At 43.5% G+C, this 283,726-nt stretch overlaps 5 protein-coding genes and 1 long non-coding RNA gene across 16 annotated transcripts in view; 2 read left to right on the top strand and 4 right to left on the bottom strand.

Moving 5' to 3' along the window:
- Positions 1-412, bottom strand: part of LOC106607783 (uncharacterized) — a 1,804-nt gene extending 1,392 nt beyond the window's left edge. For both annotated transcript variants that reach the window (XR_001329289.2, XR_001329290.2), the window contains exon 1: positions 1-412. This exon is cut by the window's left edge and continues 677 nt beyond it. This is a non-coding gene — a long non-coding RNA (uncharacterized lncRNA).
- The window catches only part of LOC106607623 (uncharacterized), a 17,945-nt gene extending 8,771 nt beyond the window's left edge, over positions 1-9,174 (top strand). The window contains 5 exon segments of the mRNA XM_045719521.1: positions 3,227-3,344; positions 3,347-3,395; positions 8,169-8,280; positions 8,282-8,339; positions 9,164-9,174. Of these exon segments, the coding sequence (XP_045575477.1) occupies positions 3,227-3,344; positions 3,347-3,395; positions 8,169-8,280; positions 8,282-8,339; positions 9,164-9,174 (348 nt within the window).
- Positions 9,175-10,641: 1,467 nt separating this feature from the next.
- cep85l (centrosomal protein 85, like) lies at positions 10,642-82,704 on the bottom strand. Of its 6 annotated transcripts, none has more exons than XM_045720803.1 (14): positions 82,602-82,704; positions 69,547-69,705; positions 67,091-67,147; positions 43,488-44,206; positions 27,721-27,806; positions 26,112-26,229; positions 25,692-25,931; positions 24,606-24,758; positions 23,619-23,773; positions 23,365-23,482; positions 23,207-23,257; positions 21,491-21,598; positions 19,246-19,429; positions 10,642-13,434 (listed from the first exon to the last, which is right to left on the bottom strand). In XM_045720803.1, the coding sequence occupies exons 1-14, from the start codon at positions 82,615-82,617 to the stop codon at positions 13,271-13,273; spliced, it is 2,328 nt and encodes a 775-aa protein (XP_045576759.1). In that variant the 5' UTR covers positions 82,618-82,704; the 3' UTR covers positions 10,642-13,270. The 6 variants fall into 6 exon arrangements, with proteins under 6 accessions (XP_045576759.1, XP_045576758.1, XP_045576761.1 ...); XM_045720802.1 differs by lacking the exon at positions 82,602-82,704 and adding an exon at positions 73,792-74,333; XM_045720805.1 differs by lacking the exon at positions 67,091-67,147 and having other exon boundaries at positions 82,602-82,703.
- Positions 35,519-40,486, top strand: pln1 (phospholamban 1). The gene is made up of 2 exons (XM_014205137.2): positions 35,519-35,685; positions 38,879-40,486. The coding sequence occupies exon 2, from the start codon at positions 39,051-39,053 to the stop codon at positions 39,210-39,212; it is 162 nt and encodes a 53-aa protein (XP_014060612.1). The 5' UTR covers positions 35,519-35,685; positions 38,879-39,050; the 3' UTR covers positions 39,213-40,486.
- Positions 82,705-90,838: 8,134 nt separating the features above from the next.
- mcm9 (minichromosome maintenance 9 homologous recombination repair factor) lies at positions 90,839-107,030 on the bottom strand. Its single transcript, XM_045719520.1, is given in 20 exon segments — positions 90,839-90,952; positions 91,216-91,252; positions 91,400-91,481; positions 91,671-91,860; positions 94,356-94,460; positions 94,462-94,517; positions 94,773-94,928; positions 95,022-95,074; positions 95,076-95,106; positions 95,109-95,132; positions 97,206-97,331; positions 97,487-97,690; positions 97,693-97,747; positions 98,094-98,143; positions 98,146-98,208; positions 98,211-98,276; positions 99,051-99,179; positions 106,025-106,136; positions 106,139-106,342; positions 107,019-107,030. Coding segments are annotated over 20 exon segments (1,869 nt in total).
- A 3,210-nt stretch (positions 107,031-110,240) lies between these two features.
- Positions 110,241-265,125, bottom strand: LOC106607780 (protein FAM184A). 5 transcript variants are annotated; one of them, XM_014205128.2, is made up of 19 exons: positions 264,931-265,125; positions 264,282-264,486; positions 180,942-181,796; positions 179,117-179,252; positions 174,665-174,846; positions 173,123-173,308; positions 159,666-159,788; positions 159,075-159,236; positions 158,126-158,247; positions 154,452-154,602; positions 148,999-149,211; positions 141,394-141,547; positions 140,403-140,530; positions 125,056-125,240; positions 118,924-119,070; positions 115,815-115,938; positions 115,287-115,391; positions 114,268-114,479; positions 110,241-110,747 (listed from the first exon to the last, which is right to left on the bottom strand). In XM_014205128.2, the coding sequence occupies exons 2-19, from the start codon at positions 264,459-264,461 to the stop codon at positions 110,666-110,668; spliced, it is 3,447 nt and encodes a 1,148-aa protein (XP_014060603.1). In that variant the 5' UTR covers positions 264,462-264,486; positions 264,931-265,125; the 3' UTR covers positions 110,241-110,665. The 5 variants fall into 5 exon arrangements, with proteins under 5 accessions (XP_014060603.1, XP_014060602.1, XP_014060604.1 ...); XM_014205127.2 differs by having other exon boundaries at positions 264,723-265,079; XM_014205129.2 differs by having other exon boundaries at positions 115,821-115,938; positions 264,723-265,079.
- Between the last annotated feature and the right edge of the window lie 18,601 nt (positions 265,126-283,726).

The following is a 283,726-nucleotide window of genomic DNA, read 5'->3' as shown; positions in this document are numbered from 1 at the left end:
TCAAATAGCTAGTAATGCTAATGTTAGCTAGCTAAAATATGGTGGTCCCCTCTATCTTAGTTAGCTGGATAAAATTATAGCTACTGTATCTAAAGTCAATCTGGCCACATTACAATCACGACAAAAGGTTTTTCTACAAATGATTTACCTTTTGAAATGTTATCGTGTTTCTAAGCCAAATCCGAGTTGTATTGAGGTAGGCTAAAGCTAGGTAGGGTGGCTAACGCTAGCAAGGTGGATAATGTTAGCTAGGCTAGTGGTTAAGGTTAGGGTTAGCTAACATGCAAAGTAGCTAAAAAGTATTAAGTTGCAAAAATGGTCTGTAATGAGATTTCAAACAGGCAACATTTGGGTTGCTAGACGTTCGCGATATACGCCCACTCATCCACCCCGACCAACCACCTTACTTTCGTTTTGGCCTTAAGTAACCTGTCTTAAAAACCTGTTGGGGCTACAGGTTAGCAATGAACCCCGAGTCGGGATTGCTAACAAGGCTGGAAATTCAAAACATCAAAAATCGAATAATTTCAATTTCTCAAACAATCAACTATTTTACACAATTTAAATGATAAACATCTCCTTAATCTAACCACATTGTTCGATTTTCAAAGAGGCTTTACGGCAAAAGCATAAAGTTAGATTATGTTAGGACAGTACATAGCCACAAAAGTACAAACATCCATTTTCAATTCAAGGTCAGGCGTCACCAAAAGCAGAAACCAGCTAGAATTATGCACTAACTTTTGTCAATCTCCATCAGATGACACTCCTAGGACATTATGTTATACAATACATGCATTTTTTGTTCCATCAAGTTCATATTTATATCCAAAAACAGCATTTTACAGTAGCGTGAAATTCAGATTTTTTTCTTCTCTGAAATGCTTCCGGTGAACATAACAAAATTACTATTCGAAAACATTGGTAAATTATAATATTGTCATTCAAAGAATAATATATTATCATCTCGTAATTGCTACCGAATAGCCAGATCTCAAAATAACTTTACTGGGAAATCACATTTTGCAATAAACGGGGTGCTATGCTAAGAACAACAGGCTATGCTATACAGTTAGCATCATCTAAAATCGATAATAACATTGTAAATATCCCCTTACCTTTGATTATCTCCATCAGAAGGCAGGCATCCCAGGTCCGGAAGGCATCCCAGGTCCGGAACAAATGTGGTTTCTTTTGACAAAGTTCATAATTTATGTCCAAATAACACCAAGTACTTAGCGTTCATTATGCTCCCACAAAACGTGGTGGGGGGAGTGTAAAATCACGCCGAAAAGCTAAAAAAAACTAGTAAATAATCTATTTATGTTCGTTCAAACATGTCAAATGTTGTTTAGCATTAATCTTTTGGTCCATTTTTAACGTTAAACATCAGTAATATTTTCACACAACCTATCCTATGTCTAGATAAAAAATGATGACAAACTCACGTTTCTCAGATTTATGCGCAGGCGCAAAAAAATGAAGTGATGACATGTCAACTTCCTTGGATTCTAATTTGCTCTCTGTTTATCATAGACGCTTCAAACAACTTTATAAAGATCGTTGACATCTAGTGGAAGCCGTAGGTGTTGCGAAATGAATCCTTTCTCACTATGGTATCTATAAAACAATGACACTAAATAGTACAGTCACAAAATTCACATTTTTTTTTGGATCTATTTTTCACAGGTTTTTGCCTGCAATATGAGTTTTGTTATACTTACAGACACCATTCAAACTGTTTTAGAAAATTCAGAGTGTTTTCTATCCGAATGTGTTAATAATATGCATATCCTAGCTTCTGAGTTGGTGTAGGAGGCAGTTAAAAATGGGCACATATTTTTTTCAAAATGTCTCAATACTGCCCCCGAGCCCCAACAGGTTTTAAGTAACCAAACCAAATTTAGCATATCATACTAATTTTAGTGTTTTTCTTTACCGCTTTTTCATGATATCCAATTTTTATTTACAGTCTTGTCCCATTGCTGCAATTCCCCTACAGACTCAGGAGAGGCGAAGGTCGAGAGCCATGCGTCCTCCGAAACACAACCCTGCCAAGCCACATGGGTCTCCCGGTCACCGCTCATGGGTCTCCCTTAGACTGCTGCGCCACTCGGGAGGCCCTAATATTTACTATGTTATGACTAGTCTATGAGACCAGGCTGGTGCATCCTGCTGGAGGCATGCATTGCATGGTAGGGCTTTTCAGTCTCAAATGGCTGTGATCCTTTGAACACGTTGGTTGGGGGTAATGAAACAACGGAGCCCCATTTAATGAAGGGAAGCGAAGTGGGCGGATGGGTGATTAGCACGTGGAGCTTGGCAAAGGCGGACTAATTGTAATCCAAACCCAACCTTAATTTACTCGATGTGATGCAGAGGTTTCAAACACAGTTTTAGACTAGACTGACTTTGACCAAAATGATCCTATTTATACTTTGTAGTCAGTTTTGACACTAGAATAAATGTCTCTGACTCGATGCCACAGGTCGATTTCAAAGGGATTAGTTGGTTTTTAAGGGCAGTCACTCTTTAAATGACTAAATTTCAGAAAACATTAGTGGAGCGTAATGTGTAAGTGCACCTACCGAAATGAAAGCACTCGTTGTGTTTTTGTCAACACTATTGAAAAAAGATGAGAGATGCCTGACTCTTTTCAGCATTATGGAGGACAATGATAATTTCCTTTGCCAAAACTGCTTCTATACAAATGACATTTTTGGCATCTATTCAGTGGTGTTTTTAGTATTCCATCAGTGTGCATCTCTTTCCGTTAAGCATCTCCAGATCATCAGCTCTGTGCTGGTGATTTCACAGGTCACAGCTTGAGCAGGCTGCAGGAAGCGCCTAGACCCATGTAATGTCCTGCTAAATGGATTATAGACATATCAATATATGTCCCACTCAATTACACTTCATCTGTGAATACAGGCTAGCTGCAGGCTTGTACTCTATAGCAACAGCGAGCAATACAGTCAAGGACAGTGTAATCAATACAATTTATACAAGCATATTGGCATTTGGCACATTAGTGGTTTGTATAAGCAATTATGGATGGGATTGTTTTTTCCCAGCTAGTTTACTTGATGTATAGAATTGGAAAAGCACTTAACTTTGGCATTAGGAATTCGCTTGGATGACAATGGCATATAGGCTGCTGTAGTGTTTGATATTCCTAAATTCTACTGTTTGATTGTCTGATGGATTAGTGATTGACTGAGTGCAGGTGTACGAGGACACCCTGGAGGGCGTGTACCTGCTGCTGAGGGAGATGCAGGAGACCCTGGTGGAGCACAAGAGGTTCTGGCAGGTGGCCAAGGTCCAGATGGCCCAAGTGTGCACCCTAAAGAGACTGCCATCAACTGGAAGATAATCGAGACACTGCCCTACTACAAGAATGTGATTATTACACTGAAGAAAAATATAAGTGCAACATGTAACAATTTCAAAGATTTTACTGAGTTTCAGTTCATATAAGGAAATCCGTCAATTTAAATGAATTCATTTGGCCCTAATCTATGGATTTCATATGAATGGGAATACAGATATGCATCTGTTGGTCACAGATACCTTGAAAAATCAAAGGTAGGGGCATGAATCAGGAAACCAGTCAGTATCTGGTGTGGCAACTGTTTGCCTCATGCAGCGCGACACATCTCCTTCGCATAGAATTGATCAGGCTTGTGGCCTGTGGAATGTTGTCCCACTCCTCTTCAATGGCTGTGCGAAGTTGCTGGATATTGGCGGGCCTCAGGATCTCGTCATGGTATCTCTGTGCATTCAAATTGCCATTGATAAAATGCAATTGTTTTCGTTGTTCGTAGCTTATGCTTGCCCATACCATAACCCCACCAACACTATGGGGCACTGTTCACAACGGTGACATCAGCAAACCACTCGCCCACACAACACCATACACGCTCTCTGCCATCTGCCCGGTAGAGTTGAAACCGGGATTCATCCATGAAGAGCACACTTCTCCAGCATGACAGTGGCCTTTAAAAGTGAGCATTTGCCCACTGAAGTCAGTTACGACGCCAAATTGCAGTCAGGTCAAGACCATGGTGAGGATGACGAGCACACAGATGAGCTTCCCTGAGACGGTTTCTGACTGTTTGTACAGAAATTCACAGTTTCATCAGCTGTCCGGGTGGCTGGTCTCAGACTATGCCGCAGGTGAAGAAGCTGGCTGTGGAGGTCCTGGGCTGGCGTTGTTGGACTTACTGCCAAATTCTCTAAAATGATGGAGATATATACTGCTCAAAAAAATAAAGGGAACACTTAAACAACACATCCTAGATCTGAATGAAAGAAATAATCTTATTAAATACTTTTTTCTTTACATAGTTGAATGTGCTGAAAACAAAATCACACAAAAATAATCAATGGAAATCCAATTTATCAACCCATGGAGATCTGGATTTGGAGTCACACTCAAAATTAAAGTGGAAAAACACACTACAGGCTGATCCAACTTTGATGTAATGTCCTTAAAACAAGTCAAAATGAGGCTCAGCAGTGTGTGTGGCCTCCACGTGCCTGTATGACCTCCCTACAACGCCTGGGCATGCTCCTGATGAGGTGGCGGATGGTCTCCTGAGGGATCTCCTCCCAGACCTGGACAAAAGCATCCGCCAACTCCTGGACAGTCTGTGGTGCAACGTGGCATTGGTGGATGGAGCGAGACATGATGTCCCAGATGTGCTCAATTGGATTCAGGTCTGGGGAACGGGCGGGCCAGTCCATAGCATCAATGCCTTCCTCTTGCAGGAACTGCTGACACACTCCAGCCACATGAGGTCTAGCATTGTCTTGCATTAGGAGGAACCCAGGGCCAACCGCACCAGCATATGGTCTCACAAGGGGTCTGAGGATCTCATCTCGGTACCTAATGGCAGTCAGGCTACCTCTGGCGAGCACATGGAGGGCTGTGCGGCCCCCCAAAGAAATGCCACCCCACACCATGACTGACCCACCGCCAAACCGGTCATGCTGGAGGATGTTGCAGGCAGCAGAACGTTCTCCACAGCGTCTCCAGACTCTGTCACGTCTGTCACATGTGCTTAGTGTGAACCTGCTTTCATCTGTGAAGAGCACAGGGCGCCAGTGGCGAATTTGCCAATCTTGGTGTTCTCTGGCAAATGCCAAACGTCTTGCACGGTGTTGGGCTGTAAGCACAACCCCCACCTGTGGACGTCGGGCCCTCATACCACCCTCATGGAGTCTGTTTCTGACCGTTTGAGCAGACACATGCACATTTGTGGCCTGCAGGAGGTCATGTTGCAGGGCTCTGGCAGTGCTTCTCCTGCTCCTCCTTGCACAAAGGCGGAGGTAGCGGTCCTGCTGCTGGGTTGTTGCCCTCCTACGGCCTCCTCTACATCTCCTGATGTACTGGCCTGTCTCCTGGTAGCGCCTCCATGCTCTGGACACTACGCTGACAGACACAGCAAACCTTCTTGCCACAGCTCTCATTGATGTGCCATCCTGGATGAGCTGCACTACCTGAGCCACTTGTGTGGGTTGTAGACTCCGTCTCATGCTACCACTAGAGTGAAAGCACCGCCAGCATTCAAAAGTGACCAAAACATCAGCCAGGAAGCATAGGAACTGAGAAGTGGTCTGTGGTCCCCACCTGCAGAACCACTCCTTTATTGGGGGTGTCTTGCTAATTGCCTATAATTTCCACCTGTTGTCTATTCCATTTGCACAACAGCATGTGAAATTTATTGTCAATCAGTGTTGCTTCCTAAGTGGACAGTTTGATTTCACAGAAGTGTGACTTTACTTGGAGTTACATTGTGTTGTTTAAGTGTTCCCTTTATTTTTTTGAGCAGTGTATTATCATTAAATTCTCTGACAACAGCTCTGGTGGACAGCATGCCAATTGCACGCTCCCTCAAAACTTGAGATATCTGTAGCATTGTGTTGTGAACAAAATTGCCCATTTTAGTGGCCTTTTATTGTCCCCAGCACAAGGTGCACCTGTGTAATGATCATGCTGTTTAATCAGCTTCTTGATATGCCACACCTGTCAGGTGGATGGATTATCTTGGCAAAAGAGAAATGCTCACTAACAGGGATGTAAACAAATTCTTGCACAAATAAGCTTCTTGTGCGTATGGAACATTTCTGGGATATTTTATTTCAGCTCATGAAACATGGCACCAACAATTTACATGTTGCGTTTATATTTTTGATCTGTATAGTTAATCAGATCCAGATAACTAATCAAGGTTAGGCTTGAGCAGTATCCAGATTGTCATACCGTCCTTGTGCCATCCCAGGACTACACTGAGCCTCTGTAGTCCGAAGGTTAGCAAACATGTAAAATCCCATAATGGATGCTAGCAAAATGCTAATGAGTGCATGCAAGCATATTATAATATAAACTAGTGGGACGGTGTGGTGAAAGCACGTTGAGGTCAAAGCAAATAAGTGGTTGAAGTTTAAAGGCCCAGTGCAGTCAAAAACTTTTCCCTGTGTTTTTATGTATATTTCCACGCTGAGGTTGGATTAATACTGTGAAAATGATAATGCCCTTTTAGTGTAGGAGCTGTTTGAAAAGATTACCTGAAATTTCTGCCTGTTTTGGCGGGATGGAGATTTGGCCTGTCTGGTGACATCACCAGGCGGTAATTGGTGAATGTACCAATAAGAAAGAGTTCCAAATCTCTCTACCAATAACAGATGATTTTCAGTTTTCCCCTCTTCACTCAGACCACTCCCAGACAGTCCCAGTGAAATTCTTGCTTGAGAAATTGTTCTTTGCTAAGGAGCTATTTATCCTTCTTTTTGACCGTTTGAATTGAAAAGAAGCACCGTAAGGGACTTAATTGTTATCCAGAAATGATATAAATTGAGATAAACCTGCTGCATTGGACCTAAAAAAAAAGTCTAAATTAAATATTAAAATATAAAACGTATTTCAAAATACCCCGGGATACGGTATATATGGCATACCGCCTAACTCTTATGCTTTTCAGATCCTATTGAGAGGGAATATGGAGCAATACTGTTAGTTGGTTAAAAACTCGTTAGCTATGCTTTGAAGCCTGGGGAGACAGCGCTGTGTATCAGGGCACAGCTGGTAGCTTCAAACACATTGCCTGCAGCGCAGGACCCAGCACTATCCACTGTCAGTCAATGATATGTTTGAACTTCAAGACTGCTCATCCCCCTCAACCTATACAGAGGAGTTCAACAGAAGCACATAACTCAAACTCAGAGCCTGAATCTTTTACCCCAGAGTTGAATTACAGTTTTCCAGGATCATTGTGTTTTTTAAAGTGGTAATCTACAATTCAAACCACAACTAAATGGACACCCCGCCACAGATTTAGCAAACAGTTTAGAGCTGTGCCTGGAGACCATTCTCAAATTAATCTACAGAGCTATGAATGCAAGAACCATCCATGAGATTATAGTTTTAACCATGTTTTGAAGCTATACAGTGTTTGTTAACGAGCATATTTTCGGGTTCTGATGGCGTTAGACAGTTGAACTAAATTCTGGAGGCAATTATTTCATTTAAAAATCCAAACAGGGATGTTGCAATCACAGATTGCTCCTTTTTTAAGTGGCAGGACTAAATGTAATAACTACTTGTGAATAAAAAAATCCTTCACCATGGTATTATCAATGTAATATTTTAAATGCCCTTAGTATTCAGAGCCTCCATCCTGTCTGGGCGAGTCATTACATATTCGCTTAATCCAAATTTAAGGCACTGTGGAGAGAATAACTTGAGCTCTCTGAAAGTTACTTTGGGCACAGTTTTTTTTTCTTTCCTCTAAGAGATGACAAATTGCCTTCATGGAGTTATCCATTTACTCCGTTTTCTTGCACATTCTGTTTTTCTCCAGTCCCTATGTGGTTTGATAATGTGAAATTCACCCTTGCTTCTAAAATAATGATGCTCACCGTGGAGATTGGATGAAAGAAAAAATGAAAATATTGCTACTCCAAGGTGTCTCAATTCAGGGCAACCCACCTATTCATGAATGGATTTTCTGTTCTTGTTTCACCCTTTCATTAAGTCTTTCATTTGTATCAGGAATATGACCATTTTGGAATTGCTAATGCATTTTCTGTCATTACTTGATATTCATTCATATTACCCACATGGTCATTAGAAATGTCTGAAGTGCATCTCTGTGGTCATCCCTCAGGCTGTACATAGTGTCAGGCAATGCGGTGTACCGAGGGCACGTGCAGGGCTTCCTCCAAAGGAAGAGGCTGGTCCATCACTGGATCTTCCTGGAGCAGAACTCCTAGGTTCACACGGGTGCTGCCTGACAACCTCTACCCTCTGCTGGAGTTTGACACCAAGATCTCCCAAGGTAAAGTAGAACCTCGGTTCTCCAGTATGTACCCAGAAACCTCTATTATCATTATATACTCACCCTATCAGCTACAGAAACCTCTGTTCTCCAATATGTACCCATGCTATCAGCCACAGAAACCTCTGTTCTCAGTATATACCTACTCTATCAGCTACAGAAACCTCCGTTCTCAAGTATATGCCCACCCTATCAGCTACAGAAACTTCTGTTCTCAGTATATACCCACCCTATCAGCTACAGAAACCTCTGTTCTCAGTATATACCTACTCTATCAGCTACAGAAACCTCCGTTCTCAAGTATATGCCCACCCTATCAGCTACAGAAACTTCTGTTCTCAGTATATACCCACCCTATCAGCTACAGAAACCTCTGGTCTCAGTATATACCCACCCTATCAGCTACAGAAACCTCTGGTCTCAGTATATACCCACCCTATCAGCTACAGAAACCTGTTCTCAGTATATACCCACCCTATCAGCTACATAAACCTCTCTCCTAAGTATATAGCTACTCTATCAGCTACAGAAACCTCTGTTCTCAGTATATACCCACCCTATCAGCTACAGAAACATGTTCTCAGTATATACCCCCCCTATCAGCTACAGAAACCTGTTCTCAGTATATACCCCCCCTATCAGCTACAGAAACCTGTTCTCAGTATATACCCACCCTATCAGCTACAGAAACCTCTGTTCTCAGTATATACCCACCCTATCAGCTACAGAAACCTCTGTTCTCAGTATATGCCCACCCTATCAGCTACAGGTTGTCTTAAGATTTCCTTCTATTGATTTCTTCAATGTTGTCCTTTCTCATTTAGGTTCTTACTAGTTTTACTTGTGGTGCTAATGCAGGGTTTTCAGCCTTTAAGAATAGCATGATGATTTTGATCATAGTCAGTTTTAACAGGGGGAAATCCCCTCCTCCAGGCAGCCAGGGTGGGAGGTATTTGAATATAAGTGGTTTGACATCATTTACCCTGAGCTGTACTACAGCCATCCATCACTGGCCCCAGCCATGACAGTTTGTCAAAATGCTGTACATTTTTTGTATTAGGATTTAGTACCTGAGCCTGCCCACGGCTGACTGACCCAAGTGATAGACGGACACAACCAAAGGGGCCATTTGTCTTGTTTACAAGCCTCAAATTATGGCGTCGCAGGTCTGTGTTCTTTCTGGTGCAGATGTAATGCTTCCAATACACACACACATACACAGCAGCTAACCTTTGCTTTTACACTGTTCTCACTGTATTCAGTGTTCCTTGGAGGGTTTCCCGTTGTGGATGGCTGTAGAAATGCTTAAAAAAAATGTCTCATTCACAAGTGTGCATCTGCCAATATTATGGTCCTGCTGTATCCATTTTTGATTGGAAGATGTGGTGTTTGCATGCATTCACTAAGGTTAACATGTTTTTGGGGGTTTGTTTACATTTTGCCTCTAGCTGGCCTGTGGTTTCTGTAAGGTATTGAGGGGATTTTATTAAGCTGGCCCGGATGGGCGTCGTTTGCACTGGGTGGAAAGTGATAGCATTCATTTTGGAAGGGGCTGCCTCCCTGGGCGTGAGCAGGGTGCCCCGTTCTGGCTGACAAGAAAAGTCACATATATTAAGCACGTGGAGCAATGAGTAGGATTCTGCATGTTCACATGTGATAGTGTTCTTATCAAAAGCAATCTGCCATCCCAATGAAAACTAGTTGGAGGTGGGGAATAGAGGGAGAGGTTTAATTTATTTATTTTTGGAGGGGGTGGGTCTCGGATGGTTGAAGGGCAGCTCTCGGGGAACTGTGGTGGGATCTTGGAGGGTTGGTGGCCTGGCGGTTGGGAGCTTGGACCGGTGGCCGATAGGTCGCTGGTTCGGGTCCCCGTTTTTGACTTGGTGGGAGATCTGGCTATGTGCTCTTGGGCAGGGCGTTGACCCTGGTTGCTTTTGTGGGTCTCTCTGGACGGGAGTGTTAGATGACTGAATAATGTAAATGTTGAGCGGCTTCACTGCAGGTAGATTGTATGTATGTTTTAATATTCAATAATAAAATAATTAGGGTTTAGCCAACAGATGGATTAAACTACTTTGACGTTTTTGAACTGATCGGTCATTCCCCTCAAGTTGTGGTAGTAAATAGATTTCAAATGCTAACAATTCTTGGCCAATTAACGACAAAGGCTAGAAACGTGTGACAGTGCTGGGTCGCTGTATAACCAATAAAACACAACTCATTGACTAGAACTGTGATCTGTTTCAGGTTCGCAATCATCTGATTATTAGAACTGCGGCCTAGAGGGAACACATACAAACAGTTATAGAAAAATATTGTATTTGCAATCTGTACAAATAACATATCAAATGGAAAAATACTTGTTAATACATTTAGGAACATCGTATATAAATAGACCTTTGGCATTCATAAAATCTAGCTGCAAAACTAAAAGCTTAAAACATTTAGAAACCACAGAAATAATCCTTACGTACAATAAAGCCAACCAGTGGCTCAAAGTCCACAGAGAGACAGCCACGAACAACCCCACCTTTCCCTTTAGATGAGTCGACAACACCAGTCTCACCATAGACTTACACCGTCACAATGGATGCCATACCTACAGTGCCTCACCGTTCTGTGCATCCAAGTACATTCTTCTTCAGGTTTCACAAGAGCCTGCTATGGTCTTTATTTACCTGAGTGGATATGTATGCATTGTTTGTGGCTATTGCTTAGCAACGTCTTTGTCAACATACAGACAGTACAATGTAAGATGGTAATCATACATTGTAAGAGAGTCAGATAGTCCTATTTACATTTACATGCAGAATAGTTACACATCTCCAGACACTTCATGTCAACGGGGAGGAACATACAGGTGCTCTTATCTGCTGCATAGATTTGTAAAGGCACAGAAGAACAATATCTTACATCTGCTGCTGATAACAATGTGAGGCGCTGGCTGGTGCATGGGACGTTGCATAGTATTTTACAGTTTCCATGTATCACTTAGGGCTAGATTTAAATCTGCATTGTGGAAGATCCGCAGTATCGTACGACTGAAATGTAAAAAGCCATTTCCGATCGAGCCGGCATATGCAGGGTTTACCGTGAACGCCGTTTCCGCGAGTGCAGAAACATTGCTTTTAAATCACAATCACGTTATACTGCGGTTCGGCGTTAGTGAGACTGCATATGTCGGCTCGACTGGAACATAGTCAAAACGTTTGTTCCATATCTTATAGCCTTCCAAAACGTTTCTTACATAGCTCATACTGTACAAGTTTCCTTTGTAAGATTGGTAATACAACAGTAGAATAGGATATCCTACCCATGCAAATTGTTCTTCGCCACACAACACAATGACTTAAGTCCACATTAAAACATGTCACTTCGAAACATGCACTAAATTAGCTATGAAAATGGATATTGTCATTTTTAACAACGTATTACCAGGCTGAATTACAGTATCTGTAGATCGTTTTTTTAAAATAACATGTATAACAGTAAATTCACTTTCCATTTAGTTAAAGATCAAGCATGAGGACTATTCCATTGACAAATAGTGGGAACGACGGCAAACAATCAATGAAGTAAAACAGGAGAATGTGAACCAACGATCACACCATGAATCCAATAGACTAAAGAGTTCCCCTCTACTGTGTGGAAGAGGTTGGAGGAGTAGAGTGGTCAGTAACCTTGACGTATTACGTGCTCCTATATTAACTGACTGGATGGATACAACTACTAGCTGAGTCAAGTCCCAGTGGGTAATGTTCTGAAGGCCTAGACTGTAGAAGTGCCATGGCAATTTTGCCCTCGGTTGTTTTGCATTTGTTCTACTGTCTCAATCAAATAGGTGTCTATGGAACTCAGGGGAGACGATACTGAGCCCTGACCTTACCATGGAGATTCCTAACCCTCGAAAAACAATTCCTGAATTTCATTTGGTTAGAAAGACACCTGAATATTACCTGATGGGTTAATATATTGCTTAAGATGTTCAACAACAATACAACAACAGCCAATAATATAGCTGAGGGTATAATTGCCATGCTATCATTTCCTTATCAACATCAGCTATCCTAATAACCAGTCTGGGAGTGTTATTCACATCACTGAACTCACACAGAAGAAACACCCATATTAAAAAGGAACTGGAAACACCACAATGGAGCGGATATGTCGTGAAAGGAAGAAGTGCCACTATGCAGTGTCGACCTGCGACTATGGGCAGCAGCTGAGAGAGAGAGAGAGAGAGAGAGAGACGTTTGGGGACAATGTCTTTGGATAACACGCGTTGTGGAGATGATGTGTGAGAGGAGAGCCATTGGTTGCCGTTGGAGACGACTTAGGAAGGGGACAGCTGATTGCTGGAGAAGCTGTCACACAGAGGCACTTGACAGAGCAGCAGTGAGAGTCATTTTCCTACTGGCTGGTGATTGTGTCGGAGGGGCCAAATACACACCAACACACACACATACACTCACACACTCATACTACCTTCTGTGCATCTGTGAGGGTAGGGGTCTCCAGGTTTAAATACACAAGTCTATGCGCATGAAGCAATGTACATGATCATGTAGGAATTCTTTCTAGTACACAGGAAGCACGATCAACATTTGAAAAATCAAAACATCCTATTTAAAAAGACTGTTCCTTGTAAACTTGATTCACAGCTTGGTCCTACGTTCAGAAAGCTGGCGATAGACACCGCCATCACGTAGAACTGGATAAAAACCTCACGGCCGCTTGACACTGTACCAGGTTTATTATTCCCTTTTTTAAACACTGTACTTCCTGGGTTTCCTCCAATCAGGATTTGTCCTGTCCTCACTGGCTGTGAAACAGTAGCCCTGGGGAGAGGGAGAAGGAAGTGGGCATGCTGACGCTGTGCAGTGACAAGAGAAGAGGGGCGGTCAGAACCCCTCGTGGCGGGTGTGTCATTGTCATTGCGTCACACAGTTGTCGCCCATGTCCTGTGCGTAGCGGTCGGAGATGGCGGTGCGCAGGTCGTCAATGTCCTTCCTCAGCTGGCCAACCTCCAGCAGCTTGGCCCGCAAGTTGTCCTCCACCAGGGAGTTGTCATTCTCCTCCCCTGACATGCTCATCGCTATGGGGGTTAAGAGAGAGAAATACACCGTGAGGAACCAGAGACCACATCAATGAGGCAATACTGAAATCTATCTGATGGGCTTTAGTTCACATCTACCGTTGCAGGATTTCAACGAGCAGCAGGTGTGTGACTTAGTGAGTGTGAGATATGCTACATTAGGAGATAGTAAGTGTATGAGTATCTTTTGGCAAGTGTGTGTGTATTTTTTATTATAAACTGGGTGGTTCAAGCCCTGAATGCTGATTGCTCTAATTCTGTCGGTAACCAGTTTATAATAGCAATAAGGCATCTCGGGGGTTTGTGGTATATTTCCAATATACAGCGGCCAAGGGCTTAGAACAGCCATATACCACACACCCTCGGGCCGTATTGCTTAATTATACTGCGGCTGTGTGAAAGGCTCTGTTCAGTGTGTGAGTATAGAGAGTGTATATTGTGTATGTGCTAGGGATGGACATTTTAAATATTGTCACTATTAGAATAATATCGCAATTTTCTTTTCTCGGATATCCGGATAGTCGGAATACATGTGTTTCCTGAAACTTTTTTCTTGTTTGATGCGCGACAGCATAGACGATGCTGCTCTGCTTGTGCAGCAGGGCGGGGAAAGGTCAGGGGCCTGTGCCTGTTGGGAGGGCGAGAGAAAGAAAGTAGCCATACTCGCACTAGTTAGACAACCTATGGCAGCAACAAGTGTGTCTATCATACAATCGATGCAAATAAGCTATATTTTTATGGGGCGCACGTCATAAATACTACATTCAAAAGTTTGCTGTTTTATTAAATTAAGAATTTCATGGTACAGCGCATTTGGAAAGTATTCAGACCCCTTGACTCTTTCCACATTTTGTTACGTTACAGCCTTATTCTAAAATGGATGAAATTGTTTTTTCCCCCTCATCAATCTACACACAATAGCCCATAACAAAAAACGGAAACATCACATTTACATAAGTATTTATTTATTTTATTATCCATTTTAGAATAAGGCTGTTGAAATGTTGAAAAAGTCAAGGGGTCTGAATACTTTCCGAAGGCATTGCGTATATATATTTTTTAAAGGAATACTCTCTCAAGTAATTGAATACTAACGTCCGTTAGGATATTCGATTAACCGTGCCCATCCCTCTCTGTGTGTGAGTGTGTGTTGGCATAGTCCTATTTGAACCTTGAAAGGCTTTATCTGAATTAAATACTATTATCCATGTGACATGGCTACATACAAGTACTGTATATACAGTATAGTACAATCGGAAAGTATTCAGACCCTTTGACTTTTTCCACATTTTGTTACGTTACAGCCTTATTCTAAAATGGATGAAATAAAAAAATGTCCTCATTAATACCCCATAATGACAAAGTGAAAACAGGTTTTTAGAAATGTTTGCAAATGTATTAAAAATTAAAAAACAGCAATACCTTATTTACATAAGTGAACAGACACTTTGCTATGAGATCTGAAATTGAGCTCAGGTGCATCCTGTTTCTATTGATCATCCTTGAGATGTTTCTACAACTTGATTGGAGTCCACCTGTGGTAGATTCAATTGATTGGACATGATTTGGAAAGGCACACACCTGTCTATATAAGGTCCCACAGTTGACAGTGCATGTCAGAGCAAAAAACAAGCCATGAGGTCGAAGGAATTGTCTGTAGAGAAGGGTACCAAAAAATGTATGCAGCATTGAAGGTCCCCAAGAACACAGTGGCCTCCATCATTCTTAAATGAAAGTAGTTTGGAATCACCAAGACTCTTCCTAGAGCTGGCCGCCCGGCCAAACTGAGCAATCCGGGGAGAAGGGCCTTGGTCACTCTGACAGAGCTCCAGAGTCCCTCTGTGGAGATGGGAGAACCTTCCAGAAAGACAACCATCTCTACAGCACTCCAACAATCAGGCCTTTATGGTAGAGTGGCCAGACAGAAGCCACTCCTCAGTAAAAAGCACATGACAGCTCGCTTGGATTTGCCAAAAGGCACCTAAAGGACACTCAGACCATCAGAAACAAGATTCTCAGGTCTGATGAAACCAAGATTGAACTCTTTGACCTGAATGCCAAGCGTCACGTCTGGAGGAAACCAGGCACTGCTCATCACCTGGCCAATAACATCCCTACGGTGAGCATGGTGGTGGCAGCATCATGCTGTGGGGATGTTTTTCAGCGGCAGGGATTGGGAGTCTAGTCAGGATCGAGGGAAAGATGAATGGAGCAAAGTACAGAGAGATCCTTGATAAAAACCTGCTCCAGAGCGCTCAGGACCTCAGACTGGGGCGAAGGTTCACCTTCCAACAGGACAACGATAATTAGCACACAGCCAAGACAACGCAGGAGGTATTTCGGGACAAGTCTCTGAAGGTCCTTGAGTGGCCCAGCCAGAGCCCGGACTTGAACCCGATCGAACATATCTGGAGAGACCTGAAAATAGCTGTGCAACAATGCTCCCCATCCAACCTGACAGAGCATGAGAGGACCTGCAGAGAAGAATGGGAGAAACTCCCCAAATACAGGGGTGCCAAGCTTGTAGCGTCATACCCAAGAAAACTTGAGGCTGTAATCGCTGCCAAAGGTTCATCAACAAAGTACTGAGTAAAGGGTCTGAATACTTATGTAAATGTAATATTTAAGTTTTTTTTAAATGAGTAAAAACTTCTAAAAACCAGTTTTTGCTTTGTCATTATGGGGTATTGTGTGTAGATTGATGAGATTTTTTTGATTTTTTTAATAAGCCTGTAACCTAACAAAACGTGGAAAAAGTAAAGGGGTACTGAATACTTTCCGAATGTATTGTATAAAATGTGTAATTGATTGGAGAAGTCAAATTGCTTTGACTCTTTGAAGGAAAGATGTCTAGTAACGAAGGAATGAAGCAGTGTCTTCTTTCTCCTCTGTTGCCTGAAGCCTGAAACCTGTGTAGTCATCACTTTAAAACATCATTTTTTAACCCCCAACACGCTGCCTTCACTTCAAAGGCTGACAGTTTCTATATCTTGAGAAAACATCATTAGCTATCGGCCTCATAAATATGGGAGCCGGCTAGCCCACCAGGAGGTTCAGCCTCTCTGATCTGAGCTCTGACTGGAGGCGTAAGGATTTCCGTCTAGCTAAGCTAGCTCTCGCTACAGTACAGCCACTGCTGCACTCCGTCTGCTCCTTTCACAGCTCCAAACCAACGCAATTACAAAAGATAACGATTCCACAGAAAAGGGAAAATCATTTTCTCTGGCTCTGCGTCAATAGTTTAGACTCTTTTCAAATGCTTCCCCATGATTACAGTTAGGCCAGTTGTTTGAGTAATTGCCACAGTGCAGCAGGACCAATGACGTTTAAACCCTGGATTGCTGATGCTATGTATTAGCCATTGAGAGGCTTTGAAGCCACCAGTCGGCCAAATTGGCACGCCTCAGTAGGAGCAGTCCTCCATAGGAATGAATGGAATTCTACAGGATTTCAATGAAATGTTTCAAGGACAAAAATCTATGTATTTAGGATTTTTGTTGTTGTATCAGGGACAGTAACATCAGTAACAACTAAAAATGATACTTTAAGTAAATAGTTAAACCTTTTTTAATTTGTTAGTTTTATGTTTAGCTCACATAATATACAGTGGCTTGCGAAAGTATTCGCCCCCCCTTGGCATTTTTCCTATTTCGTTGCCTTTGGGGGTTTGTATCCTTTGATTTACACAACATGCCTACCACTTTGAAGATGCTAAAACATTTTTATTGTAAAACAAACAAATAAGACAAAAAAACAGAACTTGAGTGTGTATAACTATTCACCCCCCCCCCAAAGTCAATACTTTGTAGAGCCACCTTTTGCAGCAATTACAGCTGCAAGTTTCTTGGGGTATGTCTCTATAAGCTTGGCACATCTAGCCACTGGGATTTTTGCCCATTCTTCAAGGCAAAACTGCTCTAGCTCCTTCAAGTTGGATGGGTTCCGCTGGTGTACAGCAATCTTTAAGTCATACCACAGATTCTCAATTGGACTGAGGTCTGGGCTTTGACTAGGCCATTCCAAGACATGTAAATGTTTCCCCTTAAACCACTCAAGTGTTGCTTTAGCAGTATGCTTAGGGTCATTGTCCTGCTGGGAGGTGAACCTCTGTCCCAGTCTCAATTCTCTGGAAGACTGAAACAGGTTTCCCTCAAGAATTTCCCTGTATTTAGCACCATTCAGCATTCCCTCAATTCTGACCAGTTTCCCAGTCCCTGCCGATGAAAAACATCCCCACAGCATGATGCTGCCACCACCATGTTTCACTGTGGGGATGTTGTTCTTGGGTTGATGAGAGGTGTTGGGTTTGCGCCAGACATAGCATTTTCCTTGATGGCCAAAAAGCTACATTTTAGTCTCATCTGACCAGAGTAGCTTCTTCCATATGTTTGGGGAGTCTCCCAGATCCCTTTTGGCAAACACCAAATGTGTTTGCTATTGTTTTTCTTTAAGCAATGGCTTTTTTTCTGGCCAGGCTTAAAGTGGTCCTATGGGCAGATACTCCAATCTCCGCTGTGGAGCTTTACAGCTCCTTTAGGGTTGTCTTTGGTCTCTTTGTTGCCTTTCTGATTAATACTCTCCTTGCCTGGTCCGTGAGTTCTGGTGGGCAGCCCTCTCTTGGCAGGTTTGTTGTGGTGCCATATTCTTTCCATTTTTAATAATGGATTTAATGGTGCTCTGTGGGATGTTCAAAGTTTCTGATATTTGTTTATAACCCAACCCTGATCTGTACTTCTCCACAACTTTGTCTCTGACCTGTTTGGAGAGCTCCTTGGTGGTGCCCCGTGCAGACTCTGGGGCCTTTCAGAACAGGTGTATATCTACTGAGATCATGTGACAGATCATGTGACATTTAGATTGCACACAGGTGGACTTTTCTAATTATGTGACTTCTGAAGGTAATTGGTTGCACCAGATCTTATTTAGGGGCTTCATAGCAAAGGGGGTGAATACACATGCACACACCACATTTCCGTTTTACTTTTTTAAAACAAGTTTATTTATTTTTTTCACTTCACCAATTTCGACTATTTTGTGTATGTCCATTACATGAAATCCAAATAAAAATCCATTCAAATTACAGGTTTTAATGCAACAAAATAGGAAAAATGCAAAGGGGGATGAATACTTTTGCAAGGCACTGTATTTTAAAAGTATGCATTAAGGTGTCTGTAATAAATAAGTGTGACACAAATTAATGTAGACATTAAAGAGGAACTGCACCTGCTGATTCATTGTAAGCTCATTTACTTTTGTGGCTGCCAGCCAAATAGTATTGCACTTTTCATCTGATGAAAATTAAGCTATTTTATGCCAAATGTGTTGCACTAATGCATTTTATGTGAAGGAAAACTATAGTTGCAGGCCACGGATCCTATTGTAGTAAAAAAAAAACACTTGACTTTCAATAGACAATGTGACCCCTGTCAATACACAGCTGGACTCACCTGTTTCTGCTTTCTCCCGTTGTACTGTTTTCAAACAAACACATGACTGGCTCAACTGTTCTCGGGAACTACGGTAAGCTTCATAATGTGACCGGTGAAATGAATAATGCGATCTGCTTTATCTCCTAACGGATTGCACAAGTTGACTGCAGTAATTTACTTAAAAAGTAGCTACAAATATGTAAATGTATTGAAAAAAATAGTTTGAGTGGTATTGAAGGTATTGAAACAACATCCCATGGCTATTTCCAAATACCCCAGTATACCGTACGGTATACCGCCCAAGCCTATTTTGGATAAGGCAGCCGTTTGTGAGTGGAGGTGTGTGTATGCAGAGAGGTTTGATCTAGACAGATGTACTTACATTTGATGCCCAGTAGTAGTGCCAGGTTAGGCTCCTGGCCCTGGGCCCTCTGGGTGAGGATACTACAGAGGGCCTTGAGGTCCAGCAAACACAGGGACATCTCTTTAAGTAAGGGTCCCGCCTCGGGCCCTTGGCCCCCGCTGCCCTGACGCACCACCACGCCCTCATCCACCTGCCTTCGGTTCTGTAGGAACACACACACACACACACACACTTAGCTTAGATATCCACACTGGGTTTATTATTAAACGCTGACACTAATGCAGCAGAGCTCTGGAGTGTTCATTATATTAATGTAAAACCCATTAAATCCGCCCCAATATTAAATAGGCTTTTGCGCCAGTTCAAAGTAGATAAAGTGTTGCTGAATTGAAACACACATTGGCAAAATTCTTTGCTGTGCTTAAAAGCGTCATTGTTATTCTCTGTCACTGCCACAATGCATTAACAGCAACACATAGTAAATAGCTAGAGAAGGGAGTCTAGTCGCTCACAATAGGAACACAATCATTTCACGGACCTGCAATAACATCTGCTAAATATGTGTTTGTGACCAATACAATTTGATTTGATTATCATAACATGACAGCCACGCTGTTTTTTCTAAACAGAAATGGATTTGTCCAATAGGGCTCCAGAGAGTGTATTTCTGGATGAAACTGTAAACTTGAGAGAGAAATGCTGAAGAAGTGAGAACTGCCACTGGTAGGCAGTGACTAAAGCTGAGTGTGCCTGTGTGTGTGTGTGTGTGTGTGTGTGTGTGTGTGTGTGTGTGTGTGTGTGTGTGTGTGTGTGTGTGTGTATTTGTGTGTCCCACTCCTTTGTAACCTGTGACGATCATCAACACTTGCACAGCCTCTCATTGGTTCTGCTTTGAAACAGAATAGTTCAAATATACACTTTAAAATGAGTCTCTTCGAATGTCTCACAGAATACCATGTAGTTTGGAACAATAATCACCATCCCTCAACAGGATAACGAGGCATCATAGCAACACATAACACCCACAGAGGGGGCAGAAAGGTAATAGTAGTTGTTGCAGGTGCAAAGTCATTTTAGGACCGATTATCCAAGATCCTGCTCTTCCAAGATGGAGGCCGTTTCACCATCAAAAAAAAACCTCTCTCTTTCATCTCAGTTTCACACCCAAAGGCGCTTACCACTTGTTGATGCCTGGAGTCAAATCTCCCTCCTCCCCTGTCATTCTTTCTACACGCTGCTGGGGACATAGAGTGTGCGGCTTAAGACCCAGTCTCCACAGAGCAGTGGAGTTAAAACCACCCATGGTGGACACACCGCACAGATTCATCTCATCTTGTCATATCTCACCGTCCCCGCGCCGACAGCCCCTTGAGTAGTCAGAGCCAGGCAACACTCCATCCCCTCACGCTCCATCCTCCTCTCCCTCCCTCCCTCGCTCTCTCGCCAAACCGGCGACCTCTCTTTGTGGGAGCCGCGCCGGAGAATCTTCCAGCTGATAATTACCTCTTGTGTCCGTCAGTGAGATAATGTATGGTGCTGGGGCGCCAGCCACATGTGTGCTCTCTACCTCTCCTCTCTCCTCTGTACAGGAGACACACACACGTGTTCCCGCCCTCTTCTGCCCGCCCGGCTGTCACATGCATGAATTCAGACCTTTCAGCGCCGGGCTCGTCCTCACCTTGAGACGGGCGGCGGAGGTGAAGAATGACACCATGAATTCTAATAGGGTGTGTGGTAGTGGTGGGAGCTGGAGGGGCCATATTGGGTTATTCATGACTTGGCTGCTATGAAAAGATCTGAGGACAAAAAGGGTCACTAGAGGAACATAATGGGGGTGAATGGACCTCTCCATCACCAGCTAAACCTGGGACAGAGCTACTGTCTGACAGGATGTGGGGGTGTGTGTGTGAGTGTGTGTGTGTGTGTGAGTGTGTGTGAGAGAGTGAGAGATACTCCAATCTACCCTTGGTTCTAACATGCGTCCTTTGTCCTCATTCTGATTGTGCCCACATTTTTAGACAGGAGTAGACGATTAAAAGGCCCACTGTGAACTGATTTTGATCAGATCTTATAAGTGTAAACTTACAGTAAACGATCAGGACAAGACCAGGACGCATGTCAGCGGCAGGTATAAACGGGGCTAAAGAAATGTCCGCTCATTGTTTGCTGCTCCCGAGAACAATTCTACTTTGCGACGTGGACACATTTGTAGTTAGCGTTTTAGGAGAGGCTGCGCGGGGCTCATCAGCGAGGGGCTGGTTACCTGGTGGAGGGTGTAGGAGAACGCATCCAGGTCCTCGTCCTTCTCCTGCAGCTGTTGCTGGAGCTGTTGGGAGAGACATCGCTCCTTCTGCAGCCTCTGCTCTACAGCCTGCAGCAGAACAAGAAGACAGCCGTCACATGAAACAGTCAAAACTGTTCGCTGCTCTGGCACCCCAATGGTGGAACAAGCTCCCTCACGACGCCAGGACAGCGGAGTCAATCACCACCTTCCGGAGACACCTGAAACCCCACCTCTTTAAGGAATACCTGGGATAGGATAAAGTAATCCTTCTAACCCCCCTCCCCCCAAAAAGAAAAAAGATATAGATGTACTATTGTGAAGTGGTTGTTCCACTGGATATCATAAGGTGAAAGCACCAATTTGTAAGTCGCTCTGGATAAGAGCGTCTGCTAAATGACGTAAATGTAAATGTAAACGCCCACTATGCTGTACGATGCACTGATGACTGTTTATCATCCTCTTCTTAAACATGATCATCATCACCACTCACAGACACACAACATGACAACTACTAGACTACAATAGCACCTGATTGAAGCATACTGACCCAAATACGGTCTAATAATAAGGCTTACCGTCAGCTCAAATACGGTCTAATAATAAGGCTTACCGTCAGCTCAAATACGGTCTAATAATAAGGCTTACCGTCAGCTCAAATACGGTCTAATAATAAGGCTTACCGTCAGCTCAAATACGGTCTAATAATAAGGCTTACCGTCAGCTCAAATACGGTCTAATAATAAGGCTTACCGTCAGCTCAAATACGGTCTAATAATAAGGCTTACCGTCAGCTCAAATACGGTCTAATAATAAGGCTTACCGTCAGCTCAAATACGGTCTAATAATAAGGCTTACCGTCAGCTCAAATACGGTCTAATAATAAGGCTTACCGTCAGCTCAAATACGGTCTAATAATAAGGCTTACCGTCAGCTCAAATACGGTCTAATAATAAGGCTTACCGTCAGCTCAAATACGGTCTAATAATAAGGCTTACCGTCAGCTCAAATACGGTCTAATAATAAGGCTTACCGTCAGCTCAAATACGGTCTAATAATAAGGCTTACCGTCAGCTCAAATACGGTCTAATAATAAGGCTTACCGTCAGCTCAAATACGGTCTAATAATAAGGCTTACCGTCAGCTCAAATACGGTCTAATAATAAGGCTTACCGTCAGCTCAAATACGGTCTAATAATAAGGCTTACCGTCAGCTCAAATACGGTCTAATAATAAGGCTTACCGTCAGCTCAAATACGGTCTAATAATAAGGCTTACCGTCAGCTCAAATACGGTCTAATAATAAGGCTTACCGTCAGCTCAAATACGGTCTAATAATAAGGCTTACCGTCAGCTCAAATACGGTCTAATAATAAGGCTTACCGTCAGCTCAAATACGGTCTAATAATAAGGCTTACCGTCAGCTCAAATACGGTCTAATAATAAGGCTTACCGTCAGCTCAAATACGGTCTAATAATAAGGCTTACCGTCAGCTCAAATACGGTCTAATAATAAGGCTTACCGTCAGCTCAAATACGGTCTAATAATAAGGCTTACCGTCAGCTCAAATACGGTCTAATAATAAGGCTTACCGTCAGCTCAAATACGGTCTAATAATAAGGCTTACCGTCAGCTCAAATACGGTCTAATAATAAGGCTTACCGTCAGCTCAAATACGGTCTAATAATAAGGCTTACCGTCAGCTCAAGGGTGAGTTTTTCTATCTGGTTCTTCTGATTGTCTATCAGCTGAAAAAGAGCGGAGCGGAATCGTAAGTATCTGGTAGCTGTCAAGACTCACTCTGAATGACCCTGTGTGTGTGTGTGTGTGTGTGTGTACGCATTCGGCGTCTGACCTTGCTGGTGGTGGCTTGCTGTTCCTGTAGTCTTGCGTTCTCTACTTCCAGCAGCTTTAGGTCCAGCATGGGGAGCCGGACCCCATCCTCAAGACACTGCTCCACCTTCTCCTGCAGGCTTGGAGAACCAGAGAGAGAGACAACGTTAGGGCACTGTCTGTCATCAGCACAATCACAGCTAAGCAGCTCTGTTTTACAACGCACTGTGACAATTAAAAACATATTGCAATTGTATTTCTATTCCTCGGTCATACCTCTGCACAGCAGCCACCAGCTCCTTCTCCCTCTTGCACTGGGTCTCAATCAGGTCCTCTTTCTCCTGCAGCACGGCGCGGCCTTCCTCCAGGCTTTTCTCCAGGCGAGCCACTGTGTCCTGCAGGCCCTGGGCCTTCCCCTGACCCTCCTCCAGCTGATAAACACACACAGCACATGAACAGAACATTAGGACTGTACACACACAAACAGGCAAACACAACTAGATAAGACTCACTGTACCGTACGCACCAGTTTAGTGCACACAAACCCACACTATGAAATTTACATCGACTTAATTCTCCGGTTCTTATTGACCTCTGGTGTTAAAATGGTGTATTACACGATTACCATTACCAAATTGAATCTCATTATTGTCTTGAAGAAAATGACACAAAGCAGGTTGCCGATGATCTAATTATCATTACCGTTCAGATAGACAGAGCAGACACAATAGGAGACATATTATCTTAAGGTTGATCCGAGGTTATTAACAGACACTTGCTGTTAATTGACAGTGTGAACTCCCCTGCCTCCTCCTCTTTCCCCTCTAGCACCAGCATTAATGCAGCCTGAAATGGCTGATCTAATCAGGTCTAATGGGATTAAAGAGCTGTAATGAAGAGACGCCTCCGCTCCATTACCAGGTGTTACTGTAGCTTATCACTGAGACGCTAGCTAGCAGAGACGCTAGCTGGGGCTCACTATCTGGCCATGCTAGAGGGGGCAGTGACCACAAATCCAATTTCAACCAATGACCTTAACCTTTCACCCTCACCTGAACCTGGCCTTTAAGCTAAATCTTAACCCTAAAACTAAATCAATACCATACAGGCTCGCTCATGTACTTTCTCATTATTTTGGGGGGTATTTTCTAACATGGCCATCAAATGACTAAGAAACTTAGCAGAGATGCTAGCGGAGACCCAGGGGTCAGCCAGGCAAACGGGACCCCCTGAGGTGATCCTGTGGCTGGACAGGGTCTCTACCTGGTGGGCTTGGGCCTGGACCTCGTCCAGGGAAGGCAGGTCAGCCAGGTACTTCTCCAGGGTCTCTATCCTCTGCTGCTTCTCCTGGTTCTGCTCACTCTCCCGCTGACACTTCTTCTTCAGGCTGTTGATGTAGCGGTCACGCGTCTTCATCTGGAGAGCAGGATAGAGGGTTGATTACATTCATTTAGGGTTAGGGTTGTGGTTAGGTTAAGTGTTCCAGGGGTGTACGCATCAAGCTCGAGTTAGGGTTGTGGATGAGGCTGGGGTTAGGGTTGATCTGGGGTGTAGACATGAGGCTGGGGTTAGGGTTGATCCGGGGTGTAGACATGAAGCTAGGGTTAGGGTTAGGCTGGGGTTAGGGTTGATCCGGGGTGTAGACATGAGGCTGGGGTTAGGGTTGATCCGGGGTGTAGACATGATGCTAGGGTTAGGGTTAGGCTGGGGTTAGGGTTGATCCAGGGTGTAGACATGATGCTAGGGTTAGGGTTGATCCGGGGTGTAGACATGATGCTAGGGTTAGGGTTAGGCTGGGGTTAGGGTTGATCCGGGGTGTAGACATGATGCTAGGGTTAGGGTTGATCCGGGGTGTAGACATGATGCTAGGGTTAGGGTTAGGCTGGGGTTAGGGTTGATCCGGGGTGTAGACATGATGCTAGGGTTAGGGTTAGGCTGGGGTTAGGGTTGATCCGGGGTGTAGACATGAAGCTAGGGTAATGGTTAGGGTTAGGCTGGGGTTAGGGTTGATCCGGGGTGTAGACATGATGCTAGGGTTAGGGTTGATCCGGGGTGTAGACATGATGCTAGGGTTAGGGTTAGGCTGGGGTTAGGGTTGATCCGGGGTGTAGACATGAAGCTAGGGTTAGGGTTAGGCTGGGGTTAGGGTTGATCCGGGGTGTAGACATGAAGCTAGGGTTAGGGTTAGGCTGGGGTTAGGGTTGATCCGGGGTGTAGACATGAAGCTAGGGTAATGGTTAGGGTTAGGCTGGGGTTAGGGTTGATCCGGGGTGTAGACATTAAGCTAGGGTTAGGGTTGTGGCTGAGGCTGGGGTTATTGTTGATCTGTGTAATATGCACATTTCCCACCTTCTCCTCCAGCTTCTTGATGTCCTCTGTGTATTTCTGGGTGTTCCGTTTGAGGAACTCGTTGAGGTGGATGACCTCCAGCTCTGCAGCGGCCAGCTTACGGCCCAGCTCCCCACTGTCACAGCACAGAGGGCTCATCCGGTCTGGGACCTGCAGCTGGGGCTGGGGGTGGGGGTGGGGGTGGAGCTGCAGATGGAGCTGGGGGTGTGACTGAGCCACTGGACTGTCAAATGGAGACTCCTGGAAAAGAGAGGAGGATAGATATGAGTTGTCAGTCTTTTAAAGAGTTCCAGATATGTCAACAAATGGCAAAGCTTCAGACAAAGCTTCAAAATGTTAACACATGGCCAGTTGTGTATAACAGTATACTGTACTAAGTCAGACAGTTGAGTTGTTACTGTATAAGTCAGGCTTTATTACCTTAGCTTTGAGTAGATAGGGCTCGTCACAGTGCCCCTTCTGGCTCTGGAGGACCTGTTGCGCTTTCAGCTCGTTCTCCCTGATCCGAGCATGGAGCTGTAGGATCTGTTGCTTCTGTCTGGAAAACACACATCCGACATAGAATGTCAGCAAAACACCACAATGTATAGCAGAAGCAGCTATACTGATATCCAGGTAAAACTTACACGGGAAAAAAACGAGGTACACATTCAAATATGCAATGGTCACACACAGTGCCATCTCTCTCCATTATGAATATTAGACAGGCTGGCAGTAATACAGAAAAATACAGCCAACAGGCCAATCAATGTGGAGCATACAGGACCATATATAATAATACTATATAATAATACTATATAATAAGGCAGTTTGACTCAGTGTAAATCACTTAAATCTAATATTTCTCTCTTGTGAAGGGTGGGCCAGCTGGCTACATGCTATCCTGACGAGGCAAGCACAATGTCCTCCCCTAAACCCCGCCCTGACAATAAAAAGTCATATTTATAATCAGCTCCTAATACCTGTGTCTTTTTGCTTTGACGTTTTCTACCTTTCAGCAAAATAAAAAAAGGGGAGCGTTGATAAAAGCTACCGGATCGAGATAGGAATACTAAATGCTTGGTGTGTAGGTTTGCTTTCGACTGCCACCTGGTGGTGAAATGTGCCCGTTTTCTCATTCATTTGAGTCACAATTGATGGAGACATTCAATAACGAGGCACACAATTGAGAAATGCCATCACGTTAACACCTTGGCCAGCCTGCTGCTAACTCCACTCATGAACAGTTACACAACGTTAGGGAACTGTTCATCCCCTATCTAACGCGCGCAGCATGTTGGCGTATACACAATAACACCAGTTGGCCAGGATATTGAGTGTTCTAGATTGATCTCTCCAGTTCAAAGCGGGTCCGGCCTTTAATGTCATACCAGTCCACTTGTCGATGTGGCATGGTAGTGTCTGCGTGCTGTGTGTCTCTGTTTCTCTGCCTGTATTTCCTGCAGTAACCTCAGGGTGGGCGTGTGGGTGGGTGACCCTGTGCTGTCCACTCCCCTCCCCTGGCACTGCCCAGCTTGTCCTGTCAGCGCCAGCCTGCCACTCTGAAACGGGACACCTCGGACGCGCGTGGCCGACATGCCGCCACACGGACATCTGCTCAAGGTCATTGAAAAAGTGTGTGTGTGTGTGTGTGTGCATGTCTCGGCTGGGTTGACACTGACAGTGAGTGGCCCATAGAAATGAATAAAGGATGTCAGAGACTGAGAGACTGCAGTGCTCTAACTTTCCACCGGGCAATGGCAACCAGAAGGGACACTCACGGAAAGTTTTTTCCTTCCAGTGTGACGAGCAGAGTCAGACAACGTGCTGGAATATAATGAGGTACATACCGACTCAGTCCGACTGTGTACATGCTCAGAAGCCTTGGTCCGATATAATAATTCTAAGAATCAGATGTGTTTCCCCTGGAATTGTTTTGATGTTTTTTTTCAATCTCCAGCCTCAATGAATTCCCCTGCTTGGCCCAACGACTCACTACTGCACCTCTGCTGGTTTTAAACGTCCCTGTCCGCTGCCGTGCAATTCTGACCTGTCAATCTCCAGTTCTCTCTGTCGCAGAAGGCCCTCTTTGATCTTCACCAGCGTGTTCACGGGAAGGGAGGCTCCGCCCAGCATCTGCACAGGAAACACACACATCGGTCAGCACACTTAACATCTACTAAACAAGCAGATCCACATTGTTTGTCATCCTCGTCATTATCTTCATTATAATCAAACGCAAGATTTAACTAAGGGACACCAAGAGAGTCGACGAGCCTAATGCCATTTCACATTTCTAACCTAAATGTAGTCCCTATACAAAGACATGAGCCACAGCTTATCTGCAAGCGCCGGGCCTTCACACATTCCAGCAGTATATCCTTTATCGCCCTCCTCCATACAGGAGTGTGGGTAGGGTGTCGTGGACGGGCCGTTTGGGCGGGAGTCTCTTCAACATTGTATCAGTGAGTGACTGATCTCCTATAGCATAACAAGGTCTCTGTGCCAGATGGCTGGGCTGCTGCAGGGCCCCTGGTAAGAAGCTGTCACAGGGATCACGATATGGGTCAGGTATGTCCTCACTATCTACTAGGGCAGAGAGAGCCAGATCACGTTCAGCAGGCACGAAGTAGAAAATAATTTGAATCGGAAAGACGAAAAATGGGTGTTCCTATTGAACAAATTCAGTTACTGAACACATCCCTTACTATTATAATCTGGTCTGTCTCCATAAGATTGAAGGTTAGGAGGTTGCGGCATCTGAGTCTTTATTTCTATACTCTCAAACCATATCTGAAACCCTGAAGAATCCCATAGGTATTCTAATATGGTGGACTGGACAGTGTGTCCACAACAGACTTCAGGCTTAGTCACGGGTGGTATGGCGGTGCTATGGCGCTATGTGCACAAACAATGCACACCAATAATATGGATCCTGGACACAAGAGCCATTACCACAAACTGCGTTCTACCTATCTGATGCGTGTAACACCTCGGTTATTGTCTGTTCGTTTGTTTTTTCTCCAGTGACAGTCGGTCTTTGAGTCGCCCTGCCTGCCACCAGGTTAAAAATACCTCTCCTATTAATGCCCTAGATATCAGCTGCACAGCTCTTCTCTCTGTCTCTCTAGCCCTGGTAAAAGGACCCCCTCCTGTGAGGCTTTGCCAACCCCCCCCCCACATACCCTGATAGGAACCAGGGTCGGAAGACATCACAGGAGGTTGGTGGCACCTTAATTGGGGAGGACGAGCTCGTGGTAACGGCTGGAGGGGAAATCAGTGGAATGGTATAAAATACATCAAACACATGGTTTGATGCCATTCCATTCGCTCCGTTCCAGCCATTATGATGAGCCTCCCCTGGGCAGCCTCCCCTGGCAGACATCCATCCGTCCCTGACTCCAGATCCACTTCACATAGCTTAGCCTATTTTTAACAAACCATTGTGTGACCGTGGCCACAGCAGCGGGCAGAAACAAGCAGAGACGTGTCCAGTGTATCCTGGTAAGATAAGCTAGTACACATGGGCTCTCAGAACTCAGCAGATAGGAGATATTATAAAAGGTAGGGACACTGCTGTAATGACAACAAACAAGCTGGGGGGGGGAAAACATGGGGAGTTTCCACAACACTGAGCAGCTGTGTGAGGAGGCCAAGCCAGGACAGGCCAGGGTAAGACAGGATAGGCCAGTGGGGCCCACAGGGACTGGCCTGAATTCTGGGTCCCACTGCTGGCTTCGGCCCTCTCATCCCAATATCACCACACATGATGGTTTATGGGTTTTTCTGCAGAGGAAACGGAGGGAAGCTCCGACTCTCTTTTGTTTTAGGCTGGTCTAAATCCAACCTAAATAGCGAGCATGACAAACTGAGGAGGTGTCCCTGTGTAGAGGACACTCAGTGTGTCTCTGAGGAGAGCAGAGCGCCACATTTCCACTACAGCCTTCAGGCGGCAGGAACACCACCCAGGGAGCGGAAGTCAGTATGAAAAAAAGAATGAAAATGACGGTCAAGTTTGTCCATTAGTTTGTGCTAAAAATGAAATGGCATTGTATGCTGGAGGCCTTTCTCTGGGAATCAGTGGTGAAAGAGAGGCTGTCCACTTGCTTGCCAAGTTTATAGAAAAAGAAAGACAGAGAGAGAGAGTATGTTAAGAGAGAGTGGGTGGGTAGGGTGCAGTTAGTTCGTCGCCATGCAGTCGGAGGCTCTTGGGCTGAGGGGGGGATTTACTTTAACATTAGGGATGAATGGCTGATCTGGGGCATAGCTGTCCCCACCAGGTGATAGCAAAGCCCAACACAACACCCACCGCCCCCTGAGGTCATGGCCATGGGCGCAGCAGGGGTGATGTTATCACTGCATGCCTGCGAACCCGGCACCACACACTCTTTCTTCATTGGTTTAACACCGTACACCAGCCATAGAGGAAGCCTACTCCCAGCACCAGGCCCTAGACCCAGAATCCGGCTCCCTCACATTGTCACTAGAACTAGAGCAGAAGCATACTGTACATCAGCGGTTGTCCGGCAACAGGTTGTTCAGTGTTCCACCTAACGACCATATTGTCGCCTTCTTCCTCCACAGTCATTTCAACCAATTACAGTTGAAATGCAGTAACAGCAACAGCTGCTCCCAGACAGACCCAGACACTACACTGCGCTGCTGCCTGCTGAATGCTTGAAATGCCAAACGACAAGACAGTTTCATTTAGATGCCTGGGGAGCTGGGTTTATTCATCTGTAGCACACAGGAAGATGGAAACACGCACACACCCACACACAGGCATGCGCACACCAAACTAACGAACCAGAAACCGAATCATCTTTTAGAATGTGTCCCACATACGCCAGTGTGTTTCAAGTTCAAAGCATTCTTACTGGGAGGGGGTCTTTAATCCGGTCAAAAGACTATCTTCCTGGCAGAGCTTATTACTTAAAGTAGCTGTCCAGTGTTTCCAGATTATTATGAAATATGACCTATAATTGCTTACAATATGAGTGAAATAGTTTTCCTTTAAAAATATTTCAATTAAGTATGTTAAAAAGCAGCTTTTTTGGTTGGAATGGTGTGGGCGTATACCAGTCGTTAAAAATATTAACGCGAGTAGACCGCTGATTGGCCAGCATATCGTCCTCTAGGCCGCTGATTGGACAGCTCATCCTCCTCAGGAGTATGACATCATACTCTATTAGGAAATAGCAAGCATTTTTGAAACGGTCTGTTTGAGATGCAAGTTTGAGGCAGTGTTTTTCTTCCATTTTATGCTTTGACAAATAGGAGTATAGGATGAGTCAACAACATTATTTGGGTATGAGTTAACAAAATATGAACTTCTGAAAGTGAGATTTTCACTGGACAGTTAATTTAAAGGATCAGATTAGATTACAGCAGCAAACTGTAAATCTATCGGTCAAAGGTGCTATTGACTAGTTAGCATAGTGAGGCTTGAGTTACATGTAACAGCTATGACCCAGGTTAGCCCTAAAGTGGACTTGCTAGCTTGTTAGCACCTACTGCTACTACATCTCACTAGCTAGATTTACAAAATCTCTCACTAGCTTCCTCACACTTCTACTAGGCCTACATATTATGTACTGTAGTCCTGGATTTAGCCCTACAATATTTAATTGCATCTATTTAAATTGAGTAGAATTTGTTTCATTTTCACATTTTCCAACAGAAACGGCCTAGCCTGTCTCTCTCCACTCTCTCCATCACCAGTCGAGGTCAGCATTTGGCTTTGGGGCTGGTTTCAGCTGCATCTATGTTACCAATTAAAATGAACCTGGCACATTGGGAACAACACAACTTGGGAGCCAAGCAGGCTAATAACTGTAGCTCTCGCTGTCCATCTCTCTGTCTCACTGCTGGAGAGGTCGTCTAGGAGGGCCCTGGAGACCTGACAGGCAGGCAAGCAGGCAGGCTGACTCATTATACTGTAGTATGGTGGGGCAATATGGAGGAGAGAGACAAGCCATATTCTCTCTCCCTCTCTCTCTAGCTCCTCTCACCTTTCTCTCTCCCCCTATCTCCCTCTTTCTGAGTCTCTCTCTTTACCTCTTTCTGAGTCTCTCTCTCTCTCTCTATATCCCCTGGCTACTGCCGTGGCGAGGCGAGCGCCACTCTATCACATAGCACAGCTAATCTGCTGCCAATTCCTAGAACGTTATCGCCCCTGCCGCCCTCCTCCCAGGGCCCTCCAGTGCCGACACCCCAGCTTTCAGCACTCTCTCCCAGCCTTGCACACAGACACACACCTCCCCCTCCACCTCTCCTACCCTGGTGGGGATACATTGGGACTGCCGTGATCTGAGCATTGGAAATGCATTAGACTTTACCTTCACATTTGTATTTTTAAATGTTTTATTTAACATTTATTTAACTAGGCAAGTCAGTTAAGAACAAATTCGTATTTTTAATGACGGCCTACCAGAAGAAGCCTCCTGCAGGGGACGGGGGACAAAACACACTTCACAACAAGAGAGACACCACAACACTACATGAAGAGAAACCTAAGATGACAACATAGCATGGCAGCAACACATGAAAACACAGCATGGTAGCAACACAACATGTCAACAACATGGTAGCAACACAACATGGCAGCAGCACAAAACATGGCACAAACATTATTGGGCACAGACAACAGCACACAGGGCAAGAAGGTAGAGACAACAATACATCACGCGAAGCAGCCACAACTGTCCGTAAGAGTGTCCATGACTGAGTCTTTGAATGAAGAGATGGAGATAAAACGGTCCAGTTCGAGTGTTTTTTTTTGCAGCTCGTTCCAGTCGCTAGCTGCAGCGAACTGAAAAGACGAGCGACCCAGGGTTTTGTGTGCTTTGGGGACCTTTAACAGAATGTGACTGGCAGAACGGGTGTTGTATGTGGAGGATGAGGGCTGCAGTAGATATATCAGATAGAGGTAGTGAGGCCTAAGAGGGTTTTATTAATAAGCAGTGGGTCTTGCGACGGGTATACATTCGGGGTGTAGATCTAAGAAATGAAGGTGTGTCTACAGATACACCATATTCTGACTTTGACTTAATTCCATCATAATTCCACCACATTTATTCAGCGAGCGCAAGGGACCCACCTCTACCAAGCCTGTTACGCACCTTCTTAAAGGGAAGTCTGAATACCAACTACAGAGAAGTGCTTAGGAAAGGTGTCATTTCCTAAGTCGGAATCGGGCCCTTAAAGCATAGAGCATGGCCTTGGCCTTCACACACATACAGCCAGCTGCAGCTCACCGTGGCCCGTCCTGGCCCGTAGTACCTGCCTCTCTCTGTGTAAGCGTACACATGGCTGCTATATGCACTGAACACAGGTTTCCAACTAACCCCAAAGCCCACAGAAGGCCACAGTTAACGAGAGACCCATGATGTGCTTAGACTTTAATGAACGAGCTAAACAACATCAACAGCTTCCATTATAGATGTGGCTGGTTGGATCTCTCTCTCTCCTGCCTGTCTCAGAATATCAATGTCTCTCTCTCTCCTGTCTGTCTCAGAATATCAATGTCTCTCTCTCTCTCCTGTCTGTCTCAGAATATCAATGTCTCTCTCTCTCTCCTGTCTGTCTCAGAATATCAATGTCTCTCTCTCTCTCTCTCTCTCTCTCTCCTGTCTGTCTCAGAATATCAATGTCTCTCTCTCTCTCTCTCTCTCTCTCTCCTGTCTGTCTCAGAATATCAATGTCTCTCTCTCTCTCTCCTGTCTGTCTCAGAATATCAATGTCTCTCTCTCTCTCTCTCTCTCTCTCCTGTCTGTCTCAGAATATCAATGTCTCTCTCTCTCTCTCTCTCTCTCTCTCTCTCCTGTCTGTCTCAGAATATCAATGTCTCTCTCTCTCTCCTGTCTCTCTCTCCTGTCTGTCTCAGAATATCAATGTCTCTCTCTCTCTCTCTCTCCTGTCTGTCTCAGAATATCAATGTCTCTCTCTCTCTCTCCTGTCTGTCTCAGAATATCAATGTCTCTCTCTCTCTCTCTCTCTCTCTCTCTCCTGTCTGTCTCAGAATATCAATGTCTCTCTCTCTCTCCTGTCTCTCTCTCCTGTCTGTCTCAGAATATCAATGTCTCTCTCTCTCTCTCTCCTGTCTGTCTCAGAATATCAATGTCTCTCTCTCTCTCTCTCCTGTCTGTCTCAGAATATCAATGTCTCTCTCTCTCTCTCTCTCTCTCCTGTCTGTCTCAGAATATCAATGTCTCTCTCTCTCTCTCTCTCTCTCTCTCTCTCTCTCTCTCTCCTGTCTGTCTCAGAATATCAATGTCTCTCTCTGTCTGTCTGTCTGTCTGTCTGTCTCTCTCTCTCTCCTGTCTGTCTCAGAATATCAATGTCTCTCTCTCTCTCTCTCCTGTCTGTCTCAGAATATCAATGTCTCTCTCTCTCTCCTGTCTGTCTCAGAATATCAATGTCTCTCTCTCTCCTGTCTGTCTCAGAATATCAATGTCTCTCTCTCTCTCTCTCCTGTCTGTCTCAGAATATCAATGTCTCTCTCTCTCTCTCTCTCTCTCTCCTGTCTGTCTCAGAATATCAATGTCTCTCTCTCTCTGTCTGTCTGTCTGTCTGTCTGTCTGTCTGTCTGTCTGTCTGTCTGTCTCCTGTCTGTCTGTCTCCTGTCTGTCTGTCTCCTGTCTGTCTGTCTCCTGTCTGTCTGTCTCCTGTCTGTCTGTCTGTCTCAGAATGTCTCGCTCTCTCTCCTGTCTGTCTCAGAATGTCAATGATTGTGGTCATGATTAACACACCGCTGCAGAGGATGATTATGAGCATTGAAGAAGTTCTCTCTCATGTAACGGAAACGGAGCAGATGAGAGGCTTTGGGAGAATGCCGTGCAGAGACACAGTAGGTATGAATGGAGTGTCTGTGTATGAATGCATGTGTGTGTTTGTGTTCCTGTGTGTGTGGAGAGCACAATCGGTAAACAGCTCAAATGCCTAATGCTTCATTAAACCTCTAATGAAGGGCACCGCTGGCATCCAACACCTGTGTGGGCATACCTGTGCCACCGCAGGAGGGGTTGCCAGGTGTTCCAAGAACAGTACCACCCAAGCCAGACAAAACAGGGACAACACATGTCGTCCCAACTTCGTTCGCCCCCCCCTCAGACGCCCTTCCTCCTTCTTCAAAGCAACGGCCATTTAAAAAAAAAAAAAGCACTATTCTGAGCTTGTTTTGATCGAGTCAAGACCCAGCTAAACGCTCCTTTTAAGGAAGAGTGGAGGGCCGATAAAGGCAGGATTTGTTTCTGTTTTGGGGCTGAAAACCGTGCAGGAAAGATTTTCAGATTCAGAGCCCCTGGAGAGATTGATGACCACTGTGTTTCCTGTGATACAGTCAGGAGCACAGAGAGGACTGACTGCATGAAACGGCAACAGACAGTCCTTCAAACAAACAGAGTCTATGCGGGTTAGGAAGCACCCACACAACGGAAGCCAGAAAAGCTGAAAGAGAACAAAACTCTCAATAAGAAACAAGTAAGCGACGTGGCTGAGGGTTGATTCATTCTCGGAAACTCTCCTGAGAGAAAAGAAACACAGCTGTGGCCGCGCATCACTTTCATGGCTGACAATCAGCGTCAAACTCCTCAGGGTTCAGATGGTTTAGGTCCTCCAGCAGAGGGAAAGAGAGGCCCTGTTCAGAACCAGTGGTACTAGCCTATCTATAGTACGCCAGGTGAGAGAGGGGAGGCCCGCTTGCCCGCTCTGCCCATCCGTGCCCTCCTCTTCCAAAATGGAAGGATAAACAGACCACATAGCAGCGATGCCACTCCCCCAGGCAGCTACATCCCTCTCTCCCCCTCTCTCTCCCTTCCCTCTCTCCCCCTCTCTCTTCTCTACTCTCCGCCCATCTGCTTTTCCTCCCATAAACAAGGTGACATACTGTAGAGTGCTGCCAGAGAACCTCCTCGACTGCTGCTGCTGGACCCACAGCCTTTCTCCCAGCCTCCTCACCAGACGGTCTGTGACCTCCAGATCAACATCTATCCATCCATCCACCCCACTGGAGCAGGTAAGTGCACAGGCCTGACGAGAATGACAACTTAAGTGCTGTAAAGAAAGCAATATTGTAATATTGTTCCAGCTATACGATGATATCGACATTACCTTGAAACTCAATGACAACGCATTTCTGCGGGGCTCCAGAGAATTCCCTACGTATCATTTATTGACAAGGTCGAACACTAATAGTTCAAACGGATAAGACTCACAGAATACTTAAGCAACTGTATTTGTCTCTCAAGCAATGATTGATCTTGCGATACGCAATAGTGTTGTTATGAAGGCTATATCCTGAGACAATGGTATCCTGATGTTTAGGATGGAGCAGTACCCAATTTAACTGTCCTCTAGTCTAAACAAACAGAGCAGCGCGCCACACACACACACACACACACACACAGGCTAGCCGTGACCTATCCACAACACACACATTTGCATCTGGCAAAGGCCTGGAATTTGCATTGATTGAAATGAGCAGACAGGACACAAAGGGAGTCTGTAGACAGGGAAAGGTTACAGCCAACCAACACTGGAGGAGAGAACTGGAAATCACATGGGTTTATCATGAAAATGGCCCTCTCCATCTTGCCTCAGTGCAGTGAATCAACCCGGTAATCATTTCTCATATTCATTGTAATCCTATATTTCAATACCAGGTGGAAGAGGCTGTTATGAAGATACATTTTGTGGTTGTCAACTAACCATTGTTCACACTGCTATGTGTACTGTAATTGGGCCTGTATAACATTTCACTTATGCCCTCTCCTGGGCCACACAACCAAAGCAAAGCCCACAGTTCCCTGTGCATTGCTGTGTGATGCCATCACGGAAAGTTCAGCGCTGGGGGCCAAGCCCATTGAAAGCTTTCCTCCCTCTCCCTCTCCCTCCAGATGACTCATTATCACAGGAACTACGCCAAGAGAGCAGAAAGAAAAAAAATAATAAAACAAACATTATTGGCCTGTGAACGCTTCTGCCAGGTTTCAGAAGGATTTCCTTCTTAGGTTCGATTCGATTTCATGTTCAGCTTTGTTTTTCACCCACTGGCTCCGTCGCTCCATGTGGACTCTTTCGCGAAGAGGAATGGCGGGTTTGGGTTTACAATCCAAACAACGTCCCCATTGGGTTTCAATAACAGCCTGTATTAGCTTGTCCTTTCATCCTGCTGTGTCCTTGGCCTCCCCTTCAGAATGCCCTTGTAAGGGCGGGTGGGTGAACCCAGGGGGCAGTGAATGAGTAGATGGTGACATGTTTAGTAGTGCCAGGGGAGAGGCTATTATTAATGAACTTATCATATCCCCTTGTCCTGACATGAGAACAACACCTGACCACTCCAGAGCTGAAGGCTTGGGTGCATTTGGTGTTGACATGCCGCTTGATTGCCACTCATCGCTGAAGGCATGGTGCGTTAAACAAACCATGTGTCATGTGACCAGGGTGAGGGAGGTATGTTTGTGCCAGGCTGGGCTCCGACGTCATTCACTAGTAACCCCTCTTACCCAGAACCCTCCAGTTCCTTTTAGGCTGGGGGCTCCTGTGATCTTCTTGGAACACCAGGGTATAGCCCAGCGTTCCTCTCAACCACAACGGAACGTAAACAACACGACTCAAAACATGCCGAAAGATAATGATCTCTTAGCAGAGATGTATTAGATGCTATAGTGGACAGAAGAAAGGCCCTTAATCCTCACAGACTCATTATCGGGACTCTAGCGAGATTCCTCCTACATCCTGACCCATTAAGTCCACACGCTCTCCTGCGCCCAACCCATGCTTTCCACGCGCAGCTCCCCTCCCTCCACACCGGTGGTGTTCACCAGGTCAGAGGGATGGCTAAAGAGGGGTTTAGGTTTGGCTAGTGTTGAAATGGACTCCACCTCTTTGAGATAGCCAAAGGTCAGCCCTAAGAATACCCGCTGGCACATAGCTGGAGCCGGGCAGATAACTGCTGTCAGCAGGTCTTCAGCGGGCCTGGCCGCCTCCTCGCCTTGCATCTCCCTCCCCTCTACTCTGGAGCAGGCCATGGGTAGTCTGACTCAGAGAGGCAGGGAACCAGCAGGGACTAGGGGCAAAGCTTGGAGAGTGACCCACAGATCCTCACCTTTCCTGGGCATGCCTGTCACTGAGGAGCCCCTGAGGGGAGAGAGGATTCTGGAAGAAGAGATAAGGCCTGTGTGGACGGACTAGAGCGAAGTAGGGCTGCTCTGACGATCACAATCCAGTGTGTACATTCTCGACACAAAATGGAGGACAGCGACGGTGAGGACAGCCCTCACCGTCGCTGAGATTAGAGGTGGTTTGAATGGCTTCATCCCCAGTTAGAAGTGTTCTGCGTTCCGATAAGGCGTGTGATCTCCAGCAGGTTTTTCCTTCCATATTCTGCCAGAGGGAATGCGGTGGAGCCCAAATACGACCCACCATGTACAGCTCCTACTCACTTCCATGTTGGAGTTGTCAAAGGCCCAGCAGGGAAGTGGGATATTCATTTATATGATGTCTAAAGCTGTCACAGTACATAGAAAACACACATTCCACATAAAATCATCGAGCTAAAGCATCGCATCATTTCAAGAACCCTGGCAATATTCAAGTATTAAAATATACAAAAAAACAAGTAACATACACCATGAATACCAAACTGCCACCATCCAGGTCACAAACATCTCGTCAAACCTAGCTTCCGACTCACAACTTATGAACCCCATTGAGAGGAAAGTACAAAGCATTGCGCTGCGTCCTTCACAGAATAAGCCCAGATAAGATCGGCCAAATCCAGTCAGCCATTTATAGAGAGGAATGAATTATGGGAGACGACAGGAGGTTGGAGTCCATTTTATTATCATTCCATTATCCTCCCCTCTCTGTTGTTTTGACCTTGAGAGGAGGACAGAGCAGTACAAACACGTGACACTAGAGAGCAGACTCAGCGGGGAGAGGAGATCTGTGATTGACTATAAGGCCTGAGGTTATGGGGCCCCAAAGTGAGTGACGTTTGATTATGTAGATACAAAAATGATGTTTTATTGTAACATACACTGGATAGCTGCAGTGAAATGTGCTGTTTTACAGGGTCAGCCATACTGTTGGGCATGAAGGGGATGGGTGGGGTATCTTGCCCTCCAGTTGAACCAATTGTTAATGAAACTGAACATGACTGAAAATGTTATTCTGACACCACTTTCTCTGCTGCTCCCTCCCCCCAGCGCGGCTCCTCCAGACCCCTGGGCACCGGGACCACTCCTCTCACCTCCCTCCGTCACCACTCTCTATCCTCTGCACCACCCCTCTGTCCGCCTGTCCTAGAGTACGCTCTCGCCCCTCACTGCCTAGCGCCCAACCCCACAGAGCCCACCCCAAGCCCCAGCCAGCCCCAGCATGGATAAGGTGCAGCACACGATGCGCTCGGCCATCCGCAGAGCCTCCATGGCGGTGGACGTGCCTCCCCAGGCCAGGCAGAACATGCAGGAGCTCTTTGTCAACTTCAGCCTCATCCTCATCTGCCTGCTGCTCATCTACATCATCGTGTTGTTGATGTGAGGGCCGAGGGGCCGGGAGGGGCCAGGCGCCACACTACAGCCCAACAGGGCCATGCACTCTTCAAGAGGGCCAGACAATGAAAGGGGAGAGGAGGGGGAGGGGATTGGGTGGCAAACATGGAGATGATCTTAATATTTTGTTAAATGGTTTTGAATTTGCAGGAATTAGCGTAGGATAAGATCAGCTATACTGTTTTGTAGAGTCTAATAATTCTGCATGATTTATTTTAATGACATATACAATCAGACACTATAATACTATAAAGTTGCAGTGTGAGAGTTGCAATAGAAGATTGTTGTTCCCAGATTCAGTATACACTCCCCTACATATCTATTTGCACAGTGAAGCTAAAGTTTCAGAGGCATAAATATCATACCCCACCAAACGATATGCTAATGAGAGGTTAGCCTGTTTTGGGGGCATGATCATTGTGCAATCATCATTATTCACGGTTCATTCAGGATTATCCGTAACCATGGTAGTGTCCACGTGAATGCAGAAGTGTTCAGAAACATATTCTATTGTGATTTACGATACAAGGGACTCCAAAATGACACGGTAAATGATTTACCGATCACTGATCACACCATCATCCGAAAACACTACTAAAACAAACTGCAAATGCATCCGACACGTTTGTAGAGTCACAAGCTTGATGTGATCATTAGGTGCTAGGAATATGGGACCAAATACTTTGTACTAAATTGAATACACTATTGTAAGAGTAGACGAGTTAACCCCGTGTACTTGCTATGTTCCCAATCTGGCCCTTATACAGTACCGTCAGTGCCCTAATCATCCCCAGTTTACAATTGGCTCCTTCATCCACCCCCCCTCCTCTCCCCTGTAACTATTCCCCAGGTCGTTGCTGTAAATGAGCATGTGTTCTCAGTCGGCTTACCTGGTAAAATAAGGGTTAAAATACTTATGACACCTTCAAATGCGGGGGACTAGATACCTAAAGTGCGTTCCTTTCTAAACGGTAAACAGATATGTATGAAAACACCCTCAAACGAAAAGGTGACATTCTGTACTGTCGCCTGATAAAACGTTTGACCTCAAATCCAAAATGCTGGAGTGTAGAGCCAAATGAAACCTTTTAGCCTCACTGTCCAAACAAATGCGTAGGGGAGTGTACGTCAAAGTTGTGTGCACACACGTCACCCTCCTGTAGATCTGTCATCCCTCACAGTGACTCTTAACCTACCTTCTGCCACCTGGTTATACTGACACACTACAGTGCACTGCTGAAATAAACGTACTGACAATGTTAACCCAAGGGAATCTGACTTGTATGTGTGTGTGTGATCATATGTGTGTCTGCGTAAGCGAACCAGTCTCTCACTGGGCCCCTGTTTTCCCTCTCAGACCTCTGTAGCTGAACCAACAACCACCACAGCACAGCTACAGTGAGGGCTAAGCAGGGAGATGTAATCTGCATCCATCCAATCATCCATCCATCACTAGCCTTCCTGAGGAACCTTCCAGAAGACCCCCCCCCCCCCCCCCCCTGAACTGAAGAGCTTTGCCCAGAAATTGATCACTCTGCCTGGGGTATCTGCAGCCTGAACCCAGCCTCTCCATGTCGAGTGTCATCATGGATCTGGTCAACAACCGCGGCCTCAACCTGATGCTCAACTTCCTGCTCATCGTCATCGTGCTGCTCCTCATGCTTGTCCTGGTCAAGCTCATGTAACCTCTGACCTCATGGCCTACAGTAGTTAGGTTGAGCAATTCCAGTCCCCAAGGGCCACAGGGTCTGATGGGAGTCCCTCTACCTCTGATTTGATCATATAAATACACCATGGCTTTGACTAATTACTATTCAACAGTTGTTCATCCACAGCATCAAATCACTGAATAAAGGCTGCGAACCTGCTGGGTTAGAATCCAAGATCTTGAGCTTTTGGAGAGAAGAAAAGTCTGGGATTCCATGAGATGGTAACATGAGGCGGCAAGATTCAAAATATGACAGGAGGATGAAGCTCCATCCACCGATGGTAGAGAATGTAAAAAATGTTGGCATGGGAGAATCAATAGCATGCCCTCCTTCCGTTTAGCTGACCTCCCTCTAGTGGTAGAATCACCTAACTGCACCACATTTCATTCTGGCCAATGATTTATTTTTAAGTATGCCATTTAGCAGACACTTTTATCCAAAGTGACTAACAGTCATGCGTGCATACATTTTACGTATGGGTTTATATGACCAAAGAGAACAAGCTCTTTAAAGCTTTTACACTCACAGTCAGACTATTCAAAGCTATTAAGACCAAAGCACAGAACACGAATGATGCCACTGACAAATGAAATGGAACTGAAAATGATTAAAGCTGCAATATGTATCTTTTTTGGGTGACCCTACACAATTCACATAGAAATGTGCGCTATAGATCTGTCATTCTGATTGAAAGCTAATCTAATCTGTTGTATGTGTGCTATTTCTATGCTTCCCATTTTTTTGTCTTTTACTTTCTTTTTCAGCTACAAACGGCTGAAAATACAATATTTTTGGTTATGGAAAATATATTTCACAGCGGTTTTAGATGGTACAATGATTCTCTACACTATACTTTCTTGTTTTGCCACATAAACTGAAATTAGACAAACTAGTATGCGATCTTTAAAGGCTGAGTGTATTCAAAAACGTGATTTCCTATGTTTTATATTTAATACATTTCCACACTATGAGGTTGGAATAATACTGTAATATTGTGAAAATGATGATAATGCCCTAGAGCTGTTTGAAAGGATTGCCAAAAATGTGCCTGTTTTGGTTGGATGGAGTTTTGGCCTTCTATGGTGACATCACCATGCGGTAAATTAGATAATAGACCAATGAGAAAGAAGAGTTCCAAACCTCTCTGAAAATAACAGCTCATTTTCAGTTTTCCCCTCCCCACTCAGACCACTCCCAGACAGTCCTAGCAAAATTCTTGCTTGAGAAATTGCTCTTTGCTAAGAAGCTATTTTTTGTTTATTTTTTACAATTTTAAATGAAAACAATCACAAGTTAGGTACTTAATTGTTACCCAGAAATGATTTGATGTTGAGATAAAAACAGCTGCATATGACCTTTAAAGGTATCAGTCCTTTGTGGCGCGATATAATTTCTTTATGCCGCACTCACAGAGTAACTGTTGAGTTCGGCCTTCCCTTTGGAGACGATTTGCTTTTTGAACACAGTATGAGTTTTAGCATATTCACAACACATTCTTTACTCAATAGAAATGGGTATGTAGTGTAAACTGTTCGGCGAGAGATAGGATATCGCAGTAACAATATTATAACATAATTGTGTGCTGTAAATGTTTTAAGGTCCAGTACTAAGAGTCGACTGGTTTATTTTGGCAGAGTAAGACATAAATACAGAGTAAACGCACCAAACGCATCCAGCTCTCTGAAGATGAACCTACTGTAGAATGGTCGTCTATCTGCAGACACTGGCTCCACTGTTCACTTTCTTACGCCACACCGCATTTTGTAAAGAATGTTCTAAATTAAAGACAAAATACACAAACCTTAAAGAGTTTGTCTGTGTTCATTGAAAATGTGAACTACTTTATAATAGCCTTCATGGAGGTGCTGGAATGGATATGTATCTTGTATCGGTGCAATCTGGGATCCACCTCTATCGCTCCAGTATTCCTGCACATTGTAAATATGGAACTGGAAGTATTGGAACTGACCCTGTATATAGCTTACTTACTTCCTCGTGTTCTTCAACAACAAACAATTGCGTGTGTTTTTGTTCTACCTTATGTTATTTTTAGTACTACATTGATATTGATTATCGCATTGTTTGGTTTAGAGTTTGCAAGAAAGGAATTTTACTGTACTTGTGGACGTGACATGAAAACTTGAAATGTGATCCTTGGGACGTACCTAACCCATTGAAGTTCACATTTAAAATGGTTAAGGTAAGGATTAGGTTAGAGTTATGGTTAGGGTTAAGGTTAGGATTTAGGGTAGAGACGTCCCGGGGATTTCAGATAGCACTGACCATCTTGTATTGTTTCTTTAGGAAAAACGACAACGCTTCAGAAGCCCACCAGAGGGCGATATGCCCTCATATTTAGTCCTACATGAAGCGGTTCACAATTTGGAGGGAAATCTTCACCAGTTTTCAGTATAGACTCCAGGCAATATTGTGCTGAAAATCTGAAAGGTTAACACCCATGACAACTAACTAACACTCATCAATTTACTTGACAGAGTCCCCTGACTAGCTGTCTAACAGAAACTGTAGCCTACTTCCCAATCCACTCCTCTCACCTGGTTGAGCTCGGCCTCTTGCCGTAGCCTCTCCCTCTGCTGCTGCTCCTGTTGCCAGGCCGACAGGGCCCCACACAGCTCTGGCCCGGGGCCGGGGGGCCGGTACTCCATCTGCTCACTCAGCCACATCTGGGTCCTCACTGCTGGCTGGATGGGGGACCCTCCTACTGTCTGGTGGCCCAGTGGTAGGCCCCTCTGGCTGGGTACCGTCAGCCCGACGCCAGGGTGCTTGGTCTCCGGTAAGGCACTGTAGGTCAGGTCTAAGGTGTTGGGTTTGAGTGGGGATGAGCAGGCAGAGTGAGAGTCTGTCTTAGTACTCAGGGGGTACTTGTACCTGGCCTCGGCCCCTGGGGACTGCAGGTGGGATAGGTAGGGGTCCGTGGGGCCCAGAGGGTCATGTCTGTAACCGTAGAGCACCCCTCTGTCCAGGGAGCCATGGGGGTCAGAGCGGTACGCGGCCCGGCCCCCGGGGATGGTCTTCTCCTGGGGGCTGAGGCGGGTGAGGGAGGACCAGCGGCGGACGGGCCGGGGGTCCTTCATGTCCAGGGGGCTGTCGAGGGGCGAGGGCAGCTGGCAGGAAGACCAGGGGCTGCTCCCAGGGGAGGGCGCTGTGCTGAGCTTGGAGCCGGAGGAGGGCGAGGGCATGACGTGGGCCGTGGGGAGAGCACCTTGGGAGCGCAGCGGCTGGAAGGACAAGGTGGTGCTGGAGCTGGAGTGGTCTGGAGGAGAGGAGAGAGGAACAGTGTGTGGGTGGACTCCTTCAACTATCTTATTCCAAACTACATACACTTCTATAATACATGACCACAACTTTTTGGGAAGTTTCTTCCCTGATGACTGTAGAATTTAGTAACAAAGGGGTGATTCTGAACACAGTACTGCACAGTGTGCTCCAAGAACCATTTCATACGATTGAGCATGATTATTTTAGAGAAAGTGTTCCTGGTTCATAGAAAGCTGCGGTCTGCCTGTCTGGAGGGCTCAGATGTTCGGGAGGGGTGTTACTGTGTTACTATATGGTTGGAGGCACCGCCCAGTGTCAGCCCTGGGCTCATCTGCCATGTTCCTCATGGATAACCCATGATCTGTGTGTGTGTGTGTGTGTGTGTGTGTGTGTGTGTGTGTGTGTGTGTGTGTGTGTGTGTGTGTGTGTGTGTGTCTGTGTGTGTCTGTGTGTGTGTGTGTGTTATACGACATACTAGGAACACTGCTTCCTCAGGGGCTTTACGCAACGTGAGCAATGAAGGACACAGCTCATGGAACAGACATGTGGCCAGTCACACACAAAGAAGCACGGGGGGGGGGGGGACGACAAAGGACTGTGTCTATGGCCGGACCCTTCTAAACCAACATGACTAACTACCAAAACAAGACACAGATAATTAGCTCCCCCAGTGCAGGTCTGAAAGTGAATGACAGTATCATATGTTAAAGTCACACTGTCATTAATCATTGGATGAACCAAACCGTATGATAGTTCTACTGTACCTCAGCATGAAGGCCACTAGTTAGCCATTAGTATATAGACCGGATTGAACTCGGACTCATCACCAATTCTAAGTTCTGCCCATTACTTAAGCACATCATAGCAATGACGCAACAACCCGTGGCCCATATCCAACTTTCCTCATTTACAGCAACAGACTAATATTAAGGCATTAAAGCCTTCACCGGGGCTTCCGTACATCTCATTAAAACTAGAGGACTCTGCAATGCAGCAGAGCAGGGATTTACTCCTTCCAGACTTATTGGAAGTAGACTGGCTGGTGAGTTGGAGGAACAGGCAGAGGGAGGGAGGGGAGAGTAAGCCACAGTGACAGGGAGAAAGGAGGCTGAAGTTGGGGCAGAGTGGGAGGAGGACAATAGCCTGGGATGGTCTCAGCTCTGTCTGGGCCAACTCTTTTGTCATCCGTTGTAATGCGGTAAACTGTTAGCATGGTAACTAACACCACAGAGGAGTTGGCTAAACTAAACCATGCCGCGACATTGGCAAGAGAGAGGAAGACAGAGGAGCAGCCTGAGAGTGACAGGGCAGTCCTCCAACATCCCAGAGCCCTCTAGTACAGGAAGCACAGAACTGCTCCTGGCCCTAACTAACCCTGAATCGAAACAATAGATGACCAGATAATCTGAGGCCAAAGAACCTCGGCCAAAATAAGAGCATTGCAGGCCAAGGGCTCTGACTCCCCTGTGCCCTGACAGTGACAGAGAGTGACACTTTGAAGGAGGAGTCAGCCAGTCAGAGAAGAGACAGAGCAGTCATTCTGTCAGCCCTCCTCACGTCACATTAGTCATTAGGGCAATTCATACATTAGAGCAACCCCCATGCACTGCTCCCACAACCAACGACCGGAATGTTCTCTAATATGAGCGGCGAGGACGCAGGGAGGACGCATAATGATTTTATCCTTGGTTGAGTTATAAAGGTCAATCAACTTAAAAGATTGTCGGCAATATTTTGAAAGCAATGTTAGTTCAGAATGGAGGTCAATTTCACATGGTTTGCAAGTTGTACTGAAGTAGCCTACTTAAACTGACTTTGTACTGAGACAAAGACCCTGTTGTCATGCCACCACACCACCCGGATTCCGTTGCTCCTTGTTGTTCAGTTTGCGCTCACCTCGAGCCCCCGGGAACAAAGACAGTGGCACGTGGCTAGTTGATGTTCTGACAAAGTGCTCCTTTGTTTAACACTTTTGAGTGTCAGGGCAAATGTTAGAGCAGCTGGAAGGGGCTGGGGGTTGAAGAGTGGTGGTGGTGGTGGGGCTAGGGCAAGTTAGGCTCAGACAGCCCATTCCACACAGGACGGGCTGCCACTCTAAACCTAGTCTCACACATTAGACACTTCCTTCCCTAACTGGCTATGTGCAATAACCTGGTCTGGGAAGAGGTTACTCTAAACCAGGGCCCGGCTGCATAAAACATCAAGGGTTTCCCTTAAGGGTTAACCTTAAGGAATAGAGCCCCTGAAATATTTCCTTAGGTAAGGGCCTACTTAAGGGGTTCAACAGTAGTTTGAAGGTATGTATGGCAGAAAGAGTATCTGGTTACCACGGAGACGGCATGATTCACTGACTAATGTCTCGTCAAAGAGATTGCTTTAATTTTGTCAGATAGCAAACAAGACAGGATAACCAAATTGCTTCAGAAGATAATAAATCATGTTTCTTGTAGTTACTTTTTTCTCAGCTTGTTTATATTAAGTACATCAAGCTATCTTAAATAGTACTTAGAGCTAACTAGCCAGCTTTGTAGCAATGGATTGTGCATCTTCCATTGTTTAGCTAAGTAGCTAGCTGGTTGAAGTGTTCCTTTTGTAACCAGGGCAGATGAAAGCAACAATCACCTCCAAAAATGCTGTTTACATTGATATCCATACTGAATGAAGCAGTTAAGGAACCTCATGGGCACCCTTAACTTTTCCACTTAATTTAACGGGAAATTCACCTTAAAATATTTTGTGCAACTGACTTAAAGTTAAAGAAACTTTAAGGAAAAGATAAGGTGTTTTATGCAACCAGACCCACTAACCAGCCTTCTGCTGTCTCTATACACTCTGAGCCTGACACAGGTAGTCTGGAAGGCTTTGAGTAGACATAACCAGTCTGGAAGGTGTTAAGTAGGCATAAACCAGTCTGGAAGGTGTTAAGTAGGCATAAACCAGTCTGGAAGGTGTTAAGTAGGCATAAACCAGTCTGGAAGGTGTTAAGTAGACATAAACCAGTCTGGAAGGTGTTAAGTAGGCATAAACCAGTCTGGAAGGTGTTAAGTAGGCATAAACCAGTCTGGAAGGTGTTAAGTAGACATAAACCAGTCTGGAAGGTGTTAAGTAGGCATAAACCAGTCTGGAAGGCTTTGAGTAGACATAAACCAGTCTGGAAGGTGTTACGGAGACATAAACCAGTCTGGAAGGTGTTACGGAGACATAAACCAGTCTGGAAGGCTTTGAGTAGACATAAACCAGTCTGGAAGGTGTTACGGAGACATAAACCAGTCTGGAAGGTGTTAAGTAGCCATAAACCAGTCTGGAAGGTGTTAAGTAGACATAAACCAGTCTGGAAGGGGTTAAGTAGACATAAACCAGTCTGGAAGGCTTTGAGTAGACATAAACCAGTCTGGAAGGCGTTAAGTAGGCATAAATCAGTCTGGAAGGGGTTAAGTAGCCATAAACCAGTCTGGAAGGGGTTAAAGAGACATAAACCAGTCTGGAAGGGGTTAAAGAGACATAAACCAGTCTGGACGGGGTTAAGGAGACATAAACCAGTCTGGAAGGGGTTAAGTAAACATACACCAGTCTGGAAGGTGTTAAGTAGGCATAAACCAGTCTGGAAGGGGTTAAGTAGACATAAACCAGTCTGGAAGGTGTTAAGTAGCCATAAACCAGTCTGGAAGGTGTTAAGTAGCCATAAACCAGTCTGAAAGGTGTTAAGTAGACATAAACCCATCTGGAAGGGGTTAAGTAGACATAATCCAGTCTGGAAGGTGTTAAGTAGGCATAAACCTGTCTGGAAGGGGTTAAGTAGCCATAAACCAGTCTGGAAGGGGCTTAAATAAAGTAGACATAAGCCAGCCTGGAAGGGGTTAAGTAAAGTAGACATAAACCAGTCTGGAAGGGGTTAAGGAGACATAAACCAGTCTGGAAGGGGTTAAGTAGACATAAACCAGTCTGGAAGGGGTTAAAGAGACATAAACCAGTCTGGATGGGGTTAAAGAGACATAAACCAGACTGGATGGGGTTAAGGAGACATAAACCAGACTGGAAGGGGTTAAGTAGACATAAACCAATCTGGAAGGGGTTAAGTAGACATAAAACAGTCTGTACGGGGTTAAGTAGACATAAACCAGTCTGGAAGGGATTAAGGAGACATAAACGAGACTGGGTGGGGTTAAGAAGACATAAACCAGTCTGGATAGCTTTAAGTGAAGAAGACATATCCTGGCTGGCTACTGTTGGAGACTGTGGCTCAGACCTGCTAGCTTCTCTTTTCCTGCAGGCCAGCTGGAGCTCAGGAAGCATGCTACACTTGGAAAGGCATTCAGATGCACACTGTGACTGACTGACCCTGGGCTTCCAATGGCTACTGAAGTGAACTCAGCCTTAACCACTCTGGATGCCAGCAGTACAGCACACTAAGCACTGAGGTAGGGAACAGCATGGAGGGTTAGTGGAGGAGGGAAAGTCAACGTGGGGAAATACAGAGGGCAGTGTACTAAGACTGACAACCATCTCTGACAGCCTGATGATGCTAGCATGATGATGATGGTAACTGATATAACAGTTGGCTACCAGGGAGCAACCATAATGAGGCCACACCACAGAATGGTGACAAGTGGTGACAGGACTGGTGGCAGGGAGGATATGTTCAGGACAACTCTAAGCAATGCCAATAAGCTTGTTATTGGAGCAAAAAGCAATAAAAAGTGTTCTGAAAGGCAATACAGATCTCTGAGATCCAGCAGGCTTAAATTAAAACTCTATTAACAGGGCTCAACAGTGCAACAATTTTACTCATATATGCGCCTAAATATTTTGCTGTGCGACGTTACATTTTAACAGGTACGCCTAGAGAAATGAAGGATTCTAGCTTTATTACCTCAAATATTTTTCTTTGTGCTCCTAAATTTCTTTGGGTTTGTTTTCAACTTAGGCGCAAACATGCTCCTTGTAAAAAAAATATGCGTAGAGAACTGATTAAATATCTAGGCCTTATTAAATCAAATAAATTCTGATCTAATCAAATTGTATTCGTCACATCCTTCGTAAACAGCAGGTGTAGACTAACAGTGAAATGCTTAATTATGGGCCCTTCCCAACAATGCAGAGAGAGAAAACAGAGAAATAATAAAAAGGTAAAACATAATAATAAAATGAATAATAAATACACAATGAGTAATGATAACTTGCTATAAACACGGGGTACCAGTACCGAGTCGATGTGCAAGGGTACGAGGTAATTGAGGTAGATATGTATAGCGCATTCGGAAAGTATTCAGACCCCTTGACTTTTTTCCACATTGTTACGTTACAGCCTTATTCTAAAATGGATTACATTTTATTCTCCCCTCATCAATCTACACACAATACCCCATAATGACAAAGCAAAAACAGGTTTTTAGCATTTTCTTCAAATGTATATTAAAAAAAATATGAAATATGACATTTATATAAGTATTCAGACCCTTTACTCAGTACTTTGTTGAAGCACCTTTGGCAGTGATTACAGCCTTGAGTCTTCTTGGGTATGACGCTACAAGCTTGGCACAACTGTATTTGGGGGGATCCTCTGTCAGGTTGGATGGGGAGCGTCGCTGCACAGCTATTCGCTGCACAGAGATGTTCAATCGGGTTCAAGTCCGGATTCTGGCTAGGCCACTCAAGGACATTCAGAGACTTGTTCCGAAGCCACTTCTGCGTTGTCTTGGCTGTGTAGTTAGGGTCAATGTCCTGTTGGAAGGTGAACCTTCACCCCAGTCTGAGGTCCTGAGCACTCTGGAGCAGGTTTTCATCAAGGATCTCTCTCTACTTTGCTCCGTTCATCTTTCCCTTGATCCTGAGTAGTCTCCCAGTCCCTGCCGCTGAAAACCATCCCCACAGCATCATGCTGCCACCACCATGCTTCACCATAGGGATGGTGCCAGGTTTCCTCCAGATGTGACGCTTGGCATTCAGGTCAAAGAGTTCAATCTTGGTTTCATCAGACCAGAGAATATTGTTTCTCATGGTCTGAGAGTCTTTAGGTACCTTTTGGTAAACTCCAAGCAGGCAATCATGAGCCTTTTACTGAGGAGTGGCTTCGTCTGACCACTGTACCATAAAGGCCTAATTGGTGGATTGCTGCAGAGATGGTTGTCCTTCTGGAAGGTTCTCCCATCTCAACAGAGGAACTCTGGAGCTCTGTCAGAGTGACCATCGGGTTCTTAGTCACCTCCCAGATCAAGGTCCTTCTCCCCTGATTGCTCAGTTTGGCCGGGCGGCCAGCTCTAGGAAGAGTCTTGGTGGTTCCTAACTTCTTCCATGTAAGAATTATGGTGGCCACTGCGTTCTTGGGGACCTTCAATGCTGCAGACATTTTTGGGTACCCTTCCTTAGATCTGTGCCTCGACACAATCCTGTCTCTGTGCTCTACGGACAATTCCTTCGACCTCATGACTTGGTTTTAGCTCTGACAAGCACTGTCAACTGTCGGACCTTATATAGACAGGTGTGTGCCTTTCCAAATCATGTCCAATCAATTGAATTTACCACAGGTCGACGCCAATCAAGTTGTAGAAACATCTCAAGGATGATCAATGGAAACACGATGCACCTGAGCTCAATTTCGAGTCTCATAGCAAAGGGTCTTAGTACTTATGTATATAAGGCATTTCTGGTTTTTTTTAAATAAATTTGCAAAAAATACTAAAAACCAATATTTGCTTTGTCCTTGGGGTATTGTTTGTAGATTGATTAGTATTTTTATTGAATCCATTTTAGAATAAGGCTGTAACGTAACAAAATGTAAAAAAAAGGGGTCTGAATACTTTCCGAATGAACTGTACACATAACTAGGAATAAAGGGACTAGGCAACAGGATAGATAATAAAGAGTAGCAGCAGCTTAAGTAATGAGTCAAAAAGGTTCATGCCAAAAGGGTCAATGCAGATAGTCCTGGTAGCTTTTTGGGTAGAAGCTGTTCAGGGTCCTGTTGGTTCCAGACTTGGTGCAGAGAGAACAGTCTATGACTTGGGTGGCTGGAGTTTTTGACCATTTTTCGGGGATTCCTCTGACACCGCCTGGTATAGAGGTGTACTGGGCCTTACGCGCTACCCTCTGTAGCGCCTTGCGATCGGATGCCAAGCAGTTGCCATAGCAAGTGATGATGCAGCCAGTCAAGATGCTCTCAATTGAGGATCTGAGGGCCCATGCCTCCTGAGGGGAAGAGGCATTGTCATTCCCTCTTCACAATTGTGTTGGTGTGTGTGGACCATGATAGATCCTTAGTGATGTGGACAATGAGAATCTTGAAGCTCTCAACCTGCTCCACTACAGCCCCGTCAATGTGAATCGGTGCATGCTTGGCACTCTGTTTCCTGTAGTCCAAGATCAGCTCCTTTATCTTGCTGACGTTGAGGGAGAGGTTGTTGTCCTGGTACGTGTTGAGGGTCAGCGTGGTGGATGTGCTGTTGCCTACCCTCACCATCTGGGGGCGGCCCGTCAGCAAGTCCAGGATCCAGTTGTAGAGGGAGGTGTTCAGTCCCAGGGTCCTTAGATTAGGTGATGAGCTTGAAGGGCACTATGGTGTTGAACGCTGAGCTGTAGTCAATGAGCAGCACTCTCACATAGGTGTCCAGGTGGGTGAGGGGCAGTGTGGAGTGGAATAGAGACTGCGTCATCTGTGGATCTGCCGGGGCGGTATGCGAGTTGGAGTGGGTCCAGGGTGTCTGGGATGATGGTGTTGTGATGTGAGCTATTAAGAGTGATTTCAGATGTTATTGTATGAAATCAAAGAGGGGCATGAGCCTAAAACAGACACACACATTTTAACAGCTGTTATTCATTACACAATGTAAAAAAAATGATTTTTGGAGGTCAAGGTCTGTGTTTCCCACCCTTATATAGTCAGGGAGGTAATTCCAGACAGGGGGTTTAACGCACCCAGAATAGACTCATCTGGTTCTGATTTGCATTGCGGCAGTAGAGAAAAACAGGGCTACAGACAGAGAGAGAGAAGGAGAGAAAGGGAGAAAGAGAGAGAGAGTTTGAGAGAGCGCACAAGTGAGAGAGAGAGAGACAGCGAGAGATGGGGAACTAGGCCTGCGGAAGCCTGGGGCTGGTAGTACACAGCCCTCCCCTACCACAGCTCACAGAGCTGGGGAGAGCCTCCTTACAATGTTCCTGCATCTAGCAATGAAAATCACAGCCCTTTTGTGTTCCAGGCCAAATTATGTCCAGTAACAGTCAGCTGTAGAATGTAGAGCTACATAGAGATACACTACACTACATGACCAAAAGTATGTGGGGCGGCAGGTAGCCTAGTGGTTAGAGTGTTGGACTAGTAACCGAAAGGTTTCAAGATCGAATCCCCGAGCTGACAAGGTAAAAATCGGCCATTCTGCCCCTGAACAAGGCAATCAACCCACTGTTCCTAGGCTGTCATTGAAAATAAGAATTTGCTCTTAACTGACTAGCCTAGTTAAATAAAGGTAAAATAAATAAATGTGGACAACTGCTTGTTGAACATCTGATTCCAAAATCATGACCATTAATATGCAGTTGGTCCCCCCTTTGTTGCTATAACAGCTTATGGGAAGAAGAGATGTTGTAACATTGCTGAGAGGACTTGCTTCCATTCAGCCACAAAAGCACTGATGTTGGACGATTAGGCCTGGCTTGCAGTCGGCATTCCAATTTATCCAAAAGGTGTTTCATGGGGTTGAGGTCAGGGTAGCATGCTAGTCAAGTTCTTTCACACCGATCTCGACAAACCATTTCTGTATGGACCTCGCTTTGAGCATGGGGCATTGTCATGCTGAAACAGGAAAGGGCCTCCCCAAACTGTTGCCACAATGTTGGAGGCACAGAATCGTCTAGGATGTTAAGATTTCCCTTCACTGGAATTAAGGGGCCTAGCCCGAACCATGAAAAACAGCCCCAGATCATTATTCCTCCTCCACCAAACTTTACAGTTGGCACTATGCATTGGGGCAGGTAGCGTTCTCCTGGCATCCGCCAAACCCAGATTTGTCCGTCAGACTGCCAGATGGTGAAACGTGATTCCACTGCTCCAGAGTCTAATGGCGGCGAGCTTTATACCACTCCAGCCGACGCTTCGTATTGCACATGGTGATCTTAGGCTTGTGTGCGGCTGCTCGGCCATGGAAACTCATTTCATGAAGCTCCTGACGAATAGTTGTTGTGCTGACGTTGCTTCCAGAGGCAGTTTGAAACTCAGTACCGAGTGTTGCAACTGAGGACAGACGATTTTTACTTGCTACGAGCTTCCGCACTCGGTGGTCCCATTCTGTGAGCTTGTGCGGCCTACCACTTCTCAGCTGAGCCGTTCTTGCTCCTAGACGTTTCCACATCACAATAACAGCACTTACAGTTGACCGGGGCAGCTCTAGCAGGGCAGAAATTTGACAAATTGACTTGTTGGAAAGGTGGCGTCCTATGACGGTGCCACGTTGAAAGTCACTGAGCTCTTCAGTAAGGCCATTCTACTGCCAATGTTTGTCTATGGAGATTGCATGGCTGTTTGCTCGATTTTGTATGCCTATCAGCAACGGGTGTAGCTGAAATAGCCGAATCCACTCATTTGAAACGGGTGTCTGCATACTTTTGTATATATAGTGTAGATAGAGATAGATAGCTACAGTGAATGAGAAGGACCATCTCCTCCGCTCAGCCCCTCCACCTTGGCCCAACCACTCATAAATCCCACTCTCTCATCCCCCCATCCTCCCTGTCACTGAGGAGAATTCCCCCTTCTCCTTACCATACATTCACCTCGCTGCTAAAGCATAGCTCACCTCCTCTCCTCCCTCCCTCCCTCCCTCCCCCCTCCATCTGTCCTACAGCAGGGGATTATTCTCGATGTTAAGCGAAGTAGCAGCTTGTGGCGTTCCCATCACAGAGACTACAAATAGGCCGATTCATTGAAACAAGCCTGCTACGGCGAGTGTCACCTCACCAGCACGCAATGCAGTTAGCTTAGCATAGCTCGCCTCTGCCTCTGATTTTGTACAGTCTGTAGCCTCCCTCAGTTAGCCACAGTTAGCCCCATCTGGCTCTCTGTCCCCTGACTCAGCTAGCCTGTCCTCTCTGTGCAGGCAGGCAGAACGGTGCAGTGTGAAATGCCGCATACACTTCATACCCCGTACACTTCATACCCCGTTGGCTCTCGAGGCCCAGCCACACACACACACACACACACACACACACACGGACACACATCCCACTGCCTCACAAACACCAGCTAAACACACACCCCCCCTGCCTCTCTTGGCCCAGCAGGGTCACAGCGAGCCACCCACCAGGGTCAGTGGCCTTTCTCAGCAACCCCTTCTCACTGCTGTCCGATGGACTGTGACACTCACCGGGGGCGGCAACTCTCCCACACTGTGACCTATACAATACAACATCCACACAACACAGCACTGACTCAGCGGGGCAGGGGACTGCAGGGGGCTGCACAGCGGGGTATGGGTAGATGGCTCCACAAGTCATCCCTGCCAAATATAATGTACACCTTCCACAGTTCGACAGATAGGAAAATATCTATTGTGTGTTTATTTTTCGAGAGGTCCTGGAGAATAAATCAACTGTATTTAAATAAACGGTATTCCCCCAAAACCCCAGTTACATGACAAGATAAACTGTCCAGGACCAGCAGGATGAAGCTGTCCTGCAATACCCAAGAGGATAAAAGTGGATCAGGGTGATCTCTGTTAGCCTGAACATCAACAGAACAGGGCTGGATTTGGACTGGATCACGTGGCCACAGCGTTCCTCTAGGCCAAACGGTATCTGGTCCAGGTAACACCGAGGGGAGGCGATGAGCTCCGTCTTATAACACAGGGTCTTGAACAGCATCCAAGCAGCCAAAACGCCCAACGGCCCACACCGCGAAGTTATCCTACACGAGCGCAGAAAACAGCGGTGAGAAGAGAGAAGGGACGACAGCAGCAGCGTGACAGACTGCGTGGTCTGAGATCAACAACATGTCGCCTGAGAGAACGGTTGGGAGGTGGTGGTGGTGAGTGATTGTGAAAGAGAAGGTTTGCGTCGTCATCGTCATCATCATCATCATCATCACTGTCAATAGAACCAGCCTCGTGATGTGTTCCACCAGCCATGCCCTGTTGAGCAATCCCACACACGTGTCTATTAGCCAATCAACAGCTCTGTGGTCTGGCCTCACTTAGTATGTGTGGTTTTGAAGAGAGAATTTTGTGTGTCTGAGAGAGAGTGTGTGTTCACTCTGTGGCCTTGTGAGCATGTGTTTAAGAATATGTGGATGAGTATATACGACAACGTGTCCGTGAAAGATGGTATGTGTTGCAGGTGTGAGACAGGTGTGTAGCTAAGTGTGCATGTGTGAGACACGCGCCTGACATGTTTTCTTCCCCCTTTATAGACAGCCTTTCTCCCCGAGGGCTGCGTAGGATGTAGCCTGCTAGCGTTTCCGCCACATTAGCACGTATTTAGCCACAGCTATCGGGTTTCACGGCACCGGGCTGTTACCGCGGCGCCGGCGCCAAGGAGACGGGTCACCGGGGAAGAACACGCGACTCAGGAGCTCTGGACGTTCCATTCTCGTAAACCAAGGCCCGGGCCAGGGGCCAAAAATGAGGCTCCTATAAAAACATAGCCGTTTTTACAGATGGGGTCCGACAGGGGCCAGAGTAGAGGGAATTGGAGGGGGGTGAGGGGACTGCTTTATTGTCCTGCTGCTTGGCTAACTGCAGAGAGAGAGAGAGCGATATAAATGGGATGTTTTGATTCAGGTTTAATTCGGGATGGGTAAACATCCTATGGTCCAGCCACTCAGAGACGTGACGTAAGGAAGTGGAAGGACCCCTGCCTGGGTAAAAGGTAGCCTCTGTCCTGCCTGTCAAAAACACAGGAAGATTCAGATGACTGAACAGTCTCATGGTAGGCTCAGGAATATGATGTCATCAGTCACACACACATCATGTATTATCATATGACTCCGGTAGGGGGTGTGTCCGATTTGTTCATAGCCACAGCAGCCCCATGGGCATACATCCCAACTGTTCCAATACCTTTCAGTTGTACTGATCCTAACACGTTTTCATGTCCGTCAATATCATCATTCAGACTTTTGAAGTTTGTTTACAGACCAGCTCACATGATGCCATTCAATCTGCAATGACCACCACGCGGCTTCAAAACTCACCATCGTAAATGAAGCACATCAACCTAATCTATTTATGTAGTGAGGTGGAATCCAAAACGGGAAAGCAGTAACGTTGGCTTCCTGTCAGCCTGCGCTCCTCGTGTCACGACATGCCTGTCCTGCTAGCTGTCATCTGAGCGGCAGTGGAACTCTCGCTCCACTGGTGTTGCGTCACCACAGATAGCACTTAGCTAGCCCTGCCAACATGCTCCTGTCCTGGACTCAATAAGCATGCTTCAGGGAAGAGACGTGTTGATGTAACGAGAGAGCTAGGACGCGGGGTACAGACCGAGACGAGGGCACCGGCTGAAATATGAGTCGCCACATAGGACAGGAGAGGAGAGTAGAGAGGGCGGGCTGGGTGTGCTATCTGAGCTGAGTTTAGCGGTCATCAAAAGAGACGCGGGCTACGGTTAGCAGTCATTACGGCTGTTGATTTGGATCGTAAACATCCTACCGGTTATGCATTCCGCCTGTCAACAATAAACAAGCTCCAGGCTAATTCGAAGCGACAAGTGGGGAGCCGCAGCGTCCAATCCGGTTGCGTAACACCTTTAGTGGCTGAGCAGCAGCTTTGATGCAGTGTGTTTTTTTGTGTATGCCCAGTTTGGCTGCAGTCTTATATAACAGTTCTCCAAATCCAAAATTCATGTAAGAGTCCTCAAGCCCAAAACCTCCGTGATAGAGCTAAACAACTGTGTGCAGTATAATTCCACCCAGTATGTAGTATTCCTGCGTATGCACAGTATGTGCCCAGATGAGTATCATAAAAACAGTGTCTACATGGCTGGACCACAGGCAGTGCTGCTCAATAATCCCACCGAGGCCAGTGTGTGTGTGTGTGTGTGTGTGTGTGCACGAGGACACAGATGGTCCTATGGCCCAGTGTGTGTGTTCATATATCCCTCTTTAATCTCCCAGTCATCAGGGTTAATGGAGCCCTGTTGAAGGAGGGACACAGTCAGAGAGACCGGCCAGCTGGATGTATGAATATAGACCACCTCCCTCTCTCTCTATCTCGCCATCCCTCGCTCTATCTTTCTCACACTCCCTCTCTATTGCTCTCTCGTTTCTCTCTCTCTCAGCAGCCTAACCGACCTGAAGCAGAAACCAAGGCGTCACCAGTCAGCATGGTGTTAGTGAGAACGCTTGGCTTGCCTCACCAATTATACGGTGTCCGTAGCCGACGAGATAAAACAAGCCTGTACAGGACAGGAAAGCTGGTTGGGTCTGGGGAGAAGTGCTGAGCCATCAGGCCTGTCAGAGCTGAGAGACAGACTTCATAAAGACAGAGGAGGCATATGACTGGGCTCAGCTCTCCAGTAACACTGGCTGACGGCAACAGAGTGTGGCTTCAGATGAGTCTGCAGATAGTCAGCGGCCAGTCTACACTGAGACCGGGGGAATTACTGTCATATAACTGTACGGTTCTCAATCAACACCTAAAACACTGGGTTTGTTCCCTGTCGTTCCTCCACGCACAGAGACGATCCATGGATCACACCATCTACCACTGAGTTCCCTCCTCCTTCCTGTAGCTATTCACTTCCTTCCATCAGCAGCTCCCAGGAAGACAACCCCAGCAGCACGTTGCATGTCACCAATGTGCATTCCACTGGTGTATCAGTCCACATGGCTCTGTAGCCTAACTACGGCCTAGCTCCTGTATCCTTCCCTTAGCTCATTGAAGTAACATTTGAATTAGAGCCCTGCCTTTAACACTAAGGGGTAAGTGTTTCTGGTGTATACCGTAGAGCCTGGGTGGGGACTGTAATACCCTGTTAGCCATACTGTAATAAACTCCTGCCATGCTCCTCATGCCTCTGTAATGAAGCAGAGCCGCTTTCCTCTCATCTCATCCCTCCTTGTTTCTTTCATTAAGTCCAGGGTGTCTCAGTTCATCTGTATGTGATAGGGATGGACCTCAGCTTTAGAGAGAGAGTGTAAGATATGAGATAATGGGCTGTAATGCTTCCTGCCCCAGGGGCCTGCAGGCTATATGAACATACTCAGGAAGAGAGGGATCGATTGGCCATTTGTGTTTTAAGTGGCACGTGACAAGATGGGGGGGGGGAAGGGGAGCAGAGAAGGAGAGAAGGGCTAAGTGGAGGGTTTTTACGACAGGAAAGACAGCGAGAGGTGAGTGTGCTGCTGTTTACTGTGTCTGTGGGTGTTCCTCAGGGTAGGAACAGAGAATGGGAAGACAAGAGAGGCGAAGAGGGAGGTAGCCGGGAGGAGGGAGAGAGGTGTGTGTGTGTGTGTCAGCTCCACCTCCTGCCCTGTGGGCTCTCAGACTGACAGGTACGGGGGGGGGGGGGTCGTGACTTCACGTCCCCCAGAAAGGCACTGAAGCTGGGGCCGATTGACGAACGAAAGGCCCCTCCATCATACACTGGGTGTTAAAGTGCACCTACCACAACAGCCCTATCAAAGCCATAATAGCTAACATCTGATGTCAATTATTGTTATAGCCTACAGCAAAGGGAAGACGCCATAGTGACACCAGAAATTACACATCGCTAGGCTAAACCCGACAATCTCAGAGCAAGGCTGTTAGAAGAATGTTCATGAACAACCTTGAGAAAGCTCAAAATAACAACCTTTTGGGTTTTAGGAGAGAGGAGATTAGTGGAGTGACCTCATTCAGCACCTCCATTCATTTTCAGAAGGACATTTTTTTCCCCCCCTGAGGTCTTTAGTTACACCAGTTCGAGCTGATTTCAAACTGAGAAACCGTTCATTCACAGACTGAGACCGGCAAAAGCTTTTAATCCCATTATCAGTCATTAAAATAATATTCAGGATTTCTGAAATGCTTTGAAGAGCCACATGGAGAACATTAATCTTAGAAAGTGAAACAAGTTGAGGGCTTGCATCTCATGGACTGAAAATGAATCTTGTTCCTTTTGCCACCATGCAAAAGAAAGCTAAGTAATATAATTTGGCCCATTCCACTAACCACCAATCCAAACCAAATACCGTGACCATTTTTTTACCACTTCACCTCCAGGTGGGTGCTGGGATATGTAGTCTAATAACACGTTGTGCCTCTCTCTACGAGCCGTCACTGAAAAAGACCCTAGTTATGATGATGCCTATACAAAACCCCCCAAGAACTTGGTCTTCCTGCGGTCAGACGTTGAGGACACAGAACACTGCGAGTGTCCTGCTGCGAGAGATTCTTCCTCCCATGCATCCATCCTCCTCGGAGTGGTGTAATTTAACAGGGTGAAAAGCAGGCTGTGTATCTGGAGAACAGACCTAGGACTTGCCTTTCCAGGCAAGATCCTCGCTAGGGGGCCATATAATTAAGCTGGCATGGAGACTGGCATGGACACTTCCTGTGTGTGTCATCTCAGTTACATCCAGCTCCATTCAGTTATCCTTCTCCTCCAGGTACATCTATGTAACATGGATTTAAAGAGGAATATGAAATGTGCGTAATCCCGCGAGAGGTTCTAACCTAGTTGTATCTCTAATCATCGTCAGTGGATTTGCACACACTACAGTCTCCCAGGGCAGGATTTGCCTCCAAAACTCTTCAAAAAGCTTTAAATCTCAGATCAGTTCAGGATGGACGATTATCCTATTAGAAATGCATGGACGGTTTCTTTATCGACGAGGGTGGCGAATCTACTCTTTTCTTGAATGTTGGGAAAGTATCCCTAGAAACGACGAAGCCTACCTCAGCAACATTACAACGGTGTCACTGTGGAATTCACTCGTTGTTTTCGGTTAGAGAGAGCAATCAAAGAAAATTGACCGAAAAATTGACTTGAGATGCATCATGGGAATAAAGAGGTGAAGAGCTGTTTTTAAAGTGCACATTCAGTGGAGAAATGGAAATCTGACAGAGACGAGCCAAGGGCTGCCAGAGAGAGAGAGAGAGAGAAAAGAGAAAGTTTGGTTTCCTTGGGAACCCTGAAGGAGGTGGGAGAAACTGGTGAAATATCTATCAAGCCTACATCTAGAAGACAGCTATTGTGCGTTGTATTTAGAGTCATCCCCTTCACACTACTAGAGCAGAAAACAAACCAGACTCATAATGCAGACAAACACACACACACACACAAATGCACGCACCTACACACATACCTTCCCTCACTTGTCGACCTCATTCCATTTCCCCTCTACCCATGCTAGCCTGTATCAGCGCGTCAACTATGGACAGTGTGCGTACCAGGCACCGACTGACAGTCAGACAAACTGGGTTCTGTCTTTTCATCGCCCCTAGATTAACTCTGGGGGGGGGTCCCACTAATTACAAAGGGCAGCGATGAAGGCTGCAGGAGGCCCCATATGTACACATGGCTCAACTCCAAGTCTATGACTAGCCTAATCCATACATGAACTGGACCTCTTCCTGTCTTCACACCGCCACGCCAACCCCTCGCCTGACAAATCCTGTCCTGTCAAGCCCCCCTAAACTAAAGAACAGATTCAGAACAGTTGGGGGGGCCACCGGTTTATTTCATAAATCCAACTAATATCCCATGAGATTATACACAAAGAAGCCCTTTACAACATCCACTAAATGAGGTGTTAATCAAGTTGGGGTTACGCTCCTTGAAAGGGTCCAGGATCGCTGTAAGAGGATTTGGTTTTTATTAAAAGATTATGGGAAACAGAAATGCGGTAACAGCACTGTGTAAATAACAGAATCTAACAGAATGCTAACATGCATTGTGGACTAGCTAAATGGCGTATCCAGGTTAGCATGCAAGCTAGTACAGTAGCTTATTATCCTTCACAATTTTCATTGTTCGAGCTGAGTTTTAGTTGCTTAAGGTTCATTATGCATCCTCTTCCTACATCCACATATTTAGGTTGTAGAATATGTGTTGATGCCAGCAGTGCAGACATTGGAGCCAACAGACGCCGACAGCATACGACTACAAATTCAAATGTCAAACTGTGTCTTTCTTTGAGCCTGAAAGACAAAGAAAGACACAAACTATACTAAACTGTACAGAACTACCTTAACACCAGGTTTGTTCATTCCCTCCACAGCGGTACCGTAACAGCAGGAAAAGCAACAGGGAGACCATTCTCTTTGTGAATGCAGATGTCCAAGTCAACACCCGATCACATGTGGTACATTAAAAAAAAAACGGCACCACTGCCAAAAGCATCTCTGTGAAGACGAGGGAAGATGGAGCTGCGTTCAGCCCAACTGTGACTCACATTATAGCAGAGAACGATAAGACACACACACTCTCACACACACTCTCACACTCTCTCACACACACACACACACACACACACACACACACACACACACTGATCCCTGGTCCCAGTGGAGAAACTAACTAGCTCTGATTCATCCGTATCTAAGTCAGACGCTCAGTGAGCGAGAGGGAGCTTCAGAGAGGAAGAGGCTGGGGAGATCCAGGAGAACAAAGGAACACTGCTTATTATTTATGACACTATTAAAGCTAACTGCGCTAGCTACAGCAGGTTAGCGCACAGTCACAGGATCAGCTAATATGCTGGCTAACTAATTGCAGCATTACCGCAAAAATGGATGACGCAAGTGGAAGGGGGAAAAAGTAAGAAACTTGACTCTCGGCCCTGCATTAAAGACCAAAATTGGTTAAAGAAAATTGTGATAAATAAGACAGTATAGCAGTTTCATTTAAGGACCAAAACATTGACAGATGTGCCATATAGATTGAAAATAGTTGGGAAGAGATTTTCGATGTACTGATTCCATGGCACTGATACGGAAAACGACACTGGATTCAAAATTATTATACAAAATTCTTGCAACCAATAGAATGTTATATATATGGGGGATACAACCATCCCAGCTCTGCAGATTTTGCTGCGAAGAGACAGAATCATTAGATCATGTGTTTTGGTACTGTCCATATGTAGCTGGTTTTTGGTCGCAGGTCCAGGAATGGCTGAAGAATTGCAACATTTACCTGGAGCTAACGCTGCAGATAGCACTGCTGGGTGATTTGAAAAGTCATAGTCAATCCATCAATAATATAATAATACTTTTAGCAGCAACAACAAAAATCTTTCATAAAAAAATCTGTAGAAACTATGAGAATAGAAAGGTTCAGAACTTTTGTGAAACATCACAGCACAGTTGAAAAATATATGGCAAATATAAATAAAAAATGGAGATACGTTAAGATTACGTTAAGAGATAGATGGGGGGGTTGAATGGAGCTGAAGGGTGAGACTAAAACCAACAAGATAACTCATGTAAAATATACTGTGTCCGTAAAACCTATACAGGTTCAGAACTTTTGTGAAACAGCAAAGTTAAAAATATATGGCAAATAGAAATCAAACTGGATCAAACTGGATGGTCTTCAGAGATAGATGGGAGGGGTTGAGGCTAGCTGAAGGATAGGACTAAAAACAAACAAAAGATAACTATTGCAAAATATATTGTGTCCGTAAAATGTTTATAGTATGTATAAGCTGGAAGTAGAAGCCTAAGTGTTGTTGTCCATTAGTTTACTTCAATTAGGGGAGGGGTGGTAGGGTTAGGGGAAAATAAAATATAAAATATGCCGCCTACAGTGGCTAGCAGATAGCGTTAGCATACTGTCCTGTACCTCACAGCAGGATGTGATGGAAAATGTTATGTTTGTGCTTTTCTAATAACCAATTTTTATGACTGATTGAACAAATCCTCACTATCAGTGTCTGCAATTTGGTAGTACGCCGAGACCCTTGTTTTGAGAATGAAAGATATCTTAGTTTCAAGGTTTCAGCTTAGCGAGAAGAAGCCTCATGAGGTATTGGTCTGTCACATGCATGACCCAGTATTGGTTGGTCACATGAATGAAGCAAACGTTAATGACTAATTCATTATGAATAAGTTAAATCATGCAAATATAACTTGTATATAAGAGAACTAACGGGACTACCCCGGTGGAGCTCCTGATCGACATGTGTACTTGGTGCATTGAGTTGTTTCGAAGCTCTCCAGCACGCTGATAATAAATAATGATTCATTTAAGATTGACTTCGAGTGTCCCTGTGTAGAATTTCCATGACAGGGATTAGCATATGAAAACTAGCATAATGGACAAACAAATACCTATCTGCTTATGCATGAGTGGACAGGGATTAAAGGCTCATGCAAATATGTAGGATCCATGTAGGCCTAATTCTACTATTAGGCCTAACCTTTACCAAATAGGCTACATGTGAGTGGATCCCATCACAGTAACCATTCAGTGAACACAAAACAACAATCTTGATAACTTTGCTGACATTTTGGACTGGACTCGCCAAGTGGGTATATTTCCATTTTCAAGACTTAGCCTAGGCTAAAGACCCATCTGACATATTACCCAGCGGGAAATGTCATATTCAGGTACACAATAGCTAACTTTGCTAACTTCAGTGAAGGATGGTCCTTGCCAAGTCTTTGTGTGGCCTGTCCTAACCCATCATTAGTGAGATGAGAGCGGAGCAGCTGGTCTAGCGGTCGTGTTAGGGACTAGAGGGGTGACGGGGCAGGGCACTGGGGGCCTTGCCCAAACAATACCCCCCACTCCCTTCAATCACAGCCTAAAATAATTACCCCCCTCACAGTCTAACGCTAATGAGATGAGCCCCAACTGGCCGAGCGTGCTTGGGATGGTGCAAAGCTACACCGAATCTCATTTCAGAATAGCCTCTCTACTTAGGTCTCTTCTGGGAGGTGGAAATTAGGTTCGGATCGACAGGAGATTTAGACACTTATTCCAAAATGGCCTCCTAGAAACAAGGATTCTAGACAGCAAATCTACATGTATAGTTAAGCTGCCTAAATTCATTAGACACCATAAAAAGCACAGAGGGGAGCAGTTGCTGGCCCTTTTTAACTGGGAACAATGGTTCCCGAATTCCCTCCAAAATGTGAGCCTATCCCGGGCTTACCTTTCAAACAACTGGAATTGGTCATACAAGGGCTTGCAAGAGTGGGGGACTATGAAGAACGGAACATAGACATGTTGAGCTAGAGACCTGACACCCACTATTGATACACAGGGTTGAGTGATGAGTGTAAATCCTTTGTGATGGAGTGAGTGCCGAGTTTCCCTTCATCGATACGCATGGGTGTTCTTTAGTATTAATAGAGCGCTCAGGGGAATGCCAAGCATCCTTCCTGCATGTCTTGGGCCACCTCCGTGTTTATTCCCGGCCCATATGTCACTGTGCTCAGCTCAGGTTGCCTCTCCCAACTGCCCATCATCTCCCTGCTAACCTAACACCCCGCTGACGGCCTGGGCTCGACCTGCATTACGTAAAGCACCCCATGGATCTGGATGTCTCCACGGGGCCAAAATAAGAACCTGAGAGCCTCTATGCTTATGGTGTACACACAGAGCCTGTAGTAACCTCGAGAGAAGGATGGTTGCTGGAACTCAAGCATGGAATTTTACTGCACTGTCCATGTCACTCCTCAAACAAGTACTGATCTGATATTAGGAGGGCCTTCACTTGGTCTTGATTAAGATGTTGTCTAGCAGTGTACCACCCTGTATCCCACTGCTGGCTTACCTCTGAAGCTAAGCAGGGTTGGTCCTGGTCATTTACCGGATGCTGCTGGAAGTGGTGTTGGAGGGCCAGTAGGAGTCACTCTTTCCTCTGGTCTAAAGAAAAATATCCCAATGCCCCAGGGCAGTGATTGGGGACATTGCCCTGTGTAGGGTGCTGTCTTAACCCCAGTGTCCTGGCTAAATTACTTTTCTAACCATCATGCCCAGCTCTTTCATCCCTGTAACTATTCCCCAGGTTGTTGCTGTAATGAGAATTTGTTCTCTGTCAACTAAACTGGTTAAATAAACAAATACAAATGTTCAGCTTACATGGAGTAGTTAACCCTGGCAGAACATTACATCAGCTATTGGAAAGAGTCTTCAACAGGAAATTTACATGAACCACCAACATGTTCACCTTTGCAACACAACCTCTCAATAAAAAGCTTTATAGCCAACCATCTGATGGGCCTGTTTTATCCAGAACCACTGTGGTGAAGCCAAAGGCACCCCTGAAGTAATTATGAAGCTTGCTGCTGGCGCGGCCATGTATAATTAGAGAGGAGGGTCATGGGGCGGCCTGGTTCCAAACTGGAGGAATTTCCTTTGCCTTGTTCTAGGTCGGCAGCGGCCGAGAGCTAATTTAGAAATGGGGGGATTCTTTAGAAGGGCTCCTTGGCTCTCCAGAGGTCTGGGAAACTGTGTCGTCTGTTACAGGTTGGTTGACTCAGAAAGCCGGATGTATCAAATTCTTTGCTCAATGCTATTTTCTCTCAAGGTTATATTTGACTGAAGAGGGACGGTAAGGGACCGTAATGCTTCAACCTATTTTTCCAGGTTGGATCATTTTGTGGAAAACCAGGTCCCCCAGAGAGTTGGAGAAAGGGTTATCCGACACACATTCCCCCCCTCAACAAACATCTACCCTGCCCCCACCCCAATGGACATGTATCATGCTGAATAGCCACCACTACTACTTCACTGCAACTACATGTGTGACCCTGTGCATGTGACTAAATAAAAATCTAAATCTACTGTGAAAGGGGGATACCTAGTCAGTTGTACAACTGAATGCATTCAACTGAAACTGTGTCTTCTGCATTTAACCCAACCCCTCTGAATCAGAGGTGCAGCAGGCTGCCATAATCGACATCCACGTCTTCGGCGCCCGGGGGAACAGTGGGTTAACTGCCTTGCTGAGAACAACACATTTTTACCTTGTCAGCTCAGGGATTTGATTCAGCAACCTTTCGGTTATCAGCCCAACGCTCTAACCACTAGGCTACCTGCCGCCCCTGAACACATTCCATCGCTGCACTTAGACTGGGAGGCCGGAGCCAAATCAATTCATCATGGATGTAAATATCCAAACCTGTAGTTCTAACACTAGAAGTCTACAACACCCCGAGAATATACTCTGAACTTTTCAGTGCTCAGGTAAGCACATGTATGTGCAACCCTGAAACAGAACTAGCCTACAGCTGACTTCACCAAATCAGATGGCTCTGTGCAGGCTGCCATAGACAGTCTAGAGCTCTGGCTGGGATGGATGACCTATATTTACATCAATATTATGTCTGGAATTCTGAGCCTGGACTGAGCCTCTGGTATGGCTACAACACCCATTGGTCTTTGGCATTGGTGTCTGCACTGCCATTGGTCTTTGGCATTGGTGTCTGCACAGCCATTGGTCTTTGGCATTGGTGTCTGCACAGCCATTGGTCTTTGGCATCGGTGTCTGCACAGCCATTGGTCTTTGGCATCGGTGTCTGCACACACAGAAACCAGGGAAAAGGCAGTGACCTGGATGCACCCATGTCCCCAGGCTAAGCCAAGCCCATCCACTGTATCCTACCTCCTAATGAACCGGAATGAACTGGAATAATTATGAAACTCACGTGAGGAGAATAGCTATCAAAGGCACACAATTGAAACACACACAAGAAAGCAAGCGCGTTACATAAGCGTCCTCTGCAATGAAGATGTTGTTTAAGGATATGTAAGGGGGATTGAAATAGAGCCGTTTGGCCCGGTAAACATCAGACAGAGAGACGGAAAGAGAGAGTGGGCTGAGGAGTACAGCAGATAGCAATCTCTCGATAGGGGGTACTGAAAGGGTATACTGTCAGTACGTTTGGATAACATTTGTGTAAAACCAGATTGTCCCCATATACGAGGAGCAAAATGGAGGGTAAAAAGAAGATAAACCAACTGTAGAATTGATGCAGTGGCTCCAGGAATAGAATCCTCCCTTCATGTGGATTACAGTCTGCACAGGAAAAAAAAACAAGGGTTTGGAGTAAAAACACCAGCGCTGCATAAATACCACCCTTGAAACCCCAGCTATACATGGAGATTAGAACAAGAGGAATTCATTGTATCACTGCTATAAGGAGAGAGGAAGACTTCCTGTAAACTCAAATGTCAACGCAATGATGTGAGGTGGAAACGTGTACAATAAAACGCAGGAGATCCTGCACACCAGGGGTTTAAATAGCGAAAAGGGGTCTCTCAAAATGTCGAGTCCAATGTCCAAACAAAACAAATAGGAATAACTGAGAATTCAATCATCCCTTAATCACTAAACCTTTGTTCCATTTAATTACAGGGTCCAGTGGATTAGCCATCTGAGTTTGTCTGATGTTAGCCTAGCTACAGTATCGGAAGATATAGCCATGCTACAGGATGATCACAGTAGTGTCCTCCTAACGCGACAGTTATAGAAGAGCTCCTGATCCATCCACTCAGACATTACAGCCATTGTCATGGCAGAGCTGCCCTACTTCAGAGTCCAGCTCTCCCTCTCGGCCTGTATCCATTCACATCTCCAGTGGTTATGGCATTCAGTTAGGGGGGGGTGACTAAAATATACAAAGGAAACAATTCACTATTTGTGGTTTAAAACAGGCAGAGCCTGTACAGGTCATCCTGGGTTAGTGAAAGGCAAGTCGATGTTATCTTGTGTTCTCCTAACACACCAGCCAGCCTGGAAGAATGAAATAGTAGCAGCAGAGATGGAAAAAGTGAGGAGAACTGAGTCTGACCTTGTTTCTGGACCGACGCAGTGCCTGATACGCTGCACTGAAGGTAAGTAGCTCAATTAAAAGCAGAGATGCTGCGATCAATGGGAGTCTGCCAGGCCCTGTGCTCATCAACCGGTATTAGTTAGTTCCCCACAGCACACACACACAGACAGGCAGGCTGGTGCCTCAGAACAGCTCTAGATCCAGCCAGGCTCCAGGGGGTGACAGACAACGTGCCCTAGCCCGGCCCAGTGCCTCTGGCTGGGAGGGTGGACGAGGGAGGGCAGGGTGCCGACTGCTGAGTGCTGAAATGTAGGCCAGAACAATGAAACTCCAGCCTGTTGTTTCCGCAGGTGAGGACAAACAGAACGTTGGCGCAGTTCTATATTCCATCATCGCCAAGGGTACCAATTAGGAACTGTTGACTGCTTGTGTCATAATTAACTAGAAGGGTTCCCAAGGTAACAACACTTCATTCGGATGTGTGCTGTCTGTGTACATTCAAGTTGCTAGGGGGGCTACTGGTACACAGAGTTCTCTAAATTGAAGGCTCTGCTATTGGGAGAGTCACTCTCCTATTCATCTCTCACAAGGCAGTAACACGCTCCAAAATACATCTGAAAACATTCTGCAAGTCCTAACGAAATGCTAAATGATTCTGGTCCGTTTGTTTAAATGATCCTAACAAAGCAAGGCCTTGAGCAGATCTCCGCAGCACTGCCCACAAAATGTCTCGATGACCTGAATGTAGAGTCTTTGTTTGGGTAGCCCTGAGGCAGACTGTGGCTGGCCAGCTGTAAGTGGTTATCGTGGTTGTGGGAGATGGGTGGCCAGTCCAGAGAGCCCCAGTCCCAGACACAGCTCCCCAGGGAAGGTAGAGGGGCTGGGCTGGGTCCTGACATCTGGACCTGTGGAGGCTACGCCTGCAGTACAGCCAGAGGGCTGCCGACAACATTCTCTAATCTGGCAAAGCCACAACACCACACAAGGCAGGCATACCGCCCATCAGGAGATAAAGTGAGCAGCTTTAAAGTTTGGCTACTAGAAACTAGTAGGCCTAGTCCTAGAGTGGACTTGTTGATAAGCAAAAGTTTGCCACAGACTTCTTGTATGTTCATGTTGGGCTGGTAGGAGTAGTACGCAGTAGGGCAGGGAGTAGGGCCTACTCAATCCAAATGTAAGAGTTGTAGTCTTGACGATTGGAAAGAAAACATATTTTCCAATGTAGCTAGAAACCAGGAGAGAAACAGGGATATGCAAGAAGTGAGTCCCGAACCACAAAAATAGAGTGGATTTGGAGTCTCCACTAAATCTCAATTTAATTCCTTCCAGTGATCCAGCCAGTTAAGCCACACCACCGCCAAAAGGACATTACTTTAGTTTCCATTTGTGTCATCGTTACTTTCCTTTAGAAAGTGAAACACCCTTATCCGGAACAACAGTGTGGAAAGAGTTGGACTGGAGTCCGTAGCTTCAGAACTAGTCATTTTTATAACAGCAGACTCTTAGCTAGAAGATGCAGTGAAGCTTAAAATGGGTCATACAAGAGAGATTCTCCCTCTTCTGTTGCTAATAATGCTCTTATTGTGAAGTATTGTTACTGTTATGGAGGAGTGGACCTCCTACGTATGATGAGAGTCCATACCTTCCACACTGTCGGAGCAGGATGTGCCGATGCCTGTGTCACCGCTGTCAGAGGCACCGCTGTGGCGTCTCCCACGGTTACTGGTACCGGGGGCAGAGGAGGTACCCTGCCATGACGACTCACACCCCGGGACCCATCCAGGAGGGCTGGTGTTGGAACCTAAAAAAACATACCCCCGGTCAGGGAAGAAACGTTTGTTAGAAACACTCACTGTTTACTACACTGTACTAGTCTGCTTCAGTCCCAACAAAGGTCAAACCAACTTCATCTTTAACTGTGTTTTCATAATAGATTCAATGAATTAGCCTACCACCCATGGTAGCCCAACAGCTGGGCCTAACTCTAACATGAAGCCAATAAATGCTGTCTTTGTGGGTTACCTTATCTCTAACCGATAAGAGGATTGGGATTGTTTGATCATTATTAAAGTCAGCAAACAGAATCTGCACAGCTAGAGACCCTAATAGCAGCTGCTAGCTTAGCTCAACTGGCATATGTTTTGGTTGGAGACGGACTGACTACATTTCTGTTGCTCTACACCCCCTTCCCCCCTAGTAAACACACAACTAGTTGGCAAAAAACAGACTCAACAATCCCTGAAGTCTGGTTGTATGCTATAACTAAACTAGATCTACCTTTCTCTCAATTACAGTCAATGTGATTGTGTTATACAGTCAGATATTTTATATATATTGGATATCATAACGTGAATGCACCAATTTGTAAGTCGCTCTGGATAAGAGCGTCTGCTAAATGACGTAAATGTAAATGTAAAATACCTTTATTTAACTAGACAAGTCAGTTAAGAACAAATTCTTATTTACAATGACTGCCTACCCTGGCCAAACCCTAACAACGGTGGGCCAATTGTGCGCCGCCCTATGGGACTCCCAATCGTGGCCAGTTGTGATACAGCCGGGAATTGAACCAGGGTCTGTAGTCACGCCTCTAGCACTGAGATGCATTGCCTTAGACCCCTGCGCCACTCGGGATAACATAGAGATAGTAGCACTGAGGGGGTAGTGTTGACAGTTGACTGATACAGTGGTAGTGCACATATTGACTAGGAAACACTCAGTTCCTGAGGGGAGATAAACCCAGTAGTACAACATGACACAGTGTCACTGAAATCTACCAAGCAGGGATGTGGCCTATACGCTCAGGTCAAAAAAGACTACACAGCTTAGATTTAAACTAGCCCAAAGGACGGCAGATGTCTCTTCATCTTACCGTACGAAGGCATTGTATGCAGCCGGCTCAAGCACGGTAGTGGAAAATTGGTGTTTATAAAGAAAGTATGCATATTTTCCCATTTTTTCCCACCTTCTCACCATTAAATCGAGTTAAGGAGGAAATTGACGCCTTTGCAGCCTGAATGGAGAATGTTTTATGTACGACCCTGTCCACAGATACGCAGCCGGCTATACGAGGGTATACGAGGGTATAGCCGGCTGCATACAGTACCTTTGGACGGTAAGATGAAACGACTCAATATCGCCATCTCCTGGCCTTCGGACTAGATTTAAACCAAATGATGTTCCAATCCCAATACTGGATTTTCCCCCCAACATTTCAGGGGAAGCTTCAGATGAAAAACAGATAGGACTGTTCAGTATCAAACAAAAACAAGGGATCGTAGATAAGTAAACCTATTTTTGAGACAATAACTAAGAAAAAAGGCAGAGGACTTTATACTCCTTGCGCTGACTGAGCTAACACATGTGACACGGAAGCCAGACCAGAAGTGCCCATGGTACTGATTTTCTGTCTGCTCAGACCTCTAATCCAATTGTTTCCCTTGATTTACTGAGTCACAAAACAACTTTTGCCTCCTGTGATATTCAGTTGTTAGACAGTATGCTAGGCCCTAGTTCACTGCTAAACTACACCAATCCATAACTGAGCAAACCAGTCAGTCGCCCATTATAAAAACACAGTCCCCTCTAGCGGAAACAAACCCTCTCTCCCAGGCACATGGAAATGAAAGCAGAGGATACACTGAAATATTTCCTGAGTAATTTCAGATGACAGGAGGGATTTTCGGGTTTCAGATTCCTAGGGATGCATTCAGGCACTTGTCCTTATCACATTGAGTAACAGTTATGTGTGTATGGGTAATGACTGAGGTCAGGTTAGACATAGTAAGGTTCAGGTGAGTCCCAAACACACCGTAGTGCATCCCAATAGTCCATGTCTGTCTCTACACACTGCAGGGGCTGTATGTCCTCTTTGTCTGCAAACTATTCTGAGTGTGTAATCCGTTTAGACAGAAGTCATTAAGACTGTCCTATTTTGTGCCATAAGGCAGGAGGCTGGGGGTGCAGCTCCACCTGGAGAGGTGACTGTCCTCCTGCCCTGCTGTGACCATCACAAAGGCACTCCTGTTACAATGCAGTGTAGGTGGCAGAATACTTTTGCTTATAGATAAGACGTTATATCAAATTGCTCTCATACCTATGTAGTAACACTATTTTACTTTAGTAAGAACATTGTTACTTATTGTAGCCTATAGTTGGCCAATTGCGTAGTTTTTTGGGGGGGTTATTACACAAGAATAAGAATATTACATAGTTGTGTAAGAGGCATGGATAATTATCCAATCTACAGTGACCACATACCAGAATCCTATTTCTCTTTACACCCTTTCCTTGAATCTCTCTCTCTCTCTCTCTACCAGGAATCAGCACATCAATTATGATAGGCATCAGCAGCAGAGAGGTTGAACTAGACCTGCAACACGATCACTCTCCCGTTTCTGACGTGTCTTAAATCTCGAAGGGCTCTGTCCAGACAGCCCCTTACATCATCATGCCCAAGGCCTCCACTCCACTCCACTCCTGCTCCCAGCCTGCTTGCCTGCTTATGTGGCACATCACAAATACCTGTGATTTCTAGCATAATTCTGAAAGCTGGAATCTCCCTGTGGATGTAACACTTGGTGAGGGTGAACCTACAGTGAAAGTGAACATGGCTCAGATTGAGGTGATTGAGCTGTTGGATTCCAGTGGTCCACTCTCTCTAATCACTGCCCAGATATATTAGCCATTCCACAATTGCCTACATTCTCAATATACCTGTCCTGAAACTGAGCCTGGTGAAACCACTCATATAAACTAGGAATCCTTAAATAAAGAGGACCATAAAATAACGATATAATTTGTATGCCTTTTATAGCCAACATATTGTAACACTATGGAGAACAAGTTGATAGTGCAAATTCCTCATCTGTTTTACGGAGGAGTGTGCCTAGGCCATTTAGAATGTAGTCCCTGGGTTATGCAAAAATAGATAGATTATTTAGATCACAAAAGCACGGGGGACCCGCCAAGCCCCATTATGACACTGCAGTGGCTATGCTCATCTGATTCAGCAGTTTGCTGTGCGCTGAAGAACATCATGCTTAGGGAACATATTGTAACGACCCTGGGTTTATAAGCGTGGAAATCGACTCTGCCGCTCGAGCATGCTTTTGCGGCACAGTCGATAGCGCGCCGGACTTGGGGCTTGAAGGTCGAGGGTTCGAGACCTGCTCCCTGCTTGCTGTTTCATTACAATATCAAGTTTGTTGTTCATTGTAGGCTAAATCAAAACGTGATGATCTATTTGTAGGGCTGGTACTATATCTGTTGGCCCCTTTAGATGATCTAGCTAGTAGGCTAGCTAGATTGATAGTTAACTATCAATCTGGCCATAGCCACAGTAATTGACAGGGCTAGTTGTCACTGACTCACTGGACAGGAAGACAAAGGACGCGCGGGGGTAAGTCCGTCATAATATAATTGTAGCGACACAATGCAGCTAACTACATCACAATGTTACAATGTAGCTTGGGTAGACATCTCTCGAATGTTGATTACAGAAACATAAATCGTAAGCTATAAGGGCGAGCAGTTAGCTAAATGCCCCCGATGATGAAAAAAAAAAATCCGCTCTCTGCAACCTGCATTATTTTGTCATGAGCAATTGATAGTCATCTATTCAAGCATTTCTGTTACAATGTCTCATCATCAACGATGTTTCATCATTATCAAGAAGCACCAGATGCTCCGGGAGAGCAAACGTTAGCAGTTAGCACGCTAGCAGAAACCCTTCTGTATTAGCTTAGCATCAGCTAGCTAGAATCGAGTGAGAGTTCACCGTTATACGAGCCTGTTCAAGCCTCTCGTCTGTTCAGACAGTATTGCCATAGAAATATCAACACAGTGATGTTATTCTTGAATAAAATAGAAATAATAAAGATCTTACCCGTTTTAAAGGTATCAAACCCATCCTCGAATTCGTTTCTGCCCCACATTGTGACTGGTTTTATGCGCCTGATCGCAGTGGAACTCCGAGAATAGATCCCACAAGAAAAAAAGCAAAACGTGATCTCACAAAAGATGGAAGATTCCTCAAGAGGTTGTCATGATTACATTGCGGGAAAGGACAGTCATTAAAACTGAAACGAAACGGCTTCCTATTATAACACGTCTTCTGTCCAAAACGAGCTCCATAAATCTGAAATCTTGGGTAAGGTTGACTGAAGAACTACTGTCGACTCGCTGGCAAGAGCAATGCATGTAAGGATGTGATCTCACTGAGTGCGTGCTACAGCTCCTCTCCCCGAAAGGCTCAGTCTCCTCCCCCTCTACTCAGTGCCAAGGCCACTGCAGCTCCACAAGGGTTGAGTGTTCCTTGGCGACTCTAAGCATAGCCAACCCGGGCATCACACAGTATTCTAAAATACTGATAATCGTTTCCCTGTGTGTGGCTTTTGGGATTTTGGTTTTGAGCTGCAGTATGCAGTCTAAGGCAAAGCCCCACTGTCTGCAGTCTTGACGGAGAGTCGATTGTACAGGTGCGCAGCGCATCATGAGTAAATTGTGACGTTTCTGGCGCGCTGTCACTTTAATTATATATATATTTTTTTATCCAGGTGAGGCCGTGCTGAACGGCAATTAAACAAATTAATATTTCTAAGGGAAAATATACGTATTAGTGTCACGTAATGAATTAATACATAATAACACCAACTTTCTACCCCAAGACTGCACTTCCATTAATAATAGGTAAACAAAGCAAGGTTGCCCGAAATGAAAATGATCAGCTAAGGTCATGTCAGCTGGTCGTAAGGTCATATCAGCTGGCAACTTCTCACAGACGTTGTGGAAGACACCTGGTCAAAGCTGCTAGACAACAACACAGCAGTCAGTCAAGACAGGAAGAGGAGCAATTGAGTTGCCTAGTGGGGAAACCAGTGGGACCAGTTAGTGACGTTCTTAATTTTTTTTTACATTTATTTAACTAGGCAAGTAAGTTAAGAACAAATTCTTATTTACAATGACGGCCGACACCGGCCAAACCCGGACGAGGCTGGGCCAATTGTGCGCTGCCCAATCACAGCCTGTTCTGATACAGCACTGAGATGCAGTGCCTTAGACCGCTGCGGGAGCCTCATATAAGTCTCATATAAGCCTGCCTACTACACATTCCTAAATGGTCACATTCCTATTAATGACAATTTTCTACTCTCATCCTGAAATGATGAAGGGCACTTTGGGACGTTCCGATAAGCACTTGAACTGAAAACTGAACACACTGCGTTTGTTTTTTGCAGGCACTAAATGTCCCTTTAGAACTAGTCCTCTCACTTCTGCTTTGCGCTATTTATTCCCCATCACTTAGTTATGTGCTTCACTGTCCAGCTTTGTTCCTCTATTGTGGAAAAAAAAACTACCGCTTCTTAGACTTACTTTCAATGAGAATTACAGATCTAAAAGTCACATTTCTATGTGAATTTGGTTGGTAGCCCAAAAAGTTACATATTGCAGCTTTAACCTAAACCCATACCAAACATGTTATCATGAGAATGTTTTTTTTCTACACAATATTTCCTTGGGAAAAACAGACTACCATAATAATGTGTCAATAAGAAACATTTCAGCAAACACAATTCCAAAACTCATCCTCCTAAGTTCATATAGATACTTCCCTTTAAGTTTGAACAGAGGAGCTTCCTTAGCAACCTACCATGGTGCCAACAAATTGACAAATTGTGACGAATCATTGTTCATTACACAGATCACAATATGACAGAGATCATTCCCTGGCCATCAACAGGTTTTAACCAAGTGAAGAATATTTGGAAGGAACCCAAGGATGACAAAAAAATCTGAAATATCACAGACAAAACATATGTAACATTTCAATGTGAGCTGCAGTTTTGCATCACTACCAGACTGTAAAATTGGTCAGCTATGACACCAGAGGACCGATCCAAATCAGTTCCAACGCTACAATGACATGAACTGTCTGCAGTCATTCAGCATGAGACCGTTTCAGGCCGAGGGGAACAGCCCCGATGCATAATTATTTGTGTACAGTATTGTCCCGGTTCAATTACCCATACTGTCTCAATTAAATAAATGACATTCTTTCTGTGTCTGCATACAAATGCAATTATCTCAATAGATGAGCTAAACAGAGCTGCCAAAAGACATGAGACACATGGGAAAGTGTGTGTTCTTAATCACTAAATGTGTTTTTTGTGTCATGTAATTGAAGACTTATCAACACAAAATGAGAGCACATGATGGTGGCACACTCCTTCTGCCCGCTTTTGATCAAGTTAATGCATAAAATATATGGCAAGTATGATGTCAGTGTAACAATGTTCATGAAGTAAGGCAAAGAGAGTGTTTTGTTAATGAATTTCATCCCCCATGGTTTAGAGTGTTGGCAAATTCGGCTCTGACCTAATAGCAAAAACATTAAGGGTCAAGCATCAAATCATACATCAATATCAACAATGGAAATTCGGTCTAAATTCATTATAATGATATAAGGAAATGGGAAGTATGAAAACAGACCACAGTATTTACAGGTACAAGAACTTCCAGATGGCAAACTGTTATAAACAAGAAAGAAACACAAAACTGAATCTCCCAACAGGTCTGAACATGACATGCATCACTACAGCGTATTACATAATCATCCATTTCCATCATCAACATGAGTTATTGAGAACACTCTCCCGTTCACAGTCAACTAATTGACAAGATAGTACTTTGGCAGCACTCAAAAAGCGGGTCACAATGTACAGTGCCTTCAGAAAGTATTCATACCTCTTGACCACAGGAGGTTGGTGGCATCTTAATTGGGGAGGACGGGCTCATGGTAATGGCAGGAGCAGAATGAGTGGACTGATTCAAATATATCAAACACATGCTTTCCATGGTTTCCATGTGTTTGATACCATTGCATTCACTCTATTCCAGCCATTATTATGATCCGTCCTAACCCCTTATTCAACATTTTGTTGCGTTACAGCCTGAATTCAAAATTGATTAAATAAACTCAGCAAATAAACTCACTGTCAACTGTGTTTATTTTCAGCAAACTTAACATGTGTAAATATTCGTATGAACATAACAAGATTTAACAACTGAGACATAAACTGAACAAGTTCCACAGACATGTGACTATCAGAAATTGAATAATGTGTCCCTGAACAAAGGGGGGTCAAAATCAAAAGTAACAGTCCGTATCTGGTGTGGCCACCAGCTGCATTAAGTATTGCAGTGCATCTCCTCCTCATAGACTGCACCAGATTTGCCAGTTCTTACTGGGAGATGTTACTCCTCTCTTCCACCAAGGCGCCTGCTAGTTCCCGGACATTTCTGGGGGGAATGGCCCTAGCCCTCACCCTCCGATCCAACAGGTCCCAGATGTGCTCAATGGGATTGAGATCCGGGCTCTTCGCTGGCCATGGCAGAACACTGACATTCCTGTCTTGCAGGAAATCATGCACAGAATGAGCAGTATGGCTGGTGGCATTGTCATGCTGGAGGGTCATGTCAGGATGAGTCTGCAGGAAGGGTACCACATGAGGGAGGAGGATGTCTTCCCTGTAATGCTCAGCGTTGAGATTGCCTGCAATGACAACAAGCTCAGCCCGATGATGCTGTGACATACCGCCCCAGACCATGACGGACCCCCACCTCCAAATCGATCCCGCTCCAGAGTACAGGCCTCGGTGTAACGCTCATTCCTTCGACGATAAACGCGAATCCAACCAGCACCCCTGGTGAGACAAAACTGCGACTCGCAGGGATTGTGCGTTCCTGGTGTAATTTCGGCAGTTGTTGTTGCCATCCCGCAGGTGTGGTGTTCAGATGTACCAATCCTGTGCAGGTGTTGTTACACGTGCTCTGCCACTGCGAGGACGATCAGCTGTCCATCCTGTCTCCCTGTAGCGCTGTCTTAGGCGTCTCACAGTACGGACATTGCAATTTATTGCCCTGGCCACATCTGCAGTCCTCATGCCTCCTTGCAGAATGCCTAAGGCACGTTCACGTAGATGAGCAGGGACCCTGGGCGTCTTTCTTTTGGTGTTTTTCAGAGTCAGTAGAAAGGCCTCTTTAGTGTCCTAAGTTTTCATAACTGTGACCTTAATTGCCTACCGTCTGTAAGCAGTTAGTGTCTTAACGACCGTCCCACAGGTGACTGTTCATTAATTGTTTATGGTTCATTGAACAAGCATGGGAAAGATCTGTGAAGTTATTTGGATTTTTACGAATGATCTTTGAAAGACAGGGTCCTAAAAAATGGCTTTTTTTTGTTTGCTGAATTTATATATTCTTCTCATCCATCTACAAACAATACCCCATAATGACATGTGAAAACATGTTTTTAAGAAATGTTTGCAAATTTATTGAAAATTAAATACAGAACTATACAGTGCAAGTTAAAATTTCGGACACCTACTCATTCAAGGGTTTTTCTTTATTTTTACTATTTTCTACATTGTAGAATAATAGTGAAGACCTCAAAACTATGAAATAACACATATGGAATCATGTAGTATACAAAAAAAGTGTTAAACATATCAAAATATATTTTATATTTGAGATTCTTTAAAGTACCCACCCTTGGCCTTGATGACAGTTTTGCACACTCTTGGCATTCTCTCAACCAGCTTCATGAGGTATGAGAAATGCATTTCAATTAACAGGTGTGCCTTGTTAAAAGTTAATTTGTGGAATTTCTTTCCTTCTTAATGCGTTTGAGCCAATCAGTTGTGTTGTGACAAGGCAGGGGTGGAATACAGAAGAAAGCCCTATTTGTTAAAAGACCAAGTCCATATTATGGCAAGAACAGCTCAAATAAGCAAAGAGAAACAACAGTCCATCATTACTTTAAGACATGAATGTCAGTCAACCTGGAAAATATCAAGAATGTTTATTCAAGTGGAGTCGCAAAAACCAAGTGCTATGATGAAACTGGCTCTTAGGAGGACCACCACAGGAAAGGAAGATCCAGAGTCACCTCTGCTTCAGAGGATACGTTTATTAGAGTTACCAGCCTCAGAAATTGCAGCCCAAATAAATGCTTCACAGAGTTCAAGTAACAGACATCTCAACATCAACTGTTCAGAGGAGACTGTGTGAATCAGGCCTTCATGGTCAAATAGCTGCAAAGAAATTACTACTAAAGGACACCAATAATAAGAAGAGACTTGCTAGGGCCAAGACTGGTGGAAATCTGTTCTTTGGTCTGATGAGTCCAAATTTGAGATTTTAAGTTCCATCCGCCGTGTCTTTGTAAGTGAACGGATGATCTCCACATGTGTGGTTCCCACCGTGAAGCATGGAGGAGGAGCTACTTTGCTGGTGACACTGTCTGTAATTTATTAAGAATTCAAGGCACCCTTAACCAATATGGCTACCACAGCATTCTGCAGTGAAATCCCATCTGGTTTGCGCTTAGTGGGACTATCATTTGCTTTTCAACAGGACAATGACCCAACAAACCTCCAGGCTGTGTAAGGGCTATTTGACCAAGAAGGAGAGTGATGGAGTGCTGCATCAGATGACCTGGCCTCCACAATCACCCGACCTCAACCCAATTGAGATGGTTTGGGATGAGTTGGACCGCAGAGTGAAGGAAAAGCAGCCAACAAGTGCTTAGCATATGTGGGAACTCCTTCAAGACTGTTGGAAAAGCATTCCAGGTGAAGCTGGTTGAGAGAATGCCAAGAGTGTGCAAAGCTGTCATCAAGGCAAAGGGTGGCTACTTTGAAGAATCTAAAATATAAAATATATTTTGATTTGTTTAACACTTTTTTGATCACTACAAAGCTCCATATTTGTTATTTCATCATTTTGATGTCTTCACTATTATTCTACAATGTAGAAAATACTAAAAATAAAGAAAAATCCTTGAATGAATAGGTGTCTCCAAACCTTTGACCATTACTGTAAGTATTCACACCCCTGAGTCAATACTTTGTAGAATCACCTTTGGCAGCGATTAAAGTTGTGAGTCTTTCTGGGTAAGTCTCTAAGAGATTTCCACCCCTGGATTTTGCAACATTTGCCCATTATTCTTTTCAAAATTCTGAAAGCTTTGTGAAATTGGTTGTTGATAATTGCTAGACAACCATTGTCAGGTCTTGCCATATATTTTCAAAACTGTAACTGAGGAACATGCACTGTCTTCTTGGTAAGCAACTCCTGTGTATATTTTGTTTTGTGTCTAAGGTTATTATCCTGCTGAAAGGTGAATTCATCTCCCAGTGTCTGGTGGAAAGCAGGCTGAACCAGGTTCTCCTCTAGGATTTTGACTGTGCTTAGCTCCATTCCGTTTCTTTTTTATCCTGAAAAACTCCCCAGTCCTTAACGATTACAAGCATACCCATAACATGATGCAGCCACCACTATGCTTGAAAATACGGAGAGTGGTACTCAATAATGTGTTGTATTGGATTTGCCCCAAACACAACACTTTGTATTCATGACAGAAAGTGAATTACTTTGCAACATTTTTTGCGGTATTACTTTAGTGCCTTGTTAAAAACAGGATGCATGTTTTGGAATACTTTTATTATATAGGCTTCCTTCTTTTCACTCATTTAACAATCACGTTAAACACTATTATTGCAACTTAAAACTATCCATGCAACTTATTATGTGACTTGTTAAACACATTGTTTTAGGCTTATTTAGGCTTGCCATAAGAAAAGGTTTGAATACTTATTGACTCAAGACATTTTAGCTTTACATTTGTAATTATTTTCTCAAAGAAATTGACATTTTGTGGTATTGTGTGTATGCCAGTGACAAAAATATGTATTTAATCCACTTTAAATTCAGTCCGTAACACAATAAAATGTGGAAAAAGTCAAGGGGTGTGAATAATTTCTGAAAGCACTGTACCTACACTCTAATTCTCTGTTCCCATAGGATAACACTTTGGAGAACCCTTGTTGGTTCTAGGTAGAACCCTTTTGGTTCCAGGTAGAACCCTTTTGGGTTCCATGTATAACTATTTTCACAGAGGGTTCTACATGGAACCAAAAAGGGTTCTCCAATGGGAACAGCCAAACAATGCTTTTGGAACCCTTTTTTTAATTAAGAGTGTAGGATTCGATTTGTCAATCACTACTTCTAATAAGTATTCTACTGTCAGATAGTACAGTGATGAGAACCACGGCCTCTGATGAGTTTGGTAACTGTTTGGGTCAGACCTGAACAAGAACACCTGTGTATTAGAGGAGCTAAGTTGTGCATGCATTTCTAGACACAGAGTAGACATGTTGTTCTGGATGGAACCCTGGCACTGCAGGACACCACAAACCGTCCCCACGACAACAGTAGCTCTTTCAGCCAAACAGCACGGCCCACTCCCTCCCATTCTGAGTCTGAACAGTAGACTACACTTCAACACAGAACAAAGAACACTTCACATTTACCAAACAATCCTTGGGCTGTTAACAGTGCACATTTATGTGTGATTGAACTTGCGACTTTGGTTATTTTCAGATGCACCTTTTATGAGCAGCAAAAAGACCTCGAGGAAACATTCAATAAGCTAAGGTGACCAGATTTTGGAAATTAAAATGTTTGCAATAGTCCTTTTAAATACTTGTATTAATTATAACACAGAAATTGATTACCCGTCGGGGACATTTTTGGGGACAGCTCTAGCCGGGGTCAGGCCACCAAAACCATGGACTGTCCCCAGAAATGGGGGATGGGGGGAGTCTGGTCACCCTACAATAAGAAGTGGCTTGTAACTAGACCTATTACAAAACCACATCTGGATTGTGTCTAAGTCAGGGAGAATTCCAATACAACAATCTAATAATGGAATGCATTACTACAATATTGTTTAAAGAAAGCCTAATCCTCCAAAGCAAAGAATACACGTTTTGGTATCAAAGCAGAAGTCTGGCACTCAGCCCTTATTAGAGAGTAATGAACAGTCGCTACCCAACACACAAACACAACATTTCCTCTCAGAGGACTCTGAATATCTCAGTGTTCCACTGACGACAGCAGTGACCTGCTCTTTTGCTGTTGTTTTTCCCTCCACCGCCTCAGATGAGGTGGATTTACATGTACAATTTCCAGATCATTGTTGAAATATATATCAAGAGGGACTTTGGGCAAACGGAGCGGTGTCAGAATCAGTGTTTTTGTGCATGTTATCAGCTCACTGCAGACTGCTCCCCGCCCCCACTTCCTGTCTCTCAGCCAGGAAACCAATGACTGGGCCTGGACACACTACTACAGCCAACCTGCACACTGAGCCCACTGTCCTAGCACACAGCACTGACACATGTCAACAGAAAACCCTGGCCAGACCATGTGTTACACTAACATACCAGTACACTAGCATGACCACTACATGTTTATGGAACATTAGCTGGTTTCATACCACAACTTTTACACATTTCTGCCCGAAATAGTTTCTCTGAATAGTACAACGGATGGTGGTATGGTGTTAACAGAACTTGAGAATAAATCAACAACATCAACATGGGCTGTAGAATGGAATGCCAGACACAAAAATGCAAAGTCAAATTCTGTTAAAAGTAGCCTTAATCTTGGTTATATCCTAATAGAAGACAAGTGTCCTCTTTACATATTCCCATCTGTTTTAAATAGCATAACCATATTTCTATGTATTTCTTTCGAGGAGCTTGCTTTGTGAGTAAGTGTACACCAGCATTAACAAATATGAGAAAAGAGTACGGGTAATACATCTATTAAAGTTTTAGAAAATCTACTTACACAAATTCTTCTTCATGAGCACTTCGGCACGCAATGCAGAAGCAGAGTGAGGAAGTGGTAAAGGGTTCAGAATACGTTGACATGAAACTCAACTCAGGAACTTGATTAGCCAACCACCTTCACAAAACACAGCAACAAAAAAAAGTGACATTTTGAATACAAGCTGTGCAATGAGAAAGGTTTATGACCCGTACGCCACTTTGTGATTTTGGCCTAGTTTTCAGGAACAATTCATAAGATCAAAGAAGTAAAAAAATATTTAACCTTTCTACACATGCTATACAGACAAAACCATTTCATACAATCTTTTGACGGTGAAGCATCAATGCGGAGGGAAACATAATCAAGGTACCAGCTTTATTGCAGAACAGTTGAAGCCCGTTTCCTTCCAGACAGCTAGTAAATCTGCCTCTATGTTCACCATTAGACTGGCTGACTGGGATGTTTAAGTGCACTTCTAAAACCATGGATTTAGGTTACTTGTTAATTAGCCTCTTTAATTGGGTGTTTTGTCTGACCTTCTGTCTCTATCCATATAGATCAATAATGTTAGTCTAAGTCTACATTTTAGACTGTCTGGACAGCCAGACAAGACCCATGGTCTCTATTCCAAGGCCTCTACAATATCCCCCGGTCAATTCATTAACGTGGTCATTCCAGAAGCTTTCAGCTGCACTTTTATGTTAAAACAAAAGTCAACTAAACTTCTACAATGGATCTCTCCAGCTCTTACGTCCCTCTCCCCTCTTTCTCCAAGACTAGATGAGAACATATAGATGCTGTTTTGGGAAGTTGGAGCTGTCGTTCAGTGTGAAATTCAAAGGAAGCTGAACGTTGGTACTTTGAAGAGTCTTTCTACACAGTAAAGGTTCCTTCGTCGGCAGTTATTTGTTCAGTGTTAGTTTCCGGCTTGTCAGCGCAACAGCGTGGGTGTATTGCCCAACTTTTTACATGACACAGCGCTGTAACATCGGTCTCCTACACAGTTGAATCCATCTCAGCCAAATAGTACTTGCAGTCTTATCAATATTATCCTTACGTGTAAGACTGAATCCAAACCATGACCGTACTGAGTTTCAAAAATATTGAATGCACAATGTTGTCAAACTCAGGGACAGCTAGCTTGGAGGTGTTGTCAGTCACGTTAGCCTGCATGAGTTCATACCTCAGGCCTCCAGCTCATCTGTCAGGAATGATCATTTTCAGCCTTCTCCCCTCAGCTCCCCTCTCTGTTCCTGCGGCACCCATGCAAAAACAAGCCTGTGAAATATCTCCACTGTGTTTATGTAACTGTGCACAGCCTGCCAGAGGCACGCGGGCCAGCCTTTCACTGCTGCTCATTCCTATGCAACCCACAGATCTAGTACCACAAGTTTTAGAGGCACGTTGGAGTACATTCGGAATCTGAAATGGTTTTTAGCAGCTAGTGATTATCTGTCATCTGTTCCAGATCTGCCAAGCCAGTTAGAACAAGAAGGGGCTGTTCTAAGATGCATTCTGATAGGAATGAAAGAAAGGAGATATCAGTCATGAATGTGACACAGTACTTTATGTCCTAAAATATTAGATAAAGACAATTTTCCCAAGCAGTTGATAAGTTCTAAAACAAAAAGTAGACCAGGCTTACCCTAAACGATGATCCTCCAAATTGAAAGACAAACCCTGAGGAATAACAGAAATCTCAACCGCAAAGAGTAAACTGAGGACTAAAGCAAACAGTCTGTTGAATTGAACAAAGACCACTACGTAGGAGAGTACCAAGACGTGCATTTGGCACATAGCAACTCCGTCAGCTGTTCAGACTGCCGAAACCTGCTGAGAGGAGCTACCACTGTGGCTAATAAGTCCTAATTTAGCACTTACATTTCAATAAGGAATACAATCCTTCAGGACTTTCACCTCTTCTAATTTGAATAGGAATAGCTCATTTTAGTAGAAAAGAAAGTGTTATAGGTCAAAGTGCAAATTCTCAAAGTACAGCACTTCTAAAAGCTGTGAATACTATGAGCACATGCACTTCACATGACATATGATACCTGTGCCAATATTATTCTGACAAAACATTCAATCCTTTGAACTGAGATTAGAAGAACCTCAGAAACATCGTAGAGGACAAATGAGAAACACAATGCTCCTGAAAATCAGAATAAAACTGCTGGATAACAAGAGAAGGCTGACATCATGCAGTGATTGGGTGAGGTATGTGGTAGTAGACAGACGGGCGGATGGCTAATCAATGTCTCTTCATTATTGATGAGGCTGCTTCTTCATCTGCAGGAAGTTAGGATCCATTAACTCCTCGTCTTACCTCCTGTTCTCACCCACCTCTGACCTTCCTCCATTAACATCACCATCACACCACCTCACTGGGGACTGTCTGGCTGACATTGAGCAGTCTGACCTACACCAACTAGAACAAAAGACATGCTGGGTCGATATGATTGTAATGTGTGCAGTGCATCTCCATACGTTACCTTTATGCAAGTGGCTGGTTCGTAGAGCCTCTTCGGTTTGTCGTTCCTAGGGAGATCTGGTTGATTTGTTTCCATCTTCTTAAATGTTACTTATGAGAAGTGATGGATTGATACTATTAGTGTCCTTGCCTGAACCCAGCCAACACATCTTATAACAAAACAGGACGAGACCCAAATGCAGACACAGGAGGCAGATGGTTTGAGTCTCTGATATTTATTAATAGACAAGGGGCAGGCAAGAGGCAGGTCGAGGACAGGCAGAAATTCGTAAACCAGGTCAGAGTCAGATGGGTACAGAACGGCAGGCAGGCTCGAGGTCAGGGCAGGGCAGGCAGAATAATATGGCAGGCGGGCTCAGGGCAGGCCAGAAAAGGTCGGACTAGAAAACAGGTACTAGACAAACAGGCGTGTGGAAAACCATGCTGGTAGGCTTGACAAGACTAACTGGCAACAGACAAACAGAAACCACTGGTATAAATACACAGGGGATAATGGGAACAAATGGGAGACACCTGGTGGGGGGTGGAGACAAGCACAAGACAGGTGAAACAGATCAGGCTGTGACAGTACTCCCCCCTCTAGGTGCACCACCTGGTGTCCTACGCGGGCGCATACCTGGTTGACCGGGATGCCGGCGGTGAAAGTCAGCGATGAAGGCCGTGTCCAGGATGTCCTTAGCGGGGACCCAGCACCTCTCCTCCGGGCCATAACCCTCCCAGTCAACCAGGTACTGGAAAGCCCTGCCCCGAGGTCGAACACTCAGGAGGCACCTCACCATGTATGCCGGATGGCCATCGATGAGACGGGGAGGGAGGGGCCTGGAAACAGATCAGGGTGTGATACATCTTCCAGACTTCCTCTGATCCCATTAGCTTTTGCTGAGGAGCTTTCATGACGCTTCCCTTTGGAATGCTATCCATGTAGTCATGACAACAGCCATGCTCCCTTTGGTGCTCTGCTTTCTGGAAGTGGTTTAGAAGACGAAACCATTACATACCACATCTTAATCATAATACACAGCTTTAGGCAAATGTACGGCCCAGTCAGTTATCACCCATATTGATTGGTGCCTGCTTTTTATGACTGAATGAACATAACTTCTGCCTACAGCAATATCGCAAGTTTTCATGGAGCGTGTGATATTGCCCATTCCATGATGAAAATGTGCCATTTGCAGCCTCATATGAACAAATTAGTCATATTTAAGTTTTACTACCTCATATAACAGCATTATTTCAGGGGCAGCAGGTAGCCTAGTAGTTAGAGCGTTGGGCCAGTAACCGTAAAGGTTGCTGGATCGAATCCCAGAGCCTATGAGGTAGAAATCTGTCATTCTGCACCTGAACAAGGCAGTTAACCCACTGTTCCCCGGTAGGCTGTCATTGTAAATAAGAATTTGTTCTTAACTGACTTGCCTAGTTAAATAAAAAAAATATTGTGACACAAGATAGGTTTCATTTAGAGAATAAATAGTTTCACAAGATTGTATCTATGGCATAATTCCTGTTCAATAGCCAGCAGCACGACAACAAGTCAATAATGAATCTCATTATCAAACACTGATCTGCATATTTATACAAATTCGTGAGAATACAACACACGCATGCATGTACACACACGGTGACAAGTCACAAATAATATTCAGTACATTACTGTTTCAAACATTGTGTCATTTTTGCTTTTTTCACTGACTCCTTGTCCCAGTCCACATCCAAATCATCGTCATCGAAGTTCATCGAAGTTGGAGGAGCTGAACACAGAGAAGCCAGAGAAAAGGCCTTCAGAGCCCAGCTCAAAACACTTCCTCTTTTTAGGGTTGCCAGCAGAATCTCCAGCAGGGGTCTGGCCTTTACCGTTGACTGTCTGTAATTCTTTGCCTCCACTAACCCTTGCCTCAGTCCTATCCTCTGTAGAGGCTTTAGCTTGCGTACCTGTCCTCTGCTGTATGTTGGTGATAGCTTGTGTCCTTGTGTCCTGGTGCCCTGCTTTAAGCTCTATGGAGGAGGTTACCTGAGCCCCTGATGTCGGAGTTGTTTTTGGGGTTGTAACTTCCTGGTCTTTTGTGGTTGTGAAGGAAAAGCTGGAGAGTTTGGCCAGGGTAGAGGCCGCCACAGTGGGCTTTGATTGGTCTGGCTGTAATGGGGGTGGTGGTGGCTCTGTGGGGGTTGTCGATGTTGTTCTGTTCTCACCTGGAGCCATACTGCTTGGTCTGCTCAGCAGCTGCTGGCGTTTCTGCTGTCCCATGATCCCCCCGACCACCACCACTTCCCTCTGCCCTGGGACCACTGACCTCTGGGCTCAGGTCACACGACACCTCAGTGAAAAAGTATTTTTCGGCAGACTGAACCCTCAGTCTCAGCTTCTTGGCTGCACTGCTGCCCTCTGCTGGCCTGTCTTTGTAACACTGTTTCTCACTCTCCCTTTTCTGTTCTGTCTTTCTCTGTCGCAGAAGAAGCTGTGTTATGATTGACTCTGTTCTGTGGGTTTGCTTTGCTATGTGGACCTCTATTCTCTGTGTGAAAGTCTGAGCTGTCAGGATAAGGACAGAGGTTTAGTGTGGGACATCTTCTCTCTTGCCTTAAATGTGAACCCTGTGAACTAAGAGTGCAGTTCTTCTCCCCATGCCCCCACAGTATCAGAGGGGGTCCTGGTCTCCCGACGGAAGGTTACAAGGGACATTGTTCTTCTTTGAGTTGCATTTCTTCCCTGCTCGAGGTGTGCTGTGGGAGGGCAGGGAGTCTGTGGAGAAGGCCTGCTCAAGATGGTCTATGAGGTCTCTGCTGGTGCTGCCTCCTCCCACAGATTCCTCTCCCTGCAGGGGAACATTAGTCATCTCTCTGAGCCTTTTGTCTCGCAGCTTCTTAGACAACTTCTGTACCACAGAGCTGGATGTGTCTTTAACTACTTTAACAAGCTCTCCCTACAGCTCTCCCTACAGCTCCCCCTATAGCTCCCCCTACAGCTCTTCCTACAGCTCCCCCTACAGCTCTCCCTACAGCTCTCCCTACAGCTCCCCCTACATCTCCCACTATAGCTCCCCCTACAGCTCTCCCTACAGCTCTCCCTACAGCTCCCCCTATAGCTCCCCCTACAGCTCTTCCTACAGCTCCCCCTACAGCTCTCCCTACAGCTCCCCCTACATCTCCCACTACAGCTCCCCCTACAGCTCTCCCTACAGCTCTCCCTACAGCTCCCCCTACAGCTCTCCTTACAACTCCCCCTACAACTCCCCCTACAGCTCTCCTTACAACTCCCCCTACAGCTCCCCCTATAGCTCCCCCTACAGCTCTTCCTACAGCTCTCCTTACAACTCCCCCTACAACTCCCCCTACAGCTCTCCTTACAACTCCCCCTACAGCTCTCCCTACAGCTCCCCCTACAGCTCCCCCTACAGCTCTCCTTACAACTCCCCCTACAACTCCCCCTACAGCTCTCCTTACAACTCCCCCTACAGCTCCCCCTACAGCTCTCCCTACAGCTCCCCCTACAGCTCCCCCTACAGCTCCCCCTACAGCTCTCCCTACAGCTCCCCCTACAGCTCTCCCTACAGCTCTCTCTACCGCTCTCTCTACCGCCTCCTCCACAGCAGTTTTCCTGGGCATCTTATCGCACACAGGCGATCTCCCACTCTTGCGTGCAGCACCACTGTTGCCTGGCAACAACCAGGGGGGTGGTCAGGGGGGTTGTCAGATTTCGGGCCTGCTTTGAGGATGAGTTGTGGTTATCTTGTGTGGATGTTGTAATGGGTGAGGTGATGAAGGGTGAGGTGGTGTCTCCTCCCTCCACTGGGCCGGCCAGTGAGTGGAACCAGTCCAGTCCACTCTCTGAGTCTGTGGTTATGTCAGAGCGCCCTGGACCCCTTATTGGAGCGTTAGAGCTCTTCTCTAAGTAATGACAACCAATGCTCAGATCACTGTGTTGTGCAGAGGAGTACATTTTTCTGTTCTACTTTATGGGAGCATGGCCCATTATCCTGCAGCCTAAAGAAAGCACAATGACTCACTGTATATGAGAGGGAAATCTTACTCCTTCACGGAGAATTGTATTCAGTATTTTCACTGGGCTAGGGTTTAGAGATAATATGTTGGTGGGGAGATGTTATAAGTGGGATTTATGCGGAACAAAAATATAAACGCAACATGTAAAGTGTTAGTCCCATGTTTCATGAGCTGAAATTAAACATCCCAGAAATGTTCCATATGCACCAAAAACTTATTTCTCTCAAATTTTGTGCACAAATTTGTTTACATCCCTGTTAGTGCGAATTTTTCATTTGCCAAGATAATCCATCCACCTGACAGGTGTGGCATATCAAGAATCTGATTAAACAGCACGATCATTACATTGGTCCACCTTGTGCTGGGGACAATAAAAGGCCACTCTAAAATGTGCAGTTTTGTCATACAACACAATGCCACAGATGTCTCCTGTTTTGAGAGAGTGGAATTGGCATGCTGACTGCAGGAATGTCCACCACAGCTGTTGACAGATAACTGAATGTTAATTTCTCTACCATAAGCTGCCTCTAACGTAGTTTTATAGAATTTGGCAGTACTTCCAACCGGCCTCACAACCGCAGACCAGGTGTAACCATGCCAGTCCAGGACCTCAACATCCGGCTTCTTCACCTGCAGATCGTCTGAGACCAGCGCCCCGGACAGCTGATGAAACTGTGGATTTGCACAACCGAAGAATTTCTGCACAAACTGTCAGAAACCGTCTCAGGGAAGCTCATCTGCGTGTTCGTCATCCTCACCAGGAACTTGACCTGACTGCAGTTCGGCGTGTTGTAAGCGACTTCAGTGGGCAAATGCTCACCTTCGATGGTCACTGGCACGCTGGAGAAGTGTGATCTTCACAGATGAATCCCAGTTTCAACTGTACCGGGCAGATAGCAGGCAGCGTGTATGGCGTTGTGTGGGTGAGCAGTTTGCTGATGTCAACGTTGTGAACAGAGTGCCCCATGGTGGCGGTGGGGTTATGGTATGGGCAGGTATAAGCTACGGACAATGAACAGAATTGCATTTTATCGATGGCAATTTGCACAGAGATACCGTGACGAGATCCTGAGGCCCATTGTCGTGCCATTCATCTGCCGCCATCAGCTCATGTTTCAGCATGATAATACACGATACCATGTTGCAAGGATCTGTACACAATTCGCGGAAGCTGAAAATGTCCCAATTCTTCCATGGCCTGCATACTAACCAGATATGTCACCCCTTGAGCATGTTTGGGATGCTCTGGATCAATGTGTGCGACAGCGTGTTCCAGTTCCAATATCCAGCAACTTCGCACAGCCATTGAAGATGAGTGGGACAACATTCCACAGGCCACAATCAACAGCCGGTTCAACTCTATGTGAAGAAGATGTGTCACGCTGCATGAGGCAAATGGTGGTCAGGTCACACCAGATACTGACTGGTTTTCTGATCCACATTCCTACCTTTTTTTTAAGGTATCTGTGACCAACAGATGCATATCTGTATTCCCGGTTATGTGAAATCCATAGATTAGGGCCTAATGAATTTATTTCAATTGACTGATTTCCATATATGAACTGTAACTCATTAAAACCTTTGAAATTGTTGCATGTTGCATTTATATAATTTGTTCAGTGTAGTTTGAAAAGAGTATGTTTGTGTGCTTAGTCTGGGCATTTCATACTCTTGACAGGTTTCCCATTTTCCAGTTCTGCATAGGTTCATACACCACAAAACTTTGTCCTTTGAGTCTCCACAACTATAACTCACGCTCATCATCTCACCTTGAGAGCCTGTCCATCTCCTTGTTGAGGATGTGTAGGAGCTGGAGTCCCTCCAGAACGAACTGACACTGTGTCCGGTACTGCTGACTGGGGTTGTCAGGAAATGACATGTGAACTGACACTGTCCGGTACTGCTGACTGGGGTTGTCAGGAAATGACATGTGAACTGACACTGTGTCCGGTACTGCTGACTGGGGTTGTCAGGAAATGACATGTGAACTGACACTGTGTCCGGTACTGCTGACTGGGGTTGTCAGGAAATGTCATGTGAACTGACACTGTGTCTGGTACTGCTGACTGGGGTTGTCAGGAAATGACATGTGATCTGACACTGTGTCCGGTACTGCTGACTGGGGTTGTCAGGAAATGACATGTGCAGAGCATTTCTATCTCCCAGGAGAGCGCCCCCTAAGGCACAGACACACAACCAATCTCCCAGACACTTGCATTTCCATTTCCATTTCATGTGATGCGTGCCATGAAGTGTTGGGCTAATGACATTACCACATACACTCAATGAAATTGTAAAATGTAAGATCATATAACGGTTTTCTAGCTGCATAGAGCACTCCGTGACAGAGACCTCAACAACAGCATCCTCCACAGTGACAGTGTCTGGAAACATCAACCTGGCACGTGCTGCAAGGACCAAGAGAAACATAATAAGCTGTTTGATCACATATGAACGACTATAGTATAAAACATTCATATAATAAATATGATAATAAATATGAATTATTACAGTTTCAGTAAATACTAAACACCTTAGTAAATGAACTAAACCTAATTGAGTGCAGAAAGAAAATAATGATATTATATTTGTCCCGCACTCTGCGAGGCGGCTGAGGCTCTCCAGCTTGCGGTCTGTGGTGTGGGCTGCGTTCCTGCTGTCGCTTTGCTTCTGCAACTGGTAGTAGCCTCTGGACAGAATGGAGTTGGCCTCCTCAGACACCCGCGGCTGCAGCCCCTTGGTAAGGCAGAAATAGGCCTTCATCTTTTCCATGCACCACAGAGACTCCTATGATTGGCTGGGAGCTCCTGGAGGGCAGATGAAGGGGTTATTATTATCAGGGTCGTATTCATTATCAAATCAAATTTGTATTTGTGACATGTGCCGAATACAACAGGTGTAGACCTTACCGTGAAATGCTTACTTACAAGTGTCGTGTCTTTGGCATCATTAAAACTGAAGACATAGTTATCAAATAACTCTCTGTAATTATTATTACGCGATTAACCTGATTAATCATGTAACTGTAATTAACTAGGAAGTCGGGGCACCAAGGAAAATATTCAGATTACAAAGTTATAATTTTCCTAATATAACTTTCAGATATTTTAATATCTGATCAATTAGTCTTCGAATTAATGAATTATTATTTACCTCACGCCAGTCTCATTCCAAACGTCGTAAATTGTTGGTTATCTGCACGAACCCAGTCTTCACTATGAGTCATCCATACATCAATTGTCTTAAAATCATTTATTTACTAACTAAGTAATTCACAGAAATGCATAACAAACAGCAGATATCGTTACAAAGAAATGATAGGGGAATGTGCCCTAGTGGGCTAAACCGGCATGGCGGCTTCTTAGACAAAAAAAAGAGTTGATAATTATAACAATTGAAATACTAATCCTTTGCACATGAACGCTCACTCATTCGGGAACAATTGCAATAAATATATATATTTACGCTCAGTGTGTCATCGGAATCTCTGTTGAAAAGTTTGTTTCTGTTGGAGAGTTTGTCCGCCCTCTCTCGCACTTTGTCGTGGTTAGAATGGGTAGTTCAGAGTGACATTCATTAATGTCGTTATAGGAGAGATGTTTCGGCGGTTGTCGATCTTCGCGTTCAATGATACCGAATTCCTAGCTGCAGACTAGTAATTATTTTAAAAGACTTGTTCTTATTCTGTCGGTATCGATAGTCTAAGAGTTTAACCACGTGGTATGGTTAAAAGTTCAGCAAGAGGAAAGCTTGGTCTCCTCTCAAACCTTGGCCCTCTCGTTATCGAGGTAAGCTGGTCTCCAACCTTTAGCCATCTCGTAATTGATGTAAGCTTGGTCTAGTGATAGAAAACCTAGGTGGGGGTTTTATTCGGAAGAGCAGAAAAGGGCCTGTCCCATGACGCCAGACCATAACTTTGCTCATGGGCGGTCCTCTGATTTAGTTAAGAGTCCAAAGGGAATTGGAGTTTCCTTCATTAAACAGTCCAAAATCACATTACACAATTTCACAAACAGTTCCATCCTTATTCATTCATTTTATACAACCATTTAGATGTAAGTCTCATTGCTGAGGCTATTGTATAAATATGATTATGGTAATGTGGCCGTATTGTCTCTCATGAGTTTCACAAAATTGTACCAAACGGACCAGTTCAGAGCTGGATTCTTCACCGATTGTAAGGCCTGTCGTGAGAGTGAGTAGACCAAGGTGCAGCGGAGTTAGTGTTCATCATTGAATATTTAATCACAGAAAGAACACTATACAAACAAAACAAGAAAACTGACAGCCAAACAGTCCTGTCAGGTGCAAACACTAACAGAAACAATTACCCACAAAACCCAAAGGAAAAACATGCTCCTTATGTGTGACTCCCAATCAGCAACAACGAGCTTCAGCTGTGCCTGATTGGGAGCCACACACGGCCCAAAACAAAGAAATACAAAAACATAGAAAAAGGAACATAGAACGCCCACCCAATGTAACACCCTGGCCTAACCAAAATAAAGAACAAAAACCCCTCTCTATGGCCAGGGCGTTACACCGATCTTTTATACCTTCTCCAGAACCTGAATATTGTTCGGTTGTCAAGTTCTGTGAGGTAGAAGAAATTCCTTGGTGTTGTCTATGAAAACTCACTGTCTCTATACTATGGCCATTAGGAGAAAATCTCCTCATAGGAATTTACTACTGCTCTTACAGGGCCTGGTGTCAGAAGTATAGAGGTCGGGAGATGGTGCTCGCAGTGTCCAAAGAGGGTAACGTCATGACACAAGTCACCAGACAGAAGGACTGAAAACAGGAAGGGACTACCTGAAGTTGTTTATTAAGAATTGCTTTCAGTTGCAAAACATTTTGCTACATTTTTCCCTAATGAGTAGGACCCAGCCTTCAGTAACCACAGCTCTGAGTGGTCGTCTTGATAATGACACAGAGCACCGATTAAACTGGGGCGATGATGTAGAGGGTATACATCATTGGCTTTTATTCAACATAGCTCTTCCTCATGCAAATAGTGTGGGAATAATATTATGCAAATCATCATGTGCTGGCTTCTGGGGAAGAGAGACCAGATGAGGTCTCATGTCTAATTTGCAGCGTAGCTTAACTTAACGATATCATATCCCAGTGATTCCTCGGTAATTGGTGGCACTAAGAGCAGTGCTGTTACACTCCACTTCTAGAGAGATGGTTTTATTTTTATCCTTGTTCTGTACTTCAACTGATCCTATGTCATTAATTGGCCGGAGAGTCCTACCACCTGGTTTTCCAGGTCTGAATCAATCTCTAACATCCAGTACGACCAGGACCAGGTCAAAACGGCTGAGCAGGGGGCTGGCAAGGGCCACGTTGACCGACACAGGCACATTGGGGTCATACTGGCCCTTAAGGGTTGGTGGCTGCCAAGATGGTTGTCCTGGTGTTCAGTTTGCACACCATGCTGGGCGGGACAGAGGGAAATACAGAGGGAAATGAAGGAAATAGAAAGACGCATTATGTGTGTCATTATGTCATTATCTTTTTAATGCCTACTGACATTATCATGTTCGATATGTCTAACTCTCAACCCACAACAGAAGTAAAGACCAATTTTGAGTGCAAGGATTTCTATACGGTACAGCAAGAGGCTTTATAGAACCGCCCTCTGGAATTATATTATGACTATATACATATAAAAACTGTATTTTCTTTACCCTGCACCTTGGCCACACTGATGGTCTGCTTCTCCATGGTTCCGTGGATACTGGTGCGGTCGTGCTCTTTGATGCTGTTGAACTTATCAATACAACAAAGACCCCCGTCAGACAGCACCAGAGCTCCTGCCTCTAGATGCCACTCCCAAGACTCCTTCACGGCTGCCACCGTGACACACACTACATTTTTTACTACTATAAGTGGTTATTTCATGGATTCTTCTAAGCAAAGTGCACTGTATCAGATGCACCAGCAGAGGGCAGACAGACCTGTGGTATTGGAGCAGATCCCAGCAGTGAGGACAGAGAGGAGTGATTTTAGCAGCGTACTTCAGAAACTTCCCACCTGCAGAAGATGAGACTCGCCTAAACAAGGACCTAATTACAGATCTAGAATCAGATTTTAACATGGACACGGTTATTTGCAGAATATAAGATACAGTTGAAGTCTGAAGTTTACATACACTTAGGTTGGAGTCATTAAAACTTGTTTTTCAACCACTCCACAAACTATAGTTTTGGCAAGCTGGTTAGGACTTTCTGCATGACACATCTACTTTGTGCATGACACAAGTAATTGTTCCAACAATTGTTTACAGACAGATCATTTCACTTATAATTCACTGTATCACAATTACAGTGGGTCAGAAGTTTACATACACTAAGTTGACTGTGCCTTTAAACAGCTTGGAAAATTCCAGAAAATTATGTCATTGCTTTAGAAGCTTCTGATAGGCAAAATCACATCATTTGAGTCAATTGGAGGTGTACCTGTCTGTGGATGTATTTCAAGGCCTACCTCAAAACTCAGTGCCTCTTTGCTTGACATCATGGGAAAATCAAAAGAAATCAGCCAAGAAAAAAAAAAAATCGGAGACCTCCAATAGTCTGGTTCATCCTTAGGAGCAATTTCCAAACGCCTGAAGGTACCACGTTCATCTGTACAAACAATAGAACGCAGTATAAATACCATGGGACCACACAGCCGTCATACCGCTCAGGACGGAGACACGTTCTGTCTCCTAGAGATGAATGTACTTTGGTGCGAAAAGTGCAAATCAATCCCAGAACAACAGCAAAGGAACTTGTGAAGATGCTGGAGGAAACAAGTACAAAAGTGTCTATATCCACAGTAAAACGAGTCCTATATCGACATAACCTGAAAGGCCGCTCTGCAAGGAAGAAGCCACTGCTCCAAAACCGCCATAAAAAAGCCAGACTACGGTTTGCAACTGCACATGGGGACAAAGATCGTACTTTTTGGAGAAATGTCCTCTGGTCTGATGAAACAAAAATAGAACTGTTTGGCCATAATGACCATCGTTATGTTAAGAGGAAAAAGGGGGAGGCTTGCAAACCGAAGAACACCATTCCAACCGTGAAGCACGGGGGTGGCAGCATCATGTCATGAGGGTGCATTGCTGCAGGAGGGACTGGTGCACTTCACAAAATAGATGGCATCATAAGGGAGGAAAATTGTGTGGATATATTGAAGCAACATCTCAAGACATCAGTCAGGAAGTTAAAGCTTGGTTGCAAATGGGTCTTCCAAATGGACCATGACCCCAAGCATACTTTCAAAGTTGTGGCAAAATAGCTTAAGGACAACAAAGTCAAGGTATTGGAGTGGCCATCACAAAGCTGTAACGTGGGTCGTATAAAGGGGACCAAGGCGCAGCATGTAGAGTGCTCATAATTTACTTTAATGAAAACTCAAACAAAAACAACAAAATGACAGCCAACAGTTCCGTCAGGTATACTAACAAAACGTAAAACAACTACCCACACCAACACAGGAAAAACAGGCTGCCTAAGTATGGCTTCCAATCAGAGACAACGATAGACTGCTGCCTCTGATTGGAAACCATACCTGGCCAAAACATAGAAAACAAAAACATAGAATGCCCACCCACCTATCACACCCTGACCTAACTAAACAGAGTAAACACAGCTCTCCTAGGTCAGAGCGTGACAAAGGCCCTGACCTCTATCCCATAGAATATTTGTGGGCAGAACTGAAAAAGCTTGTGCGAGCAAGGAAGCCTACAAACCTGACTCAGTTACACCAGCTCTGTCTGGAGGAATGGGCCAAAATTCACCCAACTTATTGTGGGAAGCTTGTGGAAGGCTACCTGAAGCGTTTGACCCAAGTTAAACTATTTATAGGCAATGCTACCAAATACTAATTGAGTGTATGTAAACTTCTGACCCACTGGGAATATGATGAAAGAAATAAAAGCTGAAATAAATCATTCTCTCTACCATTATTCTGACATTTCACATTCTTAAAATAAAGTGGTGATCCTAACTGACCTAAGACAGGGAATATTTACTAGGATTAAATGTCAGGAATTGTGAAAATCTGAGTTTAATGTGTATGTAAACTTCCGACTTCAACTGTGAGAGAAATGGGCCCATGTTTAAAACAAGGATACATACCTCTTACCTTTGTTCCAGAGGGATCTATTCTTTGCACCCCACCGGCTAACACCATAGCAACAGATAACTTAACTACGTACATTCCAAACACCTGTGGGCACAGACTCATGAGAATCTGCTTCCTGCCTTCGGAATGGAAAAAGAACACCAATCAAATTCCATAAACACTTCATGTCCATCTCATCTCATAGTATTTATCATGTAATAATGACTATTAAATAAGTTTAAAAGTAGTATTTAAATCTATATGGCAACAGTTAGTTAGGTTAGTTTCTATGTACCAGCTATAGGGTCATGTTTGCAATTGTCCCAGAGCTAGTCAAACTCCTTCTGCATGTCCTCTAGGACCAGAGCTGCCATGGTCTGCTCATTGTTCACTTCAATAAAGTTGGCTTTCAACACAAGATCCAGTTCACAACGTGCGCCCTCATACAGGGGCTTCCATCGCTGACAAACTACTCCATGCACTGTGACATCGTCTTGCTAACATTTTTAATCACAATAATGACATTTTTGAAAATCAGCCCAACATTCATTGTGATGTCACTAATCCCTTTAAAAACATTCCTATTCGTTAAAAACATTCCTATTCATCTACTATGACTTCATCTTGGGTGAAAGCCAATCATACAGTATTGTGATGTTATCATAAACAAATTACACCACAATGTAACATCCATATATCATACAGTATTATGACATCATTGGTCACACATCACACTGTGGAATTCCAATTCCAAGGGAAAGAGGGGCCGCAGTCTGATCAAATATAGGCTTACAATTTGTGTTTGCAGATGTTATTTAACAGGCTATTCCACCTTCAACCCACAGTAGGGTTATACAATGTGTAAAACAGAGCTATAGCCCCTTGTTCCCCAGTCAGTCAATCACCTGCTCCTGGATCTTAATTTGCGGTTAGTCCCTGCAAGCTGCCGGGTGGAGCTCCCTAACTGGCAGGTGAACTTGGAGTTGCAGAGGTCCTGGTTGGGGCAGTAGGTGGGAGCTCCATCCGGCAGTAGGTGGGAAAGTCAGCCAGCAGGGAGGGCGCATGATGGCACTTAAAGCACATGACGGTACACATTTACATTTAAGTCATTTAGCAGACGCTCTTATCCAGAGCGACTTACAAATTGGTGCATTCACCTTATGACATCCAGTGGAACAACCACTTTACAATAGTGCATCTAAATCTTTTAAGGGGGGGGGGTTAGAAGGATTACTTTATCCTATCCTAGGTATTCCTTAAAGAGGTGGGGTTTCAGGTGTCTCCGGAAGGTGGTGATTGACTCCGCTGTCCTGGCGTCGTGAGGGAGCTTGTTCCACCATTGGGGTGCCAGAGCAGCGAACAGTTTTGACTGGGCTGAGCGGGAACTGTGCTTCCTCAGAGGTAGGGGGGCCAGCAGGCCAGAGGTGGATGAACGCAGTGCCCTTGTTTGGGTGTAGGGCCTGATCAGAGCCTGAAGGTATGGAGGTGCCGTTCCCTTCACAGCTCCGTAGGCAATCACCATGGTCTTGTAACGGATGCGAGCTTCAACTGGAAGCCAGTGGAGAGAGCGGAGGAGCGGGGTGACGTGAGAGAACTTGGGAAGGTTGAACACCAGACGGGCTGCGGCGTTCTGGATGAGTTGTAGGGGTTTAATGGCACAGGCAGGGAGCCCAGCCAACAGCGAGTTGCAGTAATCCAGACGGGGGATGACAAGTGCCTGGATTAGGACCTGCGCCGCTTCCTGTGTGAGGCAGGGTCGTACTCTGTGAATGTTGTAGAGCATGAACCTACAGGATCGGGTCACCGCCTTGATGTTAGTGGAGAACGACAGGGTGTTGTCCAGGATCACGCCAAGGTTTAGTCCCTCTTGTACTCCAGGATTTTGGTCACACTGGTGCGGATGACCGTGTCTGTTACGAACAGGAAGTGACCCGCGTTCCGAGACTTGGGGATGTTCTCCCTGGTGAGTTCTGGACACACAGGAAGACCTGAGGCATGAGGACACATTCAGCAGAGAAGCTTAAGGTTATGGACATCAAATAGACCAAGGAGCACTGGACTAGACTTTAAATCAGAATTGATAATACAACTGTACCAACATCCTCGGAACTTAAAAGTTCAGCATTACTTGTCATGCTCAACATACACCACCAGATGGGCATCTCTACCCACCCTTGTATTGAGGAGAGATAGCTTACGTCTTGCATGAGTCAAATAAAACCCACTACATAGAAGGTTGAAAAAATGCTTGGCCTACACATCTGGCACAAGTTGTTGCCTTGCTGTACATCTGATAAGTAGCCTACAGTATTGATTTTCAATGGATAAAAGTACCTAATGGAGAGAGCTATAAGGGTGCGCCCGCATACTAGGTTTGGTTTGCTCCTAGCAGAACTTAGTTTCGGCGAAGTAAATGTCTGTGCCTCGCATACTTCCTTCAAAGAATTCTGCTTAAAAATGTAAAATATTACAGTTTGTCCCTATTGAGACGCCGTAGCAACAACCTAGCCAGTAAGTATACACTTCTAAAAATAGTCTGAATTAATAAAATAAGGCCAGCATCCCGGAGTCGCCTCTTCACTGTTGACGTTGAGACTGGTGTTTTGCGGGTACAATTTATTGAAGCTGCCAGTTGAGGACTTGTGAGGCGTCTGTTTCTCAAACTAGACACTCTAATGTACTTGTCCTCTTGCTCAGTTGTGCACCAGGGCCTCCCACTCCTCTTTCTATTCTGGTTAGAGACAGTTAGCGCTGTTCTGTGAAGGGAGTAGTACACAGCGTTGTACGAGATCTTCAGGTCTTGGCAATTTCTTGCATGGAATAGCCTTCATTTCTCAGAACAAGAATAGACTGATGAATTTCAGAAGAAAGGCCATTTTGAGCCTGTAATCAAACCCACACATGCGTATGCTCCAAATACTCAACTAGTCTAAAGAAGGCCAGTTTTATTGCTTCTTTAATCAGAACAACAGTTTTCTGCTGTGCTAACATAATTGCAAAAGGGTTTTCTAATGATCAATTAGCCTTTTAAAATGATAAACTTGGATTAGCTAACACAACATGCCATTGGAACACCGGAGGGATTGTTGCTGATAATGGGCCTCTGTACGCCTATGTAGATATTCCATTAAATATCAGCCATTTCCAGCTACAATAGTCATTTACAACATTACCTACACTGTATTTCGGATCAATTTGATGTTATTTTAATGGACAAAAAATTTGCTTTTCTTTCAAAAACAAGGACATTTCTAAGTGACCCCAAACTTTTGAACGGTAGTGTACATATGACCTCAATTACCTTGATTAACCTGTACCCCCGCACGTTGACTCGGTACCGGTGCCCCCTGTATATAGCCTCCTTACTGTTATTTTATTGTGTTATTATTATTATTTTTTTTACTTTTTATGTATTTTTTGTGAAAATATTTTCTTATTTACTTAAAAACAAAAACTGCATTGTTGGGCTTGTAAGCAATGTTCTCACTAAGCTGTGCACTTGCGGGGGCACACAGCTCCAGTGGTGTAAAGTACTTAAGTAAAAATACTTTAAAGTACTACTTAAGTCGTTTTTTGGATATCTGTACTTTACTTTATTATTTATATTTTTGGCAACTTTTACTTCACTACATTCCTAATGAAAATGATGTACTTTTTACTCCATACATTTTCCCTGACACCCAAAAGTACTCGTTACATTTTGACAGGAAAATGGTCCAATTCACACACTAATCAAGAGAACATCCCTTGTCATCCCTACTGCCTCTGATCTGGTGGACTCATTAAACACAAATGCTTTGTTTGTAAATTATGTCAGTGTTGGAGTGGTTCCCTGGCTATCCGTCAATTTAAAAAAACAAGAAAATGGTTCTGTCTGGTTTGCTTTATATAAGGAATATGAATTTCTTATACTTTTGATACTTAAGTACATTTTAGCAATTCCATTTACTTTTGATACTTAAGTATATTCAAAACCAAATACTTTTAGACTTTTACTAAAGTAGGATTTTACTGGGTGATTTCTCTTTTACTTGAGTCATGTTCTATTAAGGTATCTTTACTATTACTCAAGTATGACAATTTAGTACTTTTTCCACCGCTCCCCGGGACTGCCACGCAGAACAAATATCAGCCCACACAGAGAAGCACGAGATTAAACTTTCTACAGTTCCCATGTTAGTTAACACTATCAACATTTCCCTTTACTGTGGGAATTGTGATCGAATCAACACAATATTAGCCACTTTCTATGCAACATACTGAAACCAAAACGAGCTATGCAAGATTTAATATGCAAAACTAACTATGCAAGAGATTTTGTTGTAGGCAGGACGCATCGGAGTAGGATTCTATTGCATTGACAGGCACGACTCAGGCCCGTACTCTACACAGACCGGTACGCCATAAACAATCAGAGCTGCAGTAGCCTAAATGCAAATAGACCATTGCCATGTATGGATCTATGCCATTCACTTTGAACTGGACTGTTTTTACAGCATGAGCGGTTGTGATTAGATGCGTTTGTTTTGAGATCAAAGCGAGAGCTACATGTAGCAACGTGTGCACATTTGTTCATATCCTTTGCTAGTTTGTGAGTTATTAGCCAGTTATAGATCATTTGTAGTCAGCAATGAGGGCGGGACTGCTTCCTACAAGAGCACAAAATGTGTGCATTTCTTGACATCTTTGAAAAGTGAGTCAGGTAAAATATATATTTTTTGTCTTAAAGAGGCAGTGTTGTATTTTGAGATAGTCTTGAATAAGCTAAGTAGCCAATAGGCAGAGGATAGTATAACTTGTCTGATTCTGTGTAATAATGGTATGTGAATAATGATGCATTTTATTTTGTAAAGTTGTTTTTTTTGCATTAAACAACAAGATTTTCAGTCACAAGTGGATAAACAGGTTCATGTCAAGCCCTGCATATTTTTTTCAAAAGGCTCATGGAATGTAGACCTACATTGAACACCACACATTGGCTGCTACTGTAGGCTGAATGATAGAACAGCTATTTCCATGTTAAAATGTTATGGGATGCATTTTCTCAATTGTTTTTGATGATATGCCACTCTGGTAGGCCTACATTATGATCAATTAGCCACAGTAGCCTACTTGGCCACTGTTATAACTAACTTAAATCGGGTACAGCCTCAGTGTTCACAGTAAACGCGCACTGGAAGTTGCACAGAACTTTCACAATGTTCAAGTTTGCTGGATCCAACGCAATATTCCAGCCCACCAAATGCTATCATGGACTCATAGAACATATCATCTCTCTCCATATGGCATGTCAAATGGCATTCATATTTTACATCCACATCTTCAGTGCTTTTATGTGAAGCACTTTCCATTTTCTCAATGAGATTAGACAACTCAGATTTAAGATGCAGACCACATACAGCGGTCCTCTCCACAGAGAGACATACTTTGTATTTCGAGCGAGCAACATGTTGAAAACATCGAGTCATCAAAAGAGCCCAGCATACCCTGAGGAGAAAGATATTGGTCTGACCTTAAACATTGCCGTGTAGCGGTAACATTCCCCACCAGAACACACACGGCTACATCACCAAGAGCCCTTTGAAGCGCATCCTCTGGCTAATTATAACACTGCTGTCTGTACTAGTGAGACCCCAGACTGCAGTGCACAATGGCTAAAGTAATTAGGTGTGGAGGTTGACCTAGGACGGCTGACACAGGAAAATGTATAAACCGATACTTTTTTTGGTTCTAAGCGTTCAGAACTTTATTTTGCTGGTTGGAATAGTGGAACGGAACAAAAAATAGTGAATCATCATGAATGAAGTCGACAATCTGCTGTCAAATCCTTTTCAATCCTTGTCATATGAAGATAAATTATAAATAAAACGTATCGATGTTTATCGGCCATTGGACATAAACATTACACAACAAGGTGGAAATCGCAAATTCAACAATGAGGGGTTTGAAAGGAAACAGTGGCTAACTGCAAGCGTTGCAAAGCAATCACTAGCCTGCTACTCAGTGGAGTGGGTGTGTGGTCCAAGTCTGGGTTTAAGGGTCTCTTTTCCAAGCTTAAAAGGATAAACATTCAACATGTCAATCCAACATGTCAATCCAGCATGACTTCTTCCGTGTTCGAAACAACTGGAAACTCGGAACTGGGAAATCTCAGACTTCAGTGAGTTCAAGACAACTGGAAACTCTGAAAGAAACAAGTAATATGTTTTGAACGGTCATGCAACTCAGAAATCCAAGTCGGGAACTTGGGCCTCTCATCACTGACGTCATAATTCAACCTTGTTTTTTTCCCCCCCAGAGTTCCTAGTTGTCTTGAAAGCGCCATAAATCCAGAGAATGCCAGACTGTGATGACAAAGTTTGAAGACAAGATTTGCCACGAATGACCTCTGCACTACCTTCCTGTTCACGTGAACACAGCACAACAAGGTGAGTCCAAAAATGTCTTGTATGCTGCTGCATAAATGATGCAATGTGCCAGGGAGTGCTGTGCATTCGGAAAGTATTCAGACCTCTTGACTTTTTCCACATTTAGGTTACAGGTTACAATAAGGTTACAGCCTTATTCTAAAATGAATGACATACATTTTTTCCCTCATCAATCTACACACAATACCCCATAACGAAAAAGCAAAAACAGGTTTTTTACATTTTTGCAAATTTATAAAGAAAAAAACTGAAATAGCACATTTACATAGGTATTCAGACCCTTTACTCAGTACTTTGTTGAAGCACCTTTGGTAGCGATTAAAGCTTTGAGTCTTCTTGGATATGACACTACAAGCTTGACACACCTGTATTTGGGGAGTGTCTCCCATCCTCTAAAGCTCTGTCAAGTTGGAAGGGGAGCGTCGCTAGACAGCTACTTCAGGTCCGTCCAGAAATGTTCGATCGGGTTCAAGTCCGGGCTCTGGCTGGGCCACTCAAGGACATTCAGAGACTGTCCTGAAGCCACTCCTGCGTTGTCTTGGTTGTGTGTTTAGGGTCGTTGTCCTGTTGGAAGGTGAATCTTCGCCCCAGTCTGAGGTCCTGAGTGCTCTGGAGCAGGTTTTCATCAAGGATCTCTCTGTTCTTTCTGCTCTGTTCATCTTTCCCTCGATCCTGACTAGTCTCCCAGTCCCTGACGCTGAAAAACATCCCCACAGCATACTACCACCACCATGGATGATGCCAGGTTTCCTCCAGATGGGACGCTTGGCATTCAGGCCAAAGAATCTTGTTTCTCATGGTCTGAGAGTCTTTAGGTGTCTTTTGGCAAACTCCAAGTGGGCTGTCATGTGCCTTTTACTGAGGAGTGGCTTCCGTCTGGCCACTCTACCATAAACGCCTCATTGGTGGAGTACTACATCTACCATAAAGGCCTGATTGGTGGATGCTTGTCCTTCTGGAAGGTTCTCCCATCTCCATAAAGGAACTCTGGAGCTCTGTCAAAGTGACCATCGGGTTCTTGGTTCTTACCGATTGCTCAGTTTGGCCGGGCGGCCAGCTCTAGGAAGAGTCTTGGTTGTTCCAAACTTCTTCCATTTAAGAATGATGGAGGCCACTGCGTTCTTGGGGACCTTCAATGTTGCAGATCTGTGCTTCGACACAATCCTGTTTTTCTGAGCTCTACGGACAATTCCTTCGACCTCATGGGTGGGTTTTTCCTCTGACATGCACAGTCAACTTTGGGACCTTATATAGACAGGTGTGTGCCTTTCCAAATCATGTCTAATCAATTGAATTTACAACAGGTGGACTCCAATCAAGTTGTAGAAACATCTCAAGGATGATCAATGGAAACAGGATGCACCTGAGCTCAATTTAGAGTCTCATAGCAAAGAGTCTGAAAACATATGTAAATAAGGTATCTGTTTTTTTATTTTTATACATTTGCAAAACAATATAAAAACCTGTTTTCGCTTTGTCATTATGGGATATAGTGTGTAGATTGATGAATATTTTATTTGTATTTAATCCATTTTAGAATAAGGCTGTAACGTAACAAAATGTAAAAAAAAGGGGTCTGCGTACTTTCCGAATGAACTGTACATATAACTAGGAATAAAGGGACTAGGCAACAGGATAGATAATAAAGAGTTGCAGCAGCTTAAGTAATGAGTCAAAAAAGTTAATGCAAAAAGGGTGCAACGTAAGAAAATGTGGAAAAAGTCAAAGGGTCTGAATACTTTCCGAATGCACTATGTAGCTAAGAAAGCAATACTAAGTGTATGTTGTGTAGTAAGCTGTTAGTAGCTCATGTGCTTCACCCTAATAATTTGCTCCCTTTTCCCCTAATAACTTAGCCTACTGTTCTGACTTGGTGGTGCACATTTAGCCTATAGCCTGTTTTAGAGAAGTGCCATCATCGGATATTGTAAGTGATTTCATTGTCTGCTTATTCACCCCCTTTATTTATCCTACGGTTCTGACTTGGTGTACAGGGATAATACTGTAAGAACGGCCCATGTTCAGAATTCTGTCGCTGTACATTTCAAAAGTGCTCAACACATAGTTAAATTGACTACGTCCGTTCTCGCTCGCTCATTAATGTCTTAATCGAAATTACGGATTGCCTCTTATCCACTCGTTGTCCCCTTATGCCATAGTTTGTACATCTCAATTGTCAGTACAAACCACATTTGTTTTTAAGCAAGTCAGCCATATCTGCTATGTTTTTTTAAAGGTAGTAAATGAGGCTGAATGAACTGTTTCGCTGCCAAACATGGCTCCACTGGTTTGGATTTTGCACTGACCAATATGGCTGCCATTTTCACCCCATTCTGGAACTTTGAGGGTCTATAATACAGTCCCTCTAGTAATATAATAGGATCTCTATGGTAAGGGCCTCTTACCTGTGATTCGGGCATGCAGGTGGTGTTTGATCTCGTGCCAGCCTTGCTGTGTTGAGTTTACTGACACCGTCTTGGCGGCTCTGTGAAGGGCATTGTCGAAGATGTTGATGACCCCTCGCTGGGGTAGGCGTTATAGTAGTCTCCCACCTCCATGTTGGCTTCGAATAGCTTCATGGTGTTGCTGACCACCGAGTAGTGGGCATTTTCATCAAGCGCCAGAAGGATCTGCAGGATGTCAGTCGTGTGGTGCTCTGTTACATACGCCTCAACCACCTGCCCTATCAGAGCGACCAGCTCAGGTTGATCAACATCATGGATCTGCAGGGGTGAAATATGCTTTAAATTTAACAAGCTGTGTAATGTATGCAATGATCGATGCAGCCAGATGACGTCTCATATAGACCCAAAGGGCTCATCTGTAGTGTCTGGCTAGTAAACTGATGGTGAAATTGGTAGTAGAGGCAAATGTGGACAGCAATCTAGTTTAATTTTTGATATCAGATTGGTGATAGTAAGTCCGGCTAACATGAATGCGTCAGTTCTGTACGCTATGAGACGCACTCGCGTCCGACAAATGCGCGTGGACCAGAGTTTGTGTGTTCTATTCTGGAGAAACAACTGGTGTATACATAGACGTGTGTGTCAACACTAACAACTTTGGTGAGTTACAAAAGTATATTGAAGTCAGTCACTAAGTCGGAAAATAATTCCTCTAGAGGGATGAATGTAATGGCCGAAGATCCCAAAACACCGAAGAGAGACGGTTCGCTAAGTGCGTCGTTAGACCATGTGTCGATACTGATAGGATCGAAAGAAAAGCAGCGCTGCTCTCGTCTCAGCTTCCTCCATTTAAATCTTACATGAACATAAAAATGATTCCACTATACTGACGACGGATCAGCTTCTAGCGATATTACCACCACTGGAAATATTCAGGCTTTTTATTTTGCTTACTAAATAATAATGCCCTAAATCAGATTAGTCACATCATTGCCCAGTAACACATCATGAAATATACTGAGACAAATAATTACAGACAGCAGCCTAATGAAATCTCCAATTTGGACTCTAGACCAAAGGCCAAATTTCCACCGGTCTAATGTCCATTGCTCATGTTTCTTGCCCCAAGCAAGTCTCTTCTTCTTATTTCTTTCCTTTAGTAGTGGTTTCTTTGCAGCAATTCGACCATGAAGGCCTGATTCACACAGTCTCCTCTGAACAGTTGATGTTGAGATGTGTCTGTTACTTGAACTGAGTGAAGCATTTATTTGGGCTGCAATTTCTGAGGATGGTAACTCTAATGAACTTATCCTCTGCAGTAGAGGTAACTCTGGGACTTCCATTCCTGTGGCGGTCCTCATGAGAGCCAGTTTCATCATAGCGCTTGATGGTTTTTGCGACTGCACTTGAAGAAACTGTCAAAGTTCTTGAAATGTTCCATATTGACTGACCTTCATGTCTTAAAGTAATGATGGACAGTCCTTTCTCTTTGCTTATTTGCACTGTTCTTGCCATAATACAGACGGTCTTTTACCAAATAGGGCTATCTACCTTGTCACAACACAACTGATTGGCTCAAATGCATTAAGGAGGAAAGAAATTCCACAAATTAACTTTTAAGAAGGAACACCTGTTAATTGAAATGTATTTTATTTAACTAGGCAAGTCAGTTAAGAAAAAATTCTTATTTACAATGACTGTCACGCCCTGACCTGAGAGAGACGGTTTATTTCTCTATTTTGTTAGGTCAGGGTGTGGGGTGGGCATTCTATGGTTTATATTTCTATGTTGTCATTTTCTTTGATTGGCCGAGTATGGTTCCTAATCAGAGGCAGCTGTCTATCGTTGTCTCTGATTGGGAATCATACTTAGGCAGCCCTTTTTTCCCACTTTCAGTTGTGGGATCTTGTTTTTGTACAGCTCAGTTAGCCTGCAGAATGTGACGTTCGTTTTCCGTTGTTTTGTTTTAGTGTTCTGAGTTAAATACAGAAATATCATGAGCACTTACCACGCTGCACTTTGGTCTACTCCTTTCGACGACGACCGTCACAATGACAGCCTAGGAACAGTGGGTTAACTGCCTCGTTGAGAACGACAGATTTTTACCTTGTCAGCTCGGGGATTCAGTCCCAACGCTCTAACCACTAGGCTACCTGCCACCCCAATTTATATATATACTACCGGTCAAAAGTTTTAGAATACTGTCACGGATTCTCCCGGTACTGCTGCCCTTCCGTACACTACCGGTCAGTTTTACCGTCCAAAGTTTTACAATATACACTGCTCAAAAAAATAAAGGGAACACTTAAACAACACATCCTAGATCTGAATGAAAGAAATAATGTTATTAAATACTTTTTTCTTTACATAGTTGAATGTGCTGACAACAAAATCACACAAAAATAATCAATGGAAATCCAATTTATCAACCCATGGAGGTCTGGATTTGGAGTCACACTCAAAATTAAAGTGGAAAACCACACTACAGGCTGATCCAACTTTGATGTAATGTCCTTAAAACAAGTCAAAATGAGGCTCAGTAGTGTGTGTGGCCTCCACGTGCCTGTATGACCTCCCTACAACGCCTGGGCATGCTCCTGATGAGGTGGCGGATGGTCTCCTGAGGGATCTCCTCCCAGACCTGGACTAAAGCATCCGCCAACTCCTGGACAGTCTGTGGTGCAACATGGCGTTGGTGGATGGAGCGAGACATGATGTCCCAGATGTGCTCAATTGGATTCAGGTCTGGTGAACGGGCGGGCCAGTCCATAGCATCAATGCCTTCCTCTTGCAGGAACTGCTGACACACTCCAGCCACATGAGGTCTAGCATTGTCTTGCATTAGGAGGAACCCAGGGCCAACCGCACCAGCATATGGTCTCACAAGGGGTCTGAGGATCTCATCTCGGTACCTAATGGCAGTCAGGCTACCTCTGGCGAGCACATGGAGGGCTGTGCGGCCCGCAAAGAAATGCCACCCCACACCATGACTGACCCACCGCCAAACCGGTCATGCTGGAGGATGTTGCAGGCAGCAGAACGTTCTCCACGGCGTCTCCAGACTCTGTCACGTCTGTCACATGTGCTCAGTGTGAACCTGCTTTCATCTGTGAAGAGCACAGGGCGCCAGTGGCGAATTTGCCAATCTTGGTGTTCTCTGGCAAATGCCAAACGTCCTGCACGGTGTTGGGCTGTAAGCACAACCCCCACCTGTGGACGTCGGGCCCTCATACCACCCTGGGTTGTAGACTCCGTCTCATGCTACCACTAGAGTGAAAGCACCGCCAGCATTCAAAAGTGACCAAAACATCAGCCAGGAAGCATAGGAACTGAGAAGTGGTCTGTGGTTACCACTTGCAGAACCACTCCTTTATTGGGGGTGTCTTGCTAATTGCCTATCATTTCCACCTGTTGTCTATTCCATTTGCACAACAGCATGTGAAATTTATTGTCAATCAGTGTTGCTTCCTAAGTGGACAGTTTGATTTCACAGAAGTGTGATTGACTTGGAGTTACATTGTGTTGTTTAAGTGTTCCCTTTATTTTTTTGAGCAGTATATATTTAAGCTAACCCGAACTGTTTTCCTAACCTTAACCTAATTCTCCAAACAAGCTGCATTAATTATCCTAACCTGCTGCGTACGGTCTTTTAACCTGCTATGAAAAGTCAAATCTAACATTAACTTGACAAAAGCTGGATCCCTTCTAGCCATGACCTTTAAGAACTTTGGAACTCCCCCCTGGATTCACACATTCAGTACTCCCACAGGGGTGTTCAAAACTATAACACGAAAGAAGCATCATGGAACGGTCTTAAAATGCTGCATTTAAATCCACAATAATTCAAAAGAAAACATGTGCTTTTTTTATGTGGGTCAAAATAATCTGAAATTGCTTTTATGGAAGGAACCCCTTATATTTTCTGATTTGTTAGCGTCTATGTCTATCCAAAATAAATGTGCAGCCGCAAGGCTATCACATGCCACAACAGGACCAGAGAAATTCACCTTAACCAGACCTGAACACAGACACAGTAATACCTGTACATACTTTGACCTAAAACAGTGTAAAACACAATTTCAAAACATAATGGAGTTCATTCAAACACCCTATAATTAAATATTTTCTGCAGAAGTTGGGATTCTATGGCACAGTACTTTATGGTACAAATCCTCCATAAATTGAAAGGCCCCCCCCAAAAAAGACAGCACACATATCATGATTAAATGTCACAAGAATTATTTATTAGTTAAGCATACATAGTATAATATAAATATAAAATATGCAATTTATTTTTAAAATTGGTGAGACATCATTATATCTGTGTTGAGACAACCATACAAACAGTTTCGTTCTACCAAAATGTCTTATGCGGCTGTAACAAACTATCATTATGGTGCCATTCTAAAATAAGGTACAGAGAGAGGACAATTTACTGTAGCAGCATATGCATCACTCTTTAGAAACTGCAGAAAAGAAAACGTCAAACATACTCATCGGCACTGTACAAACAAGGAACCCGTTCACGGTGAAGTAATCAACAGAATGAAATATCATTAAATAATGTCGATTTTTTTTTTTTTGTTTGTTGTTGTTGTATTTTTCGTTTCCTAGGGTTGACATGCTCTCGAGTTGCAAAAGTCAGAAGGTGAAGTACTGGGCGAGCCACTCCTGGCGCTGGGGGTCGGGGGATCCTACGGGTGACTCTTCCGTCTCAGGAGGGCTACACAGGGGGGGACACACCACAACAGCAGCACAGTTACACAATACGGGACATTATTGACTAAGGAATCCTTATTACACCTTGGAGTTGAGAGTCATTTTATCTGATTTAAGTCTCTGGGTTTCATGCCTATGTGATGTGTTTGTGAATGTTCCTTAGTGTCGTCCGTATAGTCATTCATCCAGTTCAGAGGATAATGGGATGTTGTTGCGGCAGTATAGATTTGATGATCTGCTCTTAAGTGTGAATGTTTCCTAGAAAACAATAACATTTCCGTTGCGCTAATCAGCCTTTAACCGTGTTAAGTGTGCTCCTTTCTGAGAGCCTGCGGCTCTACTAACACTAACTTTACTGTTTTACATGATCATCCAGCCATGAGGTTGTGTGAGATTAAATTACAAACCATGCGGTTGTTAATCTGACTCAGGTCCTTGGGGGAGGACGCTGTCTTGGTTATACAAATATGTGAATGCATCTATTAAAAATTCTATATACTACTTTCATACTACTTCTCTGTAGTTTCTGAAAAGCCAACGCAATTGTAACCCCAAGGGAAAAAAATCGGAGAGGGAAAATGTATTGAAAGACCATAACCTTGCCTATTGTTGTTTGTTCTAAGTCTACCTAAGATATAGCATATTCAACCTAATGCATTTCACTGGGTTGCTGGCTTGACCATAGCCTTGGCATTGACAAATTCACAATAAACGCCAACAAACATCACTGTACTCGAACATTGCAGCTTTATTCCACATAAAATAACCTTTGCTCTTTGCCTATAGAGCTAGATATATCTCTGTCTGCCTGCCTGCCTGCCTGTCTGCCTGTCTGTCTGTCTGTCTGTCTGCCTGCCTGCCTGTCTGCCTGTCTGCCTGTCTGTCTGTCTGCCTGCCTGTCTGTCTGCCTGCCTGTCTGTCTGCCTGTCTGTCTAGGGCCCTCCCTCAGCCTCAGTTGTTCAGGGGTCGTAGCCCGTTGATGGGCACCAGATGCCTCCTATCTATGAAGGGCTTGACATCCGACTGTCTGGAGAGACAAAAAGGAGGAGAGGATGAGTGGGAGGAGAAGTCTCATCCAAATGTCAGTACAGAACAAACCGTAATAACGTGAAGCGCTCTCCTCTCCACAACTAGAATGTACAACGAGTTCAAGATGAAAATATCTCAGTGATTAATGACTCAACTTTATATTGCAGTTGATATTTGACAAACACAAAGGCAAGGAAATTGCAGTCTGGGAATCTGATAAAGAACTGTGTAACTTCAGATATTTTAAGTTTTAATTTCCGACTATGGTTATTTCCACAGTTGTTATGTGAAATAACATCCTCTGAACTTAAAGGTTTTATTATTATTTTCATGACTAGATACAAATGAATAAACACAGTCTGCCCTCATTCTGCACTGCACCAGCTGTATTGCCCTAACTGAGCTGAACATGTCTGAAGTTTTTAAATTAAAGACAGGTGGCTTCTTCATCCTGTGTGGAGCTTGAACTGTTTGTCTCTGAGAACTATGCTAAAATATCTCCTCTGTGATCATTTTCTCCTCAGTCTCAGTAGCCTCCATTGCAGAAAACCCAATTGAATGCTCAATTGAATGTTCATCACCAATTTCAGATCCAGAGAACACCTGGGCTGAGACGGACAGGGCTGACTTCAACAACATCAAAAGCTAGAAGCAGAGAAATGGCATAAGCACGCATGCTAGTGTTTTTCATCTGGAAAACTCAAGTATGTATGTACATGTATTGTGCTACACATTTGCTGGTGAGCTGAATTAAGAAGTTCTATTGATCCAGGTATCTTTTCCGAGAACTGAAGCATGTGTATTCTGGCATAGACCTCGTGAATCGAAATAGGGCAGCACTTCAGGAGCACTGCACGCAACGAGATAGAAGCAGCCTTTGAATCATCTGAAAGCAAATATGTAATTCATGGCACCGTTGTGTCATCATTTGCCCCCTGCAGTTTGGTTAATACGTGTGGTATGTGCTTCAGCAGGTATGTGGCATGTGGGGGTGCATCTGTTGCTAAGTGTAAACAGGGTCACCTTGCCAGGGGCTGAGACAGACAGGCCGTGTGTGCGATGCGGTGATGGGAGAGTCCCATGACAATGGAAGGCAGCCCCGCACAAATCCGCCACGCCGACTCATCGGCAACTTCATTACATAGCAGCATGCAGCAAAGGCAACAGAAACGGCCAAAGCTCAGAGGCACAGTGCACACGGGTACAGATAGATGACAAGTGCAGCAATAGTCAGAAACCTAAGCGCCGGACGAGTGCAGGCATCATAAGCTAGTACAACGCGTGCACAAGAGAGTACCACATTAACACGTGCGCTTCATTCACATGAACAGAATTCTAGCTGGAAGCACAACAACGAGCAAAGCAATGCCAAGGCACGAGAGAGAGAGGCATTCATTGATGAGCGGGAGAGTGTTGCTGTTATTGGAGGCTTCCAGCCGTTAGACCTTCACACATCCCCGCACACAGAACTGTACATGGCAAGAAAATATCACCAGCAATATTTTCCTCATGTAAAATAGAAAACAGTTTCACGTCAAGGTGGACAACAAAGTGCAGCAAGCCTGGAGGCCGATGAGGATGAGGGGGTTTAACAGAACAATAACAACGTCACCAATGAGTTGTAAGGCCTATAACTTCCAGAACAAACTGAACAATTAACACAATGCAGAGACACAGAGAGACACAACTCCTAGCGTGCACACTTCAGTTAGCATGTTAAGAGTGAAGGTGGGTGGTGGTGCACATGCTCCTTTTGCATTCCAATGCCATTTTCAAAGCTTCTGTATTTACTATACTTTATAATAGTATAGTAAAGTGTTGATACATCTCCAGCAGTGTGTGTAAGTTCAGCTGGAATGTCTTTTGCTGTGTGTTTGAAAAGAAACCCTCTTGTGAAGTCACTGACTTCGCGGTATAAAGTAAAGATGAATTGACATAGAAGCGTTTGGGCGGGGGGGGGGGGGATTGTGGGAGCTCTGCCTCTCTCCGAAAGCTAATTCTCGGGGGATGCAATCAAAGCCTCGCAAAAACTGCAGGCAAAGACAAAAACCATCATGTCCTTCAAATAGAATAGCAATCAAGAGGGAATCCTGGGATGAACCCTCAGCCTGTTGGCAACAGGCAGCACGCAACTTAATCTATTATTCAAGGTAATTAAAGTTCCAGACTGGAGTGCGTAAATGTTTTTTTGTCATTCCTAATTTAACGCTCTTTTGTTTATCAGAGCGAGGTCTGACAGAGAGGGGGGGGAAGAACATCAACATTCGCCAGTGAGGGTCACATTGAGAAGTTTCTTTTAAAGACCGAAGCCCAACATAAAGGGATATGGCAGCTGACTGTGGAGAGGTTTGTATGAAAGCTGCCTATCTGCAGCTGTATGGGCCGAAGGTCAGGGCAAGCCTCTGTCTGTCTGTCTGTGTGTCAGTGTGCTTGACCCCTGGGCCTGCCCATGGTGCGGACGGAGGCGTCAGCGGCGAGGGAGGGGCGGCGCTCACCTCATGAATTTCTTGGGCTCTGTCGGAGGGGTCGGTGGGGGCAGAGGTTTGCTAGTGTTGAGCTCAAGGTGGTGAATGGGGGAGTTGGGGATAGGCTCTAGGCGGTTGGGCTGGGGCTGCCCGCTCCCCGTCCCTGTTCCTGTCGCCTCCAGAGCCCTGAGGTTTGGAGAGCTGCTGAATCGGTTTGCTGATTTGTCATTCTTTCTCTGTTGCTACACAGTAGGACAAAAACACAAACAAATGGGAAAAATAGGGAAAGCTAGTCCAATGGAAAAAAAGACTGCTGTATATATATATATATATTTATATATTTCTCATTCTCTTAGAGGATTTATGTGGATGGATGCTTTCTGATGGTCAATGCTCGCACCACTCAGCTAGTGAAGCAACAGTCGCTCTCAGCTGTATGTAAACTAAGATGGGCAAAAAAGGGATGCATCAAAGGAAGAGGCTACAGAAAGTTCACACTAACAAAGAATGGCTTGGAAAGCAAAGGAGAACTGGATGTCTGAACAGGGAGATAACACACATACACACTGACTAACACACACACACACACACACACACACACACACACACACACAAAATGTACAAACACACATAATATCGGAAGTTATAGAACTTGAAATGGAATCAACAGTTACATATTGACCATGCAGAGTGATCCATTCAACTGGGAGACGGGGGATTGCTGTGTTTACATTGGAATGGGACACAACTTCTCTCCACTAAGGGATGGAATGGTTCCAATGGAAATCAAGGATAAATATACGTGGAAAATCTCCACTTCAATCATTCTCTACAATGACGCACAGGCAACTGGTTTAGGCTTGTAATGATCAGGATGGTTCCCCTAATGGTTTCAAATTGCCACCGGTAGCTTTCGGGCTTCACAAAGTGTCAAAGATTAGCTCAGATTAGCTATATGGCTCTAATCAACTGATGGTCAGTGTTAGCCCAGAGGTTTGTTAGCCTTGTGTCTGTCTGTATGGCATGTAAGTGTGCAGCGGTCAGCTCACCTTGATGAGGGGATTTATTACTCCCACGTTGGGACTGGTGTTGAACACTTTGTTGAAGTTGGTCTCTCTGTTCACCAACTCCAGCTGGTAGAACTTTTTGTCGTCCTGCACGTCCACAGAGAGATGCCAGTTAGGTCGCGGTGCTCTGGGTTCGTGATGGAGCATCTCACTGATTGTTTACGACACACCTCAGATACTCGGTCTACAATGGGCTCAGCAGTACAGGATGATAGAACTGGCTAAAGTCAGAGGGTTTCTATCCACTCTAGTGCCACAGACACTTTGTCACCGATACAGTATGCTGAATAACCTGTCTGAATGCATTGCTGGGACTCAAGGGCTGTAACATAGCTCTCGGAGTCTACTGCTGCTGTATGAGAACTCTAATTAAGTCATGCAAGGCTACAGCACTCCATAATCTGGTCTACTATTGTTTGGAGGTAGACAGGCATGCAGGCTCCATGTCTAGGATTGTTGGGTAAAACCACAAAAGGGCATCCTGTAGGCCATCTTGTACTGTGTACATACACTTACCACCAGCTTCTTGACGAGGGACTCCCTCTCAGTCACCATGTCCTTTAGCTCAGCGATCACCTGCAGATCCTCAGGCCGGCTCTCCCTGTTCCGGAACTTATCCTCCGTGCCCTCCAGCCTGGGGAGAGGAGGGGGCCATTAGGGCTCAGACGTCTCACAGTTTCCTCACAGCACAGTGTGAAACGGGTATCAGTATGGAAACAAAGTTTACTTGAGAGAAAGTTAAGTTATTGATCTGTTTGTTTGTGTAACGTGATAATAAACGTGCCATGGATCAGCGTGGGGACATGAGCATGAATACATGCAGTCACTGAGGGAGCATGTTTTGAAAGCTTCCCTTACCTACAGCTCAATAGCAAAGCATTCGCTTTTAACTCTCCTACGTTTAATCTCACAATCAGAAAGCCTATTAGTGCTTGTGTATTACTATGATCAAAAAGTGGCAGTACATGTTTTTCCCGAATTTCCACTTTAACGTGTCAACAAATAACGAGCGCTCTTTAGAAGAGTTCTTATCAGTGTTCAAAGCCATCTGCCTCTCCGCAGTGTTGTGCTGCCTCTAACTTGAGATTGATGACTTTAATATGCCGAGATATTCCTCGTAGTGTAAACAAGCATCCATCATGTCCAGTTTGGCTTGTCGTCCTCAGCACTTACAGAAGTGGAATACCAAACTCGCCATCAAAACGCCGACGCAAGACAGGGACAGGCAAACGCTTGAATTAGAGGGAGAGCATATTGGATATCATGATAATTGCTTCTGCTGCGCTGCTATGCATCAGCGACCTGTTCATTTCTTGCTCTACTACACATTACTTCAGTGTCACATTTCACTATAGACTCATCTGCATCCAGTGGTGTAAAGTACTTAAGTAATAATACTTTAAAGTACTACCTAAGTAGTTTTTTGGGGTATCTGTACTTTACTTTATTATTTAGATTTTTGACAACTTTTACTACACTACATTCCTAAAGAAAAGTACTTTTTACTCCATACATTTTCCCTTACACCCAAAAGTACTCGTTACATTGTGAATGCTTAGCAGGACAGGAAAATGGTCCAATTCACTCACTTATCAAGAGAACATCCCTGGTCATCCCTACTGCCTCTGATCTAGTGGACTCACTAAACACAAACGCTTCACTTGTAATTTATGTCTGAGTGTTGAAGTGTACCCCTGGCTCTCCGTAAATAAAAAATGGTGCCGTCTGGTTTGCTTAATATAAGGAATTTGAAATTATTTACACTTTTCCTTTCAATACTTATTTTAGCAATTACATTTACTTTTGATACGTATATTTAAAACCAAATACTTTTAGAATTTTACTGACGTAGTATTTCACTGGGTGACTTTCACTTTTACTTGAGTACCTTTCTATTAAGCTATCTATACTTTTACTCAAGTATGACAATTGGGCACTTTTTCCACCACTGTCTGTATCCCTACACATATTCCAAGCACACCCATGTGAAATAAACATGTTGCTGCAGTGCAGCCTGGGAAGCTGGTGCTGGCTTGCTTTCTATAAATATATCACACTCCATTCAACTCTCCAGCGACATCACCCAAAACAGATGTGACAACAACCAATCAGACAACAAACTCATGTTGGTTCCCAGGGGCTTAACCAATAGGAGATGTAATGAGATAAAATATTCATAAAGTTTTAATGGCGTAATAATTTAGCGGTGGCCAGGGACTGGCTTTGGGGGAGCGAAGCTGCCATGGTGATTAATTGGGGAGGGGAAAGGGGCTGTCGTTAAAATAGATTTGTCCTGTGCTTAATTAGCAGGCAGTAAATCGGCCACCTCAAGGGAAGGCCCTGGAAATGTCAACTAGTCAGCAAATTGATAATGACAGGGGCTCGAACCAGCAGGTAACTGTTGGTTTTAGAAAGGTTAGTAACAGAAAAATCTATGTAGGGCCAATGTGACCTATTTTTACAATATCGTAATGGATTCTGTTTGTCAGTCAAATTCAGGGAGGAACATGTGCACAAATAATGATGTATGCTTCACTAGCATTTCATTTTGATGTTGTGAAAGGAGTGATTGAGCCATGAGAAGATTTGGTGGGGAACATCACAGATGAGCTATTTTAAACAGAGGCTCTCTCTGCAGTAGCTGGCTGTGTGTCTAGATTGTGCTCTCATTCAAGTGAAACCAAATTAGGTCACTCCTGACAGCAAAATCCGTAGTCCTAGGGCCCTCGCCGAGGCCTTACATCTGTTTCTTCTCTGTTCCTCTCTCATATTCCAAAAATACTTCCTATGGAGACGTACAGATCATTTATGTGTGCCTTCCTAAGCTCCCTATTTCATTTCCATAATCAATACATCTCCATTGATCTGTTCACAGCAGTTTGCAGGGGATTTTTCTATGCCTATGCTTGTATTTGCTGGTGTGTACTGTGTGTGTATTGTGGTGTCTTGAAAGCTAGGGCAGCTGCACACCCAGCTGGAGGTTTATCCCCAGTAGGACACTGCTACATGGACAGTGTGTGTGTGTGTGTGTGTGTGTGTGTGTGTGTGTGTGTGTGTGTGTGTGTGTGTATATGTGATATTGAGGACACAGTCACCTCCATACAGCACACGTGGGAAATAAAACAAGTCTGCCAGATCTCTCATAGGGAGCTGTATCTGTACTACTGGGAGGGTAAGGAGAGAGAGAAGGACCTTCCCAATGGGCCATATTCACCTCCGGAGGTCATGTGCAAGAACCCGTGTGGCTCAGTTGGTAGAGCATGGTGTTTGCAACGCCAGGGTTGTGGGTTCGATTCCCACGGGGGACCAGTACGGAGAAAAAATGTATGAAATGTATTCACTACTGTAAGTCGCTCTGCATAAGAGCGTCTGCTAAATGACTAAAATGTAATGTGTAGCCCCCTTCTCTCCCCTCTTGAATCCATCCCTCCCTCCCTCTCATCCCTCCTTCCATTCATCCCTGTATCTGTCTGGGGCACTCACCTTTTCACCCTCTGTTGCTCTGCCAGGTACTGTGGTCTTTCATCATCTGCCAGGGCTTTATATAATCACACACACACACACACACACACACACACACAGAGCTATATCAACTACATACTGGATGTACTGTACGTACAGGACTTGCAGAGCAGAGATCTTGTCTTTGAGGAGCTCCTGGGCCTTGTTGAAGTCACACAGCATGTTCTGCGTCTCTCTGTTGTGCATGGCGTTCATCTCAGCCATCTCCCGCTCGTGTTTCTTACACAGGTCCTGTTCATGAGCCCTGATGAGAAGAGACCAGACCATTAAAGCCCATTCATATCACGTCTTTATACGCCTCTCCAGCTCTGAGGCTCTGAGTCTGAGTCTCTGGTCCAGAGGTGTTACAGTATCCTAACGAGGCACAATTACCACAGACACATTCCTTTTGATCCTGCTGCCGCCATTCAAATTGTATTCATCTTTGACTTTCTTTCGTTTCCTGACATACTCGTCCTTTCCTTTCCTAGAAAGACATACATAATTCATAGCAGAGGGCTTTGGAGGAGAGGTATCACTGTTTCGCCATAAGTGAAAGAAAACACTCCTCTCTATTTACTTATTGATTTTGAAATCGGGACAGATGAACAGGACTTTTCCAGGACATTTCACCAGCTCATTGAAATTCCCTGTGTGGTAGCGGTGACTGTCTCCTCTCAGTGGTCTTTATGGCAGTGCTGCTCACTCTGAGGTACTGCAGTCGGAGAGAGAGACCACGAGGAGTGCAGAGGAATATGTTTGCCTCTCTCAGAGTAACACCCTGAGGGACACATCATTTCCAATGTATTTATTTATTATGTTATTTTTATCTCAGGAAACGAGGATTCGCCAGCGTGTTACATAATTGGAAGTGAAACGTGCTCCACGAGGAGCTTGGAATCCTGCCAGCGATGTGTGTCGTTGATGTCACACATGCATGCACGCACAAACAGGCGTGCGCTGATGCACACACATGCGCACTGGAACACTAGCCCTCTGATTCAGAGGGGTTGTGTTAAATGCGGAAGACACATTTCAGTTGAATGCATTCAGTTGTACAACTGACTAGGTATCCCCCTTTCCCAATGGGACTCCCTAAATCTTTCTCAAACACCCAGAAAAGGCAACTCTCCTCGATGTTATCCTCACAAATAATCCTTATAGGCATCAGTCTGGTGTTTTCTGTAATGACCTTAGTGATCACTGTTTTACAGCCTGTGTTCGTAATGGCTGCTCAGTGAAACGACCTGTCCTGATTTATCATAGACGCTTGATAAAAAACTTTAATGAGCAAGCCTACCTTCATGAACTGGCCTCTGTAAATTGAGATAGAATCAGCTTGATCCCCTCTGTCGAAGACGCTTGGACCTTCTTTTTTGATATTTTCAGTGGTATTGTTAACAAACACGCTACCATGAAGAAAAAGATAATTAAAAACAGGTTCAGTTCCTGGTTCGACCATGATCTTGCAGAGTTACTCCACCTCAAGAAAAGGCTCGGCACACGCATACTCAGGCTGACTGGCTCTCGTTCAGGCAAATGAGAAATAAGTGGACTCAGGCTATCCGGAAGGCCAAGTTAGTTACTTTAAGGAGCAGTTCTCTCTCTGTGTGTCACGTCCTGACCATAGTAAGATGTTATTTTCTATGGTAGAGTAGGTCAGGGCGTGACAGGTTTTTTCTTCTTCTATGTTTTGTATTTCTATGTTCACGTTCTGGTTTTGTATTTCTATGATGGTTTTGTTTGGGATGATCTCCAATTAGAGATCATACTTATGTAGGGTTTTTTTTTTCCACCTGGGTTTGTGGGATCTTGTTTTTGCACAGCTCTGTGAAGCCTGCAGAACGTGATGTTCGGTTTCCGTTATTTGTTGTTTTGCTTTAGTGTTCCGAGTTTAAATAAATATATATCATGAGCACTCAACACGCTGCACCTTGGTCTACTCCTTTTGACAAGCGACACTGTGGGTCTAACCCCAAGAAGTTCTGGAAAAAAAGAGGTTAAAGACCTGGAGAATAAACCCTCCTCCTCACAGCTGCCCATGTCACTTAATGTTGATGTGGTTGTTACTGACGAGAAGCACATGGCTGAGCTCTTTAATCACCACTTCATTAAGTCAGGATTCCTATTTGACTCAGCCATGCATCCTTGCCCGTCCAACATTTCCTCATCTCCCACCCCTTCTAATGTGACTAGTCAGATGGTTTAGACCCTTTCTTCTTTAAGGTTGCTGCCCCTATCATCGCCAAGCCCATTTCTGACCTTTTTAACCTGTCTCCTCTTTGGGGTGGTTCCCATGGCTTGGAAGGCAGCCACGGTGTGTCCTTTATTTAAAGGGGGAGATCAAGCTGATCCTAACTGTTATAGGCCTATTTCTATTTTGCCTTGTTTATCAAAAGTGTTGCAAAAACACTAATAATCAACTGACTGGCTTTCTTGATGTCTATAGCATTCTCTCGGGTATGTAATCTGGTTTCCGCTCAGGTTATGGATGCATCACTGCAACCTTAAAGGTCCTCAATGATGTCACCCTTGCCCTTGATTCTAAGCAATGTTGTGCTGCTATTTTTATTGACTTGGCCAAAGCTTTTGATACGGTAGACCATTCCATTCTTGTGGGCCGGCTAAGGAATATTGGTGTCTCTGTCTCTGAGGGGCCTTTGGCCTGGTTTGCTAACTACCTCTCTCAAAGAGTGCTGTGTATAAAGTCAGAACATCTGCTGTCTCAGCCACTGCCTGTCACCAAGGAAGTATCCCAAGGCTCGATCCTAGGCCCCACGCTCTTCTCAATTTACATCAACAACATAGCTCAGGCAGCAGGAAGCTCTCTCATCCATTTATATGCAAATGATAGTCTTATACTCAGCTGGCCCCTCCCCGGTATTTGTGTTAAACACTCTACAACAAAGCTTTCTTAGTGTCCAATAAGCTTTAACTACCCTTAACCTTATTCTGAACACCTCCAAAGAAAGGTCATGTGGTTTGGTAAGAAGAATGCCCCTTTCCCCACAGGTGTGATTACTACCTCTGAGGGTTTAGAGCTTGAGGTAGTCACCTCATACAAGTACTTGGGAGTATGGCTAGACGGTGCACTGTCCTTCTCTCAGCACATATTAAAGCTGCAGGCTAAATTTAAATCTAGACTTGGTTTCCTCTTTCGTAATGGCTCCTCTTTCACCCCAGCTGCCAAACTAACCCTGATTCAGATGACCATCCTACCCATGCTAGATTATGGAGTCATACTTTATACATCGGCAGGTAAGGGTGCGCTCGAGCGGCTAGATGTTCTTTACCATTCAGCCATCATATTTGCCACCAATGCTCCTTATAGGACGCATCACTGCACTCTATACTCCTCTGTAAACTGGTCATCTCTGTATACCCGTCGCAAGACTCACTGGTTGATGCTTACTTCTAAAACCCTCTTAGGCCTCACTCCCCCCTATCTGAGATATCTACTGCAGCCCTCATCCTCCACATACAACACCCGTTCTGCAACTCACATTCTGTTAAAGGCCACACACATCCCTGGGTCGCTCGCTTTTTCAGTTCGCTGCAGCTAGCAACTGGAATGAGCTGCAACAAACACTCAAACTGGACAGTTTTATCTCAATCTCTTCATTCAAAGACTCAATCATGGACACTCTTACTGACAGTTGTGGCTGTTTTGCGTGATGTATTGTTTTCTCTACCTTCTGGCCCTTTGCGCTGTTGTCTGTGCCCAATAATGTTTGTACCATGTTTTGTGCTCCTACCATGTTGTGTTGCTACCATGTTGTGTTGCTACCATGCTGTGTTGTCATGTGTTGCTGCCTTGCTATGTTGTTGACTTAGGTCGGTCTTTATGTAGTGTGATCTCTCTTGTCGTGATGTGTTTTGTCCTATATTTATATATATATATTTTTAAATCTCATCCCTGTCCCCGCAAGAGGCCTTTTGCCTTTTGGTAGGCCGTCATTGTAAATAAGAATTTGTTCAGACTTGCCTAATTAAATAAAAGTTAAATAAAAATAAAATGAAACGTGCTTAGTTATCGCTAGCTCTAGAAAAGCGTCAGCCTCCATTTTTTTATTCATCACCAAACAGGCCTTTAATTCTAATAGAGTTCCTGCCGTTCATTCCATCCGGGCCTTAGCCACACATTATGAATTAATATAAGAGTGAATTATTCATTATCAGCCTGTGGGGAAAAGCATGATGATAGATTATATTTAGGCCTTGCCCCAAATAACCGTTTAATATATCCTTATCAATTTATTTAGCCATATAACAAAATGTCAAAAGGGACCATGTCATCAAAGGATATAACATGGCACAAAATATAAACCAGGACATCTAGCAGGGCAAATTGGCCTCCTCTCTTTCTGCCAGTATCCTTCCACTTTAATCTTACTTGAAAACGATGCCAGCACTGCCAATGGCCACTGACAGTCACATCTAAACAAGAGGAAGTCACACAACTGAACTTCTCGTGTTGTGATTCACCAGTCATCTAAATGAACTAAACAATCCAAAATAACCTTCATCGTGACCATATTAAAACGAGGTACCTGTAGGGATAGCATACGGAGATTCACCTACAGTGCCCTCAGAAAGTATCCACACCTCTTGACTAATTCCACATTTTGTTGTGTTACAGCCTTATTTTGAAATTGATTAAATTGAGATTTTGTGTCACTGGCCTACACACAATACCCCACAATGTCAAATGGAATTATGTTTTAAGACATTTTTACAAATTAATTTAAAGTGAAAAGCTGAAATGTCTTGAGTCAATAAGTATTCAACCCTTTTGTTATGGCAAGCCTAAATAAGTTCAGGAGTAAAAATGTGCTTAACAAGTCATATGGACTCACACAGCGTGCATTAATAGTGTTTAACATGATTTTTGAATGACTACCTCATCTCTGTACCCTACACATGCAATTATCTGTAAGGTCCCTCAGTCGAGCAGTGAATTTCAAACACAGATTCAACCATAAAGACCAGAGAGGTTGTCCAATACCTCGCAGAGAAAGGTACCTATTGGTAGATGGGTAAAAAAAATGGCAGACATTGAATATCCCTTGGAGCATGGTAAAGTTATTAATTTGGATTAATAACACTTTGGATGGTATATCAATACACCCAGTCACTATAAAGATACGGCATCTTTCCTAACTCAGTTGCCAGAGAGGAAGGAAACTGCTCGGGGAATGCACCATGAGGCCAATGGTGACTTTAAAACAGTTACGAGTTTAATGGCTGTGATAGGAGAAAACTGAGGATGGATCAACAACATTGTAATTACTCCACAATACTAAACAAATTACAGAGTGAAAAGAAGGAAGCCCATACTGAATAAAAATATTCCAAAACAACTTGTTTGCCATAAGGCACTAAAGTAAAACTGCTAAAAATGTGGCAAAGAAATGAACCTTATGTCCTGAATACAAAGCATTATGTTTGGGGCAAATCCAAAACACCACATCACTGAGTACCACTCTTCATATTTTCAAGCATGGTGCTGTCTGCATCATGTTATGGTACGGTTGTCATCGGCAAGGGAGTTTTTTAGGATAAAAAGCAACGGAATAGAGCTAAGCACAGGCTACATCCGAGAGGAAAACCTGATTCAGTCTGCTTTCTACCAGGACAATAACCTAAAACACAAACATACACTGGAGTTGCTTACTAAGACAACATTGAATGTTCCTGAGTGGCCTACTGTAGCTACACTTTTGACTTAAATCAGCTTGAAAATCTATGGCAATACTTTAAAATGGCTGTCAATGATCAACAACCAACTTGACAGAACTTGAAGAATTAAAAAAAATTATAATGTGCAAATATTGTACAATCAAGGCGTGCAAATCTCTTAGACTTACCCAGAAAGATTCACAGCTGTAATCGCTGCCGAAGGTGATTCTAACATGTATTGACTCAGGGGTTTGAATACTTATGTAAATGAGATATTTCTGTATTTCATTTTCAATAAATTTGCAAACATTTCTAAAAACATGTTTTCACTTTGTCATTATGGGGTATTGTGTGTAGAAGGCTGAGACAATAAATATATTTAATACATTTTGAATTCAAGTGGTAACAGGGGTATGAATACTTTCTGAAGACACTGTAATTAAGTTTGGCAACGCGCCGGAACAACATTACTGTAGATGGCCTGTTATTGTGTCAACCCTCCTTTGTGTCAGCCCATAATGATCTGTGGTGGGGTCACGGCCCTCCCCTCCTCCCCTCTCCTCCCACCCACCTGATCTGCTGGTTGGCCTCACTGCGGATCTTCAGCACCTCCTTGCCCTTAAGCTCCAGCTCCTTGGTGAGCGTGTTGATGTTTTCATTCAGTGTGTGGATTTCGTGGTCCAGCTCAGCAATGTGGTTCTTCCTCCTTACCACCTCCTCCTGCAGGTCTGAGATACGGCCCAGCAACTCCCTCTCCTTTGGGGTAATACGCAGACATACACAGGCACACACACAACGATACACAGAAACACACAAAAACCAAGCAAAAATAAATAAATCACACGTTTGAGTTAGCATTTGATCTCATTTGTGCATTCTTGCTGTGCTGTTGTGCTGTCTCCTTGTATTCCCAATGGGTACTGTGATGTCGGATACCATCTTTACAGTGCCATGATACTACAGCTTAAGTGGGCACACTAACATACCATGGTCACTAGTGATTAGGCCTGGGAATTGCCAGGGACCTTACGATACAATATTATCATGATACTTAGATGCCGATAGGTTCTGTATTGCGATTCTCACAATTCTATATGTATTGCGATTTGATACTGTGATTTTATTGCAATTAGATGTTCCAAACATATTGCTCACCATAAGTCTGCTGCAGAGAGACATGAGAGAGCCATGAGAAACAAGTTTTATCAGTCATGGAAATTAAAATCCTGAAAACAAATTGGCTCCCTATTTAAAAATAAGATGGAGAACAAGCTATGAAGGAAAAATACTGGAGTTATAGAGCAAATATACAGGCAGCAAGAGCAAAAATTATATTGCGAGATTATCAAAATGATACGTCAACGAAACTGTACTGTTCAGATGGGTTAAATGGAAAAGTAGCCTGAAATCTGGACACTGACTGTAGGTCTATAACCTCTCACATAGCCTAATCAAATATTAACTCCTGCAGAATTAAGCATTTCTTGCAGTAAAATTATACACCAAATGTACATTTTGACTCAGGAACAGGAGTGGAGAAATATGATTTCTTTCTTTCAGCATCTTGAGAGAATGAATGCACGTTAGCAGCGGTCTGTAATGGTGCTATTTTTATCAGCATAAAATCTTTATTTCAAACTACATCAAATATACATCCAAGCTGAACTGAAATCTTCTCAAAAACATGTTGTGTCATTTTTAACAGCTTTTAATTTCCTTAAAAATGGTCAAACTGATACAATTTTGCAAGGAAAATCTTTCCCGTTTTTTTAAATTTAATTTATTTTTTTACATTTTCTTCCCGGTCCCTAATAGTCTTTGGCGCGCGAGAGAAGCAGAGATGAAAGAGGAAAGAGAGCAAGGGTTTATTTAGTCTTCTAGGGCAACAAGTAATGAGAGAAGAGAAGCTGCATTTATATAAAATTATAGACAAGTTGACTAACAAATAGGCTACAAGCAGAAACAGCCCTATATCTAAAAGGCCTATACAAAAAATTGTTCTGCCATCTCTGACTGTACAGCTCATTTTCTATATTTGCGGGTTAGGTTGGATGCAGGCCTCAGATTTCCACTTTATCACATAGTCAGGGGTTGCTGATGCGTTAATAGCAACAGTGGTGGAAAGAGTACCCAGTTGTCATACTTGAGTAAAAGTAAAGATACCTTAATAGAAAATTACTCAAGTAAAAGTGAAAGTCACCCTAAAAAAACAATACTTGAGTACAAGTCTAAAAATATTTGGTTTTAAAAATATACTTAAGTATCAAAAGTAAATGGAATTGTTCAAATATACTTAAGTATTGAAAGTAAAAGTAAAAATAATTTCAAATTCCTTATATTAAGCAAACCAGACGGCACCATTTAAAAAAACAGGGGACCACTCCAACACAGACATAATTTACAAATGAAGCATTTGTGTTTAGTGAGTCCGCTAGATCAGAGGCAGTAGGGATGACCAGGGATGTTCTCTTGATAAGTGTGTGAATTATACCATTTTCCTGTCCCGCTAGCCATTCAAAATGTAACGAGTACTTTTGGATGTCAGGGAAAATGTATGGAGTTAAAAGTACATTGTTTTCTTTAAGAATGTAGTGAAGTACAAGTAAAAGTTGTCAAAAATATAAATAGTAAAGTACAGATACCCCAAAAAACGACTTAATTATTACTTTGAAGTACTTTTACTTAAGTACTTTACACCACTGAATAGCAATTGAACAAACAGCTGACCCGCACATTACTAATGGCCACCACTCAACCGCTCTCTCAGCACTAAATGTATACTTCACTGGACACGTGTGTTGTGAGGTTGTTAGTACTGATGCTGCTGATATGTCTGAACTCTCTGCACAATTCTCTAAATATATCTTATATTAATAAATAAGTGACTGTACTGCTTGTATTTGTTTATACTAGTCCGAGCTACAACAACGTGCTAGATGACTGTTATATCGCCTGGAAAAGGTCGCATCCCAGGAAAAAGGTCATCTTCTGACTGTTCGCTCAAATCTGGCTGTTGCTGTCTGGTCCAGTCAGGGTCCATTGTACTGAAAACCTACCGGTAAAGCATTCACTAGAATACATGTATTTAGTCAATTGTTCAGAACGTAATAGGGACAACGCTGCCATTTAAATCTAGACTGACTATTATCACTCTCTTTCTCAAAGTTACTGTAACAGTTAACTCTACAGTTTGATATATCAAAACGCAAACATCCCCTTTTGCCCGGGCAGAAGTAAATGTAATTACCTGATTATACTGTTCAGAGAACTATAACTACATCCCAGTTGTAGATTAATCATGCTTTGCTTGGCTCAAAGATAATTTTCCCCTTCAGCAACGGCACATCTTTTAAAAAGTCCTTCCTTCTATAACAGAGACTTAGCTAAGAGTTCCCACAGCACACCGTCAAGTCAAACTCTGGTATTGAAGTTGTTGCCTCTTGTGTAATCAGATTCCAATCTGTATTCATTTTGAATTCCTGTAAATATAATTTCATGCCAGCTGATTATTGTGATAACAGTATTGTAGTTATTAATGTGTGAACCACTGCCGGGGGCTGGTTTCAGTGGACTAGCTCACTCTCCTCCATAGAAGCTTGTTTACCCATCCTCTGCCTAAAAGAGATTCACTGTGACATTTCTGCTGACTCCCAATCTCCCCAGTGGATACCTGTTTCGCTTGGAAGCCAACATGATTGCCATGTCTCTGCATGGGTGGGTTGTGGATTACACAGGTAGAAGCAGACAGCACCGAACATCAGTGTGGGAAAGGGAGTTTTGGGCTATGTTCCAATTGGCATGTGACCCTATCTTTGTGTATGCGGTGGCTGGTTAGGCGAGTGCGTGTCTGTGTGTCCATTTGTGTGAAAATGTGGGCGCGCAAGTTTATTTGATTGATGTGTGCCTGGGCTGTAAAGTGAGAGAGTGGTGGCAGCTCTATTAGCAGCACTGAGCCTCACAGTGAGGACCCTAGGCTGACCTGCAGAGGTTCAGAGGGACAGTCTGAATACTACCCTGACAACTAACACTCTCCGTTACGATGGCACTATAGAAAAGCAATATTCATTGTCCATCTAAAGATGGAAACTCTTTTGGAACTTAGAGCAAATTGTATGGTGGAGCCATTTGAGCGGTACTTCTCAAAATCAAACAGACACTTTTCTAGGGCAAAGGAAGCTTTAAAGGCTTTGGACAAAATGTCACAGGAACAAAATAGCACTTCAGGTTTCAAAGATTACTCTGAGGGGATGGTGGAAAGTTGGTAGATTGAGTTCCCAACTCCAATAATCACCATATATGATCTCTGATCTTTGACAAAATGCTCTTTAGAAAATGATTTAATTTCTGTGGCTGGCTGACACTTAGTTTGACAGCAGTGTGACTGGAGATGTGTAGAGGGTACAGTACAGTGGTAGAGGTCTGGGAATAGGAAGGCCTCAGCGAGGAGCTGATTAGAAGACAAGTCTACTGGCCTCGTGAGGCCTCTCTGAGCCCCAGCTCCCCAGTCTCTCTCTCTCTCTCTCTCTGCTTCCACAGGATTGTCCGTCTCTACAGTTCCAGAGCAGACTGATCAAAAGGCCAGCCAGAGCACAGCCTCATCATTAGCGTCTGGAAGCCACATACAGAGAGAGAGAGAGGAAGTGAGAGAGAGCTGAGTCACTAGAGGGAAGCAGTCAGATGCTGTCTGTGAAGCCGGAGTGATTGGAGGTACTGAGACCCTCACCCCCAAAACACCCCCCACCTCTCCGGGGCTACATCACATCACAAGGATGGGAGGTATCGAGCTGCTGCCATTAGTCCAAGAATTGCCACGAACCAGAGAGAGGTGAGTCACAATGGCAGCCTCCATAAATGATATGAGATCCAGTATACCTGTGGTTTGAATTCAAATCATACCCAGTACTGAAACAAAGCAGGAATAACTCCAGGGCCATTGATCCGCCATACAGGTTGACACTGAAACGTTATTGATGAGGAAACGTCTTTACAGATTAGGCTCTGTCATAGTAACTATGAGTCACGACCACTGAGGCGAGAGACCATCCTCATTCCCCACCCCAGCAGGCGCACACCTCCTCTAAACATCCCTATCTGCCCAACAATCTGGGAAAATAGAGGCATCTATCAAAGTTTGCAAACAGGCCGCGGCGTGTCTCCGCTAAAGAAAAATAGGTCCGCTGGTGATGAGGAGCCATTAGCGATGCATCAGTTGTTGGAGATGAATTGAGCATTTACAGGGCTGTGTAGGGTTTCATTAAGACTAGGTCTCATAGACAGACATTGTTTTGAGGAATCAGCCTCCGGGGACATCAGCGTGTGGACATGAACTTTCAGATACAGAAAAACATCAGGGCAAATATGACACAGACCTCTCGATGGCCGAAATGCACACGGGTGCGCACACACACACACACACACACACACACACACACACACACACACACACACACACACACACACACCACGCAGAGATAATATGTAGCTACCATGAGCAATGGAGTATAGAAAATAAACATTCTTCAGAGCCGTTTGTCTGTCAGAAGCCGAGCATTCGTCTGTGGGGAAAGCTGATCACTATCCCCAGCAAACGCAATTCTCCACACCGCAGACCAGGCCTGCTAATCTCACAGCTCATTAAACAAGCCGGCACCGTGCATCTCTCAGGGGCCACAATTATCGATAAGGCAACACAGCGCTCAGCGCGGGCCCCGCCGCCCGCCGAACCATCAACAGCTCAGCTCAGGAGTTATTTGTTAGATACATCTCTCCGTCTCCCAGAAAGAGGACGAGCAACACTTTGTACCTCTCTTCAAACGGCCCTCTCTCTATCTGCCGGGGCAGCTGGGCTGGAGAGACTGTTCAAAGGAAAACACCATGCTCGGCGTTGCTAAGGCTCTTTGATTAAGGCACATGTTCATTCTAAAGATCAGAGCTTTGCCATTTACTGGGTAAAACCACAACACCTCTATAAGAGACAACAGCAGCCGAACAGTCTAGGAAACATAACTGTGATTAGCAGATCTGTATAATTCAGGATGAATCAATGTACCGGGCAGTACGGGCATAATGCATTTAAATTATGGACGGCTCACGCGGGAGGGATGTCTCAGCGGCTGGGAAATCATGCAGCCGTATGGGACATAGACAGAGACAGGGCTGTGTCCTGATACGTCTGACTACTGAGCTGAACATAGACAGTTTGAAGGAGAGGGGGCTTTGAGAAGGTTGTTGGTTGATTGAGACAACACCAGGAAGCCTGTTTATGCCATGAGAGATGTCAGACGTACTAGTACTGTGGTGCTTGGATATGGCAGCCCTATAAGGGATGAGAAGAACAGGCCATGGTTCACTTCACACACACCTCCTGTTTTGTTTTCCAGGTATCCTCACATCATAACAGAAGGTATATTTCACAGACCTGGCAGTGTGGTGCCAGGACAACACCTCTCCCTCAATGTCAGCAAGACAAAGGAGCTGATCATGGACTACAGGAAAAGGCGGGCCGAACAGGCCCCCAGTTAAAATCGACGGGGCTGTAGTGGAGCGGGTCGAGAGTTTCAATTTCCTTGGTGTCCACATCACCAACGAACTATCATGGTCCAAACACACCAAGACAGTCGTGAAGAGGGCACGACAATATCTTTTCCCCCTCAGGAGACTGAAAAGATTTGGCATGGGTCCCTAGATCCTCAAAAAGTTATACAGCTGCATCATCGAGAGCATCCTGACCGGTTGCATCACCACCTGGTATGGTAACTGCTCGGCATCTGACCGCAAGGCGCTACAGAGGGTAGTGCGTACGGCCCAGTACATCACTGGGGCCAAGCTTCCTGCCATCCAGGACCTCTATATCAGGCAGTGTCAGAGGAAAGCCCTATAAATTGTCAGAGACTCCAGTCACCCAAGTCATAAACTGTTTTCTCTGCTACCGCACGGCAAGCGGTACCGGAGCGCCAAGTCTAGGACCAAAAGGCTCCTTAACAGCTTCTACCCCCAAGCCATAAGACTGCTGAACAATTAATCAAATGGCAACCAGAAACCCCCTTCCCCCTCCATTTGTTTTGTACACTGCTGCTACTCACTGTTTATTATCTATGCATAGTCACTTCACCCCTACTTACATGTACAAATTACCTTGACTAACCTGTACCCCCGCACATTGACTCGGTACCAGTACCTCCTGTATATACAGTTGAAGTCGGAAGTTTACATACGCCTTAGCCAAATACATTTAAACTCAGTTTTTCACAATTCCTGACATTTAATCCTAGTAAACATTCCCTGTCTTAGGTCAGTTAGGATCACCACTTTATTTTAAGAATGTGAAATGTCAGAATAATAGTAGAGAGAATTATTAATTTCAGCTTTCATTTCTTTCATCACATTCCCAGTGGGTCAGAAGTTTACATACACTCAATTAGTATTTGGTAGCGTTCCCTTTAAATTGTTTAACTTGGGTCAAACGTTTCAGGTAGCCTTCCACAAGCTTCCCAGAATAAGTTGGGTGAATTTTTTATTATTTTTGATTTTATTTCATTTTTAATTATTTATTTTATTGAATATTCAAAACATACAATATACCTGCAGTGACGCCGCTCAATAACTACATCATACCAGTCATCCAACAGATTCCCATTCAGAGCGACACACAGAAGCATCCAGGGTCAATGCCCTGCTCAATGCCCTGACCGATCTATCACCAGGTCAAAAAACATGAACCCGAACCCTCCAAGATCCCCCCACAGTTCCCCAATAGCGGTCCCGCAACCAATCGAGACACCTCCCACAGTCCCCCCCCCCAAGAAGAAAAAATTAATAAAAATACAATTAATTCCATTCCATTTGTGTGCATGTCTGGCACTATTACATGTATGTGTGTGTTCTTGTATGTGTTTATTTGAATGAGAGTGTGTGTATATGCACGTGTACAAACACCTGCACGGCATCAGCCTCAGGCAAACCTGCATTAGTTGTAAAAACACTGCCACTTAGTGTCATTCAAATGTACTTTTTATTATGTTTTTTTACTTTTATCTTTGACCATCATTCTCTCTCTCACACAGCAACTCCACTCCCACTTGTCTCCAATTCCACATACCAACCCTCAGCTTCCCTAAGCCCATCCCATCTATCTCTGCTGGCCAACCACTTCGGGTTTCTACGCAACACATATCTTTCATCTATGCTGTGATGTTTAATGTACAATTTCAATCTATCTAATCGAATAGAATCCACAGATTGCAAGTTGAAGATAAATACTTTTACTAAGAGTATTAGTATATTAGTAATTTACTGACCCGGTCTCTCCAGATCTCCTAACAGTACTATTTCTAGGGTCAATTTTAGATCAATGCTATGCATTTTCAGCCATTCCTGAACCTGAGACCAGAAACAGGCTACCTGAGGGCAATACCAAAATAAATGGTCTACTGATTCTGTATCCTCACAAAAAAATCTGCAGAGCTTCGATGATTTTATGCCCCTAATATTCAACATTTTGTTGGTGGCAAGAATTCTATATAATAATTTTTGCTGAAAAGCACGAAGTCTTGAATCTTGCGTTGTTTTATATATCAACTCATACACCCTGTACCATGGAATCGGTACAGCAAAAATTTCTTCCCAACTATTTTGCAATCTGTATGGCATAGTTGTCAACATCCTGGTCCTCAAATGAAACTGGTATACTTTCCTATTTCTGCTATTTTTATTCCTCCGCCAGTTTTGATCCTTTATATTGGGCAGACAGACCAGTTCCCTACCTCCTCCCGCTGCCACCTGCCTCCTCCATTTTTGGGGCAATGCTGTAATCAATTGGTTGAACTCTTGGATTGAGCAGACCTTTCCGTACAATTCTGATAACTCCACGAAGGACATAACTCTACCATTCCAATTTACAATATAATTTAAGAACAAAATACCCTTTTCAAACATCTTTCCCATAAATACAGGTATTTTATCAACCAGCACATGTGAGTTCAGCCATAATATTTGTTCCATCTTTTCAGGTGGATGAAATTGAAATTGTAGCCAGCTCTGCAATGGTTGTTTGAAAAAGAGAGATACTTTGAAAAAAGTATCATTTTCAATTAATCGAAAATGAGACATGGCAATCTGCACAAAAGCAAAAAGGCCATTTTTAAAACAATGGATGAGCTTTTCTTAGTAATCTACTTGAGAACCATTTAGGGTTCAAACAAAACTTTTGAATGACTGAAGCTTTTAGAGAGAGGTTTAGTGCTTTTATATTTAATAATCTCAACCCACACAATTCATATTCATTATATAGATAGGAATGTTCTATTTTGTCTGGTTTAGCATCCCAGATAAAGCAAAATATGATTTGCTCATATGATTTCAAAAACGAATCATCAGGAGTAGGCAGCGCCATAAGTAAGTGAGTAAACTGAGATATGACTAAGGAGTTAATCAGGGCAATTTTTCCATAAATAGACAAGTATTTACCTCTCCATGGTTGCAGGATCTGGTCTTTTTTTACAAGTTTTCTATTGAAATTCATTGTAGAGAGCTTATTTATATCTTTTGTGATATGAATACCAAGTATGTCTACTTCACCATCAGCCCATTTCATAGGTAAACTGCAGGGTAATGTAAAGGTTGTATTTTTTAAGGATCCAATACGTAATATTGTACACTTATCATAATTAGGTTTTAGTCCAGAGAGTACAGAAAAGTTATCTAGATCTTTAATGAGACATTGCAGGGATCTAGCCTGCGGACTTAATATAAAACTTGAGTCATCGGCATACATGGACACCTTTGTTTTTAAGCCTTGGATTTCTAATCCTCTAATGTTGTTATTGGATCTGATTTTAATAGCTAGCATTTCGATGGCCATAACGAATAGATATGGTGACAGCGGACACCCTTGTTTAACTCCTCTTGACAATTCAAAACTCTGAGAAGTAGCCGTTATTTACCATTTTACACCTGGGGTTGCTATACATTATTTTTACCCATTTTATAAGAGAATTACCGAAATTGAAAAAAATACAGGCATTTATAAATAAAATCCAGTCTTACTTTATCAAATGCCTTTTCAAAATCTGCTATAAATACCATTCCTGGCTTCTTATATGTTTCATGATGTTCTATTATTTCTAGTAGTTGTCGTATGTTATCTCCAATGTATCATCCATGTAAAAAACCTGTCTGATCAGGATGAACAATACCTGGTAAAACCCTTTTAAATCTGAGTGCTAGTATTTTTGCATCACAACATTGAAGTGTTAGGGGCCTCCAGTTTTTTTTTAGATAGACTGGGTCTTTATATTTGCCATCTGGGTCTTGTTTTAATAATAGAGAAATCAAACCTTCCTGCGGAGTACCTGACAGACTACCATTTCTATAGGAGTAGTTAAAACAATCTAACAATGGAGATTTTAGTATATCCACAAATACTTCATATACCTCTACCGGTATGCCATCAAGCCCTGGGGTTTTTCCAGACTGAAAGGATTTAATAGCCTCAAAAAGTTCTCCCTCTGTAACTTGGCCTTCGCACTGATCTTTCTGTACATGTGTTCATTTTAAATTTTTTATATTATTTGGAAAGAATTCCTTACCATAATCTTCATTCAGTGGGAAAGGATGAGACGGAAAAGAAAACATGCCTAAAATAATTTGCTTCCTCTTTTAAAATATCCTTCGGAGAATCATAGATGACTCCGTCTTCAGTAATGAGTTTCTGCAAATTCTTTTTGTTAGCGCTCCTGTATTGGAGATTCAGGAAGAATTTTGTGCATTTTTCTCCATATTCCATCCAGTTTTCTTTGTTTTTGTAATAGATTACATTAGATCGTTCTTGAATAAGCTCCTCAAGTTCTTTTTGTTTTTCCTCTAACTTATTTTGTATCTCTGTAGTATCGTTTTTATTGCCATCTACCCCTACTATTAGTTCAGGGATTTCCCTTGTTAGTCTTGTCTCTTTAGCCAGAAACTGCTTTTTTTATTATTGATGAATATTGAATTGAATGACCACTGAAGGTACATTTAAAGGTATCCCAAACAATAAGGGGATTTGCTGAACCTATATTATACTGGGAAAATTCAGTTATAAATAATTTTGTCTTAGTTAAAAATAAGTTGCTAAATTGCTATCTGACCCTAAACAGAGAATATGAATTGTCTGATTATCTCTACTCTGTCAGAGATACGAAGCAGAGGCAGATCCTTACCAAGTTCAGGCTGAGTGACCAATTCCTCCAGTAAACTTTGATTACATTTCCAATATCCCCGTCCACGTGGAAAATCTATAAGAGTTATGTGAATGCCAATTAGATGATGATCCGATCGCATTCTGTCTCATATTAAAACTTTTTTAACCTTTGATGCAAGAGAGAAAGAGACAAGAAAGTAGTCAAGACGACTAGCTTGATTAAGTCTCCTCCATGTATATCTCACTAGGTCTGGGTTTTTTAGTCTCCAAATATCCACTATTTCTAATGTGTCCATAATATTTCTGATTTCCTTAAGGGCACGGTGATGATAGTTTGTAGAGTGATTACCTTTATGGTCCATTGAGGTACTTAACACTGTGTTATAGTATCCCACCATTAATGATTAGATCATTTGTTGCCTGTAAATTCAATAAATTGATATAAATGTTTTCGAACAAGTGTGGATCATCCTGATTTGGACCATATAGATCAATGAGCCAAATCTCTTTTTCGTCCACTTTCATATTCAAAAGGATCCACCTTCCTTGCGAATCATTTCTGACTATTTGCACATTCAGATCGAAATTTTTGTTAATTAATATCATCACACCCTTTGAGTTCCTTTGTCCATGACAGAAAATTATTTCACCACCCCATTCCTTTTTCCACGCAACTTCATCTAAGGATGTAGAGTGAGTTTCCTGTAAACAGTATATGTTATATTCCTTTTCTTTTAGCCACGTAAAGACTGATCTTCTTTTTTTCTAATCTGCTAAACCGTTACAATTATAACTGGCTATACTTATTTCACCCCTTACCATAACTAGATACTATTCTCAGGCTAAATTGACCATAATAAGTGCTTGTAAAGTTACCGCCATCAGAGGTATTATGACGGTCAAAACTAGAGCTTTCAAATGTCTGATATTTAGAATTCAAGAAATAGGTTCTAGCAATATTTGTTTTATTCCCTTGCCTGTTTGCCTGTGAGCCAATGCCACAGATGTTAGAAAATTGAGACAAGATATTATGTGTGTAGCAAATCTGAGTAGGTTGATGTGTATGATATTGGATGTGATATAAGAGAGAGAGTGTGTATGATGTCTGTATAAGAGTAAGACTATAATGTGTGATGTGAAAATAAATAATAACTCTGCCAATTTGCATGGTTGAGTGTCTATGTGTGCAACATATAGTGCGTATAGCCTTAATATTCATGATGATAATTGTAATCCATATCGTATCACCATCATAGTTGCATCATAATTACTTTTAACATAATTGAAAAACACATCCCAGCATTTTCATAGCAACTGACATTTCACATGATCATGAAAGAGACCTTACATTACTCTAGAGATGGCTTCACTACAGTACAAATGTATTCCATACAATATGTTATTATTCCCCAATGCCCCTATTCTAATATCTTCCCCTTGCTTGTTGTAAACATATATAAACTTGTAGACAAATAGACAAACAATAAACACATAAAATTATAAAACAGTTCTCGACAATAGAAAGAGAGGGAGAAAAGAGAAGAGAAGAGAGAGAGAAGAGAGCGAGATCAGGTGTGTGTTTGTATGTACAAGTCCGTATGTGTAAGCAAGCATGTAATTGAGTACGTGTGTGTTCATATCCACTTCATAATGTTCAGATATTTTTACAGTTCCCATACCTTCTTTTTTTCGTAAACTGAAGTCCCTGTAGAATTTAGTACAGCCACGGTGTTATGGAGCTGTCTTGGAATAGCTGTCCATCTACAAAGAGTTTGTCCACAATGATAAAGGCATGCCTACCATCCTTCCTTTGTTGTCTTTGTACCAGATACAGGTGAATTTTGGCCCAATCCTCCTGACAGAGCTGGTGTAACTGAGTCAGGTTTGTAGGCCTCCTTGCTCGCACATGCCTTTTCAGTTCTGCACACAAATTGTCTATGGGATTGAGGTCAGGGCTTTGTGATGGCCACTCCAATACCTTGACTTTGTTGTCCTTAAGCCATTTTGCCACAACTTTGGAAGTATGCTTGGGGTCATTGTCCATTTGGAAGACCCATTTGGGACCAAGCTTTAACTTCCTGACTGATATCTTGAGATGTTGCTTCAATATATCCACATAATTTTCCTTCCACATGATGCCATCTATTTTGTGAAGTGCACCAGAGGACATTTGTCCAAAAAGTACGATCTTTGTCCCCATGTGCAGTAGCAAACCGTAGTCTGTCTTTTTTATGGCGGTTTTGGAGCAGTGGCTTCTTCCTTGCTGAGCGGCCTTTCAGGTTATGTCGATATAGGACTCGTTTTACTGTGGATATAGATACTTTTGTACTTGTTTCCTCCAGCATCTTCACAAGGTCCTTTGCTATTGTTCTGGGATTGATTTGCACTTTTCGCACCAAGTACGTTAATCTCTAGGAGACAGAACACGTCTCCTTCCTGAGCGGTATGACAGCAGCGTGGTCCCATGGTGTTTATACTTGCGTACTATTGTTTGTACAGATGAACGTGGTACCTTCAGGTGTTTTGAAATTGCTCCTAAGGATGAACCAGACTGGAGGTCTATAATTTTCTGAGGTCTTGGCTGATTTCTTTTGATTTCCCCATGATGTCAAGCAAAGAGGCACTGAGTTTGAAGGTAGGCCTTGAAATACATCCACAGGTACACCTCCAATTGACTCAAATGATGTCAATTAGCCTATCAGAAGCTTCTAAAGCCATGACACCATTTTCTGGAATTTTCCAAGCTGTTTAAAGGCACAGTCAACTTAGTGTATGTAAACTTCTGACCCACTGGAATTGTGATACAGTGAATTATAAGTGAAATAATCTGTTTGTAAACAATTGTTGGAAAAACCACTTGTGTCATGCACAAAGTAGAAGTTCTAACCGACTTGCCAAAACTATAAATACAATAACTGTAAGTATTTCAAGGTAAGGTCTACACTTGTATTTGGCGCATGTGACAAAACGTTTGATTTGATTTTGATTTGACATTGAAATAGCCTAAATTGAAAAAAGAAATGCTTTGCTGCCAGTGCCATTTTCATCTCCATAGGAAAAACTAAAACAAAACAAAAACCCTGTCGTAACCCTGACATAATAGCCTGCTTCTGTTGTGATAAAGGTCTGCCTGTCCTGATATGTCTGACTACTGAGCTGAACACAGACAATTTGAAGGAGAGGGGGCTTAGAGAAGGTTGTTGGTTGATTGAGACACCACCAGGAAGCCTGTTTATGCCATGAGAGATGTCAGACATCCAAGCACCATAGTACTAGTACATGGCAGCCCTATAAGGGATGAGAAGAACAGGCCATGGTTCACTTCACACACACCTCTCAGGGGCAAAGACCAGGCAGGGCATTTCATATGCATTTTGGGATATGCATTGCTGTCTAATACAAGCGAGAATCACGCCTCAAAGACCTCAATATATTTCCTGTTTTGTTTTCCAGGTATCCTCGCATCGTAACATGTGGTGGATCTCACATTGAAATAGCTTACAGTAAAAAAAATTTGGCTTTGCTGCCAGTGCTATGTTCATGTCCATAGGAAACACTAAAACAAAACCCCTGCCATAACCCTGCCATATTAGCCTGCTTCTGTTGTGATAGGGGCCTGTCTGCGGTAATAGGTTTAGATGATTACTGTGTCACGGTGGAAAGCGAAGCCGTTTGCACTGGAGTAGGTACCCTGGCTCGTTGACCTCATTTTATTTGGCAAGTAGAACTGTGTTTGCCTTGTAACCTTCCTGAAGACTGACTAGCGTAGAAGTAGGTCCCCTCAGAAACAGCTGTGTGCTGAACATCTCGCCATGGCCATGACAGAGGACCCAGGGGCGTTAAACTTCATTTCAGTGATTTATATCCGAGATGAAGGGCACCGTTGTCAGAAGATGGGGCGGCTGGGAGTGCAAGTATTATGTCAAGTACATCTACTGCTCTCTAACTGACACATCAGCTGAGTCCAGCCTCTCCTGTGTGTATTACTGTCTTTTAACCTGCTAATACTGTCAGCTGCGGCATAGCTATTGTTGACGTACAGTACACAATAGTTTAGCTCTTTGTTTCTGAGAACATGGCCTGTGTTAGTGATAGAAAGCACCCTGTTTTGTTGCAGAACGTGGAGGAATAGGGAGCAAACGGATGATGTGTTCAGCACAATACTTGTGCATAGCCTCTTGCTGTAGAGTGTGTGTGTGTGTGTGTGTGTGTGTGTGCTTTGCATGCGTGTGGGAGGGAAGGAAAGCTGTCGCTTGTTCTTTCTCTAGAGGCCAGCACCCCAGTTCCCAACACACTGATGACACTTGCTCAAGCCATATCCGACAAGCCACACAGCTATTCAGTTGTGTGAATACATACAAGCAACAGAAGCCAGAGTGAGGAGAAAAGAGGGCGGTTGCCAAGGGAGATCTATGTATTCTATGGCCATTAGTGCCAAAGCTTTTCAGTCTGCACAATTAAAGGCACTGAAGGATTATTTCGATTCTAAAGTGTGTATGTGCATATACTCTTTCATATACGCTTTGAATAGAATTATCTATCCTCATGCGTTGAGCTAACGTCTAGCCTCATTGTTAAGCCACTATATTTTCCCTGCTGTTAGGGGAAAATACAACGCTGTTCATGGCCAATATCCAATTATACTGTAATACAAACTAATGCTGGCCCATCGTATTGTTACCATTATTTCTGTTAGCTAAGTGATATGTGGAATGCCAGTATGTCCCGGGGAGTCTGACCTGCATCCGGCTGTTCTCCAGTGCATTCTCCAGCTCTAGTTTGGCTGCAGCTGTCTCCTGCTGGTGGGTCTGCCGTAGCTGTTCTATGGCCGAGGCGTGGAGGTGGTTGAGCTCCGAGCGCAGAGAGGCTAGGAACCAGATAGAGAGAGGCAGACCGGGTCCTTAGGGAGTTCCCCTCTATTTACCACACAATAGGACAGGCCACCATGGCTAATTAAAAAACCATTCATCATACAGTACATCCCCTACCTCTAACAAGCTACGTGATGGAATGTTCCAGCGTTGACCTTGATTCCTACAGGGAGGAGTGTGGGGCTGTTGTTCAGCAGCACTGTGTGGTTTAGTGTCCAATGGTTTTTCTGAGGGCTGCAAGTGTAGCATTTACCTAGCATGGTCCCCTATTACTACATATAGTATGATCCTTCCCTCTGAAGGTCCTTACTCAGGGCTCTAGCCTTGTCTTACCCAGCATGGTCCCCTATTACTACATATAGTATGATCCTTCCCTCTGAAGGTCCTTAATCAGGGCTCTAGCCTCGTCTTACCCAGCATGGTCCCCTATTACTACATATAGTATGATCCTTCCCTCTGAAGGTCCTTAATCAGGGCTCTAGCCTTGTCTTACCCAGCATGGTCCCCTATTACTACATACAGTATAATCCTTCCCTCTGGAGGTCCTTACTCAGGGCTCTAGCCTTGTCTTACCCAGCATGGTCCCCTATTACTACATATAGTATGATCCTTCCCTCTGGAGGTCCTTACTCAGGGCTCTAGCCTTGTCTTACCCAGCATGGTCCCCTATTACTACATACAGTATGATCCTTCCCTCTGGAGGTCCTTACTCAGGGCTCTAGCCTCGGCTTACCCAGCATGGCCCTCCTTATTAGGTGTGTCTCCCTCCCTGCCAGGGCCCTTAACCCAGTGTGAGACCCTGTGACCATTCCCCATCAGGCCCTAACCCAGCCTGGCTCTTACCCAGCATGGCTCTTACCCAGCATGGCTTTGCCCTCGTCCTCCAGCTCGAAGCGTAGTGTCTGCAGCTCCTGCTCCGACTGCTGTTTGAGAGTCTCGATGCTGTGTCTGTGGGCCTCTCTCACAGACTGGAGCTCCATGTGGTGCTGCTGCCGCAGACGCTGCTCCAGCTCCTACACGCAGGGGTCAAAGGTCATGAGTGACACACAGGTTTAGGACAAACATATGACATAGCAATTATTTTCTAGAACCTTCTGGCACATATAACCGGTTTTCACCTAGTTGATGATGCTGGTTAACCAGAACAAATAACCATTATGTTCATCCCTAGTAGGAATGGTCTGAAACGTATACGAAGAGTTCAGATGGTCAAGACAAAGAGGCACTGATCAGTTTGGGAGAATCTGGTAACAGCATCAGTTTAACTCAACCAGTACGTTGCTGTGGGACTAAGTGTAGTTCAGTAACATAAGGACTGGGAGTTACTCAGGCAGTGGCATGGCACCAAGGATGGCTAAAGGGGAAACTTTCGCATGGAGCCAAAATACATATTTTAGACGCTACTGCTGATCACGTTGGAATTATTTTACAATCAATGAGCACTTAAGCATATCATCAGTAGCTTGATGCGGCTATTGGAAGGCTGCCCTATGTTTTCCAGCAACAGCGAGCAGAGGCAAACAGCACACAATACACCACTCCAAACTCAATTGAGAAGATAGAGCCGTTAACATGGCGAGGACACAGTCAAAACCTCACAAAAACACCTCTCATATAACACTAAAATCTCTTGAGAGAAGAGACAGAGTGAAAGAGAGAAAGGAGAGAGTAGTGAGAACAGAAAGAGAGAGACAGAGAAAAAGAGAGAGGCAGAGAGAGAGAGAGTGATAGCGGCTAAATCTAACTACAAACACAGACTTGTCCAACTGGCAAGGAAATAGCTGAATGGTAATGTGATGGAAATTTTATACATATGCTTTTCTTGTAACTCATTTCTGTGTTCTATTCATGTGCTGTTCTAATAACAATTTTTTGTGTTCATGCAAGTGACTGATTGAACGAATCCTCACTTATCAGTATCTGCAATTTGGCAGTACGCCAAGACCTTCTTTTGAGAACAAAAGATTTCTCCGTTTCAAGGTCTCAGCTTAGAGAGGAGAAGCCTCGTGAGGTGTTGGTCTGTCACATGTTATGAACCAGTATTGGTCGGTCACATGAATGAAACAAAACGGTAATGATGAATGAATTATGCTAAATCATGCAAATATAACTTGTCTATGTATAGCTGTATATAAAACAACTGCCGGGACTGCCCCAGCAGACATTCTGACAGACGTTCACTGTGGTGCATAAAGTTTGTTGGAACCTCTCCAGCGCGCTGACAATAAACAATGATTCATTTAGGATTGACTTCGAGTGTCCCTGTGTAAGAATTTCCATGACAGGAACATCCAATAGACACGACACCAGAATGATAGGGATCAAACAAGATTAGAGATTAAGATGGAAATAGAAATTGAACAGTGCATTTCAATCAACATATGACTTGTATAAGACCAAATCAAATAAGCCTAAAAGAGTAGGCTTGGGCTATATGCCATTTGTACCATATACCGACAGTATGATTTTCAATACCGTATAAAAAAATAAGAAAAACGGTATAATAACAATAATTGTTGTTGTTTTTTCGGGGTTGGGAGAGCTGCCTCGCGAGAGCTGCAGGGTTGCATGCTACGCCACAGTTTATAACTATAAATTAAGTATAACTGCAAGAAACGTAAGATGTGTCAAATAAATGATATCCAGCTCAGGGCTCCAGCTATGCATCTGGTTTGCTAACTTGCTAGCTAAGTGGCTAGATGTCAAGGTCAAGTTTCTTGGTTACTGCAGAGACATTCAATCCCCTCCTGGATGAAGATCCCTGTTTGCTTTTTGAAACGTGGAAATAGTGCCCCTTGTGTGCACTTCCAGTAATACGGTATACCCAGGAATGGTACAGAAACGGTATGATGGTCTGAAAAAGAATAAATCAGTGGTGACATGATGTTGCAATGATTCTGATTGTTGAATGCCATACAACAGTTAGTGGTTGAGCCCCATCAGTGAGAAGCATGTGCGTGTGTGTGTGCACAGTGCCTTGCAAAAGTATTTGGACCCCTTGGATTTCTTCACATTTTATTGTGTTACAAAGTGGGATTAACATTTATTTAATTGCAATTATTTTGTCAACAATCTACACAAAATACTCTGACGTCAAAGTGGAAGAAAAATTTGAACACTTTTTAAGATGAACAAAAATGTAATAACTCAAATATAGTCGTTGCATAAGTATTCAGCTCCCTGAGTCAATACATGTAAGAAACACCTTTGGCCTTGATTACAGCTGTGAGTTTTTCAAGCTCTGTCAAGATGTTGGGGATCATGTCAATTTTCAAGTCTTGCCATAGATTTCTAAGCAGATTTAAGTGAACACTAACTTGGCCACTCAGGACCATTCACTGTCCTCTTGGTAAGCAACTCCAGTGTAGATTTGGCATTGTGTTATAGGTTATTGTCCTGCTGAAAGGTGAATTCCTCTCCCAGTTTGAAGCAGGTTTTCCTCTAGGATTTTGCCTGTACTTAGCCCCATCCCGTTTCTTTTTATCCTGAGAAACTCCCCAGCATTTTCCGTCAAGCATACCCATACAGTACCATAATGCAGCCATCACAATGCTTGAAAATAAGGAGGTAGTTACTCAGTGATGTGTTGGATTTGCCCCAAACATAAGGCTTTGATTTAGGCCAAAAAGTGTATTCCTTTGCTGTGTTTTTATGCAGTATTACTTCAGTGTCTTGGAATATTCTGTATAATTTGTATTCTTCTTTTCACTCTGTTATTTAGGTCATTATTGTGGACACACTACAATGCTGTTGATCCATCCTTTGTTTTCTCCCATCACAGCCATTTAATAACTCAGTAGCTGTTTTAAAATCACCAATGGCCTCATGGTGACATCCTTCAGCAGCTTCATTCCTGTCCTATGTTCAGAAGGTCTGCTGTATCTTTGATGTGTCTGGGTGGTTTAACACATAATCCACAGGATAATTCTTAAAGAGATATTCAATGTCTGATTTGTTATTTTTACCCATCATTGTCCTTCTTTATGAGGCTTTTGAAAAAGCTTCCTGGTCTTTGTAGTTGAATCTGTCCTTGAAATTCAATACTTGACAGAGGGGCCTTAAAGATGCTGTATGTATGGAGGTCAGAGGAAGGGTTAGTCATTCAAAAATCATGTCAACCCCTTTTATTTCACACAGAGTGAGTCCATGTGATTTGTTAAGCCAAATTTTGGTCCTGAACTACGTTAGGCTTGCCTAAACAAAGGGACTGAATACTTGTGCAACGACTATATTTTAGTTATACATTTTTTATTTATCCCAAAAATGGTATTTTCTTGCACTTTGACATCAGAGTATTTTGTGTAGATTGATGACAAAAAATGACAGCTAAATCAATTTTAACCCCACTTTGTAACACAATACAATGTGAAGAAATCTAAGGGCTCTGTGACAAGGTTTTTGTTGTTTTGAAACTGTACTCCAGCACGTTGGATTTGAAATGATACAATAACTATGGCATCAAAATGCTGACTGTCAGCTTTAATGTGAGGGTATTTTCATCCATATCGGATGAACCGTTTAGAAATTACAGCACTATTTTAACGTAGTCCCTCCATTTTAGGGGACCAAAAGTATGGGGACAAATTCACTTATGTGTATTAACGTAGTCAAAAGTTTAGTATTTGGTCCCAGATTCCTAGCACACAATGATTACGTCAAGCTTGTGACTGTAAAAACTTGTTGGATACATTTGCTGTTTGTTTTGGTTGTGTTTCAGATTATTTTGTGCCCAATATATGTGTCATTTTGGAGTCACTTTTATTGTACATAAGAATAGAACATGTTTCTAAACAATTTTAAATTAATGTTCAGACCCTTTACTCATTACTTTGTTGAAGCACCTTTGGTAGCAATTACAGCCTTGAGTCTTCTTGGGTATTACGCGACAAGCTTTGCACACCTGTATTTGGGGAGTTTCTCCCATTCTTCTCTGAAGATGCTCTGTCAGGTTGGATGGGGAGCGTTGCTGCACAGCTATTTTCAGGTCTCTCCATAGATGCTCGATCGGTTTCAAGTCCGGGCTCTGGCTGGGCCACTCAAGGACATTCAGAGACTTGTCCGGAAGCCACTCCTGCGTTGTTTTGGCTGTGTGCTTGGGGTCGTTGTCCTGTTGGAACGTGAACCTTCGCCGCAGTCTGAGGTCTGGAGTGCTATGGAGCAGGTTTTCATCAAGGATCTCCCTGTACTTTGCTCCGCTCATCTTTGCTTCAATCCTGACTAGTCTCCCAGTCCATGCCACTGAAAAACATCTCCACAGCATGATGCTGCCACCACCATGCATGAGCAGTGCCAGATTTCCTCCAGATGTGACGCTTGGCATTCAAGCCAAACCGTTCAATTTTGGTTTCATCAGACCAGCGAATCTTGTTTCTCATGGTCTGAGAGTCCTTTAGGTTCCTTTTGGCAAACTCCAACCGGGCTGTCAAGTGCCTTTTACTGAGGGGTGGCTTCTGTTTGGCCACTCCACCATAAAGGTCTGATTGGTGGTGTGCTGCAGAGATGGGAGAACCTTCCTGAAGGACAACCATCTCCACAGAGGAACTCTGGAGCTCTGTCGGGTTCTTGGTCACCTCCCTGACCAAGGTTCTTGTCCCCCGATTGCTCAGTTTGGCCGGGCGGCCAGCTCTAGGAAGTGTTGGTGGTTCCAAACTTCTTCCATTTAAGAATTTTGGAGGCCACTGTGTTCTTGGGGACCTTCAATGCTGCAGAAATGTGTTGGTACCCTTCCCCAGATCTGTGCCTCGACACAATTCTGTCTCGGAGCTCTACGGACAATACCTTCGACCTCATGGCTTGAGTTTTGCTCTGACATGCACTGTCAACTGTGGGGCCTTATATAGACAGGTGTGTGCCTTTCCAAATCATGTCCAATCAATTGAATTTACCACAGGTGGCCTCCAATCAAGTTGTAGAAACATCTCAAGGATGATCAGTGGAAACAGGATGTACCTAAGCTCAATTTCAAGTCTCATAGCAAAGGGTCTGAATACTTATGTAAATAAGGTATTTCTGCTTTTTTTATTTTATTTCTAAAAACCTGTTATCGCTTTGCCATTATGGGGTATTATGTGTAGATTGATTAAATAAATTAAAATCTCAGCAATTTTAGAATAAGGCTGTAACGTAACAGAATGTGAAAAAAATCAAGGGGTCTGAATACTTTCCAAAGGCACTTTAGATGTGAATTGTTAGCCGGTGGGCCGTGCATTGTGTTTGTGCATTAGCCAACTCCTCTGTGTGTTTGTTAATGTATAGCTTGGCAATGATAGAGGAGCTGGCTACAGTACATGGTATGAGACTAGGCTAGTTCATTTTCTATATCTTTTCTCTCAGGTCTAAAAACCTGCGTCTGTTAAGTGTGTGCACGCACACATCGGGAAGTTTGTCAATCTTAACTCCATTGCAGTCAGTCAATATTCATGAATTCGCTGTTAGAAACACATGTAGCGGGAGAGAGCCTATTTCATTGTGTGCCTATTCATTCAGCTGATACTGTGTAAGCCTGGGCACGAATGAAAAATAAGAAAAGATTGAATGGCGCAAAGTCTATAGCTTGAAAGAACCTCAAGAGACACTGTATTTTACGTGTTCATACCTCGAACTGGGCGATTTGTTTGAAATCGCGACACCGTGAAAAAGGAGCTCCTAGTTTGGATGTTAAAGTATGTGTGGAGAAGATTTGTAAGCGTTTTAATTAGCCTTGTATAACAGTGCCTGCCATGTCAATAGATCATATCAGTGGATATGTGTTCCCACTGTAGGCAAGGTGAAACTGGATTTGTCCCTAATGCCTCAAACAAGACAATTCAGTTTGCTTTGCTAACACTCTAAATGCCTTTGTCCTCATAAAATGTGTCTCGAACAAACTAAACCCTTAATACATTTACCCCTGTAAAGGTTTATACATTTTAGAACAACTTTGAGTCAACCTAGCCCCTATTCAAGAGCGAACAGCTATTGAGATAAATGTGTTCCTTAGGGTGTGGTATATTTTTTTTATTAGCAGACATGAAAGACTTTTCTGCCCATTCAATCACCGATGACTCATGGGTCTTTTGCTTTTAATCCAATCTGTGGCTGGAGAGGTGAGACAGAATGCTTGGGGACATTGAGTCAGCTTTGCACAACGCCTGCATGAGCCCTTAACATAAATTCCATCCAAGGGTTTTTGAATGTCAAAAGAAGCCTCAGAGTAAGGTTGAATGTATTTCAAAATGTCCTTGACTGTATAACGGAATGTTAAGTGCAGAAAAACGCATTTCTTCCCTTTTCTTTGGAAGGAAACGTTCAGTGTTAGGCGAAAAAGTCAATGTCTTAATATTTTTCAGAAGTCTATATTTTCATGTATTGGGTATGTCGGGATTGGTAAATGAGTTCTGATTCATACTTCAACCTTCATTATGAAATGCCCAGACTAGTATTGAGATGTCAGTGTTTTGGGGTAGAGTCAGTCAGTCTGTTATATATAAAGATGGAGAGAGGGGCATATCTGTTGTGCCAAAAAGTGGTACCCGCTCTTCGGCTATCAGTGTTTCATTCTCGTGAGGAGCAAATGCAGCCTTCTCCAGCTAAGATTGTGCCACAGTGAACCCAGCAGCCCGGCTGCATTTACATATCAAACACCAGTGAATAACGAACAGAACCCATCACCTTGCTGTTCTAGACCTTCACAGTTTGCCCATGTATGAGCCTGGCTGGCAGTCCGCCTTTCAAGCACGAACCCATGCAACTAAACGTATGACACGCGCTGATCGATATAGCTACCTCTCGCTACACAACTCACTCTCATGTCCTATAAAGAGCTTTAGGAGCAGAGAGGCTGATTTAAAAAGATCTGGATCTGAGCATGAAGCTAATGCTAACACTGGGACTCCTGGATGACTGGCTTATGGATCAGAGTTATTGCCCCCGGCTGTGCTGACAGCAAACTCATCACCATCTGAATTACTATTACACAGATGCCTCGCCAGATTCCTCAGACGTTCCCATACTATTACATTACTGCACTACATTACTCATAAGCTGCTGTAAAGATTCCCTGGAACAATATTAACTGTGTTGCATCGTAATTCCATCAAGAACTATGCTGCTGCTGCTCCGTAGCCTATTCGTTTTAAAGTGAAAGGAACTGAAAAGCAGTGTGTGTCCCAAACAGCAATAATTCAATCAGGGTCAGGTCCAAATCACTGATCCGCTCAGAAGTCAACTGCTCCACATCTCTGGTAATGTTGATGGACTCACTGTTGCAAAAGTCCATCTGGGCACATCAGCAGCTATTTTACCAGAAAATCTCCACTGTCTCTCCTCATTCTCTGCACCCGACTTATATCCAGTCTTACTGACACATCAGAGTCTATACTGGCCCATCATGCCTCAAATATCTAATCTAATGCTCTAATGTCACAATTGGGTATATTTCACAATGGCACAGTTCTGCTCTGAGCCAGGTTCTAAATGGTCACACCTTGAGGTCGTGCTGACGGGTTTCCTCCAGGTCCTGCATGGCGCAGCAGTGGGCCTCCTGCAGGCTGTGTTCCCTGCGCTGGTACTCCAGCTGCAGTTCTTGGAGCTGCTGGCTCAGGTGCTCCCGCTCCTGGCTGAAGTGGGCCTGCAGCTGCTGCAGGGAGCTCTGCGACTGAGACAGCTGCATCTCCAGGCTCTGCTTCAGCAACGAGATCTACCGAAAGGGAGAAGTAGAGAAGGAGAGAGAAAGGAAAAAGAGAGAGAGAGACGGTGTAGAGAGAAGAACAGCTTGGATCAGATATTACAAGGTTCGCGAGACCTGTTTGTCTGTATACTTCATTCACTAACCTAGGACTACTTCGTTAGACAAAAACAGATATCAATTTTTAACGCTAGCTAGTTATGACCTGAAGAAACACAACATACATTTTTTTGTTAGAGGGTGCATCAAAAAGTCATTTTGAAACCAATTATACCCTCATAATCCTTATTTCAATATGGTTAGCCTGCAGCAACTTTGTCTGCTTTGCAATGGTGGAAAAAGTGTTTTACGTAAAAGTAAAGATAACAGAAAATGACTCAAGTAAAAGTGAAAGTCACCCAGTAAAATACTTATTCAGTAAAAGTCTAACAGTATTTGGTTTTAAAATGTACTTAGTATCAAAAGTGAATGGAATTGCTGAAATATACTTAAATATCAAAAGTATGAATGATTTCAAATTCCTTATATTAAGCAAACCATTTTTTACAATTGACCGATAGCCAGGGGTACACTCCAACACTCCAACATCATTTACAAAGGAAGCATGTGGGTTTAGGGAGTCTGCCAGATCAGAGGCAGTAGGGATGACCAGGGATGTTCTCTTGATAAGTGCGTGAATTGGACAATTTTCCTGTCAAAATGTAAGGAGTACTTTTGGATGTCAGGGAAAATGTATGGAGTAAAAAGTACATTATTTTCTTTAGGAATGTAGTGAAGTAAAAGTAAAAGTTGTCAAAAATATAAATAGTCAAGTAAAGTACAGATACCCCCAAAAAACGACTTAAGTAGTACTTTAAAGTATTTTTACTTAGGTACTTTACACCACTGCTGCTTTGCAACCTTTGGCGGCACCCTACACGTACAGTTGTGTACGTGTGATCAACGGCTCAGTGTGTGATCAACATGAGAGCTCAGTCACGCCACATTAATCAGCCAGGCCTCATTAGGAGTTACAGCCTATTACTACAGAGTATTATTACTGTGAATAATGAGACCGACCGGGGCCCTAAGCAGGAGAGGTGGAATGTGTGGGAGGAAAAGATCCACGGTGGTGACACCTCCATAAGTCACCCTGACTCTGCTGCTAGCTGGAAGGAAGCATCTGGAGCTACACCGTCAAGTAGGAGCTCAGAGTTAGAATGCCCTCCTGCACCCCCCCCCCCCCCCACATGCATAGATTTTTCCAGCATCTGCGTAATAAAAAATTTGGACAACAAACAGTATGGAGTGCACAGTGCATTATCAATGTTATAATGCAGTGACGTGTATTCGTTTGGCTCTGGGCGGAACACAACACAGTGATACTGTGGACATGGCAGACAGACTGCAGTGATCTAAGTGGAGGCAGTAGACGTGTCTGTGGGTTCATGCCAGAGGGAACTAGTGGGTTTTTAGTGCTGCTGACACTAAAGTGGGACCATTGACAGAAGACATTCACACCTCCCTTAGAATCAATACCTACACTGCCTTGGAGTGAACAAGAGGCGACACACAGGATCTGTATAGCTGTAATGCTCACTGTGTGCCAGACTTATTATCAGAGTCATCTGCTGCAGGGCAAAATGTGTGACTACTATCAAAATGGCACTGCTCGTCATCCCTGATAGAATCACAACCACTTGTGAAGAGGGATAAGAGGCTGCTGAATGCCTTCCATTGGGACCTGAGCGTAAACAACAACATTCCTAACTCAGAGGAGACTCAGATGTGGTTATTATGGCACAACAAAGAGAGCAGACGGTACAGTAAATCACACGCCACTCAGAGAGGCTGTAATTCTGTCTCATCAAAATAACAGAAATATACACCTTTCACAGTGTCAGGAAGAGGAAAATACTCCAGTATGAAGTGCACCAAGAGTCAGTTACAGAGCATAAAGAGAATATCAATGTTCAGAAGAAGGCAGATTTAGGTAATCAGTGTTTCATGCGTGTTGCCTGGGAACTGGGTGACGTTGGTTCACTGCAGTAGCAACCAGTCACAGTGGTTCTATAACAACCCTCTCTGTATAGAGACAAGGAGTGAAGAGAGAAACCACACACACACACACACACACGTTGGCACATTCAACACTGCAAGTGTCCCCGACAAGAAGCACTCACCTGCGTACAGCACACTGTAACGAAAGGAAAATGGACGCTGTAAAACCAGCATCGTTAGTGCAAACCAGGCCAAGTCTACACAACGCCATCATGCTAGCCACGCACACCAGTTGAATATACTGGTATTTGTCTGTAAACACACTATAGTGAGGGAGAAACGAAGAGCGCCAAGTGGAGCAGGTGTGTAAGTAGACTAAAAGCTCAGACACACCGGTAGGACTGTCCAACGTTTGCCTGCCGACAATACTTAGCACCTCTGAACAGAGTGTCGGCAGTCAATCTAATTTGTGTTCACACAGCAAAGACCTTGGAAGTAGTCAGCCACTCAGCCTAAAATACTAAATACTCCAAACCAGAAGGTGGCAGTAGCATTGTTTGGCAATGCATATCTGTGCGTGTTGTGGCGGTATTGCTTACGGTCTAGATTCCAAGTTATCTACGCTAATGTTGCTATTTTGTAGAAAGACCTTGTTGAAACTAGCCAGATGTCCACAGCTAGATAACGACTTAGCAAGATGACGAAGAAATAATTTAATTCACTCTCCATAATCCCATACTGCAAGTGCCAGCCGATAGCCAAATGTTTAGCTAGCTAGCTAACATTAGCATATTCGCTAAATAGGGCAACATAACTAGCTAGCTAAGGACACGGCACTAACTCAACAGCTTACACAAGCAGCTGTTTCATGGAAACTAGCTAATCCATTGTGATTTAATTCTAACGTCAATACTAGCCAGAGTGGTTAGCCATCTTGGAGGAAGTGCTTAGTTTTGTGTGCATTGCGTCTGTGCACTTAGCTAGTTACCATCCCATAGCCTACATTGCATATAAAGTGTGACTGGCTCATCCGTAGATGTAAGGAGGAAATGCCCTCTTTTTCCAATTTTGTTGGCTCCCCCTTGGGGGTCGTGCTCTCTGATTGGCTCAAAGTCAAGTTGTAGACCACTGACAAGCATAGCGATTCTACAAGTAGAATCCGTAGGTTCGTCGCTACCGGATTGGCACGCAGCATCGATCGCTTTTGCTCCAGCAAGAGAAGGAACAGCCTCCCACTGTGATAAGTACTTATCGGCAGTCTATCGGCAGTGAGATTCTCAGTGTGTTTCATGCTTACATTACTGATTGACTTAAGTTAAGCTTCACTGAGCTGAGTGGCGCTATGGGTGTGAACAGAATACACAGGAACACAGGGAAACATTCAGGAGTGAACAATGTCAAAATAAAGGCAAAAAAATATATTAAAGGGGCAGAGAGGGGAGGGAGGCCAGGTTAGGGTAGCTCTTTATCAGGGAGTGGTTGGAGTATCATGAGGGATAGCCAAGTTGGTGAGGACAGAGGAGCCCTTTTGCTCTAGATGATTGAAAACAACAGGAAAAGATGGGCAGCACTGCCTATTTCAATGTATGACAAGACACTGAAATATGGTGATATCTGAGTTCAGTTTAAAAAAAATATGAAATTACTTTCTACTGTCAAACCTAATTATTATCTGTGAAATGCCCTGAATGTTAATGCAATTAGCAAGTACAAGTGCATTAAAAGTTTTCGTTTTTAATTCGATTTGATTGGCCCATTCAGTCCCCTTCACAGGGCTGCCAGTGCCCGTTTGGGAAGACTTCAAATGTCATAATTTGAATAGATATCCAATAAATTCAGCATGTTTTATCTTCCTACACTTTGTGTGAGTGACAGTGCTAGCTATAGCTGCGGTGGGAGTTACAGCTAAGTAACAGAACAGGCTTCTCAGCAGTCTTTCATTGTCATGGCTGGTATCTGCATGTGTACGGCGATGCCCTGAGCACTCTCCTCTCACCTACTCATGGACATTAGGAAGTGGATGATTTAATATGGTATGACATACACTTCCAAAATGTTTCATTATATTTTGGGTTAAGTGGTGAAAATGTATAACCTATGCTCTTGACCTTAAAGTATGTAAAGTAGTCACGGAATCCCTATATAAATCCCAGCTCAACAAAACCTTTGCACTGATGGGACTAGTGGACAGACAAATTACCTAGTCCTTTTACTCTCCATATATCCTGGAGCCCAGTCATAATGTTGACATGGGGCTGAGAATGCTGTGTTTATCACAGTCAAGGTCTTCACAGGTCCAGCCGAAAACCCGTGACCCAACCGGTTCGGCTCCGAAATTCTGTAGTTGACTCTCAGATCTAGGTCGGATCGGATTGTCACGGGTCTCGGGTATGTGTAATTATAATTACAGAACTGAACGCGACTGCTGCAGTAGAGAGAGAGAGCGAGAGAGAGAGAGAGAGAATTGTATGCTGCTGCTCAGGCCTTTCACGAGAGTGGCGCGTGTAGCCAATCACACGTCATCAAAGCGGCACTAGCCTCTGGCTCTGTGTGTGCGGTGGGAAGCAAGTTAGGAGATCAATGGAAGATGGAACTAAAACGACGGAATTAAAAGTTAAACATGTAGCCTCCCGGGTGGTGCAGTGGTCTAAGGCACTGCATCGCAGTGCTAGCTGTGCCACCAGAGATTCTGGGTTCGAGTCCAGGCTCTAATTGAGGCACACAAGTAGCCTCAATTAGCCAACCCAGCTAGCTTAACTAGCTAGCTTCTCTTCATGGTTTGATGCAGTCAAAACAGGTGCTATGTAATCAGATTAGTTGATAAATAACCTAGCTTTGGCAGCTAAAAGTTAGTAACTAGCGCGAGTTGGCTTGGTTGCTGCGGTCTCTCTCTCCCTCCTCTTCGTGCCATTCAGCCACATATAAAACGCACAGCCCCTGCCCCGCTTGCTGCTCCTTCATTCCTCTCTCCCTCCCTCAGTGCCTGCATAAACAGCTTCAGATAACGTAGCAAAATGTTTTAATTATCTGCTGCTTCCCTCACTTGGACCGGATCAGACCGAGTCTGGACCCGAAAAGGCTCTATACGGGGCCAGGTCCGGTTGTCCTCTGGTCCATATATTTTTTACATGTATTTATTCGGGTAGGATCTGGGGAGGAAAGCCCCGGGTCCATTTCGGAATGGGTTCAACTTTTTGGACCCGAGAACACCTCGATATCACAGGAACAAGCTGTAGTGTGGTACAGCAGGGTGAGGGTGGACTGTCTCTTACCTGCTCCAGTAGGTCCTCCACCTTCCTCTGCCAGCTCTCGCGGGCACTGCCCAGCTCCTGCTCCTTGTTTTGGGCCAGCTGGGTGAGGGCTGCTCGCTTGTCATCCTCATGATCCTCCCTTAGCTCCTCACGTAGCTTCTTACACTCCTGCCTGTGGACACACACCAAATGCACACAATTACCATTAGATGAAGTACACAGAAGACAATAAAAATCACCCAGGGGTCAGGGGATCAACATAATGCAATAAAGCAAACCATTTTTAAAATAATTTCATGTTGTAATATATAGTAGTAGCATTAATGGACAAGTAATATATTCTCATTAATTCCAAATCAGTAAAGCCGCTGCAAATCATATACAGTAGAACCCTGTTTTAGCTAGGGTTAGGATTACGTTGATAAATAATTAATATTATCATGCAAGTCATGCTTGCAAGAGCACATGTATGAAAAGACCATCTAGTCAATATGTTATACTCTATGTGGCTGTGTTAAGACCCTTTTACCAACGCCACTTCTCATTAGGACGAACAACGCAACACAGACCAACATTAAACATTTGTTAGGAAAATCTGGCGTTGTGTGCATATTTCATAAACAGAATGCATCTGCACGTCGCTCCAGAGCAGACTGCGCATACAGCCATCATTAGAGAGGACAGAGATTGGGGCTGACAATCCCATCCATCTGAAACAGTAATGTAGATGTTAATGCATGCGTCGGTCTGTACACAGCGCAGCCTGGGACAGAGGTTTTCTAAGAGGATAACAGTATGTCCTGTAATTGCTGAACATTTCCAGCGAGCTCCGGGGGTGTTCAGAGTCCTCATCCTTGGGAGCGGAGCAGGGTGTACGTCCGTACGATTCCCCACGGCGTCATGCAAATGCCTCCCACCTCAACCGTGTCAGCGCTATTCAATGCCCACGCGTTTAGCGCCGCTGCACAGACTGCATGCTAATCGTTATTTAGCAGAGAATGGCGTCGTTAAACGTGGGGCGCTGACAGTGTTTTCGGCGTTCCCTACAAGCAGATGAGCGTCAGGGTGAGTGCGTGCCGCGGTTTAGCCCGGCGACACTGCTGTAAAAGGGGGGTGTTGATCCTCATCTCTTCAGAAAAACACAGACAGACACACAGCTCTCAGCATCTTCATATTGTAGAGAGCCTCACATTCATAACTCTAGCCCCAAACCCCCCAATCTGGCTAACTACCGAGGAGGGCACTCAGCACCTGGTGAGTGGAGGAGATGGGAGGGAGGAAGGGGGGTGAGTGTGTAGACTAGGCAGGGAGGATGGAGGAGAGTGTAGGCAGTACGGAGGAGGGAGAATGAAGGACGCAGAAGGAGGAAGGAGGGAGGAGAATGAAGGAGGATGTAGCGAGAACGGAGGAGGCATGTGTGTAAATTAGCCGGCTCCGTTAATATCAAAGCTTTCAGTCAACATCAGACAGCAGCAGAGAGGACAAGCAGTCAGCCACACATGGACTCCATCAACTCACTGTCTAAACAGCAACATAGTTTCTTTCCCCAACTTCTGGCGCACACCGACGCCAGGCATCTCTCACAAAGGCTTAGTTTGACTCTGAGGTAAATCTCTACTGACAGTCGAAGTTCATTATACCCGGCTCTGACATCACTGCATTGAAACACTCAGTAAAAGAGCTTCCTCTTATATTCTATCTGCCTGAAATGGTGGATCTTAGATGTCTATCTCTCTCAGCACGAGCCAAGCCAGCTCTATTCAATTATTCTCGGTCCCCTTGTGTGTGTGCGCGTATTCTCCGTGTGTGTGTGTGTGTGTGTGTGTTGGCTGTGCCAGATGACACACACGCATCTCTTGCGGTTGAGGCACTTAAAAGGCTGTCAAAGGCACTGCGGTGCAGTGTGGTGGTGCCGCCCAACTGGATTGTTTCCGCTCGCAAATGCTGTTCACGTTCAAGCCCACCATTACGTAAGGTAAACAGAGCAGGAGGCTTTAATGTGGGTAGGGGCTCTGGTATCTCTGCATCTCCCTCCACAGCACCAGTCTAGCTCCCTGTGAGGGGCAGGAGGAGAGATGTTTCTGAAAGGCCGTCACAGGAGATGAAAGAGAAGAGCCTAGAACAGAGGACGGAAGAGGGAAATGTGAATATCTCTCCCTCTGCCTTTGCCTCTTTCTCTCTCTCTCTTCTTTCATCTCTCTCTCTCTCTCGCTTTCATTCTGAGTGGCCTGTTGGCTCGAGTTATACATGGTGATAAGAAGAAATGAGGGCAAGACCGCAGACAAATTCAATGAACTGGAGAGGTGAAGTTGAGTTGAATAACTGCAGACAGTAACCACAGAAAACAATAATACTATTCAGTGACAGTGCTGTGAAAGGACACAACAGGGTTCTGTACAGAAACACAATCAGAACCCCGGAAGTTGCTATTTGCATTATGCTTTACTAAAGAAGAAGAAGGAGAAGAAGCATACGCTGTCTTCAATTATTCTTTTTTTATTACTACCTCACTTATTTAAAACACTAAATGCTGTCAGAATTACAGAGCATGTCAAATTCACCAAACGCAATGTATAAATTACAATTCATAGGGACAAAATGAAAAGGAGCTGAAGGGGAATGCAATTGTGAAAGACATTGAGAGAGGAGGGTAAATTAAACATAATTACGGTACAAGAGATGAAGAAAAGGACCGAAAACTTTGAGCCGATGCTGGTCTGGATGGAGTTATTGTAGAACTCCATGTGTAGCAGAGCCTTCCTGGTAATCAGGAATCCTAATGCTGTATTAAGACATTAATTGACCCCAGCAAGGGAGACAGACACTAATTGGACTCTGTCTGATGAGCTGGGATGATCCTCCTCCTCCTCCTCCCCAGTCTCAAATCTCTGAGCTGCAGTTCTGTTCACACCCTGATTCACATGTCCCTGCTGTAAAGGCATTGAGATTCAAATGTGACAACAAAACCCTTTTCCACTTGAAATTCATAGGCAGTGGCTTGTCAGGTCCTCCTTGTTAATCGGGCTCAAATCCATATCTCATATGAACCTCATTACCATTCCCGTCTCTCTCCTTTGAGCCAGAACAGGCAGCGGCAGTGAGATGCTCTGTCTGCTCGCTTGGTGAACACCCGCCATTGCTTCAGCAGAGTAGCCCATTTTGAGATAAGCGAGGGCATTGACTCAACAAATGTTGTGGAAAATGAACTCTTTAAAAGAAAAGAGATATAGAAATATTTTGGGGCAGTCTGATTTCTCATGGGACCTATCCTCCTACTCTTTCATTTGCACACAATGTGGGACCTAGCTAGCTACAGTACTTCAAAAGTACAGTATTACAGTACAGCGTTAACCCTTTTGAAATGTGTGGATTTGAGCCCTCTCAAGATAATTCCAATGGTCACCGTCCATTTCAGTGGTTATAATCTGTGGTGCAGCACTGGCTCTTTCTAAACGAAGCCATCCGTTCATAATCCTCAGAGCCAGGGAGAGGGAGGACCTCTTGCTGGGCTGGGATCAGGGACCGGCCCTGGACTAGTATCATTACCATGGAGCTGGAATGTATCATGGTGGCGCTCGCCTCAATGTGACTGTTTCAATTACTCCAAGCCAAACTCCTTTCCCTCACCCTGTCCATTGCCATCCCTGGCACATCTCACCAGGGCCAAGGACACACACACACACACACAAACACACCTTAACGTCTCGGTCCACTTGAGCTCCAGTTCCAGCGCCATCTTGTCCATCTTGAGTTTCTCGTCCTCTTTAGTGGTAATGACTTTAGCCTCGTGCTGCTTCTTCTGGGCCTCCATCTCTCCCTGAGAGAGACAAGGAGAGAGAGAGAGAGAAGGAGAAAGAAAGGGTTTGTGATATTAGCCCTCATGATAGACAAGACAATTGAGCACAGGATCTAAACCTCTATGAACAGGACTCACTACACACCGCTACAAAAGAGGAACTCGGCTCCACAGACATCAATTCTCATTGCTCCACACTTCCCCTGACATTCAGACTGGAGTCTGCTTCATTATGCAGGCCCAGAGAGATGAGAGAGAGGGGGGAAAGAGGGAATGGAGAGAGAGAGAAGGAGAAAGTAGAGAGGGAGAGGAGCCACAGAAGGTCAAAGGCATGGGAGAGCCAGTCTGAAGAGCAGCCTTCTAATGAACTGCCAATTTCATACGGGCTCCTTAAAGATGAGAACATAATTCAGAATCTGAGTCTGATTAGGTATGCCAATCCAGAGCTGCCGGATAGTCTGCTTGGCATATCAAGAATTGGAATCTGGGACAAAGCAGGTGGATGTGATGGATTTCGTATGGGAACAGACTCAAGGCTAGGAGATCAATTCAGAACAGATCAAGTTTATTACCCCCCATAAATAAACATGATATACAATCAATAAATCCTCAGTCAGAAGAGTGAATGGGGAAGGGAAATCATTAGGGTTTGCTGATGGATTCTCCAATGCCTCCCTGATGAGGAGAACCACACAGGGCCCAGGGGAGAATGTGTGTGTGTGTGTGTGTGTGTGTGTGTGTGTGTGTGTGTGTGTGTGTGTGTGTGTGTGTGTGTGTGTGTGTGTGTGTGTGTGTGTGTGTGTGTGTGCGCGTGCCTTTGTGTCTGTATGTATTGTTGGTGCTCTCACCTGCAGGGCGGTCAGCAGGTTGCTGGTCTCTCTCAGTCTGGCCCTGGTAGCGTCCAGTTCCTCCGCTAGTTTGTCCTGGGCCTCCTTCAGGTTGGTGATGTGTCCCTCTGCTGTACCCATACCCTGCTCACCCTCCTTCACCAGCTCCTGCAGGCGCAACACCTGCACACAGGCCGGACAGATCTATCATACATCTCAGACAGGCTTTAAAAACAGCTGTAAAGGGAAAGCAAATTGTCACCAGCCATGTCATCATGATGATATCTTGATAATTTGACTGCTGACATGCAAAACATTTTGGGACTGTATCAACAGTGGACTAATGAAAGAAAATACCTAAATAAAGTTTTTGAGTGAAATTTCCCTTTCTAATGGCCTAGTAGTAAAATGCATTCCCTTTTGTAATAGATATGAGTGTGGAATCTGCACCTCAAATGAGCCAAGACATACTCATACATTTTTTATCACCTGCTGTTGATAGCAGCAAACTTGAATGTATTCCAGTTTGTCTGGACGACAACAACAAATGGTCATGACAAAATGAGAGGAGCAAGAGGAGAGATCTGATAGGTTGGGTGGCTCCTGACTGACCTCCTGATTGGCTTGTTCAAGTTTGGTGGCGAGCTCCTCCTTCAGGCTGTCCAGTTGCTGTCTGAGATGGTTCTCCTGCTCCTCCAATGAGAGCCTCTCCCTCTCAAACTGCTGTTCCATTTCCTGTAGACAAACCCCAAAGACTCTGTCATAATAATACCAGCACATGAACCATTACAGGGCTAATCAGAGTATTTTTATGAATTTAAATACTTAGTAAATATGGCTGCAATAACTGTGCTTTTAGAGTAAAATCAAAGCCAGAGTAAAAGGATTCACTAGTACATGAAAGGATAATGGTTGGTATTATTCACATTTACACACTACTACGAGTTTTGTCAGCATCCTTGTAAAACAATATTGTGTAATATGGACTCATAAGGGGTTGGGAGCTGTAATAATTTAGGAGACTGTGTGTGTGTGTGTGTGTGTGTGTGTGTGTGTGTGTGTGTGTGTGTGTGTATGCTCCAATCCCAAGTGACACATTCATGTTGTACCCCTGGGTAGGTGGCTAACCTTTTACTGCAGTGGGCTAAATCAGGGCCACACAGTGATTCTTGGTAGTCTTAGACAAATCTACGTCGAAACAAAAGTATACACATCACACACATGGTTATGGGCTTAACAAAATAATACTTTTGAGTTTGCATCCCAATATTACACTTTATATACATCACAGAAGACTGAAATCCAACAAAACTGTTTGACATAGAAACACCCCATTTTCAATATATATATTTTTAATAATCTTTATTTTTTGATGAAATTATTAAAAATATGAATAACATTCCACCCATGAGTCACCCATTGACTGCAGGAAAGGGCTATTATCCTGCTGGGAAAAGGGATGACATGAGTGAGTTCATTATATACAGCACCAGTCAAAAGTTTCAGAACACCTACTCATTCAACGGGTTTTCTTAATTTTTTTAAACTATTTTCTACATTGTAGAATAATAGTGAAGACATTAAAACTATGAAATAACACATTTAGTAACCCCAAAAAAGTGTTAAAACAAATCAAAATCTATTTTATATTTAAGATTCTTCAAAGTAGCCACCCTTTGCCTTGATGACAGCGTTGCACACTCTCGGCATAGTGTGTCCAAACTTTTGACTGGTGCTGTACGCAACGTCAGGCCGCCCAGAACAAGGACGTCTGTAAATCAAATAAATTATGCAGAGTTCACTGATAAGGGCGATGTCACATTCTGGAACTCAATGTTCCGGGGGTAGAAAGATTTCTCGCTGTGACGGTGAGATATCACGGAGTAAATGCGGCCTTCAGACATTTCTGATATGGGGTAGATGTCTAGTCTACCATTTCGCTCCCATTGCAGGATATGTGTGTCAGTGGATGACAGTATGATAAGTAGACATCACCATAGGAAGACAGGCCTCTGGAGATGGAAGAAATGTGCAGTGGCATTTTTTTGTTTTTGCACCAGGCATGGAAATGTAATTACTGCACCAGACGATCATTTGCTTATGAAATTCTCAACAGCTCTGCATCTGTTAATGTCAGCGCTGAACATTCGACTGTGGACATCATTGAAAACACTTCATATAAAGCCTACATAATTTACAAAACAGAATACTTGATCACTTTCATACATAAATTACTGGTATAGTACTCTGAAAAGATGCCTTGAAGCTAAATCAATGACTGCCAAATAAATAGGAAATGCATTGAGCCGACTAGTGACTCAGACTACTCTGTGAACCTTGTCCACTCCAATATTAACTTCCTCTGGTGCAGATGGTGATTGACAATACATTCTCCTTTGCCTCAGTATCTTCTCTTAAGGAGGCAATCCGTAGTTGAAACTATAACAAAGCAACTCCCCGCCACTGTTTCCGTAAAAAGCTGAGGGACGGGGCTGGAGAAATGTAACCCCTCTCAAATTCATAGAGCTATGGATACATGGACTGACTATCCATCATATCAAAATGATAGTTTAACCATGGTTTGAGGCCATACAGAGTTTGTTTACCTTTACCTTGTTGCTAATATATTGTGGGTTCTGATGGGTTACGACAGTTGAACTAAGCTCAGGAGGCACTGATACATTATATTCTTCCAGAATGAATGGGTACATATGATTCATTTACAAGTCCCTTTAATGCTTTTCCATGACCAAAAACTGGGAAGAATACATATCATACAGAATATGAAATAGACAAGACACTTAATATTGCAATCTCAAAACGCAGTATCTATCTGCATGAGCAGCAGACTTGTCAGCATGGTGCACTAAGTAGAGCTAACTGAATAATGTATAGTTCCACCTTATTCAGAGAGAACTGCTCTGCACACTTTATGTATGTGTGGTTGAAGAGTACATGATTCAGATCTCTCATCTTCCAGAGCACACTCATATGCAAATAGGAGCTTATCTATTTTGCATGATACCACCCCTCCAAAACAAGAGTCAAGACATTAGGCCTTTAAGCTCATTAGCGTCTTCCCCTATTTTTTTCCCACTGAGTGTCAAGGGTAGTGTGTGTGTGTGTGTGTGTGTGTGTGTGTGTGTGTGTGTGTGTGGCGGCTTTGAAGCAAAGTCACTGAGTTCACCTTGCGCACAGTTCTTGAATAGTGCATACTCATTAAAACGTCTAAAAGTTTGTGCCACACAAAGTCTACACTGTCAGCCGCCCATGGTAGTTTCACTAGTCACTAATTCTACCTCAGTGTCCACAGTAAAGGTCCTTCCCACACCTTGGCGATGCCAGCCAAGGAGGTGACTCATGACCACGTCTTGGGACAGAAGGATGACAAAATGTCTTTCCTTCCTCCTCCTCTTGCTGTGCTGTGCGTAGAGGGAAGAAGAGGAAGAGCCTCAGGGAGTCCGCCCAAAATAGGATGTCAGCCGACGCGTCGACTCGTCAAGCTGCTCTTTGTGACTCTGACTCACCGGCGCACAAACATAAGCCCTCTCCAACAGGATCTATCCGCTCTCTCTCACCCTGTTCTGCATCTCTGTTTGTGAGAGTGAGGAGCGGAGAGGATATGATAAGCAGCAGTGCAGTGGATAGTTGCCGAGGCATCACTCTCTTTCTTTTTCTCTCTGGGCGCTAGTCTAATCAACGACATTAAAGCGCTTCTCCGTTCTGTCTCGGAGACTTCCACCTTCGTCCTGACAAAGGGGAGCGAACGACATTTGTCTCCCTGAGATAAGGTTCCTGGAAGCAGCCGAAGCACCCGGTGAGGTGTCTATCTCCCTCTACTATGGGCTTATGCAAATTAGACTCCAGGAACTCAAATACCATCCTGGTGGAGGAACAAGAGGGGTTGCTTCCTCCATTTCCTCCTATTTAAAACAATAAGGCTAAACAGGGAGATCTGAGCTGCCACTGGAAAGTCTGTTGACAATGTGGAATGACCAGGCTGATTTGTGTGCCCGAAACACACACACACACACACACTTTCCAATGTGTCTGAGGAGAGCCTCTGTCATCCTACAAACTTTCTGAGAAGAGTGGTCTTTCCCATCTTCCCTCCCTTCAAGCAGCCATCATGGGCCAGTACAGCCAGCCTTGTTTTTCTGAGCTGAAAAGGCTTTAACTCCAAACAATGGTGTTAGGTTGGCCAGCCCTGATATAAACAAGCCCAATTACAGCGGCTCAACCCAATATCTGTTATGTGGACATTTTTTAATGACAAAAACACTAAATAATACAACCATGTTGGAGGGGGATGAGTTGACTGAAGCCTTTGGCAGCCTCTGAGCCGAGAAGCTAAAAGATGACAGATTGCATTTTGGCTGAGTCAATCGTGCATGTCTTCTGAGTCATTTCATTTCATATGTTATCAAAACAGACAGTTTAGTCATGTCAGTGTGGCAGATGTTTTCAAGCAGATAGAAACGCTTCTCAGTATTTCATGGAGTAAGAGCAGGGTTTTCTGTAGTGAGGTGCAGAATGGATGTGGAGGGTGCATGTCAGCAGTCTCCAACACCTCGGCCCAGGCTGAGGTAGGTCCTGGTGCTGTGTGTGTCTGAGTGGTTGGGCAGAGCGAAGCGCGGGCGGGCGGGGTGGGGAGATGAGTTCTCATTGTAGTGGTAAATGAGGCGTGGGTGCTATGCCAGATACAAACACACTCCCTGCTCTGCCGCCTCCCTGTCCGCCTGCAGGACTGGAGCTGATGCAGCAGAGCTCTGGACCCTGACACACACAGAGAATAGTCTGGACTGAGACAAAGACACAGCCTAAGATACATACAATGACTCCAACTAAGGTTGGAGTCATTAAAACTTGTTTTTAAACCACTCCAAAAATGTCTGGTTAATAAACTATAGTTTTGGCAAGTCGGTTAGGACATCTACTTTGTGCATGACACAATTAAATTTTCCAACAATTGTTTACAGAGATTATTTCACTTATAATTCACTGTATCACAATTCCAGTGGGTGAGAAGTTTACATACACTAAGTTGACTGTGCCTTTAAACAGCTTGGAAAATTCCAGAAAATTATGTCATGGCTTTAGAAGCTTCTGATAGGCTAATTGACATCATTTGAGTCAATTGGAGGTGTACCTGTGGATGTATTTCAAGGCCTACCTTCAAACTCAGTGCTTCTTTGCTTGACATCATGGGAAAATCAAAAGAAATCAGCCAAGACCTCAGGAAAACAACTGTAGACCTCCACAAGTCTGGTTCATCCTTGGGAGCAATTTCCAAATGCCTGAAGGTACCACGTTCATCTGTACAAACAATAGTACGCAAGTATAAACACCATGGGACCACGCAGCCATCATACCGCTCAGGAAGGAGACGTGTTCTGTCTCCTACAGATGAACATACTTTGGTTCGAAAAGTGCAAATCAATCCCAGAACAACAGCAAAGGACCTTGTGAAGATGCTGGAGGAAGCAAGTACAAAAGTATCTATATCCACAGTAAAACAAGTCGTATATCGACATAACCTGAAAGGCCGCTCTGCAAGAAAGAAGCCACTGCTCCAAAACCGCCATAAAAAAGCCAGACTGATTTGCAACTGCACATGGGGACAAAGATCGTAGTTTTTGGAGAAATGTCCTCTGGTCTGATGAAACAAAAATAGAACTGTTTGGCCATAATGACCATAGTTATGTTTGGAGGAAAAAGGGGGAGGCTTGCAAGCCGAAGAACACCTTCGCAAGCGTGAAGCACGGGGGTGGCAGCATCATGTTGTGGGGGTGCTTTGCTGCAGGAGGGACTGGTGGACTTCACAAAATAGATGGCGTCATCAGGTAGGAATATTATGTGGATATATTGAAGCAACATCTCAAGACATCAGTCAGGAAGTTAAAGCTTGGTCGCAAATGGGTCTTCCAAATGGACAATGACCCCAAGCATACTTCCAAAGTTGTGGCAAAATGGCTTAAGGACAACAAAGTCAAGGTATTGGAGTGGCCATCACAAAGCCCTGACCTCAATCCTACAGAAAATGTGTGTGCAGAACTGAAAAAGTGTGTGCGAGCAAGGAGGCCTATAAACCTGACTCAGTTACACCAGCTCTGACAAGAGGAATGGGCCAAAATTCACCCAACTTATTGTGGGAAGCTTGTGGAAGGCTACCCGAAACGTTTAACCCAAGTTAAACAATTTATAGGCAATGCGACCAAATACTAATTGAGTGTATGTAAACTTCTGACCCACTGGGAATGTGATGAAAGAGCTGAAAGCTGAAATAAATCATTCTCTCTACTATTATTCTGACATTTCACATTCTTAAAATAAAGTGGTGATCCTAACTGACCTAAGACAGGACATTTTTACTAGGATTAAGTGTCAGGAATTGTGAAAAACCGAGTTTAAATGTATTTGGCTAAGGTGTATGTAAACTTCTGACTTCAATTGTGTGTGTGTGTATATATATATATATATATATATATATATATATATATATATATATATATATATATATATGTATATATATATATATATATATATATATATATATATATATATATATAGAGAGAGAGTGACCTCCTGGGATACAGAGACGAGCCTGAGATGGAGACACAGCTAGGCTTGGGTGATATACTGTTTATACAGTACACCGGGGTAGTCAAAATATGTTCAATAAGGTAGGATGCATGCTACACCACTGTTTTATAAACATAAGTTAAGTATAACTATAAGAAATGTAAGACGTGTCATAAATGATATCCAGCTCAGGGCTCCAGCTATGCATCTGGTTTGCTAACTAAGTGGCTAGATGCAGGGGCGGAAATCCCAGGGGGGACACGACCCCCCCATCCTGGGAAAAATATGATTTGTCCCCCCCAATATATCACTGAAACATAACTATGTCATTTAAATAATATTAATAATATGCAATGAAAGCAATTGTGCTGATTATAGACACTTAATAGCGCGTTTTTAAGTTTCAAAAGATTGCAACCCCCCCACCCTTTGCCTCACAATGGTTTGATCCACTGCCAGTTCCTTAGCTTGCTACGTAACTGACGTGAGGTTAATCCAGTCAATCGCGCACACACACTAGCTGAATATGCAGAGCTAGCGCGCAAATATTAACTATTAAGCTAGCTAGTAGCTATTCCATTTATGTGGCGTCGTCAAAGATGGAATCAGCATGCAGATGATGTAAGTTAGTGCTTCAAAGTCCCTGTGATAAGGTTAGCGATAAACTGAAATCCAAACTGAACAGAACTACACTCTCTTCTACCATTGTCTTCAATATATTTAATGGTCTCGTTGCAAAAGCTAAATTGTCGCAAGGGAACTTTTATTTATTTATTTTATTTCACCTTTATAGCAAAGATTATAGCAAACACCACTGAAACTGAATTGGTGCTCGCTAGCTTTGCAAATTCAGCTATTGTTGGAAGCCAGCCAATATGAAACAAACTATTAAAATTACAAAAGGTTGCAGCATATGTTGTGTAAATGGTGAACTCATACAGCTGTCAACTCTTGTCATTTTAATCCGTTTCACATTTGCTAGCTACCTTTTAGATCGAAGCCCAAATAGAATGATTGAAGATGATAGAAGCCCATCTCCTACTGTAAATAACCTACACACTGTGTGTGTAGCCAGCCAGCCAGGTAGAAAAATGGCAGAAAAATAAAAGACGGACATCAGAGTATTTTTCAATACACCAAAACGCATAGTAAGAACCCTAGTAGCCTAATATCTCAAAGACTAGTTGATAAAATGTTCATAAGAAAGAAATGAAATTCTAATGGAAATGTTTCACAATGATGTCATTAGGCAGAGCAGGCAACAGATGGCACACAGACAGCAGAGTTGGGGACAGATATGCAGGGACAGACTGGCAGAGACAGGGAGTCTCAGGTAAGTTTGTTGAGTCTTTGTTTGGCAACATTATGAAAGGTTCTCAATTTTTTTTAACTTGTAAAATAGGAACATAATTGGAAAATGCCATGGATACCCCCACTCTCAACTTAAACTGGTGACTGAACTAAGATTTGTTAAAGGCAATGGTATTGCTGTTGTGATTAGTTGTGTAGTTTTGGGTACCGGTAGTTAGGAGTACGGCAAACGCCTTATTTCTTTGGTTCCTCAATATACATTTACCATATTACAATGTAGGCTATGTGTTACAGCACTACTTTTGGTGTCCCCCTCAGGAATTGCTCTTGAGAAAATGTAACGTAATTGTCCCCTCCAAAGTTGATATCAGATTTTCGCCAATGGCTAGATGTCAAGGACAAGATTATTGCTTACAGCAGAGACATTCAAGATACCTGTTGCCTAATAAAAACTACAACAACAACAAAAATGTTATAGAGCCCATTGTGTGCACTTCCGGTAATACAGTCTACCTCAGTATGGTACAGAAACAGTATGACGGTATGGATACCACCCAACCCTAGACACAGCCTGGGATACAGAGTCCCAGCCTGGGATACAGAGTCCCAGCCTGGGATACAGAGTCCCAGCCTGGGATACAGAGTCCCAGCCTCCAGCCTGGGATACAGATTCCCAGCCTGGGATACAGAGTCCCAGCCTGGGATACAGAGTCCCAGCCTCCAGCCTGGGATACAGAGTCCCAGCCTCCAGCCTGGGATACAGAGTCCCAGCCTCCAGCCTGGGATACAGACTCCCAGCCTGGGATAGAGAGAGACAGCTTGGGATACAGAGTCCCAGCCTGGGATACAGAGTCCCAGCCTGGGATACAGAGTCCCAGCCTGGGATACAGAGTCCCAGCCTGGGATACAGAGTCCCAGCCTCCAGCCTGGGATACAGACTCCCAGCCTGGGATAGAGAGACACAGCTTGGGATACAGAGTCCCAGCCTGGGATACAGAGACACAGGCTGGGATACAGAGACACAGGCTGGGATACAGAGACACAGGCTGGGATACAGAGACACAGGCTGGGATACAGAGACACAGGCTGGGATACAGAGACACAGGCTGGTGTCATGACGTTGGCCTGTGGGCAAGGTTTATGACCCCCCCCCCATAAATACCTTTCTCCCTTCCCCTCTCTGAATCTACTGAAGGACTTGAATAGCCTGTGTTAAATATAGAGAGTCTGGGAACATCAAACAAATGGGGAAAAGGAACCATATTTTGGTAATAAAACCAGTTGGAAATATGCTTGGGAACGTAATGAGTATGTATGTCAGTTCGGTTGTCATCTGAGACATTATGACTGATGACAGGACGACATAAACTGTATCTGAGAAAGTATACGCCCTCTAGTTATCAGAGTCACATGGAATTGTTATGCAATTGAAATGTTTGATATTGAAAATGTTTGTTAGGAGATGAAATGTAATTTTAGCTTCCGAATGAGAGATTTGGGTTTTCATAAGGAAAGTGCCCTGCTCGATCAGTGGCCCAACCCTGTGAAGAGACAGGGGTTATAAACGATGAAACACCTCCCTCCCCCTCTCCACTATATAATCATTTGACGAAAAGATAACCACGTTGTTCCAGTACGGGAGGTCTGCAGCCTCTACGTTAGAAGGACACACATGTCAAGAACAGAACTAAGTCAACCTCGGCATGAGCTTTAGTGGCGAATGGTATGAACTTTGAGCTTATTCACTACAGAAGTGCTACTTCCTAGCCATTGAGTTAGCAGCGGCCGCTGCTTACGTGGGCTAGGAAAGGACGGACGACGGATCCAGTCTAACAACCAGACGAAGATACCACCACGTATCCAATTGACCACCATTGACATTCTTCCCGAAAACAGGGAGATCTGTTGGCCAACCCGGCCAGCATCTACGACCAATCTACCGAAGCGCAGCTCAGAGTAAATATTTATTGCATTTTCCTTTTCCAAATGGGCGGTAATTTAGAATGCATAAGATAATGTATTTACGATAGCATAGCTGCTGTTTCTTTGTTCCTAAATCTTCCCGCTCTTTCATTCAAGCCCAACCCCCTTTCCTTTGTGTAACCAGCTTTCATACAGGTTCCGTTCACCAGGGGTGAATTCTGTATGACATGATTGTATTCTGTGTATTTGTAATTCTGTGTGATTAGTTAGGTATTTAGTAAATAAATAATTAAACCCAATTTTGTATTGCTGATTCAACTTGTTAGCCAGGGTTCGTGAAGATAGCCAAGAATTTACAACTTTCATTATAAGACTGAAAATAAGACATTAATATTGACTGTTATCGATGTAAAATATTACAAAGTATTTTAAGAGTTTATTCGGAAGATAACGGCTCTATAAACGTTCTTCCGTGGTGCCCCGACTTTCTAGTTAATTACATTTACATGATTAGCTTAATCAGGTAATATTAATTACAGAGAAATCATTTTATAAGTTAGCATGTCATATCACTTAATCCGGCATAGCCAAAGACACGACACTGGGATACAGAGACCCAGCCTGGGATACAGAGACCCAGCCTGGGATACAGAGACCCAGCCTGGGATACAGAGACCCAGCCTGGGATACAGAGACCCAGCCTGGGATACAGATACCCAGCCTGGGAGACAGTCCCAGCCTACAGAGACACAGCCTGGGATACAGAGACACAGCCTGGGATACAGAGACACAGCCTGGGATACAGAGACACAGCCTGGGATACAAAGACACAGCCTGGGATACAAAGACACAGCCTGGGATACAAAGACACAGCCTGGGATACAAAGACACAGCCTGGGATACAAAGACACAGCCTGGGATACAAAGACACAGCCTGGGATACAGAGACACAGCCTGGGATACAGAGACACAGCCTGGGATACAGAGACACAGCCTGGGATACAGAGACACAGCCTGGGATACAGAGTCTCAGCCTGGGATACAGAGACACAGCCTTGGATACAGAGACACAGCCTGGGATACAGAGACACAGCCTGGGATACAGAGACACAGCCTGGGATACAGAGACACAGCCTGGGATACAGAGACACAGCCTGGGATACAGAGACACAGCCTGGGATACAGAGACACAGCCTGGGATACAGAGACACAGCCTGGGATACAGAGACACAGCCTGGGATACAGAGACACAGCCTGGGATACAGAGACACAGCCTGGGATACAGAGACACAGCCTGGGATACAGAGACACAGCCTGGGATACAGAGACACAGCCTGGGATACAGAGACACAGCCTGGGATACAGAGACACAGCCTGGGATACAGAGACACAGCCTGGGATACAGAGACACAGCCTGGGATACAGAGACACAGCCTGGGATACAGAGACGCAATAGAGTTACGGAGACAAATAGCACTGGGCTCTCATATAGAGATGTGATGGAATGGGAGGAAGACCTAGATCTGAGCAAAATACGGCCCTAAAAGCTGAGGGAGACTAGCAACAAGCACACATTAGGAAATGTTTTTGATGGGGCTGTTGTCAACCATTATAACCAATTTGTTTCCATGTGATTTCAAACCACTAGCCATCCATAATAACAGTCCTTCTGTTCTGTGTGTATGGCAGGCAGCACTTGAGGATACTCAAAGCTACACCAGCACAGAGCTGTTTTCAACACTCGTGGGATTGCCTTGACAAGTGGCAGCCAAGCTGCAGAACCAAATCAGAGAAGCGAAGCCTGGAATTCATGCATGCACATGACATGGAGGGGCTTGAAGGGAAACGAGGCCGTGCTGCCCATTGTAATGACTCTCTCTCCCCCACTCTTTCTCTCCAGTGGTTCCAGCAGCAATTTGTGTCTGTGTGATTGATTAACACCTATTTGAAACCAGAGGTGGGACCAAGTCACTATTATTCAAGTCACAAGGTCCGAGGTTCAAGTCGAGTCTCAAGTAGAACGGGTCAAGACTCGAGTCAAGTCCAAGTCGTGCATACTAAGAGCGAGTCAAGTCGAGTCACACGTTTTCCAGTCAAGTCTCGTGCAACGATTTGCTGGACTGCAAATCTTTGTCTGTTTATTGAGGCTACCCAGGCAGCCCTTTTCATTATTTTGTCTGCAAGACATTTTGATAAGCCCATTGTAAAACAGGGACCTTGCATCAGTCGTAAGGGTGTGACATCAGCAAAAGGCAAGGCATGTTGACGTGCTCAGAGCATAGATTTATTTACAGGTCTCGGTGATCCAATGGCGAAAGTGCCATATCACACAAAACGTACAAGTAGACTTGTATACACAGGCAACGTCCCGAAAGAAATAGGACAGGTGGAGCCAGAGACAGATGCTATCTGAACAGACACAGGTAGAGGACAAGACTGGACAGCCTCCCCTTGAGAAACCACATGGAACCTGTCTAACAGGACCTCTTTCAGGACCATACAATTACCCAATTGGCAATAACAACTAATAAACTGGTTCTACAATGTAAAAGGTCATTTCCACATACGTCGCTACATTCGTCTTAATCAGACTTAATGATTATTAATGATATTTCAACACCGTGCATACATGGAATAATCATTTTCGCTTATTCAACCTTCTGACTCCAAAGCGTGGAACTCCTATTACGCACAACCAGGATGACAGAGACATAGGATGCAGACCCATGGAACTCCGACCTAACCCGGAAAATATGGATATAGGAAACCATACATTGAATGAAATAAAGAGATATTCTACCTCATGAGTCTTGTAAACGTGCACAATAAACGTCGCTCCCAGTCAGAGGGTAAGATGTGGTTGGTTAAATGAAAATGCATCGTAGGCCTTAATGAGGCCTATCAAACATGAAACAGAAATGTCTACGTGTTGCAATAAACGGTACGGGGATGGAATGATGAAGCGCTAGCAATTATTGTAGTATTTGATGTAATATAGATTTACCACATAGGGCCTATGCATTCAAACGTGTGAAAGCAAGAGCAGACATTTCAACAGGAGTGAAAAACCACTCTCCACTGGTGGGAATTTGGAGAGAGCAACTGAAGAGCCGTGCCTACAGTATGGTGCGTCTTCGCCACAGTAATAATTCATTTTAAACAAATTCCAAATGCAAGCTTCATAAGTAAATTACCAATTTCAACCAATTGTTACATACCAAAATACCAGCAGGCCTATGCAAGTTACTGTTGCCCCATTGCTGATGAGCTTGCCAAGTAAACAGTTCATGTGCTTGATCACCAAACCATTTTTGGAGCAGCATATTAATTTGATATTTGCGCTGCACCCTATCCTATAACTGTACAGCAAATCAGCAATGTGTTCGCTAGATCACCACCTGACCTGTGTTGGCTGACAGTTCGCTGGTCCAATCAGAGTGCCGAGTGTACGTTTCACTAGCCAATCTGTTGCAGGTTATTTTTTTTGCAAGGGAGATGCTGTCTCTGGCTGTCTCTGGCTGCGTGGAGAGTAATCCACGTAGACTCTGTGCCACAAAATGAGTGACACAACATTACAAAACCTGGCCAGATAAATTCAAGTCATCAGACTCAAGTCAAAGTCGAGTCCCGAGTCTTGAGGCTCCAAGTCAAATTTGTGACTTGAGTCAGACTCGACCCAAGTCATGTGACTCGAGTCCACAAAATTGGTCTTGACTTTCCTAATAGGAGGGAATGGAGCAGTCTCGACTCAGAATAGACCTTTCTCTTATCCACACATTCAATTAGTATAAGGCAATCATTGTTTCCGCTGTTGTTCTTTAGTTTTTATTTATTTAACTAGGCAAGTCAGTTAAGAACAAATTCTTATTTACAATGATGGCCTACCAAAAGGCCTCCCGCGGGTTTAGTCTTACTGTTGGATCCGGTGTAACTTGTTCAATAGGGTGGTTGTAATGTCAATTCTAGAGCAGTGATGTTTGGTACAGATCTGCACAATACTGCAATTGCAGAATCTATTACTGTAAGCCCTGTCCATTTGATATTCATAACAATAGCCAAATCATAGCAAAACATGGCTTGGAGGTGAAATGATCTGCTGCTGTGTATGTTCAGCCCATCCCATTGCAGCAGTGTGTGTGTGTGTGTGTGTGTGTGTGTGTGTGTGTGTGTGTGTGTGTGTGTGTGTGTGTGTATTGCGTAGGTACAGTGTTGTGTTACTGGAGGTTGTGTGTGTGTGTGTGCGTGTAACTCACAGCCAGTAGCCGGCTCTTCTCCGTCTCGGCAGTAGTCTTTGTGTTCTCCAGGGTGGCCCGGTGTTTTTTCGACAGCTCCTCCAGCGCCCGGGTCTGTGACTCTTTGAAGTGGGCGGCGTCGTCCTCGTATTTGGCACGCATGTTTACCATCTCCTTCTCGTACACCTGCTTCTCCTCCCGTAGAGTCTGATGGAACAACACACACAGAGACAACACCATGACTGTCAGCCCTATGTGTTTATCTAAGACGCTTGATTCTAGTTTAATTAAAACCAGCTGTGAGCAGAATGCTAAGCTCATTACAGTCTTATTTACATTCCCTTGGTAATTTGAGTGAGCATCTTATTTGAGTCAGTCACACACAGGTAACACATGAAGGCCGTTCTGCTTTTCAGTCTCGCTGTCTGTCGGTGTGTTGATGTGGCAAAAAGGTGACAGCCTAAAGATGCTTCAAATCCACTCTGACACATTCAGAGGAGAGAGAGAGAGAGAGAGAGAGAGAGAGAGAGAGAGAGAGAGAGAGAGAGAGAGAGAGAGAGAGAGAGAGAGAGAGAGAGAGAGAGAGAGAGAGAGAGGCGCACTTCTCAGAATGCCAGCAGCCCAGTGGATCTGAAAAATGTACTCACACCTCCGTTCCCATCAAGTTGTCATAGTAACACCTAACTCTAGGCTATGGTAATGTGAAACAGGACAGCGATTTCCTGGGAACTGTGGAGGTGAGAACATCGCTCTCAGTTTTTCAGGCTACAGCATTGCAGTGAAAGTGACTGGGGGGGAATTGTCATTAAGACACACCAATGTCAACACAACACTCTCCCTGTCTTGAGAGCATATTACATATTCAGAATGGCATATGGTGAAAGATTCAACTGTGCATTTTACCATAATGGAAATGCAGAATGGGGATATAAATCTTGCTTGACATTTACAGGGGAACTACAGTTTGTCTTCTGAGCTACGGTTCGTAAATAATGTGACCTTTTTGGACGTTCTTTTTAAAAGGTTGTTCAAATTTGACTCGCTCAGCAGCATTTTGTGAGTTCAGAGGCAATGCAAATTTCAGGGCTCTGTAACTCCGGAGAGAAAGGGGGGACTTTCCAAGGGGCAAGCTAACATTCTAGTCATAAAATATTTTTGGGTTGTTGTGTACTCTGACATCAATAATTGAAGTTAAATGCTATTTTACAACCAGAAAGCATGGCTTAGAGCAAAATGGTGACTATATTGTAAGAAATGGCAAATAGCTGACATTTAATGAAGCAAACCCTGATGCAAAATTGATGTCTACTTATACCAAAAACGTAGTCCTTTGCTAAATCAAAGTACTCAGCTAAATGTTAACAAAAGCGCAATTCTTTTGTCTAGTAACTTCTCTTTCCAAGATGTTGAGTTTTGTGAATTAAACATGGAGGAGTGGATTTAGGCACTGCAACAGCTATTTCCTTATTGGAAGAGCTGGTGCAGAATAACAGTCTGTCCTCAAACAACTCAAGGATCCAGAGAGGCAGATATATAGTTCCCTCCACCACACTGAAGTCTCACCTTCTCCAGGGATAGAATCTGTTGCCTCTGCCTGTCATCTAGTGCGTGGGTCTTGTTCTGGAGGGCCCCGCGTTCTTCCTCTAGACGGATCACCTTGTCCTTCAGACGAGACTTCTCAGACTCCAGGTCCCGGATGGCTGCCTCGTGGGTCATCTGAGTGGCCTGCAGGCTGCCAATGTGACCTGGCAAGGAGAGGGGGGAGAGAGAGAGAGAATGAGAAACAGTCCAGCCAGACAGTGTTATTATACTGGACAAAACTATAGACGCAACATGCAACAATTTCAAAGATTTGACTGAGTTACAGTTCATATGAGTCAATTGAAATGAATTCATTAGGCCCTAATCTATGGATTTCAGATGACTGGGAATACAGATATGCATCTGTTGGTCACAGATACCTTTAAAAAAAAATGGGCCTCACAATGGGCCTCAGGATCTCGTCACGGTAATTTTGTACATTCAAATTGCCATCGATAAAATGTAATTGTGTTCGTTGTCCGTAGCTTATACCTGCCCATACCATAACCCCACTGCCACCATGGGGCACTCTGTTCACAACGGTGACATCAGCAAACCGCTCGCCCACACAACGCCATACACATGGTCTGCGGTTGTGAGGCAGGTTGGATGTCCTGCCAAACTCTCAAAACAACATTGGAGGCAGCTTATGGTCACAGCTCTGGTGGACATTTCTGCAGTCAGTATGCCAGTTGCACGTCTGTGGCATTGTGTTGTGTGACAAAACTGCACATTTTAGAGTGGCCTTTTATTGTCCCCAACGGTTTAATCAGATTCTTGATATATCACACCTGTCAGGCGGATGGATTACCCGGGGAAAGGAGAAATGCTCACTAACAGCACAACAGGGATGTAAACATAGCACAATCTCCTGTCAACAGGTATGCTAGCTGGAGCTACCTACCTCCAGAGTGAATTAAACAACTCTGTGGGTTCTGGTTCATTCTGCCATCCATGGGGAATGTATCATACCAGTAGAAGAAAGAGAGCCGCATGACAGATAATAATTATTGTGAATAGACAGACGGAAGCCTACATAGGTTTCCTGTGCACCTGTTTAATTTCAGAGGGGCATAAAACCAAAGATACTTTTTTTATTTTCCGAAAAGAACAGATGCAAGCTTGTGCAAAGGCTGCAATTTTTACTTTACTTATTTAATTAGATTATTTTATATATATATGTACATTTTCGTGATATCCAAATCAAATCAAATTTTATTCGACACATGCGCTGAATACAACAGGTGTAGACCTTACAGTGAAATGCTTACTTACGAGCCCCTAACCAACAATGCAGTTTAAAAAAATACAGATAAGAATAAGAAATAAAAGCAGCAAGTAATTAAAGAGCAGCAGTAAAATAACAATAGCGAGACTAAAAGAGGGGGGGAGGGGCAATGCAAACAGTCTGGGTAGCCATTTGATTAGGTGTTCAGGAGTCTTATGTCTTGGGGGTAGAAGCTGTTTAGAAGCCTCTTGGACCCAGACTTGGCGCTCCGGTCCCGCTTGCCGTGCGGTAGTAGAGAGAACAGTCTATGACTTGGGTGGCTGGAGTCTTTGACAATTTTTAGGGCCTTCCTCTGACACTATCCTCTGTAGTGCCTTGCGGTCAGAGGCCGAGCAGTTGCCATACCAGGCAGTGATGCAACCAGTCAGGATGCTCTCGATTGTGCAGCAGTAGAACCTTTTGAGGATCTGAGGACCCATGCCAAATCTTTTTAGTTTCCTGAGGGGGAATAGGTTTTGTCGTTGCCCTCTTCATGACTGTCTTGGTGTGCTTGGACCATGTTAGTCTGTTGGTGGTGTGGACACCAAGGAACTTGAAGCTCTCAACCTGCTCCACTGTAGACCCGTCGATGAGAATGGGGACGTGCTCGGTCCTCTTTTTCCTGTAGTCCACAATCATCTCCTTTGTCTTGATCATGTTGAGGGGGAGGTTGTTGTCCTGGCACCACACAGCCAGGCCTCTGACCTCCTCCCTATAGGCTGTCTCGTCATTGTCGGTGATCAGGCCTACCACTGTTGTGTCATTAGCAAACTTAATTATGGTGTTGGAGTCGTGCCTGGCCATGCAGTCATGAGTGAACAGGGAGTACAGGAGGGGACTGAGCACGCACCCCTGAGGGGCCCATGTGTTGAGGGTCAGCGTGGCGGATGTGTTGTTATCTACCCTTACCACCTGGGGGTGGCCCGTCAGGAAGTCCAGGATCCAGTTGCAGAGGTAGGTGTTTAGTCCCAGGGCCCTTAGCTTATTGATGAGCTTTGAGGGCACTATGGTGTTGAACGCTAAGCTGTAGTCAATGAATAGCATTCTCACATAGGTGTTCCTTTTGTCCAGGTGGGAAAGGGCAGTGTGGAGTGCAATAGAGATTACATCATCTGTGGATCTGTTGGGGCGGTATGCAAATTGGAGTGTGTCTAGAGTTCCTGGGATAATGGTGTTGTTGTGAGCCATGACCAGCCTTTCGAAGCACTTCATGGCTACAGACGTGAGTGCTACGGGTCAATAGACGTTTAGGCAGGTTACCTTAGTGTTCTTGGGCACAGGAACTATGGTGGTCTGCTTAAAACATGTTGGTATTACAGACTCGGACAGGGAGAGGTTGAAAATGTCAGTGAAGACACTTGCTAGTTGGTCAGCGCATGCTTGCAGTACACATCCTGGTAATCCATCTGGCCCTGCGGCGTTGTGAATGTTGACCTGTTTAACGGTCTTACTCACATCGGCTGCGGAGAGCGTGATCACACAGTCTTCCAGAACAGCTGGTGCTCTCATGCATGTTTCAGTGTTATTTGCCTCGAAGCGAGCATAGAAGTAGTTTAGCTCGTCTGGTAGGCTCGTAGCACCGGGCAGCTCTCGGCTGTGCTTCCCTTTGTAGTCTGTAATGATCTGCAAGCCCTGCCACATCCAACGAGCGTCAGAGCCGGTGTAGTACGATTCAATCTTAGTCCTGTATTGACACTTTGCCTGTTTGATGGTTTGTCTGAGGGCATAGCGGGATTTCTTATAAGCTTCCGGGTTAGAGTCCCGCTCCTTGAAAGCGGCAGCTCTAGCCTTTAGCTCAGTGCGGATGTTGCCTGTAATCCACGGCTTCTGGTTGGGGTATGTACGTACGGTCACTATGGGGACGACATCGTCGATGCACTTATTGATGAAGCCAATGACTGATCTGGTGTACTCCTCAATGCCATCGGAGGAATCCCGGAACATATTCCAGTCTGTGCTAGCAAAACAGTCCTGTAGCTTAGCATCTGCTTCATCTGACCACTTTTTTATTGATCTAGTCACTGGTGCTTCCTGCTTTAATTTTTGCCTCTAAGCAGGAATCAGGAGGATAGAATTATGGTCAGATTTGCCAAATGGAGGGCGAGGGAGAGCTTTGTATGGATCTCTGTGTGTGGAGTAAAGGTGGTCCAGAGTTTTTATCCCCCTCTGGTTGCACATTTAACATGCTGATAGAAATTTGGTCAAACGGATTTAAGTTTCCTTGCATTAAAGTCCCCAGCTACTAGGAGCGCTGCCTCTGGGTGAGCGTTTTCTTGTTTGCTTATGGCGGAATACAGCTCATTCAATGCTGTCTTAGTGCCAGCCTCTGACTGTGGTGGTACGTAAACAGCTACGAAAAATAGTTTATCATAAGATACTCTACCTCAGACGAGCAATAGCTCGAGACATCCTTAGATATCGTGCACCAGCTGTTATTTACAAAAATACATAGTACACGTAGTTACAGTCTTGTCCCATCGCTGCAACTCCCGCACTGTTTCTTGACACACTGCTCGCTTAACCCGGAAGCCAGTCACACCAATGTGTCGGAGGAAACACCATACTGTAACACCTGGTGACCGTGTCAGCGTGCATGCGCCCGGCCTGCCACAGGAGTCGCTAGAGCGCGATGGGACAATGACATCCCGGCCCGGCCAAACCCTCCCCTAACCTGGACGACGCTGAGCCAACTGTGCGCCGCCTCATGGGTCTCCCGGTCACAGCCGGCTGTGACAAAGCCCGGGATCGAACCCGGATCTGTATTGCCTTAGACCGCTGCACCACTCAGGAGGCAAAGGCTGGTCAATTGAACCAACATTATTTCACGACTTGCTGAGATACTGTATGCATAGACTTCAATATTGGTGGGAATCATGTAGGACCAAGAGTGCAGTAGGCCACTATTCACTCGTGTTTTTCAGGTAGTGTAGTACTGTGGGTTGTAACAGAGAGAGCATGAAGGAGGAGAAGCGGGTGCATAGTCTGTCAGTAGGAGGAGGAAAAGAAAAGAGGAGGAGGGAAAGAGTGCAGTAGGGTGTATACTGCCAGTAACAGAGGGAGGAGGGGGGAAGAGAGACAAGGGGAAGAGAAGGAGAGTGCAGCGTTTACCGCTAGGTTAAGAACGCTAATAGAGAGGAGGTGGGGAGGAGGGTGGCATGCTAACTCACTGGCTTTGAGGAGGATCTCTGTGGCCTGCTGCTGCACACGATCTCTGGTGGCTTCCAGCTCGCACTCGGCTTCCTTCTGTCGGATCTCCACGATCTCGGCATCCTGCGTCACCTCGTCCAGCTGTTTGCTCAAGTCCTGAAGCACAGACACAGAGCACAGGTTAGCCCACACTACCGAGGCACAGACACACCTACTGTAGCACAGGGTCAACTCACTGTGTTCATTCACTCTCCCTAAACAATGAAACAGTATATATGACTTACTCACTCATACTCTCTAATTATCACTTAACTTTCTCTTTCTTTCTCCTTCTGTCTTATCACCATCACTCTCTTTTTTAATTCCTGCATTTTCACTCTCTGTAGAGATGTAGAGATGTAGAGAGAAAAAACACTTTTCATTCTTAATTGGACAGCGTTTACAGCATAGTGCATGTTGTCTACTGCTCTCAAGGACTCGTTACCTATGAAATAATACATCGGATTGGCCATGAAATAGGCACTTAGCTTTACATTTCCCATGGGAATAAAGCCCATTTGCAAGTGGTGTTCTAATAAATATCTTGACTCGTTTGGCAGATTAAAAAAAAAAAAGTTGATGTTCTTTAAATGAATAGATTAAGGGACTACATTTCCTCAAGCAAGAATCTATTTCACTAACGGAATCTGAATATCTGGGTGTTAACCACAGAAGTCTTGCCCAAAATCTATTTGATGATAAGATGGAGTATCTTAAGAGCCAAATGTAGACTACCTTTACAGCCCGGCTTTCTTTCTCCAAGTTGTCTGCCATTCACTAGGCCTAAATTAAGTCTGCATTCTTTGTAGAGGGACACAACATGTAGCTACAGTAAAATAAACATCTGGTAGTGAGTGAAACAGGGGATGCATTTTGATTGTCTAGTATAGTGTGATTTCCCATTCTGATTGGTCCGTAGGGTGTGATTTCCCCGATGAGCAGGTGCAGGTGTGTGTGCAATGAGCCGTTTAGGGAGAGAGGACATGCTTTAATCGCTCTCTCAGTTTGTTTTGTTCCTCTTAATGAAAAACCCAATTGTGGTGGCATGGCTGATATCATCGTGTCACACCTGCCTTCCTGATAAGCAGTAGGCACCCATCTCATACTAAACTGACTGGATGGGCTCCTGGGAGCTATCCATATAACACAGTCCCACCAATACATGTTACGGGGACTAGGTCTTTGGTTTACTGAAAGGGAATATCTATAGTAACCAGTATTATTAAATTACAATTAAATCACACTGGGATTTTCAGGATTATCACACAGGTAATTGCCAAAATAAAGGAAACACTTCCTGAATTAATTAAGCAATTAAAATCCCGTCATGCTTAGGCTCAAGTATAGAAAGTTGCCCATTATTTTGGCTACCATGGCTAGAAGAGATCTCAGTGACTTTGAAAGAGGGGTCTCAAAGGAGCAAAGGCAGTTTAAAGTGCGTTTTCCACAACCATCAAGAAAACACCAAATGATGGAATTTCTTGTGGAAGAATGGAGTCGAATCCTTCCAACAGAGTTCCAGACACTTGTAGAGTCTATGCCAAGGTGCATTGAAGCTGTTCTGGCGGCTTGTGGTGACCCAACGCCCTATAAAGACACTATGTTGCTGTTTCCTTTATTTTGGCAGTTATCTGTATTAAATGCTTTCTGGGCTAAACGAAAGATTACCGTAATAATACAACATCAACGTTAGCTACATATCTTCTACTATGAAGTGGACATGTGTATCTCTTTAAGACTAATAGCTTTGGGGCCTTTCATTGGGACATTTAAGCCACAGAGGGGTATCTCCACAGCCGATCTTACCTTGATGTTGCTCTCGGCTGCAGTGAGCGAGGCCTGCAACTTGTGGGACTTCTCCCTGTGATCCCGGGCCTCCTCCTGCACCCTCTGCAGCTCGGAGCGCAGCTTCCCCAGGGTCTTCTGCAGCGCTGCCTCCTGCATGTGGAACTCCCTCCGCAGCTCCGCCTCAGTCTTCTTCCAGGCCTGCAGGTTGTCTGCGGTGAGCTGCTGCGTACGCTTCATGGCCTCCAGCTCGCGCTCGTAGAAGGCCTGGGCCTTGTTAAGCTTAGCCTCATACTCCTCCACCAGCCTCTTCTTGTCCCCCTTCACCTCGTCCACGCGCTCCGACAGGGACTCCACCTCAGCCTTGTGCAGCTGTCCCAGTTTCTCCTGGTCCTTGCTGTGGTTCTGGTTCTGGCTCTGGTGGCTGCGGAGCAGCTCCGACACCTCCTGCCGATGGTTGGCCTTCAGCTCCTCCAGCGCCAGCTTCTTCTCCTGCTCAAACTGGGCCTGCGCCGTGCCGAAGAAGCGCAGTTTCTCCTCGAACGAGCGCCGCATCTCCTCCACCTCGCGGGACATGGTGACAACACGCTTTGTGTGCTGAGCCTCGGTGCACAGCTGCATGTCCTCCACGCGCTGCCGGTAGGTCTCAAACTCGGCGAGGGCCTGGCGCTTCATGCGCTCGTGCAGCTCCATGGACTCCTCCATTGACTGGATGCGCTGCTTCAGGTCCATCTCGTCACTGATCTTGCCCTTGTACTGCATGATCTTCTCCCGCGTCTCCGACAGGATCTGCTGCACCTCCTCCTCGTGCGCCTCCTTCAGTATCTGGATGGCCGCCTCGTGCTCGTCGTTCTTGGTGTTGAGGGCGTAGATTACCTGGGGAGGCGGGAAGAAAATTAGAATGGGAGACAGGATAGAACAAACGCATATCCAATGGCTTTGAACGGGTGCTGGAGATCAAAGTGAATGTCCCTCAGCAAAAACCTGTATGGCGACGCGTTAGCAGTCTTCTCCGGTTCAGGCGATAAAAGTAACCTTAATGTACATCAGCAAGAAAGTTCAAGCTTTGTATGATGATATGATAGCATTGTCCTGAAAGTAAAAGGTTTCTCATTACATTAACTGTCTGACTGCAGTCATAAAACACTTATGAGACGCATGATTGACAGTTGAGTGAGTGGCTGACCTTTACTCCCCCAAAATTACTTCCAACTGAAAGCCCGGATAATCTGACTACAAAGTGATTTTGGGAGAAAATGAGTTTTACATTTACAGTTTAAGAGCCATGAGAAATGTCCCCTAATCTAATCCTCCCCCTACTGATCCAGGGTGTTTGCTCCGGGCTGCTGCCCTACGGAATAAGGCTATTTGTTTTCTCGCCAGATACACACATCCAATAATTCATCATGCTGAACAGTTGAATACTTTTGATAATCCTTGTTTACTTAGTACAAAAGCCTGTCATCACAATAAGATAGAAAAGAAAGGAAAAATAAAATGCCCTTTTCTGAGAATTCTATCCATATTTTGTACACCAGGGTGAAAACATCGGAAGGACTGTGAAGTTCTTAAATGTGTTGCCAACTTGCCAGTGTTTTTGATATGCAAAACCTTTTATAATATGTTTAAACAGACTTCTTTTGTTATCACCCTTAAGATTGTCTGTTACGGCTCTTCATCAAATGATAGTAAATGCAACACATTGTACCCAACCAGGTAGGTCAACATTTTTATCAAAGGTTTATTCAAGAAAATACAAACCCACCAGGGCTTCCTGGCTTCCTATTGTAACCTCCCCTGCAATCCTTCAAGCACATTATCATGTCTCAAAGGAGATAAGAGACCTATGCAGCAGTATCTCAGCTCAATACCCATTATAGACCTTAGGCCTAATCATATCCATCCTTTAGATAAAATAATCATGTCCTCGTTGAAATGCATTTTAGGGGAATGAAAGGACCCCAGCTTGTGACGTTTCTCACAAGCAATGAGGGGCTGAGTCTGAATTAATTTCCATAATTGTTTTGACAAATGATTAGGGGAGAAAGCTAAAAGTTCTGTGCCTATCTGGTGTTAGTGCGGCAATCTAGCTAGCCACATGTGAAGAGAGAGATAGAGGGAGAGATAAAGAGGGAGGGAGTGAGAGAGAGATGGATGGATAGAGAGTGAGAGAGAGACAGAGAGAGAGAGAGAGAGAGAGAGAGAGAGAGAGAGAGAGTGCGGTCTGTTGTCCCATGGTCTCAGCGGGTGAGATGGCTTTGGCAGAGAACCGTGATGTGGTGTCATCATTCCATAATGGATTCTCCCCTCCATTTGACCTGAGAGGAACCCAGGACTACCTCCCATATAGCCTCCATCCATTTTTATCTCTATCACGCAGCCAGGCACGGCTCAGCACCGTCAGTTCCTGCAGCACGGACCCTACAGCCATTTAGTAGAGCCAAGGGCTTTGGAATGAGCTTACTCAGCATTCTCCCAGGATCCTCTTCAAAAAAAGAGAGCGAGAGATGAACTGATTTAGGCCTATGTGTTCTGTTTCAAATAGAACGCAAACGAAATGCACTGACAAGAGTGAAACAAATCAACGTCAAAGTTCTGTATCGATTGCAGACTCATCAAAGTATTGCTGCTACCTGTCTTTTTCTTTATCACAAGTCTAGCCGTTTCCCAAAACCCATATCCTCCCTCTTTAATTAAAAGGATATCCTCTGCTCCTGAATCATTATGTTAGGCTCCATGTGTTATTACCATCCCCATCTCCCCAGGTGAGATCAATGTGTGGTTCTGCTGCCTGAGATGTTCTCATAATGACAGTGACTGGGCTAATGAATAAGACAGCACTTAAAGAGCACAGAGCAGTACAAAATAGATTTTTGTACAACGCATTGTGAACGCTGAATCTGTGATTGCAGATGGATGCATTCATCACTGACGGGATGAACCCAATATAACACAGGCTGCTTAGTAGTCAGCCTGAAACATGAGCTGAAAGCCCCAAGAGTGGGCCTAGACCTACTTACCGTTAGCTACGAATGTGTTTGCTAACTGTCTCAGTCTTAACACTAAGCTCCAATAATTGCTTAAAGGTGAGCCTTATTCATGTTCCCAGAATGGTTTGAGGATGCTGAAGACAGAGAAGAAAGGGTAATCTCTTAGATCACGAAAGGAAAAGACATCAAGGCAACACTGGAGGCTCTGGGTTAAGTTTCCAGAGTGAACTACTCAGCATTGCCCATCTCACAGACTCTGGAATACAGAATGATGATACACAAAGGAGTATGGATCTGAATTATTGCCATAAATGAATGACGACCAGTAATCCCAGGTAGCAAGATTTAGATATAGAAGTGAACAGCGGGTGTCAAACTCAAAGCCCCCTGGTTGTGGATGTTAATCTTTGGGCTGAAGCCAGCACGTTCGGCACATGACGAGGCATCATCTGCCCCAGAAAAGGAGGGCTCAGCTCAGGTCTGAGAAATCCAATGCTTCTCTTCCTCTCCTGGCACTGGTGATTGAATCACTCCTCCTGCCCAGTGCAGAGGGTCATTACTAATGTCTAAACATCAGCAAATGAGACCTTGATGATAGCGATTACCACCGCCGTTTGCAGAGGAGTGCGGAAGGGTAACATTATGTTCAGTACAATGGGACGCTCTGTAAACAGGGCCAAATTATACTGAGCAAAAATATAAAAACGCAACATGTAAAGTGTTGGTCACATGTTTCTTGAGCTGAAATGAAAGCACAAAAAGCTTATTTCTCTCAAATTTGGTGCACACACTTTTTTTTTTATACATCCCTGACAGTGAGCATTTCTCCTTTGCTAAAATAATACATCCACCTGGCAGGTGTGGCATATCAAGAAGTTGATCATTACACAGCATGATCATTACACAGGTGCACCTCCTGCTGAGGACAAGAAAAGGCCACTCCAAAATGTGCAGTTTTGTCACACAACACAATGCCACAGATGTCTCATGTTTTGAGGCAGCGTGCAATTGGCATGCTGACTGCAGGAATGTCCACCAGAGCTGTTGCCAAATAATTTAATGTTCATTTCTCTACCATAAGCCGCCTCCAATGTCGTTTAATAGAACTACCAACAGGCCTCACAACCACGGACCATGTGTAACCACGCCAGCACAGGACCTCCACATCCGGTTTCTTAACCTGCCGGATGGTCTGAGAGGAGCCACCCGGACAGCTGTTGAAACTGTGGGTTTACACAAACAAAAAATGTCTACAGAAACTGAAAGCTGAAAATGTCCCAGTTCTTCCATGGCCTGGGATACTCTGGATAGATACACTACCAGTCCAAAGTTTTGGAACACCTAGTCATTCAAGGGTTTTTCTTTATTATTACTCTTTTCTGAATTGTAGAATAATAGTGAAGACATCAAACTATGAAATAACACATATGGAATCATATTGTAACCGAAAAAGTGTTAAACAAATCCAATATATTTTATGTTTTAGATTCTTCAAATAGCCACCCTTTGCCTTGATCACAGCTTTGCACACTCTTGGCATTCTCTCAACCAGCTTCACCTGGAATGCTTTTCCAACAGTCCTGAAGGAGTTCCCACATATGCTGAGCACTTGTTGGCTGCTTTCCCTTCACTCTGTGGTCCGACTCATCCCAAACCATCTCAATTTGGTTGAGGTCGGGGATTGTGGAGCCCAGGTCATCTAATGCAGCACTCCATCACTCTCCTTCTGGGTCAAATAGCCCTTACACAGCCTGGAGGTGTGTTGGGTCATTGTCCTGTAGAAAAACAAATGATAGTCCCACTAAGCCCAAACCAGATGGGATGGCGTATCGCTGCAGAATGCTGTGGTAGCCATGCTGGCCAAGTGTGCCTTGAATTCTAAATAAATCACAGACAGTGTCACCAGCAAAGCACCCCACACCATAACACCTCCTCCCCCTACTTTACGGTGGGAAATACACTTGCAGAGATCATCTGTTCACCCACACCGCTTCTCACAAAGACACGGCGGTTGGAACCAAAAGTCTCCAATTTGGACTCCAGACCAAAGAACAGATTTCCACCGGTCTAATGTCCATTGCTCGTGTTTCTTGGCCAAAGCAAGTCTCTTATTCTTATTGGTGTCCTTTAGTAGTGGTTTCTTTGCAGCGATTCGACCATGAAGGCCTGATTCACACAGTCTCCTCTGAACAGTTGATGTTGAGATGTGTCTGTTACTTGAACTCTGTGAAGCATTTTTTGGGGATGCAATTTCTGAGGCTAGTACCTCTAATGGACTTAGATTGGTTCAAATGCATTAAGAAGGAAAGAAATTCCACAAATTAACTTTTAAGAAGGCACACCTGTTCATTGAAATGCATTCCAGGTGACTACATCATGAAGCTGGTTGAGAGAATGCCAAGAGTGTGCAAAGCTGTGATCAAGGCAAAGGGTGGCTATTTGAAGAATCTAAAATCTAAAATATATTTAGATTTGTTTAACACTTTTTTGGTTACTACTTGATTCCATATGTGTTTTTCATAGTTTTGATGTCTTCACTATTATTCTACAATGCAGAAAATAATAAAAATAAAGAAAAACCCTTTTGACCGGTAGTGTATGTACAACAGGGTTTTCCATTTCCAGCCAATATCCAGAAACTTCGCACAACCATTGAAGAGGAGTGGGACAACATTCCACAGGCCACAATCAACAGCCTGAGCAAACCAAAGAAAAGGCGATGAGTCGCCATGCATGAGGCAAATGGTGGTCAACCCCGATACTGACTGGTTTTCTGATGCACGCCCCTACCTTTTTCTTTATGGTATCTGTGACCAACATATGCATATCTATATTCCCAGTCATGTGAAATTCCTAGATTTGGGCCTAATTAATTTCTTTCAATTGACTGATTTCCTTATATGAACTGTAACTCACTAAAATCTTTGAAATTGTTGCAGGTTGCGTTTATATTTTTGTTCAGTGTAGCTGAGAGCGGTTCTATCTCAAAGGACAGCGCTGCAGAGTGCCTGTCCGCCATCAATGCCTCGGTCATGCCAATGACTGTCTGTATCCCACTATAATAGGATGCAGTTGAAGCCAACATAAAAGCCAATCTTGTTCATGTGACTTTAGAGTGTTTCCAGTTTTGTAAACTTAATTTCTAACTTGTATTCACTATTCAGTATTAGTTGGACTAAGTCACGTACAAATATACCGCATCAACCACCTCAGAGGCTCCTTAAAGAAGTGAGATGCTGATTCGCAAAGCTACTGAATATGCATTAAGTGTGGAAATGGATTTAATGAAGTCGAAAGAAAGTGCTAATTAGAGTCATTATAGGCACAGTTTCCATTAAACTGCGAGGTGCACCTAAAATCCAGGAGGTAATTAAGGCAGATAAGGGGGTAGCACAGGGCCAGCTCTGTAAACTGTGCTTTGTTTCATACAGAGGGAACACTGACTGGAACTTTGCTATGCTGAGCAGATTCTCCAGCAGTGTGACACAAAAATTCCCCCACTGCAGCATTTACATGGCCTGATTGTGAACAAGTTTCTTTAAAAAGCCTGACTTAGCAGTACATAATATATGATTTTTTCCAAGGTCAAATTAAATGGAAGGGTTTGGCGTACCTTAAAGGTTGCTCAAATCGAATAGTTAGCCTAATTTCAGTTTATGTGACAAAACAAGCAGTGTAGAGAATCATTGTACTATCTAAACCGCTGTGAAATATATTTTCAATAACCAAAAATATTGTATTTTTAGCTGTTTGAAGCTGGTGTACAAAACCAAAAGTAAAAGATGCAAAAACAAAACTTAAGAGCGGGAAGCATAGACATATCCCACATAGACTTGCTTTCAATTAGAATGACAGATCTATAACTCACATTTCTATGTTAATTTGGTCAGGTCACCCAAAAAGTTACATGTTGCAGCGTTAAGCCTCTCATAGACAGAAGATTATGGTTTACGTACATAGGCAGTAGTAGCTTAACAGTCTTTACACAAGTCATTGTGTGATCTTATCTAAGGCAGGTTTGATTGGCTGTGGCCCTTTATTAAGTAATAGATGGGCGTGTGAAGGGAGGCCTTCATGGGGTGCCTGCCATCTCAATCTAGAAGGGGGGCTGAGTATGAGAGTGGATGTATGAATGTTTATGTTCATCCATCATTCTATACTGGTCCGTACCATAATCAGGGCTGTTACGGTGACCATATTACTGCCACACAATGGCGGTCACTAGTCATGACTGCAGTCAAATTCCACGTTCCACATTTAGTCACGGTAACTAGGCTTCTCCAAAACTGCGCTCAGATGCTTCTTTTGGTCATTAGTAGCCTACCAAACTTGCTAACTGCTAGTCACTAATGGCCTGCTACTCAGCACTCTATTGTCCCTCTAATCACTCTGACATCAATGCAAATGTGATAAAAAATCTAATCAAACACTTCATGAGAGGCCATGAGCTCATGTTGTAAAACATTTCATTGGGCTATGCAATTGCGTGAGAAAACAGAGTGATAGCCGCTAATAAAACGATGAGGATCCCATCAGCTTCAATAGGCTAGGTTTACTATATTTATGTCTCAACTTTCATAATATTAAGCACATTGCTTCTCTTTACAACAGGAGTATAGCCTACCTGGCTGGCATGAAAATAAACCACAAGAAAAGCGTCCTCCATTCGCTATTCAAGTGCATAGACTACATGTATTTTCCCCCCTGCAACTGTTCGCACAAGTGCATGATAACAGTCCACTCTAAATCAAAACTAATTTCACACATATATTATTTAGTATATGTAAAGACAAGATTAAATTAAGAATAGTCTAATGGGTGACAATATTATCACTTGTGAATGATGTATTATCACTTGTGAATGATGTATTATCACTTGTGAATGATGTATTATCACTTGTGAATGATGTATTATCACTTGTGAATGATGACCATAGTTTGCAGTAAGACAAGAAACAGAGCAATACTTTTTTGTGGTTGTGACTTTTTCAAATAGTCGCACACCTCATGTACCCTAGGCCTATATGTTTCGATAAGGTTTGTATCATAACTAATGTGGCCAAATAACTCCAAACGTAGCCTATTGGCCTACGACCCCTGGAACACGGTTAGAGAGCACATGGCTTACAGACCCTAGTGAAACGTGTGTTCTTATAAATCCAGTCATTGTGCAATCGTGTGTGAAAACAGAGTTTTGAATGGCAACTATTTATTTAAAAGAGGACCACAGCTTTCTCCCGTTGCTATATTTATTGCTCAATTCTTAAAATTAAGCACAATAATCCGTTTTACAACTAGTGTAGTCTAACTGGCCTAAATAGGTGGAACGTGAGTTTCAAGTTTGAGGGAGATCATTTTCAACATAATAATTCCCCTTTATAATAAAGCATTACATGAATAATAGCATTTGCAGACATGTAAGATAGCCTACTGTCACGACGTGGCCCTTTGGTGGTGTATATCGTGGCTTCCCCCCTCTCTCACTCTCCCCACCACAAGTTTTATGACTTCACGACAGGTCATAAATACTTGGTAGAAACTGCCATGCAGTACTGAGGGAGAGAGTCTACCAGAACAAAGCGTTTCTCTTTGTTCAAACCTCCTAATCCCCAAAATGGGAAAACTAAACAATATTTCTATTTTTGAGAATGCGGGAATGGTCCGTGGACACTTAAGGAACAGTCACGACGAGTGTGTTTCATTTGGTGATCTCATGAAGGACAGGAAACACACAACTGTTTCTCTTAAAGTGTACATATCCCATCTGTCAGGTTTACATCTAAATACTGTCAAATGAATGAGTAAATATGAAACTATTTGTGAAAAGATGTAACGTGATGTTAACCTTCTAAATGAGAAAATATGGTTTTTCATATAAAGTTAACCAAGTCCACGTGAGCATAGATATTACGTCGGCGTCATGAACCACCCTTTTCTCTGAAGTGTATAAAACCCACTCCTGACGAAATTCACATTAGACTAGAAAACATGTAGCTGATGCTTCATGTGAAATGGTTAAGAACTATAATAGGCCACGGAGACCATACAGCGTGTAGGGTTGGCTACGTGGCTGGAAAGGATTTAACTCTGAGACTATCGATCACTACAGAATAAGTGAGAAATTCTAGACGTCAAATTACTAGTCTGCAGCTACAAATGACGTAAACCCAGAACAAGAATACAGACAACCGCTGAAGCATCTAATCTTCCGAATGGTACTCTGAAGTATCCATTCTAACCACGAAAGACATTGTGACTTTGGGGGTGTTAACCAGAGATTCTGATGAACTCTACAGGACGATCGAGGATTCCAACAGAGAAGACAACAACGACATACCGATGTAAATATATGCATTGCAATTATTCTCAAATGAACGGCCGTTCATGTGCAAAGGATTAGCATTTCAATGATTATAATTATCCACTGTGTGTAGTGAATCCATTTTGTCTTTCCCAGTCCCCACTCCTTTCCTTTGTCTACCAAGCCGTCATATCAGCTTAGCCCACTAGGGACTTTTCTATCATTGTTAGTAACCAGTATCTACTGTTTGTTTGTTATGTATTTCTGTGATTAGTTAGTTAGTAAATAAATCATTAAGCCAATTTTTATATTGCTGATTCATTATGGAAACTAGGTTTTGTGCAGATATCCAAGGGTTTGCGTTGTTCTGTAATGAGAACTGATGAAGTAATAATAATAATTCATTATTAGAAGACTAATTTATTAGATATTAAAATGTCTGAAGAGTTGAATTCAGAAAATGATGACTCTGTAAATCTCAACATTTTCTGTGGTGCCCAGACTTTCTTGTTAATTAATGTTTACATGATTAGATTAATCACGTAATAATTAAACCTAGAGAACTGATTTGATATAAATAAGTCTTCACATATAATGATAGTCCAGACACGACACTACTATTGGTAATGTGATGAGTAGATTGGATAGTCATAATTTTGTCTAAAAATACTATCACAGCTTATTGTGAAATAGACACAAATGACTTATTCAAAATTCGTGACTGCCTATGTACGCAAACCATAATCTTCTGTCTATGAGAGGCTTAAAGCAGCAATATGTCATTTTCATAACGCATTCGTGTGCCTTACACAAATTCCAATTTGTTGTGGCTAACGTTAGCTAAGCTAAGGGTTAAGGTCAGGGTTAGGTTTAGGGGTTAAGGTTAGGGTTAGGTAACATGCTGGCTAAGTAGTTAAAGGGTTAGGTTTAGGAGTTAGGTTAAATGGTTGGTAAAAGGTTGGGCTTATGGGAAAGGGTTAGCCAAGATGCTAAGTAGTTGCAAGGTAGCTAATTAGCAAAAATGCTAAAGTTATCAATGATGAGATTCAAACAGACAACCTTTGGGTTGCTAGATGCCCACCCATCTTTCCCAACCAACCTCCCTTCTATCTACCTCCTATCATTTCTGTCTTAAGTAACCTTTGGTCTTTATCTGTGATTGAAATGCACTGTATACAAAATCGTTTATTGCACATGAAAAAATATATTTTTTCGTGTGCCTGTCACAAATTTCCAATAAGCAATGTGTCTATTTCACAATAATCTGTGATACTGGGTTGCTAATAACATAACTAAATCACTGTTCAAAAAAATAAATGTTCATTGCATGGCTAAGTGGGTACAGTGTAGAGTATGTAGGCCTAGGCTATATCAGATACATTTATTTTTTCTTTGCATGTGAAAAATGTGACCTTTTATAAACACATTTAATGCAATTCTACTACACTTTATTTATGACTGGAGCAGTGGCGATTTTAGCATGGAAATCTTAGTGGGGCAAAGTCCCAGAAAATGTTTTTAGATGCATGCCAGCAAAGCCACTACACAACACAATACAACACTAAACAATACATGAATTGCACTATGATGGTAACAAACAGTGTCCACAAACTGTTAGGGCCTACATAAAGCTGTCCAACAGCAAGAGCTTTCTTTTCAGCACCATGGAGTGAATCCTTACCTCCACTCTGGTAGCAAAACAGTTCATTCAGCTTCATTTACTGCCTTTTTAAAAAACCTAGCTGATATGGGTGACTTGCTTAAACAAATGTGGTTTCTACTGTCATCTGAGATGTTCAAACTATGGCATAAGGGAATTATGAGCGGATAAGACGCCATCCGTAATTTGATTAAGACATTAATGAGCGAGCTAAAACGGACATAGTCAATATAACTATTTGTTTAATGAGTGAGCTAAAACGGACATAGTCAATATAACTATTTGTTTAGCACTTTTCAAATGTACAGTGACAGAATTCAGAACATGAGCTGTTCTTATAGTATTCTCCCTGTACACCAAGTCAGAAACGTAGGATAAATAAAGGGGCCATGTAAGCAGACAATGAAAGCTCTTACAATATTTAATGAGGACATTTCTCTAAAACAGACTATAGGCTACATGTGCACCACCAAGTCAGAACAGTAGGCTAAGTTATGAGGGGGAAAGGGACCAAATTATTAGGGCGAGGCACATGAGCTACTAACAGCGTACTACACAACATACACTTAGTATTACTTTTTTAGCTACAGTATACATATCTCCCTGGCATATTACATAATTTATGCAGCAGCATACAATACATTTTGTTGTGCTGTAATCACTTGAACTGGAAGATGGCGCAGCAGTCCTTGTGGGCAAATTTTGTCATCAAACCTTGTCACCGAAGTCTGGCATTCTCTGGTTTTATGGTGCTTTCAAGACAACTGGGAACTCGGAAAGGTTGAATCATGACGTTGGTGGTCTTCAAGTCGGAGGTCTAGAAAGAGGCCCGAGTTCCCGACTTGGAATTCCGAGTTGGATAACTGTTCAAAACTAATTTTACCAGTCGGAGCTCGTTTTTTTCAGAGTTCCCAGTTGTCTTGAGTTCCCAATGCTCTGTATTTTCCGCTGGCTGCCCCACCACCACAGAAAGCACTGAGCTAGGCTAAACAGGTGGGGTTCTGCTCTGAATGACGGGTCGCCACTGGACTGGAGACATTAGTGGAATATTTTTTAATAGGCCAAATTAAAGGACGTGCTACCTTGTCCTGGACCTGCTGTTTTCCTATCCCCCCCGCTCTCCCTCCCTCCCGCCCTCCCTCTCTCTCGCCCTCCCTCTCTCTCGCCCTCCCTCTCTCTCGCCCTCCCTCTCTCTCGCCCTCCCTCTCTCTCGCTCTCCCTCTCTCCCGCCCTCCCTCTCTCCTGCACCTGCTGTCTTGACCTCTGAATGCTCGGCTTTGAAAAGCCAACTGACATTTACTCCTGAGGTGCTGACCTGTTGCACCCTCTACAAGCACTGTGATTATTATTTGACCTTGCTGGTCATCTATGAACATTTGAACATCTGGCCTTAATGGCCATGTACTCTTATAATCTCCACCCGGCACAGCCAGAAGAGGACTGGCCACCCCTCAAAGCCTGGTTCCTCTCTAGGTTTCTTCCTAGGTTCCTGCTTTTCTAGGGAGTTTGTCCTAGCCATTGTGCTTCTTTTAGGCTGGGTTTCTGCAAGTGTTTTTCTCAAATATTGCGATATGCCTGGCTTGGCCTCTCTACTTTTCACAGACAGTCGCAACTTAACAATAATCTGCCCAAAATGTGCGCGGTGCCTTTCCTTCCGACTATAGGCAATGCGATTAAAAATAATCAGGAGCTTATTTTTTTGGAAGAAGCTAAATATCCTCTGTGGCCAAATCATGCTTTAGTAGCCTATTTTGAATGATTTTATTTATTTCTGTATAGACAGGAGTAGTCTAATTAGGCTATATAATTCTGGCTATTTCATTAAATTTACTTTAGGACAAGCTGAGCTTCCCCTATCCTTATGGATGCGCCACCTATGCTTGCATATTAAAAATGTTACTGCATGTAACCTCCATTCATTCGCTATTTGAGTGCAGGCTACGGATGACATGGTTTTTTTTGTAAACCATTCTAATCCAAAATAATTCCACACATATATTGGTAGCCTATATGTAAAGATCAAATTAAATTAAGAATAGGCTGATGGGTGAGAATATTATCAAGTGCTTGTCAAATTGTGAGAGACTGATGAAGTGTGTGGAGCCTGCACAAACAACAGCTCATGCCTTACAGTACATGCAACTTTTATCAAATCATCATTAGAGTCCAATCATGCAGCCTTAGAATGTGTTAAAAATCTAAACATATAGCCTAACATTTGTATCACAACTAAAATTGCATAAATAACTCTAAATTAAGCATATAGGAGGACCTGTTTCTTTGTTAACCGGTCAACACAGAAGCCGCATGTGTGCACTCCCTCGGAAAACGTTTGGAGAAAATATCCTTTCTATTTTATTCAGCTATGTATTGTATTCTTCATACTATAAAATAATGCCACGTAATTCTAATCAAATCTTGTCTGCTAAATTAACTAGTGTAGCCCACAGCCATACGGCATAGCCAGATCAGGGCCTTAAAAAAATGAAAATAATAATAATATAAAAAAATACATTTAAAATAATTAAAACGTATGCACACACGTAAGTCGCTTTGGATAAGAGCCTCTGCTTAATTACTAAAATGTAAATAAGGACAACTCAGAGTATGCTATTCTGTTCTCCTGAAATAGACTACATTTTCTTCATATCATGTTTCTTTAGACCTGTCTAAAATAAATAATGGATTTATTGTGATGGTGTAGGCTATATTAAATGGATTTATTAGACTTTTTAAAATGAAGGCCTAGATGTTCCAAAGGTCTACATCAGTGGCTTGTAGGCTATGCGTGGAAGCCAGGATATGCTAAATGTGTTTATGTTAATTAATGGTAAATTACCGTGACACCGGCAGTTATTTGCTTGACAGTCACCAGCTAACAACATTTTATGACCGCCACAGCCCTAATCATAATTATTATCATAGTTATTCTTAAGTATTTTTATGAATGGGAAACGTAATTCCATTATGTTGTGCAATCATTTGTTCTCCCTTTGTTCCCTCTCTCTCCTCCCTCTATTCCTGATCACAGGTGACCAGTGATAATGGTATAGTGGAGTGCTATGGGGTGGGGCTTCTAGTCTCCTGGGTTCCGGGCCTGGGAGAACATGAGAGAAGGTGTCTCCACAAGTATGTCTTCTTATTGGTACCCGTATCATGTTTTAGTTATTTTCAGCCTGAGGGCCATGCATTTGTAATAAATATGCCTCAACTTTAGTATCAGACAATGTGGTCGTGCGATTCCTTTCATAGATACAATCCAGGTTTCATAGATACAGTGAGGGAAAAAAGTATTTGATCCCCTGCTGATTTTGTACGTTTGCCCACTGACAAAGAAATGATCAGTCTATAATTTTAATGGTAGGTTTATTTGAACAGTGAGAGACAGAATAACAACAAAAGAATCCAGAAAAACGCATGTAAAAAATGTTATAAATTGATTTGCATTTTAATGAGGGAAATAAGTATTTGACCCCCTCTCAATCAGAAAGATGTATGGCTCCCAGGTGTCTTTTATACAGGTAACGAGCTGAGATTAGGAGCACACACTGAAAGGGAGTGCTCCTAATTTCAGCTTGTTACCTGTATAAAAGACACCTGTCCACAGAAGCAATCAATCAATCAGATTCCAAACTCTCCACCATGGCCAAGACCAAAGAGCTCTCCAAGGATGTCAGGGACCTACACAAGGCTGGAATGGGCTACAAGACCATTGCCAAGCAGCTTGGTGAGAAGGTGACAACAGTTGGTGCGATTATTCACAAATGGAAGAAACACAAAAGAACTGTCAATCTCCCTCGGCCTGGGGCTCCATGCAAGATCTCACCTCGTGGAGTTGCAATGATCATGAGAACGGTGAGGAATCAGCCCGGAACTACACGGGAGGATCTTGTCAATGATTTCAAGGCAGCTGGGACCATAGTCACCAAGAAAACAATTGGTAACACACTACGCCGTGAAGGACTGAAATCCTGCAGCGCCCGCAAGGTCCCCCTGCTCAAGAAAGCACATATACATGCCCGTCTGAAGTTTGCCAATGAACATCTGAATGATTCAGAGGACAACTGGGTGAAAGTGTTGTGGTCAGGTGAGACCAAAATGGAGCTCTTTGGCATCAACTCAACGTGTTTGGAGGAGGAGGAATGCTGCCTATGACCCCAAGAACACCATCCCCACCGTCAAACATGGAGGTGGAAACATTATGCTTTGGGGGTGTTTTTCTGCTAAGGGAACAGGACAACTTCACCGCATCAAAGGGACGATGTACGGGGCCATGTACCGTCAAATCTTGGGTGAGAACCTCCTTCCCTCAGCCAGGGCATTGAAAATGGGTCATGGATGGGTATTCCAACATGACAATGACCCAAAACACACGGCCAAGGCAACAAAGGAGTGGCTCAAGACGAAGCACATTAAGGTCCTGGAGTGGCCTAGCCAGTCTCCAGACCTTAATCCCATAGAAATCTGTGGAGGGAGCTGAAGGTTCGAGTTGCCAAATGTCAGCCTCGAAACCTTAATGACTTGGAGAAGATCTGCTAAGAGGAGTGGGACAAAATCCCTCCTGAGATGTGTGCAAAGCTGGGGCCAACTACAAGAAACGTCTGACCTCTGTGATTGCCAACAAGGGTTTTGCCACAAAGTACTAAGGCATGTTTTGCAGAGGGGTCAAATACTTATTTCCCTCATTAAAATGCAAATCATTTTATAACATTTTTGACATGCGTTTTTCTGGATTTTTTTGTTGTTATTCTGTCTCTCACTGTTCAAATAAACCTACCATTAAAATTATAGACTGATCATTTCTTTGTCAGTGGGCAAACATACAAAATCAGCATGGGATCAAATACTTTTTCCCCTCACTGTACATATAATGTACCATATTGTCTTCTTCTAATAGAAACTAGAGGCCCACTCACTGATGCTGTTGTGTTGGTGTTCCCCTCTCTGTTCTGTTGCGTAACTGTATTGGTGCCTTTTTAATTATTGGGATGGATGGGTTTTTCACACCTTCACTAAAGTGATGAATGTTTCACACGGCTCTCTAATCTGCATTATTCATTTACAATTCTTAGTCTAGCCTAATCACGATGCACTGCACTGTAGGCCGAGACTAAAAGTGTGGATTTCCTATCAGTATTGCATGGAAATGTAGCCTTATTAATATTACATAACAACACGTTTGAATTACAGCCGGGACTAATGGCGAAGGTCACAGGAAGTGATGTGCTCCACTTGCCATCAGACAGGAATTGCACATGTTAATGGATGGTGGAATGGTTGCTTGTAGTGAGTGGGCACAAAACAAACGAGTCATGCACCAATTTGTCTCTGATTCATCTAACTACCTTGAAAGCCTTACTGAATGAGATCTTACTCCGAAGCATCTAACTCCAAAGCACTCTCCTCCTTCAGAAATGTAATGGTTGATTAGGATCATTAAATCACATTCCTCTCATTTCAATATTGTAAAATATCCCCCCCCCCTTCAAACAGCATTGTCCGTTGTCCCTGAAAAACATCTTCCTCAGATACTAAAGCCAAAGAAACTAGAGGACCCATGCCAACCTCTGGGATACCACCTGATAAATCTCTAATACCTTATACTAGGCCGCAGCACTGGGGGTGGTGAGAAAAGCCTTGATTGTTGTGCTTCCCCTCTTCCTTAGCAGGCCTTGACAGGTTAAGTCTATGCGTACCAGGGGCAATTCGTGCCTGCTGATGGAAGGCATGGTTTCCAGGCCCCTGATGTCACCCAACATGGGCAGCAACCTCTGTATGGGATCAATAAGTATTTGCTGGGAAGGAACAGTATAAACATCATCTGTCTGAGAATGGTTCTAGGGCTGGGGCCTACTACATCTTGCCAGCCACTCAATTTCTAGGAAATGTTATAGCGTTTCAATTCAGATAACTTGGCGTCCAAGTAGACACACAGACAGTATTGGTAAAAATATCAGTGTGTATGACTTGCTTTGTTCTACAGCTGTTTGCCAAATAACTTGATGAGAACACTGACTGTGGCACTGCTGGAGCAGATGAAATATCAGTATGAAGGCTCATGTGATCATGTCTCCACACATGACTGGATGACACCTCAAACAACGCAAGAGGGCAACATGGTTTAAAGATCTGGAAGTTTTTTAGACAATTTTTGAGAGGCACAAAAAGTGATGGCATTTCCCTGTGGGGTTTCGGAGCATCCTCTTCAGAGTGTATCGCAGCCAACTGCTATGGTTCATTTGTTGTGTGATCCATCGCCCTAGGGGAATACAGGCTGATCAGCAGGGGAATAAGAACCGCTTCTGTTACTGTAGCCTCCTTTCTCCCCCTTATACCAGGAACTAGGTAGAGACAGGAGAAAGGGCTGAGGGAATGGAGTACTGGAGGACTTTGATTGGCCTTGCACTCAGTTCTCCATCAGCACAGGGACTAAAGTTTCTAAAGCCCCGCCTTGGAAGTGGTAGTTGTAAGAGAGTGCTGAGGTGTGAAGCTTTCAGCCAGACTCGCAAGAAAAAAGAGACAACACTATTTAATAGGCTACATCTCATGGAAAAGGCCAAATGCTCAGACGGCGGTAAATGCCGATAGCTGAAAAGGTTATCAGTGCGTCATTTGGCCCACCTCAAAAACTAACATTTGGCTCACAAGTTCTGCTACTGCCCTGTGAGTGTAATCTAAACACAGAGACAAATCCCCATGCAGGCAGGATATGATCCCCCAAAAAATCCCATACACACATGCATGCAGCCCCAATATTCCACTATTTGAAGATATAAATGGGATGTTTAAGGTTGGGGGATATATGTCACGGCATGTGCATTTATGGAATGAGAGCAGAGGCATCATATCTGACAGCCAATGAGCTTAAACTGAACTGGACTGTTGTGGAGATGAGAGAGGTATTACTGATATCATTTCCACACACTTGAGTCTGACACACTCAAACCCGATTCCTGTCGTCACGCAATCCTCACCTTCTTCGCAATAATTGAATGTTCTTGCTCATGTTTACTGCAGTAGAGCTGTCCAGGTTACATGATGTTCCTTGCTCAAGGCAAATATGGAATCAGGTTGATTCCCGGCTGTCGGGGAGGTAAGCGCTCCTCCACCGCTCAGTTCCTGGAGTTGGCCTCAGTAGGCCTCTGTGGGGGGATGGCTAAAACAGAGAGGGATGTAAATCAAACTACCAGAGATGCCATGGTGTCTGTGACCCCGATATGACAGTCTGTCTGGCCACACTGTGACAGCTCAGTGCTGGGTCTACTTGGGCCAGAGACACCAGCGAATGGAGACCAGCTGGCCACTCGGTCAGACGGTCTGTCATCTCCATTTAGACATATCCTCTATCTGACGTCTGTCTGTCTGTCTGGGTAGTGGGCAAAGAGACATCAGCTCTACCCACACAGCCACAGGCTCATTTAGAGTCTGGACAGGCTGTCTGCTGGCTGGAGAATAGCCCATGTGATAGTCAGTGGGGGGGGGGGATCAATCCCTGTCAGCCTGCAGCCTGGCATCATGGTAACCCTGGCCCAAGGCCCCTCCCAAATCACTGCCTTGATCTCAGACCTGTCAACGGGGCTTGTCACATTGCGGATGTATAACCCCACTGGAGGAGTGTGAGCCAGGAGAAAGCTCAGTCTGAACGTTCACAGTGCTGTGTCTATTGATTGAAGAGAGTGTTTTTTTTTATTGTCATGTGCACTATCACAGTGAAATTCCTTTCTTGCTTGTTCTTTCCCAACAATGCAGTAGTACTATAAAAAGTATAAAAAAGTAAAGTAGAACAAAAACGCATGAGAAATAGAAATAAGAAAAACACGAGAAAGTAAGTAAGCTATATACAGGGTCAGTTCCAGATCCAGTGCCAATACCATATGTACAATGTGCAGGGATACTGGAGTGGTAGGGTTAGATATGTATAGGGGCAAGGTGACTAGGCATCAGGATATATGATAAACCGAGTAGCAGCAGTGTGTATGATGATGATTGTATGTGAGTGTGTGTGCGTGTGTGTAGAGTCCGTATGAATGTGTGTGTGTTATGTGGGTGTGAGCAAATGAAGTGTGTGTGTAAGTGTGTGTGTTGGAGTGTGAGTATGTGTGTGTGAGTGAGTGTGTGGAACGTGGATAAAATGAGTTTGAATGTGCATAGAGACTGCAAAAATGTCAACTCCCACCAGAACCGCACTTCGCCGAGACCGACAGCATCTGGGGCCGCTCCCGCAACACGATCTTCCACGTCCGGACATGGCTCGGGCGCCCGAGGCCCAAATATGATATAAGGGTCAATGTGGATAATCTGTGTAGCCATTTTATTAGCTATTTAGCAATGTTATGGCTTGGGTTGTTTGCTACAATAAGTGGTTCTGACATCACACTAAACACATTCTTCAGTGCAGTTACAGAGGCATAAAAGTGGAGAATCTAATGTAAATGTAAATGTCCCACTTGAGTGCATAGCTTCGGAATTTGAGCACAGCTCTATGTGGCCCTATTGAGTCATTTTTCGGATTTGTTTTTCACTTTCGTCTAAAATGCAATCTGAAGAGAGTGCTCGTAATTTACTGCAGCATGAGATAATGACCAAATATTTGCAATACATTTTAATGGATAGGCAATAGATTATGGATACTACCCCGATATTGAACCCTTGGCCAGGAAGATGATGGAAACAAAGAAGAAAACTGAGGTCTGTTATAGGGAGGAACCGCAGTCAGCACTAGGGCTGTTGCAGTGACCCTATTATCACCACACCGGCAGTCATGGGTCATGACCGCAGTGAAATTCTACATGACCGCTGAGTCACGGTAATCTTATGCTCTCTGGACATGCGTTAGTAGTACCCAATTCGCTAACGATCATCAGGTCGCTAATTGCCTGGTACTCAGGGCTCGATTGTCCCTCTAACCACTCTGACATCATTGCAAACGCAATCGAAAATCACGGCAAACACTTATCATCAAAACAGTGCTATTAAAACTCAACTCACTGTGATTGATCACTTTGAAGAAAGAGGTTCAACAACAGGTTGAAACTGAATGGAGAAAATGGTCATTTTGAATGTTGTTTCAAAGCCTAATACAACGAAATGGACAGCGCTTTCTAAGGTGATGATTAATTCAAAACGTCCATATGCATATTAGAGCTGATACATGGGCCTATATATGAGCCCGATGCCCGAAAAAAAACCCTGAACCTAATGATGTCCGTTATACAACATAACCTACCGCATACTACACACGACAGAAAAACATAAAATAATACTGATTTAAAGGTATCTTTGGTACATAATTGGTCAAGCCTAAATTAAACAAATTCAGTTAGCCTACAATTATAGTGAATTACTATTTGATTTTGAATAGACTAGTAATAGGGCATTTTTTATATTTTCAAAATCAACAGGCTGACACATTCTCCAGTTTAAAGAGAAAGGGGTTGTCAACAGTTTAATTAAATATGTTTAGTTATGAAAACATGTTACTATTGATGTTCCCGACCAAATTTCACTTGGTTTCCATTTTAAGAACTGGTTAGCTGCAGGGAGAGGGTTGTTGAGCCCATGGCATACAGAGTTTGGCCCAAATATCACTTGTGGCGAGGCAAAATAACCGGAGTAGCCTACCCAACATGAGTGAAAAACAAACCGGTGGGCAAGTGGCCTCCATTCGCTATTCCAGTGTATACTGATGACATATCTTTTCCCCCTGCCCTGTTCCTGCCCATTCTAAATCAAAACAACTTTTACATAATTGTAAAGACAAGTTTAAATTGAGAATAGTCTGATGGGTAAAAATATGATCACTTGATGAGAGAACAAAATCTGTAGCCTGAGGCAAGGAACAGAGTGCAAGCTTTTTTTAGCGATTTTCTCAAATCATCAATAGCCTACAGTTGCATCATGCATAGGGCTTTGGCAATCATTACATTTTGTCAGCCGGTTATTGTCGTGTAATTAACGGTAATTGACCGTTAATTAGGGCTGACCCCATTTAGTCGACTGGTCGATTGTTTGGTCGATAGGCTTTTGGAAACATCAGTATGCTGTTGAATTGGCGCCTTTTCCTAGACCATGTTGCTATGTGCATAATAGCAAAGAAACCCAGCATGTTCGTGTTGAGAACAATGCGGCGGAGGCAGCAGCAGAGTTACGAGACGAGAAAACAGCCCTTGCCTTAATTGTCTAAGAAAGGTGAGGAGAGAGGAACCCCCAACATAATTAGGTCTATAATCAACAGCCTAACTGTTAAATATGCCTGGCTTTATAAATCATCCCTATACTGTATATCTAGCTACAGAAGTAAGACAGATCCTGCTTCTGTTGCCTGTTTGAGTGTTTGTTTAATAGCCTACTGATTCCGTGAGCACCAAGCCTCATGCAACCACAACATGTCAGATAAACAATTAAACAAATGTGTCTGTTTTTAGTCTTTGCTATGCTGTAATAAAGTCTTTACACATTTTATCGTTAGAACAGCCTCCCTGGTATTACTTATAATTTATTTAATGTTGTTTACACTGTTCCAAATTGTCAGAAAATGTATATTAATAATAACAATAACGGCCTAATAACCCTCCTTTTTCTTGATCTCCTTCTTATTGTTATTATTACCATTATCATTATGATCATCCTTATAATAAGTAATATCATTATTATCATGACGACGATGGCGGACTGAACACAGCGGTGCAGATCGCCTCAAGATAAAAACGTAATATTCAATATCTGTTGGTCTATATATATCTGTTGTATATATATATGTTGTATATATATATATATATATATATATATATATATATATATATATATATATATATATATATATATATATATATATTAGCACTTCATTCCACATACTCGTGGGTACTAACCTTCAATCTGGACAACAACACAAAACAAATTATAAGGCTAGAGAAATGTATCGACCAATATTACCAAAAGAAAAAACAACCAAACATGAAGGAGAGTAAACATGGAGAACCAATCCCCAAAAGAAAACGTGACTCCTCGACAGACTAGTGCTTTTCCCCAACCGGAATGGTAAGGGTGGGAACCGATCTGTTAAAGTCGATAAATGATTAACTGGGCATACTTGAATTAGTCAGTAAAGATTTAAAGGAGTTGGAAGGTGAGCCTCGAGATGAGTGACGAAAAAACTGTGACAATGGAGAAGGAAACAACAAGCTTAAAGTTAGTCAATAAGATGGGAACGGACGTTAATGAACTTAAAAAGGAGAACATTTTTCTGAGAGAAGCCTATCTTGACATACAGACTAGATCTATGAGAGAAAATCTGTTACATACTGGTATCAAAGAAAAAGGTGAAAGTCCTGAAATCGTGGTGAAAGAATTCTTTCTTACAGTGTTATAAGTCCCAGGCGATGTTGTTGACAAAATCCAACTCGAACATGTACACCGTTTAGGACAGAGAGGACAGCGATATGAGCACCCAATTGCTGTCAAATTTGCATTCTTTAAAGATAAAATAATGGTTAAAAGCCTGGGTAAAAGACTCGCTGACACCAAAATAGGATTTATGATCAATTCCCGAAGGAAATTGTAGAACGGCCCAAAGTTCTGTACCCAAAACCACTGATGGGTGAGCATAATATACATGGAATTTCTCAAAGCTGCTAATGAGAACCTTGTCGATCGGTGGGGATTCCGGTGGGGTGCCCCCACCCAGGTAGTGGCAGTGCTGGCAACACTAGCTGCAGTAACCCATTTGGGTGGGGGGGTCACACTCGGACAATCAGAGAGGGAGCAAATTACTGTGGCCCTGGTGGAACGGAATGATTAAAGGTCTGACTGCACAGAGATGCTTGGGGAAAATGGTCACAATTGGGGACCAGCATGTTTGTTTCAAGGGAAGGGGTTGTACCTGATCTCCAACAGCTAGGACTTAACATTGGTTAAGGTCCTGTATGGCTCAGTTGGTAGAGCATGGCGCTTGCAATGCCAGGGTTATGGGTTTGTTTCCAATGGGGGACCAGTACGAAAATGCAATGTATGCACTCTACTGTAAGTCGTGTCTGCTAAATGACTAAATTGTTTTAAAAAAATCCACGTTTGCCAATTTCTTTGCTCAATTATGGATGCCTTCTCAAACAGCTGCAACTATATATGCATTCACACATAGCCAATAGTATTTGACAGAGGGAACAAACTTAGTATCTTTACTCAAGTCAGCATCATTAGTAATATACTACTGCTATAGTACTACAAATGTAACGTCTGCGTCCAACTCACACTCCCAAACACCTAGATCCCTGGGACGCAGCCCACTTTCCAGCTCACTCTCCAGATCCCCATCACTGGAATTCTAATCACCTGCATGTCATCATCCCACACTATTTAGTTCAGTTCCTTGCACCCCATCACTGTGAGGTATTGTTTGTTTTGAGATACACTTTTTCGGAGCGCTGTTTTTTCCCCCGTCTATCTCGCCACCCGTGTATGATAGTTTTTGCCTGCCTGCCTCACTCACGACGCCTTGTGCCTATTCCCTGCTGTTGCAATTTTGGACCTACCGTGTATGACCTTCTGCCTGCCCCTGGACCCAGCTACCTGCCTCCTCCTGTGGTCCCTTTCATTAAATACCTGCTGCGCTATGCGCTTCAAACCAGCTCTCTGTCTCCCACGTGTTCATTACAACAAACCATTACACTATTAGTAACTATTAAACTGTGTGGAAAAGGGACTGTTGGGTGAAATATACTTCTCCCATGGGCAAAGAAATAAAAGGGGTGATGATATGAACTAACAATTATTTTGATCCGAATGTGCAAACAGATCCGCAAAGAAATGGATGATTTTAAGAATGTTATTCGACCATAACAGATATGGCTCATTAATCTATACCGTCCAAATAATGATGACCCTTGCTTCTTTGAAAATATCTATAATTTATCAAACCTACAAGAAATACAAGACTATTACCTTGGTAGGAGATTATAATACGGTTCTAAATACTAAATGGCCCATAAAGGAAATCACACTACAAACTATCACCCTCTTGCGCTTAAGGAAATCACAAATATTGGAACTAGTGGATATATGGAGGCTTAAATATCCTGACCTAGTGAGATATACATGGAGGTTTAATATCCTGACCTAGTGAGATATACATGGAGGAGGTTTAATATCCTGACCTAGTGAGATATACATGGAGGAGGTTTAATATCCTGACCTAGTGAGATATACATGGAGGAGGCACAATCAAGCTAGTTGTCTTGACAATTTTTTTATTTGACCTTTATTTAACTAGGCAAGTCAGTTAAGAACAAATTCTTACTTCCAATGACGGCCTACCCCGGCCAAATCCTAACCCAGACAACGCTGGGCTAATTGTGTGCCGCCCTATGGGACTCCCAATCATGGACGGTTGTGATACAGCCTGGAATCAAACCAGGGTCTGTAGTGACGCCTATATCACTGAGATGCAGTGCCTTAGACTGCTGCGTCACTTGGGAGCCATTGTTATATCATTCTCGCTGGCTCCAAAAGTAAAAAGAAAACTGTTGATAGGGGACTGAATGTGGTCGGACCATCAAATAATTGGCATATATATTACTCTTACAGAATTTCCACATGGGCGTGGATATTGGACATTTAATCAAAGCCTATTGGATGATAACCTGTTTTTAACTAGGACAGAAAAATGTATAAATAACTTTTTCCGACATAACATAGGTACAGCAGATCCCCTTTTTGTAGGGGACACTTTTGAATGTGCCTTTAGAGGCCATGCAATTCAGTACTCATCTCAAAAACAAAAGCAATTTAGGTCACAAGTATCAGGAATCAAGGTAAGACCCAGATGCAGACTGTCGAAGTAACAATGTTTATTGTAGCAACCGGGAAGGCAAAGACAGGTCAAGGCAGACAGGGGTCGAAAATCCAGGGTAAGGCAAAGGTACAGGACAGCAGGCGGACTCAGGGTCAGGGAGAGGCAGAGTGGTCACGCGGGCGAGTACAGGGTCAGGACAGGCAAAGGTCAAAACCAGGAGGATGAGGAAAGAGAGGCTGGGAAACGATAGGAGCTGACAGGAAAACCGCTGGTTAGCTTTAACAATCAAGACGAACTGGCAACAAACAGACAGAGAACACAGGTATAAATACACAGGGGATAATTGGGAAGAGGGGCGACACCCTGGAGGGGGGTGGAGACAAGCACAAGGACAGGTGAAACAGATCAGGGCGTGAGAAAAATAGGCCATATTAACAAAGGAAATGGAAGGACTAATAGTACAGAAAGATAGCAATAAAAACTCTACCATAGAGGCACAGAATAAATTAGAGGAAAAACTAAAATAACTTATTCAAGTAAGATCTAGTGTAATATATTTTTAAAAAATTAAGCGAACTGGATCAAACATGGGGAAATGTACAGATTATTTTCAATTAATAATTTAAAATTAACAGCTGTACAGAAAGACTCATGTGAAGGCCAAAATACAGAGGAGGAACTTCTTGTTGCAATTAAAATATTTAAGTCCGGGAAAACTCCATGGTTCGATGGCATACCAGTGGCGGTACAGTGCCTTCGGAAAGTATTCAGATTCCATGACTTTTCCCACATTTTGTTACGTTACAGCCTTACTCAAAAAAAAAAAAAATGTTTTTAAATGCTCAGCAATCAATACACGATACCCCATAATGACAAAGCAAAAACAGGTTTTTAGAAATGTTTTCAAATTTACTCAAATTAAAAACAGATACCCTATGTAAATAAGTATTCCGACCCTTTGCTATGACACTCGAAATTGATCTCAGGTGCATCCTGTTTCCATTGATCATCCTTGAGGTGTTTCAACAAACTTGATTGGAGTCCATCTGTGGTAAATTCAATTTATTGGACATGATTTGGAAAGGCACACACCTGTCTATATAAGGTCCCACAGCTGACAGTGCATGTGAGAGCAAAAACCAAGCTATGAGGTTGAAGGAACTGTCCGAAGAGCTCTGAGACAGGATTGTGTTGAGGCACAGATCAGGAGAAAGGTACCCAAAAAATTTCTGTAGCATTGAAGGTCCAAGAAGTGGCCTCCACCATTCTTAAATGGAATAAGTTTGGAACAGCCAAGACTCTTCCTAGAGCTAGCCGCTGGGCCAAACTGAGCAGTCGGGGGATAAGGGCCTTGGTCAGGGAGGTGACCAAGAACCCGATGGTCACTCTGAAAGAGCTCCAGAGTTCCTCTGTGGAGATGGGAGAACCTTCCAGAAGGATAACTATCTCTGTAGCGCTCCACCAATCAGGCCTTTATGGTAGTGGCCAGACGGAAACCACTCGTCAGTAAAAGGCACATGACAGCCCGCTTGGAGTTTGCCAAAAGGCACTGTCGTGACATGACTATCATTAATGTGATGACTGCTATTCATCAAATAATCACCTACTATATTTAATTATTACTCAATTACATTAATCACATAACAATTAATTAATTTGTCATTTGGGCCACCACGGGATATATTGATATCATACCAGTCATCAATCAATCAATCAATCAATCATTTCCTCATATGAGTCTCATTCTGAACATCGTTGACCCCGTAAATCTGCACGAACCCTAACCTAAGTGATGAATCAGCGATACACAAATTGGCTTAATTATTTATTTACTAACTAACTAAATAATCACACAGAAATACATACACACACACACGGTATAGGTTATTGATTACTAACATAATGCATATGAAAGTTCCCTAGTTGACTAACCCAATATGACGGCTTGTTACACAACGGAAAGGGGAAAGATAAAGAGCAGGAGAGCCGTACATACATTTGAAAACTACGCTCACCGGAAATATGAATATTTAGCACCCTAAAAAACGCTCATTTGGATTGGAAATGCAACATATATTTACGTGTAGATGTCTTTCTCTGTCACCTCTGTTGAAACCACTCGATCCGTCTATGGCGAGTAGTTCGATGTAAGTCTCTGGTTGTCCACCAGAGGTCACAATGTCCTTCTTAGTTGTAGGCTTCTTTTGTTCTGGAGTGTTCTTAGAATGGATACCTCAGAGGTATTTCCCTCCCGTCTTGGTCAATTGTTCTAGACTACATTAAATACCAGCTGCAGACTGGGAATGTTTGGTCTAGTCTTCGTCACTCGTCGAAAGTTTCAGAGGTTTATTTTCTGGTCTTGTAGTTTTAACCATTTCAACGTGTGGACCACGTCCTCACGTTTTCTGGTCTCACCATTTTCAGCCGTGTAGCCACCAATCCCCGCTGTCTGGTCTGTATTTAAATTCTCATCGAGTACTTTTAAGCACTCTGGCTTGAAAGGCGGTTCCATCATGTTGACACAACTCTGCGCTCACTTGGGTGTGGCTACTGACTGGCAAAAGTTTTGCAAGATAAACAATTCTCATTTAGAAGGCTAAAATCACATTGCTATCTTTTCACAAATAGTTTCATATTTAATCATAAGTTTTACAACATTTAGATGTAAATCTGATATACACATTGTGAAAGCTCTTAAAGTTACAATGTTTCCGTTATAATGCCTTTCTGATCATTTTAATGACATCACAAAATAGACATTCATTTTCCATATTCCATTTCTCATCATTACCAACATTCGGAGGATCAAATATATTGTCCCGGTGTCCATTGTTTGATGTTGAAGTTCTTGGGCGGTAAACTCTTCATAAGGCACACAGACATTCCGATCAACCAAGGGGAATCGTCTGCTGCATACTGTATGGTTTACAATGAGTGAGGTGTCATAAAACCCCCTCATCCATCCCTCTCCCCCTCTGCGGGAGAGAGAGAGCCCTGTAGAGCTGACCCACTGTAACCTGATTCTTTGGATCCTCACAGGAGAGTCATGACAGCACCATGAGAACAAAGATTCTCTGGTCTGATGAAACCAAGATAGAACTCTTTGACCTGTATGCCAAGCGTCACATCTGGAGGAAACCTGGCACCATCCCTACGGTGAAGCATGGTGGTGGCAGCATCATTCTGTGGGGATGTTTTTCAGCGGGAGGAACTGGAAGACTAGTCAGGATCGAGGGAAAGATGAACGGAGCAAAGTACAGAGAGATCCTTGATGAAAACCTGCTCCAGAGCGCTCAGGACCTCAGACTGGGGCGAAGGTTCACCTTCCAACAGGACAAGGACCCTAACCATACAGCCAAGACAACGCAGGAGTGGCTTCGGGACAAGTCTCTGAATGTCTTTGAGTGGCCCAGCCAGAGCCCGGACTTGAACCCGATCGAACATCTCTGGAGAGACCGGAAAATAGCTGTGCAGCGACACTCCCCATCCAACTTGACAGAGCTTGAGAGGATCTGCAGAGAAGAATGGGAGAAACTCCCCAAATACAGGTGTGCCTAGCTTGTAGTGTCATACCCAAGAAGACTTGAGGCTGTAATCGCTGTCAAAGGTGCTTCAAGAAAGTACTGAGTAAAGTGTCTGAGTAATTATGTAAATGTGATATCATTTATTTTATTTTGTTTATACATTTGCAAACATTTCTATAAACCAGTTTTTGCTGTCATTATGGGGTAGTGTGTAGATTGTTTAAGTCAATTTTAGAATAAGGCTGTAACGTATCATAGGATGTGTCTAAATATGAAAAAATGCACGTTTCCAAAAAACAAATCGATCGGTTGACCAAGATTTTTTTTTTGTCTGGGACAGCCCTACCATTAACACGTTTACCATCTCCAGGCCTACTGTATGTTATCTGGCTTTGCACTATGCCATAGGCTGTAGGCTTGTTCATTTAGCAGACAAGATATGCTTATAAGTCCCATGCCATTATTTTATATTCTATGATTTTATGGTAAGAAGAATGTAATTGAACTTTGCTGAATAAAATATTGAGGATATTTTTCCCATTCCTTCAAGTGATAATTTGAAACAGGTCATATACGCTAGATTTAGAGTTATTTGGCAACTTTAGTTGGGAATGATACAAACCTTAGAATGCCTTACAAATCAAAATATATATTTCGTATTTTGCATGACAATACCTTGTTGACAAAGTTTCATGACCAACACAGCCCTAGTCAGAACCCATCCTGACATTGACACGGACAGGACAGACAAGTCACAGACAATGGCTATATAAATGGTCCGCAGCACCACTGTTCCCTTTCTAGACTCTCTGGGATTTACTTTTCTCCTCTGGACAAAATGTACTTATCAGCAATCTGCAGCTTACTGACCACAAAGGGAAGGAAGAGCAATTTTCAGTTTTATGCTAGGCGACTTTGCAGAAGAAACACAATTAAGTAGGTCAGTCCATCAATAGCACCAGGCTTTATCAGCCCAGAGAAAGACACATTCTATAAAGCAGCCTAATCCATGCACTCTCACCTTTATCTGTGACGAATGGAAAGGAATTTGACAAAATAATGTGTATTTAAGAGAGTGTGCTGTAATTTCAGCTCAATGCCCAGCTACTACCTGCTGTTAACTCAAAGCAGCCTCTGGGAAGATAGTCGCAGACAGGCACCACTTCTAGGACACGGGCCAAGTTAATTAAATATCAGCTCTATCCTTGAGCAGCATGGAAAATCAAAAGGACACAGGAATTTGACAAGCAATGAGGAGAAAAGAAACAGCACTTCCTGCTGTTTAAACTCTCTGCTATTCATTATGGGCTTCTACTGAAGTGTCTTTGGCTGGATAGACGTGGGGATGGGGGATGCTTCTTCCTCCTCAGAGTCCACTGGTCTCAAACCTACCTGTGTCACAGTCTTTCCCACTGCTCATTGATTCAATTCCATCCTGATTGCATCAAAGCCCTCACATACTCTTCATGCCCCCATTCTTAACCCACTCATAAGTAGGCTACCCGCAGAGACATCTGTGTTACACAATAGCATAAATAAGTATTCACTGAGGGATTCCTACTACCTCGCTAATTGGCTTCTGGATACATTCTGCTAAGCACCACCTGGTCTATCTACTCAAATAGGGCGACTGTTACAAGCCATTTGAGTTTACCACACAGTAAAATAAAATCACTCTACAGCAATGTTCCTATGCATTCACATACCTATTAAATACTTCAGTCAGTAACCTGGCAATGAACTATGCTCAATAGCACTTAATAAGAAGCTGAACTCTTGGTTGAACTAGGTGGGCCGCGGAAAACACTTTCACCCTGAACTTCACTGAATGTGTCTTTCAGAGAAAACCTGAGTAGAAAAGTTGAGTAGAGTAAAGCTCTAGGCTACACCTGAATAGAGCCTTTCTCTCCCTGGTTATATAACTGTGTCTGATCAATAGACCTATCTAGATTTACTGTGACTGCAAAGCGTAATTCAGCCTATTGTACAGCTGAGCCTGTTAGCTCCAGTATTGATTAAAGCCTTTCATCAGATAAATAATTTCCAGTGAAACGGGACATATTATTGACCAATGAGAAAATATACACAAGTAAAACGAGCAGAAGATGAACAATCCAATATTTGAAGTCCAAATCACAGCCGCTTATTCGACAGTGTCCTTGAGAACTTTGTACAGTACATCTGAACTTTGCAGAAAGTAATCATGAGGATAGGAGGTGGCAGAGGTAGATGAGACACAGAGTTAGAAAATATTTGCTCTGGTGCCGCCCGTGGCCCAAACCAATTTGAGATGCAGGGATCGTAAAGTTCAGCCTCACTGAGGAGCTACAGGTGTGCCTCCAGACCTTTCAGAGCTCCACTGTCTCCTGTTAACCTACACCTGGCTGGATCCCCAAGGTATCTGAGGCTAAAATAGTCTGTCTATACTGTGTTGCATTATCCTGACAGTTCAAACTTCACAGGATCCTCCGACAAAATCATGCTTTGTAGAGCAAAATGGGTTAAGTGGATTCAACGATGGCAATACCTTACAATGATGGGGTGCAAAGAACTGAACTAAATAGTGTGTGATAATGACATACAGGTGTGTGAACAGTTAATCAGAATTCAGGTGATTTCTGGAAAGTGAGCTGCGTTCAGGGGATCTATGTGTTTGAGAGTGTGAGCTGGAAAGTGGGCTGGAAAGTGAGCTGCGTTCAGGGGATCTATGTGTTTGAGAGTGTGAGTTGGAAGCAGATGTACAGTAATCAACTGACACCCAGAGATCAAAATTCAGAAGTGATGCCACTGTCAAGTCACTGGCTGTGTATGAATACCCATACTTGCGTCCTAAATAGTAGGTCGTTTGAGTATGCGAAAACAAAACATTTTATAGTACGTGAATTGTCGAAATTTCAAGTATGCTTTAACCTCTTATGGCTAGGGGGCAGTATTTTCACGGCTGGATAAAAAACGTACCCGATTTAATCTGGTTACTAATCCTACCCAGTAACTAGAATATGCATATACTTATTATATATGGAACACCCTAAAGTTTCTAAAACTGTTTGAATGGTGTCTGTGAGTATAACAGAACTCAAATGGCAGGTCAAAACCTGAGAGATTCCTTTACAGGAAGTGGCCTGTCTGACCATTTCTGGAACTTCTTTGCCATCTCTATCTTTTACTAAGGATCTCTGCTCTAACGTGACACTTCCTACGTCGTCCATAGGCGCTCAGAGCCCGGGAAAAACCTGAATGTCGTCATCCCAGCCCCAGGCTGAAACACATTATCGCCTTTCTCAAGTGGCCGATCAAGGGACTGTGGGCTTAGGGGCGTGACCTGGCCGCCCCCGTCTTTGTGATTTTTTCCTCTGTTTGCCGAAAAGGAGATTCCCGGTCGGAATATTATCGCTTTTCTACGAGAAAAATGGCATAAAAATTGATTTTAAACAGCGGTTGACATGCTTCGAAGTACGGTAATGGAATATTTAGAATTTTTTTGTCACGAATTGCGACATGCGCGCGATCCTTGAATACCTTATCGGATAGTGTCTGAAATGCACGAACAAAACGCCGCTATTCGGATATAACGATGGATTATTTTGGACCAAACCAACATTTGTTATTGAAGTAGCAGTCCTGGGAGTGCATTCTGACGAAGACAACAAAGGTAATGAAACTTTTGTAATAGTAAATCGGAGTTTGATCAGGGCTAAACTTGGTCGGTGTCTAAATGGCTAGCCGTGATGGCTGGGCTATCTACTGAGAATATTGCAAAATGTGCTTTCACCGAAAAGCTATTTTAAAATCGGACATATCGAGTGCATAGAGGAGTTCTGTATCTATAATTCTTAAAATAATTGTTATGCTTTTTGTGAACGTTTATCGTGAGTAATTTAGTAAATTCACCGGATGTTTGCGGGGGTATGCTAGTTCTGAACGTCACATGCTAATGTAAAAAGCTGGTTTTTGATATAAATATGAACTTGATTGAACAAAACATGCATGCATTGTATAACATAATGTCCTAGGGTTGTCATCTGATGAAGATCATCAAAGGTTAGTGCTGCATTTAGCTGTGGTTTTGTTTTTTGTGACATTATATGCTAGCTTGAAAAATGGGTGTCTGATTATTTCTGGCTTGGTACTCTGCTGACATAATCTAATGTTTTGCTTTCGCTGTAAAGCCTTTTTGAAATCGGACAGTGTGGTTAGATAAAGGAGAGTCTTGTCTTTAAAATGCTGTGAAATAGTCATATGTTTGAAAAATTGAAGTTTTTGTATTTTTGAGGAATTTGTAATTCGCGCCACGCCTATCATTGGATATTGGAGCAGGTGTTCCGCTAGCGGAACGTCTAGATGTAAGAGGTTAAATGCATACACAGCCACAATGCATTGGAATAGGGGGGTAGCGAGTTTAGATAGCTAGATCTCTTTAAGTAAGAAACAAAACATCATGTAAGATGGCGAATAGCAAAGCTTCTGCGGTGGTGTTCAATGTAAGTAGCTAGTTTTTGTTTTCCTTAAATGATTACGACTATTTCATTGTAACGTTATCTTTGAAAACAGGTCTGCTGCGCCTTAAGCTAGCTAACATAAACTCACCCCATTCCGGACAAATGTGCGCAACCGCGACATTCAAACGAGGCTACAAAACTAATGGGACTGTAGCGACTGTGTTGACTTCAAAATCTGGGGTGTGAACTACTTTTCTATTCAAGCGTTGATTGACATGGTAATGGCTCTATAGTATTGGAGAAAAGTTGAAAAAAACGGACCCTCCATTACATCGTGATGTGTCATGCCGTAACGTACAGCACGCATAAAGCAACTATTTCTGTCTTACAATCGCTCTCCACCAGTTGTAGCACTTCTCTCATCATTTAAAAACAAGAAATGGACAGTGACGGGGGTAGTCATTTTTTGTGTCAACACTGTAAGCATCATGACTTTCAAAGCCGCTGTTTACTTCTGAAGATCACTTTAGCAACGCCCTAACCGGATTCAAATTCGACACAAACCTTCAAATAGGTATGTAATGACTGTCACGCCCTGGCCATAGAGAGGGTTTTTGTTCTCTATTTTGGTTAGGCCAGGGTGTGACTAGGTTGGGCATTCTATGTGCCCTTTTCTATGTTTTGTGTATTTCTTTGTTTTGGCCGGGTATGGTTCTCAATCAGGGACAGCTGTCTATTGTTGTCTCTGATTGGGAACCATACTTAGGTAGCCTTTTCCCACAGGGTTTTTGTGGGTAGTTAATTTCTGTTTAGTGTTTTGCACCTTACGGAACAGTTTCAGCTATTCTCTTTGTTATTTTTGTTTCGGGGTTCTGTTTATTAAAGAAAGCATGAACACTTACCACGCTGCGTTTTGGTCCGATGATTCTTCCTCCTCAGACGACGAAGACTGTTACAATGACACATTATATAAACTCTTTATAGTGTTTTATTTACATTTTAGAGGCGATAAGGTGATAAGTTGGACAGATCAAGTTTTCCCACGCATCTCCTCTTCTTCTCACTATCACGCATTAGTTTCGCTTCCACACCCGCCATTTTTAAAAAGACCCGAAGGAGCTCATTGCCTTCTTGAATCATGCAGAAACAGGCAGCGTGGAGGTCATGTCATTAATTTTGTTGGAAAGGGGAGAAATTGTGCTTTACAATGGTATTGACATTACAGTTGACCTGGAAGTATTACGTTTTTTGGGGCGCTAAAATAAGGTCAATTGTACGGACCAAGGCGATATACAAAAGTGAGTGAGTTTAAGTCACATGCTTTAGTTTAGTAGAACTAGAAGTTATAACTGTTTCAACATTAACGTTAGCTACAGGGTTACTTGCTTGCGATGACTTCATATTTAACATTAACTTAGTTAACTAGCTAGTTAACTACTTGTTGTCAATACCAGGGTTTGTTTTCAAACTGTTATAAGGTCTGATGACAATACTAAGCATTTCATTCAGTGGTGAACACAGCAGGAGAAATGCAGCAAAAAAAGGTTTTGAGTAAGTCATGTTGACATAGTTAGCCCTCTTGCCACTGCACTATGCGCTGCCTCTACCTATAGCTAACGTTCCTATTTTCCACAGCGGTGCTGGTCCCAACACTTCTCTTTTCTTCTAGGTCTCCTGATTTGTCACGTCGATTTATCTGTGTTGAACTGATTCTAATATTCATGCTATGCAATATTAGTTTCTACCTGAACGGTTACACCCTGAATGGGTCTAGCTAGTTTCATTGAACGTTAGTTGTTATGGTGAAAGTAAATGGGAAGCTGCACTCATTACGGTTTCACCTTGGCACTCCAATTTGATAAAGTATGTGGAAGTCTAGCTATCTACAGAAAGTTCATACAACTCTACTTTGCCCATGTTTTGGTTAATGTTGTACTTCATCTTATGTTTTTTCAGGATCTATGTGAAGGACTGTGAGCTGAAGGGGCAGCTGTCACCTGCATGGGTGAAAATGAAGTAGGAGAGGGCTACTCTGGGAACCAGCCTGAGTTCACAATGTATGGCACCCACTTGGGTGATGCCTCAGCAGCTCTGGGCAGCAGAGTAGTAGCCAGTCGTACTCATTAAGTAGCCAGTCGTCCTCCTCTGCCTCAGGACTGCATTCCTCTACTGCATCTCTAATTTCTCTCAAGCTTCAGGTGACTCTTCAGTTGATACATACGTAGGCCTATGGTACACTCAAGTTTACTCCATATACGCTGTTCCAAATGCTAGCTACTTAGCTAACGTTAGCCCAAATCAACAACACGAAAGGTCACTGGGTGGGGCTACTGACGATCCATTCCAGTTCATATGAAGCTAAAACTGATGGTGCATTAAAGACAACAGGGAACTCGTCGGAAAAAACGTCCTCCAACTCTTTTACAAGTCAAAAACTTGGGCATCATCCTAGAGCTCCGACTTCTCTGACCTGAAGATCATCGACGCCACGGGTTTTTCCAGTCCGAGCTCGTTTTGTTTCTGAATTCTCAGTTGCCTTGAATGCACCAATAGTAGTATGTTTTGGCCATGGCATACCGCATACTTTTTACTAAACAGTAGTATGATTAGTAGACAGTATGCAGTTTAAGTAAGTAGTAGGCAAGCCAGATTTAGGCTACTGTCTGTCACTGTGCTACATTTTGATCTGAGACTATGATCCCTCTCTCAGACCTTCAGTGTCAGCCAACAGATGCTGACATTAGTGTTGTTGACTCAATACTAAATAGACCACCTACGTAGTTAAATACAAACCACAACCTGGTCTCCCAGTTGTTTTGACACATATAATGTGAGAATCCCTGTGGAGAGACACATGCTGACTCATTGCTCCAATGCATCCCTCTTTTAACTCTCATCTCTCTTCCAACCCACTGAAGTGATGCATGAATGAAGCTTGGACTCTCAATTATGACTAAAGTCTCTAGACACCAGGTTTACCAGCACCTAACCACCCCACGCTAGCAGCATCCATCCCACACAGTCACATTCTTCTCTTCCAACATCAGACGTGGGCACCGGATCTCTATGACAAATCCACAAAGCTTGCATGTTGTCTGGGAGGGGGGGGGGATGTCTCTGAATCCATACAGCACTAATGGTGCATTTCCATACAGGATTTACCCCTGTGTTTTACCCAAAAGGATCAAACTTTTGTTTCCATCTAGGCGGCCCGTTACACTGGTCGATGGCCCCGGCGGACCTGCTCTCACTTGGGTCCAAAGCCAGGCCACTGGTACTTTGCAGCTCTCATTTACATAATAATGGTTGTGAACTTTAACGCCTTCTCACAAAACAACTGTTTTCATTATCCCGAGGTTGTGGATTCTGCTCTTCACAAGTCCTCACCGTCAGCCCTAACAATGAAACACAATTTCCTTTGTATAAAACGGCCTAGTTTGGAACCTCAGTGTGTCACAATGAGTAAATTAAGGTTGGGTTTGGATTACAATTATGTCAACAAATCATGCCCCTTTTGTTAAGCTCCACAGGCAAATTGCCCATCCGCCCACTTCACTTCCCTTCATTGAATGGTGATTCATCGCCCCCCAACGTGTTCAAAGGATCACAGGCCCTATATGGATTGACCATACCTCCACAGCCAAAGTTCTATGGTTTGCATGGAGATTGTCGGTCCCCAAGTCTGCACCAGTAACGGTAGCTTGGTGTGCAACGACCGGTGGTGGGGAGTATAACCAGAGATACTGGAATATAATGACCTCTGGTATAACTTAACTAATGACGTTAGATAACATTATTGCTGGTTACGTAGCTATCTTTTGATAAAACAGGGCAGGCTAGCTAACGTTTTCACTTTCGTTAGCGTCGCTAGTTAACTAAAAACGAAATAATGGATGAAGCTGTGGTGGTAGCTAACCTATGTCAGAGTCTGACTAATATAGTGAACTAGGAGCAACAAACTGTAATGGCGTCACCGGCCTGAATCTAATCCAATCTGGAGCTACAGTCAGTCTTCATCTGTAAAGCATAGAATTAGGGTTTCCACAAAGTCAAAATTGACTATAGTAAAAATGAATGAAAACAAACTTTTTGGTCTTAATTTAAGGTTTGGCATAAGGTTATATGTGTGGTTAGGGTTATGTTTAAAATCACATTTTACGAAGAGACGTTTTAGAAATAGGCACCCTTTATGACTTTGTGGCTGTGGTAACTAATGAGGACCTAGAATTAGCTTGACCTGAGTTACTGCCCTGATGACACAGACGGCTTCATCAACAACGGTAATGTATGTTATGTGAAAAGTTTGATAAACTAGTAGGTTAATTATCCAGCCAAGCAGATACAAGTAGTAGAGTAATTTTGGTTGTAAAATGCATTTATAACAAAATGTAATTTACCACTTGGTTGTCTATTGTACCACCCTGTCACAGGCCCTCCCAGTCAACACTATGAGATGAGGAAGTACATTGTTTATGAGGATTGCCTGCTGCAGTTGTTCGAGATGTCCAGTTTGCAGCCGAACATGCAACGTAGAGAAGACAAGCAAGGGGACCCTAAGCATCACGCAGACATACCCTCGCTGTGAGAATTCCTATACAGTTGAAGTCAGAACACTTAGGTTGGAGTCATTAAAACTCATTTTTCAACCACTCCACAAATTTTTTGTAACAAACTATGGTTTTGGCAAGTCGGTTAGGACATCTACTTTGTGCATGACACAAGTAATTTTTCCAACAATTGTTTACAGACAGATTATTTCACTTATAATTCACTGTATCACAATTCAAGTGGGTCAGAAGTTTACATACACTAAGTTGACTGTGCCTTGAAACAGCTTGGAAAATTCCAGAAAATGATGTCATGGCTTTAGAAGATTCTGATAGGCTAATTGACATCATTTGAGTCAATTAGAGGCATACCTGTGGATGTATTTCAAAGCCTATCTTCAAACTCAGTGCCTCTTTGCTTGACATCATGGGAAAATCAAAAGAAATCAGCTAAGACCTCTGAAAAAAAACTGTAGACCTTGACAAGTCTGGTTCATCCTTGGGAGCAATTTCCAAATGCCTGAAGGTAACACGTTCATCTGTACAAACAATAGTACGCAAGTATAAACACCATGGGACCACGCAGCCGCCATATCGCTCAAGAAGGAGACGCGTTCTGTCTACTAGAGATGAACGTACTTTGGTGCGAAAAATGCAAATCAATCCCAGAACAACAGCAAAGGACCTTGTGAAGATGCTGGAGGAAACCGGTACAAAAGTATCTATATCCACAGTAAAATGAGTCCTATATCGACATAACCTGAAAGGCCGCTCAGCAAGGAAGAAGCCACTGCTCCAAAACCGCCATAAAAAAACAGACTACGGTTTGCAACTGCACATGGGGACAAAGATTGTACTTTTTGGAGAAATGTCCTCTGTTCTGATGAAACAAAAATAGAACAGTTTGGCCATAATGACCATCATTATGTTTGGAGGAAAAAGGGGGAGGCTTGCAAGCCAAAGAACACCATCCCAACCGTGAAGCACGGGGTGGCAGCATTATGTTGTGGGTGTGCTTTGCTGCAGGAAGGACTGATGCACTTCACAAAATAGCTGGCATCATAAGGAAGGAAAATGATGTGGATATACTGAAGCAACATCTCAAGACATCAGTCAGGAAGTTAAAGCTTGGTCGCAAATGGGTCTTCCAAATGGACAATGACCCCAAGCATACTTCCAAAGTTCTGGCAAAATGGCTTAAGGACAACAAAGTCAAGGTATTGGAGTGGCCATCACAAAGCCCTGACCAAAATCCTATAGAAAGGTTGTGTGCAGAACTGAAAAAGTGTGTGCGAGCAAGGAGGCCTACAAATCTGACTCAGTTACACCAGCTCTGTCAGGAGGAATGGGCCAAAATTCACCAAACTTATTGTGGAAAGCTTGTGGAAGGCTACCCGAAAAGTTTGACCCAGGTTAAACAATTTAAAAGCAATGCTACCAAATTCTAATAAAGTGTATGTAAACTTCTGACCCACTGGGAATGTGATGAATGAAATAAAAGCTGAAATAAAGCATTCTCTCTACTATTATTCTAACATTTCAAAATAAAATAAAAATAAAGTGAAATAAAATAATTCTTAACATAAAGTGGTGATCCTAACTGACCTAAGACAGGGAATGTTTACTAGGATTAAATGTCAGGAATTGTGAAAATCTGAGTTTAAATGTATTTGGCTAAGGTGTATGTAAACTTCCAACTTCAACTGTATATGGAACAGGGAGGACACTTGAAACAGGTTGGTGACATTTGACTTGGTCAAAACAGTTTTGAGTTTTGTCCCAATTTACCTTCATAACCTAGATGGTGGAACCAGCCTGATTGCTGCATGTACCATTTTATTTCACGTCACATACCATGATTTCTGAAGTGGAATAGAAAGCAGCGAGAATGAAGTTATCAGATTGGTTCCACCATACTAATCATAACCACCATTTGATAACGTAATCAGTGCTCTGTGTGTGACCAACCAGTATCTTTGATGAGGGGCCAGGAGCTGATCTACGCTGCCATGCCCATCAATAGGGCTCTGGCAAAGACCTCACCTCCAGCCTCACTTCTTGCCTGCTCACTAATGGTCGTCGATGGAGAGACCAGAATTAGGTAGATTAAGTCTGACTGGTTCAAACTTCAACATAGTATATATTTGTTTGTCAAATATCACCTATCCCAACTGCCATTGGTAATAGAACAGGGACTGTGTATGTATTCACAGGTGTATCTATGTAGCCAGCACTTAGAGACTTGAAAGATGATGTGATGGAGTCCTGACCGACAGACAGGCTTGATTCTGGCGTCTATGAATGGAGAGAGACCTGGCACTCAACACATCAACAACGTGGGACTGAAGGTGCTTACTAATAATACAGTACAGCAGAAATGTCCAGTATTTGCAACACCCTTTTCATTCTATGTGTCACTGATGAACTCTTCCTCAACTCTGGCTATTTCTACAGATGGAGAGGACTGTAGTTGCTTTTGCCAGACGCCAGCCTCGTCATTTGATAGGGAGAGCATAATTGGGTAGGTTTTATCTGACCTGTTCAAACTTCAACATAGTACCAGTTTGTGTGTCAGATATCACCTATCCTAACTGCCATTGGTAATAGAACAGTGACTATATGTTTATGTGTACACAGAAACATGTATGGAGCCAGCACACGGAGGATGTGAAGTCCAGACTGACATGCAGGCTTGATACTGATGTCTCTAAATGGAGAGAGACCTGGCACTCTGCATAAACATTTAACTAGACACAACTTTTACTTGTAATGTATTTTTTTTATTATTATTGAATGGTATCAGTCAATATGGGAAGGGAGAAAGTCTGCACCAGGATCAGGAACTGCTGTTGTACAGTGACTTCAGAAAGTATTCACACCCCTTGACTTTTTCGCACATTTTGTTGTGTTACAGCCTGAATTTCAAATACATTAAATGTATATGTTTTTGTCACTGGCCTATACACAATACCCCATAAGGTCAAAGTGGAATTGTGTTATTCAACATTTTTACATATAAATGAAAAGCTGAAATGTTTTGAGTCAATAATAAGCATGGACTCACTCTGTGTGCAATAATAAGTGTTTTAACATGATTTTTGAATGACTACCTCATCTCCGTACACCACACATACAATTATCTGTAAGGTCCCTCAGTCGAGCAGTGAATTTCAAACACAGATTCAACCACAAAGACCAGGGAGGTTTTCCAATGCCTCGCAAAGAAGGGCACCTATTGGTAGATGGGCAAAAATAAAATAAAAATCATACATTGAATATCCCTTTGAGCATGGTGAAGTTATTAATTACATTTTGGATGGTGTATCAATACACCCAGTCACTACAAAGATACAGGAGTTTTTCCTAACTCAGTTGCCAGAGAGGAAGAAAATCGCTCAGGGATTTAACCATGAGGCAAATGGTGACTTTAAACACTTACAGAGTTTAATGGCTGGGATAGGAGAAAACTGAGGATGGATAAACAAAATTGTAACTTACTCCACAATACTAACCTAATTGAGAGAGTGAAAAGAAGGAAGCCTGTACAGAAACAAGGCACTAAAGTAATACTGCAAAAAATGTGGCAAAGCAATTCACTTTTTGTCCCGAATACAACGTGTTAAGCTTGGGGCAAATCCAATACAACACATTACTGAGTACCACTCTCCATATTTTCAAGCATAGTGGTGGCTGTATCATGTTATGGGTATGCTTGTAATCGTTAAGGACTGGTGAGTTTTTCAGGATAAAAAAGAAACGTAATAGAGCTAAGCATTGACATTACAGAGTATTTTGTGTAGATCAAATGTCAAACTCATTCTACGAAGGGCTGAGTGTCACCCCTGGTATAAACCATTGACAAAAAATTCCAATTAAATCCATTTTAATCCCACTTTGTAACACAACAACATGTGGAAAAAGTCAAGGGATGTGAAGACTTTCTAGAGCAGGGGTACTCAACTCTTACCCGTTTTACCTGATAATTAATTGCACACACACCTGGTGTCCCAGGTCTAAACCAGTCCCTGATTAGAGGGAAACACTGAAAAAATGCAGTGGATCTGGCTTCGAGGTCCAGAGTTGAGTTTGAGGGTTCTAGAGGCACTGTGTACGAGACACCACACAGGAAGGTATGACCACTCTGACATGTTTGCCAAGGAAGCCCCATTACCACCAGACAAAATGCCGATAGGCACCGTATCTGTCGGCTGGGAATGACAATGAAAGGTGCACATTGTTATACACTGTATGGACCTCGCTTTGTGCATGGTGGCATTGTCATGCTCAACCAGGAAAGGGCCTTCCCCAAACTGTTGCCACAAAGTTGGAAGCACAGAATCGTTTAGAATGTCAATGTATGCTGTAGCATTAAGATTTCCCTTCACTAGAACTAAGGGACCTAGCCCAAACCATAGAAAAACAGCCTCAGACCATTATTCCTCTTCCACCAAGCTTTACAGTTGGCACTATTCATTGGGGCAGGTAGTGTTCTTCTGGCATCCGCCAAACCCAGATTTGTTAGTCGGCCTGCCAGATGGTGAAGCGTGATTCATCACTCCAAAGAAGGTGTTTCCACTGCTCCAGAGTTCAACGGCAGCGAGCTTTACACCATTCCAGCTGACACTTGGCATTGCGCATGGTGATCTTATTCGTGTGTGTGGCTGCACGGCGCTGGAAACCCATTTCATGAAGCTCCCGACAAACAGTAGTGAGTGTTGCAACCGAGGACAGATGATTTATACGAGCTACACGCTTCAGCACTTGGCGGTCCAGTTCTGTGAACTTGTACGGCCTACCACTTCACGGCTGAGCCGTTGTTGCTCCTAGATGTTTCCACTTTACAATATCAGCACTTACAGTTGACCGGAGCAGATCTAGCAGGGCAGAAATTTGACTTGTTGGAAAGGTGGCATCCTATGACGGTGCCACGTTGAAAGTCACTGAACGCTTCAGTAAGGACCTTCTACTGCCAATGTTTGTCTATGGAAATTGCATGGCTGTGTGCTCGATTTTTACACCTGTCAGCAACAGGTGTGACCGAAATAGCCGAATCCACTAATTTGAAGGGGTGTCCATATACTTTTGTATATATAGTGTATTAGCAGAACACTGCTTCTATGGTATTATGTAAAGGGTTGTTTTTTTCTACATGGACCAGTTACTACATTTGAAAGTTAACAAAAGACTCAGTTTAGAATATGTACACTGAACAAAAATATAAACTCAACATGTAAAGTGTTGGTCAAATGTTTCCTGAGTTGAAATAAAAGATTACAGAAATGTTCCATATCAACAAGAAGCTTATTAGTGAGCATTTCTCATTTGCCAAGATAATCCATCCATCTGACAGGTGTGGCAAATCAAGAAGCTGACTCCAACGGAGTCCAGCTTCCTCATCTGCGGTGCGCCTCCACAGCCCAGTACGTCCTGTGCCTGCTCCTCGCACTCGCCCTGAAAAGCGTGTCACCAGTCCGGTGCAACCTGTACCGGCTCCACGCATCAGGCCTCCAGTGCACCTCCCCAGTCCGGTACGTCCTGTGCCTGCTCCTGACACTCGCCCTGAAGTGCGTGTCACCAGTCCAGAGCCTCCGGCAACGGTCCTCAGTCCGGAGCTTCCAGCGACGGTCCCCAGTCCGGAACCCCCTGCGACGGTCCCCAGTCCGGAGCCCCCTGCGACGGTCCCCAGTCCGGAGCCCCCTGCGACGGTCCACAGTCCGGAACCCCCTGCGACGGTCCACAGTCCGGAACCCCCTGCGACGGTCCACAGTCCGATACCTCCTGCGACGGTCAACGTTCCGGAGCTTCCAGGCACGGCGGCCAACTCAGCTCCATGGCCGGAGCCTTCCTCTGCACCGAAGCCCAGTCCGGGCACGGTGTTCTACCTGGCTCCATGGCCGGACCCGTGGTCTGGATCCACGAGCGGAGTGGGTACTTCGCCCCGCACCGGAGCCGCCACCGATGCTAGATGCCCACCTGGACCCTCCCCTATAGAGTCAGGTTTTGCGGCCGGAGTCCGCACCTTTGGGGGGGGGTGTACTGTCACACCCTGACCATAGAGAGCCTTTTATTCTCTATGTTGGTTAGGTCAGGGTATGACTAGGGCGGGTTATCTAGGTTGTTTTATGTCTATGTTGGCCTGGTATGGTTCCCAATCAGAGGCAGCTGTTTATCGTTGTCTCTGATTGGGGATCATATTTAGGCAGCCATTTCCCCACTGGTTTTTGTGGGATCTTGTTTTGAGTTAGTACATCTCTGTTACAGATCGTTGTTGTTTCCTTTTGTTTTTTGGAAGTTTCACCTAAATAAAGATGTGGAACTTAGTGCACGCTGCGCCTTGGTCCGTCTCTCCACACAACCGTGACATATATATATTATTTTCTCTTTTGGGGGGCCAACAGCGTTTCTTGAGGAGCAAGGCCAAATCAGCAGGTGCAGTTCCTCTTTAATGTCTACATTCATTTGTGTCACACTTATTCTATTACAGACACCTTAATGCATACTTTCAAATTATATTATGTGAGCTAAACATAAAACTAACAAATAAAAAAATATATAACTAATGTATCATTTTTAGTTATTACTAATGTTACTGTCCCCACTACAACAACAAAAATCCTAAATACATTGAATTTTGTCCTTGAAACATTTCAATGAAATCCTGTAGAATTCCATTCATTCCTATGGAGGACTGCTCCTACTGAGGCGTGCCAATTTGGCCGACTGGTGGCTTCAAAGCCTCTCAATGGCCAATACATAGCATCAGCAATCCAGGGTTTATACATCATTGGTCCTGCTGCACTGTGGCAATTACTCAAACAACTGGCCTAACTGTAATCATGGGGAAGCATTTGAAAAGAGTCTAAACTATTGACGCAGAGCCAGAGAAAATGATTTTCCCTTTTCTGTGGAATCGTTATCTTTTGTAATTGCGTTGGTTTGGAGCTGTGAAAGGAGCAGACGGAGTGCAGCAGTGGCTGTACTGTAGCGAGAGCTAGCTTAGCTAGACGGAAATCCTTACGCCTCCAGTCAGAGCTCAGATCAGAGAGGCTGAACCTCCTGGTGGGCTAGCCGGCTCCCATATTTATGAGGCCGATAGTTTCTATATTTTGAGAAAACATCATTAGCTATCGGTCAGCCTTTGAAGTGAAGGCACACACACACACGTATGACCACATAAATGATATAGCCTACCATTCAGATGCATTCAGCAGATAGCATTTGAAAAATTCCTTACTATGTCTGGCTAAGTGTCAAACTAAACTCTCTGTATGAGACATATTGGAGGTGCCATATTACATACTTGTACGCCCAGATAAAACCGATGAGAAGGCATTACTGATTTAGTGTTTAGTCAAGCTCTCCTCGCTGTTCCTGAATCAAAATCAAATGGACTACGTCTGGATAGGTGAAGGGTGGAGTGGTTAAGGGCGCGTGCATGGCGGTCACACAGTGTTCATCGCTCAGCTGTCACCGGAGTGGGGGAGAGTCGCTCAGCTGTCACCGGAGTGGGGGAGAGTCACTCAGCTTTCTTTCTAATATGAGGGTAGAAGATCGGAGCAGGAGAGGTGGCCAGCAGCCATTCAAAGAGAGACGATTCGGAAAAGGAAATTCACGAATCACTGCCTTGTCAGTTGGGATTGTTCCAGAGTGTCTCTCTTTGTTATAGCAGGTGACCTGCATGGACAAATCCGTCCCTGGCCAATGACTCCCAGAGAACAAGATGATAATGAGCGGAAGTAGGCTTATCGATAAGTCACAGTGGAGGTTAGGGGTCACGGCAGACAGGTTCAAGACTACACAGTGTGGAACTATCGTAACATGCCACCTCTGAACTGGGGCCTGTGATCCGTTATCAGAACTATCGTAACATGCCACCTCTGAACTGGTGCCTGTGATCCGTTATCAGTAGCCTGCAGCAGGTTGACCATCGCCAGAGCTATAATGAGAGAGTCGCCTCCCCATCGCACCACTTATTACACGTCACTGTGTTTAACAAAGCCCCCAAATGAGACCCACAGAGACTAAAGGAAAGAGGAAATAAGCCCAGTTAAAACCTCTTGAGCATCTGATCCCGTTAGCGGGATCAAAATCCAGCGAAAAATCATATCGCCAATTAGCATTAAAAAAATATCATAATCTTTAAAAAAAAAAATATATATATATTTTTTTTTTTATAGATACACCTCTCCTGAATCGACCCACGTCGTCCGATTTCAAAAAGGTTTTACAGGAAAAGCAAATCATTAGATTATATTAGATGAGTCCATCGTAAAAAGCAGCTTCATAGCCATTTTCCGACCAACCACTTGCATCACATATAATCAATAAACAGCTAAATGTAGCACTAACCTTTTACAAACTTCATCAGATGGCACCCCTAGGACATCATGTTATACAATGCATGCATTCTTTTGTTCAATAAAGGTCATATTTATATATAAAAACAGCATTTTACATCTCTGTCTGACGTTGACTACCTAATTTCCCCTCAAAAGCGTCCCGGTAAACAATGCTACGTTTCAATAAATTGCTATACTATAACGATTTTTTAAATGTATATTGTCAATCTAACATTTATAGATGAATATCTCTTGAGAACACCCGTCATACCAGATTTTAAATTAACTTTACTGGGTAATCACACTTTGCGATAAAAGGAGATGCGATACTCAGAAAATGAGCTAATATTCAGAGCTCGGCGCCATCTTGGACGCAACAGCATGAACCATCTCATCTTCTATAATATTGTCAATAATCGCCTACCTTTAGTTGTCTTCATCAGAAAGCATCCCAGGTCCACAACAGATGTATTTTCGGTCAAAAAGTCCATACTTCACGTTCCATTAGCCTGATGTTGGTAGCGCGTCCTATGGCTCTCTCCAAGCGCAGCTCTGAAGTTCATAATGAAAGCAATCCTCGCGCATGTAGGTTCGTTCAAACATGTCAAACGTTGTATAAAATAAATCTTCAGGGCCTCTAACACCAAGAGAGCCAATAAGATTCGAGGGGGATGATGTCATGGCCTTTAAAACCGTTTCCAAAGGTGGGGGCAGACATGGCCGCCGGCGTCATAATGGTGATGGCCCATCCCCTGTGACCAATTTCAAACTCGTGTCATTCACTGAGTTTTGACTCTATAAGGCTCAAACCACTGTGAAAGGACTGGCGACATCTAGTGGAAGCAATAGGAAGTGCCAAAATATTCCTAAACCCCTGTGTTTTTCAATGGGATAGGTTTAAAGTCAATACAACACATCAGGTATCCACTTCCTGTCAGAAAATGTCTCAGGGTTTTGCCTGCCAAATGAGTTCTGTTATACTCACAGACACCATTCAAACAGTTTTAGAAACTTTAGAGTGTTTTCTATCCATATATAATAAGTATATGCATGCCCTATCTTCTGAGTTTGATTAGTAGGCCGTTGAAAATGGGAACGATTTTTTTTCAAAATGCGCTGTGGCGCCCCCTATCCTAGGGTATCCTAAAGGCAATGGGATGGAGGCAGGATCAAAAGCTTGTATCAGTCACTCACGTCTAGTCCAACTATCCAAAACCAAATAAGCGCAAGTTTTGCTTCAATGTTTGGCCTCATTATGCTCTCAACCTATGCTAAGCCACTTTGCGTTGATTGTTTAAAAAATGCGAAAAAGCCTAATTTACATTTGACATTTTAGTCATTTAGAAGACGCTCTTATCCAGAGCGACTTACAGAAGCAATTAGGGTTAAGTGCCTTGCTCAAGGGTACATCGACAGATTGTTTTATCTAGTCAGCTCTGGGATTCAAACCAGATACCTTTTGGTTACTGGCCCAACCACTAGGCTACCTGCCTCCCCATAAATCAACACTGAACATTATGAATTTTTTTCAAAGCGACTGTATGCCTACTGCATTGAGAGCAGCACCAACATAGAGCAGTTTTATAAACTAATATAAAAGTGAATATAAGGCCTTGTATGGTTGTATGATATATTTAGCATTGTGTGGGACTATAATTGCACACCACAGCAGAGAAATCAGGGAATTTAGGCACTTTGGTGCCTTTCTGATTGACAGAGCAAATCTAACATAAAGTAAGAGTTGCCGTGGCAACTAGACACAGCTGCCTCTGCAGAGAGAGTTGGTGGTGAGAGCCCAGCGGTCGGGTCCTTTTCATCCCTGTAATTTACCAAGACATGCATGATTGAGTTAAGATATTCATATATACAGGCAATAATTAGACATTATGCAGAAATAAGTTGATTGGACTAATTGGTATTATCAAGGCCATTACGTTCCAGGCTGATTAAAAAAGCTGGAATAGCGTGTTTCTGTCTCTAAAGGACAAAACTAATACATCTACTAACTAGGGCTGGGCGATATGGACAAAAAACCAGATCGCGATAAATTGCCTCAATTGATACGATAACGATAAATAGAACAAAGTTTATAACATTAATGTGTACCACAGCTTTAAATGATCCTTTAAAATGGCACTACTAGTTTGATGGTTGTAGTCATCAATTGACCTGTTAACAATCAATTAGCAAACTTATTCCATTTCAAACTTCACATTTCTCTAGTATAGGCTACTTATATCAGCAAAATGCCTGCGATAAGTGTGGTTGGTGTCGATCATTTCCGCTTTATCGTCCCAGCTCTACTACTAACTGGTCTGTTTGTCTGACCAGCACAGGCTACGATGAAATCATTAACATCAACATTTTGCACGTGTTGATTTACAAATGTCATGTCTGTCTATGTACTGGCCTTCCCATGTTCCAGTGAGGTCGAGGGAACCTTGCTGCTCCTAAGTCTCTAAAAGGTTTTTCAGCTGAATTCTAACGATGTAGCCTATTTCTGTATTTGAAATACAGTATAAAAGAGAAGCAGAGGCTCACATGATTTATTAAGTGGTGTCATAATCAGAGGAGAGCATGGCCTATATAACCGATTCACAGTATACAGCAGAGTATATCAGCTCTCTCCGTGCGTCACATAAGGCCACACACACTCAGGAAAAAAAGGGTTCCAAAAGGGTTCTTCGGCTGTCCTCATAGGAGAACCATTTTTGGTTCCACGTAGAACCCTTTTGGGTTCCCTGTAGAACCTCTCTGTGGAAAGGGTCCTACATGGAACCCAAAAGGGTTCTACCTAGAATCAAAAGGGTTCTACCTGGATTCAAAAATTGATCTTCAAAGGGTTCTCCTATGTGGACAGCCGAAGAACCCTTTTAGGTTCTAGATAGCACCTTTATTTATTTTAGGGGCAAACGAGAAAAGAACGAGGGGGAGACAGAAAGAGGGGGGAGAGAGAAAAAATATACCTAAGTGTGTTTGTGTTAAACTCAATACAGAGCTGGTACCAGAGAGATAGAGGTAGCTAGCTGGCTGCTGATGTTCTGCAGAAGAGAGAATCAGGCCCGATGAGTCACCAGCCCACAGCAGTGCCTTGATATTGGTCACGGAGGAGAGGAGAATCTTGCCCACCTCTTATCCTCCCTGCACTTCAGTAGCAGCAACCTGCAATTCTAAATCATTAACATTCCTTTTCACCTTAGATAATACACAGCCCAATTCATCTAGACCCACTGCACGTCAGCAAGAAAACCCAAATCAATCGACTGTAAGCTTTTAAAGCAGGCCATAACTTGTAAAACCTTAACTTAAATAAATCAAATCTGTGTTATAATTGGTATTAGTTCTATTTACCACGCATTCTTACGTGTTCACTTCTATTACCTTAGTTACTTCTGTTGTCTTCCACAACTGCTGTTTTCATCCAGCCGGTCTCCCCTGTCACACACACACAATCAGCCACACTCACAGCCTCACACACCTGTAGCCAGTACATGCACGCTAGGAGTTATCCCTGCAGCAGTCCAACCAGGGAATGTACTGCTATCCAAATCTGAAATTCTGTTTAACCCTCCTGCTGTGTTCCGGTCAAAAAGGGACCGATTTACAAGTTTTCTTTCTGAAAAATGTAGTTCATTTAATCTGATTGTCATAAGGTTCCATGACGTTGTCCACACAGTGCATCTGAACACACAAAATACATTTTGATGATTTTCATTACATTTTAGGTGTTTTATTTAAGTTATGTACACCTGTGGTGTTCCCGGTCAAAAATGACTGGTCATTAGAAATGAATGGGTGAGACTACAATTAGTGTATAAAATTTTGTTTAGGCACATGCCCATTCATCAGAAGGACACACTTCCTCTCCCAGACCCCGACGTGCATGTGTGTTTGAGCACACACACACACACACACACACACACACACACACACACACACACACACACACACACACACACACACACACACACACACACACACACACACCCCCTTCTTGGCTTCCATGGCAACCCCCACGGGAACATATCCCCAGTAGAATCTTTCCCCCACGGGAACCACACCTGTTGGCATTCTCACAAACAATCACAACATTGTTTCAATAATATATAGAACTTTTCTCGCAGATCTGGTATATAAAGCTTTTTTGAGGCCTTTTTGAGGCCTCACAATTCATTCTGTGGCAGCACAGTGACCAAACGATATACTGTATGTGAGGCTCTTGATCATATCTTTGATCATGACGCTGGTGAGGAGAAAGTCCTTGTTAAACTTTGACACAAAGTAGTCTGTGATAAATAGCACAATATGTTTCATCTGAGTATTTGTCATAGTCAAAATAATCCATACATTATGCTTTATTTACTCAAAAACGAGTTGTATGAGCTCAGGTCAATGAGGCCTACAGGCCATAAATAGCAAATGGAAGTTCAAAACGTGTAATGTTCACAAGAACTTAAGTTGATAAAAAGATCTAACACAACATTAGGTGATAATATATGTATTACTATGGATTTATAATCAGCTATAATAGGGCGGTCATTTTGGACCGGGAACACAGAATGAATTAACATGAAACGAACACACCAGGAGGGTTAAATCACAACAGAGGCAGACACATAGAGGGATAGAAAAGTGCCACCCTGCGATTGTAACAGCAATTCAACAGTGGAGGAGTTTCACCAACTTAAGCCCATGAATACTGACAGATGGGTCCTTTCTGACTGTATCTTCATCTGAATTGCCTACAAATGTAGGATCTTCATTTTATCACCCCGTTGTTGCAGGAAATGCTAGCTTGTAGTGTATTCTAGGTTTAAAAACGCTTCAAAAGTTTGTAATTTCCACTTTAAAAGTGTCAGACTTGATTTGCCAGAACAAAAAAAATGTATCAACCCCTACAAAAATGTCAATTAATTAATTAAAATCCACACAATTTCCTGCTGTGAGAAACTGGTCTCAATTAAGATCCTACATCTTTAGCTACTTGTCCATTCAACCATCCCCTTCTTCCAGCTGTCCCCTTCACCATGCATCATGCCTCTGTCTCACAGACCCCTCATGAGGCCTTGACAGACCCGACCTTGTCCTGTCTGGTAAACACACACACACACACACACGACTGAGTCCAGGAAGGCTGCCTGCCCAGCCTAGAGTCAGCCCCAGCAGGTGACGTCATGCCATGAGACAGCCCTGTGCTCTGTCACCTGGCTGTGGTGGCCCTGCGTGGCTGATGGATAGGCCATTTCTTCATTTGTCCCTGGCTAGCCGGCTGTTAAATTGTGTATGAGCCGTTGTCCAGGCTGGACTCTGAGATAGCCCTCCTGCCCTCACCCCAGCCGGCCCTGCTATCATTCACATCATGATTTACACACACAGAGAAGTCTTCACACAGGGACACACACATACAGACAGATATACAGTGAGAGAAAGATAGAGACACACACACACACAGTACGTGTACACAACACACACATGCCATAGGACTCACACGGTAGGACATAATGAAGCCTCCCGTGGACATGTAGGAGGAGGAAGAGGAGGAGAAGGATGTGGAAGAGGAGGATTTGGGAGCTGCCATCTGACAGAGGAAGATGGATGGGTGCCCACACTAAAAGCCCATATCCTGTCATTGTTCTTAGGGCCTTATACGAGAATCACCGAATGGAGAAATTAAAACGGAATTCAACAAAATCAAAGTAGTGTAGTGGAGGTATAGGCCATATCAACTAATAAGGCTGATGGAACAGATCAGAATGCTTAACTTAAACTATTATTTCTTCACATTTTAGTCGCAGCAATGTGCACATGGCAGTAGACCTATGCACGAAGGTTCCAAAATGCAATTTGCGGAGAGACGCCATTCTAAAATGCGCACCGCATATGCAAGCGGTTTCATGGACAGAGATGGAAATATCCGTTAGAGATTTAGAAAGAGAGGAGATAAAGATGCAACAACTATCATGTGGATTGCTAATATGACTAGGATAATGCCTTTGGCTGCTAGACAATGAAAGAAAGTGGAAAGAAAACCAATAGAACAGGAGAACTCATATGAGGAAGTCATTATAAAAATAACTGCCTCCACGTTTCTATGGTAGGATTTTGGCTATAGGCTACTTTGAAGCAAGGTAAGACATGCTTCATAATATGAAGTAAAACGTCCAGGTTTCAAACAATTAAGGAACAGGAAAAATATAGTGACGCTAATGATAGGTCTAACCATCTTCTGGTAGATGGAAAGGCTTTCCCAGAATCCTAAATTAAAATGTTAACTATCTGGCAGAATGATTTCATGACTATTTGCATCAATTCAATGGCCATTTGTTTTGCAAACTCCATCTCATGTGCTACAGAAACACTGCTAACCAAACAATAATGCTAGGTGCCTGCACACTTGAATCAAAAATCAAAATTTCTTATATTTTTCCCAGACCTCAAAAGTGGTTTCCTGATGTGGTTTAAGCATTGTTATAAACTTAGAACATTATTCTTTGTTTGTTTTTCTATTAAAATTTTGAGAGCAAAAACCTGAAAAAGAACTGGGAAAATGGAAACCTGGAAGAACAAAATTGAGAAAAAGGAATTTGGGAAAAAATGTACAGTCGTGGCCAAAAGTTGAGAATGACACAAATATTAATTTTCACAAAGTCTGCTGCCTCAGTTTGTATGATGGCAATTTGCATATACTCCAGAATGTTGTGAAGAGTGATCAGATGAATTGCAATTAATTGCAAAGTCCCTCTTTGCCATGCAAATGAACTGAATCCCAGAAAAACATTTTCACTGCAATTCAGCCCTGCCACAAAATGACCAGCTGACATCATGTCAGTGATTCTCTCGATAACACAGGTGTGAGTGTTGACGAGGACAAGGATGGAGATCACTCTGTCATGCTGATTGAGTTTGAATAACAGACTGGAAGCTTCAAAAGGAGGGTGGTGCTTAGAATCATTGTTCTTCCTCTGTCAACCATGGTTGCCTGCAAGGAAACATGTGCCGTCATCATTGCTTTGCACAAAAAGGGCTTCACAGGCAAGGATATTGCTGCCAGTAAGATTGCATATGAATCAATCATTTATCGGATCATCAAGAACTTCAAGGAGAGCAGTTCAATTGATGTGAAGAAGGCTTCAGGGTGCCCAAGAAAGTCCAGCAAGCGCCAGGACCGTCTCCTAAAGTTGATTCAGCTGCAGGATCGGGGCACCACCAGTACAGAGCTTGCTCAGGAATGGCAGCAGGCAGGTGTGAGTGCATCTGCACGCACAGTGAGGTGAAGACTTTTGGAGGATGGCCTGGTGTCAAGAAGGGCAGCAAAGAAGCCACTTCTCTCCAACAAAAACATCAGGGACAGACTGATATTCTGCAAAAGGTACAGGGATTGGACTGCTGAGGATTGGGGTAAAGTCATTTTCTCTGATGAATCCCCTTTCCGATTGTTTGGGGCATCCGGAAAAAAGCTTGTCCGGAGAAGACAAGGTGAGCGCTACCATCAGTCCTGTGTCATGCCAACAGTAAAGCATCCTGAGACCATTCATGTGTGGGGCTGCTTCTCAGCCAAGGGAGTGGGCTCACTCACAATTTTGCCTAAGAACACAGCCATGAATAAAGAATGGCACCAACACATCCTCCAAGAGCGACTTCTCCCAACCATCCAGGAACAGTTTGGTGACGAACAATGCCTTTTCTAGCATGATGGAGCACCTTGCCAGAAGGCAAAAATGATAACTAAGTGGCTCTGGGAACAAAACATCGATATTTTGGGTCCATGGCCAGGAAACTCCCTAGACCTTAATCCCATTGAGAACTTGTGGTCAATCCTCAAGAGGCGGGTGGACAAACAAAAACACACAAATTCTGACAAACTCCAAGAATTGATTATGCAAGAATGGGCTGCCATCAGTCAGGATGTGGCCCAGAAGTTAATTGACAGCATGCCAGGGCGGATTGCAGAGGTCTTGAAAAAGAAGGGTCAACCCTGCAAATATTGACTCTTTGCATCAACTTCATGTAATTGTCAATAAAAGCCTTTGACACTTATGAAATGCTTGTAATTATACTTCAGTATTCCATAGTAACATCTGACAAAAATATCTAAAGACAGTGAAGCAGCAAACTTTGTGGAAATTAATATTTGTGTCATTTTCAAAACTTTTGGCCACGACTGTAATAGAATCAGACAATTTTTTTTACTGATTTTATACGGCCCTATGTTCTGTGGCTAGTGCGCACCATCCCATCCCCGCCTCCCACACCTATTGTCTGCAATAAAACTGTGCTCAAGCACATCAAACATAATGTCTTAAAGTCCGCCGCTAAGGCAAGGGTAACTTGAGAAGAGAATATCTTCTCTTTTCTCCAGCCCTGAAGAAAACTGAAAACGAAAAAGTAATGTTTTAGCTTCGGAGCGTTAGGTTCAATCGCTGTGGGCGCTTTCGTCTACATCTATTGTGTTATTACAAAGAATATTCAAACAAACCTGTGCATTCATGGACACGTGAGTTACTTGTTTTGAGTCAGTTCCAGGAGAGGAAACCAAGATAATAAGTACACAAAGAAACCAATAGAAAACATAGGCCTAGTTCCAAGCCAGAGAGAAAGAGAGAGGCAGAGCGAGAGCATCGTTACAACACTGTACTGTATATAGCCATATGACATTTGAAATGTCTCTATTCCTTTGGAACTTTTGTGAGTGTAATGTTTACTGTTAATTTTGTATTGTTTATTTCACTTTTGTTTATTATCCATTTCACTTGCTTTGGCAATGTAAACATATGTTTTCCATGCCAATAAAGCCCTTTGAATTGAATTGAAAGAGAGAGACCCAGACAAGCTGAGATCCAATAGCTCCCTCCTCTCTCCCTGTGCATCCCATCCCAGTATCGGGCTCCAGCATCAAGTGCTTAATAAACCCAATTCATTTTAGTAGAAGGTTTTAGCCTGTGAAGTGAGGGCTGAAACCAGAGGATCAAAGCTGTGGAAATTACTGCTGAGTCTCCTCTTTGAGCCTGGTCAGAACAGAGCAGAGCAGACTAACAGCTTCTCATGGGCAGAGGCACAAAACAGGAGCTTCCCCCAGACACCAGGGTGTTAAACATTTTAACTCTGCCCTCCTCTCCTCCTCAGACACACACTGATCAGTGCTCTGGAGTCCATGCACGTCCACAACTTTGGCTCACACACACACCCGCACACACACGATCACCTCATTCACTTCTGCCCAACAAAAGAGCCTAATCAATAGAGCTGCTATAGGCACAAACACAGAGAGACATGTGGACAGATTGGCTTCATTGGCTTTTATCTTCAATGACAGAGCCAAAGCAATGTGGCTATCAGACCGGAGGATAGATAGACTGATCAACCTGCTCTCTTGTGGTCTGCGTACAGCTGATAATGAGACAGTCGGGAGGACTCTTCAGAGGCATCCCTTTGCTTTCGCGAACAAATCAGTCCTCTCTTCTTCAGGTAAAAAAAAGCCCTCACCAAGCTTTGCCAAATCACGCCCTTTTAAAACAGCTTTAAAAAAGAGATACCGTAGTACAAGTTTTCCGTTAGCTGGGAATTGCTGGCTTTTAAACAATATATTTTTTTTTAAGCTGATAAATAAAACTGTTGCAGGACAAAATGACTGGGAGAAAAAAAATCTCCTTGCAAAATAATGCTTTTTATTCATTGATGGAAATGCCAGTGAACGGAAATACATTTTACTATCATGCTTATCGGTCTATAGGTTAATTTGCATTATTTTGGGGAATTAAACTGTACGTTGTGTATTTTCGTTTACCATCATGCTTATCGGTCTATAGGTTAATTTGCATTATTTTGTGGAATTAAACTGTACGTTGTGTATTTTCGTTAGTCATCACGTATGTTATTTATCCAACACAACTATGACACGCACACAGCATAGCCTATTTTGAGTGGGATTTTCCTATAGCTCCTCAGCTTGTTGCTGCTGGAGTAAAACATGAACACGCTGTCGTACACGTCGATCCAGAGCATCACAAACATGCTCAATGGGTGACATGTCTAGAGAGTATACAGGCCATGGAAGAACTAGGACATTTTCAGCTTCCAGGAATTGTGTACAGATCCTTGCAACATGGGGCCGTGCATTATCATGCTGAAACATGAGGTGATGGCGGCGGATGAATGGCACGACAATGGGCCTCAGGATCTTGTCACAGTATCTCTGTGCATTCAAATTGCCATCAATAAAAAGCAATTGTGTTCTTTGTCTATGCCTGCCCATACTATAACCCCACTGCCACCAAGGGGTAACTCTGTTCACAATGTTCTTATCAGCAAACCGCTTGCCCACACGACACCATACACGCTGTCTGCCATCTGCCCGGTACAGTTGAAACCGGGATTCATCCGTGAAGAGCAAACTTCTCCAGCGTGCCAATGGCCATCGAAGGTGAGCCTTTGCCCACTGAAGTCGGTTACGATGCCGAACTGCGGTCAGGTCAAGACCCTGGTGAGGACGACTAGCAAGCAGATTAGCTTCTCTGAGACGGTTTCTGACAATTTGTGCAGAAATTCTTTGGTTGTGCAAACCCACAGTTTCATCAGCTGTCTGGCTGGATGGTCTCAGACGATCACACAGGTGAAGAAGCTGGATGTGGAGGTCCTGGGCTGGCGTGGTTACCCATTGTCTGCGGTTGCGAAGCCGGTTGGATGTACTGCCAAATTCTCTATAGCGACGTTAGAGACGGCTAATGGTAGAGAAATGAACATTTTCTGGCAACAGCTCTGGTGGACATTCCTGCAGTCAGCATGCCAATTGCACGCTCCCTCAAAACTTGAGACATTTTAGAGTGGCCTTTTATTGTCCCCAGCACAAGGTGCACCTGTGTAATGATCATGCTGTTTAATCAGCAGATTGATATGCCACACCTGTCAGGTGGATGCTCACTAACAGGGATGTAAACAAATTTGTCCACAACATTTCTGAGAAATACGTTTTATGTGCGTATGGAACATTTCTGGGATCTTTTATTTCAGCTCATGAAACATGGGACCAACACTTTACATGTTGCGTTTATATTTGTACAGTATATTATTATTTCTTAACTGGTAATTGAAGCGCGCCTCCCTTTCACCATTTAAGTGCAGGCAACAGGCTATCAGCGCATCACCCACCATTTAACAATGTGAGCTGGAGGCAATATGCATTTTGAAAGCGTACTTAATCAATTGAAACTTAAATGTTTTATTTCATATTATGAGGCATGTCTTACCTTGCTTCAAAGTAGCCAGTAGGCGAAATCCGACTATGGAGACGTGGAGGCAGACTTCATAAGCGACGCATTAGTTTCAAATTTGGGGAAGCTTACAATTTATCCTACTATTTCTACTCTTCTGCATGCCAGTTATGATTTTCATATGCGTATTATTTTCAAACAATTTCATTTCAAAATTATCGTCACATGGTTATTAAGCATAAAAATCTGAATTCAAATGCTAAAATCTAAAAGGTGAAAAGTCAACTAATGCGAGATGACCAGCCTCGAGGGGGAGATTGTTGTAAAGATTTTTCAAATAGCTGACTGTGAGGTACTATAGTTTTTATATATTATCATTTGCAGTGGATGTAAAAAAAAAAAGAAATAATAATACTTTCTTACATTTCCGCGTAGCAGGCCACGTACTTCTATGCGTGCTCAGGCGCACCCGCTCCCTCAACATTATTTGGACAGAAAAAACAAACACATGCGCATCCAAACAAAAGACAATGAAAAAATTGACAAACCTCAGAAATGATGGTTATGGTAATAACCAAAACTTGTTTCTCACAAGTGTAGCAGGTTGTGAATTCTGCAAACAACGTTTCCACTCTGAGAATGAGAACGGTAAATGACTGTAATTAACAAGGACATTAATGTATACAAATGACAGGGATTAACGGTACATTTACTATTGGTGACATATGTAATGGGGAATTTATACATTTTTTAAATCAATTCACACAATGAACGCGCAATAATTGGCAGGAGCCAGCGAGCCATTCTGGTGAGAGTCGCCTATATCTTTGCCACACACCCCTACCCTGCTTGTCTCAACATTTTAAATTATACTCAAGACACATTATCTTCACACATATTTTAGATTCTCTTCACTGACAGCCAAAACTCAATAATCAGTTATTGCCACGCGCTCTGCCCAAATTGCGGGCTTCCCAAATAGGTATAGACCTAAGAGCTTTTGATTTGAAACAATCCACAGCTATTTTTAAAAAGAAGCTAATGATCATCGATTCCTCTGTGGCTAATTCATGCTTTCTGGTGATGCTTTTTTAATGATTTTCTTTCTGTATAGACAGGAGTAATTATATAATGTACTTCCCTATTCAACTCACCGCTATGCCTTTTCTCTCCTGTTTCTCTCCGAACTTTCTTTCGTGGTCCAGAAGCCAAAGGCATAATCCTAGTCATATTAGCAACCCATCCTAGTTGTTGCATCTTTACATTCCCCCTCTTTCTAAGTTTCTAACAGAGATTTTCATCTCTGTCACATATGGAACCGCTATTAGGTGTGCGGTTTAGAATGGTGTTTTCCCAGGTGTGCTGTTTAGAATGGTGTTTGAAATGTTAGACAATTATGTTTTATTAGCCACTTCATTATATGAGTTGCATGTTCTGTTAATATGAATGACCATAATCTAAATGTGATTTCTGTCATTCTGAGCACAGTGGGTGGACGCCCTAATGGGTTATGCACCCAATGCATTTGGGTCTGGTAATTTCTCAAATGGCCGGTATATTTGTATCTTCCCGGTCACGTTGTCTGGCACCACATTTTCCTAACGGAAACCCTGCGGTAGTAGCTGAACCTGTCCTTCAAACTAAATAAGCTATAGCATAAGCATAGTACTACTATTGAGCCTAACAGGCTGACTAAATTTTGAAATGTCTGTTGCCCAGGGCTAAAATAGAAGTCAGTTCTACACTGCTCAAAAAAATAAAGGGAACACTTAAACAACACATCCTAGATCTGAATGAAAGAAATAATCTTATTAAATACTTTTTTCTTTACATAGTTGAATGTGCTGACAACATAATCACACAAAAATAATCAATGGAAATCCAATTTATCAACCCATGGAGGTCTGGATTTGGAGTCACACTCAAAACTAAAGTGGAAAACCACACTACAGGCTGATCCAACTTTGATGTAATGTCCTTAAAACAAGTCAAAATGAGGCTCAGTAGTGTGTGTGGCCTCCACGTGCCTGTATGACCTCCCTACAACGCCTGGGCATGCTCCTGATGAGGTGGCGGATGGTCTCCTGAGGGATCTCCTCCCAGACCTGGACTAAAGCATCCGCCAACTCCTGGACAGTCTGTGGTGCAATGTGGCGTTGGTGGATGGAGCGAGACATGATGTCCCAGATGTGTTCAATTGGATTCAGGTCTGGGGAACGGGTGGGCCAGTCCATAGCATCAATGCCTTCCTCTTTCAGGAACTGCTGACACACTCCAGCCACATGAGGTCTAGCATGGTCTTGCATTAGGAGGAACCCAGGGCCAACCGCACCAGCATATGGTCTCACAAGGGGTCTGAGGATCTCATCTCGGTACCTAATGGCAGTCAGGCTACCTCTGGCGAGCACATGGAGGGCTGTGCGGCCCCCCAAAGAAATGCCACCCCACACCATGACTGACCCACCGCCAAACCGGTCATGCTGGAGGATGTTGCAGGCAGCAGAACGTTCTCCACAGTGTCTCCAGACTCTGTCACGTCTGTCACATGTGCTCAGTGTGAACCTGCTTTCATCTGTGAAGAGCACAGGGCGCCAGTGGCGAATTTGCCAATCTTGGTGTTCTCTGGCAAATGCCAAACGTCCTGCACGGTGTTGGGCTGTAAGCACAACCCCCACCTGTGGACGTCGGGCCCTCATACCACCCTCATGGAGTCTGTTTCTGACCGTTTGAGCAGACACATGCACATTTGTGGCCTGCTGGAGGTCATTTTGCAGGGCTCTGGCAGTGCTTCTCCTGCTCCTCCTTGCACAAAGGCGGAGGTCGCGGTCCTGCTGCTGGCTTGTTGCCCTCCTACGGCCTCCTCCACGTCTCCTGATGTACTGGCCTGTCTCCTGGTAGCGCCTCCATGCTCTGGACACTACGCTGACAGACACAGCAAACCTTCTTGCCACAGCTCGCATTGATGTGCCATCCTGGATGAGCTGCACTACCTGAGCCACTTGTGTGGGTTGTAGACTCCGTCTCATGCTACCACTAGAGTGAAGTCACCGCCAGCATTCAAAAGTGACCAAAACATCAGCCAGGAAGCATAGGAACTGAGAAGTGGTCTGTGGTCACCACCTGCAGAACCACTCCTTTATTGGGGGTGTCTTGCTTATTGCCTATAATTTCCACCTGTTGTCTATTCCATTTGCACAACAGCATGTGAAATGTATTGTCAATCAGTGTTGCTTCCTAAGTGGACAGTTTGATTTCACAGAAGTGTGATTGACTTGGAGTTACATTGTGTTGTTTAAGTGTTCCCTTTATTTTTTTGAGCTCTCTCTCTCTATATATATATATATATATATATATATATATATATATATATATATATTTTATTATTATTATTATTATTATTTTGTCTTTTGGGGGGCCGACAGCTTTTCTTGAGGAGTTTAGCTTTTGGAAAAGTCTTTAGCCTAGGGGTTCACATACTTTTTCCAATCTACACTGTGAATGTTTAAATGATGTATTCAATATAGACAAGAAAAATACAATAATTTGTGTGTTATTAGTTTAAGCACACTGTGTTTGTCTGTTGTTGTGACTAAGATGAAGATCAGATCAAATTGTATGACTAATTTATGCAGAAATCCAGGTAATTCCAAAGGGTTCACTTACTTTTTCTTGTATGCAACAAGACTCTAAAGTAATACTTAAAAAAAATGACAAAGAAATACACTTTTTGGCCCAAATCCAAAGCCTTATGTTCGGGGCAAATCCAACACATCACTGAGTAACTGCCTCCTTATTTTCAGGGAAGGATGTTGGCTGCATCATGGTATGTGTATGTTTGACATCGGCAAAGACTGGGGAGTTTTTCAGGATGAAAAGAAACGGGATGGAGCTAAGCACAGGCAAAATCCTAGAGGAAAACCTGTTTCGGTCTGCTTTACACCAGACACCGGGAGAGGAATTAACCTTTCAGCAGGACAATAACCTACAACACAAAGCCAAACCTACATTTAAGTTGCTTACCAAGAACACAGTGAATGTTGCTGAGTGGCGATGTTACAGTTTTGACTTAAATTTGCTTTCAAATCTATGGCAAGACATGAAAATTGCTGTCTAGCCATGACCCCAAACACCTTGACAGAGCTTGTGGAATTTTTTAAAGATTAATAGGCAAAGATTGCACAATACAGCTGTGCAAAGCTCTTATGAGACTTACCCAAGACTGCTTTAAAAAAAAATCAAATTTTTCTTCTACTTTGACATTAGAGTATTTTACATTTTGTGTAAATCATTAACAAAAAATGACAAATCCATTTTAATATCACTTTGTAACGCTATAAAATGTGAAGAAATCCAAGGGGGGTGTAGTCTTTCTATAGGCTCTGTACATACGTGGGCCCCTATTTGATTGCCTGTGTGTGTGGCCCACGGGGCCCCACTGTACAGCTATTAAGGTCTATTAAGGTTTTTCATTTTCTTTAATGATTTTCCACCTCACACAGACAGCCATAGGATACAGGTGCAATCTCTGTGATGTATGTAGGGCCGGAACAATTACTGTATAACCATGTGGTTATGGATGAAGACTGTCATGAAAATAAAATAACTGACTGAAGACGGGACAACCGGGAATTCTTGCAGTTGAGTCTGTTTCTGCGATAACAGACTCTTAAACCGATGCCACACGAGGCAATCTGAATGCAATTTATGTTGCTTGCAACAAAGTTGCGTCTGGGTTGCTCCCTCTGTCACCCTCCAAAAATGTCTTGCAACTTAATTGCATTGCGTTGCAAGACATAGAAATCAATCCTATTTCACGCAACTGATTGTATGCTATGTCCAATCAGTGAGCAGAAAAAAAGTTTATTGTTCTGTTCAGAACTCCAACCAGTTATCATGTCAACACAGCTGTCAGTGCTGCTGTAAACTGAGACTGAAAAGACGTGCCAAATGGGACATTAATAAAAAATTCTAGACATCATAACATCATATTATGTACATGGTCTGGTAGTCAATAAATGTAATTTTAGAAGTGAACCCAGACCTTTCTCTGTCCAGTTTCAACTGAAATTGCCCAACTGAACTGCACTAACTAGCTAGCTTAGCTCATCCCCAGCTTGGTTAGCTAGCTAGGTAGCTTGGTAAAACATTGTTGGCAAATAGCCAAAATGTTGCCTATTTGCCAACTAGCTAAATTGTACAGCCAGCATTATGTCATGTGACCTCACAGTGGTGGAACCAAGGTCATGGCTGTACATTTATTTAAAGAGTAAAGGGCTCCACTGTGATCATCTCAGTAAATTCTCCTCAATGTGTCGTGATTGACTTACACGGAACCCAAACCGGCTGCGCACGTGCGCCATCGTGCATACATTTATTTTGTCCCCCCACACCAAACGCAGTCACGACACGCAGGTTAAAATATCAAAACCAACTCTGAACCAATTATATTAATTTGGGGACAGGTCGAAAAGCATTAAACATTTATGGCAATTTAGCTAGCTTGCACATGCTAGCTAATTTGTCCTATTTAGCTAGCTTGCTGTTGCTAGCTAATTTGTCCTGGGATATAAACATTGAGTTGTTATTTTACCTGAAATGCACAAGGTCCTCTACTCCACCAATTAATCCACACATAAAACGGTCAACCGAATCGTTTCTAGTCATCTCTCCTCCTTTCAGGCTTTTTCTTTGCTTGACTTTATATTGCGATTGGCAGCTTTCATAAATTAGGTGCATTACTGCCACCGACCTATTTCGCCTTTCAGTCACCCACATGGGTATAACCAATGAGGAGATGGCACGTGGGTGCCTGCTTCTATAAATCAATGAGGAGATGGAGAGGCAGGACTTGCAGCACAATCTGCATCAGAAATATACTGCTCAAAAAAATAAAGGAAACACTTAACAACACAATGTAACTCCAACTCAATCACACTTCTGTGAAATCAAACTGTTCACTTAGGAAGCAACACTGATTGACGATAAATTTCACATGCTGTTGTGCAAATGGAATAGACAACCGGTGGAAATTATAGGCAATAAGCAAGACACCCCCAATAAAGGAGTGGTTCTGCAGGTGGAGACCACAGACCACTTCTCAGTTCCTATGCTTCCTGGCTGATGTTTCGGTCACTTTTGAATGATGGCAGTGCTTTCACTCTAGTGGTAGCATGAGACGGAGTCTACAACCCACACAAGTGGCTCAGGTAGTGCAGCTATGTGTGGAGAAAAAAAGGCCCAGCACACCAACATCAAAACCGCATCCCAACTGTAAACTATGGTGGAGGAAGCATCATGGTTTGGGGATGCTTTGCTGCCTCAGGGCCTGGACAGCTTGCTATCATCAAAGGAAAAATGAATTCCCAAGTTTATCAAGATATTTTGCAGGAGAATGTAAGGCTATCTGTCCGCCAATTGAAGCTCAACAGAAGTTCTGTGATGCAACAGGACAACGACCCAAAACACTGAAGTAAATCAACAACAGAAGAAAATACGCCTTCTGGAGTGGCCCAGTCAGAGTCCTGACCTCAACCTGATTGAGATGCTGTGGCATGACCTCAAAGAGCAGTTCACACCAGACATCCCAAGAATATAGCTGAACTGAAACAGTTTTGTAAAGAGGAATGGTCCAAAATTCCTCCTGACCGTTATGCAGGTCTGATCTGCAACTACAGAAACCGTTTGGTTGAGATTATTGCTGCCAAAGAAGGGTCAACCAGTTATTAAATCCAAGGGTTAACATACTTTTTCCACCCTGCACTGTGAATGTTTACACGGTGTGTTCAATAAACGTATAATTGTTGTGTGTTTTTAGTTTAAGCAGACTGTGTTTGTCTGTTGTTGTGATTTAGATGATGAGATCAATTTTTTAGGACCAATTTATGGAGAAGTACAGGTAATTCCAATGGGTTCACATACTTTTTCTTGCCACTGTATGCATATTTTGGAAAAATTTTATTCTGTATATTTGTATTCTTCTTTTCACTCTGTCATTTAGGTCATTATTGTGGAGACACTAAAATGTTGTTGATCCATCCTCAGTTTTCTCCCATCACAGCCATTTAATAACTCTGTAGCTGTTTTAAAATCAACAATGGCCTCATGGTGACATCCCTGAGCAGTTTCCTTCCTGTCCTGCAGCTCAGTTCAGAAGGACGACTGCATCTTTGATGTGTCTAGGTGATTTAATATAAATATTAACTTGAAAATGCTTAAAGATATACTCAATGCAGTGGAGGCTGCCGATGGGAGAACGGCTCATAATAATGGCTGGAACAGAGTAAATGGAATGGCATCAAACACATGGAAACCATCTGTTTGATACCATTCCACTGATTCCGCTCCAGCCATTATCACGAGCCCGTTCTCCCCAATTAAGGTGCCACAAACCTCCTGTGATTCCAAAGGGGGTGAATAAATACTTATGCAACGACTACATTTGAGTTATTTCATTTGTATTAATTTGTAAAAAATGTGTATTTTGTGTAGATCAATGACAAAAAATTACAATTAAATCTATTTCAATCCCACTTTGTAACGCAACAAAATAAAAACAAAAGTTCAAGGGGGTGTAGACTTTATATAGTCACGAACATGCACACAGACGCTCTCTCTGTATGTGCCACCACTCTCCCTCGTTAGGCCTGTCTGAGAGGCAAAGCAGCATCATGAAGGGTGCTGTGGGAGAGGCCAGTAAGCCAGGCCTGAGTGAGATCCCTAGCTCAGACTTCTCTAAAACAGGCTTTATAGTGTAGTAAAGGAAGAGAGGGAGTGGGCTCACCTGGTTTAATGTCTCATACAGAGAGAGGCTCTAAAAGCCAACTGACCACAACTAGGACTACAGACATGTACCATAAAACCCTCAATAACTCACGTTTTACAATAACTCACATTTTACAATAACTCACATTCTATTACTGTATTACAGAGACACATTTTATCAATGACGTCATTATATCAACTGTCAGGGGTTTGGTTCCTCTGCTAAGTTCTTACCATTGAGAGTTTCACTGTGAGCTAATTCCAGCCTGCTCTATCGTCTGTAGAATGAGCGTTTATGCAGAGTTGTCAACACCACGTTAGGTGTTAAAACCAAGTGAGATGTCGACCAAGGACAGTAAAACAGATTTGTGGCGGAGCTCAGAAGAACTGAGAGAGGAGTTGGGTAGCACTCCACACACACGATCACACTTGTTGTCGGGCGAACAAACAAGCCCAACACCCGAGCCAAGAGATTTATAACCATTCAACTCCAAAGACCTTGGAGAGGCCTGAAACACAATGCGTTTAATACCATTGACTTTACTTCACAGTGTTCAAAATGGCTCTGACAGTAGCCTATATCAGAGCATGGGAGCCGAGGTTCCCGCTCGTCGCTCTTGGAGCCGCTTCCCACCGAAAATAAATTATTTAGGCTATATTATTTCAATTATTTCAAGGCCATAGCCTACAAAGAAATAAAATGTGAAGCATTTGCGAGTGCGACCAAATAGGTTGGTAGGGACATAAAGCGCTCGGTATTGAAACAATATTTAGTTGTATTAAATCATTGTAGTCTATAAATTGTGCATATTGGCTGTGACTTACTTAGAATTAAATACAAATTAAAGGAAACATGCCTTATTAGGCTCAGTCTACAGTGCCTTTCAATTCTTTATTAGAATCACGAGTTTGATCAGAGTCTGTGGCTTCAGGCGCATGAGATGGTGCCTGGAGCGCAGGCCAGCAGCGGAGAATATTGCAGAGCCACTGGGGATTGCAGAGCCACTGGGGATGCTAAACACTCTTTCGTAAATATTTAGCGAACTCCATGACAGTAGCTAAAGCAAGGGACTATAGCAGCGCACAAGTAGACTACAAATGCATGCTGGGCCGGGCATGCCCGGAGCTCGTAAAGTAAACTCTACTGAAGAGAAATTGGAGTGGGCGAGAAAGCTGACGCTCCAGCCTTTGGGAATCTCGCTCCGAGCTCCAGTCAAATTGGGAACACTCCTCGCTCCGTTCACATACTCTGGCCTCTACATACAGAACCAGTGGTTTTCAACCTGTGGTCTGCAGATCCGCGGGGGCATTGCAGGTGTTATATTTTTTAACAATTTATTTTCTTTAAAAATTAATAACAGTTGGGAGTATTAATGGTATTATAAGCAATTGTACATTCCTTTTCACAATGCAAATTGTTAATAATTGTCACGACTTCCGCCGAAGTCGGCTCCTCTCCTTCTTCGTTCGGCGGTCGACGTCACCGGCTTTCTAGCTATCGCCGCTCCTTTTTTCGTTTATCCATTCGTTTTGTCTTGTTCCCTGCACACCTGGTTTTCATTCCCCAATCACACTACATGTATTTATTCCTCTGTTCCCCCTCATGTCTTTGTGTGTGATTGTTTCGTGTTACGTGTCATTTTTGACATGCTATTTCTGGTGTGCGTTTATTCCGTGTTTTATCACAAGGTATGTTTATTTGTTTGTACTTTATTATTGTGACTGTTTGCACGTTTTTGCACTTTGGCATATTGGATGGAGGTTTCGACGCAGTGGCGTCCGTCTGTTGGTTTCTCCTGCCTAAATAAAGTGTGCGCCTGTTCACAACTCTCTGCTCTCCTGCACCTGACTCCGCTCCCAGTACGCACACCATTGACAGATTCACACACCCTACCATGGAGTCAGCAGGAGCAGGTACCCCGGTCAGAGGAGTTGAGGAGCGCGTCCAGGAACACGCAACAATGCTGCATCATCTCGGTGCCATGATGGATCGCGTTGTCCAGACCATGGACCGCTGGGAGAGACAGGAAGTCTGCTCCCAGTACGCACCCCATTGACAATAATATAGGCCTTTAATTTGTTACATTCGCTGCTAAAATGGACAATTTGACCATTATTTAAATATTATGTAAAAAATATTCTGCGACTCCGCGAATAGTGGTCCTCGAGCTTTTGACGGTGATTTGGTGATCCCTGGAACGGAAAAGGTTGGGAACCGCTGCTCTATACATCAGATCCCCCTGTGGCTCTGTGAGTGTAGAATTGGATGGGGGTTGAGGTGAAAGCATCTTAACATTGATTGTGTATTATGTGATAGCGAGAAGCAGCTGATAGCTCTTGCTGAGTCGGCTGAGTCATTGGGAAAACCAATGAGTCAGAGCAGAGGCCAAAGAGTAGCCAACATACACACATACCCAAAGGGAGGAAATCTCTGGAAGCTGCACTCTGTATTCACAGTACTTCTCTTCATTTTGTTCAGACAGATGTCTAGAGCAGCCAACTAACATCGCCCTGACCCAAACAAAAAGAACAACAGAACCAGAGGGAGGGAGAGAGCGAAGCCTGCAAAACAGAGAATTCAGGGAGATATGAGACAGCTAGACTCAGACACAGTGCCTCCAGTAGTGTCTTCCAGTACGCATGGTAGAACAGGTCCTGACCCCAGCCAGTCCGTTTTTCACTGATATGATTCGCTTTACAGCACCTGGATGACTGAGCTGGCCACCTCGGCAGCCCACAGCCCGGCAGGCTGCACCGACTCGGCATGTTAATGTGGCAGCCATTTACTGGGCCTTAAAAGAAAAGTCTGGCCTAGCCGCTCCGCTCTTCTCATCCGAGCCAGCCAGAGTCAGCAGTCCTCCTCTTACTGTAGCTCATTCCCCACCCCACACCTCCCCTCTTACGGACCGCTGGTGGAGGGGTTCTCGAGTCAACCGCTATTAACTTGCCGCCCTCTGATGCGAAAGGCCAAGTCATATCGGCTCTCTGTCATCTTAATTGGAACATTTCTGCAGCCGCCAAGTCGTGGGCGCTGGTGAGGCGGCCTGTCAGCACTAAGGCAGGGCTCCTCTGATAAGTGCAAAAAGAAAAGCAACCTATCCTTGGGTCCTAGGTCCTGCACTGCACAGCCAGCTACAGGCTGATGAAATCAGGTGCACCAGGAGTAGGCTAGATCTGACTGTACTCCCTTTGACAATGATGAAGAAGAAAAGGGCAAAACAAAATAAAAAAATCATCTAGCCTGGGAATCAGAAAATCAAGTTTTTATTTGATTTTTATGATGGACGGGGAAGTGGATTCCTTTATCTCTTGGCCTTCTTCTGTTTTTGCCGTTAATAATGGCACACAGTCCCTTAGCGGGAGGTTGAGGCAGAGAAGTGAGGCAGCAGAGAGAGGCTGTGATAGCGGAGGGCCCTCCGGGGGTCCTTGGGGAAAGGCCCCTGACCCTGGCCCCTTCCACCAGGCTTACTAATGCATACAGCATCATCTCTTTAACCATGATAGAGCAGGAGCTGTACACTCTAGCCTGTAGTCCTTCCACCAGTTAGAATATTGATTTATTTAGGTTATCTAGTTTCACAAGCTAATGATCTCCCTACCTTCCTTGTAGGAGCAGGATGTATTATGGCTGTGTGTGCTGTTATAAGCTGTATGTTTGTGTGTATTTGAGTGTGGGTGCATGAGAAACAGGTCAAAGTGTTGAAACCGGCAGAAAAGCGTGACACTAACACGTGTGAGAGTGTTTCTGTGAGAGGAGGATGCCTGAGAAGCCAACCCGCAGGGTGTGATCGCTGACAATACCGTGGGGAGACAATGTGCGAGAGACAATAAACCAAATTGATGCATCACATGGGACAATGTGAGGCCGATAGAAAAACAATGAGCGTTGTAGACTAAAGCCCATCGCATGTGAGAGGATGGGGCATCATATTTCTCCCAAACCAGCAGGACATGAAATACAGAGTGAAATATGAACTTGGCCACATTGAAAATTCACAATGTGCTTCAAGGGTGCAAATGACCATGAAATTCCTTTGTCAACAGACGAAACTGGCACTTTACCAAATCAAATCAAATTTTATTTGTCACATGTGCCGAATACAACAGGTGTGTAGACCTTACCGTGAAATGCTTACTTACAAGCCCTTAACCAACAATGCAGTTCAAGAAATCGAGTTAAGAAAATATTTAGTAAATAAACTAAAGTAAAAAATGTAATAAAAAGTAATGATAAAAATAACAATACAGAGGGCTATATACAGGGGGTACCGGTGCCTAGTCAATGTGCGGGGGTACAGGTTAGTCGAGGTAATTTGTAGGTAGGGGTAAAGTGACTAGATAATAAACAGCAAGTAGCAGCAGTGTAAAATCAAGGGGGGGTAAAATAGTCCGGGTGGCCATTCGATTAATTGTTCAGCAGTCTTAGAAGCTGTTAAGGAGCCCTTTGGACCTAGAATTGGTGCTCCTATACCTCTTGCCGTGCGGTAGCAGAGAGAACAGTCTATGACTTGGGTGACTGGAGTCTTTGACAACTTTTGGGCTTTCCAAGTATATAGGTCCTGGATGGCAGGAAGCTTGGCCCCAGTGATGTACTGGGCCATACGCACTACCTTCTGTTGCGCCTTATGGTCGGATGCCGAGCGGTTGCCATAACAGGCGGTGATGCAACCGGTCAGGATGCCTTTGATGGTGCCGCTGTAAAACCTTTTGAGGATCTGAGGACCCATGCCAAATCTTTTCAGTCTCCTGTGGGGGAAAAGGTGTTGTCACGACTGTCTTGGTTTGTTTGGACCATCATAGTTTGTTGCTGATGTGGACACCAAGGAACTTGAAGCTTTCAACCTGCTCCACTACAGCCCCGTCGATGAGAATAGGGGTGTGCTCGGGCCTCCTTTTCCTGTAGTCCACGATCATCTCCTTAGGCAGGTAGCCTAGTGGTTAGAGCATTGGGCCAGTAACCAAAAGGTTGCTAGATCGAATCCCTGAGCTGACAAAGTAAAAATCTGTTGTTCTGCCCCTGAACAAGGCAGTTAGCCCACTGTTCCTAGGCTGTCATTGTAAATAATAATTTGTTCTTAATTGACTTGCCTAATTAAATAAAGGTTAAAAAAAACTTAACTCTAAACCCACTCCACTACAGACCTGTTGATGTGAATGGGGACGTATTCGGCCCTCCTTTTCCTGTAGTCCACGATCATCTCTGTCTTGCTCACGTTGAGGGAGAGGTTGTGTTGGAGAGGCCATCAACCAACTTTAGTGTATAAGAGGCCATCAGCCTGAACCAACAACGTTTGCTTTGAAGTCTTTCGAGGTGGGGGGAGGAGATCATCAGAAAGTATGACTTCCAGGCTCCCAGTGTCCGGTCTGGAGCGTGAAGTCACAAGCTGTGCTGGTCGGCTACTGCCCCTAGAAAGCAGGAAAGTATTCACACCCCTAGACTTTTCCCACATTTTGTTCTGTTACAAAGTGGGATTAAAATATATTTCATTGTAAATGTTTTTGCCAACGATCTACACAAAATACTCTAATGTCAAAGTGGAAGAAAAATTCTAACATTTTTAAAGAAAATAATGAAACATAAAAACAGTGGTTCCTCCTTTAAAAGTTGCGAGCTTACACCGCGGGACTTAGAGGTACCCAGTGTCACGGCTTCATTGCTCCACACCACCACATGGGGAGATGGAGCACTCATTGTGCATTTGGTCACAAGGTTGTTATATGACAAATCATATTGAGTGGTTCCAATGATGAATTTTGACGTGAGCCACCCGTCCCTGGGTGAAGATGGCTGACAAAATGTGCAATTGAGAAGAATATGTTAGTTAATGTAGAGACAAACGTTTGTGCATATTTTTTTGTCATAAAGTTAATTTACGAAAATCGCTATTTAGCAAGTTATCTGACTAGCTAACATTAGCCAGCTAGCTAGTGTTGGGAGAATGAATTCGTAATTCGTGTTGTTTAATGTTTAAGGGACTCCTGAGAAAACCAGCAAACCAGACTGCCGTCTTGTGAAACAGTGGATGTAAAGAATCTAGCTAGCTAAAGCATTTACTGCAAATTGAATGTACAATTGTGTAAACTTGCCTTGCAATGCAGCTGAAGTAACAGCTAACTATTTACTTGCTTATTGTGTAGTGGAGGATAAAAATAACTGTATGCCTATCGATGTGTAGCTGAGACATTCTTTTTCAGTCATATCAAACTCCATTATTTGAATGATGCTGTGTCTGCATGTATGTATTACAATTACACTTCAACAGTGTTTACCACTCCTGCTCCTGGGACATCAATGATTACACATTGTAACTATGCAATAGACTAGAAACATGATTGATTTGTAATTCATATATACAGAAAAAAAGCTATGCATATCTAACTCCCTTCATCTGCATTAATCTGAGGACACAGGATAGTATTTCAATAAGATACTTAATTTCAACCAGTGGAGAATGTGAAACGCTTTATTGAAAGAAGTTCATTATCCAGGTGTTATAAATACATAATAAATGCATTATAATTATGATAATTGTAATATTATAAATACAACTTCAATCTGTACTTCAATGCACATACGGTGTGCATTATAAAACGAGGAAGAAAGACAAGGTAGGGAGAGAGGTGTAGAAGACAGAAAGGGAAAGAGGTAAGAACAGCAGCAGACAGCATATGGTTCATGAATTACAGTGCTAACCTAATATTCTCTCAGTTCATCACAATTGCAGTGTCTCCTAACCAGCCTTGGGCCCCCAGTTGGCCCGAAGGTTATCTTAAGGGTGGATGAGGTGGCGATGACAGGACTGGCTTCCTCTCTCACATCAAAACATACCTGCAGACGAGTGCAAATGGGGGAGGGGGGCTAATAGCTGAACAATAGACTATTCAACCTTTACTAAAGAATAGTCTAATAGCCGAGCTAGGTGTGGGAAAAAAAAAAAAAAACGATCACAGACCAGATTTGCCCTAACAACCAAGGGATAGCTTGCTACTCAATGTAATAAAGTAATGACTTTTCAAATAAGTTACCTTACACGTTATGTTGGCTGACAATGTTAGCTACGCTGTGCTTATGAACCACATAGCATATCATTACACCGGTATGTTAGCTAGCTAGCTACGTAACGTTAATAGTTATACATCAAACTTGCCAGTATATTAACTATAGGCTATTTAACTACAAAACGTTTATTGACTTGATTATTCTCGTCATTCTTAGCTTAGCTAAATAGTATTGTCGTTGTGCTTTCTCAATGGACATTCGGGTGCTTTCGTGAATTCGCTCTGGCTATCTATAGGCTGGACAATAGAACGAGTCAAAATTCACCTAAGGTTGAAAAACGGCTTAAGAACTTTGGCTAAGCTGGAACATTAGCGCGAGCCCATAGCAAATAAATGGAATCGAACGTTCGCAGAGCCTGTTTTGACTGGTGTGATGCTTAGAATTCCATTAAAAATGTATCCCTTTTTATTTTACCACTAATCTGTTCGTCAGACGAAACTGGAAAAAAACAACTTGTGTAGAAAGTAAATATCCGCACCTCGATGGTGTCAACTGTGCTTATGTCTGCGTAATGAAAAAGTAGGGAAAAAATAAAAAAAACTTTGACTATTTCTGCTCTACTGATCGATGACAAATGAGCTCGCTGCCCAGACTTACACAATTACAAAGAGGAGAATACTCCTGATTAAAATGGTGCCCGTGTAACAGTTTTGCTTCCGTTCCGCTCCTCGCCCTGAACCAGGGACCCTCTGCACACGTCGACAACAGCCACCCTCGAAGCATCGTTACCCATCGATCCACAAAAGCCGCGCCCTTGCAGTCACCGATTGAAACGCTATTAGGGCGCACCCGCTAACTAGCTAGCCATTTCACACCGGTTAAACCCAACTTGAAAAAAAATAATATATATACACAATGAGATATTTGGTGAAATAGACCGGCATGCCTCTCCATAGGAAAACAATTGGGGAAGCTCAGCGTTCCAAGGGCAAAAAGTATTTTGGGGCTAGCATTTGAGGACAACCGAGCTAGCTGCCCAGGCTTACATAATTAGAAAGAGGAGATTGTCATGATTAAAATGGCGTCTGACTTGAAAAGAATCTAAATATACACATTGCGAGATATTTGGCGAAATAGACAGACATGCCTATATTTCTCCCATAGGTAACAATGGGAAGACCGCAGAGTTCCAATATTATTGTTGTTTACATTTTAACTATAAAACAACAAGAGCAGGTCTCATTGCCAACAATAGCAAAGCAGGCATTGTGACATTGAACAATAAGCTGGGAATAGAACGTTCGGAAAGCGAGTTGGTGCCACGGTGCTCAATAGAACTAATAGGAGCTGGCAGGGTGAAAAATGCACTAAAATAAGGCCTGTTTTTTTCACGATTATGTCAAAACGACAGCAAGCAGCTGGGAAATATGGTCATATTATGAAACTGGGCTCCACGGCGGATGCAATGAACTAGTTTTTATCAGAAAAGAACATTGTTAAACATGTCATGTGTCTAGCCTACTATCTACATGGACTTCAGAGCACTCTCGTCTGAGTGTACCAGAGCGCAGAATAACAGAGCACAGTAGCCTAATAAACAAATAACCACATTTCGTTAATAAAATAAAGATAAAAAAAATACTCTTTCAAAATGCAAATGTTGATTTAGTTATGGATCCATAACGAATTACTATGGGAATAAATATCACTGATTTACAGAAATATTGGAACAAAGTTGTCTAATGAAGGCAAACCATTTAGAATCCTCCAATCCTGTAGCCTACTCCCGACAATCACGTTGTACAGCGCCATATTTTCCATTCCATCCTAATGGAAACCCTTAGGGTTTCATTTATCATTTTCTCTGAATGGAAACACCATTATATTAATCAAATGAATTAAGCCACATTTCTTAAAATCAATCCCATATACTATGTTATTACAAAAAAAAAAGTTAAATTCTCTGGTAATGCCAATATGGAATACTATCAAATGCTTCTCAAAGATGCCCTCTGGTGGTCAAACTAGCAATAACTTGCAGTAACAGAAGAAATGGCTGAGAATTAAATGACGTGCCACAGAATGCTGCAGCAGCACGCAGGGTGTGCTGCAGTATGATGCAACTTTTAAAGGAGGAACCACTGTATTCAACCTTCTGAGTCAATATGTTAGAATCACCTTTGGCAGCGATTACAGCTGTGAGTCTTTATGGGTAAGTCTAAGAGCTTTGCACACCTGGATTGTACAATATTGGCACATTATTCTTAAAAAAAAAATGACAAGCTCTGTCAAGTTGGTTGTTGATCATTGCTAGACATTTTCAAGCTGTGTTTTATTGTCCTGCTGAAAGGTGAATTTGTCTGTTGGAAAGCAGACTGAACCAGGTTTTCCTCTAGGATTTTGCCTGTGCTTAATTCTATTCCGTAGTTTTTTAACAATAAAAAAAAACTCCCTAGTCCTTGCCGATGACAAGCATACCCATAACATGATGCAGTCACCACCATGCTTGAAAATATGAAGAGTGGTACTCAGTGATGTGTTGTGTTGGATTTGCCCGAAACATAACGCTTTGTATTCAGGAAAAAAAGTTCATTTCTTTGTCACATTTTTGCAGTTTTACTTTGGTATTACTGTATTACTTGAGTGCCTTATTGCAAACAGGATGCATGTTTTGGAATATTTGTATTCTGCACAGGCTTCCTTCTTTTCACTCTGTCATTTAGGTTAATATTGTGGTGTAACTACAATGTTGTTGATCCATCCTCAGTTTTCTCCTATCACAACCATTAAACTCTGTAACTGTTTTAAAGTCACCATTGGCCTCATGGTGAAATCCATGAGTGGTTTCCTTCCTCTTGCTCAAATGGATATTCAATGTCTGCTTTTTTTTTTTACCCATCTACCAATAGGTGACCTTCTTTGCGAGGCACCTCCCTGGTCTTTGTGGTTGTATCTGTGTTCGAAATTCACTGCTCAACTGAGGGACCTTACAAATAATTGTATGTGTGGGGTACAGAGATGAGGACGTCAGTCAAAAATCATATTAAACACTATTATTGCACACAGGAGTCTTGCAACTTATTATGTGACTTGTTAATCACATTTTTACTCCTGAACTTGTTTAGGCTTGCCACTACAAAGGGGTTGAAAACGTATTGACTCAAGACATTTCAGCTTTTCATTTTGAATTAACATTTCAAAAAACATAATTCCATTTTGACATTATGGGGTATATTGTGTGTAGGCCAGTAACACAAAATCTCAATCCATTTGAAATTCAGGCTGTAACACAACAAAATGTGGAAAAAGCCAAGTGGTGTGAATACTTTAAGACACTGTAAATTACGTTTGCTAGAATGGCCCCCCCAAAAAAATGTGATGGCCGTGTAGGCCTCTAAAATGTGTTTATGATCAAGTTTGCTATAAATGTAGATATTTAATTAAATAGTGATCCATTGACCATGAACGTTTGCTAGTTATGGCCTCTTTCACCATGATCCCTAGCGATTTTGTTGCCATTCAGCCCCATTGAGCAATATGGCGTGTTTCAAATTCAAATAGTTCCAGTTTCATGCGCCATCGGGAGTTTTTCATAGGAATGCATGGATGACGTCAGCACTATCACCATCTACTGGTTTTAATGTCTATGATGACACCTTATCCTTATCATACTGCATGACATCTCTGAACATGGCCATGGCAACATCATGCACGGATGGAGAGTCAGTGAGCAGCACACACAAGTGTAAACAGGAACATGTTTTACGCAGATTATCAACGATGAGTCTTAACTCGACGTGAGCCCGAGCTGGTCGGGTGGAAACGTGAGCTTTAATAACGCACGGGGGAGCACGGGTTTGTGACGCAGCCACCAGTCAGTCACGTTAAGACCTGTGCTGACATTAGTCGTGGCTTTCCTGTGAAACACCCACCTGACACCTCCAACCTGCCCTCTCTAATCTCCACCTGTCTAGGTTCTGGGGTATTTGTTCTGGGGTATTTCCTCACGTTCCTGTAGAAACTCAGTACAGTACAGTCCCCTAACAACAAACAGCCAGCCAGTTCAAATAGCCTTGTCAAATGCTTGGGGATATTTCATTAGAAATGCATAGGATACTTTTACACACATTGGCCAGAATGGTATTGTTTCCTCGGCTTCACTCCTGCCTGTCTCTAGAATACACTTGAGGTGGAACAATTGGAGCTAGAAGCACCTTCAGAGGCACGTTCCAGAACTTTCCAGGCTAAACCCTGCGTTATTGTCACCACAGAGGTGTGTTCTGGCAGACGACAGATGAGCAGCATGTACAGTATGGCAGTGACCATTTACCACAGATTGCATCACAGTCAGTGGTGTATCAGAGAAAACTTTAATCATATTTCCTGTGATAAGGGTGTGCCATGGGGTGCGAGAGTATCTTAATGAAATCTGACGTGGGATTGTGACAATCAGCCAAGAGCATCCTGCCAAGGTTAATAACAACTCCTGCCTTTTTCAACAGCAGGGTTCAATCTTGACAGTTTGTTCATTTGATTTCGCCCCCTCTCTGAATCCTTCTGGGAGAATAATTGAAATAATTTTCAATATCCCCAGTGCCTCCAGGTAAAGTCATGGACAATTTGTGTTCTCAAAGAACAAGCATTTTTCCTCACCACAAGATAAAATAATTTCCTGTCTTGACTAGTTATTCTCTCCATAAATTACACATTTGCTAACAAAGAATGAGTTTTCAGACTTCCTGTCTTGCAAGCCCTCTGCGGCACAACTTTGTTTGAATTCTTGCAGTACGTTTGCTAACCACTTACAGGTACTGTAGCGTTAACGTTGGCAGAGTAAGCGTTTTCTGTTAAGCCTGTAGTGCCATTTCAGTCCCTATCTGAGGTCCACCAGATAAGGCTGAAGCGGTTTTCTAAAATAACATATTGTTAAGGTTCCTCCCAGTCCCACTACCTATTGGAACTAAGCCCTGGAGCCCAGGGCCGTAGCCATCTGCTCTGCAGCATGGCCCAGCCTGCCACCTGATAAATCAGAGAAATCAAATAACTTCTAACCCCTGGATTATGGCACAACACATGCAGACATTGCAGTGCACTATATTCCCCTCTCTGGCAGGGGTATTAACACATCACAGCAGTCTGAGCCCATCCTCTGAGTGATCTCTCTATAGAGAGAGATTCACTGGGGAGAGGGGACGGACGGGACCACCTGGCACGGCTGGGAGAAACACATTCCTTCAAGTGCTGTCATCACTTTACACAGAGCAGCCCGCTCCATTGCAGAAGTAAACACGGCGCTGGGAGCTAGCTGGAGCTAAATCAGAGGTGGAATGAAACCAAAGTGAAACATGCGCCAGTGGCCAGGTTAACTGGGCAGTGCTTGGGTAACGGGGGGGCTACCACTCTGGCTCCAACTGGCTCTTGGCTCCAGATCATTCTGTAAAGGCAGTCTTGTTGAACCTATGTGGGAATCTGAATCATCAAGATACACTACATGGCCAAAAATATGTGGACACCTACTCGTCGAACATCACATCCCACCACTAATTTGAAGGGGTGTCCACATCCTTTTGGCCATGTAGTGTACAACGTACTTATTAGTAACATAATATATTACATGATCTACATCAATGAGGAAACAGAGTTTAACTGTACTGTGTTGTGTTGGTCTAACCTAACCAATATTGTTGTAGTTTGAGAGCCTACAGCTAGATCCAACACGGTTCATCAGCTCAGTACTTAAATTAACCTATAAAATGAGACTGCTTTGCACATAGTACCCTTTTTCTCCTTGGGTACATAATAATAAAATAAGTGTCTCCATAATATTCCGTTTTCAGGTGCTTTTGTCTATAAACCCATTATCGGACTCATTAGCAAAGCTAAGGACAAAGGATTGGTCAAGGCCAGTTACTTCAGAAAAATATGCATCTTAATACCCGCATGATATTGTCTTGAATTATAATGAACTGGTTGCTATGGAAGCAATAGCCTACTTACAGTCCTGACAGCCATCCTCTATAAAATGAAACAGACAGTAAAATACAGCTCTCACACAGGCAGTCATACAACAAAAAATAATTTTACAGAATGGATTTTAATCAAGCGATGTGACACAATATCTGATGTAAACTGACCAATGAAGTGAGTCTTATAATATTGTACAGAAATATAAATCATATTGATATTAGGTTGCCTTTCAAATAGATAAATACAGTAGGCTAAAATATGGCTCCTCAGCTTGAAACACCCTTGCATCCAAATGTTATTTGCTGCATCACTTACAGTATTCAGGTGAGAGATAGAAACAAACATGTACTACTGTGCTGTAAGGCTGAGAAATATAAATGTCTTGCATCTCAATGAGCTGCAAAATACTGTAGTGTCGACCTACTCTGAATGACACTGCAAACGCTATGAATCAGGACCTTACCGCAAGGAATAGGAGACAATGTTTTCACCAGACTAGAGCATCAGCGACAGACAATGGAGCTGCCTTCTGAAGGACAGGTTAGATTTATCCCTTTTCAGACCATGTCCACTACCTCAATGTTCCGACTGAGTTATGACCTGGACAAGAGGGCACTTACCACTAGTCTTCAATCAGATGAAGTCTGTGTCTGTTTGACAAGGAGGAACAAGAAAATACATTTCTTAACAGATGTTGCACAGAGGGGCTGCTGGTGTCTCCGAAACACAACAACCTGGCCACACCCTGTTTGGGTTAGTTGGAGGTAGGATGCAACAGCTGTATTGCTCCTTCTTGTATGACCAAGCCTTTGAATTGGTTGTCATATTGAAAACCGCAAGGTTAGAGTATGAAAATACTAGCCTGATGGCCCAGTCTGCCTTGCGCTTTAGCCAACTAACTCACATATAATGTAGTGAAGTGTGAAACCCTGCCACAAGGAAAAGCTGTGCCCACTTCAAAGAGTTAATAGCCCATATGAGGTCAGGTTATAAACTCAGCAAAAAAAAGAAACATCCCTTTTTCAGGACCCTGTCTTTCAAAGATATTTCATAAAAATCCAAATAACTTCATAGATCTTCATTGTAAAGGGTTTAAACACTGTTTCCCATGCTTGTTCAATGAACCATAAACAACTAATCCAAATAATGCACCTAACACTAACAGCTTACAGACGGAGGGAATTAATGTCACAGTTATGAAAACTTAGGACACTAAAGAGGCCTTTCCACTGACTCTGAAATATACCAAAAGAAAGATACCCAGGGTCTCTGCTCATCTGCTTGAACGTGCATTAGGCATGCTGCAAGGAGGCATGAGGACTGCAGATGTGGCCAGGGCGATAAATTGCAATGTCCGTACTGTGAGACGCCTAAGACAGTGCTACAGGGAGACAGGACGGACAGCTGATCGTCCTCGCAGTGGCAGAGCACGTGTAACAACACCTGCACAGGATTGGTACATCTGAACACCACACCTGCGGGACAGGTACAGGATGGCAACAACAACTGCCCGAGTTACACCAGGAACGCACAATCCCTCCATCTGTGCTCAGACTGTCCGCAATAGGCTGAGAGAGGCTGGACTGAGGGCTTGTAGGCCTGTTGTAAGGCAGGTCCTCACCAGACATCACCGGCAACACCGTCGCCTATGGGCACAAGGCCACCGTCGCTGGACCAGACACGACTGGCAAGTGCTCTTCACTGACGAGTCGCGGTTTTGTCTCATCAGGGGTGATGGTCGGATTCGGGTTTATCGTCGAAGGAATGAACGTTACACCGAGGCCTGTATGATGGAGTGGGATCGGTTTGGAGGTGGAGGGTCCGTCATGGTCTGTGGCGGTGTGTCACAGCATCATCGGACTGAACTTGATGTCACTGCAGACAATCTCAACGCTGTGCGTTACAGGGAACACATCCTCCTCCCTCATGTGGTACCCTTCCTGCAGGCTTATCCTGACATGACCCTCCAGCATGACAATGCCACCAGCCATACTGCTCGTTCTGTACGTGATTTCCTGCAAGACAGGAATGTCAGTGTTCTGCCATGGCCAGCAAAGAGCCCGGATCTCAATCCCAATGAGCATGTCTGGGACCTGTTGGATCGGAGGGTGAGGGCTAGGGCCATTCCCCTCAAGAAATGTCAGGGAACTTGCAGGTGCCTTGGTGGAACAGTGGGGTAACATCTCTCACAGCAAGAACTGGCAAATCTGGTGCAGCCTATGAGGAGGAGATGCACTGCAACACTTAATGCAGCTGGTGGCCACACCAGATACTGACTGTTACTTTTGATTTTGACCCCCCCTTTGTTCAGGGACACATTATTACATTTCTGTTAGCCACATGTCTGTGGAACTTGTTCAGTTCATGTCTCAGTTGTTGAATCTTGTTATGTTCTTGTTATGTTCCTACAAATATTTGCACATGTTAACCTGTTTGGGATAGGGGGCAGTATTTTCACGGCCGGATAAAAAAAACATACCCGATTTAATCTGGTTACTACTCCTGCCCAGAAACTAGAATATGCATATAATTAGTAGATTTGGATAGAAAACACTAAAAAGTTTCTAAAACGGTGTGAATGGTGTCTGTGAGTATAACAGAACTCATATGGCAGGCCAAAACCTGAGAAGATTCCATACAGGAAGTGCCCTGTCTGACAATTTGTTCTCCTTCTGTGGCATCTCTATCGAAAATACAGCATCTCTGCTGTAACGTGACATTTTCTAAGGCTTCCATTGGCTCTCAGAAGGCGCCAGAAAGTGGAATGACATCTCTGCAGTCTTTGGGCGAAAAACAGCAGGAGTTTTTGTGAGTGGTCAGGCAGGGAACAATGACACTGGAGATGCGCGTCCACGAGAGACGACTCCATTTTTTTCTTTCAGACTTTAATGAATACAACGTCGCCCAGTTGGAATATTATTGCTATTTTACGAGAAAAATAGCATAAAAATTGATTTTAAACAGCGTTTGACATGCTTCGAAGTACGGTAATGGAATATTTTGAAAATTTCTGTCACGAAATGCGCTCGCGCGTCACCCTTCAGATAGTGACTTGAATGCACGAACAAAACGGAGGCATTTGAATATAACTATGGATTATTTGGACCCAAAACAACATTTGTTGTTGAAGTAGAAGTCCTGGGAGTGCATTCTGACGAAGAACAGCAAAGGTAATCCAATTTTTCTTATAGTAAATCTGAGTTTGGTGAGGGCCAAACTTGGTGGGTGTCAAATTAGCTAGCCATGATGGCCGGGCTATGTACTCAGAATATTGTAAAATGTGCTTTCGCCGAAAAGCTATTTTAAAATCTGACACCGCGATTGCATAAAGGAGTTCTGTATCTATAATTCTTAAAATAATTTTTATGTTTTTTGTGAACGTTTATCGTGAGTAATTTAGTAAATTCACCGGAAGTTTGCGGTGGGTATGCTAGTTCTGAACATCACATGCTAATGTAAAAAGCGGGTTTTTGATATAAATATGAACTTGATTGAACAAAACATGCATGTATTGTATAACATAATGTCCTAGGAGTGTCATCTGATGAAGATCATCAAAGGTTAGTGCTGCATTTAGCTGTGGTTTTGGTTTTTGTGACATATATGCTTGCTTTGAAAATGGCTGTGTGATTATTTTTGGCAGGGTACTCTCCTGACATAATCTAATGTTTTGCTTTTTTGAAATCGGACAATGTGGTTAGATTAACGAGAGTCTTGTCTTTAAAATGGTGTAAAATAGTCATATGTTTGAGAAATTGAAGTTATAGCATTTGAGGTATTTTATATTTCGCGCCACGCTCTACCACTGGATATTGGTGAGGCGTTCCGCTAGCGGAACATCTGTCCCTAACAGGTTTTAAGTTTGCTGAAAATAAACGCAGTTGACAATGAGAGAACGTATCTTTTTTTGCTGAGTTTAGATGGGTTGGTTGTTTAGCAACAAAACCGACGTGTGCGTAGCTAGGTTGAAAAACAGACAGGGTTGGCTTAGACTGTTCACGACATGTAAACTATATTTAGTCTCCAAATGTTTAATGAAAACATAAATACATTTGCACAATGAGCACTTGTTGTCTCTCAAATACATCGATACAGTTGTTGGTTAGCTAGCTAGGCGAATTTTAGATACAATGAGCTGAAACGAGCCACCTACGATTCCCCACAAGGCAGCCTCTGTGAATTGTTGCTAACTATCTGACATTCAGAATTATAACAACGCATACCTCCTTCTGGTAACATTGCGCGTGCAATATTTTTGTGACTTTGTCAGCCATCTCGTCTATAGGCTAATATGGAACCACTATCTCTCATCTTCACTTCAATGGATCTTGCTCCTAGTGTGGATGGGCAACCTGGTCTCAGAACATTTTGTATATTTCTATTAGTAAATCCACAACACTACATTTAGTATGATATGTATTAATTTGCCGATGTACATCACCCATTTCGTATGATATCTTACGAATTACAATTCGTATTACAGTAACAGTCAAAAGTTTGGACACACCTACTCATTCAAGGGTTTTTCTATATTTTTACTATTTTATACATTGTAGAATAATAGTGAATAGATCAAAATTATGAAATAACACATATGGCATCATGTGGTAAGCAACAAGTATTAAACAAATAAAAAAATATTTTATATTTGAGATTCTTCAAAGCAGCCACCCTTTGCCTTGATGACAGCTTTGTACGTTCTTGGCATTCTCTCAACCAGCTTCATGAGGTAGTCACTTGGAATGCATTTCAATTAACAGGTGTGCCTTGTTAATTTGTGGAATTTCTTTCCTTCTAGCTGGCTAACGTTAGCTAGGCTAGGGTTTAGGGTTAAGTTTAGGAGTTAGGTTAAAGGGTTAGGGTTAGTGGAAGGGTTAGCTAAAAGGGTTAAGGTTAGGGTTAGAGGATAGGTATGCTAAAAGGGTTAAGGTTAGGGGAAGTGTTAGCTAACATGCTAAGTAGTTACAAAGTAGCTCAAAAGTAGTAAATAGATGAAAAGTTGCTAAATAGCTGAAGTTGCCTGTGATGACATTCGAACTTGCAACCTTTGCGTTGCTAGACACTCGGGTTATACGCCCACCCATCCACCCCGACCACTTTTGTTCTTCCCTTAAGTAACAATCTGTTTTATTTACATTTTAGTCTCTTATCCAGAGCGACTTACAGCAGTGAATGCATACATTTCATTAAAAAAAATTATTCTGTACTGGTCCCCCATGGGAATCGAACCCACAACCCTGGCGTTGCAAACACCATGCTCTACCAACTGAGCCACACGGGACCAGTGTAACCATACCAATCGTAACATACTAATTTGAGTGTCCGGGATTAACATTTACTATGTTATGTGTAGTCTATTAGACCAGGCTGGGATGGAATACTTGCTTCCTAAATTACCTTGTAGAAAAACATAGGTTATATTAAAATGGGTAATAATTAAATGTTCTTAATTTGAAAATGGCCCTCACACTATCAATTCATTCCAGCTGGTGGTATAAACAGCTGTCAGCACCGAGGGTTAAAATGTATTATTATTGAGCACTAGTGCAAGATTTATGTGAGTACTACTGTAAGAACGTTCCGTGTTCAATGTTATGTTTGCATACATATGACCAAACTAGGCATATCATTATGTAAGAACTGAATAATTCCAAGCTATATATAAAATAATTGTAACATGTTGCGTTTTGTATAATCAGAGCATTGATTCGCTGATGCAGGATGCGAGGACTGGGCTACCTCCTCAGCACCCGAGCCTTGACAAGTGCAGCAGCATCACAACACCTGATTAAAGACCGGTCCATTGGTACTCGATTATCTATAACAGTTACAATCCTTACCTTTGTCAGCTGTGCAATTTTCTTGCTCATTTTGAGGTGTAGATCTTGGGTATATTCCATGGTGATGCCCGACTGGTAAGACATTGTAGAGGATGAGCCAGAATTATATTTCCCTGCTCCGGACGATGGATTGCCAGCTGCAGGGCTGTAGTATTGCTGCCAACCCGCTCCAGTCGCCATCTTCACGATCCTTCAAATGTTGTTACTAGAAGAATGTGATGTATCAATGACAATAGCACAAAGGTCAAAGCAGGTTCCCTTGCAACAGGATCTTTCTCCTCAAATCCGTAAAATAAAAATACATCAAGACATACTGCTTGATAATATCAATGTCTGTCATTTTCTGCAAGTCAAAACAAATGCAATACAGTTGCTGTTAGCGTAACGTTTTAATAACACATGAAAATCGAGTACAACAAAAACGCAATTAACACTGCCTACCGTCTTCATCAAAGAAACGTTGCCGTGTGTTTCATGAAGGGGTCCTCAGCATTAGCTAGCCAACGTCAGCTAACGTTAAGTGTGGCAGTAGCGTTCCTTTGACCACACTCAAATTCTTGATATTCTTCGCTTTGTATTTGACAAGCAAGGAGTCACCTGTCACGGGTATTTGCTCAAATTAAAATCTTGTTGAATTGATGTTACTCACATTGAACCCGGTATTTTGCACCGGAGAACGCCGGTCCGTAGAGGGGTTTCTTCAATGCATAGCTAGCTTGTATCAGCTCTTGTGTGTGGCTCTCTGACAGGCTGAGTGGTTGCTGTATTGCTGAAGACTCTGTTACCAAGGATGACTTCAACAGTTTACGTTACTGTCAATGACGTCAGTTCCGTTCGTTTTCACTCTCTCCCATCGCTTTCAATGATGCTGATTTTTTTTTTGGGGGGGGGTATAGCTGCGATGGGATCGGAGTCAGGTGACACGTGCACTTGTCACGTTCTGACCATAGAAAGCTTTTATTTTCTATGGTAGAGTAGGTCAGGGCGTGACAGGGGGTTTTGTCTAGTTTATTTATTTCTATGTTGGTTCTAGTTTCTTTTTTCTATGTTGGGGGTTTGTCTAGTTTCTGTATTTCTATGTGGGGTTCTAGATTTTGTATTTCTATGTCGTTTTTTTGGGATGATCTCCAATTAGAGGCAGCTGGTCATCGTTGTCTCTAATTGGGGATTATATTTAAGTTGTTGGTTTTCCCACTAGGTTTTGTGGGAGATTATTTTGAGTAAGTGTATGTTGCAGCTCTTCGTCAATAATTGTGGAACGATACACACGCTGCGCTCTGGTCCCATTCTTCAGACAGCTGTGACAGCACTACATTTCAATAGTGTTAATCAAAATATTAAACAAATATTGTTGAATGTTTGTTTGTATATGTGTGTGTGTGTAGCCTGTTTGTGCATGTTGCAACACATTCATTATGGGATGTGTGTGTGTGAGGAGGACAAAGCTGGTCATGAATCAAGCTTGCTGTATGCATGCCTGGAGTACTTTTTGGAACATTTCCACTGCGCTGGTCTTAAATCCCTGCACATAGGAAGAGAATCCTGAAGCAGATTGAAGATCCCACTCAAACCATAGTTCAGTTCATAGTCCTTCCTCTAATTCTGATTCTTCTGTCTGATTTCTTATACTCTATATTTCTCTTATGCTTGTGACCAAGACAGAGAGCAAACACACGTTAGCCTTACCTAAAGCAGGGTTTCCCAAACTCTGTTCTGGGGCCCGACCTTAGTGCATGTTTCGTTTTTTGCCCTAGCGCTACACAGCTGATTCAAATATCTAACTCATCAATATTTGATTATATACTGTACAGTGACGACCCGTCATTCAGGGCAGGTGGTGCCTGTTTTGCATGTTATTTTGGTATTAATACATGTCACATTTCAGTTTGCAAACAATGTAAAAAAAAATATATATAAAGCTGCATACAAACTTGGTCTCTTTTTTGCTTTATTGAGTAAGGCAGCTCCAAAATGCAGGTGTTTCAGCCTGGCTCAGTGCTTTCTGTGGTGGTGGGGCAGCCAGTGGAAAATACGGAGTGCAGGGGTTGGTAATGTTCTCTAGTTGTGCCGTGATTGGCTCATCGTTCTGTCACTCATGGGGACACTACGTTACCGCCAAATCTAAGGGTAGAGCTCGAAAATTCAAGCCCCTTGGGTGCTGCCATTGAGTTACATTAGAAGTGCCCATCCAAGAAGGCTCAAGGTCATTGGCCACAGATAAAATGATGTAAAATCAAGTAATATCTACATTAGCTTTGATTGGACTGATCATGTCAACATCATACTTTCAAAATCTTAGCTAGAAAGTTAGACAAGTAGTCATTATCATGAATCAAGTCGACAATCTACTGGCAAATCCTTTTAAATTATTGTCATATGAAGAGAAATGATAGATAAAACGTATCAGTGCTCATTGGCCATTGGAGATAAATATTACACAACAAGTTGGAAGTTGTAAATTCAACAATGAGTGGTTTGGAAGGAATCAGTGGCTAACTGTAAGCATTGCAAAGCAATCACTAGCCTGCTATTCAGTGGAGTGGGTGTGTGGTCCAAGTCTGGGTTTAAGGGTCTCTTTTCCAAGCCTAGAAGGATAAACATTCAACATTGGCCATGCTGTCAATCCAGCATGACTTCTTCCGTGCTCAAAACAACTGGAAACTCGGAACTGGGAAATCTGACTTCAGTGAGTTCAAGACACCTGGGAGCTTGGGAAAAAACAAGCTCCGACTGGGAAAATAAGTTTTGAACGGTCATCCAACTCCGAATTGTAAGTCAGGAACTCTGGCCTCTTTCTAGAGCTCCGACCTGAAGATCACTGACGTCATCATGATGCAACCTTGTTTTTTTTCTGAGTTCCCAGTTGTCTTGAAAGCACCATAAATCCAGAAAATGTCAGACTTTGGTGACAAAGTTTGTTGCCCGCAAAGGACCGCCGCCCCACCTTCCTGTTCAAGTGAGCACAGCACAACACTGTGAGTCCAAAAATGTATTGTATGCTGCTGCATAAATCATGTAACATGCCAGGGAGATATGTATACTGTAGCTAAGAAAGCAATACTAAGTGTATGTTGTGTAGTAAGCTGTTAGTAGCCCATGTGCCTCAGCATAATAATTTGGTCTCTTTTCCCCTCTTAATTTCACTTACTGTTCTGACTTGGTGGTGCACATGTAGCCTATAGCCTGTTTTATAGAAATGTAATCATCAAATATTGTAAGAGCTTTCATTGTCTGATTATATGCCCCTTTTATTTCTCCTACGGCCCCTTTATTTGTCCTACAGTTCTCACTTGGTGTACAGGGAGAATACTGTAAGAACAGCCCATGTTCTGAATTCTGTCGCTGTACATTTCAAAAGTGCTGAACAAATAGTTATATTGACTATGTCGTCCTAGCTCGCTCATTAATGTCTAAATCAAAATTACGCATTATGCTATAGTTTGTACATCTCAATTGTCAGTAGAAACCACATTTGTTTTTAAACAAGTCAGCCATATCAACTGTGTTTTTTTTAAAGGCAGTAAATGAGGCTGAATGAACTGTTTCACTGCAAGAGAAGGCTCCGCTGATAGCCAGGTGTAGTAGTGGTAAGGTGTTGGGACTGCTGTTGGGACTCTGCTGTTGGGACAGCTTCATGTAGGGCCTAACAGTTTGTGGGTACCGTTTGTCACCATTATAGTGCAATTCATGTGTTGTTAAGTGTTGTGTTGTGGCTTTTCTGCCATAAATCAAGTGTCCTTTAAAACTCTCACTTAGCTGCAACATCATGATCATTTATATTCCATGAAGGTTAATAACAACACAGACCTGGGACATTTGAGACACATGGGTAGGTTTCGTCAAATCAATACAGCCTAAACGCTCATACCGAATTCTCCATGGCTTTTTACCCACTGTCTCTGTTCCTCCTGTCTGTGAAGTGAAACAACTAAAAGTACTGGGAGAGACATAATGGCGGAATCGGGTAGATTGTCCATAAGAGGCATAGAGATATGGAAAAACATCAATACTCTAGTTGTAGAGCACGAAACGATCCTTAAGTGTACCGGGTGAAAGTGTTTGATCCAGGGTTTGGATGGCTTGCTACTTTGTGATCTCGGATTACGAATCAGACATACCGTACTGTAGGTCTTGTGGTTTGGAGCCACAGCCAGCCATTTGAAGCCGTGTTGATTGTGGTGATTTGTAAATAGGACACATCCTCATTTAACTTGCTGTTGATTGATAATGTAACCTCCTGCTCTGACTGAGGCATCTCTTGTGGATTTTGTTCCAGAGATGTGTTGTTTAGTTGTTTCATTAGGAGAGGCATGGGGACTGTTAAACTTTGGGCCAACCAAAATCACCGGCACTGTGAACTGCAATCCATTGTTATTCTCTTACAAGGAGGGGTTCCACCAAGGGAGAGGGTTTTCATTCTATGCCGCAAGTGTGCAAGTATGCAAGCCTACACACACACACAACACACCGACAGACACACAAACACAGTCTTGTACACACACAACACACAGACAGACACACAGACAGTCTTTTATAACTAACCTTGTGGCGACACACAATTCAGTCCCATTCAAAATCCTATTTTCCCTAACTCCTATTTTCCCTAACACTAAACCTAACTCGTACTCTTACCCTAACCTTAACCTGAAAACCTAAACAAATCAAATCAAATTTCATTGGTCACATGCACGTTTAAGCAGATGTTATTGCGGGTGTAGCGAAATGCTTGAGTTCCTAGCTCCAACAGTGCAGTAATATCTAACAAGTAATATCTAACAATTTCACAACAATACACACAAATGCAAAGTAAAGGAAGGGAATTTAGAATATATAAATATTCGGACGAGCAATGTCGGAGCGGCATAGACTAAGATACAGTAGAAAATAATAGAATATAGTATATACATATGAGACGAGTAATGCAAAACATGTAAATATTATTAAAGTGACCACTGTTCCATTATTAAAGTGGCCAGTGATTTCAAGTCTGTGTATACAGTCGTGGCCAAAAGTTTTGAGAATGACACAAATATTAATTTTCACAAAGTCTGCTGCCTCAGTTTGTATGATGGCAATTTGCATATACTCCAGAATGTTATGAAGATGAATTGCAATTAATTGCAAAGTACCTCTTTGCCATGCAAATGAACTGAATCCGAAAAAAACATTTCCACTGCAATTCAGCCCTGCCACAAAAGGACCAGCTGACATCATGTCAGTGATTCTCTCGTTAACACAGGTGTGAGTGTTGACGAGGACAATGATGGAGATCACTCTGTCATGCTGATTGAGTTCGAATAACAGACTGGAAGCTTCAAAAGGATGGTGGTGCTTGGAATCATTGTTCTTCCTCTATCAACCATGGTTACCTGCAAGGAAACACGTGCCATCATCATTGCTTTGCACAAAAAGGGCTTCACAGGTAAGGATATTGCTGCCAGTTAGATTGCACCTAAATCAACCATTTATCGGAACATCAAGAACTTCAAGGAGAGCGGTTCAAATGTTGTGAAGGAGGCTTCAGGGCACCCAAGAAAGTCCAGCAAGTGCCAGGACCGTCTCCTAAAGTTGATTCAGCTGCGGGATCGGGCACCACCAGTACAGAGCTTGCTCAGGAATGAGAGCAGGCAGGTGTGAGTGCATCTGCACGCACAGTGAGGCGAAGACTTTTGGAGATGGCCTGGTGTCAAGAAGGGCAGCAAAGAAGCCAATTCTCTCCACGAAAACATCAGGAACAGACTGATATTCTGCAAAAGGTACAGAGATTGGACTGCTGAGGACTGGGGTAAAGTAATTTTCTCTGATGAATCCCCTTTCCGATTGTTTGGGGCATCTGGAAAAAAGCTTGTCCGGAGAAGACAAGGTGAGCGCTACCATCAGTACTGTGTCATGACAAAACTAAAGCATCCTGAGACCTTCATGTGTGGGGTTACTTCTCAGCCAAGGGAGTGGGCTCACTCACAATTTTGCCTAAGAACACAGCCATGAATAAAGAATGGTACCAACACATCCTCCGAGAGCAACTTCTCCCAACCATCCAGGAACAGTTTGGTGACGAACAATGCCTTTGCCAGCATGATGAAGCACCTTGCCAGAAGGCAAAAGTGATAACTAAGTGGCTCGGGGATCAAAACATCGATATTTTGGGGCCATGGCCAGGAAATTCCCTAGACCTTAATCCCATTGAGAACTTGTGGTCAATCCTCAAAAGGCGGGTGGACAAACAAAAACCCACAAATTCTGACAAACTACAAGCATTGATTATGCAAGAATGGGCTGCCATCAGTCAGGGTATGGCCCAGAAGTTAATTGACAGCATGCCAGGGCGGATTGCAGAGGTCTTGAAAAAGAAGGGTCAACACTGCAAATATTGATTCTTTGCATCAACTTCATGTAATTGTCATTAAAAGCCTTTGACACATATGAAATGCTTGTAATTATACTTCAGTATTCCATAGTAACATCTGACAAAAATATCTGAAGACACTGAAGCAGCAAACTTTGTGGAAATTAATATTTGTGTCATTCTCAAAACATTTGGCCAAGACTGTAGGTCAGCAGTCTCTAAGGTGCTACTGATGGCTATTTAAGAGTCTGATGGCCTTGAGATAGAAGCTGTTTTTCAGTCTCTCGGTCCCAGCTTTGATGCACCTGTACTGCCTTCACCTTCTGGATGATAGTGGGTTGAACAGGCAGTGGCTCAGGTGGTTGTTGTCCTTGATGATCTTTTTGGCCTTCCTGTGACATCGGGTGCTGTAGGTGTCCTGGAGGACAGATCATTTGCCCCTGGTGATGCGTTGGGCAGACTGCACCACCCTCTGGAGAGCCCTGCGGTTGCGGGCGGGGGAGTTGCCGTACCAACGGTGATACAGTCCGACAGGATGCTCTCAATTGTGCATCTGTAAACATTTGTGAGGGTTTTAGGTGCCAAGACAAATTTCTTCAGCCTCCTGAGGTTGAAGAGGCACTGTTGCGCCTTCTTCACCACATTGTGTGGGTGGGACCATTTCAGTTTGTCAGTGATGTGTACGCCAAGGAACTTGAAGCTTTCAACATTCTCACTGTGGTCCTGTCGATGTGGATAGGGGGGTGGTCCCTCTGCTCTTTAATGAAGTCCACGATCAGCTCCTTTGTTTGGTTGACGTTGAGTGAGAGGTTATTTTCCTGGCACCACACTCCCAGGGCCCTCACCTCCTCCCTGTAGGCTGTCTCGTCATTGTTGGTAATCAGGCCTACTACTGTTGTGTCGTCTGCAAACTTGATGATTGAGTTGGAGGTGTGCGTGGCCACGCAGTCATGGGTGAACAGGGAGTACAGGAGGGGGCTGAGCACGCACCCTTGTGGGGCCCCTGTGTTGAGGATCAGCAAAGTGGAGTTGTTGTTTCCTACCTTTACCACCTGGGGGCGTCCCGTCAGAAAGTCCAGGACCCAGTTTTACAGGGCTGGGTTCAGACCCAGGGCCCTGAGCTTAATGATGAGTTTGGAGGGTACTATGGTGTTGAATGCTGAGCTATGGCTATTCCTCTTGTCCAGATGGGATAGTTCAGTGTGCAGTGCTACGGCGATTGTATCATCTGTGGATCTGTTAGCGCGGTAAGCAAATTGAAGTGGGTCTAGGGTGTCAGGTAAGTTAGAGGTGATATGATCCTTGACTAGTCTTTCAAAGCACTTCATGATGACAGAAGTGAGTGCTACAGGGCGATAGTCATTTAGTTCAGTTACCTTTGATTTCTTGGGTACAGGAACAATGGTGAACATCTTGAAGCATGTGGGGACGGCAGACTGGGATAGGGAGAGATTGAATATGTCCGTAAACACTCCAGCCAGCTGGTCTGGGCATGCTCTATCCCCAATTGGTCAATTTTGCTCGATTACTATTCTTGTGGGGACTAGTTAAACACGTCCATGCACGCACGCACACACACACACACAATCACTGCACTCCACTGGGCATACCGTGTAAACTACTTATGTAAAGCATGACGTTCCATTTGAATGGTCGGTTCAAGTAACCAACTCCTCTGTCAGCATGCATTCATCCATACAGTATTGGCTGAATATTCTGCATTATGGTCAACCACTTTAATTTACAGTATATCTAAAGGGATATACTTGTTGAGGCTTTTATCAAATAATGGAAATGTAGAGGTTTTTCTTAGAGAACTCTTTGCCACTGGGACATGTGTTCTGTGCATGACAGACATCTCTCAATGCACGTTCAGGAGTCGCAATGATTTATTCCTCTTCATCACATTAGAGCAGAAACGTCAGGGAGTCTTCACTAGCAATGTGATTAACCAGAAATAGAGAGTCATGTGACTATTCAGACATAATGTTTCATTGCCTCCTGTCACGTTAATGTGCCTATTTGAAGAAACAGCCATGCACCTTATAAATGTTGTTGTTACAATGAAACAACTGACTTGTACCCTTCATTTCAGACAATGCCATGCTCTGTTAGGCTCAGATGAAATGACTGCCTTCTGAAAAGGCATACTGGAGGGAACTGGCTCCGTCCTTGGATTTGTTTGACAGTCTGATTTGTTTTGCACTGATCTGTAGCTGGCCCTGAAAGTTTGCAGTGTTAAGATACAAAATAAGTGGGAGACAACAATTTCTCAAGCCTTTCCAGTCATGTACACAGTACATTTTCTCCAGGACCTCTAGCATGGAGTCCCAGCTTTGACCTTTTGGACTCATCTGTCAGTCTGTACTGTGTGCTGTGGTAGTTCCCTCCGGATATGTGGACTTGTGGTTTACACCAGACAGGTGTGAAATCTGTCATTGTTGTCCCTGTGCTGACATTCACAGCACCCGCAGACTAACCCCAGCGTACTCAAAGTGATCAACGTCTTTGGCGAGGCAGCACATGGAGCGTGTGTGACAGGATTGTGACAGGATTGTGACAGGATTGTCAAGGCGATTGCTGCTGCTGGTAGACTACTGCTGCTGCTGAGTCTTTAGAGAGTGGCATCAAGCTACTTAGCCACCTTTGTCATCTCCCTGCGTGAACCTGTGATACTGTCATTTCATCAAACTGAGCAATCATTTTATCTCACCTCGATCAGCAGCACAGCCACGTCAGTCATGGACAGAGCTCATTTCTCTCTGGCCAGGCAAGAACACGGAGGCAATCCGGATTCCACTTTCTCAACGACTCATTTTCTGCACATGGTTCTGTGACATCAATTTGTCAGGGAGGGGTTATGTGATAGCAGAAGAGCATGAAGTGAAGGGGTTTGCCTAATTTCACTTAGTTCATAAGTATCCTTTCACATCAGGATTGTGATCTGCAGTGAATTTATTTCATCTGGGGTTCAAAAATACAATGCAACAGCAAACTATCTTGGATTGATTATCCTACCCCAAGGGCAGCATTGTCCATGGCCAGTACCAGCGAGATTCAATCTCCTATACCGTTACTAATGGTGTCTGCCTGGAGAGTGCAGGGTACGGTCCGTTAGAGGATTGCTGAACTCTCAGAAATTAAAAAGGAACTTCTCCAAAATGTCACAGTGACTACACTTCAGGAAGAGCTAGTTGGGGCCGTCTGAAGAGAACAAGGATGTACTCAATATAATACACAACCTTCCTGATGACAACGCTCTTGGGAACTGTTAGGGATTTATGTAGCTGCAGTTTTCGTGCTTTTGTTTAGGGAACAATAGAGAAGGCATAAATTGCATTGGTAAAATAGTTTTTAAATATGCAGCATTTTTGCCCATAAATTGATTTAAACGTTTCTTCTGGCTTCACTTACAATATGTTAAATGTCTCCATAATAACGATAGATTGTCTAACCATGAAAATCATCTTGGGAGAAAAATCATTTGTACTTGCAGTGAGACAAACTACTGCTCTTATCAACATTTATGACACCATAACATTCCTACATTCCTACAGCTATGTTGCTGTGAGTGGAACATGGGGGATTTCCCCCGCCTAATTACAGATGAGATGCAGTGGTGGAAAAAGTACCAAATTGTCAGACTTGAGTAAAAGTAAAGATAACTTAATAGAAAACGACTCAAGTAAAAGTGAAAGTCAACCAGTAAAATATTACTTGAGTATTTGGTTTTAAATATACTTAAGTATGGAAAGTAAATGTAATTGCTCAAATACACTTAAGTATAAAAAGTAAAAGTATAAATCATTTCAAATTCCTTATATTAAGCAAATCAGATGGCCCAATTGTATTTTTAATTTTATTACCGGATAGCCAGGGGCACACTCCAACACTCAGACATAATTTACAAACCAAGCATTTGTGTTTAGTGAGTACGCCAGATCAGAGACAGTGTGACCAAGGATGTTCTCGTGATAAGTGTGTGAATTGGACCATTTTCCTGTCCTGCTAAGCATTCAAAATGTAACAAGTACTTTTGGGTGTCAGGGAAAATGTATGGAGTAAAAAGTACATTATTTTCATTAGGAATGTAGTGAAGTAAAAGTAAAATTTGTCAAAAATAAACAGTAAAGTACAGATACCCCAAAAAAATGACTTAAGTAGTACTTTGAAATATTTTTACTTAAATACTTTACACCACTGTGTCTGCAACATATCCTTACACAGCCCCAGCCAACTCAGAACCAGAGCTATTTTAAGACATTATTTATGGTCTGTTTGAGCAGAGGAGGCTCTCCTGTGACACACCAGGGGACGACGTCAAACATAAAAGCAGCCATTACAGGGACTGGCATCCCCCAGTATAGTCTCCTGACTGGGACAAGCAGAGCCGCTCAGAATGACTAACACTGCATTTTACATTTGAAATGCAAACTTAGACATGAAAGGAGCATCATATTAATAAAGTGCCCAAAAAATATATTTTCAGCATAATATTACAGTGCAACCCCTCGCTGAAGTAGTCGTATGTTATCTCACTACAAAGGACACTTACACAGTGATGCATAATGCATGTGTACAGATCTCTACACTTTGCAAAGCTGATGCCATGCTGTGGGCGCATGCTAAGATGGTGGAGCCATGTATAGTTATTCAGCCCTGTGTGACCCTGAAACAGATCAGGATTCTCTGTTTTAGTTCCAAGTCCCTGGTGTGAGCCATGGCCACTCTTGGCTTCCCACCAAATCTGATACATCATGAAGCAGATGGACACACATACGCTCACGCACACACTAACACACACGGTTAGGGTTAGGGTTATAGTTAGGGTGGGGGTTGTAAGGAAACAGATTCTGTCCATCTCTCAGTGCTCTGTTCTCTTTCGGAGTCAGAGGACTGATTGTGAGTTGTGACCTGAGCTTGTGACTCCACTCATCTTGAATGTAAATTGCGAGGCACCCTGTCTTTGGCCCCTTGTCACCGTGGACAAGGTCATTGCTGATTGATGCCCTTTGATAGAGCGGCAGACTGAGCCCCTCCAATTAAATCATCACTTCAATAATTGATTGGGCCCGAAACAGCCAACGGTCAAATGAAAGTTGTTCTCCAAACAGCACCAAGCAAAATGTGCTGCTTTGGTCCTTGATTAATAAAACATAAAGACGCCCAGCCTCTCATTTCTCAGCACATTGACAACTTATGCCAGAACAGTCATCAAATATTAAGACATAAATAGGCATTTACTTTATCTGGCACCAAGGTCTACTTCTCATCTGTCACTGTTCTCTGTTTATTCCTCATTTGGATCCCTTGGACAATCCCATTTAGTATTCTATCCTCTCTATAGCATGGGGGAAAAGTTCAAAAGAGTGCTGAAGCTAAAACAGCTAGAGAGAGCCCTGGAATGTTTTAGTACCCAGGATGCTGTGTAGGATAGATGGTGTGTCTGTGCAGGTGTGCATGTGTCTTGCTGGTTGAGGGTGTGTGTGTGACCACAGGGGGTTTGAAGAACGACAGTGATGATAATGGACAGGAAATTGTGAGGATGTTGTGTCACATATGTCACCACGGTGACCTGGGACTACAGGACACTATGGAGCCATTCATCTCCCTGGGAAGCTGTGACTATGGATGAGTGTGGGAGAATATATAAGGAGACAGAATACAGGAAGAAGATGACAACTATAATATTCATAGACATATACAGAGAGAGGCAGTAATGCACAGACCTCTAATAAGACACGAACCGTTACTTCACACTGTATCCCCTCCCTACATCAGAGCTGCCTGCCAGGCAGCAGGAGTCAGGAGCCACATCTGATCTCAATGTGCATCATCTCTTAATTTCCCCCACGTCGACACAATAATCGGTCAAACTCCATTAGCACTCTTTAGTGTGTCATGGTGTGAGCCGAGCCTCTCACAGCACCTCAGAGAGAGAGAGAGAGAGAGAGAGTGAGAGAGTGAGTGAGCTGAGCTTCTCACAGCACCCCAGAGAGAGAGAGAGAGAGAGAGAGAGAGAGAGAGAATTCACAAAATGGGACAAACACCAAATTGAGACTCTGCATGCAGAATTCTGCAAAAATATCCTCAGTGTACAACGTAAAACACCAAATAATGCATGCAGAGCAGAATTAGGCCGATACCCGCTAATTATCAGAATCCAGAAAAGAGCCATTCAATTCTACAACCACCTAAAAGGAAGCGATTGCCAAACCTTCCATAACAAAGCCATCACCTACAGAGAGATGAACCTGGAGAACAGCCCCCTAAGCAAGCTGGTCTTGGGGCTCCGTTCACAAACACAAACAGACCCCACAGAGCCCCAGGACAGCAACACAATTAGACCCAACCAAATCATGAGAAAACAAAAGATAATTACTTGACACATTGGAAAGAATTTACAAAAAAACTGAGCAAACTAGAATGCTATTTGGCCCTAAACAGAGAGTACATAGTGGCAGAATACCTGACCACTGTGACTGACCCAAAATTAAGGAAATCTTTGACTAGGTACAGACTCAGTGAGCATAGCCTTGCTATTGAGAAAGGCTGCGAAAGGCAGACCTGGCTCTCAAAAGAAGACAGGCTATGTGCACTCTTCCCACAAAATGAGGTGGAAACTGAGCTGCACTTCCTAACCTCCTGCCAAATGTATGACCATATTAGAGACACATATTTCCCTCAGACTACACAGACCCACAAAGAATTCGAGAACAAATCCAATTTTGATAAACTCCCATACATATTGGGTGAAATACCACAGAGTAATCACAGCAGCGAGATTCGTGACCTGTTGCCACAAGAAAAGGTCAACCAGTGAATAACCAACACCACTGTAAATACAACCTATTTTTATGTTCATTTATTTTCCCTTTTGTACTTTAACTATTTGCACATCATTACAACACTGTATATATACATATGACATTTGCAATGTCTTTATTATTTTGGAACTTTTGGAAGTATAATGTTTACTGTAAATTCTTTATTGTTTATTTCACTTTTGTTTATTATCTATTTCACTTGCTTTGGCAATGTAAACATATGTTCCCATGCCAATAAAGCCCTTTGAATTGAATTTGAATTGAGAGATTGTGAGTTGAGCCTCTCACAGCACCTCAGAGAGAGAGAGAGAGAGAGTATGTGACACTGCTCCAAACACAACCTCCATCCCTGGTCTCTCCCACTCCTTCCCAGTCTCTCCTCGATTGGGAAGGTCACATGGAGGTCTCCTCTGCTTCATCCCAGACTCAGCAGGACATGTCACGGGCTGTAACCTGACAGCACACCCAGAATAAGCTCCATGCTGATTTCCATAAAGGACAAACGCATTATGTAAACATCAAGTAATTCTAACCCCATGAAAATGACGTGACTCTTCAAAAAAGCGATTGGGAATTAATTTAGCAAATAAAATCCACATTCAGCAGTTGATATACTGCATGTCTCGCTGGGTAGCCATTTCATTACAAGCAGTTTATTGCATTTCTTATTTAACCAATATTCAGAATATGGAGCAAATAGGACAGTTGAAGGCTTCATTGGTGGTTTTGATCTGTAGAACAAAGACAGTTATAGACTGCCGAGGAGAGAAAGTGGATGGGTATCTGGAAAAGGAGAACTGGACACCATAAAAAGTTGTTTCACTTAACATCAATTAGTAAAAATAAACAATACAAATTAAACATCTAGTCAAGCACTGGCGTGAATTGAAACACCAGCCTGGCATCAAACGTCTGACGTGTCTCTTACTTAGGTTCTTTTCCTAATCATTGGATTGCCCATATCAGGCCTAAAATGCTGCATTTCCAATATATCAGCCGCAGTTTCGCTGGATGACGGTTAATCCTCTCTAATGCCTGCAATCCCTGTCGCTTCAACAGCTGTGGTTCTCAGATTAGAACATTACCCACGGAGCTGCATCACACTGATGCATAGCAGCCCCGTGTGCATGTGTACTGCTGGCTGAAAGTGTGTGTGGCCACGGGGGGGTTGAATAACGACAGTGATGGTAATGGGCTGGGAAAGGGTGAGGATACAGGGAAACGTGTCACCACAGTGACCTGGGACTATGGGACACTATGGAGCATGCCCAGCTGCCACTATGGACATACATGCAGGGCATAAGCGACATAAGCAGTCGCTTAGGGCTCTCAAACCGCCGTCATTTTTTTTAGGAACTCAGTCGGGATCTCAATTTACTGTTGAGCGTTCGAATGGTAGAATACATGAGGTGGAATTTCGACATTTGGTTGTGCATTGGCAGTTTTTCCTCTTGTTAGTTCAGCCACTACCTAGGTTTCCATCCAATTGGCGACAGATTTTCATGCGAATATTCAAACATTTGCATAAAAACAACATGTGCATTTTCCCACCAGAGATGTTTCCATCAAATTGACTTGTTGCAGATAAAAGAATGTGCCAGTAAATGACACAGTAAAAAATAAAACACCGTTAGCAGGTTAAAATCCCATAAATAAAATATACAAACTAAATGGGTTTCCATAGCATTTTCAACTCGGATGGTTTTCTCACAAAAAAATGTTGCGTTGTATAGGGAGTATAACCACTTTGGTTTTGGCAGGTGCGCTCTAGCCAACAGCATGCAGAGCGCAGATACAGTACTGTATCTGTGAGCTGCTGGCTAGAGCGCATGTATATCCTACATGATGAGATTATTATGGACTAAAGAGCAAGATTATTTTTATTTGTCAAACAGCAGCCAAGCATTGATGATGATGTCACCAGAATAAGATCCTCGATATGTATTGGAATGGAAGTCATTCAGAAGTATTATAAAACATGTCTGGATTTTATTAGAGCTTTGATCAGCATGAACATTCGAACCAGACGCTACCTGACCCTGATGAGCCATATATTAAATGCATTTTATGAGCCCTACATTGACACCATTTTATGAGCCCAAGCCCCCAAAAAAAGGCCAAATGATTGTGCCGTTATCCAATACATACTGTAAATGATATAAGCTACTGCACATTACGCACGACAGAAAAACATAAAAGGCCATAGATGGGCCAAAGGAAACTAGCTCCAGCAGGCTAATCTTTTTGAGTGTGAACTGTATTACTGTACTGTATTGTATTATACTGTATTATATGGACTGGAATTACGCACATCGTTCAAACCATGAGAAAGCAGAAGAGAACATGTGATTCTGGTGCAGCACATGGGGCCTACAAAGTTACAAGTATAGGCTAGCAAATTTAATTTACATTTTTAAATATAATAGGGCCTATTTGTATAATTAGTAGGATGACCCACATATACATTTCATAATATTAGAATAGGACGCAGAAAGCTTTGACTTCTCTTCACGAAGATTGAATGGTTAGGGGTCTGAATAAATAACTACTATAACCAACCGCCATCGCACATTCACTCTTCTTTCAAACTACCCGTGAGTTCTATTGGCTACTGTGTTTAACATTCAGCTAAAAAGAACTTGCATCCCTCTTTGAATAGTCCATTGGTATCAGAAATGCAAATAAATGTCCAGCAAGCTACTCTAGCCTAGCTTTTCCTGAATGGGACTCCAAGAGCTAAGGAGCATTTTTTAAGGAGAGGCCGGCTGTAAGGGGTGCGTAACTGGTGGCAGGGAAGTCAGACGCAGGAGAGCAGAACTTGGTAATAGCCGGAGCAGTTTAATAGCAAAACCAACGGCATAAAAAAATAACAAGATGTGGGTACAAAAACCCGTCGCGCACCAATCAACACATGCACAAGCACTTACAATAAACAATCCCACACAAAGACATGGGTGGAACAGAGGGTTAAATACACAACAAGTGATTGAGGGAATTGAAACCAGGTGTGAGGAAAAACAAGACAAAACACATGGAAAATGAAAAGTGGATCGATGATGGCTAGAAGACCGGCGACGCCGACCGCCGAGTATCGCCCAAACAAGGAGAGGACCCGACTTCGGCGGAAGTCGTGACACCAGCGGAGGACAGGTGCTTGTGTATTGCGCAAGAGACAGAGGCTATAAGTTAGACGCTTATTATGCATAACCCATCATTAATTAGGTAAATATAAGGATAATACTGCATTTCATTTATTACCTGAAAGAGGTAGGCTAGGACATCTATATACAGTGCCTTCGGAAAGTATTCAGACCTCTTAACTTCTTCCACAGTTTGTTACTTTACAGCCTTATTCTAAAATGGATTTAAAAAAATTAAATCCTCAGAAGTCTACACACAATACCCCATAATGACAAAGTGAAAACAGGTTTTTAGAAATTTTAGCAAATGTATTAAAAAACAGAAATACCTGATTTACATAAGTATTCAGACCCTTTGCTATAAGACTCGAAATTGAGATCAGGTGAATCCTGTTTCCATTGATCATCCTTGAGATGTTTCTACAACTTGATTGGAATCCACCTGTGGTGAATTCAATTGATTGGACATGATTTGGAAAGGCTGTCACGACTTCTACTGAAGTTGATGCCCCTCCTTGTTTGGGTGGTGTTCGGCGGTCGACGTCACCGGCCTTTTAGCCACCATTGATCAGTTTTTCATTTTCCATTGGTTTTGTCTGGTCTCTTTACATACCTGTTTCATATCCCAGTAATTATATGTTGTGTATTTAACCCTCTGATTCCCCTCATTTCTCTGTCGGTGATTGTTTGTTTGTTATGTACGTGTTGTTGCTATATCGGTGTGCGACGGGTTATTGTTTTACCCGGATTCTTTTCTACGTTGGTTTTGGAAATAAATATTCCATTTTTAAACCACTCTGTTTTCTCCTGCGCCTGACTTCCCTGCCACCTACATACACGGACTATGACAGAATCACCAACCAATTTTTTGAAGTCAGCAGGAGAAGAGATCCCGGACAGGGAGGTGGAGGAGCGCATCCAGAAGAATGCAGAAAGACTATTACATCTATGCGCTGCTTTGGATCGCGCAGTTCAGCTGATGGACCGCTTAGAGAGACGGGAGATTCAGCCAGCGCCTCCACCAGCCCAACCAGGGTCGATCCAAAACACCCCTTGTCAACCTGAACCGGGTGGTATCCGTCTAGCCATGCCTCGGGGTTACGACGGAAGTACTGCCAACTGCCGGGGTTTCCTGCTCCAATTAGAACTTTCTCTGGCCACGGTCCACCCAGTCCCATCAGACCGAGAGAAGATTTTCGCCCTCGTCTCGTGCCTCACCGGGAGAGCCCTGGAATGGGCCAGCGCTATGGTTGAAGGAGGAGATACGGCGTTGGACCGATATGAGGAGTTCATCCGCCATTTCCGGGCAGTCTTCGACCATCCACCTGAGGGCAGAGCGGCGGGTGAGCGCCTCTACCATCTGAGGCAGGAGACGAGGAGCGCCCAGGATTTCGCATTGGAGTTCAGGACCCTGGCAGCCGGTGCAGGATGGAATCACGGGGCCCTGATAGATCATTATCGCTGCAGTCTGCGGGAGGACGTCCGTCGGGAGCTGGCCTGTAGAGACACCACCCTAACCTTCGACCAGCTGGTGGATCTGTCCATCCAGTTGGACAACGGGCTGGCTGCTCGTGGACGTCCAGATCAGGGTCTGGTGGTTTCATCCTCCTGCACCCCCTCTCCTATAACCATGGAGTCAGGAGAGAGGGTGCACAGGGAGACCGGAGGGAGTTCCCGCTCGCGTACCGTCAGTGACCGCAGAGGACACACTGCTGGTTGGTGCCGGGCAGGTTCTTCTGGGAATCGAGGTAACAGGCAGGGCGCTCTGGCACCACCCCAGGTGAGTAGGCACCATTCTCATCCAGAGCCCTCTGTTGCTCATATATTTGTGTCTGTCACTTTTCCAGATTTTTTCCCCTCATTCCCAGCATAAGGCACTAGTAGATTCAGGCGCGGCTGGGAACTTTATTGATCAAACGTTGGCTCATAGTTTAGGGATCCCTATTGTACCGGTGAAAGTACCTTTTCCCATTCACACCTTAGATAGTCGACCATTAGGGTCAGGGTTGATTAGGGAGGCCACGGCTCCATTGACTATGGTTACGCAGGGGGGTCACAAGGAGAAAATTAGTATTTTCCTAATCGACACTCCTGCGTATCCGGTGGTGCTGGGTCTTCCCTGGTTAACTAGTCATAACCCCACTTTTTCTTGGCCACAGAGGGCTCTTACGGGGTGGTCGCGAGAGTGCTCAGGTAGGTGTGTAGGGGTTTCCGTTGGTGCTACTACGGTGGAAAGTCCAGACCAGGTCTCCACCGTGCACATTCCCCCTGAATATGCCGATTTGGCTCTCGCCTTCTGTAAAAAGAAGGCGACTCAATTACCACCTCATCGACAGGGGGATTGTGCGATAAATCTCATGGCAGACGCTGCACTTCCCAAGAGTCACGTGTATCCCCTGTCGCAAGCGGAGACGGTTGCTATGGAGACATATGTTTCCGAATCCCTGCGTCAGGGATACATTAGGCCCTCCATCTCACCCGTCTCCTCGAGTTTCTTTTTTGTGAAGAAGAAGGATGGGGGTCTGCGACCGTGCATTGATTATCGAGGTCTTAATAAAATTACAGTGGGGTACAGTTACCCGCTACCTCTGATCGTCCCGGTGATTGAATTAATGCACGGTGCGCGCTTCTTCACAAAACTGGATCTCAGGAGTGCGTATAACCTGGTGCGTATCCGAGATGGAGACGAGTGGAAGACAGCATTTAGTACCACCTCAGGGCATTATGAGTACCTTGTCATGCCGTATGGGTTAAAAAAATGCTCCATCAGTCTTCCAATCTTTTGTCGATGAGATTTTCAGGGACCTGCACGGGCAGGGTGTAGTGGTGTATATCGATGACATTCTGATTTACTCCGCTACACGCGCCGAGCATGTGTCCCTGGTGTGCAAAGTGCTTGGTCGCCTGTTGGAGCATGACCTGTATGTCAAGGTTGAGAAATGCTTGTTCTTTAAACAGTCTGTCTCTTTCTTAGGATATCGCCTATCTATGTCAGGAGTGGAGATGGAGAGTGACCGTATTACAGCCGTGCGTAATTGGCCGACTCCCCCCACGGTAAAGGAGGTGCAGCGATTTTTAGGGTTTGCCAATTACTACCGGAGATTTATCCGGGGTTTTGGTCAGATAGCTGCT

Source organism: Salmo salar, chromosome ssa06 (assembly GCF_905237065.1).
Source record: "Salmo salar chromosome ssa06, Ssal_v3.1, whole genome shotgun sequence".
Lineage (NCBI taxonomy): Eukaryota > Metazoa > Chordata > Actinopteri > Salmoniformes > Salmonidae > Salmo > Salmo salar.
This window is presented reverse-complemented; position numbering and strand designations above follow the sequence as displayed.

Coding starts and splice junctions, on each gene's coding strand:
- LOC106607780 (XM_014205128.2), bottom strand. CDS start 264,461: ATGGCGACTGGAGCGGGTTGGCAGCAATACTACAGCCCTGCAGCTGGC. Junction 141,548..148,998: donor CCCGTCAGCACGACCTCAAG/GTGTGACCATTT, acceptor CCCTGCGTGTAG/GAGCTGGAGCAGCGTCTGCG. Junction 110,748..114,267: donor GAGCCCAAGAAATTCATGAG/GTGAGCGCCGCC, acceptor CCCCCTGTGTAG/CCCTCCTGAGACGGAAGAGT.
- pln1 (XM_014205137.2), top strand. CDS start 39,051: ATGGATAAGGTGCAGCACACGATGCGCTCGGCCATCCGCAGAGCCTCC.
- cep85l (XM_045720802.1), bottom strand. CDS start 73,840: ATGTGGGGCAGAAACGAATTCGAGGATGGGTTTGATACCTTTAAAACG. Junction 69,706..73,791: donor GTTTGATACCTTTAAAACGG/GTAAGATCTTTA, acceptor ATGTTTTTTTAG/GTTCCAACACCAGCCCTCCT. Junction 23,258..23,364: donor AGCAAGCCACCACCAGCAAG/GTCAGACGCCGA, acceptor GCTCTTTTTCAG/CTGATAGACAATCAGAAGAA.